The 288,358-nt window shown below is 42.9% G+C and overlaps 3 protein-coding genes and 2 long non-coding RNA genes across 5 annotated transcripts; 4 read left to right on the forward strand and 1 right to left on the reverse strand.

Moving 5' to 3' along the window:
- Nucleotides 1-2,338: 2,338 nt before the first annotated feature.
- ZNF143 (zinc finger protein 143) lies at nt 2,339-73,005 on the forward strand. The gene is made up of 16 exons (XM_054025189.1): nt 2,339-2,459; nt 18,457-18,575; nt 19,387-19,479; nt 20,059-20,142; nt 20,395-20,475; nt 24,927-25,123; nt 27,642-27,716; nt 31,597-31,716; nt 34,069-34,144; nt 36,644-36,769; nt 49,171-49,350; nt 59,433-59,660; nt 61,215-61,363; nt 65,039-65,200; nt 66,308-66,451; nt 70,882-73,005. The coding sequence occupies exons 2-16, from the start codon at nt 18,464-18,466 to the stop codon at nt 70,963-70,965; spliced, it is 1,911 nt and encodes a 636-aa protein (XP_053881164.1). The 5' UTR covers nt 2,339-2,459; nt 18,457-18,463; the 3' UTR covers nt 70,966-73,005.
- LOC128835620 (uncharacterized) lies at nt 54,136-115,030 on the reverse strand. Its single transcript, XR_008444678.1, has 4 exons — nt 114,965-115,030; nt 112,864-113,032; nt 55,231-55,317; nt 54,136-54,415 (listed from the first exon to the last, which is right to left on the reverse strand). It is a non-coding gene; the product is annotated as an uncharacterized LOC128835620 (long non-coding RNA).
- WEE1 (WEE1 G2 checkpoint kinase) lies at nt 93,711-110,117 on the forward strand. The gene is made up of 11 exons (XM_054025190.1): nt 93,711-94,701; nt 98,781-98,989; nt 99,673-99,739; nt 99,824-99,996; nt 101,229-101,350; nt 103,019-103,165; nt 103,565-103,660; nt 103,751-103,836; nt 104,097-104,267; nt 104,356-104,501; nt 108,731-110,117. Exons 1-11 carry the CDS (start codon nt 94,174-94,176, stop codon nt 108,879-108,881), a joined length of 1,896 nt encoding a protein of 631 aa, XP_053881165.1. The 5' UTR covers nt 93,711-94,173; the 3' UTR covers nt 108,882-110,117.
- Nucleotides 115,031-116,502: 1,472 nt separating the features above from the next.
- On the forward strand, nt 116,503-118,132 carry LOC128835622 (uncharacterized). The gene is made up of 2 exons (XR_008444679.1): nt 116,503-116,592; nt 117,537-118,132. It is a non-coding gene; the product is annotated as an uncharacterized LOC128835622 (long non-coding RNA).
- A 22,475-nt stretch (nt 118,133-140,607) lies between these two features.
- SWAP70 (switching B cell complex subunit SWAP70) lies at nt 140,608-192,744 on the forward strand. The gene is made up of 12 exons (XM_054025188.1): nt 140,608-140,958; nt 149,420-149,560; nt 158,225-158,398; nt 171,047-171,271; nt 175,706-175,852; nt 176,315-176,423; nt 177,891-178,072; nt 184,664-184,771; nt 187,051-187,217; nt 188,197-188,395; nt 190,625-190,721; nt 192,572-192,744. Exons 1-12 carry the CDS (start codon nt 140,668-140,670, stop codon nt 192,679-192,681), a joined length of 1,950 nt encoding a protein of 649 aa, XP_053881163.1. The 5' UTR covers nt 140,608-140,667; the 3' UTR covers nt 192,682-192,744.
- The last annotated feature ends 95,614 nt before the right edge of the window (nt 192,745-288,358 follow it).

Consider the following 288,358-nt stretch of genomic DNA (forward strand, 5'->3'; position numbering starts at 1 on the left):
ATGAAAAAGGACAAATCTCTTCCTAATGGAAGAGTAAACATGTAGATCCATTTATTCAATTGTCATATACACAATCAGGCCTTTTCTGAGGGTGTAGTTATTCAGGAACAACTATGCCAGAATAACACCATGTGTAAAAAACCCCTGAGGATTTTTAAAAAGCTTATTTTAGCTATACTTTTTTGGCGTGGTTATGGGAAGCAGTCCAAATGTTTAATATTCATGACGTATTATAGATTTTATAATCTCTTTGATAGCAAAGGTTTACCAGTAGGGGAAAATTTTCTATCTCAAAATCTTAGTGATGTGTTAACATGGGTTATTTTTCCCTAATCAAGTAACTTATTAAATGGCTTTGAAACTACAGGTACACCTCTACCCCACAGAACGTGACCTGATATAACATGAATTCAGATATAAGGCGGTAAATAGGGGGGAGCCCCAAGCCTTTTAAAGTGCCACCCGAGCCCGGCTGCTTTACTGCATTGTATCCAAATTTGTATGGAGCCCTGGCAACTTTAAATCCCCATCCAAGCCTGGCTGCTGGACCCCGGCGGTGATTTAAAGGGCCCAGGGCTCCCTATAGCAGCTGGAGCACCGGGCCCTTTAAATTCCCGCCGGGACTCGGGCAGCCGGGCTTGGGCGGTTATTTAAAGGGCTAGAGGCTCCAGCTGCTGTGGGGAGCCCTGGGCCTTTAAATCCCCGCCTAAGCCCTGCTGCCAGAGCTCTGGCGGTGATTTAAAGGGCCCGGGGCTCCCCGTAGAGGCTGGAGACCCGGGCCCTTTAAATCACGGCTGGGGAAGCCAGTCCAGGCCAGCATGGCGTACCAGCTCTTGCCGGTATGCCGTACCAGACTGAACCCAATATAATGCGGTCTCACCTACAAGGCGGTGAGATTTTTTGGCTCCCGGAAACTGCGTTACATTGGGGTAGAGGTGCAGTTAAAAATTAGTTCCTTTCTCTCATTTGTTTGAAGGATCAAAAATGAGATTTTCAATCTTTTAAAATTGAAATGCTTATGTTTAAAATAACCGTACATCATAACTCGAGATAAGTGTGTGCCTACAAGAGTTGGTAAAAACCTAATAAACAATTGCTAGTATATTTGTTACCACCTCAATTTAAAGTTTTTAAGAGCTGAATGTTGACAGTGGAAATGGGATCCTATTCTCTGAATTTCTGAAACCTTTGCCAAGAACTGAAAGGTAAAGAAAATACAATTAAGATAGGAGACATTTGTGAAGAATCAGGGTGGGTTAGGAGGGCCTTCTCTTCTTCCCCTTTCATTGTTAGTCAATTTCCACCTGAGAATTTGTCTTACTTCACCTTAATCCACAAGTGCCAGCAGCCAGAATAGGGACAGAACAGACACGGTCCCTTTGCAGGGCAGCTCTTGCTATAGGGCTCATCTCCCCTGTCACTGTTGTTAATGTCAAGGGAAGATTAAAGTCTGGCGCTGGCCCCCATCAGCGGGTACAGGAGGACCAGTCAAGCTGGAGTCCCTGAACAGGTAGGGGCTACATGCCAACGGGGCCGGTACGAAAAGGCTGTGGCCTAAAGCGTTGCAGTTGAGAGGAGCCAGGCTGGGGTTCCCCCCAGTGTGTGTGAGGCTGCTGAGCCCATGCGTAGGAGGGACCAAGCTAGGGCTCTACACAATCTCCAGCCTGCGTGGGGGAGGGGAAGCCAAAGTGGGTCTCCCCCCCCGGAGGTGCCCGGCGCGGGGCTCAGGGTGCTGAGCCCGTGAGTGGACGGGGTCTAGGCTGAGGCTGTTCCCTGTGTGTGGTGGTGGACGGGACGGACAGCCCAGGGCTCTCCCCGGTGTGTGTGGAGCGACAGGCTGATGCTCTACACTGCATGTGGCAGGGATCGGCTCCTGAGCTGGGAGCAGCCCTGGCCCCGGGACGGAGTAGGCTTGTGCCCCCCATTATAGCACCAGGTGGCCCATGGGGCTGGCAGGAACACTACTAGCCTCCTCTCTGCGAGCGCGTCCGCCCCGGCTGGATGAATAAGGGAAGCCGCAGGCTTCTGCCCGCCAGAGCGAGCCCAACGCTCGGAGTCCCTGAAGCGGTGCTAACTACCGTCTGCCTCCCCGGACTCTGCGGGGAAATGGCGCCCAACTCGCTCGCTCCCTCTCTGACGCACAGGCGCCTCACTGGCCGTGATACAAAATGGCGTCGGTGGCGGCCCCGGACCCAGCATAGCTGAGAGGCCGTGGCGCGGGGAACTGGGCTCGCGGCGCGTAGCCAATCGGGGTTGGCGTTGGGCCTCCGGCGACCAATGAAGTGCGCGGGCGGCGGTTTCTGGTGCCGGCTGTCCAATGGCGGCTCGGCAAATGCTGGTTGCGGGGCCCGCCCGCACGGCTCTGGGCGGCGCTGGAGCGGGCGGGCGCTGAGGCGGCCGTTTCCTGTCCTGGTGCATGGTGGTCGGACGGAGGAATTGTTGGAAAATTTCTCGGCGAGGTTAGTATATAAATGTGTTTTTACCCAGTGTGCCTTATTCTACCCACCGCCATCTCCGGCTGGGGCTGCCTCGCCGGGCCCGGCCCGGCCCCTCCGCGCCGCGCGCGGGGAAGTGGAGCGGGGCAGCCAGCGAGCGGGGGCAGCGGGGCAGCGCCGACTGACATTAATAAAGCCGCGGTTCTGCCGCCCGCCCGCCTTGTACATTTTCCTCCCCTCCCCCATCCTGCTTTCCACAGCCGCCGCCTCAGCTGCACCAGCTTCCTCCCCGCTGGCGCTGGCGCCGCCGCCTCGGGGTGCCGCTCGGGGCCGACGCCGCTACGGAGCTCCATGACGAACACGCGGCTGGGGCGCGGGGAGGTGGCTAGGCCGGAGCGGCTCCCCCCCGTCCGCCCGTGCTCCGCGGGACAGGGGCTGAGCGCCGCCGCTCCCCGGGGGTTTGCCCTGGCCCGTGCCTTTGGCGTGCTGCGTCACTCAGGGAGCGGGGTCGCTCCCCTGTCCGGCGCTGGGTCCGGTCCGGGCGGGTGTCGGCTCCCCCGCGCACGCTGCAGCAGTTGCTTTCCCTGCGCGCCGCTCTGCCTCGAGGGCAGGTGTCCCGCCAGCGCCGCCCCTAGCCGCAGATGCGGGGGCAGAGGAGGCGCCCATCGCACATGCCTCGGACTTTGTTTGCATTACAATGCAGGCCCGGTAGTGGTGGTCATGCTCAAGGGACTTGTTGCAAACACCTTGTGTGCTTGTTTTTGTTTTACTGTTGCCGTGTCTAAGGGATGGAGTCTCCCTAGTCCCCGTGACTTTTAATTGCCTTTGCAAAAGTTACCTTCAGCAAATAAAATTTTGCAGGTTTTGGGGGTGTGTGTGTGTTAATTGCTACCACATGTAAAGGGGATTTATCCCGCTTGCTTCAGTTGCCCTTTCTTAAAAATGACTTGCACCTGGAGCTAATTTGGAAGTTAAGTCACTTTTAGGAGGGTTGCTGCAGTGGCAGTGAAGGAGGGAGTTCTTAAATCTGTCAATGACACAAACAGTACTCCATGCTTAAGAAGGAAAGATTTACAAAAGAGCATTAAAGGGAATCACCCCGTGAAGGGGTCTCCCGCATTGAAGAGCGTTGGGAAGCCTCTCCTTCGTGGAGAAGATGCTGTTCTGTCCGTAGTATTTATAGCGTCATAAGCATGCATACTGCTTTACTAACACAAGATGAGGTCCCTGCATTGTGTCAGATAAACTAAAATAGACTTTCTCTGCTCATAAAAATAACATACAGCTATGTTTTTAAAAGAGCATTACCTCTCTTTTCTTAGCACTTTCTTCTGTCCAGAATGTGTAGTAGCATATATACAGTTAGAAGATCCAATTATAGAAAAAACATTTTTACAATAGATTACAATATATTTTCACAATTAAGCTGCTTTATGATTTTGTTAAGAGGGATCATCTTGTAAAAATTAAGACTTTTTTAGAAAACCTAGCAGTTATCCGTGTTCTATATACAAAACCTATTGTGGCTTAATTTTAGAATATTGCAAATTTTAAATCTTTAATAACTTGTGAAGTGTGACATACTTCTCAAAAGATTCCTTTTATATGAATTTGGTTTCTTTTTAAAAATTGTAAATAAAATACTTTTCTAGGATATTTCTCAGAATGTTGGTTTCAGTGTTCTAAATCTCCCATTGAATTAGAGGAGTTTTTGTCATGTTGTTTCAGGTAGATAATAGACAGTTAAATTTATTTACCTTAAATAGTTTGTCTCCCAGGAGTACAGGAATATGCATTTCGTGTATCTGCATAAATGAGTCTTTGGTTATCAAGATCTACTTTTAGAATTTCTAAGGTACAATAAAACAAGCGTGCTTTAATGGTTTAGCTTTTTAGATTTAATTTTAATCATTTAATTCTGTGAGGGCTTAATCCTCCAAGACTTTCACATTTTCTAGAGCAATAAGAATTTTGAGTATTATTTTCACAGCAGAGTTTTTCAACTTAATCAGTAAAGAAAATAAAACTATTTACTTAAGATGATGCAGTGAAATACTATAAATTCATGTTAATTAAAGGATACCATATAGATAATTTTAATGTTTTACTTAGTTTATTTTACTGATGAGCACCATCCCCAGAGTTTATTGCAGTCCATCTAAGTTGCCTTTCTGATAGTTGTGGAATAACATTTTACTTTTAACAGACTATTTAAAGAATTATTATTCTGGTTTAGTTTATAAAGTAATACACATGCTTAAGTGTTCACTGAATAATGCTTTATCACAGGAATAATCTTGTAGGTTTCATTGGGTCTACTCATGTTTGATTTAGTGTGCACGTGTGTATCTGTAGAATCTGAATACTTCATAAACATTAATTTATTTTCATAATACCCTGGTGAGGTGAAGTGGTAATATATCTGTTTTATAGCTGGGGAACTGAGGCTCAAAGAGATTAAGGTCAAAAGCATTCACTAATTTTGGGTGTCCAAACTGAGATGTCTCGGATCTGATTTTTCAGAGTACTCAGCATTACATAGCTCTTTATTTGTCCAAAGTACAGCTGTCTGGGTATGTCTGTGCTCCAGCCCAAGTCCAAACATCTGTATTGCACTTAAGCAGACCCTTAGCGTGAGCCCAGTAAGTCTGAGTCAGCTGGCGCGCGCCAACCACACGTTTTTAATTGCACTGTAGACATGCCCTTATTGACTTGCCTTGTAGTTGTGGATGCTCAGCACTTTTGCACATCAGACTTCAGGGATTCAGACTGGACATCCAGACAAAGAGGAACACATAATTAGTGACAACTTGTGAGAAGTTTGGTTTAGGTGGCTTGCCCAATGTTAGTTATCATTGGCTCCCAGTTTCTCTTGTCCAGCCAGTCCCAGCCTCTCTCTCCAGCCGCTCCTAGTCTCTTCCCCTCCCTGCTGGCACCCAGTCTCAGTCTACCCCTTGCTCCCAATCCCTCCCCTTCCAGTCTAATATCTCTGCCTAGCTACTTTCAGTCTTTTCTCCCTAGCTCCCAGTTCCAGTCTTTCTACCAAGCCAGTACCAGTCTTCTTAGTCAGTCTGTCTCATTTCCTCCTTCAGCTCAGCATCTCCGTATTCAGGCCAGACCTAGGGAAAGCCGTTTCATCCTGGCATGCTTCAGCATGAGCAGGTAGGGGCTGACCGAGAACCCTCAAATTCATAACTTTCATGCCCTTCAGCAGATAATGCTATAGCCAATTACTACAGGAGCTGCAGCCCGTTCACACTTATTTCCAGTCTTCACAAAAGATTTACAACCTCCTTTCTCCCAATATTTTCTCTACTGACTTATTGAGTACGTTTAAAAAATCTTTAAATTTATTGGCCAGCTGACAGTTCCGGAAACAATCCTCTTCCCAGGACAGGTGTACCATGCCATGGCAGTGTAAGTTTCCCACCCTGTCCCACCAATCCCTCTCTGCTTTTTAACTCTAGAGGTGGTCCCTCTAGGAATGATTCACTGTGCTTGTTGGCCATGTCTGTCCTGGAGAAATTTGTCGTGCTAATCACCCCTAATATGCCTGTAACATATCTTGTATTTGCACATGTATTCCCAGTAGTGCACAGTGCTTGCTCCACCTTTTGAATTAGACTAGCTTTGAGTTGGACTGACCAAGAAGTGGTTGTCTCTCATGCCAAATCCACCAGTGTAATGCTGTTTGTATAGAATCTCTGGCATAATTATCTTAACTGTGAAAATGGTCTTCCTATTAATTATCCCACAGTCCACTACTTAAGTGCCTATTATACCTTCTGAACTCTACAGCATAGGGGTCAAGGATGCTTGAAGCCGCACCCTCCAGGGACCCCAACATCATGTTGTTTCCCCAGGAGGTTTTTGAAATCTGACTTTTAGAAAGCCTTTCAAAATTTTCAGAAGCCACTGCTTCAGGAAGCTGTTTTGGGATCTGTGGAATAGTTATCCAGAAACAGTGCATCTGAAATGGTGAAGTACCAGCAAAAGTGTGGTTGTTGTGCTAACTGACTAAACAGCACTGCTCTTGTGAATGTGCTGCATTTTTGGTTCTTCAGTGCTGTCCTACTCATTCAGTTACCAACAGTACAATTTTCTGCTAACAAGGTTGCCAGTTGATTCCAGTTAGGATGGTGTTTTTTGTGATGTACAGCTTACCCATTTTGAACTGTATCAAGACCACCAAAATAATTTCACTTAGGTCTTTAACCATCCTTTGCTTTAAGTGTACATATTCAGGAATAGTGCTGAGTAGGCCAACTTAACCTGGATCATCCTGAATCTTATGCACATTCTCAACGTTATTTTCTAACCTTCCCACAGTCTATTTTAAATGTGTCACACTCTAAAGGGCACTCTGGGTGCCACCAGAGTGCAAAATTTCACCAGAATGTATTGTTATTTGTATTACTGTAGCACCCAGGAGCCCTAGTCATGGATCAGAACCCCACAGTGCTAGATGTTCAAACCCAGGACAGAAAGATGGTTCGTGCCTATACAGCTTACAATCTATAACAATAATATCAGGGAAAATAAAACTTAAAATGTCAATTGTTTTGTAACAAAACTGGTTAATAAGATTCTTTTGTATAGAATGCATGGATTGGCAATGCTCATATGTTCATTGTTAAAGATGATTTAAACATTAAACTGAACATGTAAAATGGCCATGTTTTTCTCCACTTGTGTTTGGGGTTAAAAGTATGACTGCTAGAATGGTAAGAAAGCACAAAGGGTTATGAGGCATTATCACTGCTCTCATAAGCAGGTGTAACTACACTGAAGTTAAAGGTGCAGCTGCCTATGGCAATGATAACCTTGGTCTTGTACTTCTATCTTATTTGCAGGAAATCTCAAAACTAGCAGCATTGTTATAACTAACAAGCCTCAACTTGTTCTGCAAAAAAGCTGAAGTGCCATACAAAGGCCAAAATGTGATCTAGAATTTGGCCAGAGTCTCTGACATGGCAGAGCCAACTCTCATCCACTTAGCTACACTGACATTCAGAATGAATGTACCATACCTATATGCATGGCAGTATAGTCTGAAACCATAGTTTCATAGTGAAACCCCCAGAGCCAGAAATAGATACCCGCGATTCTTGACTCCCAACATTCCTTTGCTGTCTAGCAAATAGTTGTGTAAGGCACTTTTCAAAATGCATGTCTCCCCTCCGTCTAACTGCTGGTCTACATAGAGGTTAACAGCCAAGTACTGCTACCAGTTTCTCCTTTAGCTCAACTGGTGGAAGTTTGTGCTGTGGATTTGAAAATTATGCATTACAATCCTATTAATGATCCATGCAAGGGATCAGCCTGGTTCCATGTGGTAACTTCTGTTTCTTTTCGGTTTGCTTTATAAAACCCTAGGAAATTACATACACAAATTATGTTGAAAGAAAGTTAAGGTTGCAAAGTCAAGGACTCAGAAATGAGGAACTACCAGATTTAAGGATGTGTGTGCAAACTTATTTTGTCTTCATTGTGCATATGTGCTATATAGTCTTTACATAATCATATTCTGTCTGTTTCACAGGACCCATGCCACATTTAGTGCACAGGTTAGACATCTAATGAGGCAAAGAGTTGCAAGAAGAGAAGGAATATTTTCTTGTGTTCAGAGCACTAGATTGGGATCTGTGAGAGCTGGATTCTATTCCTTGCTCTGCCACAGACTTTCTATGCAATGTTAGCCAAGGCTATCATAATATATACATGCACCAGTAAACTGAAATAAAATTGCACAGACAACCTTAATTCTAGCATTTCTTAATTTTTCAGTGGCTAACTATAATATTGTTTTGAGATATTATGTATAATTTATAACTTGTGTTGAGGCAGCCTCTATTCCAGACTCTTAGGCGTCATTGAGTTCTCCAAGCAATTGTCAGTCTTGACCTTCTGCATAAAGGTCTGGAGTCTTATGATCTATATAGTACGATTTCAGGATTAGCACTCTTGTGTGTCACTCTGAAGCTTATTTTATGTCTGTCGCGTCAGTGTGAAGCAATGGAAACTGCTGCAAGCATGTTTGAGGGCTCCTTTTATTCAGAATATCACCAAATTAAAACATAACTGGGTTTTACTGTCTGTGTGACATTACTAAGGGTACAATCTGGACTGTTGAACAGCTATATCCCCTCAATTCTCCAGCATGGGGTGCCTTTTACATTGCTTCACTGTGAGAGCAACTGCTCCTTGTTTGCTCAAGCACAGCCTCCACCATGTAAATTACTTCGTTATACTGTATGAGTGCTATGGCCAGCCACTCTTGAATTACACTGCAGAGCAACACCAGCAAATTCCCAGTCCCAAACTTTCCCCCAGAAATGTGCATCTTGTACTGCCTAGCCCTCTCCTGGACAACACAAGCTCATATAAAGTCTGTTATTTTATTAATAGAAAATGATGTGTACAAATCCTGTGATCTCAAACAGAGTTTCCCAAACACTTCAGTCCAATCACACTGCTTAGATAAAACAGTAAAACAAGTTTATTAACTGCAGAAAGATAGATTTTAAGTAATTACAAATAATGAAGCCTAAAAGTCAGAATTTGGTTACAAAGAAATAAAAGATAAAACACAACCTAATACCTAATTTAACAAGCTTAAGTGAATTCAGAGCAAAAGGTCTCTCTATCCACATGCTTCAGCAGCCTCACTGGCTGAATTCCTTTCAGACAGGATCCCTCCCTCAGTCCAAAGCTGTTACTTTGTTCTTCAGGTGTTGTGACTGCCATGGGTAGAGAGAAAGGGTGGAATAACTGTTCTTATACTTTCCTTCTCTTTGAGAATCATCTCCAGCTGGGGTTCAGGAGACAAAGTCTGGGTGGATGGAAACCTTCTGCTGTTTCTTTGCCAAGATGTAAATTTCTCATTCACCCTTTTTCCTGCCAAAGAATGGCCACTTAACAAGGTGATGGTTGGATTTTGTTGTCTTTGAGGGACTAGTTTGTGGCTGCTTCCACAGATTTGAAATATGTCTTAGGGCACTTCTTCACTAGCCACGGCGGCAGCGCTTTAATGTGGCTGTGTAGTAATGGCACTGTAAAAAAAACAAACAAAAAAAAAAAACCCACCTGTGTGAGGGGAGTGGCTACACTGCCATGTTACAGCGCTGAAACTTGCAGCGCTCAGGTGGGTGTTTTTTCACACCCCTGAGCGAGAAAGTTACAGCAGTGTAAAGTGTTAGTGTAGACAAACCCTTAGTAACATCATACAGTAGAATCTTGTAACTTTACATACAGTGTTGCCACACATTTTACCATGACAATAATGATCAGCAAATTCGGAGTTTTCGAGTGATACCTTACAAGGCAGAGTTTGTACAACATTTATCATAGTCTTGAAAAAGGGGTGAACATAGGGTTACAGACTGACAGTCTGTCACCATCCAATTTTTAAATTCTTAGCCATTTTAATTTTACGAGTTACACCTGTGTGGTTTGCAGCTACCTATGTCATGCCAAGAGTCCTAGACCATTGTAATAGCAGAGGTAATTCAGCCAATCACTATCCTTACTCTGCAGCTAATTTGCATGCACCAGGTTGTATCAGGGAGACTGCGCATGTGGTGGATTCCTTGGTCGAACTGCCACTCCATGTGCCGCCTGCACAAACCTTGAAGCACAACACAAACAGCATACACAATAATCCCAAAACACCCAGCCCCTCACTGCAGCACATATCGCTCATTCTCCACCACACAAATCAACACAGTATCCCCCAGCACTAGTACCCAGACACAAAGCAGTGCAACGACCACACACAGCCCGTCACTGCAGCATACACACATTACTTGCTACCTAAACAAATCAACAACATGCAAACTCACCACCCTCGCTCATACTTATCATAAAACCATAAATGAGCCTTGTCTCCCCTCTCTGTGTGGGGATCCTGCTATTGTCATTACCCTTTTTTTCAATTTTTTTTTTTGTCTAACTTCCCTATGGCAACATAAGATGCCAAATTCCAGCTTCCCATTTCTCAACTGACCTTCCCATTCCTAACTGCCTCTTTGTCAGCTGTCATTCCCATTCGTCCAGTTCTCAACTGTCTCCCTCCCTCCAGCCACGTTCCTAGCTGCTGATTTCCCAGGTGCTCATAACCCAGTTGCCACTCCCATTCCCAGATGTCCATTTCCTAACTAACACGGTTGCTCCCAACTGCCTAAATTCCAGCTGCTACTCCTGATCTCTGCTGCCCAGTGCTCAGCTGACACTCCCAATGCCAGCTGCTGCTTCCAGTTCCCATAGAACCATCTGATTTAAACATTTCATCCCTTCTCCAACTAAAGGAAAAGAACCCACAATATTCTGCTGCTTGTTTGAGTACATAAGCATGTTACATAGGCATCTTATTTGACTGCTGCTGCTCTCTGCATTATTCATGATAAATCCAATAATTCTTTCCTCCAACTTAATGCAAGTTCAAAGCTCATTTTGTTTTTTTTATAAAATGTTCATTGCTCTACATTTATGGATGGTAAATTTTGTCTGCCATCAGTTGCCAGTGTTTAAGTCCACTTGGATTTTACATTTCTCTGTAGGTTTTCTACACTGAACTCCCCATAGTGCCAACAGCAGACATTGCTCATTCACTGGCCAGTTCTGCCTCCAAATCATTATAGGCAGGGCTGGTTTTACTGCCTCTTGTTAAGGTTTCCAGACACATTGTATTATAAGATTGTGTTTTCAGTTGCTTAGCCAAACTTTAACCAACATTTTCCATGTAAAGTCTCAGGCTGAATTTTTTGGGAAAAGTTCAGACAAAATGGGTCCGCTGTTTCCAAGAATGAAAGAAGGGAAAAATACATTGTTTTGCCCCTATTAAAATTTTTGTGAGGACTTTTCTTTAAAACGATCAAGTAGCATGCAGTATAGCAGGGGCTTGAAATTTGGAAGGGGTTGCCTTTGTGTGAGTAACATGTCTTTTGCTGTAAAAATAAGCTCAAATTTGGCTAAGTTATAAGCCTTTGGAAAATTCAATTCAAACACTCAGTAGAGACTTGCTAGAGCTTAACAACAAAAATCTCTGAAGATTTTCTCATTGTGCATGTTCAAGCCTCTTAGCTCCTAGAACTGACCAGACTGCCTATGTGTCACCCTCACAGAGCATCTGAGCATGCTCCATTCCCTCACGGCTATGTGTGACTGGACTGCACATTCATAGCAACGACAGCGACTAAGCATGCTTTAGCCCAAAGCTATAGAATCTCAGAAAGGCTTTCTCTGTGATGGCTTCTCTCACAGGCTCTGGGCTGGGGTTTAGCAGGGCACTGGAGCAGGGGAGACTAGGACTGGGTGCCAGTGAAAGTAAATGGATGGGGGGAAATGGACATCTGATGGGGTGATGGGGACAACACTGGGATTGGATGAGGAGCTGGGGTGAGGGGAGAAGACTGGGACTGGCTGGAGGAGGAACCAGTGAGGGGGATCAGGGGTAGGGGAAGAAGAGAGACAGATTAAAAAGGACCTGGGGTGTACGTGGTGGGGAGAACTGGGATTGGCCAGACAAAGAGACTGGCACAAGGAGGGGATGAGGTGAATGACGTTGGATGAGGAACCCAGTGAGGGAGACTAGTTAGGAGCCATTGGGGTGGGAAAGAGACAGTTCAGGCAAAAAGCTGGTAGCTGGTGATTGGGACTGAGAGTTGTGAGGGTAGATGAGGACTCAGACAGAGAACCCACAGGGGGAGACTAGGATTGGCTGGGCAAGGAGGCTGGGATGAGAAGCCTGAAGAGTGGGAGTGAGTAGACAGGGAGTCTGAGACCGTGATAGGGAGCCAGGAGTGAGGGAAAAAACAGGACCTGGGTGGGTTGGAGGGCACTGGGCAGAAAGTCTGAAGATTGGGGGGAAACGAGCCTGTGTCCACTAGAACCCACTTTCCTCCAGAGTGTGGAATGGTACCTAAGATTCCTCAGTCTCCCCATTTCTCTGCTGTCAGCAAATGTCCGTGAAACCCACTGGCAAAGTGTACGTTTCATCTGCCTGTAGTGTTGGTCCACACAGCGAATGATAATCTACTACTGTTATCAGCTGGCTTGAGTAGCAGAGGTCTGTGTGGAGAATCTAAAGTTTCCAGCCCTGCTTATGAATTGTGGGTGTCAGTATGATGCCACATGATGAAATTTCTAGGGTTTTTGGATTTTTTTCCAACTTGCTTTTTAGAAACCTAGCAAATTACACACACAGAGCTATGTTAAAAGAACATTATTAAGGTTACGAAGTCCAGCAAACAAACATTATGAAATGCCAGAATTAAGGTTGCCTTTGCTACCTTAATTTGGCCTACTTGTGCATATGCATTATGATACAGTCTTTAATTATATGATCACATACAGTAGAACACCAGAGTTTATGAACTGACTGATCAACCACACTCCTCATTTGAACCAGAAGTATGCAATCAGACAGCAGCAGAGACCAAAAAAAGCTAATACAGTACTGTGTTAAACATAAACTAGTAAAAAAAAAAAAAAAAAGATTTGACAAGGTAAGGAAACTTTCTGTGCTTGTTTCATTTAAATTAAGATGGTTAAAAGCCACATTTTTCTTCTGCATAGTAAAGTTTCAAAGCTGTATTAAGTCAATGTTCAGTTGTAAACTTTTGAAAGAACAATCATAACGCTTTGTTCAGAGTTACGAACAATCTCCATTCCTGGTGTGTTTGTAACGCTGAGGTTCTAGTGTACTATTTTTTTGACTCATTCAATGCTGAGGACAGATCATGCTCTAGGGATAGGGTGACCAGATGTCCTGATTTTATAAGGACAGTCCCGATTTTTGGGTGTTTTTCTTATATAGACTCCTATTACCCCCTACCCTCTGTCCCGATTTTTCACATTTGCTGTCTGGTCACCCTATCTAGGGATGAATCCGAGTTATACAGTGAAGGCTGGTTCCACTGACTCGGGCTCACACCTTGGAGCTAAAAAAAGCAGCGTAGTTTTTTGGGCCCAGGCTGGAGACTGGGCTCTGAAACCCAGTGGGGAAGGGGTGTCTTGGAGCCTAGACTCCAAATTGAGCCCAAATATCTATATTGCTATTTTTAGCCTCGCAGCACCAGCCCAGGGAGCTTGAGTCAGCTGACCTGGGCTCTGAGACTCACTGCTGTCACAGGGTTTTATTAAAACAACAAGGAGTCCGGTGGCACCTTAAAGACTAACAGATTTATTTGAGCATAAGCTTTCGTGGATAAAAAGCCTCACTTCTTCAGATGCATGGAGTCAGGGTTTTATTGTTTTCTGTGTAGTTGTACCCTGTTACTAAGTGAAGAATGCCATAAAAAAGCCCATGAGGAAGTTAATTCTGTCTTCTGAGCATAGTATGTAGCAAATAAGGCTTAAAGACCACACATTAAAAAATGAGGATAAACCAAAATATTGAATAGCTACTCTTCAACTGAGTACTGCCCATCCCGGGCAATGCATTAAGCAGGGGTCCTATGGAAACAATAATACATGATTATGTAATTAGAACATTATAATAATACATAGGCACAAGGAACCTGAATTAAGGATGCAGAGACCACCCTAACTCTGGCATTTTCTGACTTTTGAGTGCTTGACTTTGCAACCCTAATAGTGTTCTTTTCAATTAGGGTTTTTTTGTGTCTCAGGGTATGTCTACACTACAAAATTAGGTTGAATTTATAGAAGCCGGTTTTATAGAAATCGGTTTTTATACAGTCGATTGTGTGTGTCCCCACATAAAATGCTCGAAGTGCATTAAGTCGGCGGACTGCGTCCACAGTACCGAGGCTAGCATCGACTTCCGGAGCTTTGCACTGTGGGTAGCTATCCCACAGTTCCCGCAGTCTCCGCCGCCCATTGGAATTCTGGGTTGAGATCCCAATGCCTGATGATGCAAAAACAGTGTCGCGGGGGGTTCTGGGTACATGTTGTCAGGCCCCTCCCCCTCCGTCAAAGCAACGGCAGACAATCGATTCGCGCCTTTTTACCTGGGTTACCTGTGTAGACAACATACCACGGCAAGCATGGAGCCCGCTCAGCTCAGCTCACTGTCACCATATGTCATCTGAGTGCCGGCAGACGTGGTACTGCATTGCTACACAGCAGCAGCTAATTGCCTTTTGGCAGTAGATGGTGTATTACGACTGGTATTCATCATCGTCGTATTCCTCAGTTAGTTTGGTCAGAGGCACCTGGGCAGACATGTTTTGTCTCCTGGAGACTCAGTCCTGATAGCAGTCTTATTGAACCGTCTTGACGATGAGGGCTAGCAGTCGTAATACAGCATCTTCTGCCAAGCACCCAGAAGATGCCGATGGCTATCAGTCATGCTGCACCGTCTGCTGCCAGCGTAAGATGTAAAAGATAGATGGACCAGATTTGTTCTGTATTCATTTGCTTCCCCCTCCCTCCGTGAAATCAATGGCCTGCTAAACCCAGGGTTTTGAGTTCAATCTTTGGGGGGGCCATTCTGTGTGACAGTTGTTTGTCTTTCTCCCTGATGCACAGCCACCTTTGTTGATTTTAATTCCCTGTAAGCCATGTCGTCACTCGCCCCTCCCTCCCTCCCTCCCTCCGTCAGACAATAGTTTCGCGCCTTTTTTCAGCCCAGACGCCATAGCACTGGGATCATGGAGCCCGCTCAGATCACCGCGGCAATTATGAGCACTATGAACACCACGCGCATTGTCCTGGAGTATATGCAGAGCCAGAACATGCCAAAGCAAAACCAGGCAAGGAGGCGATTGCAGCGCGGCGACGAGAGTGATGAGGAAATTGACATGGACATAGACCTCTCACAAAGTATAGGCCCCAGCAATGTGCAAATCATGGTGTTACTGGGGGAGGTTCATGGTGTGGAACGCCGATTCTGGGCCTGGGAAACAAGCACAGACTGGTGGGACCGCATCGTGTTGCAGGTGTGGGACGATTCCCAGTGGCTGCGAAACTTTTGCATGCGTAAGGGCACTTTCATGGAACTTTGTGACTTGCTTTCCCCTGCCCTGAAGCGCCAGAATACCAGGATGAGAGCAGCCCTCACAGTTGAGAAGCGAATGGCGATAGCCCTGTGGAAGCTTGTAATGCCAGACAGCTACCGGTCAGTTGGGAATCAATTTGGAGTGGGCAAATCTACTGTGGGGGCTGCTGTGTTCCAAGTAGCCAACGCAATCACTGAGCTGGTGCTATCAAGGGTAGTGACTCTGGGAAATGTACAGGCCATAGTGGATGGCTTTGCTGCAGTGGGATTCCCTAACTGTGGTGGGGCAATAGACAGAACGCATATCCCTATCTTGGGACTTGAGCACCAAGGCAGCCAGTACATAAACCGAAAGGGGTACTTTTCAATGGTGCTGCAAGCACTGGTGGATCACAAGAGATGTTTCACCAGCATCAATGTGGGATAGCCGGGAAAGATACATGCACTCACGTCTTCAGGAACTCTGGTCTGTCTGAACGGCTGCAGCAAGGGACTTACTTTCCAGACCAGAAAATAACCGTTGGGGATGTTGAAATGCCTATAGTTATCCTTGGGGACCCAGCCTACCCCTTAATGCCATGGCTCATGAAACCATACACAGGCACCCTCGACAGTAGTCAGGAGCTGTTCAGCTATAGGCTGAATGGTGGTAGAATGTGCATTTGGACGTTTAAAAGTGTGCTGGCGCAGTTTACTGACTCGGTTAGACCTCGGCGAAACCAATATTCCCATCGTTATTACTGCTTGCTGTGTGCTCCACAATATCTGTGAGAGTCTGTGAGAGGGGGAGACGTTTATGGCGGGGTGTGAGGTTGAGGCAAATCGTCTGGCTGCTGATTACACGCAGCCAGACACCAGGGCGGTTAGAAGAGTACAGCAGGGCGCCCTATACATCAGAGAATCTTTGAAAACCAGTTTCATGACTGGCCAGGCTACGGTGTGAAAGTTCTCTTTGTTTCTCCTTGATGAAAACCCGCCCCCTTGGTTCACTTTACTTCCCTGTAAAACAACCGTCCTCCCCTCCCCACTTCGATCACTGCTTGCAGAGGCAATAAAGTCATTGTTGTTTCAAATTTATGCATTCTTTATTAATTCGTCACACAAATAGGGGATAACTGCCAGGGTAGCCCGGGAGGGGTGGGAGAGGAGAGAAGCACCGTGTGGGGTGGTGGAGGAGGGAAGGACAAGGCCACACTGCACTTCACAACTTATTGAATGCCAGCCTTCTGTTGCTTGGGCAGTCCTCTGGGGTGGAGTGGTTGGGTGCCCGGAACCCCCCTTCCCGCGTTCTTGGGCATCTGGGTGAGGAGGCTATGGAACTTGGGGAGGAGGGCGGTCGGTTACACAGGGGCTGAAGCGGTGGTATTTAAAAAGACACATTTTAGAGTACAAGGTTGCATTTTGCCTCTCATATTGAGGGCCTGCTGATTTAGTGTGGGAGATCACACACGCAGGGCCGGGCAACAGAATTCGGCTTGCAGGCAGCCGTGGTAAGCCACAGTCTTTTTGGCTTCTTTAAGTCTTCAGGGCAAATTAATCATTAAACACGCTTGCTTTTAAACCATATATTATATTTACAAAGGTACACTCATCAGAGGTCCCTTCTCCGCATTCAAGGTCCAGGAGCCTGGGTTGGTAGGGTATTGGCTCCAGGGTGATAAACAGTTCCTGGCTGTTGGGGAGAACGGTTTCTCTGCTTGCTTGCTGTGCGCTATCTTCAACCTCCTCCTCCTCATCATCATCCTTGTCCCCAAAATCCTCATCCCTGTTGTGTGAGACTCTCCCCTTGCAGGAGTCCAGGAACAGGGGTGGGGTAGTGTTGGGGGCACCCCCTAGAATTGCATGCAGCTCATCATAGAAGCGGCATATCTGGGGGTCTGACCGAGAGCAGCCATTTGCCTCTTTGGTTTTTTGGTAGGCTTTCCTCAGCTCCTTAAGTTTCATGCAGCACTGCTGCGGGTCCCTGTTATAGCCTCTGTCCTTCATGCCTTTGGAGATTTTTTTCAAATATTCTGGCATTTCGTCTTTTGGAACGGAGTTCGGATAGCACGGATTCATCTCCCCATACAGCAATCAGATCCAGTACCTCCTGCTCGGTCCATGCAGGAGCTCTTTTGCAATTCTGGGACTCCATGGTCACCTCTGCTGATGAGATCTGTACGGTCACCTGTGCTGATCAGCTTGCCACACTGACCAAACAGGAAATGAAATTCAAAAGTTCCTGGGGCTTTTCCTGTGTACCTGGCCAGTGCATCTGAGTTGAAAGTGCTGTCCAGAGCGGTCACAATGGAGCACTGTGGGATAGCTCCCGGAGGCCAATACCATCGAATTGCGTCCACACTACCCCAAATTCGACCCAGTGATGTCGATTTCAGCGCTAATCCCCTTGTCAGGGAGGAGTACAGAAATCGATTTTAAGCGCCCTTTAAGTCGACAAAAATGGCTTCGTCGTGTGGACAGGTGCAGGGTTAAATCGATCTAAGGATGCTAAATTCGACCTAAACACATAGTATAGACCAGGGCTTAATCTTACTGTTGAGCAGTTACTTGCATGTGTAGTCCCATTAACTTTAATAGGACTCACAAGGAGTTCTCCATATGACCAAGTGTGATTTGTTAAAGTTGTTGTTTTTAAGTCTGAAAAGAAATTATAGTACAGTGTAAACTGGCCCAAATACTTTTTATACCATAGTAAGCCTTAATTAGTGGTATAATTCCTAAAGTTTAATTGAAGTATAAATAGAGTCAGACCCACCTAAAATCTAGCAATTACTCTGTGATAAAGTTCATGAAAATAATAGTTGGCCATTTCATATAGCCCTTTTTTTCATCTTCTAAGCATTTTCCTGAAATTAATAAATATTTGTACCATCTCTATGAGGTAGGTAAGACAAAATGTCTGTAACATGCTAAGTGAAATTCTGGTTAAAGTAGGATTGTTTTTAACCTCTAGGATTTGTGCGTCATCCAGAAAATGGAATAAAATTTCACATAATTTCTTGATGTTACTTCTTATGGTTCCGAGTCCTTATGTTTTGTAAACTTCCTATTTGTTTCTAGATAAACCATGTTATTAGCCCAGATAAATCGAGACTCTCAGGGAATGACTGAGTTTTCTGGAGGAGGGATGGAGGCTCAGCATGTAACTCTCTGTTTGACAGAAGCAGTAGCTGTGCAAGGTGAGCATTCAGGTTAAAGTATCGCCACATCATCATGCAGTTTGCAGTTTTGCATTCAGAAAAAGCAGACTATGTACCCTGTTGAACTTCTAAACTTTGGAGTGATGTTGTGTATTACAAATGGAGAAAATAATAAAAAGACCAAATTGTTTTTAGATAGTGTATTTGATTAATCTGAAATTTGATTTAATTCTGAAATGAAATTATTGCTTAATTAAAATAACAATTGCGTTTGCAGTATAAAATTTGGTTCCAATCAAATTAAAATATAGTATTACGATTTTAGATTATTTTGTACGTCATTTACATATAAATTGAATTACATAGACTCAGATTTACAGAAAGAACGGTGTTTTAGGACTGAAATTAACATGTTGATGCTTTTTGGGTCATGCTTAATATTTATAAAAGTATAAAACTTTTTGCCTAATTACTATATTTTATTCAAAATGGTCTTGTATGTCTTAATGATTGATGGTGCACAGAACAATGATTAACATTACGTGCATGTAATACTGCCATTTCTCATGATTTTATTGTGAGTCATTGATGTTAGGTGTTCTTCTTAAAGCCCCAGTTGTTAAGCCATTTTATTTCATGAGAATTTCAGCTTTTATTTAAAATAAAACATTTTAGTGCTCATGCTTATGGATAAAAACTTAACAATGTGACCTCAGTGTATGCTAAAGGTTCAAAATCAAAAGGCTAATAAAAAGGTTTTAAGTCAATCTCATGATTTTTTGGGGCTTGACTCACGATTTTAGAGTGTATGAAGTTGGCAATACTTTAAATAAACGTCTTTCCCCAATAGATGGTGACAATTTAGAAAACATGGAAGGTGTAAGTTTGCAGGCAGTTACTCTTGCTGATGGCTCCACTGCTTACATACAGCACAATTCTAAAGGTATGTGTCTGACTAAAAATCAGTAATTCTTCAATGTACATAAGAATGGCCATACTGGGTCAGACCAAAGGTCCATCTAGCCCAGTATCCTGTCTTCCGACAGTGGCTAATGCCAGGTGCTTCAGAGTATTCAGTGTATTCATTTGCTTGTTTGTATAGCACCCAGTGCAATGGGGAACTGATCCCAATTGGGGTCTTTGAGTGCTACTATAATTTAAATATTTACTTATACTAGTACCAGTACAAAAACCAATACTAATTACAGAACAGGGAAGTCAACTGAAAAAGAGATGGCCTTTCTTTAAAGTTCGATACTAAATATTGACATCCTACGTATTGAAAAGCCTGAAAAATTTAGTTTTCTAAACTTGGTGTGTTTGTAATAACAACACTTTGCCCTTTATTTAGTGTTTTTATCCCAGGATCTCAAAGCACTTTACATGTCCTAATACTGTGGTTAATACTTGTTAAACTGTATTTTTGTTCTATTAAATACTTTTATTCCAGAGAGTTTCAGTGGTATGGTTTAAAATGTGATGTGTCATATAGGATACTTTACATAAATATAATGTATTCCAGATGGTAAATTAATGGATGGCCAGGTGATTCAACTAGAAGATGGCTCTGCTGCCTATGTTCAACATGTATCCATGCCAAAAAGTAGTAAGTGTATTACATCCATGAATATGTTTTAAAATATTGACTGCATTGATATAATATGGTATTGTTAGAATCTATAAAACATTGTTCCAATAATTTCAGATGTCTAATACATATACTTTTATTTGAAGGTTAATATTTTTATTGAATGTGGATCAAATACATTCATGCCTAAAGTTATGCTTCTCCTCCTTCTCTCTCTCTCTCTCCCTCTCCCTCTCCCCCCTTCCCCTCCCTCCCCGCCCCCCCCAACAGGGGACAGTCTGCGCCTGGAAGATGGCCAGGCAGTTCAGCTGGAAGATGGAACTACTGCATTTATTCATCATGCTTCAAAAGGTAAACTGCATTTTGAAGTGTGATTCATTATATTATGAAACATTTTAATTGTAATTTATCTTCTAGAGTACCACTTCTGACAATATGTTTAGATTATGACCATATTTACAAGTATTCTTATTGTAAATGACTTGGTGCATTTAAATAGGAACATCTAGATACAGCTGAGTTGAGCGTGGTTTGATTTCCCATTCAGAATGTAATAGTGAATGGCTGGATCAGAAGATTGCTGGGCATTTCAGTGTGCTGTCCTGGAATCTTAACAAAGAAACAGGCATGCTACTTCTAGATAATTTAAACCCTTGTATTAATTTCAGGAAAGACTGGATCTGGAAATGAAAAAAGGAAACAGAAAAAAGCAGACATCACTTGAATTAGATTCTTGAGCTCTAGGGATATTTTAAATATTTGTGAGTGAGATTTGGTACTTTTTGGAAGACCTATCAGTGTAACACACAAAGAGCACCCATAATTGACAGTCAAGTATGCACATTTATTTTATTTTAAATTAAGCATTAGATTGGCCTTCAAAAGAAGGGAAAAATAATGTTCTACCAGTACTGGTGTGCTTCACCAAAGGACTTGGACAATGTACAATTTTCCCTCTCCTTCATTATCATATTAGACGTCGTACCTTCCTGTATCAGTATACTTTCCAAATCTGACACAGGAGAGTGACTATTTCTAGACCTTATGGTTGTGAAGAAAAAAATACGGATTGAGTATAAACGGATGATTTGCTGGCTTCTTGAGTGTGCAGATAGCTGTGCCTCTGTTGTTGCTTATGGCTTTCCCAAGATACACCAGAGTTAAAATTTACCAGAGTCTTGCTAGTTTCACTTTGCTACTAAAAACTCTGAATCTATGGAAGTTAGTTATCTGTGTGATTTACATATGGTACATAGTATACAGTACTTTTATACCTTTAAATTGCTTTGTGGGTGTGACATTTTAACCCAGACCAATGAGTGGTTGTAACACAACCTGCCCTGCAACTCTGTGTGCTTTCAGTGCTATGCTGCTGTGGCTCACAGCCCTGACACCAATAGCCAGCCTTACAAGCATCCAGGTCACACCCTGGCTTCCACCACCCAGTTATTTTTGCAATGACCCAAACACCCTCGCAGTCCCAAATTTACTTGAAAACCATCTCCCTGTGTGATAATTTGCTGAGGCTCCCAGAATTGTGAGTCACTGTGTTATCCTTCTGAGCCTCAGCAAGTGAGAGTTTTGCTACTGCTAAGCTGTGTGACAATTCCCCTGCCACATCAGTTTGTCTGCTTTGCCAGCAAACTCCTCAGGACTCCGCCAGTCCAAACTTTGCCTTACGAGTAACAGTGAACCCCAACTCCTGAATTTCCCTGAGACATCTCCCTGCAGTGTCCAGCTCTCTTCTGGAACACTCACAGAAGTTAAGTTTGTTGCTGCTGCCAAGAGAGAATAAACAGCAGTTCATTAATTTCACCGCAGTTTGACAAACTCTCTTATTTCAGTCACAGCACAGAATTGATTTAAAGTAAAAGTCAAACAAGCTTATTAAACAAAAAGTCATAGGTTTAAGTGATATCAAGTATAAGGAATAAAGACAGAAATAGTTACAAACAAACAAAAGTAAAAATACACTTCAGAGACTGGTACTTGCTAAAGTTAACTTTTAATTCTTGCCTAAGCAGGATTGTCACCAATATTGAGTTCCCTCAGACCTCAACCCTCTTGGTTGAAGGACTCAAGATTCTGTGATTTCAAGAGCTCAGGCCCCTTGAATCCGCCAAGTGATGGACCGCTATGGGGTTCTTTCCCCCTTTCCTTTTATAGTCCAGTAAACCTTTGAAATGTATTCTTTGGAAAGTAAGTCCTGCTTGGATTTAGACACCAGGCTATCTTCCCAAATTTCATTGGCCCTTCTTCACAAAGCAGGAAGGCTTTCCAGGGGTGCAGTCTCCATCCCCCCTGCTGATTTGTAGGGAAATTGGGCTTCCATTGTTTTTATTCCACACTGCTTAATTTACATTAGAGACAAGTAGGTAGCTGCCTTCCCTCCTGTCTGGGAGAAAACCTGTTTCTCCCTGTGTGTGGTCACAGACTTTTTTAAAACATAAGAACAGTGAGTATCTTGTGACGGGTTAGGTCACAGAAACCCCCTTGGGACTGCCACATGATGTGCTGGGACTACCTCTGAGCCCATTTTCTCTGGCAGCTTGGGACTTCAGTACCTTACCTTGTTTGAGCCAGACACTCTTGCTTGCTGCAAACACAGATCCAGGTTGGAACCACGTCCCCCAACAGCTGCAGGCTTAACTGAAAACAGCTTAAGAATTGCTCCTGTCTCCAACACTCAGATACCCAGCTCCTAATGGGGTCCAAACCCCAAATAAATATGTTTTACGCTGTATAAAGCTTATACAGGGTAAACTCATAAATTCTTCGCCCTCTATAATACTGATAGAGAGATATGCACAGCTATTTGCCCCCCCCCAGCATTAATACTTACTCTGGGTTAATTAATAAGTAAAAAGTGATTTTATTAAAAACAAAAAGTAGGATTTAAGTGGTTCCAAGTAATAACAGACAAAACAAAGTGAATTACCAAGCAAAATAAAATAAAACAGCAAGTCTAAGTCTAATACAGTAAAAAACTAAATGCAAGTAAATCTCACCCTCAGAGATATTCCAATAAGCCTCTTTTACAGACTAGCCTCCTTCTAGTCTGGATTCAGCAAACACACACACTCCTGTAGTTACTGTCCTTTGTTCCAGTTTCTTTCAGGTATCCTTTGGGGTTGAGCCATCTGAAGACAAAATGGAGGGGTTTCCAGGGGTTTAAATAGACTTTCTCTTGTGGGTGGAAACCCCTTCTCCTCTCCTATGCAGAATCCAGTTGCAAGATGGAGTTTTGGAGTCACATGGGCAAGTCATATGTCCATGCATGACTCAGAACTTTACAGGCCGATGTCACGTTCCCAGGAAAGCTCAGATGTGGATTGGCGCCTCTCAAAGTTCATTGTTAGCTTAAGTGTTTCTTGATTGGGCACTTACTGAGAATAGTCTTTTCTCAAGAAGCTGACCAACTGCTTACTGAGGCTACTTAGAATCAAACATGAATATTGGCTATGTACTTAACTTTGAATGCAAAAATGATACATGCATGTAAATAGGATGAATATATAAGTAGATCATAACCTTTGCAGAGATATGTTACATGGCATATCTAGCATAAAACATATTCCTGTTAAGTCATATTTACACTCATATGCATATTTCTATAAAGCATTATAGGGTGCAACATCACATATCTATAATTCATTATATAGTGTTAATGCATACATTTTACATTGATATTAATCACTAGTGTGTCACAGGCTTTCATAAAACCTCTTACTCAATACATGTTTATAATACAGTAATAGTGTATACAATCAGCTGATTCAACTGCTTATATTTGAGGTTCAGATCCCACTGTCTTTATAGTTAAGAGGCTTTCTCCCACACTCATTAATTTAATGGCTTTTTTTACTTTTTATATAAATGTGCCTTCATTGTCTCTGCCTGGCAACCAGGCTGGTCAGACAAGCAAATACACGTTCCCTTTGTCTAAGGTAGACAGTGCTTATGCATTGGTTGCCAAATGCCTTTTAAGAACATAATTTTAACACATATTTATAACTCTTTACATCACACAAGAAGATTAATAATCAGTGAGTTGTTAGTTTTCCAATGATGTATTACATGATGTTGTTTGGGTATATATCATCACAGCAATGTTAGGTGTAGTGAGTATGTCAGGCCTAACAAGAGTTGCTGACACAGAGTAGTGAATCCCCAATGGGACTGTGTGTCACAATGACTTTGAGGGGAGTGACAGCACAGGTATTTTCACCCTGGTTGGAAGACTTACATCTCAGGCTGGTAGATGTTGGGTTAATGTTTCAAGCCCTACATCTTTATATGAGCTTAATATTGAAATTAGTGTTGTGGTTGCTTATTAGTTTCCCACAGATTACTCATTTCTGTAAACAATGCCATATGCAAAGTGTTTAAACCTTTATGTAATTTTAAAGTAATGGCAAAACATTGCTTTAGCCGTTGAAAGGATGCTTGGGTTCTTAGTGTACAGGAAGCAGGTATACAAATCCTAAAACTGACAGTATCAACAATTAATTGATCACTAGAGAGTAGAACTTTCAAAGTGTATGGTGTAATACTTTGTAAGTAAGAGCTAGGCTAATTGTAATGCTGTTTATAAGTGGACAGAAATAGAAGTGTTTTGGGGTAAGTAATCATTTACAACAAATTCAACCTGTGGTATTGATAGCAATTTTCTAAACTATTGTATTAATCAGTAGCATTTTAATGTGTATTGATAATTTCACATATGTGATTCCTTTATATTGGAGAAATGCAGATTCTGATGTTCATTCCCTGTCTTAAGTGTTTTTAATATTATTTCTTAGACAGTTATGACCAGAGTGCATTACAGGCAGTCCAGCTGGAAGATGGAACCACTGCTTACATTCACCATACAGTTCAAATGCCACAGTCAGATACCATCTTAGCTATTCAAGCTGATGGCACAGTAGCAGGCCTTCATACAGGAGATGCTACAATTGATCCAGATACCATCAGTGCTTTGGAGCAGTATGCAGCCAAGGTACATTATAGTACATTTTATCTGTATGTAATTTCTTTAATATATAGCATCACAATACATTTTTACACAAAGATCTTATAAACTAAGATATATGATGAGAATTAATTAGAGGAATTATTCAGAAGCTTGGAAGATGGAAAAGATGAATTTCTAATAGACAAGGCCTCACAAATAAAAGATGTAATTTCAAACTGTGTCGAGTTGCAGGTAGGGATTATGAAGTTAAATACTGAAGGAGTAGAGTGAGATAGCAAATGTGTAAGTGGATAGAAAATCAGAGGGGTATAGTAGAAGCAAATATATGGAAAACCATAAGAGTGATTTTGAATAATTTAAAAGGTTATTTGGAAACCAGTGAAGGTAATTGAGAGTAGGAACTCTCTGAAGTTTACAAAGCATTGTGTGTAGGAGGACTATAGAAAAAGGAATTGCAGTGGTTGAAACAAGAGCTAAAGTAATGAGCTTGCTGTTGGAAGGGTTAGGGTAAGGATGAAGTCTGCTAAAGTTCCAGAGATGATGATGAGGCATCTTTACAGACAAGTGATTTATGGAATGGAAGAGACAGCATGAGATGCAGGACAATTCAGTTTTTCTGTCATTGAGGTTAAGTTAAGCAGAGTGATAACAGAGACGTGGAAGAGAGCAAAGAAGTGTATTTGTTACAAGAAATCAAGATGTAATCTGTCTTGGTCAGAGTCCAGGCAGGCGGTTTGATGGGAAATAGGACAACTGGAGAGTGAGCTGAAGTTGATACAGAGCTGGCTGTTGTCATCATAAGAGTTTTGTCCAATATTGAAGGTTCCAGTGAAATGTCCCTGACTATGTCATTATATGGGGAAATGGACCATCAATTTAACTATTTGTAGTAGAAAGGATGAGGGCAAGGCAAACAGCCTCCACCAGAAATGAAGGAAGAATAGATAGAAAGTAGGATTCCAGGCAAAAAGGGGAGTATTGGAGACACCGCCTTTTTACTCAAAGCACTCAAGAAGGAGAGAGTATTAATGGTATTAAAAATGGTACTGATACCAAGCAGGATAAGAAGAATGAGGGATCCATTGTCAGTATCAGAAAGTAGACACTGACCCCATGAAGTAGTGCACACTGTAGAATGAACTGGTTGAAAGTCAGGCTGACTTGAGAGGTGATTGAACAGGTAAGAGAAGATTACTCTTCCCCCCCCCTCCCCCAAATTTGCTGATAGAAGGGGAGGGTCATGACAGGACAATAATTTGAAAGTGGGGAGGAGTAAAATTACTCTCTTCAGAAGAAGTGATGATGAGGTGAGTAGTGTTAGTGATCCTTTTTTGAGTGCAAAATGGAAAGATCCAGTGTATAGATTGATGATGGTGACATGATATGAGGCACTAAAGAAAGAGAGGTATCTAGACAGCTACTGAGTTTGGCAGGAGGTCCTTTGAAGAGATGCTGTTTAATCCTAAAAATGAAAAGCTGACATTTATGCACAGAAGCTGCAATGGAGCATAGCAGTTCAGAGATTCTGCTTAGATAAAACCTCACATTATGCAGAAAACTAAAACATGAGGGACAAACTAATTGTAGGAGCAGCAATTTTCTTATGTTTTCAGTCTTCCAGTGTCCCAGCTCCTGGATGATAACCTTTGGTACTTGTATTGCACTTGCAAAGAGACAGTAGAGCAAGACAACCTTAATTCTGGCATTTCCTAACTTTGAGTACAACCTTAATGTTCTTTTAACATATTTTTGTGTGTGGGTGTGTAATATTAAATTATACTGGTAGTTTAACTGTTCTTAGAGTTTCTTTCTTAGAATGAAATCTATCCCAGACAGAGTTGTGTTTAGCACAGCTAAGCAGGGGCAAAGATCTGCACTGGTCCCCAAGGGTTGTAGCATTCCGGTCATGTACCGGCATGCTTCTGTGCCAGGAGCTTTGGGGATAATGTAGAAATGGTTATGGTGGATTCTCCCACATTGGAGGAATCCTTTGCTGTCTGGTTAAGCTGGCTTTACTGTCCATTTGTACCTTCGGAATAGCTCAAAGGGGCCATTGTAAGGGCATGATCTGGCTCTGTAGTTTTAAATATGCCATCATGTCCTCTTTACTAATAGTTTCAGGAACTCCATGCACATAACAATGCTGGAAATTGTTTGCTTATAAGAAAGATTTAGAACCAAATTCATCCCTAATTTAACTTCATTGAAGTCATTGGTGACAGAACTAGCTCTTGAAGTCACTGTAGTTAAATCAAGGACAAATTTGGTCCTTGCTCTCCCTCCTTATTTTAATACAACCTTAAGAAGTTCAGCACTTTGGTAGTTATCCAAGGCTTTTGTTATAACATGGTTGACTTTAGTGGGATTTTACTTTTTTAAAGAGCTAATATACCGTATGGTAGCCATGTTTCAAGATGATGGAGTCACAGAGCTATGAATGAGTGTGCACCCTCAGAAGCTGAGTCCTTTCCCTTTTGCATTATTCACTGAAGAAAAGCATCTGGTAAATAATTTTAATTTTTTTCTTTCATATTATTTTCAGGTGTCTATTGATGGAAATGAAAGTGTTAGTAGCTCAGGAATGATAGGTGAAAATGAACAAGAGAAAAAAATGCAGGTATGTAATACTGTACAATATAATTGGATCCACTGGATTTTTATTTTCTCTGTCTCTTCTATGCCCAACAGTCTTTACAGTGCAACTGTTCACCTTCCTCATAACAGCTGGAAGCACGCCAAATCATAGGTGCTGGAACTAGGGGTGCAGGGGGTACTGCAGCACGCCCTGGCTTGAAGTGGTTTCCATTATATACAGGGTTTACAGTTTTGTTCAATGGCTCTCAGCATCCCCACTATACAAATTGTTCCAGCACTCATGTGCCAAATATTTAGCTCTGAGCCAGGTCCTTGGGCTGCCTATCAGGAGTTCTCTGACTCCAAACCTGTGCAGATGATAAGCTCCATTTCTCCCTTTATAGAAGAATAATTCATGGGATTTAAAAAATATTTACATTCAATCACCATCACCAGCTGCCACTCCACCAATGTATACAGTTTGGGGAGACAGTGCCCCCTCCAACTCTGCCCATGGCAGGCCACCTAGGTCTGTGTCACATCCCAGCTTTGGGCTGTAGCCCACAGTTTGGGAACCCTGATCTATACTGAACTCCTGCACATTGCAGGCCATAGAACCTCTCCCATCCACTCCTGTAACAGACCCATAACCTCTGGCTGAGTTATTGAAGTCCTCAAATCATCATTTAAAGACTTTGTTACAGAGAATCCACCATTTACACTAGTTTAAACCTGCAAGTGACCTGTGCCCCATGCTGCAGAGGAAGGCAGCCCTCCTCCCCCCCCCGATCTCTGCCAATCTGACCTGGGGGGAAATTCCTTCCTGACCCCAAACATGATGATCAGTTAGACTCTGAGCATGTGGGCAAGACCCATTAGCCAGACACCTGGGAAAGAATTCTCTATAGTAACTCAGAGCCCTTCCCATCTGGTGTCCCATCACCAGCCGCTGGAGATATTTGCTGCTAGCAGTTGCAGATCAGCTACATGCTATTGTAGGCAGTCTCATCATACTATAACCTCCATACATTTATCAAGCTCAGTTTTGAAGCCAGTTAGGTTTTTTTACCCCTTCTACTCGCCTTGGAAGGCTGATACTTCACTCCTCTAATGGTTAAAAACCTTCATCTAAATTCAAGCCTAAACTTACTGATGGTCAGTTTATATCCCTTGATTCTTGCATCAGCACTGACACTGAACTTAAATAACGCCCTGATATTTATCCCTCTAATGAATTTATAGAGAGCAATCATATCTTAGCCTTCTGTTGGTTAGGCTAAACAAGCCAAACTCTTTGAGTCTCCTCTCATGGGTAGGTTTTCCATTCCTTGGATCATCCTAGTAGCCCTTCTCTGCACCTGTTCCAGTTTGAATTAATCTTTCTTAAACATGGGGGACCAGAATTGCACATGGTATTCCAGATGAGGTCTCACCAGTGCCTTGCATAATGATACAAACACTTCCCTGTCTCTATTGGAAATACCTTGCCTGATGCATCTTTAGTTCAGATATTTTTAATAAGCAGTATCCATTGGTCCACACACATGCAGTTGTTCTTCTCTCTCTGAACTGAGGGTATAAGGGAACTGGCATCTCTCCAGTTCCTCATTACTGCCAGATGGCCTGAGTTGGAACCTTTGTCTAGTTTCTTCTTCAATTGTGTTAATCTGTAATTATATTTTAAATAGTTTTAGTATTTAACTCTTTCAGTTTTAAGTACTAGTGTGGTTGGTTTGTTGTTTTTCACTGTTGGAATTAGGATTATGTCCAGACTCCTGGGGTTCAAAAATTAAGTTTTTTATCCCTGCTGCTTTTTAGTGAGCAACATACACCAACTCTGCTGTTGCTGCCTAGATGAGGCTCACATCTCAGCGAAGTACAGGATTTGCTGCTCCTTCCCTCCCAGAACTCATGTTGGTGAATAACTAAGACTTAGAAAACACCTGATGGAGAAAGCCATGAGACTCCAATTAGATCTGGGTTGGGGAGACCCCCTGTACATGAGCCTCAGTCAACAGGCAGTCCAGAAGCTCAGGAGTCGAGGCTAAGACTTCCAAGACTAAGGAGAAGGCTTCTCATGAGAGTAAAGGAAACTCTTACAAGCATAGAGACAAACCTTCTTCTAAAGATGCCCCCAAGAAAAGAGATCCTTTTCTGACTCCTTCAAGGTCAGAACAGTCCTCACACATGGGTCCTCTAGATTTTGCTAGAGTAAACCTCCTCAGCAGGAAAAAGTGACCAGAAAGAGTATGGATCCCTCAGTTGCGGCTTTTGTGGCTCACTGGCTTTTGACAGGCAGATCATACAAGGAGGTCCAGTTGCCAACCTAATTCCTCCTCTGTGTACTACATTCCCTAGGAATTTTTACCAACCACAAAAAGTCCACTTTGACCACCCACAAGGTCCTAAAACTTCTTAGGAGCAATCTTAGACTCAATGACCGCAAACGTCTAGCTACCTGTTGAAAGATTCCATGCCATGGGCAATCTCATAAAACAGGTCATCCTCGGACTTCAGTTAGACTTGCCTTTTCCGCCTCAGCCACATGGCCTCATGTGCACACCTGATGCCATTTGCCAGGCTCCATCTCCATTATCTGCATACCTTGCTTCAGTCCATCTACTCACCAGAAAAAAAATCAACATCAGTACCAATTAACAGTTCCATCCAAGGTTCTAGCCTCTCTTGTCCAGTGGACAAAGCCGGAGAAAGTTCAAGTGGGGACTCCTTTCCTCACACCTACACCTGAGGCGAGTATCATTATAGATCCTTCCCTCTTATATGGGGGAGGTCATATGAACAATCATACTGCACAAGGCAACTGGACCCCTCGGGAGTCCAGGATGCATATCAGTTTATTGGAATTAACAGTGGTCTGTCAGGTCTGCCACACTTTCCTCCCACTCATTCATATCATGACATATCCAGATAATGTCAGAGAGTATGTTAACTGTCTTCTATATAAAAAAGCAGGGAGGAACAATATCCCTTCCTCTGTGTGTAGAGACAGTCAACCTCTGGAATTGATATATCAGACATCAAGTAACCCTTTCTGTGGCATAGTTACCAGTTGTGCAGAATTCCCTAGCACTGGGATCCTTGCTATTCTAGAATATCCACTTATCCTTAAGGCATCGGGTCTCTCTGTTAGCTCCTTTTGGGGTCATTTAGCAGCAATCAGTGCTTTTCATCTTCCTGTCAACTCATCCCACGACAAATAGATTCCTTAAGGGACTTCTTAGATCCTTCCCACGACTGGTGAAGCCAAGACCTTAGTAGGACCTCTACCTCATTCTTTCATCTCTCACCAGACCTCCTCGTGAACCTTTAGCCACATGGACTAAATTGTTTCTTAGTTATTGAGCCCTGGTAGTATTCTCAGCCCCATATAAACCTAGAAAAAGACAGTTCCTGCCCTGCCCTGAATTGATAATCTAACCAAAACATAGATTGCACAGTCCAAATATGCAGGCATAAAGGCGTAAGGTCTAAACTTCAAGCCAGAAATGCTTTTTAAAAAATTGTTTGTTTTTTAAGTCTATATTAATTATTTGAGGGGTTATTATTTAAAAGCCTCACAGAAGAAGTGTGTTTTAAGGAATGATTTGAATAAAGAGAAATAAAGTTGTTTGGTAGACCAGTCTGAGAGGAAATTCCAATTTCAGGAGCTGCATTGAAGAAGGCATGAAGACAAGAACGGGAGAAGGAAATGAATCTTACTGGACATTAGGGAGAGTAGATTGGAAGGAAGGCAAGCTTCAGGAGGAGACTCAGCAAACACAATAACTGGCAGGGTGGACTGAGTCAAAAGACATCAACTAGGATTAACTCTTGTTATTTCTTATTTTGAAAATCTGGTTTTTGTCTAATTGGTTATAAAAGTCTTAAATGACTTACATGTTGTCATATTTGTTTTATCCTAGATTGTCTTGCAAGGACATGGAACAAGAGTGACAGCTAAATCTCAGCCAAGTGGAGAGAAGGCTTTTCGCTGTGAATATGATGGCTGTGGAAAATTGTACACAACAGCTCACCATCTTAAGGTAATTGCAGAATGAGGGTCAGTAGATTGCAGGTATTCTTTGGTTACACAATTACATGGACAAAAGTAATGGAAATGTACAAGAAGTCAGACATGAGCATTCTTTTATCTTACGAAATCTCCATCAGTAGGATGTTCTAGATGCCCCAGTTCCTCCAAACTGTCATGCTTAGTGTTCTGAGATGAGGCCCTTTATAGAAAGTTGAACAGGTAATGGACTTCAGAGTGGTAGCCGTGTTAGTCTTTATCAGCAAAAACAACGAGGAGTCCTTGTGGCACCTTAGAGACTAACAAATTTATCTGGGCATAAGCTTTTGTGGGCTAGAACCCACTTCATCAGTTGCATGGAGTGGAAAATACAGGAGCAGGTATAAATACATGAAAAGATGGGAGTTGCCTTACCAAGTGTGAGGTCAGTCTAATGAGACAATTCAATTAACAGTAGGATACCAAGTCCACGAAAGCTTATGCCCAAATAAATTTGTTAGTCTCTAAGGTGCCATAGGTAATGGACTGTTATCAGTGGGCCAACAAAATACACCCCACACTTTGGGAAACGCTACCAGAAAACCTGAATTAAACAAATGCATCACAGCTGAGAACTGGAAAGACCAGCAGGAAAAAAGGTTGAACGTAAAGATTGTCAATCTTCTGATTGTCAAAGCAGGATGAATGCAGATGTGTAAGGTTCCTATATTGCAAGTATCAAAAAGTATGTCACTTATTTCTTCAAGATAGCCACCATCAGCAGTAGCCTAGAGATGCTACAATTAGAATTTAATTTCCATGTTTATATATGATGGAAAGCTCTGCTCTATCATGTGAATTCCCATATTGCTGTATTGTGATGTTTAATTCTTTAGAGTGATCAAATATTCAAAGTTGAAAAGTTGGAACAGCTCTTGTTTCTCTACTCACTCCCTGGTTCCCTTTCTCAATCCCATGCTTAGCTCTGGTACACGGAACATGTAGAGAAGTACAGATGCCAACTAGGTTAGTCACTTGCAGATGGGGGAGGGTACAATCTTGCCAGTGATAGTGCAGTCTAGAATCAGTCTCTCGCTCCATGTGAATCTAATCCTGTGATGGAGTACTGGCTAGATGTCTCATGCAGCAGGGGGAGGATCACTGGGAGGCCTCATAGGGACTGAGGGAAGATTAGAAAGTTGGCAACCCTAAACTCCAATCGCATAAAACCAAACACCCTTGCCCCACCCCTGCCCTGAAGCTCTGACTCTACCCCTTCCCCTAGGCCCCACCCCCCGCTCACTCCATCCTCCCTCCCTCCATCGCTCGCTCTCCCGCACCCTCACTAACTTTCACCGGGCTGGGGCCTGAGATTGGGGTACGGGAGGGGGTGTGGGCTCTGGGGTGGGGCCAGATATGAGGGTTTCAGGGTGCAGGAGGGGGCTCAGGGCTGGGGTAGCAGGTGCAGGAGGGGCTGCGGCTCCACCTGGGGCTGTGGGCTCTGGGGTGGGGCTGGGGATGAGGGGTTTGGGGTACAGGAGGGGGCTCAGGGCGGGGCTCAGGGCTGGGGTAGGGAGTTAGGGTGCAGGCTCTGGGAGGGAGTTCGGGTGTGAGAGGGGGCTCAGGAGGTTGGGGTGCAGGAGGGGGTGTGGGGTGCGGGCTCTGGGAGGGAATTAGGGTGCGGGAGTAGGTTCTGACCTGGGGCAGGGGGTTGGGGTGCAGGCGGGTGTGAGACTGTAGCCAGGTGGCGTGGCCAGTGGTTGCTGCAGAGCCGGTGCTTGGGATGGGGGCAGCGCACAGAGCCCCTGTGGCTGACCCTGCGCCTAGGAGCCAGACATGTCAGCTGCTTCTGGGAGACACGCAGAGTCAGGGCATTCAGGGAGCCTGCCTTAGTCCCACTGTGCCGCTGAACGGACTTTTAATGGCCTGATCAGTGGTGCTGACCGGAGCCACCAGGGTCCCCTTTCAACCAGGCATTCCAGTCGAAAAGCGGATGCCTAGCAACCCTATTGGGGTGGAGTGTAGCCCTTGAGACACACATGCACACAGCCAGACTACTGTCAATATTGCCAGTTCAGCTGTTTAGTGACCCCTTCAGTTGGCTATTCTGCATGTTTACAAAAATAGGACAAATCACCTGTTTCAATAAAAGTGATCAGGGCATCAAGTCAGATCCTGAAAACAGAGACATTACTACTTTTCCAGAACACATCATTATCCTATTTTTAAAAAACCTTTATTACTGTTTAAAAAAAGAACACTTCTTAAGCAGTTACTTCTAAGAAGAGAGACTAAACATGTAATTTTTGACAATGAAATAGTTTTTATATTCAAGAAAGCAAACAAAATACTGTATTATATCAGTGTGGTGGATGTCTTTTAACAGGTGCATGAAAGGTCACACACAGGAGATCGACCGTATCAATGTGAACATCCTGGTTGCGGCAAAGCATTTGCAACAGGTAAGTTGTGGGAGTGTGTTCTCCTGTTTGCTAGGGCCTGTCTGTCTCCTTATAAGCAGTTGCTGTTTCAAAACAATCTTTTCTTGGTTTTTGAACATGATTTTAATACATAGAAACAAAGAGATGGGGTTAAAAATACCCTGAAACATGAAAGATTAAGAAGATTGCATGAAGAACTCCTTCCATTGTAATATAGAAAGCCTGTAGGCATACTAATATAAGCAATACTCGGCTGAAAGGCCAACACAGAAACAACTGCACTTCAGTGACTTCACATAAATTTAGTTGCACTGTGTTTGTAAAGCAATTTTAAAATTATAGTACAAGGGTGGCCAAATTTACTGACCCTCTGAACCACAAATAACAATCTTCAGAAGTTTGAGAGCTGGGGCGCACCTGCCAGAACTCAGAGCTTCAGCCCCGTGAGAAGAATCTGTTGGGGCTCAGGGCGTTAGCTTTGAGGGGAAGGGGGTTTCAGGCCTTCAGCCCCATGGGAGGTGCCTCCCATTCTTTGGGGCTGAAGTCCTGCTCCTGCTGAAGCCCTGGCAGGTGTTCCCCGTGGGGCTGAAGCCCTGAGATTCCCCTCCCCGCTGGGCAGAAGCCAGAGGTGATGCATGGGGAGGGCATGTGGGGTCACGTTCCCCCCCATTTCCCTGCCAAATTTTTGCTAGGGTTTGCTGACCCTACTCAGTCTCATAGTGTCGCCGGGCCTCCTCCCTGCATGGCAGCTGCTGGAGCTGGCAAATTGAGAGCTGTGACCATGGGGAGAAGCAGCAGCAAACAGCTAGGAACTACAGGGAGTGCCACTGCTTTTGCTGCTGCCTATCCCTGCAGATCCCAGCTGTTTGCAGCTGCCTCTCCATGCAGAGCTAACACCTGGGAGCTGCAGGGAGGGGCCGCTGAGGGTAAGAGGGGGGGATGTATCTGGGGGTTGTGACTCAAGCATTTGGAGAGGCTGAACCTTTACATTTTGTCCCCCCACTATCAGCAGCCACCTGTCATCTCTGGCAGAAGCCCCTCACCCCACTGCAGGGCAGAAGCCCTGAACTCTCCCTGGCAGTCTGGTAGGTGGAGAATGTGGGGAGCTCTGCGAGCCACACTTTAGCTATGCAAGAGCCGCATGTGGCTTGCGAGCCGCAGCTTGGCCATCCCTGCTGTATACCATTGCAACAGACAGAAGGACAAATCTATTACCTTTTTTCCTATTAATGTCTAAGTGTATTTTAGGTCAGTTATTGTACCAGTTGAGCCTGGCAAACCCTGCAAATGTTTAAATGCATCTTCAAGGATTAAATGACCTGGATTAAATAGTAGTAGCTTTTCTGAGTTGGATTCTGAGGCTGTATTTGTGTTGTAGAAGTAAGAAAGAACACAAGTTAGAGGATTGGCTAACTTGGTAGACTCACTTCATGTTTTCAAATAGTGTTTTTTAATCAAAACTTCAACTGTAATGGAGATATAATGGCAGCACATTGTAAAGTTAAATCAGGAACCACATTCTGAGAATCCATGGCCTTTGCTTAGTAGAAATGTGTATATCACTATGGGACCAGGGAAGACGCATGTTAGTCTGTCTTCAGCAACTCTTTCTGGGTTCTTTGGTTCCACATTTTTCTAGGGGACTAGAGATAGGATGCTCTCAGTGGAAGGTCCTCTGCTCAGAAACTAGCCCCCACCTTGTCACTTCAGCAAAATCCCCATTTTGTTGTCCCTTCAGGGCACAGTGCAAGGCAGTCTATTTAGGGCCTAATCCAAAAACCATTGAAGAGAATGGGAGTCTTCCCATTGAGTTCAGTGGCCTCTGGATTAGGCCTTTAAATGTCTCAGTATTGTTATTTATCACAGGATTATTGCTCTAGATATTTGTCTTGGAAGGGGAGATTGTCTGTGGTTATTGCATAATGTGTTTCTAAAAAATGAAATAGCATCCGGAGGCTTGACTGATGGGTGCAATTTTATAACTCAGAATAGTTGTTTGTAAAATAAGAAGCCAATAAATAAATGGGAGCCACGTGCCAGTTGTGTCTGAATTCAGTGGGAGCAGGATTGGGCTCTGTCTGAAACTATTATGATGGGAGTAGCTGCTAAGAGAGAAAGCACAGATTGTTCTGGACTTTTTTACAGAAGTTTGAGCAAAGGTTTGACCACTTTGGTATAATCACCAGAATTTGTCCCATTGTGAGGAAAAGGAGAAAATTTTGAAAAAAGTACACTTTTTCTTAAATAAAGTGAAAGAGGATTTCTAAAATGCAAGCAGTGCTTTGTTGATCTGGTTATGTGACCAATGATGTGTTTGGAGAGTGAGATGAATAGAAGAACTGATTTTTGTTACTGATTGATCAGAGGATTTCATAACTGGACTGGTTAGCACAGCTTTTGTGACCAGATACATTCTGAATATTAGATATATTTCTATTGCAGTATTGTAACAACTAAGATTTTGTTTGCCTTCTCTCCCCCCTCTCCCCCCACCTTTCGACTTTGAAAATTGTCTTCAAGGTTATGGATTAAAAAGCCACGTCCGAACCCATACTGGAGAGAAGCCCTATCGGTGTACGGAGGAGAACTGCACCAAGTCATTCAAGACTTCTGGGGACCTGCAGAAACATATCAGAACCCACACAGGTACAAGGAGTCTTTACAACGGTCGCGCTCTCTCTCGCGCTCTCTCTCTCTCTCTCTCTCTGCTTTCTTGGTTCTTTGTTTTAAATTAAAATCTATTTAGATAGACACACTATAGAAAGAATTTAACTCTTTGCTTGTTGAGTGACTTGTACTTGTAAAATCAGAATAAGTATGCTCTGCCTTAGCGCACAACTGCTCTCAAAAGTCCCCTTTGAAGCCTACTTGACAAAACAGTGTTTTAGCATTGCAAACACCGTTGCAAGTCCTTAGCACTATAATAATGCTCCTCATCTCAACATACAATTTTTTTTGGAACAGTGCATAGGCCTTCACACTGCTATTGCAGTTGCACTATCTTTGAACCAGGTGTATCACCATTGCATCTTACACTGACTGAGTCAGTCTGCACCTTTGCAGTGCCACTGTGGATAAAAAGTACTAGAATTGCAGCTGCAGCAGAGCAATTACTCCTCCCAGTGCCAACTCTAAGTGCTGCTACTCATCCTCCAGTGACAGTTTTGTCATTTCAGAGCTAGCTGTCAAATATCTTGCCTACCAGCTGTGTGCAGGACCAAGAACTGTGGTACTCAGCTTGTCTTGGCTCTTCCTGTTTCCCCAACACCCTCAGAGCAGCAGGGAAGGACACAAAAAGATCATGCAAAAAAACAGTTTTATTAAAACTTTTCAGTTGTGTAAAAAATACAATCTTTTGGTGTGTCCCATACAGAGGTGGATCACTTGAAAAATAAAAAGAACAAAAATCCCTTATTAGCAGCAGCTATATGCATGGAAGCACTATATGCACACACCATCCACTTACTATAATAGTTGTTGTATTGACAGTCTGTACATCTATGGAATGTCACCTTCACTCCTGAGATCTGAAAAAGGGACATAAATTTAAAAATACACAGCCAGGATTACCACCTAATGCCTACTCAATCTCTAATGCCACTAAATACCTCAGGATAGTGCTCCAGCACCTCCTTGTTCTTCCTCCCCCAACCAAATACCCTTGAAGAGAGAGAGAGGAGTGGTCCCCCAATTTATTAGATGGGGTGGAATAGCGGGGAGCTTGTTGGACCACATGGAGGACGTTCTTCCTCCAGACCCTGGCCTTGACCTCCCACATCTTTGGATTTTAGAGGTTAAAAAAAGAGAGAGGGAAGGAAACCCTTAGTTGTACTTCAGATCCAGAAAAGAGAATCAAAACCACGGGGAAACAACAATTCTAAAAACTATTGAAAGAATAAAATCATTCCATCTTCCTGAGCTTCCAGATCCAAAGTCAATCTGCCAGTGGGCCAGGGGACACTTGTGATTCTTCACTATGATATCTGTGTGAGGGCATACCAGTGTTCATCACCTTCTCCTCCCAGCTCATATGCAGATCTTTGTTGAGAACTGAATCATATTAATGCAGTCATTACACAGTGCAGACAAATACATATTTAGATATCATAGATTAGTGCTCTCTAAATTTTTCATAGGATGGACCTCATCTTAAATAGAAAAATTGTCCGGTGGACTGCCCCTCCTCTCATTTTTGCAATCACGTATATTTGACAATTACAGCATTTGCTTACATAGAAAAGTCATATTAGTAAAGAATGTTATGTATTTTAATGCAATTTAGCATCTGCAACTAAGGAGTTGAGCCAGCACCATGTAACCAACCAGCTCTTCACAGACCACCAGCAAGTCTTTCACAGTCCATCGATGGTCCATGGATTGTTTGGGAACCTCTGCCACAGACATTGGATGCTTTGCCAGGAATTATGAATATATGCAACAGTACACAGGCTCAGCAGTAGTTGCAGTGAGTTCTGTTTGTGGATAAACAGAGTGATGCAGGCAAAACAGGATGACTAATGTGGATGCACTGAACCAGTGCAAGTTGCACAGTGCAGTTCTCTTCTGTAGACAATGCCAGAGTCCCTCAACCCTGATTGGCATTACGAACTAAAGCTGATATTGATCAATGCAAGATCTGCTGGTAGCAACAAAAAACACATGCCCTCATCAGTGATGAGGCACCTGACATAGTCTGCATCACCAAAACCGGGAAGGATGACTCCACAAGCCCTGGGTTGGTGCACTTCATTCCCCCAGGTTTCTCCATATATCACAGACCTAGATAGCACAAGAAGGCAGGTAGTACTGCATTCATCTTTTCTGCAAACCTGAAATGCAAGAGATGTGCCTCAGGTAAGACCACTTCATTTGAACGTATTCATCTCACAGTAGAAACCAGAGCCAAAGCGAACGTAGATTTTATGCTCACTTACAGACCACCGCAGACTAAAGGGTTCACAAGAGAGTTCACTGATACTTTGCCAGAGATGATGGAGAGATGCTCCAGACTTGTCATCCTGGGAGATTTCAACAAGGCCACTGATACCAAAGCCCAGAAACTCATCTCCTCACTTCCCTCCTGAAGGTGTTCACAAGTCATTTCTGGTTCCAGCCATAAATCCAGTCACATCCTGGACCTGATCTTCAGGCTTTATGTCAGGATAGAGAACATCACAACCTAGCCACTATTTTGGACTGATCGTTGTATCATTAGGGCAGTGGTTTCAGACTTTTCATTGCCCACACAACAAGAAAGACTAGTGACCCTGATTCAACCATGGAGACTCATGGACTCCAACAAATTTCATAACCTTCTAAAGGACAACAGTACCCCACCTGCAGAATGAGGTGTTGAGGACCTGGTGAGTCATTGCCATTCCACAGTGGTCTCAGTCACTGCTGTGCTGACCCTCAGTTGATCCCCTTCTCCCCATCACCCATACAGATCTTGGTTTTCTGACACTCTCTGTTCTGGATGAAGGGAGAAGGGGTGGAAACTTGAGTGCTGATAGTGGAAAACAAAGGCTGATTCAGATAGCATGAAAAAAAATTCCTCAAAGCCTGTGCTGTGGCTGTTACAGGCCAAGACCTCTGTTGAAGCTGCTAAATCTCACCCCAAAGAGCTATCCATTGTGGTAAACCTCTTCATCAGTCCTGAATGCCAACCTGCAACAGAGCCAAGCACCAAACACTGCAAAGAATGCCACTTCGCTGAAAAGATCATGGACGTTTAGAGAAACCGTCTCAAATAGCATGGATCTGCTCCGTCTCCATTCACCAACCAACATCCCACGTGCATTTCCAGAGTTCAGTACATTCACTGAAGAAGTTTTGTATACCCTAAAGGAGACTCGACACAAGACTTGTGACTCCGACCCATACCCTTTTTGCTTGTGAAAAAGAGTTGTGAACAACTGGTGCCACTCCTGACTGAAATAGCAAATGCCTCATTTAGAGAAGGAATCTTGCTCCTTCAAACACCCAATAGTTTGACTAACACCTGAAGAAATCCACCCTGGATACTTAAGTCCTAGTCAGTTACCATCCTGCATCAAACCTCCTATTCTTAAGCAAGTTCAGAGAAGAGCTAGCAAAAGGCTGACCATGCTCATCTAACTGACCCTAACATTCTGACCCAGCAGTCTGTATTCAGGGCAGGACACAGAACCAAAACTGCTTTATCGGCACTGATGGATGATCTCATCCTTTCAATGGATAGGCATCCATTCTCATCCTGCTGGACCTCTCTGCAGTATTTGACACTGTTGACCATGAGATTCTGCTGTCTCGCCTGAGAGGGGTGACATGAGTCCAGGATAAGGCACTAAAATGGCTTGAGTCCTCCCTGGAAGGATGTTCATGAAGCTGAACCTGAGCAAGACAGAGGTGATGCCAGTGGCCAGAGGGGAGTATTTTGAAGAGCTAATAACCATGGTGTAGTCTTCATGGGTTGAAGATGCACATCCACAATTGATCAGTTTAGTCTGTAGTGTAGGAGTACTCTTTGATCCCTCACTGGTGCTGAATTCTGACATAGCAGCATCCAAGAGTAATGCTTTCTACCATCTCCGTCTGGCTAGGAAACTTCATCCCATCCTGGCCAACTAAGACCTAGCCTCAGTTATTCATGCTTTCCCCTCTCGTCTGGAGTGCAGCAATGCAATATATCTGGGCATGAACCTTCAGCACTTAGAAAACTCCAGTTAGTACCGAATGCTATAGCGCATCTCCTCAAAATCACAGGCTACCTGGAACATCTCAGACCTGTCATTGACTCTCTATATTGGCTTCATATAAAATCTTGAATCAAGTTCAAGGTCTTCAAAGCATTCCATGGTCTGGGTCCAGATTACCCAAAAGATCTCCTAAAGCTCTGGGATGAAGACCATGATGGACAACTCTGCTCCTCTGGCCCAGTGGAACTCTCAACAGTAAGAGTAAAGCTCGTCTGTGCGTGAGACCGAATTTTCTCCCAGGGTGATCCAAGACTGGAATGAACTCCCCCAGAAACTAAGGAAGATCACAAATCTCACCAATCCACTCCAATTCCAAGGCACATTTCTTTGACTTTGCCTTCTCTAATATAAACACATAGCACCAGGTATATTTTTATTAAAAATAAATAAAGACACACATTATCTAAACAGGGCACTTCACTGCAAGTGCTTCTCCCTCTGGAGAGAGGATGAGAGAACAAACAACATGTGACAGATGTGTAGCCATGTGGCTTAATGCACTACTGAAAGGTGTTCTGATACTACGGTGACGAGTGCTGTATAAAAACCTATATAGAAAGGAAACCCTCCCTATAAATACTGAGCCTTTTCTTTTCCTTCTCCCTGATGAGACTCATAAACTTTAATGTCAAGAGGGACCATTGTGATAATCTATTCTGACCTCTGCACACCACAGACCACAGAACCTCACCCACCAACTGCTGTAATATACCCATAACCTCTGTCTGAGTTACTGAAGTCTTACTGCAACTCGCTCCCCAAACTACCTCAACCTGATTCTCCCTCTTCCTCATTGCCAGTTCTCCCCCAGGCCCACTGATTGCTGCCAGACTGGTTTCTCCACTTACACAGGGGTCTTCCCTGACCTCCCTGGTCTGGTTGAAAACTAGTAGTTGCGAGATGATCAGCTGGAAGGGCATATCTCCAGGAATTAATAATGGTTTCTGGTAGTGGGGAGGAGAGCAGGTCTTGTTCTCGAAAACAGTTCTGACCTGCTTTAACAGTTTCTGTTACTGTAACCCTCTTTAAACTAGACTAACGTAGACTAGCTAACCCAGCAAACCCTGCACTCTGCCTTTGAAATAGCCATCTTCCAGCCACCTGGAAACGGGTCTGTTTTCTAACAGTTAAATTAGAAACACAAAGGGCTGGATTCACAAACAGGTTATGTGACATTCCTGCAGGCATTCTTTACACTTGCACTAAAAAAACCTCACTTTAAGAAAACACTGTTGCTGGGCAGGTCTGGCTCCAACTCTGCTCTTTTCTACCTGTAATTTGATGTGCAATGTTCAAGGAAGAATTGTAGAAACCATGGCAACACTACATTGCGACATGCACATTTAAAACACACACATACATCCTTTTGACAGGAAACTGACAAACTTTTCTAGAACTGTTGCTTTAAAGAATTACTTACAGTTTCCTCTGCCAAAGAGCTACTTGCTCTGAAGTTTCCTGGGAGTTAACGTCTGTGTCAGGGCTTTTTTTTATTTCTGTCTTACAATAATGATCCCTGCCCCTCCCTTTCTCTCCTCCCCCCCCCCCCAAAAAAAAAACCTTCCTCAGCATGTGGGGAGGCTACCAATATAAATAATTTATTACATGATTTAAAAAAAAAAATCAATGTGGCCAATTCAATCAAGGTGGAAGTGGCCTATTTTCAATAGTTGACAAGAAGGGGTGAATTAGCACTGACTCCCTCTCCCCCCCACACTTGGTAAGGCAACTCCCATCTTTTCATGTGCTGTAATATATATACTGCCTACTGTATTTTTCACTCCATGCATCGGATGAAGTGGGTTTTAGCCCACGAAAGCTTATGCCCAGATAAATTTGTTAGTCTCTAAGGTGCCACAAGGATTCCTCGTTGTTTTTTGCTTATACAGACTAACACGGCTACCCCTCTGAAACCTATTCTAAGGTGCCGTGTTTAAAGTTCTATTACACAAAATAGATTTGTTTAAAAAAAAATAAAAATAAAGGCAGCCATGTCTGTAATGAATTTGCTTTGGTATTTTGAAGAAATAAACTAAAATGTCAGGGATATTTATCTTTAGAAAGTTGTTTCTGCCCATGCAGAGTAATCGTTTTTATTAAAGAGTTTTGACTATGAAAAAGTTTTAAATTAAAAAAAATCCAATTATATGCTAAATCACTAAAACATTTTTGACACTTTGTCAATTTCAGCTTATAAATGTACAAATTGTATAATATGCTTACATTTGATAATGTGTTTTTTTAATAGTTTAAATGCATATTTATATATTAAAGAGCTTTGAATGGGTAGGCGTCCTTAAAAACTATTGAATAAATGATACACATTTGTAATACCTTTAATCTAAATATTTACACAGTTTGAGAATTTTGCTGAAAGGCTATGTGATTTTCTCAGTTTCAGCTAAGTATTTAGTAACAATGATTCAGCTAGTCTCAGCAGAAGATTTGTTAATTCAATATGTTCCTGATATTTGTGTTCAAGCCACAGAATGTATTTCCATAAAATACTTTTTCCCAATATGATCATGAGCTGTGAAAGAGACTCCATGTGTTGTAAGGGCCAACGATTCTAAATATTTTTGTATTCTAAATCTATCACTTTGATGCTGGTTGCAAAATGGAGAAGGATTATAGGCAGAGCAATTTTAAGAAAATACTAACAAATTTTGGGCCCATGTGACTCCTAGTGATCATTTGGATCCACCCAGGCAGATGTGATTACAAGAACAGGACCAAAGACAGTAAAAATCAAAATAAAACTCTGTTCAAACCTTCTCCCAGACTTGGCTTCTTCTAGGGGTCAGCCCACATTCTAAATCCTCTTTTTTTAATATAGGTGAAGTTACAAATCATCTCCCTCAGTAATTCAGCAGAACCAATTTAACTATTTTCCCAGCAGGACTAACACCTGCTGACAGAGTGGAGTGTTTCAGGCAAAGACTGCCAGCCTCGGACATATTTCAGTATACATTTATTTCTTTCCTTCCTGTAGTATTTAGGACACAGTTTTAGTTCTTAAATAGCAAATCATTATAAAAAAGAACCCAATTTTTAAATGCTTTAATTATGATTGACTAAGGGAATGAATTGCTTTGTGCTACAGCTCTTCAAAATCAGCTTATGCTGCATATAAAAGTTCACATATTAAAAGTTTAAATTAATTTTATGAAATAAAGTGAGCACTGTTGATTAAATTATTTCTATAAAATGCTGGTCTTCTCTGTGTCTTCCGTAATATTTGCACCTCATTGTGTCATCATGCATTTATACAGTCCTTAATAGTAGAAAAATAATATTCTTCAAGTATGTATCAGTGTGAATCCCACTGTATGTATTTATGCACCTGATGTGTGAGAAAACAGAGTTTCTTTGAATAATAGTGTCTGTCAGGGGCCACTCATGCTCTCTGTGCCTCCTCATGCCCCCATATGAGGGCATAAAGGGCAGTGTGGCTCCCTCAGTTCCTTTTTACCACCCATAGCAAAAAGATGGAACCTGGCAGAGTCTGACATGCGAATTTTAGCTTTGGCTAAACCTTCTTGAAGATTCTCTAAATATAATATCTAATATCTTCAGAAGTCTCCTGATTACCTTGATTTTTCAACTGCTGTGATAATTTAGGCCTCTCTTGACTAACAACTAGATTCCTCCCTCACCTCCCAAGCACTCCCTGTACAATACTTCTTAACATGGCAGTCTCAAAAACTGCAGGCTTTAAGCCGTGTCCATCCTGCTTAACTAATTTGACTAATTTCCTTAAAAGTAAGTGCCTCATCTGTCTAGGAGAGTCACACATAATGACATATGCTCAGTAGGCCTGTCATTCTCTGCTGGGATGCATAAGTCACAAGACGAGAGGCTGAAACTCTGTCTTCTGGAACGATCCATGAAGGTCTCCTTGAACCTTGAGGAGATGAGCTCCAAGGTATCCTGCTAATGGACAAGCCAGTGTTTATCCAGCACCCTGTCTACCAGACAAGCTACACTGAATACCAATGCAGAGAAAATGGAGCCGAGAATGTGCCAGGCACTAGCACTAAAGCTGATCCCAATATCCCTTGCATTGAATTGGGCACTAACATCTCCATTGTCGACGTCTGACACAAGGGACCACTCTGAATCGGACACCAAAAGGGACTGCTCCAGGTAGAGCTTGGACGTAAAGACAGACATTGCAAATCCTTTGGCGGGAGATCCACCAGGCCCGCTTAGTTTCAAGGGCTAAAGAGGAGGAGTATCCTAAAGTGCGAAAGACCGTGCCAGCACTGATCTTGGCTCCAGTGGTGCACCCCTTGGTGTTGATGTGAAACACAGAATAAGCCTGGGGAGAACTGGAACAGTCATTGGTGCCAAAGCACCTGCTAGTGCCAGTACAGACTCTGGAACTGAGAGCACCACACGCTTCGGCAGCATCCCGAAGGAAATCTATTCCTCGCCATCGGCAGAGCAAAAGTTCTCCCTATCTTCAAATAGAAAATCTTCTCCAGGGAGGTCACTGGTCAACACCATGGAAAGGTCTATCAGCTTTCCCTGCAGGCCTGCACCACCACTGATTCATAAGGAAGGGCACTGGACTAGCCAGCACCTGGTGAACAAATTGTACTTGTTATGCTGACAAGGCCTAAATAGGGTTACTGGGGCCCACCAGCCAGTCTTTGCCAAACTTGAGGAAGGGGTCACTGTACCTATCAGCATCTCTTGCCAGACCAAATATGCCAAAATATCATGAGGAATCGGATCTGGGGGCAGAGCAATATCAACGCTCTGTATCACCACCAAAATACCAGTAGAGTTCAGGGGAAGAGGGTTCTATTCCTAGTATTTCCTCATTCCAAAGAAGAAAGGGGGTCTTCATGCTATTAAGGGGACTCGATGAATACATTTGTTGCCTCAGGCTCAACATAGTAGCAATTGCTTCCATCGCTCCATCTCTCTGAGCTCAAGACTGGCTCATAGGTCTGTACTTGCAGTATGCATACTTCCTTATAGCTATTCATCTGCCCCCCAGAAGAATCTAAGATGCACAGTGAGGCCCAACCATTTAATCAGAGAGGATCCTACCCTTCAGATTCTTCTCTGCAGTAAGAGTCTTCACAAAATACTTTGCAGTAGTGGCAACACATTTAAGGAGGCAGGGAATCCATGTCTACCTGTACCTTGATGATTGGCTCATCAGAATCAGTTCCCCACAGGAGATTGCAACAGCTTTGGGATACATCCTTTCCCTGTTCTCTCAACTAAGAATCCTTGTGAAGAAATCCTCCCTTGAACCATGGGAGATGATAGAGTTTATAGGTGTTTTGATCAGTTCCACATCAGCCAGAGCCTGCCTACCAGAAGACCAATTCCAGTTTCTCCAGTGGGTGGCAAACACCCTAAAATTGAACCCCAGAATGGTGCACACATGAACTCTTTGGCTATAGGTTTGTGTGCATGTACATGACACTGTTTGCCAGACTTCACCTCCAGTCATTATAACTGTGGCTGAGGTCCATGTACTCCCTGTCCAGACATCACATGAACAGGAGGGCCACTGTCCTGCCTTTGGTCCTACAAGAGATCCCTCGGTGTCAAGACCCAGTGAACATGTGGGAAGGGGTTCCCTTCTTTGTTCCTTCCCCAACTGACACTTGCCACACACAGCCTGGGTGCCCATCTGAGCCATTTGCAGGTGCAAGGGACATGGTCTCGGTATGATGTAAATTTTGTATATGAATGTCCTGGAGCTGAGAGCTATCAGACTAGCCTGTAGAGCATTCCTGCCTGTTCTGCAGAACACCACAATGCAAATCCTGACTGACAACACGTCCACTATGCACTATATACATACCAAACAATGAGGTGCCTGATCATCCCATCTCTGCCAGGAAGCCATCTGACTCTGAATGTTGTGTCCCCCAACACAAGATTACCCAGCTTGCTATATACCTACCAAGAGTCAGCAATGATCTAGCAGATTTCTTAACCAGGCATGCAATGACCAGCCACAAATGGTCACTGTAGGATCTATCATGGAGCCATTATTCCATCAATGGGGGGACCCTGTGATAGATTGTTTTGGCACAAAAGACAACACCAAATGATCAAACTTCTGCTTAAGAGAAGGTGAGAGTCTTAGCTCATTACAGCTGTTTTTTCTTCCTTTTGGTGGTCTTGAGGGATGCTATATGCTTTTCCACTGATTCCCGTAATCCCCAGGATAAATATCCAAGATCAGGTGAGACAAATTTGCGGTCATCCTAATAGCCCCTGACTGGCTAAAGCAGTATTGGCTGTCAAACAAGATACAGATGTCCATGCAGCCTCCCCATTCCTCTGAGCCTGCCTGGACATAATATCTTAGAATCAAGATCAGAACTTGCACCCAGACCTGCAGTTGTTGCAATGATAGCTTGGATACTGGTTGGGTGAGCACTGCTGACAAGATACTGGTCCCTGAAGGTTAAGAAAATCCTCATCCAAAGCAGGAAATCTTCCACCAGGAAGATTTACTTCCTCCTAATGGAAAAGATTTTCCATCTGGGTATTCCAAAATAATATGGACCCAGTAGAGGTACAGGTACCGAAGTTCCTTGACTATACACAGCTACTAAAAAAGCTGGACATTTTAACTCTTTCAAGGTCCACCTACCAGCAATATCAGTATGTACACCCTGGTACAGTTATAGTCTATCTTCTTGCATCCTATGGTATCGAAATTCCTTAAGGGCCTGCTTCATGCCTACCCTCTAGCTAGAGACCCTACTCCTTTGTGGCATCTCTGTCATCCTCCTGCAACTCACAGAACCTCCCTTTTAACCACTGTTGGATTACTCAGTACACCATGCAATCATGGTCTTTCTGGTGGCCATCACTTCAACCCCAGCGAGTCAGAGAGCCTCCACGCCCTCATGGGTAGTGTGGCCTACACATCATTCTGTAGGGACAAGTTGGTGTTGAGACCACATCCCAAGTTTATCCTTAAGGTAGTCTGAATCCTTCACCTAAACCAATCAATTGCCTTGCCAGTCTTCTTCCTGAAGTCACACTCTGGATGTTGCCAGGGCTTTGATGTATTACCTTAAAAGACCAACACTTCCTATCTTCCCGCCTCTTTGTGGCCATTTCCAGCCCATTTAAGGGCCAAACCATCTGATCACAGAGAATCTCCAGATGAATCTCAAAGTGCATTTCCACTTGCTGTCAACTGGCTGGCAAGCCTCATTGACGCACACTCCACTAGGGCAGGGGTTCTCAACCTTTTTCTTTCTGAGCTCCCCCCAACATGCTATAAAAACTCCACGGCCCACCTGTGCCGCAATAACTGGTTTTCTACATATAAAAACTAGGGCGGCATTAGGGGGTAGCAAGCAGGGCAATTGCCTGGGGGCCTCCCATGAAGCTACATTGCTCAGGCTTCAGCTTTAACCCTGGGTGGCGGGGCTCAGGGACTTCAGCCCCATGCAGTGGGACTTCAGCTTTCTGCCCTGGGCCCCAGCAAGTCTAATGCTGGCCCTGCTTGGAGGCCCCCCTGAAACCTGCTTGAGGCCCCCTTGGGGGCCGCGGACCCCTGGTTGAGAACTACTGCACTAGGGCATAGGCTGAATCTACCACCTGCTTCAGGAACATTCCAGTCTCTGAGATCTGTATGGCTGCAATGTGGAGTAACCCACTGGGTTTTTTTGTTAAACATTATTGCATTGACATAGCAGCCAGGGCAGATACCAAGTTCAGGAGGCAGTGCTACAGTCATTGTTTGACTGATATAACTGGAACGCCTCATTCCGACCATCCAGAGAGGACACTGACAGTCTCTAAAAAGAATACCTACAGTAATTGTGGCTCTTTGAGATGTTGTTGTCAATGTGGATCCCATAACTTATCTTACATCCCTGGTTTTCAGAGTCCTCAGCAACATGGGCTTTGAATTGTAAGGGAACTGATAGAGGCTGATGGCTCTCCTGCCCTTTATGCCTTTGTATGGGAACATGAGGCAGCACAGGGTATATGCATTGTCCCAAAGGACACCGTTATTCAAAGAAATTCCAGCTCTGCATGCATAAGGCACATGTGAACCAACAGCGGGATCCACACTGATTAGTGTCTTGAAAAACCACAGTTACTGGAGGGGAAGTAACATTCTTTTCTTGCACCAGATGATCTGTCTTGAAATGTTTTCTGTGTGAGGTTTTCTTTCACAGTAAAACTGGGCTAAAATTATGAGAAATCATTAATCAAGCACTTTAGAATCCTAAATTTAATCTAAATCCAGTTACTTATTTTTGTAGTGGTTTATAACTTTACCTATATACATTTCTATATTTGTTCCAGGTGAAAGACCATTCAAATGTCCCTTTGAAGGCTGTGGAAGGTCGTTCACAACATCCAATATTAGAAAAGTTCACATCAGGACGCATACTGGTGAAAGACCCTATTACTGTACAGAACCAGGATGTGGGAGAGCATTTGCCAGTGCAACCAATTACAAGAACCATGTGAGAATACATACAGGTACGTGAGTGACATTTTGTTTGAAGAGCAATTTGCTTTTTTAGCTGCTGTGATTTTCTCCTTGGTGGACCGATTATTGCTGCACATCAGAACTGGGATAGAAAGTTTCTTATAGTGATGTGTCATGGTTTTTGTTATTTTATTTAACCCTTTTCTCCCCTTTGACCAGCCACAAATGGTCACTGTAGGGTCTATCATGGAGCCATTATTCCATCAATGGGGGACCCCTGTGATAGACTGGTTTGCCCCAGAAGACCACACCAAATGACCAAACTTCTGCTTAAGAGGAGGTGTGATTTTTCTCATCCTGCTCTCAATACAGTTGTATCTAGAGCCTAACCCAAAGCCATTTGAAGACAGTGGAAAGATTTCCATAGAATCATAGAATATCAAGGTTGGAAGAGACCTCAGGAAGCCATCTAGTCCAACCCCCTGCTCAAAGCAGGACCAATCCCCAACTAAATCATCCCAGCCAGGGCTTCCAAAGGGCTTTGGATCAAACCCTTAGTCCGTGAGGTTCGCCTTTATTGTTAAGTAATGTAAAGCACAAACTTCAGTCTGTTGTTGGCTGTTCCTGGAATTTTTCTCTCTTGGACCACTCTCTCCCTGCCCTTATTTCCCCCTCCCTTGCGGAAAGAATCAACATCTGCTGCTGCTATTTGAGAGATATCCCTGTGGGTGCTCCACTCCAGGTGTTGGTGCATCCCTGCGCCTTCACTCAGGTTTTTACAGCAGTACTCGCATGGGCCATGCACGCAAGGTGCTTGCCTCACATAAGAAACATAAGAAAGGCCGTACCGGGTCAGACCAAAGGTCCATTTAGCCCAGTATCCTGTCTACTGACAGTGGCCAATGCCAGGTGCCACAGAGGGAATGAACCTAACAGGCAATGATCAAGTGATCTCTCTCCTGCCATCCATCTCCACCCTCTGACAGACAGAGGATAGGGACACCATTCCTTCCCCGTCCTGGCTAATAGCCATTAATGGACTTAACCACCTTGAATTTATCCAGTTCTCTTTTAAACTCTGTTATAGTCCTAGCCTTCACAACCTCCTCAGGCAAGGAGTTCCACAAGTTGACTGTGCGCTGCGTGAAGAAGAACTTCCTTTTATTTGTTTTAAACCTGCTGCCTATTAATTTCATTTGATGATCCCTAGTTCTTCTATTATGGGAATAAGTAAATAACTTTTCCTTATTCACTTTCTCCACATCTCTCATGATTTTATATACCTCTATCATATCCCCCCTTAGTCTCCTCTTTTCCAAGCTGAAGAGTCCTAGCCTCTTTAATCTCTCCTCATATGGGACCCGCTCCAAACCCTTAATCATTTTAGTTGCCCTTTTCTGAACCTTTTCTAGTGCCAGTATATCTTTTTTGAGATGAGGAGACCTCATCTGTATGCAGTATTCGAGATGAGGGCGTACCATCGATTTATATAAGGGCAATAATATATTCTCAGTCTTATTCTCTATCCCCTTTTTAATGATTCCTAACATCCTGTTTGCTTTTTTGACTGCCTCTGCACGCTGCGTGGACATTTTCAGAGAACTATCCACGATGACTCCAAGATCTTTTTCCTGACTTGTTGTAGCTAAATTAGCCCCCATCATATTGTATGTATAGTTGGGGTTATTTTTTCCAATGTGCATTACTTTACATTTATCCACATTAAATTTCATTTGCCATTTTGTTGCCCAATCACTTAGTTTTGTGAGATCTTTTTGAAGTTCTTCACAGTCTGCTTTGGTCTTAACTATCTTGAGCAGTTTAGTATCATCTGCAAACTTTGCCACCTCACTGTTTACCCCTTTCTCACGCACCAACTGTGCCTCAATAGAGCGCATGCGGCCCAGGCTCCTCAGTTCCTTCTCTACCGTCCGCGGCCTGAGACTGAGCTCAGCAGTCTCACTCAATTATTTTTCACTTAAGATAGTTGTTTATGCAGTTTACCTAGTTTTTTTAGTCAGACAAGTTTCATTTCTCCCTTCATCTCCAAAAAAAAAATAAAATTCCTTCCCAGTTTTTGCAGTCAGTTAGTTAGACAGTTTATACCAGAGGTGGGCAAACTATGGCTCGCGGGCCGGATCCGGCCCCTCAGGGCTTTGGATCCGGCCCGCGGGATTGCCCTCTGTGGCGCCGTGGGCCCCGCACCGCTCTCAGAAGCGGCCAGCACCACTTCCCTGCGGCCCCCGGGTGGGGGGGGCAGAGGGCTCCGTGCGTTCCCCTTGCCTCCAAGCACTGCCCCCCACAGCTCCCATTGGCCGGGAACCAGGGCCGGGTCCAGGGTTTTTGCCACTCCAAGCAGCTCCCCCACCCCCAAAAGCCGCAATTGCAATCTGTGGCACTTATGCTGCAACTCTACCGCCGCAGCTTCATTCTTCGGTGGCAATTCGGCAGCAGGTCCTTCAAGCCGAGAGGGACCCGCCGCCGAAGAGCCAGATGTGCCGCCCCCTTCCATGTGCCACCCCAAGCACCAGCTTGCTACGCTGGTGCCTGGAGCCAGCCCTGCCGGGAACGGGGAACAGCGGCCAATGGGAGCTTCGGGAGAGGTTCCTGGAGGTGCGGCAAGGGCAGTGCACGCGGAGCCCTCTGCCCCCTCTCTCCCAGGGGCCGCAGCGCTTCCTGGAGTGGCGCGGGACCGGGGACAGGGAAGGCATGCAGGGAGCCTGCCCTGGCCCCGGTGCACACCACTGCCACCCCAGCGCTGCTTTAGGTAAGCTGCGCTGGGCTGGAGCCAGAACCCCTCCTGCACCCCGCCCCCCAACTCCCTGCCCTAAGCCCCCTGCCTGCACCTTGCACCCCTCCTGCATCCCAACCCCCTGCCCTGAGCTTCTTGCTGCACCCCTGTGCATCAACCCCCTGCCCTGAGCCCCTTGCCGCACCCTGCACCTCTGCCCACTTCCCTGAGCCCCTTCATACACCCCGCATCCCTCCTCTGCCCCAATCCCTTGCCCTGAGCCCCTTCCTGCACATCGCACCCCAGCCCCCTGCCCCAACCCTACATACAATTTCCCCACCCAGATGTGGCCCTTGGCCCAAAAAGTTTGCCCACCCCTGGTTTATACTATACCTGGCTCACTATGTTTTAAGAGATGCACTACGTGCAGAGAGGCCATCCCTATCTCTGATGGTCATTCTCAGTGTGTTCTCTGTTTGGGGGAGACCCACATCCTCCAAAAATGTGCCCACTTAAATAAACTGAAGACTAGGGCATGAAAGGATAGAGCCCTGAAGCTCAAGTTAATTCTAATGAAGTCCCTCAGACCTGCCTCTGACCCAAATCAGGAGTCCTACTCGAGATACAGCCCTCCTAAGTCCACTAAGGACAAGAAAACAGCAAAAAAATGGCCAGCTTCATCACCTCACAGAGACCAGCAGGCATCCAAACGGTCTCCGGCCAGGTCTGTTTCGTCAGTGCTCACCGCTCCACGGTTCAGCGCATACGATGCTCTGGGGACCTCCAGCACTGTCTGTACCCCAACTGCTGCCGGTACGCACCACTCCGGTGCCGAGGCTATGGGCTTAAAGTTGCCTGCCTCTTCTAATATGGCACCACACCGCTATAGTGCAAAGGACTCGGTGCCAACTCAGCTGAGCCTGCTCGTGCCACACACAAGGACGGTTGCAGTCCCAGCACCGACACCTCAACCACCTATTACTCCGCATACGGCGCCGCACCAATCAGCACTGGCCGACACTGCGGCACTGCTGGTGCACCCAGCGCAATATATTCCAGCTCCTTCTACCTCTGCACTACAATTTATTCATTCCCGCAATTTGCTAATTTCGCCAACTCCAGATTCCCCACTGCTTGGTACCGATCTCTCACTGGAAAAGTCGGCGCGGCACCGACAGCTGTCCCCTGTACCTTCTCACTTTTCTAGTGATAAGGACGATGAAGTGGAGGGAGTTTTTTCACCACACAATTCCTCTCTCCTTCACACTTCTGCTAGCATGGGACCAAGGAGACGGAGGCCCTCATATTCCAGGGACTTACTACCCTGGTATGGACACCTGTGGATGGGACCACCCATGCTCTTCCCCGGACAATGGCATTACTGGAACCCATGGGTGTCCTACAGCAGGCACCACAGTAGCCAGCACAGCCCACGCAAAGGCGACACTAGATCTCCTCCTGTACCTGTGCACGCTTCGACGACGGATGAACAGGAGCAACCGGCAATGGTGCACGCAGACGAGGAAGCACCTGAATCCTCTCCAAATAATACTAATTCGTTCACCTCACTGGACAAGGCTATTATGCCCCTCCGCCGCCCCCCACAACAGCAGATGATTTTACTCATTTTCAGGACCTCTTCAAAAGAATGGCTAATGAGCTCAAGATCATTCTAGAGGAGGTATTGGAGACTCAGCATGAGCTGATCAACCTCCTCTAAGATCGCCCTACCCATTAATGGAGCCATTATGGACCTGTCAAGAATATCGGGCAAACCCCAGCCACCATACCCCCTACCTGCAAAAGAGCAGACTGGAAATACTATATCCCCTCCAGGAACTCAGAATTCCTTTTCACGCACTCAGCACCAAATTCACTGGTAGTAGAAACAGCCAACCAATTGAACAAACAGCAGCATTTCCTGTCCACTCTCTCTGACAAGGACAGCAAAAGAATGGACCTACTCGGCAGCAAAGTTTATGCATCATATACACTACAATTTAGAGTTGCAAACTACGCGGCCCTACTGGCCAAATATGATCACAGAAATTACGGGAAACTCATGGATTTTATTAATGACATCCCAGAGGACAAGAGACAACAATTCAAAGCAGTAGTCTCTGAAGGACAGATTATTTCCCGCACGGCATTGCAGGCTGTCCTCAATGCTGCAGACACAGCTGCCAGGTCCACCGCGACGGCCGTAGTGATGCGTTGGGCTTCATGGTTTACCTCTTTTTCTTTCTCACGCAAGATACAAAACACCATGAAGAATCTCCCCTTCGATGGCGAGAAATTATTTGCAGCAAAAACCAACGAGGTACTGCACACCATGAAGGATTCCAGAGCGACACTCAGATCCCTAGGCATCCATACACCGGCAACTAGAAGAAGATAATACAGGTATCAGCCTTACCCAACGCCCACAATACCTGGCCTACACACAGCAACAACCGAGGCCATATGACCACCAGAAGCAACACTGCCAGAGACCCAGGCATCAACGACGCCGCCTTATAACATCGGCACCGTCCCAACCCCCTCCACCTAATAAGCAGATTTAAAGCCTTGGTCGAGGGTATAGAAGACCTCCCACCCACTCCAGCACTTATACTTCTCATCCAATCTTTTGGTCACCATTTGCTCTCATTCTGCCACAACTGGCGAGCCATCACTACAGACAGATGGGCCCTAGAGGTCATCCAATTGCGCTATTCCATCCCCTTCCTGTCCATACCCCCCACCCATCGTCCACCCTGTCCCTCTTCAGGGACCCCTCTCATGAGGTGCCAGATCTTCTACAAATAGGAGCAGTGGAGATGGTGCCCAATTAGTACAGGGGAAAGGATTTTTATTCCCACTCCTTTTTAACAGAAAAGAAAAGTGGGGGATGGCGACCCATTCTCAACCTCAGGCGACTCAACAAGTTTGTCAAAAAGAAAAAATTCAAAATGGTTACCCTCACAACTGTAATTCCAGTGCTGAAGCAGGGAGATTGGTTTGCAGCCCTTGACCTGCAGGATGCTTATTTTCATGTAACTATACACCCTGCCCAGAGGCGTTTTCTCAGATTTGTCATGGGCTCAAATCACTAGGTTCTGCCCTTTGGCCTCTCAACAGCACCCCACGTCTTTTTTCCAAGATTCTCGTGGTGGCAACAGCACACCTACGGAAAAAAGGGCTTCTAATTTTTTCTTACCTGGACGATTGCCTGCTCAAGGCACAGACTCTTGAGGAGGCCATCCAAGTCACACAGATGCCCATCGACTGCTTCCAGGGTCTTGGCCTACAAATAAACAAAAACAAATCTACATTAACTCCCATTCAGCGACTAGAGTTCATAGGCACTCACCTCGATTCCATAACCGGACTTGCATATCTCCCATCCGATAGATTGAGTACCATAAAGAATCTTGCCGCTAAGTTGCAAAACAGCCCACAGGTAATTGTCCAGGATGGTCAGCAACTTCTCGGCCTCTTGCACTTTTGTGGTCAAGAATGCATCCCTCTACATGCGGTGCCTGCAGAGTTGGATGATTACTATCTACAAACCGAATGTGCATGGCCTAAACATACTTCTATCCATACCTACCAAAGTCAAGGACTCACTCAGATGGTGGACTTGTCCACACAACTTCTGCTTTGGAGTCCCATTCGTGCAGGAGTTCCCCTCCATTATAATTACCATGGATGCTTCCCTCACGGTCTGGGGAGCACACATGGTACACCACACCACTCATGGACTCTGGTCGCCTACAGAAGCCTCACTACACATAAATCTTTTAGAGCTCCAAGCGGTCCACAACGCCTGCCTCCAATTTCTCCCATACATCCAGAATCAACATATCAGACTCATGACCGACAACATCGCCTGTATGTTTTATATAAACAGACAAGGGGGAGCTCAATCCCACTCGCTCTGCATGGAGGCTATGAAACTTTGAAATTGGTGCCACCAACACAGTATCCAAATTTCAGCCTCCTACATACCTGGTTCACTAAACACCATTGCGGATGAGCTCAGCAGATCTTTTCCCATAGATCACGAATGGGAGATAAACGATACAACATATTCAAAATATGGGGCTACCCGCGACTGGATCTTTTTGCAACTGTAACCAACAATAATGCCCAAAATTCTGTTCCAGAGCAGGCCTAGGAAAGCACTCAATGGGAGACACATTCATCATCAAATGGAACGACAGTTTCCTATACGCATTCCCCCTGATACCAGTTCTTCATAGGGTATTGCAAAAAAGGTGAGCGGAGAGGGCCAGGGTCATACTAATAACCCCTATGTGGCCCAGACAGGCATGGTACCTATTTTTAAAGAGGATGTCAGTTTGCCTGCTGATTCCACTTCCTCCCCCCCTTCCGAACCTTTTATCACAATGCAGGGGTCAACTACACCACCCCAGTGTAACAATGCTGTGCCTCAAAGCATGGCTCCTCAATGGCTCTCTAATGAGGAACTAGACTGCTCTTAACATGTACAAAGAGTACTATTACATAGGTGGTACATGTGGATTTTGTTGTGTTATCTCCATAAATGGACTAGGTTTATTCACTGGTGCTCCGCCAAGTAAACCGCTCCTGCTTCCGCCCCTCTTTCACTAATGCTAGACTATCTGGGCTCTCATTTAGCTCCATAAAGGTACATCTAATGGCAATTATGGCGGTTCACAATAAGACCGGCGCCACTACTCACTTTGCCCACCCCATCACAACGCGGTTCCTCAAGGGCCTCCAGACGCTATACCTGGACATTAGACCACCCACTCAACCCTGGGACCTGCACTTGGTCCTCATATCTGTGATGCACCATTCATTTGAGCCGCTTGCAACATGCTGCCTCCTACATCTATCCATGAAAACTGCATTTTTAGTTGCCATTACATCTGCCAGATGTATAGGAGAACTTGTAGCGCTTATGGCTGAACCACTGTACACTATATTTTTTTAAGGACTAAGTGACGCTCCGAACACATCCTAAATTTCTCCCGAAGGTGCATTCCTCCTTCCACCTCAATGAATCTATCACTGTACCAGTCTTCTTTCCTAAACCGCATGCGAACGCTTTTGAATCAGCAGTGCACGCACTCGACGTGTGCAGAGCATTGTCCTTTTATTTCGATAGGACTAAGCCATTTAGGGCTTGCCCTAAACTTTTCATTTCAATCGCAGAACGATCCAGAGGCAAATCCATCTCTACCCAGAGAATATCCAATTAGATAGCAGACTGCATCCGCCTGTGCTACCAACTAAAGAAGATAAACCTCCAGCTTCTGTTAGAGCACACTCCACCAGATCTGTGTCAACGTCTTGGCATTCTTACGTAACGTTCCCCTCTCCGGATATTTGCAAAGCCGCCACCTGGGCTTCAGAGCATACCTTTGCTTAACATTATGCTCTTACTCAGGGTCCCCTGATCGACATTCAAATGGGCTGAGGTGTGCTGTCTACAGTTTTCATATCAGATCCGAAGTCCCTACTTCCTTAAGAGATGCTGCTTTTCAGTCACCTGGAGTGGAACACCCACAGAGACATCTCTCGAAGAAGAGGAGGTTACTAACCTGTGCAGTAACTGACGTTGTTCAAGATGAGTGTCCCTGGGTGCTCCACTACCCATCCTCCTCCCCTCTACTTTGGAGCGGTCTCCGTTGTAGAGAAGGAACTGAGGAGCCCGGGCTGCGCATGCTATTGAGAGACAGTCGGCGCATGAGGTAGGCATCGCCAGGGCCAGTGCAAGGAAGTTTCGCACCCTAGGCGAAACTTCCATCTTGCGCCTGCCCCGCTCCCCCCCTCCCACCCTGAGACGCCCCCACCATGGCAGCTCCCCCAACGCCGGGGAGCCATGCAGCAGCTCCCCACCCCAACTCACCTCTGCTCCGCCTCCTCCCCGAGCACGCTGCCCCTGCTCTAATTCTCCTTCCCTCCCAGGCTTGTGGCACCGAAGAGCTGATTGGCGCGAGAAGTGGAGCAGCAACGGCGTGCTCGGGGAGGGGGCGTAGCAGAGGTGAACTGGGGTGGGGAGCCCTGCGGCAGCTCCCCCCCCCCCCTTCCTGAAGCACACCCCCGCCCACGGCAGCTCCCCACCTCTCCGGCCCGGGGAGCTGTGCAGCAGCTCCCCACCCCAGCTCACCTCTGCTCCGCCTCCTCCCCGAGCATGCCGCCCCTGCTCTAATTCTCCTCTCCTCCCAGGCTTGCTGCGCCAAACAGCTGATTGGCGCCGCAAGCCTGGGAGGTGGGAGAAGTGGAGTGGCCACTGCGCTGGGAGAGGAAGTCTGAGCCGCACGTGTCAGCGCGCCGCCAGCAGCCCAGCCTGGGAATGCTGTAAAAAAAAAAAAATTGGAGGCACCGTTTTTTGGTGCCCCCAAATCTTGGCGCCCTAGGCAACCGCCTACTTTGCCGTATTGGTAGCACCGGCCCTGGCACCGCGCATGTGCGGGACCGTGTGAGTACTGCTGTAAAAAAACTCCCAGCAAAGGCACAGGGGCGCACCAACACCTGGAGTGGAGCACTCATCTCGAAGAACGTCAGTTATTGCACAGGTGAATAACCTCCTCTTCTGGACCTAACAGGATCCACCTGGTCTAACTGCTAGGCTGAATCAGAAGAAGTAACACTGCATCCATGTGCAGGGTCCTACAGACCTGTAGCCATGATTTTTTGTATCCTCCTCTTTTTCATTGTTAGCAGGGATGAATAAATCTCCTGGAGTTGAAGATTTTGTATACCTCTTGAACTGATTTTTGGGTTTGAGTGTGTGTTATATTGATTTTAAGTGAAGAATGTCACTTCTATTTAGCTTTAATCATTTTTATATATATATAAATTCCATAAAATTCCTATAGAGCTAAAGAGACTGAGGTTTGGGACTCTAACTTACCAGACCAAATAACACATTTAATCTTTGAAGGAGGATAAGTGCAGAACTTTGTATGAAGTCAGAGGGGCAGCTAATGTAAAGAGTTAGGGCAGAATTGTGAATACTGTGGCAAAGTGAGGGCTATATTGGCATCTTGCCAGGAGCTTGGAGAGCCACGTGTTATTTTCAGATAGTGGAGCAGATTGCAGCTTCCCTCATCTTTAGTATGAATATCTGGCACATGAAAATTAGGAGATCCAGCATGCATGGTCCTTCTTGATCTGAATAGCCTCCTCAGACAGCACGGTAGGGCCAGCCTATTGTAGCAGCACATCGGTATTAAAGAGGACAGCCATGCATTGCATTGTGGCCATTGCTGCGTTAGGAAAGGAAGTTGGAGAACGCATGACTGATCTGGGTGGTAGTAAAACTGTGTCATTAAATGTCTGTGTAAGTGGCAGGATATTTATTGTCAGGGTTTTCCTGCATATCCTGGTTATAATTTTCTTCATCCCTTTTGTCTTTCCCTGTAGGTGAGAAGCCCTATGTCTGCACGGTTCCTGGCTGTGACAAACGTTTCACAGAATATTCCAGTTTATACAAACACCATGTTGTACATACTCATTCCAAACCATACAACTGCAATCACTGTGGGAAAACATACAAGCAGATTTCCACACTTGCTATGCACAAGCGGACAGCGCACAACGACACAGAGCCAATTGAAGAAGAGCAGGAAGCTTTCTTTGAGCCGCCTCCAGGTTTGTGTTTGGTATTCCCAGTCTCTGATCTTCCTCCCATAGTAGCAAAATAAAAGATTGCATCCAGCACACACTTATGACTATCAGTATTCCACAGAGTCAGGGGAATTAAAAGACAGGTGTGATATTTTCTTCAGTAATACTTTGCACTAACTAGCACCTTTTATCTGAGAGTACTAAAGTGCTTTACAAACACTAAGTAAACCTCAAAATAGCCGTGTGAGGCACAATAGGTAGATATTACTATATCCATCTTCTAGATGAGTAATCAGGCACTGAGAGAGTAAGTGACTTGGTCATAAAACAAGTCAGTGGCAAAGCTGAGAATAAAACAGAGAAACAGCCTTCCTGTGCTCTAACCACTAGATCACTCCGTCTATGAATATCATATTGAAGCAGGCCCGAAAATAGACAAAATGTTTATATTACATCCTAAAGGATTCTTCTAAGTATATAAAACACCATGCGTGAGAGTCTGTGCTCTGATCTTAAAGGCGCAGCCCTGGAGAAGGGAGGGAAAAAAGTGGCTTCACACTATCTTTGCACCCTCCTGATTTTGAGCTACTTCTGGAACCAAAGTGGCCTTTACAACAGCCTTTCTGGGCTGCCCTGGGGGTTGTGGGGCTGTTGAGAATGCCCACAGTGCTATGCTCTATGGATCTGCCCCCAGCACAGCCCATACAAGATGTCCATTTACTGTTGGCAAGCAGTTTTTCTGTATGTAGGATCACTATGTAGAAAACGGTCTTTATGGTACTTTAGAGACTAAATCCAGTCAGAGTAAAAAGTCAGACTCATTGCAGTGTGAAAAAATGCATTTTCTTATTGCAAGAAAACAAACATTTTTTACATTCTTATTTTAGCTGGTGTTGGGGTTGGATATAGGGTAGATGTAAATAAGTGATCTATCCTGACTGGAAAAGCAATTTTACTATTTGTATATGGGAGACTGCAGCGAAACCCCTCTTAAGTAAATTGCCGCATTCTGATTGCTACTTACAAAGCAAAGATTAGAATGGAAGATTTCTATTTGCCAAGGTTAAACATTTATTAAGATAATATACTGTTATATCAGTCCTCACACAATGATGCCACTCTACTCCTCTGCAGTTCAGTGTGTTCGTTAATGAATAATTCTTTTAATGAGCTGCCGATTGTGATTACATCAAACCTTAGTATGTAAAGGTTAATGTTTAATTAAATGAATCACAGTATTGTTTGTCACCCTTTTTAATATTATCTTTGCTTATAAACTATGTAAATATGCCTTGAATACCAAAATGTCTATTTTCTTTTCAATGCACGGGATTTATATGCATTATTCTCCATTTAAAAAATATGTCCCAGACTTAGTAAAACAGTCATTTGGGGCATTTTTATTTGATTTCAATAGCAGTTTCCATTTCCTTCTCTCTCTCTTCCCCTCCCCTCTTTACAACCCAAAATTTAAAACTTTTTATCCAGAAAGTTGCTTTTTTCTTTTTAGCTTTACTCTTATTACTATTAGTATCTGCAGTATGTAACATATCCTTCTGCCTTCCTTTTATGAAATAGGTCAAGGTGAAGATGTTCTAAAAGGCTCCCAGATAACCTATGTCACAGGTGTAGATGGGGAGGATGTCGTTTCCGCACAAGTTGCTACAGTTACTCAGTCAGGGCTTGGTCAACAAGTTGCATTAATTTCCCAGGATGGGACCCAGCATGTAAGTATTCACCATGGTAAAGAATTTCCTAACAAGAAGATATTCAGAATTAAAGCTATTATTTATCTTCGGATATTCCATTATGCCTACTTACGTTAGAGTTAAAATCCCTGAATAATGGATGTTTGTATGTATTAGGGCCAGGTTTCACATCTGGGTCAGAATAAAAATAAGTTTAAGAATGGGCTTCCTCTGGAATACACAGGTTAGGCCTTTGTTTGTTCTGAGCAGAGTATGAATACAAAGCCTTTTTGGCCTTCACAACATCCCATAGCAACAAATTCCACAGGTTGAATGTGCGTTGTGTGAAGAAGTGCTTCCTTACATCTGTTTTAAACCTGCTGTCTATTATTTGCACCAGGTGACCGTTAGTTTCTGTGTTCTGTGAAGGGGTAAAAAAATCATTACCCTATTCACTTTCTCCATACCATTCAAGATTTTACAGACCTCTATCATATCCACTCTTAGTCATCTCTTTTCCTAAGGTGAATAGTCCCAGTCTCTTTAATCTCTCCTCATATGGAAGCTGTTCCATACCCCAATCATTTTTGTTGTTCCTTTTCCAATTCTAATATATCCTTTTCGAGATGGGGCAACCAGAGCTGCACAAAGTATTCAAGGTTTGGGTGTCTCATGGATTTATATAGTAGCATTATGATATTTTCTCTCTTCTTATCTATCCCCTTCCTAATGGTTCCTAACACTCTGTTCTCTTTTTTGACTGCCACTGCATGTTGAGCAGATGTCTTCGGAGAACTATCCATTAATTTAAAAAAATTAATTAATGGAGATATTCCATCTCCTAGAACTGGTAGGGACCTTGAAAGGTCATCGAGTCCAGCCCCCTGCCTTCACTAGCAGGACCAAGTACTGATTTTGTCCCAGATCCCCAAGTGGCCCCCTCAAGACTTGAACTCACAATCCTGGGTTTAGCAGGCCAATGCTCAAACCACTGAGCTATCCCTCCCCTCCACAGTGACCCCAAGATCTCTTTCTTGCGTGGTAACAGCTAATTTAGAACCCATCATTTTGTATGTATAGTTGGGATTACGTTTTCTAGTGTGCAATACTTTGCATTTACCAACATTCTATTTCATCTGCCATTTTGTTGCCCAATCACCCTGTTCAGTGAGATCTCTTTGCAATTCTTCTCAGTCAGCTTTGGACTTAACTACCTCGAGTAACTTTGTATCATCTGGAAATTTTGCCACCTCACTCTTCATCCCTTTTTCCAGATCATTTATGAATCTGTTGAACAGCTCAGGTCCCAGTACAGATCTTTGGGGATCCCACTATTTACCTCTCTCTCTCCATTGTGAAAACTGACCATTTATTCCTATCCTTTGTTTCCTGTCTTTTAACCAGTTACTGGGGATCTTTCCTCTTATACCAGGACTGCTTACTTTGTTTAAGAGCCTTTGGTGAGAGACCTTATCAAAGGCTTTCTGAAAGTCCAAGTATACTATATTGACCAGATCACTCTTATCCACATGCTTGTTGACTCCCTCAAACAATTCTAATAGACTTGTGAGGCATAGTTTCGCTTTACAAAAGCTGTATTGACTCTTCCCCAACGTGTTGTGTTTATCTATATGTCTGATAATTCTGTTCTTTACTATAGTTTGAACCAATTTGCCTGGTACTGAAATTAGGCTCACTGGCCTGTAATTGCCAGGATCGTCTCTGGAGCCTTTTTTTCAAAATAAATGTTATGTTAGCTACTCTCCAATCATCTGATACGGAGGCTGATTTAAGAGAGAGGTTACATGCCATGGTTAGCAGTTCTGCAATTTGATATTTGAGTTCTTTCAGAACTCTTGGGTTAATGCCATCTGGTCCTGGTGACTTATTACTGTTTGTTTGATCAGTTCCCTCTCTCAGGGTTGGAAGGCCTTAGAAACTTTGCAGGCTCATTTTGCTCACCCCCACTGCCACACCCCATAATAAGAACTTCTTTGCATAGAGCCTGGTTTCTGAGGCTTCTTGAAATTCCTTAATAAGCTGTTATGATCTCACAGGTCCAGGTTTTACTCTCCTGTATCTGTCCAGACTTCTGACCTTCTGAATGCAGGGGCTTGCCAGCTCTAGGGCTGCTGGACAGTTCCCATCACTACTAACTAAGGCAGGCTTCAGTCACTGCCAAGAGAGGAACAAGAAGTGCACTGATACTACCTCAGCACAAAGATCTCTACAGAAAGTTTGTTTTCATTTAAGTGGTAAATAAGGAACTTAGCTGAAATAGGACCTTGCCATAAGAGGTTCATCTGTTTTATTTCTTGTTTGGGGCCTGCAACACCAACAAGACACATCCTTTTATATTTCAGCAGGGCAAGTAGTTGATATATGTATTTAGATCTGAAAAATACCTCCCAAATATGAATCAAAGATTAAATATACAGTTCTGCCTTAACACTGCAGTAACACTATATTGTAGTGTTTGAGACCATTATTGTAGTGTATTTTTTATGCCCAAAGGCAGGGCCAGCTCCAGCCCAGCAAGCAGGTGCTTGGGGCGGCCAAGGGGAAGGGGCAGCACGTTGGGCTGGTCGGCGGCAATTCGGTGGCGGGTCCTTCTTGGAGGGAAGCATCTGCAGCCGAATTCCCGCCAAAGAAGAAAGCGGTGCGGTGGAGCTGCTGTTGGAGCACTGCCAATCGTGATTGCGATCGCGGCTTTTTTTTTTTTCCCCGCCTCTTGGGCGGCAAAAACCCTGGAGCCAGTCCTGCCCAAAGGTGAATGAGTGTGGCAGCCTTAACACAGAAATTCTTTGCACTTGTTCTTATACCTCAACTTGACTTTCGTTTTTGGATTTCTTTTCTGTTTGGTAATGCATATTAGACTGAAAACATAAAATAAATACTTATGTCTTTGAATTCTTAAGAAAAATTACAATGATATTTTATCAGCATGTTCTAAGCCAAATGAAAATGCAGGTGTGTTTGACACTTCTGTTAAGACAAAACAAATGTAAAATGGCATGTTGAGTTCACATCTCCAACACTTTTAGTGAAACTTTTAGTTCTACTGTTCCTCATGCAAGACACTTCTATGGACAGTCTAAATGTCTGAGGTTAATTTGGACATGATCTAATTAAAACAGAACTACTAAGCAGTTCTCTGACTAAAAGAGGATACATGCTGCTGTTACCTATCCATTGCAGTTTAGTTTTATTTCTGTAAACGTGCGTTATGGATTAGGAAACGTCTGAAAGATTGTGGGATAATGGATTCCAACCAGTAAAAGAGCTGGGATGGTGACTCTTTTTGTCCAAGACGGCTTGTGGAAGAAAAGTGGTTTGGAGGAAATGCAGGAACAAGCAGAGCAGGAAGAGTGGTGGTGGCTTTTAGAGTCTATAGCCAGTTTAGCTTAAATGTGATGACTGGATAAAGTAAATTCTTCAATGCTACTGAGAATCGACTGCCTTCTCAAGGATAGTTCTGGCTTGTTGTTCATTGACAAAGAAATTGTGCTACCAGATGGCAGAAGCATATTTTTAAAAACTGTTGTATTTTAAGTTTGTGTTGTCTTTATTTAAACTCTTATTTGTAAACATTTACAAATCTTGGATTGTTGTCTGAAAACACATTGCCATATGACCCAAAGTTAAAACTCATTTAAGATTCAATCAGCAATTAAAATAAACTTGTTTTAATTCAAAAATTACATTGTGTTTCAGGTCAACATCTCTCAGGCTGACATGCAGGCCATTGGAAATACTATTACTATGGTAACACAAGATGGCACCACCATCACAGTCCCTGCCCATGATGCAGTCATTTCTTCTGCAGGAACACATTCTGTTGCAATGGTAACTGCAGAGGGCACTGAAGGACAGCAGGTAAAATATTTTTCTGCATACCTGTGTCTTTTTTTCTAAGATATTTTTAAATATATACACAAAGACACTTGAAGTATTATCTGCTTCACACAAACATATCTGATTAGAGCAAAGCTTTCCATACATGACTATATCATTCCTCTCATAATAACATGTTAATGCATTGTTCTCCACTGCCTTACATGAAGGGATCTCAGAGTTTTATATACATTAATTAGTTGAACCTCAAAACAACCTGTGAATAGTGATGAGAGAACCAATTTACAGATGGGTAAAATAAGGCACAGAAAGTTGTGACATGCCCAAGTCATACTGCAAACCCGTGACAAAGCTGGGAATAGAATCCAGAACTAGTCCTGGCTCTTAGTCTCCTGCAAATCCCATTAAGGGACAACATTTCCTTAAGCAGAGTAAAAAAGTACTTGGTTTTTGGCAAATTTTGCTGTACTTTTTTGCCTTTAATCTGCAAAACATTAGATTTTTTTTTTTTTTTCAGAAAGATGTATAGAAATTTAGTTATGAAATTCCCTAATCCCTGTTTTTCAGAATGTATTCAAATGTTGTAAAACGATCCCCTATTATATCTGTTTTAAAGGTGTGCTTGCAAATGAGAATATTAATTATTATAGAATTAGGGATCTAATAATCACAAATTAAGCAAATATACTAAACCTATGTGCAAATAATGCAGTCTTCTCTATTTAAATTTTGAAAATATAAAAGCATTTGAGCTTTTCTGTGGTACCTTATTAGGTTGCCAAAGGAGAGATTTAAATTTAAATGTGAATTCAGTCTTGTATTTCTCAGGACTGAAAGAGGTAACATCTGATGCTCATAGCATCTCCCTTAATTCTGAGTTTTGCTCCTTGAGGATATTAATCTTTTCAGAGGTCAAGACAGATAAGATTGAAGAAGAGCATGAACATGATGATGGTGGTGTTGGTTTATAAAAAAGTTGATCATATTTGTCTGTCTCTTAGATTGCTTTGCTGAATCAAGTTAGAATAGTGAATTGTCCTACGTAGGCCCTGAAGTTAACATTCAACTGAGATTATTGAATCAGATTTTAAATTTCAGTTAGTTTTGATTTTTTCTTTTGCCTTAAAGGTTGCTATAGTGGCTCAAGACTTAGCATTCCATAGTGCCCCATCAGAAATGGGACATCAGCAACATGGGCATCACTTAGTGACTACAGAAACCAGGCCTGTTACATTGTTGGCTACATCCAATGGAACGCAAATTGCAGTGCAGGTAAGATAATCATTTTTATTTAGTGTGTGCCCTGTGTCCAATGGTCTCTGGGCACCTAATGAAATAACTAATAAACTTCTCTCCCCACCCCTACCCTCCCCCAAAAATAAAAAAAAAATAAAGGGCAGTCTGGCCCAATACTTAAATAAATAAATAAAAAATACTAGCATGGATGCAGAAATAACAAACATCCTTATTTCCTTCTTTCAGACATAAAAGTAGCACCCATCAAATTGTAAAATTAATTAAAAATACTGAAGCATACTGAGCCATACCTGGAAAAGTACCATATTTATACATTTTCATGTATATTGATAGAGAGAGTATTCCAGAGGCACAGGCCTTCAGTGAGAAGCCCTGCCATCCATCCTTCAAGATTATATTTTGGGATGGTCAGAAATTCCAAACTCCCTAATTTACATTGCCAGGACTAGATAAAGGGATTGAAATGATTCCCCTGGAAGACTGATTCTATGTTATTTATGGCTTGAAATACCAATAGTGAAACCGCTAATTGAAATCAGTATCTAGATTTGTGCAGGACTGACATCTCCAGAAATCGTATCTTCTGTTTTATGCACGTAACAAGTATAGTTTGGGTAGCAGCAGAGTCAGAAGGAAATAAGGGTGTTTGTTATTTCAGCAATAAGTATCACAAATAGATGAGGTAAAAGGAAGAGAATGTACCTGGAAATTAAGATTAATATTGGTAAAAAATATTTTAGTAATTAGTAATGCATGGAAAGGAAATACTGAATAAGCCTGTCTTGATTGTTAAGTGGTCATCTTCTGCCAGTTGCTCACCTGATGACTTTACCTTACATGTAAATGCCATTTTCATTGTCAGTTTCATGTAGAATATATTTTGTGATATTTACCTGAGTGTATCAGTGGGATGCTTTGGGGGATCACCCAGACCAGTAATGGGTTGTGTCACTGCCTGCCTTTAATACTGGGTGCTTCTGTGCTGCTCAGCTTTGGCTCAGAGCCCTAACATCAGCAGCCTGCTCACAGCACAATGGCCTCAGCCTGGCTTCCACCAGCCTGATTACTCCAACAGCCTTTCCAGTCCCAAGTCTCTCCAAAACCATCCTCCTTGTAGTGTCCAGAGCATCACTGGTCCCTCACAGAAGTTATTATGGTCATTGCCTCCAAAGAGACTGAACACACACAACTGTCTGGTAGTTTGGCTGAGGATTTTACCCTTCAGTTTAATATACAGCACTGGGATGGTTTCATAATAAACAAGAACAAGTTTATTAACAAAAAACAGATATTTAAGTGATAGATAGTAAGAATAGAAGGCACAGAGATGGTTACAAGTAAAACAAAACAAAACATGCTTTGTAGTGACTAAAACTTTTAAATCTCTGTTTAAGCAGGTTCCTCATCTAGAGTCAGTTCCCAGACACTTCATCCCCCTTGGTTGAAGGATCCAACTTTCTCAGATTACAAGAGCACTGGCCCTTTGTCTCTGTCCTATGATGGATCACGAAATGGCTTTTTGCTTCTGCTTATATCTTCCCAAAGTTCATTGATCTTGTTTCAAGAGGCAGGAAGGCGTCCTGGTGGTGCAGCCACAATCCCCTGTCGTGATTGTTAAGTGGTCATTTTCTGCCAGTTGCTCACCTGATGACTTTGTTTACCTTACACGTAAATGCCTTTTTCATTGTTTTTGATCTCACCTTGGTTAATTTACATTGGAGACATTGTCAAGCTGGGTGAAACAATGTTCCTTTGTCTAAGATGGGCTGGGCTCAGGCACTACCTACCAAACACATTTTAGGAACAAATTTCTATCACACGTCTATAATTCTTTATACACTGCCAGTATGTACATCACACAATAATATTGAGGACCAGCATGTGACCAATTTGCATATGACATCATCTTACATGGTAACTTTTAGATACAGATTATGACAACAGTGAGTTGGGGGCAATGAGCGTATCAGGCCTGATAAGAGCCATGGTATGGTGTGCCCTCTGCCAATTGGTATTTAAGAGGCTTCTTGGGTCACAATCAGTAACTCTTCAGAAATGTTTTGACCATTCAAAACTATACATATTTGATAAAACTAACAGAGAGATTAAAAGCTTCCAAACTAAGAAGGTGACACACCCATGAAAACTATATTCTGTGTTCTCAAATGCATACATCTTTCAAAGAGCTCTTATTACAGGTTATTTCCTTTTATTTCCATTGGAGGTCTGAGTATGAGAGGATATCATTGTCACTTTGGTTCATGAGAAAAGGAACACAATTTGAAATGGTAATGAATTACAGAGCCTTTCAGTTCTAAGACATTGGTTCTAATTTTGCCTAAATTGGTATTGATTAAAATTGGGTACTATGTGAGGGAATTGAATGGTCTCTCTGAAATTAGTTATACAAATAACAAAAAGCAATAGAGTAATAAGCCCATCTTGGCACCCTCAGCAGAGCATCCAGTGATTGAATGGGCAAGGAAAACAAATGGCCCTTTCACTCACAGAAGTTATCACTCTGGGTGAGAATTGAAGTACACTGGCAAATCAGTCCAGGAAAGCCTGTTTAATTAATACTAGACTTACATTTCCAGTAATACTAGTTAGACCGAACTAGTTTAAATTTAAGGTATAACAACCCTCCCAAAAAGGAATATAAAATAGGATTTGCATGTCTAAATTCCCACAAACCGGGCTGAAAATGTATCCCCATAAAATATGTCTCATATGCTATAAATTAGTTTTGAAAAATTACTCTTAAATACTTAATGGAGAATAATAATACTATGATCTCCTAAATTTTGTTAGTTTTCCTATATCTAGAACTGGCAGGGCATATGGAAAGCAGGATTAACTGACAACTTCCATACTTGAAAATGTATTATTCCTTTCTACACAGAAACTTGAAACAATGCCCAGTCTTACAGATTTCCTTAACTGCTTATCAAGAACATGAAAGTGCATAAGCAGCCAGCCAGTGTCTCTTAGCAACATAGTCTAGCAGATATTCTAAACTGCCAGTATTTGGGATACAGTGAAAATCACTCTGTGCCATGTTTACTGGCTGGAATAAATATTCTGAATTTGCAATATTCAAAGGTTAATTAGGATTCAGGAGTGTGTACATTTTTCAGCTCCTGCCAGGTAACAAATTGACCATGTGCTGACAGAGAAAAAGAAAATTGATCACATTGTGAGGCAAAAGTGTCAGGTTTGCAGGCTTCTAATAATATTTATTTACTGGCCTTTTTATAGGCAAATCCATTTATTTCTTTTGTTGTATCATGTTCTTTCTGAACATCTTACTTTCACTAATTTCATAGCATTTATCAGTAGTACATAATTTCTGACAGTCTTTAGATGCAGAGGAAAATCTATATTAATAAAAGTTTCAAATATATATCAAAATAGCAAAGGTAGAAAATTCTATAGTTACCACTTAAGAACAATTCCTCCACCATCCCTCTATGCTAATAAATGTGTTCCATTGATTTCTAAATATTAATGAGGCCAGTAGAATGATACACGTTCAGGGTGAAATCCTAGTCCTGTTGGAGTCAACGGCAAAGCTCTCATTGACTGCAGTATGGCCAGAATTTCTCACCTGGTGACGATAAAAACCACATTTACTTGGACTAGGGAACTATCCTCTGAGATCTAGTCATCTGTCATGTAGTCTGTTTTGTCTCTTCACTTTGTCTTCACCCTCTCTGCAACTTGGTAATGGCTAATGGTCAGGTTAGTACAATTTAAAGATTACTTTTTCAGCCCTGAGTTCACTGATATAGAATACTTTGAGAACCATTTCCAACAACAAAAAATCAGAGTTTGATGGAATGGCTTCTAACAGTGATACGAAGGTCCTGTAGCTGCTGCCACAAGAGTCTTCTTTTTTTAAACTGCTGCAGTGTTGAGCACTGTCATCACTATTTTCCAACTTTTTGATTCCATCAACTTGAATTTTGCCACTTGTATATATAAAAAAAAATATGCCGTTGTTCCCAAAGTCTTGTTTATATGCTGAAAACTTAAAGAAAAGTGGTATCATACATTTTGGCTTGTGAGTATTAATAGGTCATTATTTAGCACCTGCCTTGCTTGCTGAAAACCTTATCTTAGCAGTTTCTTTTAATATCTGCCAAATTGAAAGATTATCTCTAATGCATGTGGTGAAATTTGTTTGCAGTGCACCAAGACTCTGAAGGCCATTCAGCAAACTGAGCTTAATTCCTCGGGTGTATTTTCATTTTGATAACTGATTAGATAACTGCTAGTACATGTTATTCAGAAAAATGTGACAATACTGGCTATCACAATTACTGCAGAAAGGAGGATTGACTGGTATAATTTTTGCTTTTCCCCCTTTCTCTCATAAGAAAACAGTGATCTATCTTATGCAATGTTTTTGATCAATTTATGTTTTTCACATACCATTGTTTCAGCTTGGAGAGCAGCAGTCTTTGGAAGAAGCCATCAGAATAGCCTCCAGAATACAACAGGGTGAAACACCAGGGATTGATGATTAACTTCTAATACTGCTACAAGAACAATAGAGCAAATGATATTTTATTTTCAATCAACAAAGGTCCATGCCAGCTGCAATCCATAAAAACTTTGATGTTTTCCTGCTCATTCATACTCTGTACACATTTTATGCAAGAGCGAAGAACATTTTAAAACGCGCATAACTTTTGTGTACTTGACCCGTGGAATAGACCAGCACAATCTTCTCAACCCATTGTGTATCCAGGAATATGAAATTAGGATTACATAATAAATTTCCTCATTATCCTTTTGTCAGATTTCAACCAGTCTACAAAAAAGCAAAAGCTGATGTAGAAGTATTGGAATGAATTTTTAATATAATGTGCAAAATAATGAAGGCATTATTGAAGATTTCAAATGTTTAAAACATTATACCAAAATCATTTCAGGAACCCTTACAGGTAATAAAGAAAGTAAAGCATTTTTAATTGTCTCCCATAAATAGAAGAATCTTGGAGTTGAGCCTACTGTAAATCTTTGCATTTTGATTTGCATTTCATACAGATTTGAAGATTCTTCTTATTTAGATTCCCTGCCCAGCTCATTCATTGTACATACAGACTGTTAATGCTGGAAGTGCTAATTATATTATCTTAAAAATGGATTATGTACAAAAGAGAAACTTTGGTTGTTCAATATTAAAGGAAGTAAATCTAATTATTCTGTTTCTTTACATATTTTACTTAATCTTAAAATGTTATCTTCAAATTATGATGCAATAAAGGATAACAAGTTTATATTATCTAGATAGGATGATACTGTGGTGTGAAGTACTGTTTTACTTTTTAATGAGACTGAAGTGCAAATTATTTATTTACTGCTTTGTATAAATTGTTCCAAAGTGAGTTTATCATGAATTTTATTCTGTGGTATATTAATTTTGACCAGCAGCTACCATAGTGTATTAAACATTTAGTATACATTTTTCATTTAAAAAAATTCTGAGACACTACAAGAGTGATTATGATGGCAGGTTAGCTAACACATTCTACCAAAAAGGTAAACTTTGACCATAATAAAACATTTTTTAATTTTAAAACATTATAATATAGAGACAAGCATTTACAGTCTGATTGTTCAAAGGTGCTGAGCACCTGCAGCTCCTCTTGATTTACATGGGATTTATGGATGCTCAGAACTTCAGAAAATCAGGCCAGAAGTCACTAGAAATAGGTTTAATTCCTGGTATTGTAAGTACACCACTATTCATCATACATCATTCTGTAAAGAGGAGTCATTGTAGTTGCATGTGGAAAGAGATACTAAAAGGAACCTTTAAACTTTTTATATACCAAAAAGTGCCTTTAATTTAGTCTGGTTAGTAGACTTGCTAAAAAAGAACCTTTGTCTTAAGATAAGAATTGATGCTTGTTTTAGATTAATATTCTCTTCAAAGAGCCGGTCATATGAGGTTCTAAGAGCCCTCAACTCTCATCTCATAGAAGGCAGTCAACACTTGCAGGATAAAGCTGTAAAGGAATAGTCAGTCCCTAGTAAGTATTGTGACAAAAAAGTAACATAACAATCTTGTGCCTCATTATTCACTCTGGCATTTGACCTCAAAGAACCCAGGTGCAAATAGTCAAATCAGTGATTAATTAATGTTGTTCTGGGTTACTGATTCTAAACTGGTTGTATCTTTTCAGGTTGCTCATACATATGACCAAAACCACTTGTAATGAACAAGTACTGTAATATGGAGTAGGTTTGGGAATACAAGAATATTCTCAAGTATCAGAGGGGTAGCCGTGTTAGTCTGAATCTGTAAATCTGTTGCTTTTTAAAGAATATTCTCATTGATCTAGCATATCCTTGAGATTAGGGCAAAATTCTCGAAAGTGCCTATTGACTTTTAATGGGATTTAGGCACCTAAATCACTGAGCTGCTTTTGAAAATGTTATCCCCAGTCTTCCCTTAGTGTGCTGTGTAACTCCTATTATCACACAGAAGTAAATATTATCTGGCATGGAGGGATAAACTGCCTGCCAGTTAGGCTAGTTTCTCACAAGCATTTAAAATTTGTCCCTTTATACAAAAATTAAAATATGGCATTTGGCATAAACTCCCAGAGATTTTGTTGTTTTTAATCTTCATTTTTAACATCTTTTTGAAGAAGTAAGAGGACTGGGACAGGAATAGCTTCAGCTCTATTTTCTGTACATTATCTACAAACCAAATTTGATTACTGCTTTCCTATTTCTACTATTCAGGCTGTTGCACAGCCTCTTAATCTATCACTATTCAGAAGGCTGTTTAAAGTATTATCCCTTAAGAAATCTCTCTTATATGTCATAGGAAGTATCTTCATAGCTTTTATGAAACTTGAAAGTTCTTAGGTGTGCTTTAGTATTGTTTGTTACCAGTTATTAAAAAAAAAAAAAATCTCAATTCAGTGTACCAGAATAAAGTGGAGATGGAAAGAGGTAGGCTACCTATACAAGTTAGAGAGAGAAGGAGAAATGGTGTTTACATACATTTTATGTATGGGGCCTGCATGGAAATCAAGTCTGCATATGTAATGGGATGATATTCAGTTCATAGTGAAGAGATGAATGTTCTTTTAATCTCTGCTTTTACTCTAAGAGCCAGAAGAATGTTTTTGGTGAACTGTCTTTACTAGGAGAAGATATCAGATGTTGTTGGAATTGGAAGATTCTTTGGTATGGGACAGATCAGATACAGAATTGGGTTGCTGGATGGAGGGATTGGCAAGAAGAAATTCAGTAGGAGAGTCTGGGAATTGCAGCTGGAGCAGTGAGAAGGAATGGGGCATGTGGGAATGAGGGAATCAGATGGGAGGTAGGAGTAGCATTTTAAAATTGGGCAGTTAGGAGTAGGAATATCTTGCTCTGCCCTTTATGTCTTATTCCCTTTCCTTGGAGGTCCCTTCCTCCTCATAGTGAAGTGAACTCTTTAGTACAAGCCGAGAACAGGGAGACCGTTTATGAAAGGCTCCCTCACAAACAAAATAACTTACTATACAATTCACTCCCCAATAATCACCCCTATTATCCAAGTATGCTCTATGCATTATTTCCTCTCACTTTCAGATTTGAATCCCCATCCCACACAATCAGTTCTGCCCCTAGAAAACCAACTCCTGCCCTAAAATATATCACTGTTCTTCAAAATCAATTTCCCCACCTCCCAACACACAAATCACATTTTCTCCTCTGAGATCCCAAGATCCTTTTCATCACATGGGCTAAGCTTCCTTTCACAGCAGCCTAGCATCTCTCCCTTAAGAGGGTGGGAGGGATAGCTCAGTGGTTTGAGCATTGGCCTGCTAAACCCAATCCTTGAGGGGGCCATTTAGGGATCTGGGGCAAAAATCTGTCTGGGTGTCGGTCCTGCTTTGAGCAGGGGGTTGGACTAGATGACCTCCTGAGGTCCCTTCCAACCCTGATATTCTAGGATTTCTAAGAGCCCTGCTTCCCCAAGATGGGGAAGGTGGTTACCATTGGTGCTCCAGTCCTGCTGGCACTGTACACATAACGAAGTGTCTCCCTGCCTTGAAGAGGAACTCAGAAGCATGCATGCATAGGCTGGGGCTTGGCTACCTTCTTTTTGCTCTTATGAGGCCAAGCTTTAGGCCTGGTTACACTCTTGTAAAAGTCCCTTCTTGCTGCATAGTTACTCTTGGCACTACTGATACTAGAGCTATTCAGGTACAGTGTGAAGGAGAAGGGGCAGAGACAAGGGAAAGAGCTGTTTGGGCATTTGGGAGCTGAGCAACTCTTATGTGGCTCCTGGATCCTCTGAATCCCACTGAGGCCACAGTGGCTGCTGCAGCCGTCCATTGCTTCTCTTGTAAGGGTGTGGAGAAAGAAAGGGCTGGGGATATAGTCTATATATTACAAAAGGTTAAAATGAAAATGATTAGGAGTTTGGAATGGGTCCCATATGAGGAGAGATTAAAGAGGCTAGGACTTTTCAGCTTGGAAAAGAGGAGACTAAGGGGGGATATGATAGAGGTATATAAAATCATAAGTGATGCGGAGAAAGTAGATAAGGAAAAGTTATTTACTTATTCCCATAATACAAGAACTAGGAGCCGCCAAATTAAATTAATGGGCAGCACGTTTAAAACAAATAAAAGGAAGTTCTTCTTCACACAGCGCACAGTCAACTTGTGGAACTCCTTGCCCGAGGAGGTTGTGAAGGCTAGGACTATAACAGCGTTTAAAAGAGAACTGGATAAATTCATGGTGGTTAAGTCCTTTAATGGCTATTAGCCAGGATTGGTAAGGAATGGTGTCCCTCGCCTCTGTTTGTCAGAGGGTGGGGATGGATGGCAGGAGAGAGATCACTTGATCATTACCTGTTAGGTTCACTCCCTCTGGGGCACCTGGCATTGGCCACTGTCAGTAGACAGGATACTGGACTAGATGGACCTTTGGTCTGACCCAGTACGGCTGTTCTTATGGTTCACCCTGGAAAGTAGTTCTCCCCATGCCTCATCCTCCAACTTCATTGGACGGAGCGTTTCTTTGGCTTAATGGCCCTGTGTTCTTTACTGGCTGACACTGATTTGGAGATCTGTAAGGGATGTGAAACACCCTTTAAAGTTCTTGGGAGGCTGCTTGTCAGTCAACATGGAAGAATCCATATCTTCTCCTTTGAGTGCTTGTCCACAGGCACATTCCACTAAAGGTGCCCATGTGCCAGAGACAGATGTCTTTTGGCCCGTGAGTGTTGAGGCACTGAGCATGCTCAGTGCTTCCCCAACCACATCCTCAAGGACACAGGTGGGTTGGATCATTATGTAGCCACTGGTAAGGAAAGGGTGAGATTCTTTCCGCCGCATCTGGCAGCTTCAACAGACATGGAGCTCACTCATGTTGGCCCTGAGATTTGGCCTGTGGGTTACATAGACTATCATAGCTCAGCCACATAGTACTAGCTCTGATGCAGGAGAGTTCTTTGATAGAATTGTACTCCAGTTCTACTGTTAGACATTGCCCCAATGAGTGACAGGACTGAAATATTTTATAAAACCCTACAGCTATTTAAAAAAAAAGCAACTCTGAAATATTTCATTGGTAGTTGCGGGAGAGGAGACTTGTTGTTTCCCTGGTTAGGGAATGGGAATCGTTACCAGACAGAAGGTAAGTGGTGGGTTGTACCTGACCAGTATGTCTGGTTCAGATACTACTTTTCAATTGTTAGCATTTAAAAAATGTACTCAGTTTGCCCCTTCACTGTCTTGGAAAAATGTATAAAATGAGTGTATAAACTAAGTGCAGTTAGATAATTATTTGCATTGGGTTTGCAAATGCGTAAAACCTGAGGCCCAAGTTAGCACAAATAATAATGAGGTATGGTCATTTTTTGTAACATGGTGATATAATCTCTAGAGGCAGATCCGCAGATGATGTAAATTGCATAGCTCCATTGACTTCAAAGGAGATATGACAGTTTACACCAGCTGAGGATCTGCCTTTAGATATTAAGGTGAAACTCCCAATCGTGCATATGTTCGTTTAGCGGAAGCTGTTCCCAGGTGGATTTATATAGTGGTTTAACATTTAAAATAGAGTTGTCCTCAAGTTTAAAATATGGTTGCCAGAAAATGATTTACAAAATGTTGACAAATTTTATATTTCCTGCAGTTCCACATAATGTTTAAAGATGGTAGTAAATGTAACGGTAGTCAATGGGTAATAACCCCTGCTGTGTGATAAGGATATAATCTTTTTGTAACTCTGGCCCATGGCATATATCAGTAGCCAGAAAATAAAGAGCAGTCTCTTGCCAGAACTCTGATGTGTCACACCTTTATTACAGTAAATTATACTGCACTTAAGCAATACAAACAAACATTTCCTCCTGTCGCATCTTGATTTAAGAATTTATCTTAGGTTTTGCCCCCAGTTGTGACATTGCTCTTTGTTCTTGATTCTGCCAGCAGAGTTCGCTTTTTCAAAGGGAAGGGAGCATCTGACATTAATGCAATTAGACCTTAAAAATGATAACTGCCTGACACTTAAACCTTCAAGAGTATGATATAAGACTTCTTCAACTGAAATATATATTCAGAGGATGCTTTTATTAACCCAATAAGGGTACAAGGATATATCAGCAACATACATTTCCATAAGCATTTGGTCCTAAATTCTCTGTGTATGTTCCTCTCTAATGAAAATGTGACTCTCTTAAATCCCATTTTAGGTTCTGAAGCGAAAACAGAGTTTTGTGTATTGATTTGCTTCTGTTCTGTTGAGATTATTTAAGTATTTTGCTCAAAGGAATGATAAAATATTTATAGCTCCACTGGCATAATTGAATGCTTTTTACCGTGAGGAAAGGAGTCTTTTTCATCTCTGTCAAAGCTATGAGGATTTCACTAATTCTTTCCTTTAAATTCCTCACTGACCTTCTGGCTGAGAAGGAATGATTGAGATTTAAGAGTCCATCCACTTCTCTTAGTGTCTACCTAATCTTATTGGTCTGTCTAGGTAATTTTATGGCCCTCACATCACCATAGTATTTCAGGCCCTGTCTACACTGGCAACTTGCTGCGCAGTAAAGCAGCTTTCTGCGCTGTAACTCCCGAGGTGTACACGCTGCCAAGCCACTTAGTGTGCAGAAACTGCGCAGTTGCAGTGCTGTAAAAAAACCACCCCGACAAGAGGTATACAGCTTTCTGCACCAGGGGTATAGCCAGGAGTGCCGCCAGCTTTTCCGCCGCCCTAGGGCAGCGGAAGGTCCCGTTCTGAAACGCCGCCCCCCCCCCCCCCCCGAGGCGGCGGAAGGTCCCGCCGCAGAAATACCACCGCAGTCGCCGCCCCCCAAATCGCAGTGCCCTAGGCGACCGCCTAGGTCGCCTAATGGGTTGCGACGGCCCTGGGTACAGCGCTGCGGTGCTGGTGTAGACACCCTGGTCGATTACAACACTGTGATTAGCCTCTGGGAGGTGCCCCACAATGCCTGTTCTTGCCTCTCTGATCATCGGTTTGAACTCTACTGCCCTGCCTTCAGGTGACCAACCGTCATCCCCACCCCACACATTCTTTTGGAATTTTGAAAGTCCCTTTCCTGTTTGCTCAGTGGTCTCAGCACTTCTTTCCGTGTGACCATGCCCGCTCCACACACCAGGCAATCCCCCGCTTGGAGCAATGCCGAGCTGCTGGACCTCATCAGCATTTGGGGAGAGGAGGCTGTACAGTCCCAGCTGCACTCCAGCCGTAGGAATTATGATACCTGTGGACAGACTTCACAGTGCGTGACAGAAAGGGGCCATGACCAGGACACACTGCAGTGCAGGGTCAAAGTGAAGGAGCTGCAGAACACCTATCACAAGGTGCGGGAGGCAAATCACTGCTCCGGTGCTGCGCCCCCGAACTGCTGGTTCTACAAAGAGCTGGATGCAATACTCAGTGGCGACCCCACCGCCACTGTGAAGGCCACTGTGGATACTTTGGTGGCTCGCGTGTCAGTCAAGAGTGGACCGAGCCAAGAGGAGGAAATCTTGGACGAGGATGTGCTGGGGGAGGGGGACCCAGAGGCAGAGGACGACTCGGATGTCAGAGATGCATGCAGCCAGGAGCTCTTCTCTACCCCGGAGGAAGCTAGCCAGTCACTGCTGTCGGATCTTGGTGAAGCGCAAACAGGAGAGGAGGCCCCTGGTAAGTGGAATTGATTTTGAGAATCGCTGAAGCGAGTTGTTGGGGGCAGGAGGGTTACAGAAAACAGGCTTGTGTCTGTATGATGTGCGTACCACCAGGCCTAGTCTGAGTGGTGGAAAAGGGTGTTGATTGTCTTCCTTACTTCACAGGAATCTGCCTCGGAGATCTCCAGGAAACTCTCATGGAGTCACTGGGCAATCCGCTGCCGCAGGTTCTTTGGCAGAGCTGCTTTGTTTCTTGCCCCTTTAAGGGTAACTTTCCCGCACCACTCTGCCATCACTGGGGAGGCGGGGGGACCATTGCTGCACACAGGCGAGCCGCATAAGGGCCAGGACAGAAGCCGCAGTCTTGGAGAAGACCCTTCCTTGATTCCCTGCTCACCCTCAGCAGCGAGATATCTTCCATAATGAACACAGCCTGTGGAAAATGTGGGGATAGGAATGATTATAAGTCCTCCCCTCCCCCCCTCCCCCTCAGTGCTAGCTCTACCCAAGAGCCATGTGCCCAGTGTACGGTATGGTCCTGGAACACTGATTTCCCCTGCTCCTGTGGTTGCTCACCATTTTGGGGGTCTTGTTTCTCATGTGTGCTTGCCTGGGGTCAGCCAGTTAGTGACAAGTGTGTGAATAGTGGCTGTGTTTTAAATCAGTGGTCTGTGTATACTTAAATACTGCTTCTGTAAAATGTTGCATTTTGGCTTCACAGAGATGACCTTGGGAACCCAGCCTCCCTTTTTGTCATCGCTGGCTGAACGGCTGCACAGAATAAGAAAGCGGCCACAAAGAACTAGGGAGGACTTTCTGCGTGATGTCAAGATGCACTCCGCGGCCAAAAAAACAAGAATTGAAGGAATGACAGGACAGCGAGAAGAGGGACCGAAAGGAAAATGCGGCATGCCGGAACAAAGCCATGGAGTGGCTCTTAAACATTATGGAGTGCCAAGCAGACATGCTCCAGGCGATACTAACACTGCAAACCAAGCAGCTCTGTGCCCGCCCTCCCTTGCAGCCGCTGTTGCAAAACTCTTTCCCCTGTGCCTCCCAGACACCACCAACACAATCTTATCAACCTCTTGGCTCCAGTCTGTACCCGCCGTATTCCACTCCTGCCTCGTCACAGTCCAGCCCTGCGGATTCCCACTACTCACTGTACTCAACACCCGTCCCTCTGCAGTTTAGTGCTGCTGAAGTACAGTACCCTCTGCACTGTACTCCAAAAGAGAAGGTTGGTTATAATACCTGGACATACACAAATCTTTAACTGTCCTGGGACCCCCACCTCCTCCTGGGACCCTCCCTTCCCCCATCCTCCTCAGTGCTGATGTGTTTTTTTGTTTCTCTCTCTCCTCTGGTTGTTGTTTTCTAATAAAATAATTGTTTTGGTTTGAAAGCAATCTTTATTCCATTAATTGAAAGCAAACAGAGCCCTGCAAAGCAACAGGCAATTTTCTTACACCTTCATAGTGCATCAATCACAATCACCTCCTAGCATTACAAGCACTGCACTCCCAAGCATAGCAACAAATATTAGTGGCTTTCAGCCTCAAATTGCTGCCTCAAGGGATCCCTGATCCTTATGGCCCCGCACTGCACCCCTCTAATAGCTCTGGTCTCTGGCTCAAATTCAAATTCAGCCTCCAGGCGCTGAGCCTCAGCGGTCCAGTCCTGAGTGAAGCTTTCACCCTTCACTTCACAAATATTACGGAGCGTACAGCACGCAGCTATAAGCCTAGGAATATTGTCATCAGCCAGGTCCAGCCTCCCATATAAGCAACGCAAGCAGGCCTTTAATTGGCCAAAAGCACACTCAGTAGTCATTCTACACTTGCTCAGCCTGTTGTTGAACCACTCCTTACTTCTGTGAAGGTGCCCCGTGTATGGCTTCATAAGCCACAGCATTAAGGGATAGGCAGGGTCTCCCAGGATCACAAGGGGCATTTCGACTTCCCCTATGGTGATCTTCTGGTCTGGGAAGAAAGTCCCTGCTTGCAGCTTCCTGAACAGGCCAGTGTTCCCAAAGATGCATGCATCATGTACCTTTCTGGACCAGCCTGTGTTAATGTCCGTGAAACACCCATGGTGATCCACGAACGGCTGGAGAACCATTGAGAAATACCCCTGCCGATTAATGTACTCGGTGGCTAGGTGGTCTGATGCCAGAATTGGAATATGCATGCCATCTATCACCCCTCCGCAATTAGGAAAACTCATTTGTGCAAAGCCATCCACAATGTCACGCACGTTGCCCAGAGTCACGGTCTTTTGGAGCAGGATGCAATTTATGATCCTGCACACTTCCATCAACACCAGTCCAACAGTCGACTTTCCCACTCCGAACTGGTTAGTGACTAATCGGTAACAGTTTGCAGTAGCCAGCTTCTACAGTGCAATTGCCATGTGCCTCTCTAACAAAAGGGCAGCTCTCATTCTTGTGTCCTTGCACCGCAGGGCTGGGGGCGAGCTCCTCACATGTCCCATGAATGTGGCTTTCCTCGTCCAAAAGTTCTGCAGCCACTGCTTGTCATCCTAGAAGTGCATGATGATGTGATCCCACCACTCAGTGCTTGTTTCCTGAGCCCAAAAGCAGTGTTCAGTGTGGTCAGCACCTTTGTGAATGCCACAAGCAATCTCGTGTCGTAGCTACTACGCGTGGCAAGATCATTGTCGCACTCCTCTTGCCTTTGTAATTTAAGGAATAATTCCACTGCCACTCGTGACGTGTTGGTGAGAGCGAGCATCATATTGGTCAACAGTGTAGGATCCATTCCTGCAGCCTGAAGAGGCAGAGTTTACAGTATACAAACCGTTTAAAGATGGCACCAAATGCAGACAGAAGCACAGGGATGTGAAGCAATTAATCACAGGGCATTGGGACAGGACCCAGGATGTCCTGCGACCCCCTCTGCCTTCCCACAATTCTTAGCGGAAGAAGAAGAAGAGATGTTCTGTAGGATAGCTGCCCAGAGTGCACCGCTCCGAACACTCTATTGCACAGATAGCTGACAGTGTGAACACACAACAGCGGTTTCCCTTCAGTGTTCTCTGAGTGGCACTGTAACTGCCGGCGCTGTAACTCTGCCAATGTAGACATACCCTAAGTCCCAATGGTCTGTGATACTTGGCTGAGTGGGATCTCAATATACAGCTGAGTAATTCAAGGCAAGGTCATCTGTCCGAGCCCCTGATGGTCTGAGGCCTATCTGTTCTCCTGTCATGGCAGAATGCTAATATTAAGCTGTTGGAAACTGCACAAGAAATAGCAACATTATAAAATTATTTCTGTTAGATTTTTCTCCCTTTGGTATAGAGGTAATTTAGACAGACAGTTAGCCTACTGGTCAGTATCATATGATTTGAATATATGCTGTGATGCCTCTGAGAAATCAGCCAATTAAATATGGATTGAGGGGCAGATGGGATTAACTGGCATTTACTTCATGTATAATTGTTTTTAAAATGTCAAAATGTATATAAAATATATATATTTGATTGTATCCCTCTTCCCCCCCCATTCTTCGTATATTGCTTGCCTTCTTAGGGCCCAATCATGCAAACTCCTACACACTTGAGTAATATGCATCTTTACGCTTATGAATTGTCCCACTAAATTCATTGGGACTACTCACATGTGTAAAGGTACTCACATGCATAAGTGTTTGCAGGATTAGAAGGGCTAGCTAAGGCCTAGTCTACACACAGTTTTTGTACTGGTATAACTGTTGGTTCAGTGTGTGCAAGTCCTTCTAAGGACCATCCTCCTATACAGAAATAAGCTGTACCAGTATAAGCACTTTAATACTGGTATAACTGCATCCATAATAGGGGAGTTGTACTGTGTTAACTATACTGGGTATAGTTAAAGTAGTACAACTTTTGTGTGTAGACACTAAACCTAAGATGTTGAGTTCTTTGGAGCAGGAACCATGATTCAGATTCTCAACTTGTGTAAATTGTCATAGCTCAGTTGAAGTCAATGGAGCTATGGCAGTTTATACCAGCTGAGGATCTGGGCCCCATGTTTTCCTATGTGTTTTTACTATGCCTAGTACAATGGAACCATGAACTCTGTTGCAGTTTCTGGGTACTACTATAAGATAAATATAAAATATTCAATAATAAATTATATGATATGACTCTCTGTTGTATGTATTTTGGATTTCATCCTGCTACAATTTAGAATTTAAAAATAGAATTTGTACTTTCTTTACTATACAGGACATTGATTTTTGTTCCTTGTTTTGAATACTAATGCCCAGAACAGCATGACCCAGGATTCAAGATCTAGAACAGATGGTAAACAGCGTGCTAACAAAATTCACAGATATTAAATGGGAAGAATTGCAAATGCCATTCAGGACGGGGACATATTACAAAGGTACTTATGTTAGAAGCATACCCAGAATATAAAATGAGATTCAGATTAGTACATCTAAGGAAAAATAATCTGAAGCACAGATATTCAATGGGAAGGAGAAACTTGGAACAGTAATTTTAAAAAGAAAATCTAGAAGTGATAATGACTAGGCAATGTGATGAGTTTGCATATGATATGGCAGCCTAAAAGACTAATGCAGTTCTGAGCTGCTTATGCAGAAGTGTTATGTCATGAAGGAGGGAGGAAATAGGCCCCTTTTTGGTGTGACTACACCTATCTGGACTATTGCATTCCTTTCTGGTTCCCTCCTTATTGACAAATTGGATGGAGTTCAGAGAATTGCAACAAATTTATTGGGAAAGGGACTGACTTGTTAGCAAAGATTAGAAGACCTAAGGGCCAATTTTGTAAACATATTTAGGCATCTAAAGATGCAGATATGAGCTTGGGGGATTTTCAGCAGTGCCTAGGTGTCTAACTCCTATTGATTTCAGTGGGAGTTAGGTGCCTGGGCACTTTTGAAAATCCTACTAGACATCTATCTGTACCTATACCTTTAAAAATCTGGCTTTCAATCTGTATAGTATGTATAAGATACGGCTAAAGGGACAAACATAATAATAGTGAAAACCCCAAGAAGATAGAGGAATTATTTAGGGTTTTACATACGCTAAGAAAAATTATTACTAACAGCTAGTGAAATAATTACCGTGATTGCTTAGATTTGCTTAGCTTGTGTTGGGAAATTGTTTAATAATTTTTAATTACCAATACAAAATGCTGATTTCCATTTATGTTAAATCATTATAACCATAATCATTTAAAAAAGGAATAGAGCATCTTAACTCTATATTATAGTCACAGTATCTGTTGATGTTAGAGCAATAATTCTTTTCAATTATTCTTACTCATTAACTTTTATCTTGACTTCATGTTGACTCCTCATATGAGTAAGAGTGACAGGATCAGATGTTAAGATGCATAAAGGTAAAAAAATAAAGGCTTATAAAATTACTAGAAAATCTCAACCACCATATAATTATTTTGTACTACAGTACTGAGTAATATTAAGGATTTCTGTGAAAGTTAGAAGCCTTCTCTATACTCAGCACATTCCAAATGGGTGGAATTCTGTCTGAAGCTGTTTAAGTTTCAGCACCAAGAACTTGTGAGTCAGAAGGCCAGATCTTCTTGTCTATGTGAGCTGTGTTTGGCGCAAGACAGAGGGAGAGGTGAGGATTTCTTTAAGCTATCTTAATAGTTGTTTGATTGCAGGGTTGGGCCAATACTTGGAATAAATTAGAGCAGTCTGTGATCAAGATCTGGAAAAATAAGAATTTTGCTGCTATTACACAGTGTGCGCTTTTCTGCACAGCTTGTAGGATTCAGATTTTATCTGAAACATCAGTAATTCTAGCAGTAACAGTCTTAGTCAAGGCTGCGTGGTTATGACAGAGTAGTCTATTGCTCAATGAAAACAGGGTCATCGCTTATAGCAATGTGTAAAATGTCAGGCAGCTGTTTAGACTATGCATCTTAACTTGCTTTTCAAGCATAACCACTATAAAGCATAGCATTTTGTTTTATTTTCTTTCATTACATTAGTCATCAGGGTTGAGAGTTGTCTTGCTTTCCTCTACTTGCTTCTGATTCTCACTTGTGCAATTTGGCTCTCCAGCTGTTCTTTTTTGGAAGCTGTTTATTTTTCTCACCGGTTTAACCAGCTTTAAGTCCATGTTGGCTGCTGTGGACTGGACACCATCCAAACCTTGGTTGAGCTCCTCTAGTTTAGCCATAAGTGGTTTTAGGAACAGTGGCTGATCTTGTAAATGCAGAAAACCTTGACAAGATGGCACCACATCCACTTCTGTGTCAGTTTCCCCCTACAGCACAAATAATTTTTACACATATTTCCCTTCCCTTTTGGCATCATTAGGGTTCCTCTTCTACTCACAGAAGGAAGTAACAAAGTTTTCCCTTTGAGCTTCAAAACCTATAATTAAAAGCACGCATTTGTCAGCAAGTTTGTGGAGGCCCAGGGACGCATGTCTGGTTATTAAGGCTTCCATGCTCCATATTTTGTACATTTATGTTTTATTTTTGAAAACTGATTTAAACTTATATGCAAAAACAGATCCTGCAAATAGATGCATTGGTGCAGACCCTTACACTACTGGAATCCTGTGAACTTCAGTGGGACACTGCATGAACATAAAGGTCAACACTAATAGTGCATCTGTGTGCAGGACTGGGGCCTTAGACTGCAAGATCCTCAAGGCCAAAGAGCTCAATTTATCTGGGAATAATTTATTTAATTGGGTTCACTGAATTTGGGATCAGTTTGGTCCACTAAGCACAACACAGTGCAAGCTTCCCCAGCACTGCCTCCAGCTCACAATGACCTTCAGACAATCTCCATGGTTTAGGCCAGTGGTTTTCAAACTGCCGGTTGCAACCTGGAATGTAAGGCACTGGGTTGCGGCAGCTCTGGTCAGCGCTACCAACCAGGCCATTAAAAGTCCCACTGGCGGTGCTGCCTGGCTAAGGCAGGCTAGTCCCTAACTGTTCTGACACCATGCTGAGCCTCAGAAGCAGCCAGCAGCAGGTCTGGTTCCTAGGTGGTGGGGCCACGGGGTTCTGCGTGCTGCCCCCACCCCGAGCACTGGCTCCGCTGGCCAATGGGAGGTGGGGGGTGGGGAGGCTGTGCCTGTGGGTGAGAGCCGCACAGAGCTGCTTGTGCACCTCTACTTAGGAGCCAGATCTGCTGCTGGCCACTTCTGGGGTGCAGCACAGTCCGCGGTGCCAGGACAGGCAGGAAGCCTGCCTTAGCACCCCTGCTGCACCGCTGACCAGGAGCCACCCGAGGTAAGCCCGTGCCCCAATCCCCTGACCCAGCCGTGAGCTCCCCCTAACCCAGAGCCCCTTCTTGCACCCCCAGCCCAGAACCCTGACCCCCTGTTGCACCCCAGCCCTGAGCCCCCCCAACCCAGAGCCCCCTCCTGCACCCCAAACCCCTCATCCCTGGTACCACCCCAGAGCCTACATCCCCAGCCCAGAGCCCTGACCCCCTCCCACACCCCAACCCTCTGCCCCAGACCTGAGTCCCTCCCATACCCCAAACCCCTCATCCCCAGCTCCGTTGGGTCACGGGCATCAACAATTTTCTTCAACTGGGTTGCCAGAAAAAAAGTTTGAAAACCATTGGTTTAGGCCATTCATTCTATGGTGCCTTTGCTGAAGCTGTCAACAGGGGTGAAAACTGTGGAAGTAGCTTTTTTGATGTGGAATCTATCCTCTAGGGCAAGAGTGTCAAAACTTATTCTATGGAGATGGTCAAATTCCATTTTAAATTATGATTAATGGGGCAAGGTATATAAATGTAGGACTACATAGTCTCCTGAGTCTCACTGGGAGAGGAGGTCTGCACAAAGTACAGAGTGTCTATATATGACTAACATGTAGTAACAAACCTTCCATTATCATTATTTGGTTAGTACATCATTGTCCCATTCAGCCTCACTCAGTGGAAAAATAAGCTTTCTTTTAGGACCACTGCTATTTTTGCCTTTTATTTCTTTTCCTTTCTCACCATTCTTTCTTTTCCCTCTCACTCATCCATATTTTTTTGGGTCTCCCCTCTATTTTTCCTGCAGCAATTGCCAATTATTCACCACATTCCCTCTGCTATTCAGCAATCAAACAGTTAATGCTTACATTAAAGTATTGTAATTAGGATTTAAAGTAAAAATACGTCAATGGATTAATGGGGTATGAGACCATTTACACCTCTACAAGCTATTATTTCAGACTGCCTGCAGACTCAGGAAGGCAACACTATTGGTTACACTTGGGCCAAATTTGGAAGAGGAACTTTGCAATTGTGAGGGCTATAAACTTATTTCTTATTTTAATCAAAAATTTAAATTCTGCTGAATCTGAAAATGTCATGCAGGTAAGAGCTGGCATATGGGATAGGTGTTTGGCCTCTGCACAAAGATCTGCACTGAGCCTCCTATTTTTTATTTCTCCCTCAAAAAAGAGCCTACATGACTTGCCCTTTCCATTGGCCCTTGTGAGTCATGATGGTCAGACCTTTTCTGTAAAGTGAATTTGAATATCTTGTTCAAAGTTATTACAGTGTAATTTCGCACCATTTTAACACAATGCACTGGCTATTTGTGGCAAGAACAGTCTTTGTTGACGGAAGCATGAATAAAGAATGGGAAAGAAAAATACAAGACTTTTAATGAGATTCTTCAGTTTAACAAAGGTATCATATGGAGAAACAATGCTGTTCTATTTAAGCATATTGTTGTTTTTTTTACTCTGACATCCAAAAATCCAAAGAGCTTGTGTTTTACACCCATTTGACGAACTCTTCACTTCTTTGTTTGCAGTTACAGGTTTTTCTGCATTCTCTATGGGGGAAAATCTTAGAACGTAAGATCATGCTTGTGGCCTGAACTGTTAAAGTGGATGAGCAAACTTCTTAGTAATGACAGCAAACCCATGATCTAGGAAGCATGCGGAATGGAATTTACCAAGATGTTATTGTTTATATCAATCTTTGTTTTATCCAGTATTGTGATGATTTAAAAGCTGTTTAATCCAATACTGCTAATGGTTTCTTAGCAGTTAATATAGATTATCTTTTAAAACCTCCTTTTACCTTGAGAAGGTAATACTAACAGGATGGGCAGAAACAGGATTGGAAACTGAAGCAAGAGGTGTGTTGATTTTCAGTGGGTTTTTTTTGATCAAATGATTCTTGTCTTAGTGAAACAGAACTTTGGAAAATGGTTACATTTCTCACAATTTACACAAAACAAAAACAAAAACAAAAACATTGTCAGTGAAAATTAGATGAGATTCTTTGCTTGGCAAAGAAACAAATGAATACGTGAATGCTTTCCAAAGAAGTTAATAAATGCATTCACTGATCTACAGTCATAAGGGAATGTAAATATGTTGGGTTGGATCCTGGGATCTGACTAAGGAACACTTGATACAAGTTAGGAGTTTGGGGTCAGTACACAGGTGGCTGTAAACCACCTTTGAACCTCCCTCCCCCCCCCCATCTTGGGACCATTAGCATGCTCCAATTTGCACCAGTGCCAGCAGCCCCAAAAGGACACTCCAGCAGCCAGGGATCATCAGGCCCTTTATGCTAGCTACAGGAGGATGTGGCATAGGAGCTGTAGGCAGGAAGGTAGGCTGTTTTAAACACAAATATGGGCACCCAATACCCCCCACATATCAAGAACAGATTAAACAAATGGCCTAATGAATGGAGACAATGTTACCTCACTTCCTAGTACAGGATTTGCCCTTTTAATAGTACTTTAAATATATTAACAGGCCATTTTTATTTTGTTGTTGTTGATAGTTTACCTTCATATTAGCCCACAGTTTCCATCTTCTAAAGATTGTCCTCTGGAGGCTCTCTGTGGTTTGACACTACCTGTACTGTGCCTTTTGGTAAATAAAAGGAGACTTCAACTCTAAGCACACTAAAGAACATGAGAAGTATGTAAAAGTTTGATATTTTATGGAAGTGTTCCTGTTTATGACTTACAAAAGGAATAATTACCCTCTCATATCCTAGTGTAGGGTGACCAGATGTTCCGGGACAGTCCTGATTTTTGGTCTTTTTCTTATATACGCTCCTATTACCCCCCACCCCCTGTCCCAGTTTTTCACATTTGCTGTCTGGTCACCCTATCCTAGTGGATTTATCTGCTCTGCTGGCAAAAGAGGCCTTGTCTACACACATTTTGTGCGCCATTTAACTAAATCAGTTTCTAAAACTATTTAATTAAATTGAAGTGACTCCCTCCCTAATATGGACACACTTAAATTGGTTTCAATGTCTTAAATTGGTTTAGTTTATGTCAGTTACAAAATGGCATACGATGAGTTGCTTTAAGATGCTCTAAAACTGATATAATGGTGCTCTGCACAAAGTTCACCCGTTTACCTAAACTGGTGAAAAAAAGCACACCTTTCGTTTGACGTGTGCAGCTCTCATGGGAAAGAAAGAGTCCCACTCCCTGAGTTGGTTGATTGACAAACTGATGCTCCAATGGGAAGCCTCTGTTCTTGGAGTTGGCAGTTAATGGCAGTTGTTTTGGCCCAAAGGGGAGAGGTTCAGAACATCTCTAGATAGAAGAAACAGTAATTGAAGGAAAAGAAGAAACAGAAGAAAGGCGCGAGCACTCTTAGAAAAGAGAAGGAAGAAAGAAGCAATGTACATTGACTAGTGCTGGTCCTAGGATACACTGGCCTCACCACCAACTTTTGTGGGATCTCAGGCCTCCAAAATCACAGGTGATACTGAATAGAAGAGGAATAGGGGCTCAGACCCTACGCTGATAGGCGCCCAATGAGAACCTGGATATAGATAGATACATAGTACAGAAGGATAGGTCCTGTTTAGAAAAAAAGAGTTCTTGAGCCTTTGAGATCTGCTCTTGGACGATCATTTAAAGTCAGGGAATATACTATGTTCCTGGTTTTAAAAAGACACATTTTCTTTATGCTATTTTTTGTCACATAGTAAAGGGAAACCTTGGGGACAGAACTGCAGGGTGCAGGCAAGATGGAAATCTCAGGCTTTTAAATTTTTCACTGTGCGTAAGTGCATCCTTGGGGCATTCAAACGTTGTGCTTGTATATGGTGCCTCTCTGGGCCTGCTCCCTACTGCTGAAGCGGCTTCCTGCACAGCACCACTCCAGCCAGTAGTTGGTGCTATAGTAAGTCTTCCCACCTCCCACTTGTTGGCTGCCTCTGCTGAGGGGGAAGTTGCAGGGAAGGCAGCACTTGCTGCACATAGCTTAGAGCTAATCCCCAAGAGTGGCTGCTTATTAAGATCAGGTCAGGCCAAACCAGGAGGGGCTGCAGTGCGAGAGGGGCCTGAGACAGGAAATGGCAGGCAATGTGAGTATGTCAACCCAAAAGTGGGAAGCCAAGCAGAGCAGGGGCAGGGGTCTGATAGGGGGCCTACTGAGGTGAGGTGAAACTGAAACGGGTGGGACTAGACTACATGAAAGAGAGAGTGCATGGGGAAGGAGGGAGGGAAGCTGGTAGGTCTGTGGTGGAGATCTCTTGCTGTTAGGGAGAGCTGTGCTGAAAGTAACCACAGACGCTCATGTACAGTTGGAGGAACTCACACCCTAAGGGTATGTCTTCACTACCAACATTAAAGCAGTGCCACGGCAGCGCTTTAATGTGGCTGTGTAGTCGCGGCACCACCCCTGCGAGGGGAGTAGCTCCCAGCACTGGTGCAGTCTACCACTACCACGTTACAGCGCTTAAACTTGCAACGCTCGGGGTGTGTGTGTGTGTGTGTGTGTTTTTTCACACCCTGAAGTGAGAAAGTTGCAGCACTGTAAAGTGCCAGTGTAGACAAGGCCTAAGATATCTTCCTCAAACCACCTCGCTCTATATCACCAGCTCCTAACCTAGTGAAAGCCAAAATGATAATTGGTAAAATAGAAAACTACTTACAAGTAATGTAGTTGAATTCCCTAATTGCTGAAAAGAGTGGTGGTAAGAGATGTATTTAGGAGAATATTCCTGTGTGTGTGAGAAGAGGGTGCCAAGAGTGACAGTCCCAGGAGAGGTGACAATGGCTGTCCCATTTCTGTGAACGGACACAGTAAAGATCATGGCAAGTGTTATCTGGCTTTCGAGAGCTTGTGAGGCAGTAGAGCCAGCAGACAATCCCGTTCTTGCAGTGGCCGTGGCTCTTACCTAGGAGATTAAACAGCCGTTTACTTTCCTTTCACAGGGAAGCCAGGAGAAATGGTGGTGGCTTCCAGATGGGGAAGTCAGGGCAAAGGCTTCCATTGCTCTCTCTATGTCCCCACTTATATGGCAAAGCTAACAATGGCACCCCCAGTTGGTGTGGCAGAGGGAAGGGGAAACAGGATGAGGAAAAGTTGTTAAAGGAGCCGGCTCCAATGTACCAGTGAAATGGCTCTTTGGGAGGAAGAGGGTAAGGATTCAGTTAGTCTTATAAAAAAGTGAAAATGAGAGGTAGAAAAGTGTTTAAAGGTTATGGTTTTAAGTTAAGGTTTCTGTTACTAGGATCCACCATTGCCAGGAATCATATCAAACAGCAAACAACTGGAGCATCTGGATAAGTACACATTTTAATTTCCCTTTTCTCTGTAGGCTGGGTTTGGTGTGTTTAATTCATTATCTCCTAAACTTTTAGAAGCAACTCCTGCCCCTATTTCTCTGGGTGCACAGATCCCTCATGCAGCAGAATAGGTTTGATTTTGTTCCTCCAGGGATAAAGAAAGCAGGATTTGGGGATGCCACTCAAGGCGTAAAAAGCACAGACAGATATCAGTTCTAATGGGGGCTGTCTACATGCTATCATGTGGAACTGGATAAGGGCTAGAAGATCTGCTGCTAGATAAATTCTGTATGCTTTTCACCTTACCAGAAGGATGCAGGGGCACTAGGACTGTGACAGCAACTCTAGCCATTAGCATCAGCCACAGAATGACTCTTCAACCCAAAGGATGGGGGGAAGAAATGTGTATTGTCTTGAAAATAAGGAGAAGTTGATGATAGGTCATGGGACCTAGATGGAGCCAGCTCTGGATTATTCTAGCTCTCTCTGACTGGGAAAACAAAGTTGGTCAGTACAGCTTTGCTCAAAAGATTAGTTTTAGTTAATATAATTTGATTAAGTGATAAAGGACAGATACTTGATTGCATTATCAGTCCAGTAAGGGCTGATAGAGATGAAGTGGAGGGCCAAAGTCAAAGCGGTCATAGAGAGGTCAGTGTCTGTCAAATGGAATGCAGAGTATAACACATTCATTGTGAGGTGATTTTCTAGTTTGAGTAAGAAGTTCTTAGTAAATGAGGGCTGCCAAGCAACCAATCAGAATACTGTGCCTGATGTTTCAGTGTTCTGAAAGGTTTGCAATATTTATAAATCAAAGTAATTTGCTTTTCTTGAAATGGTTAAGCTTAAATACTTTAAAAAAATGGATTTTTTTTTAATTGGGCTAAGAGCCACCAGCCCTCCATTATGCATCTCTAAAGAGCAAAATAGGGCACAAGTCTAGCACTTTCCCTCCCTGATAGGCATCCTTCATTCAAAGGTTTACTTATGCCACAAGTGGAAATGGGTTGAGCAGCTCTGCTGTATTGCCAGCCTCAAATGTTCAAAATTCATGAATCAGGTGTCAAATATCATGAGACTAGTTTACAAATCATTCGTTTAAAAGGGTGCTTCTTTTTACTGCAAACTATTTTTTTTTAACATGAGATTGTTACATCTCACTTGCTCTCAGACCACTCTCTAGTTTCACATCTTGTCTCATAGGACCATAAAACTGTTTGAGTATTTAACAGATTATGTCTATTCCACTTGCACTTAAGCACTCTACCATTTTGCACAGCGGAACATCTAGCAATTATGTTTTTTTTAATGTGGGGCATTTTGCTATAAAACAATAAACATTCTTACTCTGTGCTGAAACTAAAAAAAAAAAAAAATCACTTTACTTCTGGACCTGAAATCCCCATCACAAAAATTAGCAATGTATATGTCAACCAAATATACATATCTTGGGCATAGGGTGACCAGATGTCCTGATTTTGCAAGGACAGTCCCGATTTTGGGGTCTTTTTCTTATATAGGCTCCTATCCTATTACCCTCCACCCCCCTTCCGATTTTTCACATTTGCTGTCTGGTCACCCTACTTGGGCGGGGCACTAGTATATTGGATTTGTTGATTTCGAGTGTTAGTAGAAAAGATGATCTAGCGTCAATGTTCTGTTTCTTTTTCTAGTATTAACAGATCTCCCAAGATAAGAGAAGCATTTTTTAAAAAATCTGCTTAGATTTTAGCCTTCTCAACCCTGCCAGTCTTTACAAGCAGTCTCGTAGTGATAAAGGGGGCTCATACACTGTCTTTGTTCTTAAGGAGGCAGAGATGAAACTCCCCGCCGCTAACGGCAATCAGCAAAGTGGCATTTTACACTGGGGGGAGTCTGTCGTACTTCGACTTATGATCGTGCCACGTGTGCATAGAGCTGAAAAGCTCACTTGGAAGCGATCTCTAGAAAAGGAGAGTGAGCAATCAGTTTTTTTGTTTGCCCTCCCGTGAGACATGCAGGTTTGGCCGGCTGGTGGCGACTCCTACCAGAGTGTGCGCTTCTCGTCTCCTCCTTGCAACTGCGACGGACTCAACCCTCTGCAGTGCAAACGGATTCCTTTAAACGGGGCGCCAGGGGAGGAGGGCATAGCACAGCAGCACGTAACGCCTCTGCTTACAGTGGCACCACCGCAATGAACTGTGTGTGCAGCGGGGTTAGTGGCGTGAAGGCGGCTGGCCTGGGCTGTGCCCCGCCTCCAGCGCGAGAGCAGAGCCGCTTTCCACTCCCTGCCTGCGGCGTGTTGTTCAGTTAAAGGGACCGTTCCCGCTTGATGCGCGGGGTTGTGAGATGGGAGAACTGGCGCACGGGGAGCACGGCAGCCTGCCCGGCCACAAGCCCCTTTCCTACAGGCGCCTGGAGGGAACGGTGCCGCCCGGCGACGGGCCCGCCCCTCTCTCCTCCCGCAGCGGTTGAGCGGGGACGGTGCGGTCGGAGGAACAGCTCTGGTGACGCGGTCCCGGGTCAGACCGCTGTTCGCTCTACCCCAGAGCCACCTCCGCCCGCTGCAGCACCCCCGCCCCTGGAGCGCCTCCGTGCCCGCGCAGCCGCCCCCTAACCTCCCTAGTCTCCACCCCACACTCCCAACGGAAGGAGACTTCTCCAGCCCCGCCCTTTCCAGCTCCCTATTCGCGCCAAACGAACGTATGACGTATTTTCTGCGTGGCCCGGCCTCCATCTTCCTTGTTTTCAAACTGAGTGGGCGTGTGTGATTGGCTGGCGTAGGGGCCACGAGACTAACGGTCGCGGGAAAGCCGCGGAGTCTGAACGGCAAGAGCTGGGCTACCCTGGGCAGCGCTAGCGAGTGGGTCCGCGCGGAGCCTGAATTGCTGCGGGGCCAGGAGTGGCGCCTACTCAGCGCCGATAGTGGCAGAGCCGGAGAGCGGCCAGCGTGGGGCCTGCGGCGTGGGAGCGGCCGGCAGGGAGCCAGGGTGTCGGGGAGCGCGTCTCCCCGTGAGCGGGGCCCGTACGGAGCTGGGAGCGGCCCGGAGCCGTGGTCCCGCCATGAGCTCTGTGAGCCGGCTACAGGCTGCGCCGCGGCGCCTCTCGGTCCGGCCGGTGGACGCCCCGATCCGGCAGAAGCTGCTGTTCCCAGCCGGCAGCGACGAGGACGACGACGAGGAGGAAGGGGGTAGCAGCGGCAACAGCACCGGCGAGGACTCAGCCTTCCAGGAGGCGGACTCGCCACTCTCGGCAGCCCGCACCCCGGCGCGGGGCGAGCCGCCGCCGCTGGAAGAGGAGGAGATGGAGCCGGCGGTGTCCGCGCTGCCCGGGGATGAGGAGGACTCATGGGAGGAGGAGGGCTTCGGCTCGTCCCCGGTCAAGTCGCCCGGAGCCTACTTCATGGCTGGCTCGCCCTCGCCGCCACTCAAGGGCCGCCGGTGTTGCGGGGAGTCGCCGACGCATTTCACTGCAGGCGGGTACCGGGTCCGCAGCGAGGAGCCCCGCTCCCCCCTGCCCGAGTGCCCCGGCACCCCGCCCCACAAGACTTTCCGCAAGTTGCGCCTCTTCGACACACCGCACACGCCCAAGGTGAGGGCTTGGGGTGGGGATGGTGCCCTGCGGAGCGGCCGGGGTTGGGACTGCTCGTGGCACAGCTCCCCTTTGGTTCTTGGTCCCTTGAAGGGCGGCTGGTTGTAACTTGTAGCACGTGTGTGCCCCGTGCTCCAACACAGGGCGTGGCGCGGCCTGTGCACAAGATTCCCGGAGGGGCTGCCTGCAGTTCTGGGACTCTCCTGGTCCCCCAGCCCGTCAAATCAGTGTACACATAGCGTCCCCCACGCCCTTTTGGCAGGCACAAAATGTTGGATGTCAGGACGGTGGTGGGTTAGAAGTATTAATAGATTTGCATTACACTTCCACTTATTTCAAATTTGTTTGGTAGATTTGCAATAAGGACTAACAATACTCACTACAGAGATAAGGTGGGCAAGGTAATATCCTTTATTGGACCAGCTTCTGTTGGTGAGAGAGAGAGAGAGACGCTTTCTAGACACACAGAGCTCCTCTTCAGGTCTGGGAAAGGTACTCAGAGCTAAATGCAAAGTGGAAAGGATTGTTCTGCTACTCTGAAACCTTCTAAAGAACTATTCTACCTTGAATATGAGTTAACTACTTAAAGCTAAACAATCCTTTCCACCACCTTGCATTTAGCTGTGATGCTCAGAGTCCCTTTCCCAGACCTGAAGAGGAGTTCTGTGTAGCTGGAAAGCTTGGTGTCTCTCACCAACAAAAGTTAGTTCAATAAAAGTTACCTCACCCACCTTTCTCTCTAATATCCTGGGACCGACATGGCTACAACCACTCTGTATAATATAGTTGGTGTAAGGGTAATGATAGGTCTGTTTTCTTTTAAGTGTAACGAGTGAACTGGAACAGAAAATGGTGCTTTACAAACTCTTCCAGCAGCATCTGGCTCCTTAAATATAGAACTGCACCAACAGAGGATAGCTGATGTAACTTGACAGGGAACCTAAACACAAACAAACAAAACATAATACCCCATTTCATTCCTCTGTGCCTGGTATTAAAAAGAAAGTTATCATGTGTGTTTCCAGTACCACTGCCCATTCTAGAGCAATCATTACATAACATACTTGGTTTGCCTGTAACAAAAAAAAGTTGGCATCTTTTGCAGGTCCTGCCCACAAATTGTCCGTTAAGATTATGTAACAGATGAATCTGGTCTGTTTGGTACTTTTTTAAACTCATATTTTAAAGTAGGTGATCAGCCTGTTGGTTTGCCACTATTTTATTAAACATCAGAAGAGTTTTCCAGTCTCACTTTTTGATCTTAAAATTGTAGTTCAGTAATTGGATTTTGTCAGCTTACTTTGATTACATTGTCATTGTAAATATGTATGAGCTGTTAAATGGACCCAGTTTAATCCAATGTGGATTTTTTAAAAAATTAGGTTTTGTAAAAACAAGTTCTAGGAGTAATAGGCATATTTCCAGTTCTTCTAAACACTGCAGTGGACATATATTTTGAAGTGACACTCAACTTTTCAGTCATGGTTGTCTGAATTTTATCTGTTGATGTGTTTAAATATTCTATCAGTTTGTCTGCATGTTTGTTTGACAGCACCATGTAGTTTATTTCCATTGTTTCTGTTTTGTGGGTATTTGACACCTGAGCAAAACATTGTTTGGGGGGGGGGGGGTGAGGAGGGAAGACATAGAACTTATAAACTGCAAATGGCTAGAGGGACTTGGGACTGCTGAAATATGATCAGTTTCAAAAGAATATGTAAGCTGTTTCATACTTTTAAAATAATTATTCCCATGCCAGACTTCCAAACCAGCTGTTGCTGCTTGAATACATGGAAATTTGAAAACTGTATTTATTTGGAAATATACTATATAAGTATGGAATTGGCTAGTCTTGTGCTAGTCTTGTGCTGAAAACTAATGTATGTAAGTAATTAAAAGTAAATAGTCTTACTTGATTTATTAATTATTGATAAAAGTACACTTGGAAAAATACTTTTAATCTGAAAATGTTTCTAATGGTAACAGTAGATTGATCAATCATGTAATTCATGTGATTACATAGCATGCAAGTGTGACTTAAGTGTCAATGCTTGCTTGTATCAAATACAACAGGAAACATGCTTTGTGGGTGGTATATGCCATTGAATTCTGGCGTATTTGAAAACTCAGAATGAGAGAGAGTAAGAAAGCATGTGCCTGCCCAGGGCAATTAGGGATTGCAGGTCATGACAGGCGCTGGATGAAGCCCTGGCAGCTTGGCTATAACCTGTTGTCCAGTCTTTCATTTTCCCACCTCTCCCCTCCAAAGGAGGCTTGAAGAATATATTTGACTGGCAGATTGCCCTTGGCTTCCAGAAATAGTAGGTTTGGGGTTATGGAGAGAGTGGTTTTACTTCATTTTCAATAGGTGACCTTTCTTCACTGTGAAAACCTCTCTTGGATTGAAGTAAATTCTGTTACAGTATCTGTATAATATGAACTTTTCAATTCTGAATATTGAGAGGATACCCATATATTTTGTGCATTTCTAGTGCCCCATCAGTGTGGAACTGAGCACTAGTACTGCTAATCTTCTATTTACAGGGACTAACTTTTTTATAGAATGTAGAAGAATGAGAATTTTATAGGCAAGTCATAACAAGGCTTTATTGTGCTGCTGCGTAGCTGAGCCAATAATGTGTGGTAATTTAGTGTTTAGTGGCTCAGAGTTCGGCGTGTTTATATGTAGTCATGCTTCATGGTCTTTGTGTTGAAAGAGAATTGTGTTAATTGTTCCATCCTTATGTATGGTCTTTTCCTGACTAAAAAGTGGTCACTTTTTCTTGCCAGACTTTTTAAAAAAATGATTAAAATGTTAGTGTTTATCTTTATTCTGGCAATTGCTATGTCAGTACGAAAGCTTAAAAATTCATACCCAAGTAATTTACATTGGACAAATTCGTTCCTATTAAGCAGCTGTTATGCTAATTTTATGCTGATTAAAAAGTAGTCATCATTAATAATAACTTTCTGGAAAACATAGCCAAACGTGCCAGTTATGAGTAGTGCCCTACGAAATTCACGGTCAATTTTGGTCAATTTCACAGTCCTAGGATTTATATAAAAATATATATATATATATATATATATATATATATATATATATATATATATATATATATATATTCAGGGCTTCAGATACTTAAATCTGAAATAACTGGGGGGGGAGCCTGACCCAAAAAGGGATCATGGGGGGAGGGGGTGTGGTCACAGTTTTGCCACCCTTCTGTGCTTCTGCTGGTGGTGGCACTGTCTTCAGAGCTGGGTGGCCGGTGAACAGTGGCTGCTGGCCAGGCGCCCAGCTCTGAAGGCAGCATTGCCACCAGCAGCAGCGTGGAAGAGAGTTAGCATGGTATGGGAGGACCTTGGGGTGGAGGGAGGGCAGGACTGGCCTTACGGGTGGGCGACCACCCTAGGTGCTATGATTGTGGGAGAGGTGTCTGTGGTCACACACCCACCTCCACACACAGCAGCCAAAAGCCCCTTTAATTCCTGAGTGCCAGAGTGATGAGCATGGAGCCAGGGATGGGCAGGGCTGGTGGTGCCCTGGCCGAGGGCTCCTACTGTATGCCAGGCTCCAGCTGCTGGTCCTGGCCGGGTTGGTGAGGGAAGGGATTTCCTCTTCTCTCGCATGGGCTACTTCCTGGGCTGGGTCAGACCCATCTCCAGGAACATCCCCTAGCTCCAGGAAGCTCTGTGGCTGCTGACTGGGACCCCAGCTCTGAAGGCAGTGCTGCCACCAGCAGCAGTTCAGACATGATATGGTATTGGCACCTTTACTTCTGCACTGCTGCTGGCTGTGATGCTGCCTTCAGAGCTGGATGGGAGGCCAGCATATGCCGCTCTCCAGCTGCCCAGCTCTGAAGACAGCGCAGAAGTAAAGGTGGCAATACTGCGACACCCTCCTTCCCCATAGCCTTGCGACCCCCAGTTTGAGAAATGCTAGTCTTCCCTGTGAAATCTGTATAGGATAAAAGACCAGATTTCACAGTCCGTGACATGTTTTTCATGGCTGTGAATTTGGTAGGGTCCTAGTTATGAGTATCTAAAGTATTGATGAGCCTTTTTGTTTTTTGTAGAGTTTGCTTTCCAAAGCTCAAGGAATGGGCTCCAGTTCAGTTAAACTCCGTGTAGGATCCCTCTTCATGAATGTTGGGAAGTCAGAAAAGCGGGATGCTGTTATGAGACGGACACCTCATGTGAACATTAATCCCTTTACTCCAGACTCACTGTTCCTTCAGACTTCATCTGGACAGTGTCGTAGAAGAAAGAGAACACATTGGAATGAGTGAGTAACTCATACTTCTTTATCAATCTTATTTTAAACCATTTTTAGTTGTTTAAAAAAATATTGTATTGCTATATTTCCTCGGAAATCTCTTGTTAATTATTTCCCTAAAATCAACAGATGCAAAATGTACATTCTGGTTTTAATAGCAATATGTATCTTCAAGGTGAATGACACCCAGAAATATATTTTCTGGGTTGCGGTAGAGTACAGTGTGATGTGCATGACCATAATCTGCAGTGGGATTTTTGTCAGATGGAAGGTAAAATTGGTTTAGTGAATCCTTGGATTAGGAGAAGAATTAATAGGTGAACCATATTGTCCAGACATGGATTTGAGTTGGGATGGGAAACCAGCAACTGGACAAAGAATCAAGTAGTAATGGTTGTCTTGATTCTGCTAGATAGAAACCAGAAAGGGAGGTGATAGGGTGGACATTTAGCAGTGGGCATCAGCTGCAGCAGTTGTTAATTTCCTAGAAACAACAGGAAAATATATGCAAGAGAGCTAAATTTTGTAGGTGGGTATTACCTTGTGTGATTTCACATTCCAGACTTTTTGGTTTGGTTTTCCATTAGCTTGGCTTTGGTAGAATGTAAGAATTGGAGTTCTTATTGTCTGTATTTAAGATCATCAAGACTTATTTATTCAATAAATGAACATATTATGAATGTAACTTTCAGCTCTTGTGGGGAGGACATGGAAGCAAGTGACGGAGAGCTTGAAGATGAAACTATCAGACCTGCCAAGGTACCACACTTACTGCTTTGTGTTTAATTAGTAGTGTGTATTTGCAAACCTAAGTCTTACTTTTCCCCTTTTTAATCACTGCAGCGGATCACAATAACAGAAAGTAATATGAAGTCACGGTATGAAACAGAATTTCATGAATTGGAGAAGATTGGGTCTGGAGAATTTGGTTCCGTGTTTAAATGTGTAAAAAGGCTTGATGGCTGTATCTATGCTATAAAACGGTCCAAGAAGCCCTTAGCTGGCTCAGTTGATGAGTAAGTATGTGTTGTTTTACTAAAAGCTAGATACTAATTCTTGGTTGCCTTTTTACTTTTTTGCTTCTCCCACATGAGGTGTTCCAATGTACGCATTAAAATGAGACTTAAGTTTGCAAGTGTTTATCTGCTTTACAGCTAATACCTTAAAATAGAAATCTAAAACTTACTTTTCATCAGCCTTTCTGAAGTTAAAGGGTAGTATCGTGGTTTATGTGAAGTGGGAAGAGAGATTTGGGTTCTGTTCCCAGCTCTGCCACAGGCATCCTGTATGATCTTGAGCGAATCGCTCTAGTCATCTGTAAAGTAGGGATAATACTTCCTTCCATTAATGGTACATATGTTACACTGATGTCTGTAAAGCCCTTTGTGATCCCTGCTGGGAAAGGCTTCACATAAGTGCAAAACGTTAAGTATTGCTCCATGTCCAGTTTGAGTGAAGGATAAAGTCGTTAAGCAGGCCAGTTTCTTTTCTTGTGCACTTGCACAATGCTGTTTAGTTTACAACACTCCAAGGGAATGCTTAAATCCAAAATACTGAAGTCTTTGTGAACAAATGCTACCATAATTTATGTTTCAATCTTAACTCTTTCATCTAATGCATAAATGTTTAGTTCCCTTTTAAACTTTCAACCAAAAGAAGGGATCCACAATTGTATCATCAGGAGCCTTTTCTGAAACTGTTCAATGGTAGGCCTTTAGAAATGATGTCAATGGTGCTTTAAAAGCATAGTTAATTTGCAGCCCCTTCTTCCAGCCTCTCTAGTCTCTACTGGTGGCGAAGGCTCAGTTGTTCTTGAAGTGGAGCCATACAACCTGATCTACAACAAAAGCTTGTATTTTACCAGTGGTTTAATCTTTTTATAGTATAATATAAATTATTTTAAAACTTAAATACATTTGCAGTGATGTCAGTGATTGAGTAACTTCAGATACTTCCCAGTTAAATCTGTAAAAGACATCAGCCTTAAGTTTATAATAGCAAGATGAATTGTTTCTTCCATTCACTGGTGAATGGTGTTAGATCAGTTGCTTGATAACAAAGCAGTATTGACAGATGAATACCCGTTTTTCAGGCTCAGTGTTAACATGGCTACTGCCTTAAAGACATGTGACCACTATATAAAGTGTGTGTGTGAACTTCCAGCAGACCTAAAGTTAGATATTCTGAAATAAACTTAGACTATCACTAAATATTTGTGGTGGGTTTTGTTTTGTTTTTTTTATAATAGGCAGAACGCTTTAAGAGAGGTCTATGCACATGCAGTTTTGGGGCAGCATTCTCATGTAGTCAGATACTACTCTGCCTGGGCAGAAGATGATCACATGCTTATACAGAATGAGTATTGTAATGGTAAGAAAAACCTGTTATCAGTCACTTTGCTATGAACCGTAGGTCTTCTAAAGTTGCCTGTAGGGTTTGAACTGGCAGGTCTCTCGTGGGCATTAGCCTGGGGTGGATGGCACTGGTTGGTTGTAAGAGATACTCTTTTCTAAATGTGAAAGAGATGGAATTACATGTATGTGCAGTCCCTTTTGAAGGAGAGAGCATTTTATATCGCTAAAAAACAAATCACTAAATTTGATCAAACAAAATACGCCAATAAAACAAAACTCTCTAAAAGGGAGGACACGGCAAAAGGTTCTCCCCTTGCACATAACAATTTGGTGAGCCATGGGGCTGTTTGACTACTCCCTGGTTGACAAAGTAAATATTGCAGTGCATAGAAACCATTTTTTCCAAGCAAATTCATGCATTCCTTATGGGGAAAACTCTTTTTTTTTTTTTTTTTAAATTTACTTTGGACATTTATACCACTAGGCCCATACAGGCTGAAGCACAATAAAACAATTATGTTGCTACTAAACTAAAAAGAAAATCCCTCTTCCCCTATCAGAATTCCTGTCCCCCTTTATTTAAGGGGCAGGTGAAAAACAGGTGTTTTGTGGTCGCCCCCCTCCCTTTTCCACCATTTTAATTTAATAACTCAGCCTTCATCAGGATCAGCAGCTGTGTCAAAGTCACTAGAAGTGACTTTAAAATTAAACTAACTTTCTGTATTGCTTTTCATGTTAATATTAGAAAGTATGTTGACTCTGAAATATTACTTGTGTATAAAGATTTGAGGAATATTCCTGTAATAAATTATTTTGGGACCATGAGTAAATCACTTAATTTCTGTTTCCCATTTTATAGATGGGGGTGGGAGAGAGAGTTCTTCGACAAGTGCTGCTAGTGCAAAGTGTATTAATCTTCCACTTACAAAAGCAGTAGAGAGAGCTTTTTTGGGCTCAGTGCCATGTGCTAACCTAAATGTGAAAAAGCCAGCTTAAAGAACTTTATTAGGAAAATTCTGTGGTGTCTTACCAAAGTCCCTTAGATGGTTTAAAACAAAAAATTAGATTAAATGACTCCATGCAAAGAAAAAGTGGACTGCGTCCAAGAAAGGTCATGCTTAAGGAGGACATGCTCAGTTCTCCTTATTTGAATTTTCTACTGTTCCTCTGTGGGTCGTCTCACCAGCACAGACTAAATCTATACCTTTGTGGTTTAGGGTTAGATATTCAGTGCCTTTTGGTTTTCCTTTTGCATAGAACTCTTGCCCTCTCTGTAGCCTACATTCTAGTCCCAAAACAGGAGGTTCCAAAAATTGAGGCTTTCACCACAATATTAACATGGCCATATCTTTCCAAGCTCTTATGCTGTAGAAAACATTCTAATACAGATTATATGGGTAACATGGCCTCCAATTCATGGATGTTTAGAACAGATTCTTCACACTTGGGATCCCAAGGCAACTACAGTGATTGCCTACATTACTTTACATGTATTTCAATGTAGAAGCTGGGAATAAGGGGAAAGAGGTATACCATGTGACCATCCAGCTCTCTCTAGACCACCAGCAATGTTCAGTGGTCCACGAACCACGTTTTGGGAATCTCTGCTATATGGGAAACCTTATTCATTTTACATAAAACCCTTGTGGAAGAAGGTAGCTGACATATTTTGGCTTTGTTTTAGGTGGCAGTTTAGCTGATGCCATAAGTGAAAACTACAGAAATATGCGCTATTTTACTGAACCCGAGCTGAAAGATCTGTTACTTCAGGTGGCTCGTGGCTTAAAGTATATTCATTCAATGTCACTGGTACACATGGATATAAAGCCTAGTAAGTATATAAACTACTGTACTCTATTGAAGTTATATTTACAATTTCTTTAGATGGTTTAGTCTGTCGCAGAAAAATAAGCAGTCAGCCACACCTCAATAACTGTAAATTCTTTGTTCTGTTGCTACTCAGACCATCTGAGAGATCAATTTTAAAATTGGCTAGCATAATTAAAGTTCCTTTAAGTTTATCTTGCATCATTTCTGTGGAACCAAGTTTGTTGACTTGCCAAAAAATTGGCTTCTGTCCCATGAGGTGGTTTCTGCTTTCTAGTTTGTCTTACTCTAGGGAATGATATATAATGAAACCAGTTTCTTTATAAATACAGTTGTCTGAGAAATCAGACGAGGTAAAACTTAGATCTGGAATTGTGTTCCTTACAATTCTTCTTCTTTGCAGGTAATATCTTCATATCTAGGACATCCGTTCCAAGTATGACGTCTGAGGAAGGTGATGATGATGACTGGTCTTCTGACAAAGTTGTATTTAAAATAGGTACGGAAAATGCTGCATGCTTAAAGATCAGATGATATAATTGATTTGGTTTCTGAAAAATAACTTTTTCCCCTTAACTATTCCTTGTAGGTGATCTTGGTCATGTAACTAGAGTATCTAGTCCACAAGTAGAGGAAGGAGATAGCCGTTTTCTTGCAAATGAAGTTTTACAAGAGGTAACAGCATTGTTTTGCTAATTGAAGCTAAAATAAGGTTTAAGTCTGCATGATGTCTTTGCAGTTTTTTTTTATTTAACCACCCCCAAGTTGAAATAACTATTTCAAAATTGTAAAATATGTGTTGTTCTAAATGGCTTACCTTTTGGTGTGCGAGAAGATAGATACTTCGGATGTCTCCATTTCCAAATGAGTCGACTGTCCAGTTTCTATTCTGGTGTGGGTATTCAGAGTTTTTTTTTTTTTTTTTTTCTTTGCAGAACTATACTCACTTGCCGAAAGCTGATATTTTTGCTCTTGCTCTAACTGTTGTGTGTGCTGCTGGTGCTGAACCACTTCCGACTAATGGAGACCAATGGCATGAAATTCGACGAGGAAAACTGCCTAGAATACCACAAGTTCTTTCTCAAGAATTATTGGAGTTATTAAAAGTAAGAATTGTTGTATGCAAATGGCTCCTTGCTTATTCTGATACTGTAAGTAGTTAGTACTTTTAAACATGAATCTTTTTTCTTCAAGGTTATGATTAGTCCAGATCCAGAGAGAAGACCTACAGCAGTGGCTCTGGGCAAGCATTCAGTGCTGCTGTCTGCTGCCAAAAAGAGTGCAGAGCAACTTCGTATAGAGCTGAATGCTGAGAAGTTCAAAAATTCACTCTTGCAAAAGTGAGTGCAAAGATTCCTTGAATATCAGATATAATTATATTTGTAATAATTTGTGTTTTAGGGTGATGAAATATATACTCATTTCAAATTTTAAGATTACTAAAGATAGGTCATAAGAGCACAGTAACTGTACTTGCACTAAACCTAAGTCTACTCTTAGAGCTTCTAAGGAAACTCTAAGGGGCCAAATATACCATAGAAACCTGAGAACAATAGCAATGTTTGCATAACATCTAAACAAACTAATTGTGTTTTAAAGAAAAATTTCCTTTGCAATATTTTGATATAATCATTGCAGTATTGCGAATCAACATAAGACACTTCATTTGTTTTGTTTTTCACCGATGTAAATAGCATGAATAGTGAATAGCACATTGGGCAAGTTTTCAATTGTAATAATCAAAGGGTTTTAATAAGGTAGGTGTGTGTGTAAGTGTGACTTAGAAACTGAGGGTACATCTACACTACAGCGGGGAGTCGATTTAAGATACGCAAATTAAGCTACGTGAATAGCGTAGCTGAATTCGACGTATTGCAGCCGACTTACCCCGTTGTGAGGATGGCGGCAAAATCGACTTCTGCCGCTTTTTGTCGGCGGCGCTTACTACCACCTCCGCTGGTGGAGTTAGAGCGCCGATTCGGGGATCGATTGTCGCGTCCCGATGGGATGCGATAAATCGATCCCCGAGAGGTCGATTTCTACCCGCCAATTCAGGCGGGTAGTATAGACCAGACCTGAGATTCCCTTTAGGAAGAGTATTAACCTCCTTAATCCCTTTGAGCTGGCTGTTAGGTCATTCTCTAAATTATAGACAGGAGATGGAAGAATTATGGTGACTGTCAGCATTTGAACCTCTTATTTCTTTAATTTTGTGCATCTTTGTGCCTAATGGCTGGAAAGTGTAAGGTTTGAGGTATTGTTGAGTTTCTGTACATCATTTGTGATTAACAGATGCCCTTAGTCATTTTTTCCCATGCCTTCCACCATTCCCTCTTGCAGTTTTTCCTCTAGCCTTTGCTATAGCTGGTACAGCTAGAGGCAGACTTGATCTTTTGGTTGGTTACACTCATACAGTCTCCTGATGAATGACTCTGACTGCAGAAAGGAGGAAATAAATCTAGCAATCTGCAGGCTTTTATTGAAAGACATTCTGAGCACTGAGACTCCCCACTTGCCTGTATGCATGAAAGAGGAGGTGTTCCAAAGGTCTCTAAGTATTATCAGTAATGGGAAATATTAGTTGTCTTTCACATCCTTCCCTCACCCTTCCTGGATGCAACTTTTTTTCTTTTCTTTTTTTTCTTTTTAAGTCCTATGGTGTCCTTGATATTCTTTAAAGGTTTATCTCAATATTGACATAGCCATGACAAAATAACTAATAGCTATTGCAAGTATTGACATGAAGTCTGTGTATGCTGTACATGGCTGCTCCCTCTGCTGCATGTAAGAACTCATCTATCCGCTAAATGCTACGTTGTCCTTTAGGATGTCCTGGATCAAAGGTACACCTCTACCCCAATATCACGATGTTCTTGGGAGCCAAAAAATCTTACCGCGTTATAGGTGAAACCGGGTTATATTGAACTTGCTTTGATCCGCTGGAGTGCGCAGCCCAGAGCACTGCTTTACCACGTTATATTCAAATTCGTGTTACATCAGGTCGCGTTAGATCAGGGTAGAGGTGTATATGTCTGAAACAGCAGTCAAAGGGATCTGGCTGCTGAATGTATTCAGTGATCTATTTACAGCTCTTTGTGTCTTTAAGTGGATAAAAGTCAATTGACATAATTTACTTGGACTTTTGGAAAAAAACTTTTGAACCTTTCATGAAGTTATTCTTTAAAAAGTATTAATGGGGTCAGAGGTAAAATACTGTCATGGAGCAGAAACAAAACAAAGAGTAGGAGTAAATAACTTTTATCATAGTGAAATTTGAACAGTTGGTTCACAATTTCAATATTAAGACTGATGAGCAGCAACTAGTAAGTATATTAAATTGTCTGGAAAAGAGGGTAAACACTGAGGTGCGAAAAATTACATATTTAGGGTAGTTGATACCAGAGAAAACACTGAGGAACTTTAAATAACTTAACAAAATGAAGTGAATGGATAACACAATGGTATTTGGAATGTAATTTTGACAAACAAGGTAATGCGTGTTGGGAGTCCTAGTCTGAACTACTTGTACACAATACCAGATTACATTAACTAGAACAACTTGGGAGAAACAGTTCAGTCTTGAGGGACAATGTAATGAAAAAAGGAAACAATATCAAGATGTGTAAAAATGGGTGGAGAATAATGGTGCAATTATGTCGTCATATATCATCTGTGGTATGCCCTCTCCTGGAATAATGTGTTCAGTTATTTAGACTTCAAAGTCATAAAGGATCATTACAATCATCTTGTGTGGTCTCCTGTATAATTTGAGCAATAGAACTTTGTGCATCAAGAATATATCTTGTGTTTGAGCTCCAGGAGTTCTCAAACTTCATTGCACCGCCACCCCCTTCTGACAACAAAAATTACTACATGGCCCCAGGAGGGGTGACCGAAGCCTGAGCCTGCCCCAAGCCCTGCCGCCCTCAGGGGGGCAAAGTCTATGCCCAAGGGCTGAAGCCTGAGCCACACCACCCAGGGCTGAAACCTTCGGGCTTTGGCCTGGGGCCGCAGGAAATCTAACACCTGCCCTGGCGACCCCATTAAAACAGGGTCGTGACTCATTTTGGAGTCCTGACCCACTGTTTGAGAATCGCTGAGCTAAGTTCTTTCCACCCTGTCTCAAAGAGGGTATAGCAGAAATAGAGGAGATTCAGCAATTGTTGAAAGTAATGACTAGGGACATGAAAATTTTATATGAAAGATAATGATTAAAAAAAGGAAATAATAAATAGTATAGGAGAAGTAGATGGAACACTGCTATTTTTTTTTCTTGCAATACAATAATATGGGGCTATGCAGCAACACTGATAAAAGTACTTTCACACAATGCACAATTAGCCTGTGGAACTCATTTAGGCTGAGAACATAGCAAGATTTGAAGCGTTGGACATTTTATATGGATAGTGAAAAACATTTGTTACCTTTTTAGGAAGTTGGAAATCTTCATCCTTCATGGCATAGGCCAACCTCTAACTAAGGTAATATAGAATTTTTTCCCCCTATGGTCAGGTTATTCTACAACTACCTACTGTGGGGTGTATGTGTGTATTTTTTTTGTTTAACTTCTTCCAAAGCACTTGATACTAGTCAGTGTCAGAGATGAGATACTACCAGTCCTATCCAGCATGGCAGTTTTTGCTCTCTCTTCAATTCAGTCTTGCAGCCAACTCAAGTTGGACATGTTAAGCAAACTAGAGATTCAGGATATAGTACCTATATTGGCATATAGATGGAAAAGGACTTTGGTGGCATTCTTGGGCTGTTAGTCACTGATACCATTCTTTTGGGGGGCAGTCTATTGAAAAGAAAACACTTTGTGGTCTGAATTTTCCTGCAGAGGTTTCAAAGGTAGATTAAAAAGGGAGGCTAGTCTTGAGGATGAAGTCTCTACACTTAGCACTCTAAAAGTTGGCTAGTTGTGGACATTTTAAGGTCAGCTCGTACGGGCAATTAACTACTAGTCTGTATTATTTTAACTGGGGTACAAGGAAGAATTAGATACATTCTTTATTCCACCAATCCAATTAACCATCAGTATTATGGGTTTCTTTTGGTTACCTTTTTCCATAGTAAAATTAAGTAATTTGTTCTTAGTTATCATTGGTGACAAACTAGCAGTTGAAATGACACACGTCATTAGATTAATAAAAGGCCCTTATGTTAATTAACTCTATTTAGCTTCTGTGTATGTAGTGGCATTTACTGTCATAGCTATATTTGGGAGTGTTGGCATCTATAAAAATGTGTGTTAAACTGTTTAATAGCTACTGAGTTACAGCTGCATATAAATTAAAAAAAAAATCTGTGGGTATTTTATTTGAGCATCAACAATATACGTGGTTCTGGAACTTCCTTCCTGTTCCTCCCTCCAAATAAGAAACTTCAGACATGATACAGAAACTGGATCCTGAACTTTCCTTGTTATCTCCTGAAATGAGTGGAGACATCAACTAGGTGGTTCTGCAAATTGCTTTCATGCTGCCTATGCAAATCCAGATAGGTTTGTGGCCTGAGACTGATCAAGAGTCTTATATTGGATGGACATTTCTTGATTCTTCTCTTTCAGAGAACTGAAGAAGGCACAAATGGCAAAAGCTGCAGCAGAAGAGAGGGCGCTGTTCACTGATCGAATGGCAACTAGATCTACGACACAGAATAGAACATCTCGACTCATCGGAAAGAAAATGAACCGCTCAGTTAGTCTTACTATATACTGAAATATCCATTCCAAAAAAAAAAAAAAAAGAGAGACTGTGAAATCTTCTTAGTGGATTGAATTTTTGAGGAGTTGAAGGAAGAATTCAATTTCTGGTTTCTTGCCCAGTCTTCAATCATTGTCTCTAGTTTTACAGAAATAACTTCTAGGATTTTTAATTGCAATATACAGCTAACTAGCTGTATTAACAATTGAGATATTGGACTCTAATATCTGGTCTATTGAAAATGTTGGATGTTAATCCATAAGCCTTTTAGTTACACTGTTAAATGTTACACCATCCCAGGGTTAACCACTATAGTGGTGTGCTGCTTTTTAGTGTTACTACATTGTAACAAAAGATATTTTCCCTAATAATCTTAAAAGGGCTTTATTGAAATTAGATTGTCCTTGGAACAGGGAAGGAATGCTGAGGAGACTGGTTTAAGGCCATTCAATATACCTGGTGTCAGGAAACTTTTTATTGTGAATTTTACTTGTCTGTTCAACTGGGAGCACTTTGTAGGCATTACTTAAACCATGGATAAATAAGCCTGTGGAAGTATATGTCATGTGAAACTGCTGCTATTTTAGTTTTTTTGTCCTTGCTGTAAACTGTAGCATTAAAACAATCATTGTTGTGTTAATAGGCTTTCTGTTAAAACAATTATGTGAAAAATATCTAAGCTGCCTTTAGTGAAAGCAGCATTTTTCTTTAAAGCTAGTGCATTGTGAACTAAATGCACCAATTTTATATTTGAACTTTGTATTAGTGTAGTGCAATTGTTAAATGTCTCAGCTATTAATGTTTTTGTAATTTTTTAATAAAGTTCTCTGAATGTTGGGGTTTTCCTCTTCTCCCTCCCTTCGGTTTCATGTTTGTATGGCTATTGCATATTTTTGTTGGAGTACCTGTACATAATTGTGCTGTTTAGTGTAAGTATTTTGACTGTTCAATGTTCATGTACATAACTGTTTGATCTTGTTCATAGTATACTATACTAAACTGCAGTCTGGGATGCCAGAAGACTGAATTGAATCTATTCCAGTATAAGTTTTGAACTGAATACAATTTAGCTGTCTAATCACTTTTTTCTGATACTAGTTAAAAGCTGATAGATATTGCTGAAAATGGAATTTGTTTATTACTGGCATGTCTCTACTCATTAACTTTGATTTAAACAATGTTCCCCATTTGTGTTTCACTTATTTGTATTAGTATTTAATTGGAATATTAAAAGTCAAAGGTTGAGCTTAATACAGTGTCTATTTGTTTAGCTTTAAAGTTGTGGAAATAAAATATCTATAATGTAATATATCCTGGCTAGTCCTGATGTGGCCTGCCTACTCCAATGGTTCTGACTCACTTAAGGAGGGCCTATGGCTATGGATGCTTACCACAGGGGAGGAGTAGAGCAATGCTGTCCACCTCTCTGCTACCCACTATAATTTGAGAAATAGCATCTGTAAGCAGTGCAGCCAGGATGGATGGAGAGAGGCTGAGGTGGCTTTTGTAGCTGTGAAGCTGGTCCAAGCAACAAATGTTGAGGTAATTACTTCAATTTTTAAAGAGCTGCTTCTTAGGTGGTAGATCTAGTGGGGTAAGGATGAGAATTGATTAATTAGGGGGGAAGAATGAATGAGAATAATTCAGGTTAATTGGGTGGGGAGGGGGAAGGGTAAGGGAATAGTTGAATGAAAGGTAGGATGGGATTCTTTGTGAGACAGGAGTCTCCATCCCAAGGGGTGTGTGGCAAGGAGGGGAGAGAAGAGGGCATTTTGTATGTGTATGGTTAAAGGTAAGGTAATAGGCTTACCATCCCATGCTAAGTCTTTCCGGACAACTCTGAAACTGCCTTAATTTTAAGGAGTTACGGGTGACAATCTTTAACAATCTCATCTATTAGGTGTTTGAGTTAAATAGGTATTAACAAGGAAGAGTTCTTAAATCTGAGAGCAAATTATCTTTATAGAATCAGATTTCACAGTCGGAGCAGCAAATGCTTGTATTTATTTAATTGTCTGTACCCTTGTAGGAAAACCAGCATACAGAAATCTTGACTTTCTAATGCAAAGAACAATAAGATGACAAGCCTTTGACAACTTTTGTCATAAAAAGGTACAAACATATATTCATTTTATTTGAATTTAAGAGTAGGACCTGCAAAGTAGAAAAATATCAGCATATATATCCTGGATTACATCAGTGTGTGTGTCTTTAACAAATGAAGCTGTCTTTACAGAGTTTTATACAAAGAGGCACTGTGGTATTGGATTTTAAAACAGAATAGTTAGATTATACACCTTTGCTTTATGCACATTATAATGTTCTGATTATAAAAGTACTTGGAATGAAGATAATATTTTTTTAAATAGTGGCTTGTTGTAAGTGACTAACTTTAAAATAGAATTTTTACATTAGGACAAAAATGGGTAGTTATTAAAAACAGACATGCAGAAACCAAGAAAACTGAATGCTGGAACCTGGAATATGTAATGGCTTGACATAATGTAATGTTTGTTTTTGTTTTGAATGTGTTTGGAATATTTTGCTGGCAACAAACAGTGCCGCTCTTCAGAATGATTCATTCGGAGACACTTAAGGAAGGAACACAGGTCACTTTAATGTGCACAGTTGCCAAAGCACTGCACTACAACTAGCTACTAGGACTTGTCTAAATTATTAATCTTAAATATTGTTTACGTTTAGGTAGAAGTATCTAATAGTGCCATTCTGTGCCTCTCGTTAAATAAAACAGCTATCGGGGGGGGGGGGGGAGGGGTGCCACTGGCTACTTTGTAAATCTTGGCTCAAACTTTTTTGCTGGACAAAACAGTTTGGTGACTTTATGTCAAATATGTAAATAGTTTCAAGTTGATGGCACTGATCCTCCTTTATGCACTTATCTGATATAGAAGCATCCTCTGCTCCCAGATCTCCACTGCTTGGCACCGGCTGCTCGCTGTTACCGACGGTACTGGACCAACTAGAATCTCCCACTGCTCCACCCTTTTGGAGTGATGAGGATGACAAGAAGGCAATTTTCTCATCTGGACACTCCTCCCCAGCAGGTAAGGAATCTCATTATAGACTCAGGGAACAGAGCATCAGGGACCTGCCCCCATTGCTCGCCAACCCCTGGATGTGCCCACTCATGACATTTCATATTCCATGGCCACAATGGTACCCATGGGCAGCATCTACAGGTCTCAATTCCACAAACCTACCACTTCTCACAGAAAACCTATATGCTTTGCAAGGACATCAGTACCCAAGCCCTCTGAGGTAACAAGGAGGTGGAGGAAGACAGGGATGAGACCACAGAACATGAAACATCCCCTGATCGCACCACCTCTTCCCCTGATGAGGCAGTAATGCCCCCGCCTCCCACCACCATGGATTACTTCAAACACTTTGAGGAGTTATTCCGATGGGTGGCACAGAGCCAAAATATTCCTCTTGAGGTACCAGAGACACAACACCAACTCCTCACTATCCTACACACTTCGTCCATGATAAAAATAGCTTTGCCCATAAATGACAGCCTGCAGAAACTGTGGCAAACACCTACCGCCATCCCTCCAACCAATAAACGTACAGACAGGAAATACTATGTGCCATATAAAGGCATGGACTTCTTTTTTTTATTTTTCCACCCACAACCTAACTCCTTAGTGGTCGATGCAGTCAACTGACAGGGCAAACATCCTCAGTTCAATCCACACCACAAAACCAGAATTGGAGGAGATGAAGGTGAAAAGTTTACTCTTCTGTGACCATTTCCACATGGCTGATTACACAGCATTACTTGCTAACTACAACCATGACAATTATGCAAAAATGAATGGTTTTGTCCAGGAAATTCCAGAGGAAACAAGGGACCAATCTCATGTTCTCCTTATTGCTAGAACAGGGCTCCAGGCATCACTCAATGTGGCAGACACAGCAACATGCATGACAGCGACAGCCATCATCATCTGTAGAGTATCCTGGTTACACTCACCTGGTATCCCAAGCGAACTCCTGACCAAAGTAGAGGTCCTCCTCTTCGACAGGGACAAGGTCTTCTCCACTAAGATGTATGAATTCCTCCATTCCATGAAGGACTCTAGAGCCACATTGAGGACCCTAGGGATCTTTACAGCTCCTAACAGGAGACGCAGATACAAGCCCTACAATAGTAACAGACAGCATGTTGCAACGCCAGCAGAGACCATACGACAATCAAAGACAAAGGCCCAGACCATAGAAACGTCGCCCTAACCAATCTCAAGTTGTGACATCCCAAGCACCACCAAGCAAATTATAATTTTGAAACAGTGGTTGAGGTTCTGACTGACCTCCGCCAATCATCAGTGCCAGTGGAACAAACAATCCAAATATTTGGTCATCGGTTTCAACCATTTTACCATACGTGGGCCTCTTATCACCACAGGCCACTGGGTTTTAGGGATCATTCGAACGGCTTATACCATCCCCTTTACCTCCATTCCTCCTACCCAGCCCCGTTCCCTGTCCCTCTTCAGTGACCTTCTCTCATGAGCAGCAATTGAGACCAGAAGTACATCACCTTCTACAGTTAGGGGCCGTGGACCAAGTTCCACCACAACACAGAGGGAAGGGATTTTGTTCCCATTATTTCCTGACTCAAAAGAAAAACGGAGGTTGGAGACCCATACTAGATCTCAGAAATCTCAACAAATTTGTCCATACTCACAGATTCAAAATGATCACACTGAACTCTATTATCCCTGTGCTGGAAAAGGGGGACTGGTTCTCAGTGCTCAACCTACAAGATGCTTATTTTCACATTACCATCCATTCTGCTCACAGAGGATTCCTATGATTCACAGTGGAACAAGATCACTTCCAATAGGGAGTATTGCCATTTGTACGCTAGACTGCTCCACAAATCTTTACCAAAACCCTACCGGTGGTAGCCACTCATTTGCGCAGACGGGATGTTGACATTCCCATATTTAGACTATTGCCTGCTCAAAGGCCCTACCTTGCCAGAAACAGGACGCATTACTCAATAAACCACCTCTCTTTCAGTCCGTAAGGCTACAAATTAATGAAAAGAAATCTACCCTAACTCCAGTACAACAATTGGACTTCATAGGAGTGAACCTGGACTCAGTGGAGGCCAAAGCATCACTGCCAATGCCCTGATTCACAGCAATAACCTCCCTCATATTCTTTGGTCTCAGACAGCCCATTGGTGTCTGCACGCACCTGCCTACAACTCTAGGGACAGATGGTGGCCACCACTTTCGTTGTAAAACATGCCAGATTACACGTGCGCTGCCAGCCTTCAAGGATGGCTAAGATCGGTATATATTCCACCAAAGAACAGCTTAAACAAAAGACTCACACTGACCCCAGAGGTTCTACATTCACTACGATGGTGGACAAACCCAATAAACATTTGCTCAAGCATCCCATTTCAACAGGATCCACCATCCATACAAATCACAACAGATGCCTCACTGATCAGATGGGGCGCTCACCTAAACCAACATACAGTCCAAGGCAAGTGGATGCCCCCATGGAAACACATCAACCTGCTTGAATTATTCATGTCTGCAACACTTTCCTCCTCATTATATGAGGCAAAATGATAAGGGTCCTGACGGACAACATTGCATGTATGTTCTGTATAAACTGACAGGGTGGAACACGTTCCCACTCCTTCTGTATGGAGGCCTTAAAACTATGGAACTGGTGCATAAAACACTATCACTATTACAGCAGCATACCTCCCAGGTCGACTGAACATAATGGTGGACACATTAAGCAGACCGTTTTCCCAAAAGCACAAATGGTAAATGAACGACGAAATAATAAAACACACATTTCACATGTGGGGACCCCCACACATAGACCTATTTGCGACATTTAATAAACAAAAAATGCCCAAAGTTTTTCTCACGAGCAGGACTGAGAGCACACTCTCTAGGGGCCGCTTTTCTCCTCATCATCCTCTTCTATATGCATTCCCACCGAAATCTCTAATCTCCAGAGTAATGCACAAAATACGAACTGACAGGGCCAAAATGATGCATACAGTACAGACATCGCCCACACAGACTTGATTCCCTTACTTGACATGCATGGCGATCTGCACACTATTCATTCTCCCTCGCCTACGGAATCTTCTCTCTTAGGACGACGGTCAAGTCCTCCATCTGGAGCTGGAGAGACTTCACCTCAAGGCATGGTTCCTTCATGGCTCCACCACGACAAACTAACCTGCTCAGAACAAGTAAAACAAGTGTTGTTAAACAGCAGGAAACAAAATACCCATACTGTTTACCTCCAAAAATGGAAAAGCTTCTTCCTCTGGTGCCAGAACAAACAAACAAATATCTGCAAGCCAGGCACTGTTTCCTCTAATCCTGGAATATTTATGGAGAGTTCATCTCGCTGCCATCCCAGTCTTCCCTCAACAGGTAGACGGGACCTCAATATTCGCTCACATGATTAAGTGATTTCTAACTGGCATACAGAATATGTACCTGGACATCTGAGAACCCATACCAGCATGGGACTTAAATCTCATGCTCAGGAGTCTAACCAAAACCCTATTTGAACCCTTAGCCACATGCGCATCTCTTATCTAGGAAAGTGATGTTCCTGGTCACCATTACATCAGCACAAAGAGTCAGCAAGATAGGGGCTCTCATGGCTCACCACCCCATACACAATTTTATTCAAAGATAGTGACACTTAGAACACATCCTAAATTTATGCCCAAATTATTATCTTCGTTCCACCTCAACCAATCGATTCATTTACCTACATTTCAACCAAAACAACACACTAAAGCCTGGTCTACACTATGATTTTAGGTCGAATTTAGCAGCGTTACTTCAATTTAAGCCTGGACCCGTCCACACAACGAAGCCCTTTTTTTTGACTTAAAGGGCTCTTTAAATCGATGTCTTTATTCTACCTCCGACAAGGGGATTTGCACTGAAATCGGCCTTGCCGGGTCAAATTTGGGGTAGTGTGGACGCAATTCGACGGTATTGCACTCCAGGAGCTATCCCAGAGTGCTCCATTGTGACTGCTCTGGACAGCGCTCTCAATTCAGATGCACTGGCCAGGTAGACAGGAAAAGGCCCGCGAACTTTTGAATCTCATTTCCTGTTTGGCCAGCGTCGCAAGGTGCAGATGAATGCAGATCTCATCAGCAGAGGTGACCATGATGGAGTCCCAGGATTGCAAAAGAGCTCCAGCATGGACCGAACGGGAGGTACAGGATCTCATCACTGTATGGGGAGAGGAATCCATGTTAGCTGAACTCCGTTCCAGTAAACGAAATGCCAAAACATTTGAAAAAGTCTCCAATGGCATGAAGGACAGAGGCTATAACAGGGACGCAAAGCAGTGCCGTGTGAAAATTAAGGAGCTAAGGCAAGCCTACCAAAAAAACAGAGGGGCAAACGGCCACTCCGGGTCAGAGCCCCGAACATGCCGCTTCTATGATGAGCTGCATGCCATGCTAGGGGCTGCAGCCACCACTACTCCAACCCTGTACTTTGACTCCGTCAATGGAGAAGCACGGAAGCGGGTTTTGGGGACGAGGAAGATAGCTTATAGCAAGGAAGCGGAGAAACCGGTTTCCCCAACAGCCAGGATCTGTTTTTCACCCTGGACCTGGAGCCAGTAACCCTCAAACCAACCCAAGGCGTGTACCCAGAGCCTGAAGGCGGAGTCAGGACCTCTGGTGAGTGTACCTTTTGTAAATATTACACAGGGTTTAAAAGCAAGCATGTTTAATGATTGATTTGCCCTGGCAGTCACGGGCCAGTACAGCTACTGGAAACATCTGTTAACGTGTCTGGGGATGGAGCGGAAATCCTCCAGGGACATCTCCAGAAAGCTCTCCTGGATGTACTCCCAAAGCCTTTGCAAAAGGTTTCTGGGGAGGGTGGCCTTATTCCATCCGCCATGGTAGGACACTTTACCGCACCAGGCCAGTAGCACGTAGTCTAGAATCATTGCATAACAAAGCATGGCAGCGTATGGTCCCAGTTTTTGCTGGCATTAAACAACATCCGTTCGTTATCTCTCTCTGTTATCCTCAGGAGAGTGATCTCATTCATGGTCACCTGGTTGAAATGGGGTGATTTTATTAAGGGGACATTTAGAGGTGCCCGTTCCTGCTTGGCTATTTGGCTGCGGCTGAACAGAAATGTTCCCTGCTGTTAGCCACGCGGTGGGGGGAGGGGTGTAGCGATCATACCAGAGAATTGGGTGTGTGTGTGTGTGTGGGGGGGGTTATTTGGGTTTGTGCTGCACGCTAACCCGCAAACCGCAGCTCCTCCTTTTAAATTGCCAACCCATTTTAAATGGCCGACCCAATGGCTACTTGGTATGGGAAATGAGGGCGTTGCTGTTTGAAACCATTCCCACATGTTATGAAGGTTAAAGAAGCCAAAAGACTGTGGCTTACCATGGCTGCCTGCAAGCCGAATTCTGTTGCCTGGCACTACGTGAGTGATCTCTCACACCAAACCGGCAGGTTCTCAATACAAGAGGCGAAATGCGACCTTGTAACAAAAGCTGTTGTGCTATGTAATGTGAACAGCAAGGTTTAACGTGAAAGCTGTACCCATTGTTCTCTAAAATGTGTCTTTTTAACTAGCACTCTCCCTTTTCCTCCACCAGCTGCAAATGTTTCTCCTTCACCGAAGCTAATGAAAATTAGAAGGTGAAAAAAATGTACTCGGGATGAAATGTTCTCTGAGCTCCCGCTGTCCTCCCACACTGACAGAGCACAGCAGAATGCATGGAGGCAGATAATGTCAGAGTGCAGGAAAGCACAATATGAACGCGAGGAAAGGTGGTGGGCGGAAGAGAGTAAGTGGCGAGCTGAAGATGATAGGTGGCGTCAGCTTGCTGACAGAAGGCAAGAGTCGATGCTCAGGCTGCTGGAAGATCACTCATATGCTCCAGCGTATGGTTGAGCTGCAGGAAAGGCAGCAGGAGCACAGACCACCACTACAGCCCTGTGTAACCAACAGCTCTCCTCCCCAAGTTCCATAGCCTCTTCACCCAGATGCCCAAGAATGCGGTGTGGGGGGTCTCTGGCCACCCAGCCACTCCACCCCAGAAGATTGCCCAAGCAACAGAAGGCTGGCCTTCAATAAGTTTTAAAGTGCAGTGTGGCCTTGTCCTTCCCTCCACCCCCACCCCTCTCGGGCTACCTTGGCAGTTATCCCCCTAGTTGTGTGATGAATTAATAAAGAATGCATGAATGTGAAGCAACAATGACTTTATTGCCTCTGCAAGCGGTGATCGAAGGGGAAGGGGAAGGTGGTTAGCTTACACTCTACTTACAAGGAAGTAGAGTGAACCAAGAGGGCGGGAGGGGGGATCATCAAGGAGAAACAAACAGAACTTTCACACCGTCGCCTGGCCAGTCATGAAACTGGTTTTCAAAGCTTCTCTGAAGCGCACCGCGCCCTCCAGTGCGCACAGCCAGACACCAGGGTGGTTAGAAGAGTAATCAGCGGTCAGGCGATTTGCCTCAACCTCCCACCCTGCCATAAACATTTCCCCCTTACTCTCACAGATATTGTGGAGCACACAGCAAGCAGTAATAACTATGGGAATATTGGTTTCGCTGAGGTCTAACCGAGTCAGTAAACTGCGCCAGCGCGCTTTTAAACGTCCAAAGGCACATTCCACCACCATTCTGCACTTGCTCAGCCTATAGCTGAACAGCTCCTGACTACTGTCTAGGCTGCCTGTGTATGGCTTCATGAGCCATGGCATTAAGGGGTAGGCTGGGTCCCCAAGGATAACGATAGGCATTTCAACATCCCCAACAGTTATTTTCTGGTCCGGGAAGAAAGTCCCTTCCTGCAGCTTTTGAAACAGACCAGAGTTCCCGAAGACGTGAGCGCATGTACCTTTCCCAGCCATCCCACGTTGATGTTGGTGAAACATCCCTCGTAATCCACCAGTGCTTGCAGCAGCATTGAAAAGTACCTCTTGCGGTTTATGTTCTGGCTGCCTTGGTGCTCCAGTGCCAAGATAGGGATATGGGTTCTGTCTATCGCCTCACCACAGTTAGGGAATCCCATTTCAGCAAAGCCATCCACTATGACCTGCACATTTCCCAAAGTCACTACCCTTGATATCAGCAGTTCTTTGATTGCATTGGCTACTTGGATCACAGCAGCCCCCCACAGTAGATTTGCCCACTCCAAATTGATTCCCGACTGACTGGTAGCTGTCTGGCGTTGCAAGCTTCCACGGGGCTATCGCCACTCGCTTCTCAGCTGTGAGGGCTGCTCTCATCTTGGTATTCTGGTGCTTCAGGGCAGGGGAAGGCAAGTCACAAAGTTCCATGAAAGTGCCCTCACGCATGTGAAATTTTCGCAGCCACTGGGAATTGTCCCAGACCTGCAACACTATGCGGTCCCACCAGTCTGTGCTTGTTTCCTGGGCCCAGAATTGGCCTTCCACGGCATGAACCTTCCCTATTAACACCATGATTTGCACATTGCTGGGGCCCGTACTTTGTGAGACGTCTATATTCACGTCTGTCCTCACTCTTGTCACCGCGCTGCCGTCGCCTTCTCGCCTGGTTTTGCTTTGGCAGGCTTTGGTTCTGCATATACTCCAGGATAATGCACGTGGTGCTTATAGTGCTCATAATTGCTGCGGTGATCTCAGCAGGCTCTATGATCCCAGTGCTATGGTGTCTGGGCTGAAAAAAGGCGCGAACCGATTGTCTGCCGTTGCTCTGACGGAGAGAGGGGGGGCGACTGACGACATGGCTTACAGGGAATTAAAGTCAACAAAGGGGGTGGCTTTGCATCAAGGAGAAACACAAACAACTGTCACACTGAATGGCCTCCTCAAGGATTGAACTCAAAACCCTGGGTTTAGCAGGCCGCTGATTTCATGGAGGGAGGGAGGGAGAGAATGAGGGAGCAAGCAAATGAATACAAAACAAATCGGGTCTATTTCTTGTTTTGATCCACTCCATCTATCTTTTTCATCTTTAGGCTAGCCATCATCATCTCCTGGGTGCTCAGCAGAAGATGGGAATGACCTGGCTGAGTCACTCCCATGTCTGCCCAGGCACCACTGACCGACCTCACCGAGATTGGCTAAAAGAGCACCCAGGAATACAACGACGATGGCTACCAGTAGTAATGCACCGTCTGCTGCCAAAAGGCAATGAGCTGCTGCTGTGTAGCAATGCAGTCCCACATCTGCCAGCACCCAGGAGATGTATGGCGCCGATGAGGCGAGCGGGCTTCATGCTTGCCGTGGTATGGCGTCTGCACAGGTAACCCAGGAAAAAAGGCGCGAAACGATTGTCTGCTGTTGCTTTCATGGATGGAGGGGGGAGCCTGGCGACATGTACCCAGAATCACCCACAACACTGTTTTTGTCCCATCAGGCATTGGGATCTCAACCCAGAATTCCAATGGGCGGCGGAGACTGCGGGAACTGTGGGATAGCTACCCCCAGTCCAACGCTCCGGAAGTCTACGCTAGCCTCAGTACTGTGGACACAGTCCGCCGACTTAATGCACTTAGAGCATTTTGTGTGGGGACACACGATCGACTGTATAAAAATGATTTATAAAAAACGACTTCTATAAATTCTACCTAATTTCATAGTGTAGACATACCTTAACACTCTAGAGGCGGTTCTACACACATTGGATGGATATTGTGCCTTAGCATTTTATCTGGACAGAAGGAAGCCCTTCTGAAAATCACCTTGACTTTTTGTATCAACAACAGAATGATTGAAGGGCTCTGCCACATCTACACAAAGATTATCTAAATGGACATCCAGCCGTATCCATATGTGCTGTTTACTACACAACACTGAAGCCCCTCCAGGCATCAGAACCCACTCGACAAGAGCTTTATCTACCTCCATAGCATTCCTACACAATGTGCCTATCCTAGACATCTGCAGGGCGGTCACGTGGGCCTCTGAACACACATTCACAAACCACTATGCAATTACTCTCAGCTCAAGCTTAGACACTAGACTAGGCCTCACTGTACTAGCCTCAGTAACAAACTCCACTCCGAAGTCCCTTCCATCTTTATGAGGGCACTGCTATTCACCTGAAGTGGCGCAACCGCAGGGACAGCTCTTGAAGAGAAGGTTACTCACCTTGTGCAGTAACAGGTTCTTCAAGAGGTGTGTTCCTGTGGGTGCTCCACTACCCACCCTCCTCCCCTTTACTTGGGAGTATGAGCTGAACACTCCATGGTAGAGAAGGAACTGAAGGGGTCATCGGGGTTTACACGTGCTAGATGAGGCACCCCGAGCCTGTTATTGCGCACTCTGACCAGACACTGCTACAGAAAATCTCTGATCAGCACTGGGTCGCACTGACACCTGAAGTGGAGTACCCACAGGCATACATCTCTCAAAGAATCTCAATTACTGCACAAGGTGAGTAACCTTCTTGTTTGTAGTTAGGTGCTGAAGATTGTTTGTCACTGTGGCATGCTGTCAAGGCTGCTAAGCTGTTACAGCTGCTCAGTGCTTCTGTCCTTGGAGCTCCAGTGTTATCAGCACTAGCAGAGAGTACAGCCTGCTAATTCAGCAGACCTTGATGTTGTTTGGAGAGAGAGAGAGACTACAGGCACGGTTCTGTGACAAAGGCACTTGCCCTCAAGACACAGTCCTTATGACTTGCACAAGTACATTAACATGAGTGTCTCGTGGCAAGGAGCAGCTTAGTCAGCAGTGGGACTCTCTGCTGTTCCCTCGGCCGCACAAAGGATTAAGGTGAGGTACCCTGACATTTATAGACTGAGATAAACAACTTATGTTCCGCCTTGTGTGTTTCATGACCTCTATTTGTTACCTCCCCTTATTCCTGATATCTCAGACAAAACATCCCTATTCACTGTTCTGTCATCATCTTATCTTGAATTAGATTGGGGTGTTTCTGTACTAGCTTTCTGAAATGTATTTATGTAAATACATCTAGTGCCTAGAACTTCTTAACAGTGTGTAGCAGCAACTTTGCCAAGTTTATGTTCCAGACCGTGAACTTGTAAGCATCTGCTTTAATACATGGTCTGACTGATTCAGGCCTCAGGTCTTGCACCAGGTCTGGAGCTCCAAGCGCGAGTGCTCTCTCTCTCTCCACATATCTACACTGATTTCCAGAAATTCTCCTACTGTTGGTCTAGCTCTAGAGCTGCGCTAATGCAGCTAGCCCAACAGTGGAAAGATTACTGAAAATCCTCTGTATAGACAACAGACACTATGCAGTTAGTTTCCCTTACTCATAGATTTTAAGGCAGAAGAGGAAGTGTATAGTCTAGTCTGGCCGGTGTAACACCAATGTACAGGAATCAATGTCACTGATTCCTGTATCATGCCCATAATTTCTGGGTGAGCTAGAGGATTTTTTAGAACTAAGTGGCAGAGAATCCACCACATCCCTTGGTAAACTGTTCAAATTCTTAACTACCATCACTGTTAAAAATGTGTACAGTACCTAATTTCTAGTCTGAACTGGTCTAGCTTCAGTTTCCAGTCATTGCATCTTGTTTAGTCTAAGTTGACAGCTCTCTGATCTAGCACGCAATTGGATATCTCCCCATATAGGTAACTTGTAGCCATTATTTAATCTTTTTCTTTAACAAACTAAATAGATTTTGTTTAGTCTTTCACTGTAAGGCAGGTTTTCTACACCTCAAATCATTCTTGTTCTATTCCAGTTTATCTATTTCCTTTTAAAACTCTGGACACCAGAGTTGGACACAATATACAGTAATGGTTTCGCTAGCCTTATCCATTGGTAATAAACCATCTCTCTATTCAGTGTTTTCCTGCTTTTACATCCAAGGATTGTATTTGCTCTTTGCCTTCACTTTACACTAGAAGCTCATGTTCGGTTGGTTATCAACCATGATGCCTAAATCGTTGTAAGCATTACTGCTTCCAAAATAGTGTACCCTGTAAGTGTGACCTACATTTTTGGTTCCTAGATATATGACCCTGCATTTGACTATATTAAAATTCATGTTGTTCAAATGAGCCTAGCTTAACAAGTGATGCAGGTCACTCTGTAGAAACTGTCCTTATCATTATTCACCCTTCTACAATTTTTTTTGTCATCTGCAAACTTTACCAGCAATCATATCTATTTTCTTTTAGTTTGTTGATGAAGATATTTAATAGTCTTGAGCCAAGAACATATCCCTACAGGATGTCACTAGAAACACCCCATTTGGTGATTCCTCATTTACCAGTTAAGTTTTGAGATCTATCAGCAAGTTTTTATACCATTTAGCATATGCTGCATTGATTTTTGCATAGTATTAATTTTTAATATTGTGAGGTACTAAATGTAAATGTCTTACAGAAATCAAAGTCCCTTATATTTAGTTACCTTTATCAGCCAAACATATAATTTCATTTAAAAAAATCGAAATTTGTTAGAGACCTATTTTCCATGACACTGCTCCATGGTATTAATTATTCTGCCATCCTTTTTTTGCCGAGGATCAATATCACACTCCTCAGCCTATAATTATATGGGTCATCCCATTTATTGATATATTTGTTTTTTTCCAGTCCTCTCAAAGTTCCCTGCTATCCTCTGATTTGTTAACTATTAACATCAATGTTTCAGATTGTTCCTCTGCCAGTTTTTTTTAAAAACTTATGGTGTAACCGTTCTGTTCCTGCATATTTTAAAATGTTTAAATGTAATAGTCACTGTTAAACATTGTGCCTACTTCCCGTTGGAATATAAAGCATTTCATTATCACTATAAAATGTGAATACATCATCCAGGTTCTTCCCAAATGTAGGATAGAAATATTTATTGAACACGTCCCCCTTTTCTGCATTATTATTGACAACTTTATCATCCCTATCTTTGAATGGATCTATGTCATTGTCTGGATTTATTTTGCTCCTGATATATTAAAAAAATTCCTTCTATATAATCCTTCCTCTACTGACCATACGTTTTTTCACTACCTTTAATTTCCCTTATGGATTCTCTGCAATTCAAAGTCATTGCTACCAACTTTCTCCATTTTTCTATTTGTTATACATAAAAATTAATTAGTTATTTCAGATTTCATTTCCATTCTTAACCCACTTTCTTTTTTAAACTGAAGAAACCTTTTGTGATTGCAGAATTGCAGTTTTTTGGGGGACATCTAGTAAAGAGTTCTGGAACAATTCCCTATTACCATTCACACTGTCTTGTAAAACTGATTCTGAGAACATTAATTCTAATAATATTTTCATTTTTGTGAAACTGGTACTTTGTGTGTGTGTGTATGTGTGTGAGATATATATATATATATATATATAAAATAAATAAAATGAAAACCAGCAGGATCTTATTCAGGAGATAAGGCAATATGCCGTGTTTATTCTGAATACAGAAAGAATCAGTTATAGCTATAACATTCTACTCACTCACATATTCATTCACACACACACACAAAATTCTGCAAGGTTGTTGTTATAGTTACCTGCCTTAAAGTTGCTCGTGCTAAGTCACTGGCCAGGTGGTCTGGACACGAGGATGGAGCCGAGTCTTTTCAGATGCGCATCCAATGCTCCTGGAGGGTGGTTGCAGAACCAGACTCTAAGTTCTCAGTTTTTAGAGTCTGTCTTTATAGGAATTCATCCTCATTCAAATCCATAGGGTTTGCTTCGTCATGCTGTTTTCACATTTGAAGTGATAATCAATCACTGTTCTCACGTTTAAAATGATAGTCCATCATGCAGATGGCACAGCAGTGACAGCTTGTTGTTATCTTGTTCTTCGGCCCCTCTGTCCTTGGGGTAGTTGGGGGTGGATTCCGGTTTGCCCTACGCGGTCATTCAGTTATCTCCATCCTGCACATTCTTCGGCCGAATGTTCCTGGGTAGTTATTATTTATTAGGCTGGCACTTCAACCTTTTATTACTCATTCAAACATACATTTACAATCACACCCTATTTCACTTAACATAATTATTCTCAAATCAGTGGGGCATGACAGACTCCAATGAATCTATCCATGCTACTTGTCACACATGAAAAGAAAATAAGCAAGATAGGAATGTAAAAGTGGAGGAACAACAAATCTTGTTCCTGAATTCAGAAAAAAACACTTGTAACATGTTATCTTATCACTTTTTGGACAAACCCTTTGTCTCTGAATGTTTTTCTACAATTAGCACAGACCTTGCAAACTAACAGGCCTGCTTCACTTAGCACAAACTCAGCAGGCTGAGAGACATATTTCTTTCCAATAATACAAGCCAAATCCGTCTGTACTGGATCATATTTTCCCAAAAATAATTAATGTATTAATTATTACTTTTAATCCAACATATATACACACACGTGTATATAATCTAATATTAGAATTACCCTGAGTGAGGTGTAATACTTTTTGTGTTAGAAAATTATCTATAATTTTTTGGAAATTCATAGGATGTTTTATTAATTATAGTGTACAACTTCTAGAATATGTCCCCAAGATTGAAATCCCCCATGAGTTTACTGATTATTTGTGTGGCTGTTTCACTAATTAGGGATGTGTGTCTGTGTCTGTGTGTGTAGGTCTCAACTCTATTTGCTGTCCATTTCCATGAGAGGATTAAGTGACACTATCGTCACCATAAAATCATATTTGTCTAACCTGTAGGGTTAGGATGGGACGAATCAGTCGTGTAAAAAAACTCACCCCTCCCCCACACCTCCCTGCCAAATCTGTTGGCAGTACTAACACTCCCACTGGTACTAGATCAACAATCTGGAATTTCTGAAAATTGTTACTGTGGCCAAGGCACAAATTGCTGTCAGATGCCCAAAGTAACAAACTGAAAAACCAGAGAATAAAATGTTCTGTAATCTTCATTTTAGGTGTTACCTGAGACAACAGCAAGTAAACATTTTTCAGATAGGAATGTTTTTTAAATTGACTATCACTTTAATCCTCCCATGAAACTGAAAATATTGTGTGTGGGACAAAAGAACTAGAGACCAATGTGACCTTTTCACATTATGCTCTGATGCACCCCAGACCAGCAATCCCAAACACAAAGAAATAAAGCAAGACATGCACATAGGTGTTCAATCAAAATATATAATAACCATGAATCAATTAAATCAGCAACAGTCTGAACAAAACCTAATAGTCCAAATGGCAGGTATGTGTTGCAGCAAGTCCTGTGTAAGGGCACATACCCAATGCTATCTACCCATACAGACAGGAGCAGGAACCAGGAAGCAATAAGCAGGAAGGCAACACACACACACACCAGTCACCTCACACACAGACAGATTAGTAGCCTGCAGCAACACCTGCTGGTCAAAGCAGTACATTTGGTTAACAAAAGCCGAGAGGATTTGGGCTGAACTAGAATAAGTTTTTCTCTCTAAAGGAAACACGAAACAGAATTTATAGGCTTGAGACAGGAGACTTTCTATAGCATGTTGAAATGGTTTTGTCCTGTTTACAGCAGCAGTTCAACATTTTTCAGTACCAGGTTTGGGGACTCAATGACAAGGGGGTCAATTTCTAAGGTGGATAGGGGGTAATGGGTAGTATAAGATTACACCATTTATGTGGACTTGCATACAAACTAAATGTTTTATGGATCCCCCCCCCCCCCAGAAATATTCCTATAACTACCCTTGATCTACAGCCGCCGCTCAAAAGGAGGGTGAGGTCTGAGTGGCAGGACTAAATCGAAGGCAACTGGAAAGACTGGCATGAGAGAAGTCCACGTTAGAATACCGAACCCTCATTCTTGGCTCCAACTGGGGTCTGGGGAGAGACAATCCTAAAATACCTTTCTACTTCCCTGATCTGGGGGCTAATTCAGTCTCAGGTGTAACTGTGGTCTGGCCTACACTTAAAATTTAGGTTGACATAGCTACAGCACCCAGGGTTGTAAAAAATCCACCCCCTGAGTGACAGAACTATGACGACCTAACCCACTGTGTAGATGCAGCTAGGTCAACAGAAGAATGCTTCTATCAACCTAGCTACCATTGCTCAGGGAGGTGGAGTTACTGCAGCAATGGACAAACCCCTTTTGTTGCTGTAGTCTGTGTCTACACTATAGAGATTATGCTGGCATGCCATTATAGTCCCCATAGTGTAGACATGGTCTTAGAAACAGTCTAGAGTCCAGAGCAGTGGTTTTCAATCTGTGGTCTGCGGACCCCTGGGGTTCTGCAGACTGTACCTAAGGGGTCTGTGAAAGGTTGTTATTACCATAGAACAGTGGGTCTTCTTCGAGTGCTTGTTCATGTCAATTCCAATCAGGTGTGCGCGCGTTGTGTGCATGACAGCCAGAAGATTTTTCTCCTAGCAGTATCCGTAGGGTCAGCCTGTGCGCCCCCTGGAGTTGCGCCTATATGGTGTCCAATAGAGGGCCCAGCCAACCCAATCCCCCCTCAGTTCCTTCTTACCACCAGTGATGTCTAGCTGGAACTTCCCTCACTATTGCTTCAGCAAACTCCTTTAGCAGTGTCCCATCATGATTTGTATATAGTTAGTTTCTTAGTAGTAATGTTAGTAGTCCTTTCTAATAAGTTTCTGTGACTGGGGTACCCCCCCCCCCGCCCCGTTTCTCCCCCGACACCAGGGCATGCCCCAGTCTCGGGTTCAAATCTTGTGAAGACTGCGGCAAACTTATGCCCAAGAGTGACCCACACACTTCTTGCTTGAAGTGTTGGCTAAAAAGACAAGTACCTCATTTGTAAAGGGTTTCGGCGAGAACCCTTAAGGATCGTGAGCAGAGACTCAGAATTATCCTCGTGGAGGCAGCCCTCTGCCTGCAGTCCAACTCCGGGCACCAAGAAAGGAGGCCAAGGACTCCCAGCACCGACACATCGCCGAACATAAGACTTCTGGCAGGCACCCATCTTTATCCCTGGTACCCCAGAAGGAAAATAGGTGGGAGAGAGGGCGCTCTCCCCCCCCCCCCAAGCCTAAGGAGTCAGTGGCAGGGAGACCTCAGCCCACCCAGCCTACTTTGTACCCGGCAGCTCCCAGGGGTTCATCGACTCCTGCCCAGCAAGGGTCCAATTGAGTCCGGGCCACTACAGTTCTCTGAACCATCATGGCCGGGACATTCAACTCCCCTCCACTCTGGAGACCTTTGAGGCGGCGCAAGCCCTTATTCGCCTGATGGCACCGCCTTCTCCAAGGAGGGATGAAGTACTGGTGATAACCCGACCCCCTATGCATCTGGGGCAAGCCAGCGATGATGTCACGCCACTCCCCATCGCCGGCGTGCCACTCCCCAGTGCCGGCCGCCCGTGAGGGGGAACCGCACCAGTCCCCAGAGGCTTGGCACTGCTCATCGGCACCAATCAGTACTGCTCCTCCGTGGTCTTCTTTTTTGGAGTCCTATCAGCAGCAGGATATCTAGATCTAGGTGACACCGCCAGCCTCCTCTGACGCCGTGGCCACCTCAATGGCAACCACCAGCTCAGTGGCCCTTTTGGACTCCCTGGACTTACCATCAGGTCCAGGATCAGAGCCAGGTGTCGAGATCCAGGTTTCGGAATCCTTCGCCCCTGTACAGCAGCTGGCTCCAGGACTATCTTCGGTGATGACGCAGGTGCCTCCACTTACTGTTCTGATCTTGGCACTGGCGATCTTAGCTGCGGCTACCTTGGCACCATCGGCACGCCAGCCCCACTAACAACGTGATCCTCTCGAAGCTGAGGGCAGTGACCAAGGCCAGGTGCCCATGCTCTGGTCCTCCCCAGATGAGGTCGTTGCAGGCACTTCAATGGCCCTGGCTTTGGAGGATAGCAAGGTCCTGCAACAGTTTTTGTGCAGGGTGGCCCAGAACCTGGGGATCCGGGCAGAGGAAATGGTAGAGGCTGCTGATCCCATGGTGGACATCCTCGCCCGCTCTGGGCCCTTGCATATTGCACTGCCACTCATTAAAACTATAAATGAGACCACAAAAACTTTGGCAGACTCCGGACTCTTTGCCCCCTACAGTGAAGAGGTATGGGAGATGCTATTTCATCCCCTCAAAGGGGTACGAGGATCTCTATACTCATCCTCCACCTGACTCCTCGGTGATGGATGCGGCAAACCAAAGGGAGAGCCAGGGGCTTCAGGGATCCTCCCCTAAAAGCTGGGAGGCGAGAAAGGTAGATGTGTTCAGCAGAAAAGTTTACTCAACCGATGGTTTGCAGCTTCGCATTGCAAACCAACAGGCCATCATTCGTAGATACTCCTTTAACACCTGTGGAGCGATGGCCAAGTTTGCCGAGCTGCTACTACCAGACTCCCGCACTGAATTTACTGCCTTGGTGGAGGAAGGCAAACTCATTGCTCGGGCCTCCTTGCAGGTGGCTTTTGATAGCACGGCCGCCCAAATCATGGCTACGGGAGTGGCCATGAGAAGGCGCTCTTGGCTCCACGTCTCTCGACTACTTCACAAAGTCCAACAGACCATTCAAGACCAACTCTTTGAAGGTCCAGCCCTGTTCTCTGAAAAGACGGACAGGAGACTGCACAGTTTAAAAGATTCGAGGGTCACCCTCAAGTCCTTGGGTATACACACCCCTGCCACACAGCGCAGGCATTTCAGGCCGCAACCTCCTCTGCGGTTTTACCAGCAAAACCGACAGAATGGTTCCTGGAGGAGGACTAGGAGTGGCAGGAAGAGGCTGCACCTGTCCTCAGGCCAGGGCTCTGGTCAGAACAAGCCTTCCTCGGGCCAGAAACAAGCCTTTTGAAGGTGCGCACGAGGACGGTGCACCAGCTCAGGAACTGGATCCACCCCGTCTTACCTTCTCATCATGACTATCCCCTTTCTACCCTGCATGGGCCCATATTACTTTGAACTGTTGGGTGTACGCACGGTAGAAAGGGGATACTCCTTCCAATTCTCGATCCTCCCGCCTTTCTACCTCCCTTCCCTGTCTCTCTTCAGGGACCCCTCTCCCGAGCCACTTCTCATACAGGGAGGTGCACTCGCTCCTATTGCTGGGAGCAGGGGAAAAGGTTCCTCAGGAGCTGAAGGGCAAGGGCTTCTATTCCCGGTATTTCCTAGTACCAAAAGCCAAAGGCGGGCTTAGGCTTATCCTAGACCTATGTGAACTCAACAAGTTCATGAACAAACTCAAGTTCTGCATGGTCTCTTTGGCCTCCATCATCCCTTCCTTGGATCCAGGGGACTGGTATGCTGCCCTCGATTTGAAGGACGCGTACTTTCATATAGCAATAACTCCACCCCACAGAAAATATCTCCGATTTGTGGTGTGCAACAACTACCACCAGTTCATAGTCCTTCCATTCGGTCTGTCAGTGGCACCTCAGGTGTTTACCAAATGCTTGGCAGTCAGGCTGTATTCCTGCACAGGCGACAGGTACAGGTGTTCCTGTATCTCGATGACTGGCTCATCAAGGGCCACTCCAGGTCTCAAGTGGAGGCACAGGTCGACTTCGTAAGAGCGACGTTCGATGAACTGGGCCATCTTCTAAACAAGGGGAATCAACGCTGTCCCTGGTTCAGAAGATAGTTTTTTATAGGGGCAGTACTGGACTCGACACAAGACCAGGCATACCTCCCAGAAGCAAGGTTTCAGATCCTCGGCGACATCATTAGAGATCTCAGGCAGTTCCCCACCACCACAGCAAGGAATTGCCTGAAACTTCTAAGACACATGGCTGCCTGTACCTACGTAGTACAGCATGCCAGACTCAGACTTCGAACTCTTCAGTTGTGGCTAGTGTTAGTGTATCGGCCAGTCTGGGACAGCTTGGACAGAATAATGACCCTGCCTGGTCCTGTGCTTGATTCTCTCTTGTGGTGTCTTGGCCCACAGGTGGTATGTGTGGGGCTCCCTTTCACCAGCCCTCCGCTATCTCTCTCATTAGTGAAAGATGCATCAGCCTTGGGCTGGGGAGCACATCTGGGGGACCTCAGGACTCAAGGCCTCTGGTCTCGGGCAGAACTCGCCCTCCACATCAATGTCAGAGAGCTCAGAGCAGTATGCTTGGCATGCCAGACTTTCCGAGCCCACTTAACAGGGAGATGTGTATCGGTTATGACAGACAACACCACGGCGATGTTTTATATCAACAAACGGGGTCTTCCATCCACACCTTCACATCTCACTACGCCATCACCCAACAGGCAAGGGACGATGCAGCCTTTGGCAGGGCAGTCCTGCATTCAGCAACCAGGTGAACTCCGACCCCTCCTCCAGGGAAACTGCTTGGGAGTTACCTGTTGGAATGCACATGAGCAATCACTCGAAGAAGAAAAAATGGTTACCTGCCTCTCATAACTGTTGTTCTTCGAGATGTGTTGCCCATGTCCATTCCAAATCCTACCCGTCTCCCCTCTGTCAGAGTATTCTGGCAAGAAGGAACTGACCAGGCAGCGGGTCGGCAGGGACCAATATACACTGCCATAAAGGTGCCACTCCAGGGGTCTCCACAGCTGACCTGATGGGTACCGCTAGGGAAAAACCTTCCAACGATTGTGCACGCAGTGCATGCGCACACCTATTGGAATGGACATGAGCAACACATCTCGAAGAACAACAGTTATGAGAGGTAGGTAACCGTTTTTTCTCTTTATTTTTCCACCTATATTCTGTTTGCCTTTCAAAGTGAGATGGAAGATCAAAAGCAACATGTATATTTTGATTATGATGATTGGAAGGGTTTTCTGGAACCTCAAATTAATAACAAACTATTGATTGATAACAAACTTTTGAAGATGGTTCGATATTGATCTAACTGATTCTTTATGAGATTTTGGAGGGAGCCAGCTATAACTTAATGTCTGTTTAATGCCGTTTTTTCCCCACCTAGAGTACGAGCCTGATTTTACAAGGATATACACACATGCTTAACTTTACTAAATTAACCTCATTGATGTCAGTGGGACTACTTGTATGTAGGACCTATGCTACACACTGGTTTTGTACTGATTTGGCTTTTTTAGTTAAGGGACTAATTTTTTTACTGAAATAATTAAATCAGTACAGCGCCTAGTATGAATGTAATTATATCTGTTTAAAGTAGGGCTGGCAAGTGAGTAAAATAATTTAATTAATTGTGCTGTTAAACAATAATATACCATTTATTTAAATATTTTTGGATGTTTTCTACATTTTCAAACATATTGATTTCAATTACAACATAGAACACAAAGTTTACAGTGCTCACTTTATATATATTTTTGATTACAAATATTTGCACTGTAAAAAAAAAATAGTATTTTTCAATTCACCTAATACAAATACTGTAGTGCAATCTCTTTATCATGAAACTTGAACTTACAAATGTAGAATTATGTACAAAAAAATTAACTGCATTCAAAAATAAAACAACATAAAACTTTAGAGCTTACAAGTCCACTCAGTCCTACTTTAGCCAATCGCTGAGGCTAGGTCTACACTACCTGCCTGAATCGGCGGGTAGAAATCGATCTCTCGGGGATCGAATTATCGTGTCTCGTGGGGACGCGACAATCGATCCCCGAATCGATGCTCTTACTCCACCAGCAGAGGTGGGAGTAAGCGCCGTCGATGGGGAGCCGTGGAGGTCGATTTTGCCGCCGTCCTCACAGCGGGGTAAGTCGGCTCCGATAGGTCATATTAAATCGACACCCCCTCCCCCCCCGGTAGTGAAGACCTGCCCTCAGACAAACAAGTTTGGTTACAATTTGCAGGAGATAATGCTGCCCACTTCTTGTTTACAATGTCACCTGAAAGTGAGAATAGATGTTCACATGGCATTGTTGTAGCCGGCATCGCAAGATATTTAGGTGCCAGATGCGCTAAAGAGTCATATGTCTTTTCATGCTTCAACCACCATTCCAGAGGACTTGCATCCATGCTGATGACGGGTTTTGCTTGATAACGATCCAAAACAGAGTGGATCGATGCATGTACATTTTCATCATTTGAGTCAGATGCCACCAGCAGAAGATTGATTTTCTTTTTTGGTGGTTCGGGTTCTGTAATTTCCGCCTCAGAGTGATACTGTTTTAAGACTTCTGAAAGCATGATCCACACCTCATCCCTCTCAGGTTTTGGACGGCATTTCAGATCCTTAAACTTTGGGTTGAGTACTGCAGCTATTTTTAGAAATCTCACATTGGTACAACCTTTGTGTTTTGTCAAATCTGCAATGAAAGTGTTCTTAAAACGAACATGTGCTGGGTCATCATCCGAGACTGCTATAACAGGAAATATATGGCAGAATGCGGGTAAAACAGACCAGGAGACATACAATTCTCCCCCGAAGAGTTCAGTCACAAATTTAATTAACGCATAATTTTTTTAACGAGCTTCATCTGCATGGAAGCATCCCTTTTGGAATGGTGGCCGAAGCATGAAGGGGCATATGAATGTTTAGCATATCTGGCACCTTGCAATGCCTGTTACAAAAGTGCCAGGCGAATTTCTGTTCCCATTTTCAGGTGACATTGTAAATAAGGAGGGAGCATTCTCTCCCGTAAATGTAAACAAACTTGTTCGTGTTAGCGATTGGCTCAACAAGGAAGACTTGAGTGGACTTGTGGTTTTACATTGTTTTGTTTTTAAGTGCAGTTATGTAACCAAAAAAAAATCTGCATTTCTAAGTTACACTTTCACGATAGAGACTGCACGACAGTACTTGTATGAGGTGAATTGAAAAATACTCATCATTTTTACAGTGCAAATATTTGTAATAAAAATAATATAAAGTGAGCACTGTATACTTTGTATTCTGTCAGGTTTCAGAGTAGCAGCCGTGTTAGTCTGTATCCGCAAAAAGAACAGGAGTACTTGTGGCACCTTAGAGACTAACAAATTTATTAGAGCATAAGCTTTCGTGGACTACAGCCCACTTCTTCGGATGCATATCATCATATGCATCCGAAGAAGTGGGCTGTAGTCCACGAAAGCTTATGCTCTAATAAATTTGTTAGTCTCTAAGGTGCCACAAGTACTCCTGTTCTTTTTGTATTCTGTGTTGTAATAGAAATCAATATATTTGAAAATGTAGAAAAACATCCAAAAATACTTAATAAATTTCAATTGGTATTCTATTATTTAACAGTGTGATTAATCGCGATTAATTTTTTTGACTGCGATTAATTGACAGCCCTAGTATAAAGGTGTCTTGTACCCAGTGAAGCTTATTCCCCTAAATTTACTGGGGAAAATTTACCTCTTCTAATTAATTTAATGTCCTATTCCTCTGATATTGTGCATATTAAATTAAACACACAAATTGTTTCCTGATTCAAATGAAAGCTACAATGACACCTAATCTCAAAGTCTTGCATGTTTCATTTTATTTCTGTTGTGGAGAGAGGAGGAAGCAGAGCTGAGGCAGTTACGAGTTTGAGAAGGTTGTGTATGGTCATATGGGTCTGGGACTCTGCGTTGTTGGAGTGTCTGAATTCTTTCCTTGATGGCAATCTAAGCAGCCAATGCCAATAAATAAACAGTGACAATTTTAACTGTATAGTGTGTCTTCCGGCTGGGGGCTGCCTGACAAATATTTATTATTTGGTTAAACAAAGAGTAATTAAGCTTCTAAAACAAAGTAATTGTGACCTCCTATGGCTGAGCTCAGCAGGGTCGTCGTCAGAGCTTCCTCCTGAAAGTCTGAGTCACTGTAAGAGACAATGAGCCAATTTTCCCTCCCTGTGTCCCTCTACCCTGTCCCATTTTTAAACACCCTGAGCAATCTTGTTCAGAATAAACACAATTTTTAAAAAAGTCCTCAGAATTCAGAAAGGTACCATCTGTATAATGTCACCACTGTCACAGAGCTTATCACATACATAACATTATAACAGCAGATTAGTTTGTGGACCAAAATGATTATTATTTTTAATTGTTTGCATGTGGCACTTTACAGACACTGTCAAATGGGCTTCAATCTCACCTCTACAATTTTGACATCTAGATTTTTTGGGTGCACCAACTCAGATTAGTGAGCTCAAACTGAATTTGCATGAGCCAAACCTAAGTAATCTATTTACTCACAAATTGGGGTTTTAGTGTGACAAAGATTTAAAAGCAAAAAGGGCCCTTGCAATTTTAGAGGCCTCTTTTGAAAACGTGTCTAAATAAGACTTTCTCTACTACAAACTTACACTGTTTTAACTAATGTATTTTATTAAACTGGTGCAAGATTGGGTCAAGACATACTAATTTAATTTTAAGAGTGTCTTAGTTCAATCCTATAAAAAAGTGATAAAGTTAAATTGAAGTAAACCACTCAACCTGAAAGTAGTGCATCCAGACACAATCTTGTACCAGTTTAATAAATGGATTTAAAAATACACCTTTAGTTAAACTGGTGCAAGTTTGTGCAGACAAAACCTTAAGTATGCTATGGCCCAATACAGCAAAGCTCTCAAACATGTGCTTAAAAGTAATCATATGAGAAGTCCCATTCAATAGGGCTATTTATGTTCTTAATGCTAAAGATTTGCTCAAATGCTTTGCTGGATCAGGGCCTCTTTAGGTTACAATCCGGGACAAAGAAGCCAATACAATATTTTGGCACAGCCTGCAAAGATTTTCTCTAAACTGACTTTCTCTGGGGATTTTATTATTATTTCATTTTTTATTATATTGTTTGTTTTATATATACGATGCCAAAAATTAACTCACCTTTGTGCAAAACATGGAAAAAGATAAAGTTCATGCCATGAGGAGATTCCAGTCTAATTTAGACAAGGCAACCCACATTTCAAATTAAACATATAGCACAATACTATAAATACAGATTAGATGAAGGGGAAGGTTGCAATGGGCGTAAAATCCTGGTGAGGAAATTGGGAAACACAAGAGCAGAGCTATGCTCACAATAACTTAGAGCCATTTTTATATTTTAATACCAGGTGTGACAGTAATACTGAAGTAGAGTAATTCAGTAGATATATTTGTTAGATTATTCATTGATCTGGCTTGACTGCTCCTCATTGACAAAACTTCACAAAATCCACACTGTGGGAGTCTAACCTATTTTAGCTGATGGCACTGTAAACCTCCTATTTACCTGTGTGCATTATCAACTATCCAGTTAAGATTATTCAGTAGACTATTTGCATATACAAAATTTGCAGCTTGATTCCTGTTTAAATAAGTAGAACAGCTATGCTCAGGTACACTGGAGAAATACATTAACTAGAATCTAGTTACTAGATGCTTCTTGTACCATCAGCAATTAACAGTGTTGGTATTTAAATTGTCATAATTAAATTAACCATTAGCGTTAACACCTATTGAGCTTCATAAAGAAGTTCACACTAGTGATCCATCCATCCTGGGGGCAGAGCCTAATCACCAGAATTTGTGGATTCCAAGACCTTGGATAAAATAAGCAAAAAAGTTATTGCAAACAAACAAACAAAAAATGTTTTGTATTGCTTTTTGAAGGTATTCTATGTTAACCCCTGGATCATTTACCATGTAACAAAAAGAGAGACCATTGCATCTCTATTTAGTTAAAAAAACAGCAAAACATTAAACTCTACCTTGCTTTTAAACTGCAAAGCTATTGAAGGACAAAATTATCTTCTCAAATCCACATGGTGTATCTAGACCAGGGGAGGGCAAACTATGGCCCATGGGATGGATCCGGCCCATCAGGGCTTTCAATCCAGCCCGCAGGATTGCCAGCCCCGTAGCTCAGCGGGGCTAAGGCAGGCTCCATGCCTGCCCTGGTCCTGTGCTGCTCCCGGAAGTGGCCAGCACCATGTCCCTGTGGCCCCTGGGAGAAGGGGGGCCAGAGGCCTCTGTGTGCTCCCCTCACCTGCAGGCACCGCCCCCTGCAGCTCCCATTGGCCGGGAACGGGGAACCGCAGCTAATGGGAGCTTCGAGGGTAGTACCCGCAAGCAAGGGCAGCGCGTGGCAGAGCCACCTGCCCCACCTCACCCTCAGGAGCCACTGCTGGACATTCTGGCCACTTCCAGGAGTAGCGTGGGGCCAGGGCAGGCAGGGAGCCTGCCTTAGCCCTGCTGAGTGCTGCTGCCATCCTGGAGCTGCTCAAGGTAAGTGGCACCAGGCCAGAGCCTGCACCCAAACCCCTCCTGCTCCCGCACCCTAATCCCCTGCCCTGAGACCCCTCCTATACCCCAATCCCTTCCCTGAGCCTCCTCCTGCACCCAAGCCCCTTCCTGCATACCACACCCTCTCACACTCCCTCCCGCACCCCAACCCCCTGCCCCAGCCCTACATTCATGGCACTGCATACAATTTGCCCACCCCTGATCTGGACTCTGACAGTTTGCTCTCCATTGTGATTAGAGCTAGCACATATAAGTCTAACCAAGCTGGGAATTATACCTCCCAGCTGCAGTGTCACGTCCCATAAAAAATGTGCCACTGTTGAGAATATTCCAGGTTGTGCTTCCTTTAGTTTGAATGAGCATTTTTATGAGAGATCCTCCATCTGAAGACAAGCTCTGTGTGGCTTGAAAGCTTGTCTCTCTCACTAACAGAAGTTGGTCCTATAAAAAATATTTCCTCACCCATCTTGTCTCTCTAATCCTCAATTACTGGAATAGGTGCAGGAATTCAACACAGTAGTGGCATGCGTACAAATAAACCAAGGTCACTTTTAAATTCAAGTGAGTATTTGTGACAATTTGTGTGCAATATTCATCCAGCTCTGATGTGACATTCCTCCTTTCATTTTGTTCTACTTTTTGTATCATGAGCCAACCAAAAATTATTTGTTGGCTTTGATAACAGACTAAACTGCACAGTAGAAAAATACACCCTACGGCTGATACTTTTTACCTTGCTGAATATAGCATTCATAGACTTTAAAGTCAGAAGGGACCTTATAACTCTTGCCTTTTAAAAAGTATACAGATTAATTATGCAGATCTTGGTATCATTAGTGACATTGCTTTCATCTGTACTGACGATGCATATAGCTTTTGTTCTTTCATTGGAAAATTCTTTTTGCATAAACTGAATCTGGGAACATTACTTTGATGAGCTTTGTGAAATGATCAGTAAAACAAGTATGAATTTCATGTTTTGCCTAATGATGGCAACTGATCAGCGTGAGTACCTTTTTTGTTCACATATTCTTAAACTGATTTTAAAACATCATTAAGGAAAGAAAAAGCCTGCTCCATGAAAGTCAGTGGGAGTTTTGCCATTAACTTCAGTTACATTAGAATTGATCCCTCAGATTACACTGGAAAAATAATGGCACTGCACAACTTGCAAGTTTTGTCATCTCCAATTGTTTTTTTATGTTGGTGATGACAGGATTATCGACATAAATATCTTCATATCGGATTGGACAGGAAGCATATTCCTCTACAGCTTTGTTTTTATTGCATGTATATTTCACAAAAGTTCATCTTTTTGTCAAAAATCAAGTACATTTTCAGTTTGATATGATAAGTCTCATGTCTTTGGCACACTTGCACAGGAAGGGGTAGGCACACAGATGTACATCTTTTCTATCTCCAACTTCGATATCTTCAAATTCAATTATACTTTATTGGCATGAAAAAAGAGACAGGCTTTCTCAAGTATCTGTCAGAATTAAATTAGAACTGGTAGTGTTGGGACTACTCGCTTGAGATTTGATACCCTGTGACCGTTTGTCAGCAGGGTCCATTCTGGATGTGCTGGCAGATTGCAACATACAGCAATGCCACCCCTGCCAGCATCCTGTGATCCACACATACCTTGTTTTATAAGACATAGAGTAAATTTCTTTGGCACAATGAGCTTTTTTACAAGAACAAAACTGCTCCCATTGTAGATCTTTTCCCTGACTTCATGGGAGAAGATTCAGTGTCAGTTCTGCCCCAGAAGTAGCTGCATTTCAGCTGTGGGAAAAGCAATAGCATGAGCCCTATTTACAGTTTGTATTTCAGTTTATTAAGTGGTTTTAGAGCCTTTGGAATGAAATACACTATATCTAAGTTATTTATTTATTTCTGTGAGAATGTTCTCAGCTGCGTACATCAATTTCCAGCAAAGAAAGTGGTTCATTGTGTAAATATTTGGCAGAGGCAAAGTGCCATTAGAGAGGGTTCCTTAAAGACACTCATGCATAGCCACAATGTAACAAATGGATAAACATAATAAATGAGTTCACAGAAATTATATAATAATGCTTTCCCCTACCCCTTTGAAGAAAATAAATAGAACTTCTGCCTTCTTCCTTGACTCACACTTTGTCTCAGCTGTCTATACCTTGGCATTATTCCAGACTCTCAGCATGCCTTATCCTTCTTTATTTGCAGTTCTGCCTGTCATCCCCTCAAACAACACTGCATTGTTGCCACAGAGCTTCATCTCCATCCATGCCTTCATTTCCTCTTGCCAGGATTATTGCAACCCTCTTCTCTTTAGCCTCTGCAAATCCAGTCTCTCCAGATGCCAGCAAGTGCAGAATGCTGATACCTCTCCCTTCCCAGACATAAAAAAAATGTGAACATCAAACAATACTATTGGTTTCTTGTTTATTTCAGGATCCATGTAAAAAATGTCCTTATTTTAAAACCACCAATAGATTTATTTCAGCCTACCTCGCTGACTTTGTCTCTTTCTACTGTCCCCGCCTTATACTCCATTTACCACTGGCTTCCTCAGACAATATCACTGTTATCAATCCAAAAACTGCCACCATATTTCTCACTGATTCGCAATCTCATTTCAAATGCCACTCAAGCCCATTTTCAAAGACCACTCAAAAGTTGCATGCCCTATAGAGTTAGTGTGTATGTAAAGGTCAGACAAAGACATGTGGAATCATCAGTTTTAAAATAGTAACTTAGGAGAGGGAGTTGCCTGTTGGAGATGCTCTGAAATCTGTATAAGGCCAATTTGAGACAGAGCATTAGGTGCTCATCAGTTTTGATAGAGGGATCCCAGTACTAACATTAGCATGATTTATTTTTAAATTCCACTGGTAACACTCATTTAAAAACATAAAAAAATTCCTGAGAGTCAGACCACAAAATTATTAGATTTCCCCTTATTAGCTTGAAGGCCTTACTCCTAAAAACACTTCCACATATGCTTAAATTTACTCTTGTGAAAAATCCTACTCAGCTGCTAACAGTTACACACATTGGATCAGGTGTTTTGTTGGAGCAAGTGGACTAGGTGAGTAAGGGTAATGAGTCCCTTCATGGAGAAGGGACTCCTTACCTTAGGTGACCAAGTGAAGATGTCTGAGGCAACGGCCTGGGGCAGGGTTGCCTTGTACAATTTTTAATTCTTAGCCTCAAAATGTGCTGTCTTCTATAAGCTAGAAAGAACATTTTAAAATACTGCTATATGCATGCACACAGTATCCATGCTTGTATGTGCTGCAGAGGGCATGAAGGGAGGGCACTAGAACACCACACTAAGGTACCCACTACCAGTCCCAGGGGACAAGGCAGAGTACCTGCAATGCAAGTACTTGTGCTCTAGGATGGGTCAGTGTTTGACCCTGTAAAGCATTTTGGAGCTACATGTTTCGTTTTAAAGACATTACAGAAAACAAGGCCCTGAGCCTGCAACCACTTCTGCCCCGGGACAGCGTCACTCCCCGCACATTGCCCCTGCGCGGAGCGTTGCCAGGATCGGGGTCTCACGTTTCACTGCGATAATTACCGTGGGGCCTGAGCCTGCCGTGCGGCCCTGCAGGGCAGCTCAGGGTCGGAGGGCAGGGTGAGGAGGGCCAGGGGGGATTTAGCCTTTCGGGGGCCGGTTCCAGCCCGCTCCCGGGAGGGGGGGTGCTGGGAGCAGGGGCTGGCCCAACTCGGGGCTACTTTACGCGAGGGGTCAGTGAGAGGTGGAGAGGGGCGCGCATGATCCTCAGTCCGCAGCTGCCCAGGGCTCAGTCACTTCCTACTGCCTCGGAGGGCGCAGCCCTGCCCCGCGCCTGGTTGGCTGCCGGCGGCGGAGAGGGGTGGGGTGATGTGAGCTGCAGCAGGGGACAGGGCGGCTGGAGCGCAGCGCTGCTGGAGCTAGCGGAGCGTGCGGCTGGGGCGCAGCTGGCCATGGGGGGGCTGAAAGAGGAGCTGCTTAAGACCATCTGGCATGCCTTCACTGCCCTGGACCTGGACCGGAGCGGCAAGGTCTCCAAGTCCCAGCTCAAGGCAAGTGCGGGAGGGAGCCTGGAGACCCCAGCTGGTCTGGGGGGCAAGTGTCCTCCGCCCCACCCCGGGCGCAGAGCTGCTACTGGTGAGAAGCCCCGGGCACGGGGCAGAAACAGGGGCTTTGCTGGCTCTTGCCCCGGGGCCTCCCGACTGTGATTCCTTCTTTCTCTCTCTCTCCCCCCCGCCAAGAGAGAGCAAGAGGAAGGAAGCAGCTTGTGACCATCCCAGGGTTGCTGCTGCTGGGGAAGCAAAATCAGCAGCCTGTCTTTTGTTCCTGCTCTTCACAGGGGTGGGGGTGGAGAGCCGGAGCCTGTGAACCTTCCGCAAAGCCCTGGGTCAGTTGTCTCTGGGAGGCTTGGTGCTTTGTGATACCACTCCATTGTGGTACTGCTGGATACCCCGGTCAGGACAGCGTCAGACACATTGACACTCTCTTGGGATGGCCCCAGAATTGTAGGGTTGACTTTTGAACACTGGGAGGGTCTGAAAATCTTCTGTCCGGACACACACTTGGTCTGTCCTGGAGATAGTACTTTGGTGTCCATCTTTGCCACCATATAACTCTGTAAAGTCACTGGGGACCGCTGGGAATAAAGCTATTGGTGCAAAATATGCACCCCCTATGTCACCATCTTCTCTGTGAGCCATCCAGATCCCATCATGTTCACTGGGCAAACAAGGGTAGAGCAGAGCCCTTTCGAGATTGTTTGAAGTGCTGCATAGGCCACAAATTCATTTTTTTTTCTCCAGTGCTGTTCCCTTATTTGATGTGCAGTGCCCTGGGTCTCCAGCTGTTACATATGTATACAAGTGGGTCCTGAAGTTAAAGCAGTTCTCTTGTCATGGAGGGTGCTGACGCTTATTTGATTTCTGGCCTGTAGGTGCGCTTACACAAACCCATCCTTCCAGTCATTTGCCTTGAGTACCCTTTTCTGCCTGGCTGTCTTGTAGACTAAATGCAAGGTCCCAAACAAAGGAATTGACCCCATTCAAGTGGAATTTAGAGTCTGCCAAAGGGAGAATGAGGTTTTACAGTACTCTCTTACTTGAGTGTAAACAGGAGAAGTAGTCAAGAGGCTCCAACTATGTGATTCTTTTCCAGTTTATGCTCTGAAGTGTTTGTACTTAATAGAACTCGCACAGCTTGTGGAATCTGATTCCATTCTGGCCATTTTTCATAGGACTATCTTTGGCTGGGAATAATGGGAAGAATCTGCCTAAATACACGTTTCAAATAGGACTCTACACCTGTTGGCATTTCAGACAGTAGATCATTGTATTGATCACCAGGTCAACTGTAACCTCTGTAGTCCCTGGAGAAAACATGAGGACTGTCTCTCTTCTGAAGGACAGACTGTCCTTAGTACAGTGGGAAACCCACAGACAGCTTGAGTAGGTTGGGAGTACAAACATTCTAATTTATTAAGGCTCTCATTTTTTAAAAAAAATCTTGTTTGTTTTCCTGCCACCCTACCACACCCTGCTATGTTCTCTCTTGATTTGCAGGTTCTGTGCAGTCCCTGTTTATTTAGGGTTTTGTAGTAATTGTTCCCCATTACTGTAATTACCGTGCCTTGAGGGTATGAGGAAAGGTTGACGCTTTAGAGTTTTACCTTAGTGTGTCCGCGTGTTTGCTGTGGCTTAAGCTAACTTTAATTCTCTGCTGTGTTACCCCTCAACCACACACAAGATTTTACTAACCTTTTGGGTATTTGTAATACTTCCGGAATAATTTTTTTTTAAATAATAATTTTAGTAATTCTCTAGATCAGTGTTTCCCAAACTTGGGACGCTGCTTGAGTAGGGAAAGCCCCGGGCGGGCCGTGCCGGTTTGTTTACCTGCCCCATCCGCAGGTCTGGCCACGGTTCACTGTTCCAGGCCAATAGGAGCTGCTGGAAGTAGCGCGGGCCGAGGGACGTACTGGCCATTGGGAGCTGCGATTGGCTGGACCTGTGGACGGGGCAGGTAAACAAACCGGCCTGGCCCGCCAGCGGCTTTCCCTATAAAAGCGGCGTGCCAAGTTTGGGAAACACTGCTCTAGATGATAGGAGCATAGCATTGATCTGCTGTTTTGATTGCAAGTGGATTACACCACCATTTCTGAAGAACTCATGTTCTAATTTCTTTTCCCAGCTGGTCTGTTTGCTCCACAAAAGAGACATTTTATTATTTTTTCAAGACAGTACAAACATAAAAATAATCCAGTATAAGAATGAATGTGTTTTATGCAGCAGACAGGGCCGGCTCCAGCATTTCTGCCGCCCCAAGCAAAAAAAACCAAAAACCGCGATCGGAGGCCGCAGTTCAGCGGCAGGTCCTTCTCTCCTAGAGGGAGTGAGCTACCTGCCACCCCCGAATTACCGCAGGTGCCGCCCCTCTCCCTTGGCCGCCCCAAGCACCTGCTTGTTAAGCTGGTGCCTGGAGCTGGCCCTGGCAGCAGAGGCCCAATTTCGAAGGGATTTATTTTCTGCACTGGTCTTAATTTAATGGAAATAGAAAGTGATAGAGACAGGTATGTGGGTCCTTTCTTCCTCCTCTGCATCATTTGAAGAGGAGTCAAGCCCCTGGGAAAAACTGGGACCCATCAGGACAGAGGCAGTGTGTGAGATGTCCCTTATCCCTTTTCTCTTAATTACTTAATTCCTTTGTACATGATAACTGTACAGCCAACAGGTAAAGACCCTAGGAGTGAGTGGGGATGATATGGGGAACAGCCACACTATATGGGTGCTACTGATTAATTTAAGCAAAATCAGCCTTCTTTTGTATTTTAAAGTATTGTGCATTGATTTATTTGACCAATATTTTCTAGTATTTCTGCAGTTATATTGATTACCCCATTCTTTTAAACATCAACAAAAATTGTAAACATTTATGATGCTTGTCTGTTCATAAATTACATGTTAAATATAAACATTGCTCTTGTTTTGTTTATATATTGCACCACACCCTTTCAAATGCCACTATAGCAAAATTACAGTATAATTTTTGTGGAAGCAATTACAGCTTTATTTTACTATTGTGGTTTTAGTATAAGCTACATGCAGGCATATGTTGTACTATTTTTAAATCTTCCTGTTGGTTTCCTTTTTTTGTACTCTTCAGTTTCTAAATTTTTTTTTACTAAAATGGTGGGTCTTGGTGGTATGAATAGTAAAGATACTTTCCAAAAGTTTAATGTAGCCTTTGGACAAATCTTGCAAATGCTTACTACTGGATTTCTATAAGACTGCTTACAGCAGTAAGCATTACATGTGGTAGTATGTTTGAGAGATTGGAACCTTAGAGATCATGCAAGCCAAACCCATTTTTACACAATATATGAAAAGGTTTTTTTTGTATTTCTTCCTAATGTTCTCTGTTTGGTGGTGGACTTACTTAACTATTGACTATTCACAGTTTTGCTGTTCTTCCTTGTTTGCTTCTTGTGGCCTACATTTTCAAAAGCGGTTTGGGCATCTCAATTTTTGGGTCCTCGACTTGACTCCTCTGATTTTCAGAAGGTGGGGTGACTGACACTCTTGGAAAATCTTGCTTTTTTCAGGTGTGTCAAGGTATGTGTCCAAAAAGTGAGGCCACCAAAGACTCTAGTCACTTTTGAAAATTTTGGCCAGTGTGCTGATCTGCAGGGTGATACAGGGTTAGGATAACAGGGCAGAAACGAGAGAGGGAGATGTAAATTATAGAACTTTAGTTTAATATCCAAGTGGAGAAGATAAAGGTGGCTCATCTAGAAAAAGTGAGCAGTATGTAGTTGGTCATTATAATGAGAAATTGTTACTTTATTATATTCACTGGAATGAATTAAATTATTGGTCTCCCTTGAGACTGGAAACATCACTGCAGCCATACCTCTACCAGTACAGAATACCCTTCTAAACTCAAATCTTCCAACTGTCAGCAATATACCCTATATTGAAATACTTTTTTTTATAATTTGTATTAGCATAGTGCCTAAGAGCCCTAGTCCTGGACCAAGACACCATTGTGTGCTGTACAAAACCAGAACAAGGAAGATGAGACGTAAGATGATGTCCAAACTCTCAACAGTTTTAGCTCTGTGGATAGGAAAGGCTGTATCTTAGAGATGTTATGCAGAAGAATCTTAAGGGAGGACCTAGAGAGAGATCTGAATTGAAGATGATGCCCAGGTTATGGGCCTGAGTGATGTCCAGGATGCTGGTAATGTCAGTGATTAAGAAAGGAAGCTGAGGGTGGGAGCATGTTGAGCTGGAGCTGATGGCAAGATGTCCATTAGGAGATGTCAGAGAGACAGTCCAAGAATATCTCGAAGTGACTTTGTACATGGCTGGTACATAGAATTGTACAGTTCCATAATTGTTTTAAACTCTTAAAGAAAAAACCCAACCCCACCCTCTCCTAAAAGATGAAACTAGTACTGAAGAAATTATCAATATCCTGTGCAGTGCAAGGTTGTTACTCTTAATGGTCCCGTTATTATTTTGGCTGAAATACTCTTTTATATGGGGCAGTTAGTATCTGTTGAATAAGTTGTTGGAGTGTTCCTTCTCTTTCTGGGGGACCGATCACCTATGGGGCACTCTTATGCTTGCAGTTCAGCACATGTGTAAGGGTTTGTGGGATCAGGGCCTAAGTAATTCCAGGAGTTGGAGCAGTAGCACAGACAGAGATGTGTTAGAGACATAAATGCCAAGTAAAGCAACTTTAAAAATAAAAACATGATTCAGAAGCGTCTAGCAAAGTCTCATGAAGCTTTCAGGACCTTAGTGATCCAGCCTTTGGCGGGTGTCAGTTACTGCAGGGGTTTGCAGCTTGCTCCACAGCATAGCAGAAAGATGAGTTTCTGGCATAGAGCAAGAGACTGGTTCTGGCATGCAGGTGGATTGTTAATTGTGGCAACAAGAGCATAAATGCTGAAAGAAAAAGTTGCTTAGCAACCATACGGGAACTAGAAGAATGATCCTTCTGGTGGAAATTTTCTTCACGGTTTAACTGAGATTCTGCAGTACAAGGGACTTTTTAGTACCTTCAGCTTGTGCTCAGCTATTTTTTTTACTATTGATCATCAAAGTGATGCTTTAGTGGATAGGCATTTTTTTAAAAAAAGTAAGAACTCATTGCTGAGTTTTCTAAATTTACTCTCGATACCAAGAAAGGCAGTTGGCTCTCTGCCACTTCAAAGAATGGAAGACTTTGGAAGGCAGCAAGGAATTTCTTGAACTATGAAAAGAAGGAACTGAGCATAATAGAGTCTCAGATAAGGCAGATTTTCAAAAATGATTGAAAGTAGAATTCTTCCCTGGTATCTGGTTCCAAGTTGTTGAAACTATCCAGGGTTTCCTTCAGCCTTTGGGCATCAGTAAGACCTCAAGGGGGAGAGCAGGAGAGCTAGGCAGATGACAACAAAGTGCTGCTTTTATTGAATATTCCTTAGTTGTTCTTAATGGTAACCTTGTAAATGAGCACATTTTTTTGGAATGTTCTGGTTAAGTGCCTTGTAGTTGAAAAACTCTGATCAATTTATTCCTTTCCCCTAACTCTCATAAATACATAGGTAACAGGAGGGAAGCCTTGATCAGGGGATGAAGGAGCACTGGTCTCTTTCACTGCATTAGCAGGAGATGGGGGGCTTTAGTGTTTGGAATAATTTGTTTGGTGAAGGTAATTTTTTAAATTGGAGGGGAACAGCTTGCTGAGGAGGGCAGTGTGTTTGTGTGTGTCTCAGTTTTTGTTTTTGTTTTGTTACATCATCGTCCCAATTCATAGGGTGTCGTGAAAAGGGTAGAGTGAAGGGGAATGTTTGTTTTAAAACTTCCCATCACTGGAATGGGTGGGTATTTTAAGAGACTCCAGAGGGCCATAGCATCATCCTCCAGCATACTGTACTTCAGTACAATATAGCCAGTGTGAGGCATTATGCTTAGGATAAAATTTTCAATAGGATCTCAACCTGGCATCTAAAACTCTATCTCCAATATTTATTCATCCGAGTTCTTGTACATAGTCTGAGAGCTGGCTTTGCATGTGTATTTGCAACTTTTGCATGAATAGCTGGAAAATGGTGCAAATCACAATCTGAACACAAAACGTTGTATATACAGTTTTATTATCTGCTTTGGAAAACTTGGCAGTTAATTAAAATGGCAGGCAATAGAGAGCAGTACCTATTTCTGTTCTCTTTAGACTTCTTTGTTACCCGGCTAGGTCAGATTAAATTATTTTGTTTAATTTTAATGTACATGTGTGAAGATTTTGTTTTCATGGAAGTGTTTGTGTGCTTTTGTAAATTAAAAGGTGGTCTTGGTAGGATTTCATGATAATGCTGATACTTTGCTATGTTTTTTATCATAAGAGCAATGGAGCAAATTTGAATGTCATCGGATAGGAAAGAAACCAGAATGACTCTCCATTGAATCTGCAACTTAGATACATTCTTCTTAGCTGACAACTCTGAAGATTTCAAACCTATTTCCACTTATTCTTGTTTTGCAGCTACCCCATTTTCAACTGCTCTGTGCTAACACAGATATATTTAGCTGTCTATAAATAGCTGTAAACAAATTTGCAGACTTTCTCCCTGTCTCGCTTTGTTCTGTTTTTTAGATGTTGTACTTGCCCAATGAACAAAGAGGACCATTACATACATACATCTCTCTATATATATTGTGTGTGTGTGTGTGTGTGTGTGTGAGACACCAAATAATTTCAGTTGCTATCTTTTCTCACAACTGGGTGGTTAGCTTTCTTTTATGTAGGCAGGATGCCTACATCATTTTTTTTTTTTAAATGCAAGTTGTTGTTTTTTCTGTTTAATTCCTCTTCTTTCCTCTTGTCTTCATTATATTGTTTCTCTGACAGCACACTGGGAAAAGAATTTACAGTTCCAATCCCTTCATAGGGTTAAATGCTTAACCCAGTTTCTGTAGCTGTATGGGGTACATCATCCTTAAGGGCTTGACACTGTACTATATAAATCAATGGGAGTTTTCCCCTTTCACTTTAATGGATGCAGGATCAAGCCCTAATAAGCCATGTTCAGGTATGTCTTCACTAGCAACTTTAAAGTGCTGACGCAGCAGCGCTGACGCATCAGCGCTTTAATATGACTGTGTAGTTGTGGCACCAGCGCTGGGAGAAAGCTCTCGCAGTGCTATAAAAAAACCCCACCTCCATGAGGGGAATAGCTACCAGCACTGGTGCACTGTCTACACTGGCACTTTACAGCGCTGAAACTTGCTGCGCTCCGGGGCGGGGGGGGGGGGGGGGTTTTCTACACCCATGAGTGAGAAAGTTGCAGTGCTGTGAAGTGGCAGTGTAGACAAGCCCTTAGATTGGCTGAGCAGCAGGCTGTCTGGTCCTTGGGAAGGTATGTGAGAGAGAAGAGAAGGAAGAAACCACAGTCTTTGTGGCTGGGAGATGCGGCACCTTTCACCAGGACTCTTAGGATATGTCTACATATGTACTTGGCATGACTAAGCCGGTTGCCATTGCCCATGCTACCATGGCTACACTACTATTTATGCTCATGCTAGCAGGTGTACACAAGCTGAGAATCACACCCCTAATTTGTGGGGTAGATGTAGCCTTAGTGCTACTAGTTTCATGGCATAAAAGTAAAAATGATCTAGGTTCTTTGCCCCATAGTTGGTAACCAGGCATCTGTTTTGCTTGTAAAATGCTGCATACAGTGGAGAGTCTTAGATGTATTTATTTCCACTTAGTTTTCATGAACTCTGTACTTCCTTAAAACTAATGAAGCATGTAGCCTCTCATTGAAGGTCATTTCTCTAGATAGGTTATGCGGGGGCTGAAACTGATGAAGTAACACATGCAAATATGTTGTTTTAAAATAAAATGTTAAGAATTGCTTCTGAACTCTTCTCTTCCCTTCCCTTCCCTCCCTTCCCCCAGGGCCCTCCTATAACATTACTTGCCTTTTACCAGTTGAAACCTATGGTAAATATAGAAAAGTAACGGAAGAACAAGCAGATGAGAGAAATTCAAAATCTATACCTTTATTTGACAAGTTTAGCATTTCCTATAAACTCAAGATGTATCTTGAAATACTTTTCATGAGTCATGTTAGTCACATTGCTGAATTTTTATAACAACAGGAGCTGGTTATTGCTTATCATTTCCTCCTATTAACTAATTTCCTCACAGAAACATGAGTTTTGTATTTCCACGGACCTTCCCTTACTTTCAAATACATGAGTTGAATTCTTTGTGTAGCTGTTTTTGTATTTGTTTGGTAACCACCACATTGTAACCATTTTGTCTCTGTAATAGTGTTACCATTTGAAGGGTTTGAATCCCTGTAATTCAACTACTAGAACAGTATTTTCCTTCAACAAAAATCCCCAGTTTACAACTCACCCTGACATGAATGTGTCACATTCTGTGCAGACTTTAGTGAATCACAGCGCTGTCACTAAGGAAACTGACCTCTCATCTCACTGATTTGTTTTCCGTTTTTAGGTCCTTTCTCACAATTTGTGCACAGTGCTAAATGTTCCACATGACCCAGTGGCCTTGGAAGAGCATTTTCGGGATGATGATGAAGGACCAGTTTCCAATCAGGGTTACATGCCTTATTTAAACAAATTCATCTTGGAAAAGGTAAGTTTTTAGTTCTTCTTGTGTTCTCTCTTCAAGTAAGCAGTTTTAGGATTAGATAATAAACTTAAATGTTCTACTGCAATGATAAATTCCTACACTGGGGGAAAGGGGAGGAGGGAGAGAGAGAGAAAGGGACAGGGAGGAAGGGAAATGAAGAAATGCTGATCCTGATTCTGTACATTGGGACATAATAGAGAAATGCTCTGTGCAGAGTTGTATGCCTTAAAAATGCAAGATGCAGTATTATTTTTTGTTTTGTTTTTTTTCCTTTTTACCCCACTGCCTGGGCCGTACTTGTGCAAAGATGTGTTCATGTACATAGTGGATCATGGTTAAAATTATTTTAAAATGTTTGGAACTATATATTGACCTATATTATACTATAGTGATATGTAGACTCAGTTACAAACAGGAAGGGCAGAAATCCCTTGTATCGAAAGAGGGTATTTTAATTTGAAAATCCACAAAAATAGTATTATAGTGGGAGTCAGTAGGTGGTACTGTTAGTTTTAAAAGTTCTTTCTCTTAGTGCACAAGTATAGTATAGTCTTTGAAGAAATGCATTGTTAGTTTTGTGATGTATTTTCTTTTTGGGGGGAACTGTGGCAAGCAGCAGGGTTTGCTCTCTACCTTAATCTACCTAACCGAGGCAATCCTTGAGGCAGAATTGCCTTCTGGGAACTGCAAAAAGAAGAACAGGAGTACTTGTGGCACCTTAGAGACTAACAAATTTATTACAGCATAAGCTTTCGTGGACTACAGCCCACTTCTTCGGATGCATATAGAATGGAACATATATTGAGGAGATATATATACACACATACAGAGAGCATAAACAGGTGGGAGTTGTCTTACCAACTCTGAGAGGCCAATTAATTAAGAGAAAAAAAACTTTTGAAGTGATAATCAAGCTAGCCCAGTACAGACAGTTTGATAATAAGTGTGAGTACTTACAAGGGGAGATAGAGTCAATGTTTGTAATGGTTCAGCCATTCCAAGTCCTTATTCAAACCGGAGTTGATCGTGTCTAGTTTGCATATCAATTCTAGGACATTAGTGTGTTGTCTGAAATTCCTAAAGAGGGGAGTAGTCTGTGTGTCGTTCGTGACCACCTCTGTTCAAGGCATGGTGTATGAAAGTGTAAAATAAACAGCAATAAGACTATTCCCAGTTTCCCCATCACTGATTTCTCCTCCAATGAGAAACTGATCTGCAAGGCCCCAATATCTGCTACTTCTCTGCAGAGGGGTGACAATAGCTATGCAGATAGTGGCTCCCCTTTTATAGCATTAATGAGTTCCTCCTAATGGAGTCCTGTACCAAGGAATAGCTGAAAAGTTTTGTGCGGCATCATGTGTCACACTTTGTGCAAATTATTTAATGAACCAATTTGTCTTTAATGATAAACTTAAAAATAGCATATGCATTTAATACTGGTGAGCATTACATAGCTTTGAGGTGCATTACACCTGGCAGGTCTGGATGAGGTATTGCCAGCAGTGAAGTTAAGCCTCATCAGGAACACTGGAAGCTCCCAAGAAGAAGGGGGGCCACCGGTGTCCAAACTGTGGCCCCGCCCTCTGTCCCTCCCCTGGCCCCATGCCCACTCCACCTCTTTCACCCCCAAGGCCACTCGCTCCTCGTTGCCTGCTCCCCCCTTAAGGCAGGTAAAAAATGGGAGGGCATAGCCTTCCCACTTTTAAAAGTGATGGGGCCATGGCCCTCTAGCCCCCCCATTCTGGTACCACTGAGCCTCATCCCTTCCTTTAGTTTTAACCAGTCAGCCCCCTCTATCTCTCCGGACTTTGGTTCTCCCACAGATTTCACACTCTTCCCTCCGTTTGTGTGTGTGTGTGTGTGTGTGTGGGGGGGGGGATAGGGGTGGGTTTTTGGTGTGTTAGCCATTAAAGCACATCAGGGTACATCATGATGCTGATGTACCTGTTACTCTCTTGGCCATTCTGTGGTGAAGCATTCTGCAGTGTTAACTTGTAAATGTGAAAGCATTTTAGTTTAAATTAAAGAGACTGTTTGTTTATTCTGAAATACAAACAATCCATCAGTTTTTCCTACCAAATCTTCCAAAGAAAAAAAGGGCCTTGTTTTTCCCAAAATGAAGAGTTGTAGGTGGAGAGCCTGAACTGTAGTCCCAACTTTTTACAAATGCCTTTCATAGGCAGTATCAAGTCATTAAGCCAGTTGTCATCTGCAATGCAGTGTCAAAGAGAGAATAGAAAAAGGGAAATGGAAAGCCTCCTAAATGCTTAAATGAAATATGCTTTCATTTAAAAAAGTGTGCATAAGAAGAGTGGGCACTTTGTGTGTGAGTGGGGGAGGAGGGCAGGAGGAGGGAAGGAGTAACTGCGCTATTACCATTTAATAGCACTTTAATTTGCAAAACATTTTCATCTTAAAAGGAAAAAGTTGAGAAACCCAGGTTCAATTGCCCAGAATCTCTTGCTTTGTAATGCTAATTAAATGTCAGATATTTGAAAATGCTTGTATCTTGGATACAAATTAAAAAAGGGTTTTTTTGTGCTGCTCAAGAAACTTTTTTTTATTCCTTTTTTAAGATCTGAATTATGCATTGCTGCACATACAAAGCTGTCTTTGTGGACAGTAAAAATCTTCATTGTAGTCTGTTTTCTTTGGCAGTTTAGGAGGTATGAACAAGTGTCAGAAGAGAAGAGAGATGCACTGGGTGAAGGCACGGATGCATGCCATTTCTCCCTTGGAAAAATGAATTTTTGCTTTTCCCCATTTTAGTAATTTGTGCCTTAGTCTGGATGATCTTAGAACAAGTGAACAAATACCTCTCCAGGACTTCCCCCCCAAATCTGTATTCCTAAACAAAAATATTCACATATTAAACACTGCATGATCAAGTCCTTAGCACTCTATTATTCCTTATGGAACTCCCACTTATTCCAAAGGACACTGTTGATTTCCAGACATGCAGTTTCCTATGAATTCTTCTGGTGAGGTGATGGTATAACTGTCCTCCTGTTGTCATCAATGAGAGCAGAAGCAGCCTGTTTTGAAGGAGTTCTTAAACTCACAGGGTATTTTGCTTTTTGAAAATTACCCAAACTCTCTCCTTTTATTTAAAATAATAAATCCTTGCATTTGGATTTTAATAAGATTCAACATTTCTTAGAAAGTAAACATTGGTGTTAGTATATGGCATAGACACTCTGATGTTTTAGATGGCCTTTAGACTAAAATTAATTATCAGCTTGTTTTTAGTGGAAATTAGAAGCTTTTGCATTAGTTTTGTAGTGCAGTGTTTCTCAGTGTTCATAAACTATCCAAATCATTTTATCATCAGCAAACATGCCAATCTGTATAGAAAAATCACTTTGTGGTGCCAAACCAACAACTCATATTATCCTGCCTCACTTCTAGAGTAAATCTCATTGAGAAAACTGTTCAAGCTTTTAAAATCTTTCTTCTTGTACTCCTGAATATAAATGAATTATTTATCTAAAGTACTAGGGAATGAGTTGCCCTGCAACAAAGCCTCCATTGTTGAACCAGGGAAGCATGGAGAAATGCCCAAATTGGCAATTTGATGAAGGAAGCGAGTAGCAACAAACTTTCTTTATTGGTATATGGAATTAGTATTACTAATACCTCCACTTATATTTTCATTATACCACCTTTATAGTTTCCTGGCAGCTGTCTTGATATTTTTGCATTTCAGATGCCTTCAGTTCAACATTCTTTCTCTTTAATTATACTTATTTCTGTTGCGTGAAAAATAAATAGAGAGAAAAATATGTATCTTGCCAGTCTGGTTTTTTTCATACTGTGTTTTTTATTTCTCTGCTTTTTATGCACTTATTATTGAGTTGTCAGTAATATCTCACATGGATATCAGCCAAAATTATAATAGAAGAGTTACATAAAATTGTACCAAATCACATTTCCTTTCACTTACGCTGGTGGTAGCATTTTACACCCTGCTTTTCGTATGTCTAAAGAACTATACAAGATGCAAGCCAGTGAAGAATCAGACCCATAAACTCCAAATTCTTTCAGCTCCTTGAGGACTGTCTTTGTGTATTGTAAAGCTCCAGGCAGGCTGTTGAATTTCTGTACTTAGTTGTACTTAAGGCCATTTTGTTTGGTCAAATGGTGCTAGTGGGATATTATGGTTGCGGTGTTTTTGTTTTGTATACCAAGAAAACAAACAAACAATCCTAGTGGATTCAGACTTAAATCTTTTGTAGTTACAGTGTAAAATTTCTTTTGGAGGAGATGGAGGTGTTCTGTATCTTTTTTATTATACTTCATTGTTTTAAGTAAGAGTGCTTTTTCAACTTCTCTTTTAGTTCATCTTGTATCTTCCTTTGCACAAAAGCACAAATTAATAATCTGATAGTTTTAGAATACTATAGAAGTTTCCAAGCAAAATGGTGACTTTGAAGTAGATTGCACACATTCCATAGAGAGTAGAGTAAAAAGCATATACTGGTGTATGGTGTACATTTTGTTATTAAAACTAACGTTAATCTTTAAGAACATGTTTGTTAGGATTCTACATTATTCGGATAGGTCACAAGCAGAATGAGACTCCTATAAAATGTATGAATAAAATTCAAGATCAGGCTCTGTCTGGGTTTAAAAATTCTTACAATATTTTGGAGTCCAATCAAGTCAGTTTCTCTATTAGTATTTTTAAAGCTAATTTTGCAACTTTTTTTAAATTAAAAATCCAGGATGGCTTTTGCTCCTATCTGATTTTATAAATGGTTATTTGTTTATGTCACAACAAGAAGCTTGTGTATGTTTATTACTGACTTTCTGTCCATTTGCCAGCAGTTATTCCTATCCAGAAAGGTAGTTTTGAAAATTTTACAAATGCCTCTTAATCATTTTAAGCTCATCTTGTGTAAATACCTATAATTGTAACTTGAGATCCCATTCAACTGTCTTGAAATGTAAACATTATTCAGAGGGCTAAAATATGATAATGGTAATAGCTTGTTTATTACTTCACCACCTTGAGTGAAGCTTTGTTAACTGTGCATCCCAAATTAAAGCAGCCAAGATTTCCATGGTGTGGATTTAGCTCTAGAAAAATTAGCTGATGATTTGGGGACTTGGATTTTTTCCTTTGCAGTTTTATTTGAAGAATGTACATATAAGAAAGGATTATGGCATCAGCTAAACAAAACTTGCGAGAAGGCTATTGGGCATTTACTTTTTGGTAAAAGTGAGCTATTTAGTTTCTCTTTCCCTTGGATTTCAACATCATTGTATTTGGTGCAATATGTGGACATTACATACCCTCTTAAGCTCTTCATCCCTTTTTAACAATAGGCTTAATGGTTAAAAAAAAATTCCTGAAGTGTGAATCAAGATGAATTGAATCATGATTCACCTCAGAAATATATACTAGGAGCTACATAGAGTTAGCAAAAGAGGACCTATTTTAGGGCCAAGTCAGAGTCCTGCAATAAACTCTGCATGGAGCTCATTACAGGATCAGTGCCTTAGTAACTATTTTTAATTGCAAATAAATAGAGCTTAGAATAATTAGCAAATTGATCAGACAGAAAAATTATTTTCTAAACTATTTGTACGTGGCCATTTCCCCAGTGAAAATGTGAGGTTTCCTACACTTATTTGATTTGGATTTTATAAAATAAAATAAAATAAAATAAACAAAACCCTGCTGTTTGAAAACAGGAAAAGGAAAATAACACCTGGATCTACAGCTGCTATGAAAGTATCAGAGGGGTAGCCATGTTACTCTGGATCTGTAAAAAGCAACAGAGTCCTGTGGCACCTTATACACTAACAGAAATATTGGAGCATAACCTTTCGTGGGTGAATACCCACTTCGTCAGATGCATGTGGGTATTCACCCACGAAAGCTTATGCTCCAATACTTCTGTTAGTCTATAAGGTGCCACAGGAGTCTTTGTAGCTGCTATGAAAGTACTGTAAGGCTTTTTAAAAAGTGCTGCCGTATATTGGTAAGCAAATGGGAAGTGCTTTCCTGATCCAGCAACTTCAACATCCCAACTGTTTGAAGGATCTGGCTGAAAAAGGAAGCCTTGTCCAGGACAAAGTAATGGCAAATACCACCGATCTATGCTGAATCAGCTGTTTGGGAATCATTAACTAGGTACCTGTATTATAATGGCAAAGTTACCTGCACCCTATGGTGTCGCTTATACATTATATATTTAAATAATGTCCTAAAGGGTGCTTGGCACTTTACACAACAGATTTAGGCAAGTCCCTGCCACAAAGCGCTGTTTAGTCAAGGAAGACAAAAAACAGAGGAGGAATGGAGGACCGTAGCAAACGTACAAGCAAAGGGATTACAGTCATGTTTAGCATATGTCTTATTAGAGCCATGATTTGTGTAGACTTTGTTTTAGGTATTTATTTTCTAAATGTTCTTTAACATGTCTTTTGACCCCTCCATCCTCACATCTCCACTTGCAAGATAGAGGTAGTGTAACAGACTTGACAGGCTATGGCCTTCTTTAATGATATCCCCCTTCCCCCCCACCCCCATTAGTCTAGTATTTACTTTTTAGTATGTTGTTGGGTTTTTTTGTTTTTGCTTAATCCCTGTGTGACCAGGGTCCTAGAGGGGAGCCAGTTGTGGTCACTCAATTAGGGTGAACTGCAAAGAATGAGAGAGAGTATGGTTAAAAGATCAATATACATACAGACATGAGTTCAATTCATCTGAGGTTCAGATTCATAGCAGAGATGGTGAGCTTTGTAGTTGTAAAGAGTTCTTTCAGAAATAGTTCATAGGTTATAGTCCAATGTCCAAATATCATATTCAAGGCGTACCAGCATAACTGGGACCTCAGTCTTGCGACTCAAACTTCCCCTGATGACGCCTAAGCAGATCTGAGATGACAGAATCAGGACCCAAGGATCTTTTATACAATTTCACGTCTTTTGACAAGCTGGCATTCAAAAGGTAATTGGGATGACTTTGAAGGAGGTACTTAGCTATAGAATTAACATAAGGCCATTTGCTTGTTCCTCCACCATTCACAGTACATTTCAAAGCAAGATGAATACTGAGATATCCCGTGTTTACAATTCATTTAAATGCCAGGATCTTCTTTTGACCTCTGAATTCTCAGAATACAGCATAGACAGGGACTATTGATTACATTGTCGACCCTACTCATATATATGTAAATACACAAAAACACAAACATTATCTCCCCAGATGTCTTTTGAGGGTTATTTATTTTGCAGGATGTTTAACCCTTTCTAGCCATGTGTCACACCCTGATTCTGCACTCTAGTCAACTCACTCGCTTTCTTGTTTTAGCCCTTATCTTGCCACTGTTTATAGTCATTTACTCCTGAGGTAACTCTGTACCAAAAAAAAAAAAAATTCTGTGCACAATATTTTAAAATTCTTCAAATTTTATTTGTCAATAAATGTGGAGGCTCCAACATGGCAGTGTGGAGCACAGGCCATTGGCTGCATGGAGGTGGGAGATCACCCTGCAGCCCCCACCCCTCCCAGGACAGGGAGTGCGCAAGGGCCGGGCCTGCCCCAGAAACAGATGGGGGGTGAGAGGGTTCTGTGTAGGGTAATCTGGGTGTGGGAGGCTCTGGAGATCTGGATGCACACAGGCTCTTTTGGGGGGTTCTGGGTGCGGGGTTAATGGGACTCTGCAGGCATATCCAGATGAAAGTGGTTGGGGCTCAGCGGGGTGTGTCTGTCTGGATATGGGGAGATGGGGCTCCCCACATCCATGTTCTGTACATATTACAAAAAAGCAAGCAAAATCCCATTACAATGCAAAATGTGTCTTTAACTTCTGTGTAGGCAAAGAAACAGCATTACAAAGCTGTAGAGTTATGAGTGATGAAGTAGGTTTTAAATCTAACATGAGTGAATGCATAAAATTATTATAGTATGGGAAGAATCTTCGACATCTGGAAATCATTCACAAATTATATACACAGATACTAAAGATGGTACAGGACGATGAAGAAGAAACTGGAAATTTTCAAAGTTATTTCAAAATAAGGAAAATGTGTGAGTTTAGGAGGAAATTACAGGGGTATGTGAGGGTTATGTGTTCATAATCACATGCAGTCACTTATTTTTGAATGATTGTGATTATGACTTTATTACAATAGCAGCACATGTAACATAATAAAGTAGTAAAATATATTACAACAAACCTCTCACAGTTACTCTTCTGTCTATAGCTTTTAGGTTTTTTTTATGATGTCTGGATTCACTCCATCCAAGTAACTCAGTGTAACATACAGATAGTTGTAGTTAAGAAGGTGATAGTTATAGAAATGTGGCAGTGTTTAAACTAGGCCACTGGAGTAAATATGAAATATGGTGAATTCTCCTTCACTGAAGTTTTTAAATCAAGATTTGATGTCTTTCTAAAACATATGCTTTAGTTCAATCAGAAACTGTGGGTTTGAAGCTGGTTTTACTGGATGTGATTCCAAGACCAGTGTTATGCAGGAGGTCAGATTAGATGACCATACTGGTTCCTTTGGGCCTTAAAGTTTCTGAATTTATTAATTAGAATTTTCTTGGTGCTTTAGTGTCATTTGATCAATACATTCTCACTTATGTTTATCTGTATAATATCCTGTGCTGTTTCATGTAGATTTTTTTTTTCATTTCTTTCTTTTTAGGTTCAAGGGAACTTTGACAAAGTTGAGTTCAATAGGATGTGCTGGACTCTCTGCTTCAAAAAGAACCTCACTAAAAGTCCTTTGTTCATTAGCGATGAAGATGCCTTTAAAGTTTGGGTTATTTTCAATTTTTTATCTGAGGACAAATACCCATTGGTCATTGTACCTGAGGAGGTAAGAAGAAACAGTGATTTTAAAATGCTTAACACACGTTCTTTCAGTGTCCAAATTGACCTCTGTTGCTGGTGCAGTAGAACCTCAGAGATACAAACACCTCGGGAATGGAGGTTGTTCATATTTTTGAAATGTTCATAACTCTGAATAAAACATTTGGTTGTTCTTAAAAAGTTTACAACTGAACATTGACTTACTATAGCTTTGACACCTTATTTATGCAGAAGAAAAATGCTGCTTTCCCTTTATTTATTTTTTAAATTTTTTTAGTTTGTTTAACACAGGACTGGACTGTATTTTCTTTTTATTTATTTATTAATTTATTTTGTCTTTGCTGCTGCCTGATTGCATACTTCCAGTTCTAAATGAGGTGTGTGGTTGACTGGTCGGTTTGTAACTCTGTTGTTCATAACTCTGAGGTTCTGCTGTATTTGGTGCTCTTTTGAAATGGTTAAGGAAAGTGTCTAGAACCTTTGGAAGAGAAAAATATCTTTTGAAGTGAATACAATTGTTTCCTTTTTTTAATGACTGAAGTTTTTTCTGAAACAAACTGCAGAATCTGTCTTTAAAAGAGCATCTGTTGTGAGGAACTGTGGTGTAGCAGGAGTGCTGGCTGGTTCCTGGTAAACAAGGGCTTAACTTCAGCTCAGCTCTCTTCTCGTTGCACATGTGCTGAGGGACAGGCTTAGGGTTACCATACGTCCTCTTTTTCCCGGACATGTCTGGCTTTTCGGCAGTCAAACCCCTGTCCGGGGGGAATTGCCAAAAGCCGAACATGTCTGGGGAAAATGGCGGCTCTGCTCCTCCCCGACTCTTCGGCTCTGTTTAAGAGCCGGGCTGCCCGAGCGCTACCGGCTTCGGGCAGCCCCCGTGCCTCCAGACCCTGCGCCCCCAGCCGGGCACTTCCCCTCCCGGGCTCCGGCGGCGCAGGGTCCGGAGGCACGGGGGCTGCCCGAAGCCCGTAGCGCTCAGGCAGCCCGGCTCTTAAACAGAGCTGAAGAGTCGGGGAGGAGCAGAGCCGCCTCGGCTGGAGGCGCTGCTCCTCTTCGGCTCTGTTTAAGAGCCGGGCTGCCCGAGCGCTACCGGCTTCGGGCAGCCCCCCATGCCCCCGGACCCTGCGCCGCCGGAGCCCGGGAGGGGAAGTGCCCGGCTGGGGGCGCAGGGTCCGGAGGCATAGGGGCTGCCCAAAGCCCGAGCGCTACCAGCTTCACGGTTTGCCGGGCAGCCTCCAGACCCTGCGCCCCCGGCTGGGCGCTTCCCCTCCCGGGCTCCAGCTGCGCTGGGGAAGTGCCGGCCGGGGGAGCAGGGTCTGGGGGCTGCCCGGCAAACCCTGAAGCCGGTAGCGCTGAGGCAGCCCTTTCCCAGTGGCTGGGAGTGGGAGGGAGGAGGGGGCGGAGTTAGGGCGGGGAAGGGGTGGAGTTGGGGCGGGGCTAAGGGTGGGGAAATGGGCGGGGCCAGGGCCCGTGGAGGGTCCTCTTTTTTTATTTATGAGATATGGTAACCCTAGACAGGCTATAAGAATGACTCTGACTCTGGACAGAGAGGAAAGGTTGTTTTTGGAAAGGGGGGCTCCTTACCCAGGGCTCATGGTACTGGACTGAGCCCCTAGATGTGAAGTTTATTTTTTCTGCTTCTGTTAACTTTTATTTTCTTCTTGCAAATACACACTCTAACCCTCAACAAATTTAAATCTTGAGGATCAGACCTTGTTTGTTTTGTGTGTGTGTGTGGTGTTTAACCGCTGCACCTGTTCACATGTGGTTAAGTTGAATTCCTCAGAACCACCCACACAGTCTCTCTAAAGAAAACTTCTCCTCTTACGTCTATCCCAGTGTTGTAATGTTTTAGAAGATTCTGATCTTTTCTTTCCCACTCCAGAGAGCAGAAGTTTGAAGATTTTCACTAACCACCTTGTTTTAGTGTAAAAAAAAAAATAAAAAATAAAAAAAAATTCTGCTTGAAACAGTGGCCGCTTGCTGTAGAAGCAAGAGTTGTGCTGTGAATGAAGCACCAGAGATGAACTGCCTGTAATTTAAGAACTTGAGTAACTATAGGCAGGCATCTCACTTAAACTAGAACAGAACTTTTAAAAGGTAAAAAGTAGGAGCTTATCCCATGGAGAAGAGGAAAGCCATAATGTGGCAGCTCCTGTATGACGCTATATAAAATCCAGTTGAATGGACTGTAGTCAGTATGATTCTTCAGCACTTTTGGGGCTTTGCCAACAAATGTTTAGAGTCAAGGATCAAAACAGGGTGATTCAAATTCCACAACATCACAAATAAAAATGAATGTAAATTGTTTATTATGCTAAGTACATTGCGTGTTCAAACAGTGCGATGAATGCTCCTTATTTACTGACACATTTACTTCACACATGTATCAATCTCAGACCATTTTATTCATAAAAATACTGGGCCTGATTGATTCTCTTCAGTTTTATTCTGAGGAGTGTGTTGGGTCTTTTTTTTTTTTTTTTTTTGCACTGGTGCAAACTTCAGTGATTCCAGTGGAGGGTATTCCTGATTCTTACTGGTGTGAGATTAGAAGCCCCCTTTTCTTTACACCACTCTGAATACAGCAATGTCACTTGGTGTAGTACGGGAGAGAGTCTTTGACTATTGTCCCTGAATAAACATCTCCTCATCAACATAAAATGAACCTCTGTGTTTTGCCAGGGCAGTTTATTTAGCCACAGGACACTTTCACCCTCTGACAATGTTTTAACTATGCTGGGGCTTGGTGGTGTCCTAACCAGAACTTACGGGTTTCTTTCTCCATTTTTTTCCTCAAAGTTTGGAGTATCTGGCAGTGACTCTTCTGTAAGCCAAGGAGCGAGTCAGTATTGGCTAGGGTCACTCAAGAGCAACGTATGATTCTCTCCCTCTCTCTCCCTCCCCAGAAGGTGCTCTGAGCCCCTAATGAACTGTAGAACTTGGGACACAGATTCAGACCCCTTATCTAGTGTTTGATTGTGCTGGCTGCTAGACAGCCTGGCTGGCCTGAGAGTAAATATTTGGCATCTTGCTATCTAATACTATCATTAGAAGCAGAGCCCCGGTGCTGAGGTGTAGACCTTTCTCTCCTCTGAAATCTCATGCTGCTACAAACATCTATTGCTGGGTGCATAACCACAATATTCCTGAGACTGCCAGACAGGCTGCATCATCAGCTCCAAAGCTAATGTGCACGCTACATACTCCAGATTTTGGGTCTCTTTCATAGACAGTCTTTGTTCATTTCCTCTCCCCACAGACGTACATTTCATTCAGGAAAAAGTGCGGCATGTTGGTTAGTATCTCTCATTTTCACTCTTGATTTGATTTATCATCTTTTAGAGCAGACACCATCTGCATCTTCTTTGTTATTGCAAAGTGTTTAAGTTTCATATGATCTAAAGAAAGTTTATAAAGTTATTTGCAATGTTGTTGCAGCTATAATGGTCCCAGGATATTAGAGAGACAAAGTGGGTTAGGTAAGCTTGAAAATTTCTCCCTTTCACCAACAGAAGTTGGTCCAGTAAAAGACATTACCTCACCCACCTTGTCTTTATTAAGTCATTTGGACTATTCTGTTCTTATCATGCACAATGCATGTATTCTTTCTTTAACTCTTCACTTTGGGTCAATACAAGTAATGTAATTTATCACAACCAGAGCAATAGAAGATAGAAGTGATGTCTCCTATTTGACGCTATTGTTTGTTTGCTTTTCATCTATCAGTGTGGAGTTCTGTCTTCCTGAAAGACTTGTTTTAAAAACAAATGTATTCTGAACCAAGAAATAAAATTAAACAACTTTCAACATATATTAAGAGGGTTTTTTTTAGCTTTATAGACTTTTGATATTTTTACCTTTTAAATACTTAGTGTCTAACTTTTTAATATCACATCTAAAATCCTGATGAGTTCTCCTAAGCATTCTTTAATACAAACTTGTTGATGTCTCTTTAGGAAAGGAGACTTGGGGGGGAAAGGGGGGGAGTTGGAAATCTCTAGCTATTTTAAGTAGCTTCTTTTAGTTCCATAGTAATATTTAATGTGACAGCTAATCAAGCTGTTTGTCTGTTTTTTGAAACATATACCACCTCACTTTGCTTTAGGTTCCATTTTATAATGGAGAAGAATGATTAATCCATCACAGTACAGTCTCTCCCCTATTTTCTGCTGTTGAGTATAAGAAGAGGTTTGCTTATCAGGTGTAGTGTGATACATAAAGTGCTTATTTGTAAGATACAGTGCAGTTTTGCAATAAAATGGATAGACTGTTGTAAACCTTTACAGCATTTCACTACAGCCTACCAGTGATTTATTTGGAAGAAGGGTGATTAACCACTGTAATCATTCACTATAACTTCCCAGGCAGGGAATGTTGTTTTCCCCACCTCTCTGTTTCTATGGCTTGGGTTATCATTTAAGTATAGTACAACACACTATCTGCCACAGCCTCCAGCTCTGAGTCCTTTGTGTGACCTCCACCTCTCTCTCCACACTCCAACTCCCACAGGAATTTCATAAATTGGTGGGGAAATTTGGCCCAGTGCCTATAGATAAGAATGCTGGTCACTTCAAAATTCCTGCTGTTCATCACACATTTTAGATCTTTCTATATTGTTGACGATCAGAAGATCTGATTGTTAGAAAGGAATGGAAAGGAGCTTCTTGGATCTCTAATGACTGCAGTGGACCAGTTTTTGTCCAAAACCTGGGTGAACATGTAGAAAATATTTGCAGAGTCCTAGGTTCCATGCGAGCTAGCTGACTGAATGTTGATGTTCCCATTCTCTGGTTTGGATGGATGCCCTCTCAGCTAATCTATTCTCTGCTGTTGCCCACTCTTCAGAAGTGTGGAGAGTAGCCCATTAGAGTAAAGAAGGACTGAAGTGCTCCAGAAGTAGTCCAAGGGATGAGTTGCAGGTCTGTCTGATATGCTTCCCCTTCCTGGGTCAGGAGGGGAATATTGGGTATTGGTGGGATGGAGCTGTTCAGTATGGCATACTCCTCTCCACAACCAGTAGATTTCTGTGTAGTAGTGCTGGAAAAAAAAACATTCTTTGGCTCGTCTGCAGTTTTTAAACCCCCCTTAGAGAGAGTGGATGGGTTAGTATACATCCATAGGACAGCTAGAAAGCAGCACCATGTCTGCTTGGGGGGGGAGATGCATAAGAGGGGGTGCTCTTGTGGATGGCCCAGAATTCACAGGGGTGGAGCATATTTTGCCACTGAGCATAGTGCAGTTAAACCCAAACCCATTCTCCTCTGCCACCTCCATACTTCCACCAACTCCTTCTCCTGGCGAGGAGAATGGGTTTGGGTTTTGTGCAGCTTGAAAGCCACTGGCACTCCAGGGTACATTTCCCCTCCTTTTTGTGATGGACTGTTCTAGGCCTAGGACTTGAGTCTGAAATTTTCTCACAAGGGTGATTGAGCCTGTTTATGCACTCAATAATTTTGCACCTATGTAATTCCATTGATTTTAAATGGAGCTGCACCTTAGTTGCAACAGTCTGAATGAAGAATCAGGACCACTAACTTCCTGGCTTGTTAATGTTTTGTACGTTTGTACTTATGCTGCTGTGTTGATCCAATGATAATAGAAAGCTAATATGGCTTTAATGGACTTCTACTGGAGGATGGGAGAGGACGTGGTCCCATGAAAGGATCTCTTACAAAGGGATTAGCAGAATAAATCTATTGAAAAACCACTTCCTTAATGTATTCTCTTAGTGACTGGGAGGTTGGAGGCAGATACTAATTCTGGGAAAGTAGGCATGTTTTCACTTGACAGTAAGAATCTTTGTAGTACACAAAACAAAATGATCCTGTTACTGACATGTAGGCTTTTCCTGGAAGGGAAAGGATAAATCTGAGCAGAGTGGTTGTGCCAAACTGTGTCTTGCTGTTGTTGTCTCTGCCTGTTTTAAAGCGAGCTAGATTGAGCGCAGCTCTCTGAATTAGTGAAATAATTAGTCAGAAATAGCCTTGTCTTCTCTTATGGCAGGAAAACGTTGACAAGTAGGTAGGTATTGCAGGGTGCTTTGAAAATGGTCTAGCCATGTTGTATGGCATATTCTCTCCTCCACTACCATTCCTGTTAGGCACCCAACAGCGTTCTCTCCAGCTCTCACAGATGTCTTCCTCGCTTTTATTAGGTACCTAGTCAGATGGGGGGAGGGATAATTGAAATAGAAGGGTGGTGGAGAGAATTGTAATAATAAGCAAAACATTTCCAGCTGCATCTCCAATTTTTAATACTGCTTTCACTGCTCTTCTTATCTGTTAGACTTGGTGGTATGTCTCACCGTTCTTTAACTGAAATGTGTGTTATCTTTAAAAAAGATTTCCAAACGTTTCCCCCTTCTTCTGTTTCAGCACATGCGACTGTTACCTTGGAAATGCTTTATCATCTAAATTTATGGTGTGTGGTTAGTAAACAACCATATTCTTGAGCCAGCCTTAATAATGAAATGTGCAGAGCTGTGTAATGCGAATCACTATATAATGATGTATTGTGTTATGCTCAATAAACACTTGAAAATTTTAAAAATAAAGCAAATATACATTGCCTTTTTATTTATTTAAATGTTCCCAGACCCTGTTTGAGGCCAAATTGTGTAAGTAATTACATTGTTTTAAGCTAAAAAAATTTCTAAATCTGCTTTGCTTCAGACCAAAAGTGTGGTGGTGATGCATGCAGTATGGCGAGTAGTACTACGAAGCACTGTGCTCTGCTCTGTCTCATATCAATACAAGTTGCAATGAAAGTCTGTTCTATGGCAGCTTTTCTTTGACAAGCTATTTCGGTAACAGCAAAACAGAAATGGCTTCTTCTTTGTGTGTCCATGCCTCATTTTTCTTGTAAAAATGATATATTTTCATGACTGAACTAGGAGTGTGAATGGAGTTGCATGTTAGTAATTCTGAAAAATTGCTTGGAGAAAGCATTTTTGACTACCGGACTTACAGTAGCTGTTAATGTAATGGCTGCTGTTTTGCCAGACATGCCGGGGTTGAACCAGGTACAACTTGAGCTAAAGAGACAAGGCTCTTTAGTAGGGGCTGTAACAGACTCTCATGCCCTGTGAGTTGGGAACAGAGAGCAACTTGTATCACATGCTCACTAGTAGGTTACATTAATTCTTCCATTTAGAAACCACAGATTTCTTGCTTCTTGAAAAAAACAAGGATAAGGTTCAGAGTAGCAGATTTCTCATCTGGTTCTCCATATATGTATAGGTCCTATCTTGAGGTGCATCTTCACAATTTATATCAAATTATTTAATTAAATTAGTTTAATTCTAAAGAGAGTAGATAATGGTTTGCATTGTAGGATGAGCACAGTCTTTGTACTCTGTTTACCCAAATAACTGTATGAGCTAAAGCAACATAAATATTTGTGTGGAGATTTTTTTAGTGGGTAGGAAGGAAAAATATTTGACCATAAGGGGACTGGATTGCTTAGGAGATTTGTAGTGGAATATAGAGCTTTTCACCTGTTGGCTGACAGTTCAAACTCTGCCCAGGTATGTAGCAGACTGGCAGTTATCATTTCAGGGCTCTTTGGTGGCATTTGTGAAATGAGTCCAATGATCAGATTCCACAAAAACCACCACTACGAGTGAGACTTTTTTTATCCGTCTCAGCAGAGATAGAAATAGAAGCGTGAGCTACCCACCTAAACCCCGGGGATCGCTCTGTGGCAGGGTTGAGTCACTTTGAGCATTGGGGCAATGATGACGTGATGGCACCATTGTCATGGGTCATAGTTGCTCTTGGGTACCGTACCAGTTGGCCTAGACATCGCACCTACTTTATATAAAATGATGGCACTGCAAGTCCTCCACATATCTACTGGTGGCCCACTGCAACCACTGTTTTGATGGTGTGAACTTGGCAGAATAGCCTTGAATGTCTGAGATGTAAGAGGAGCCATCTGGTGGGTATTATGGCTACCTTGATGTTTTTGTTAATTTTTTTTTATCCTTTACACACATGGGTTCATCCAGTTGTGTTTGGCAAAAGGTCATGTAAAACTGATATCAGTACTTTCATATGGAATATGATAATATCCAAAAGGTTGAAACCAATATAGGAAAAACTGCAAATGAAAGAAAACGGCATCAGAAAGGGAATAGGGAAGTATTCCACTGAAAGAAGATGCTAAAGGCACTTTGTGTCTAGTATTAAAACAGAAAACTCTTTAATACCCATAAGTTCTTAATAGTAACTCTTGGTGAAATCCTGGCCCCACCAAAGTCAATGGGAGTTATTCCACTGAGTTCAGTGGGTCACAATTTCACCTTCTCAGTAGAGCATTGATCATTGTTTAAAACAAAACAAACAATCCTTTAAAAGGAAAACTTTACAACTTTATCATAGAGAATAATTGCACTCAGAGTAGCAGCAAACATTGTGTCATACTTACTTCTTAACTCTGTCAACTTATTAACCACAGGTATAGACTGTTTAAACCAGATGATTTAATTAGTCAGTTATTTTGATGTGTTAACATGTGTGGAGGGGAGGGGTAGGGAGGGAAGTACTCTGTTCTCAGAAGTATCAAAAGTTCCTCATTTGAGCATGCAAATGAGTAGCATGTCTAGTGTTTACGTCCATATTTGACCAAATGGAACTACTGTATTATGTTTATCACTCATTGTTTTATGCTAATTTCCCCCATCTCTACAGCAGTAATGCAGCTATTGTAGATAATATTTGTATATACCTGCCAGAGTAAGAAGAGTAAATCCTGTAAAATTCTAATGTTTAAAAGTTAAACTAATACATAGGCCACTTTTTTTGTAAGAAAATATCTAAATATTGCTATTCAAACACTTGAATGGGCTTTTAGAGAGTGATAAGTGTAACTCATGGAGATTAGTGTACTTGTGGGTTTGTCTCCTTGAGAGTAAATATTCATATATTTTAATCACACACACAGTAATACTTTGGTTTATATAGAACTAATGAAAGTAAATTCCCGGTTTAGTGTCTAGTTTAATAAAACATCATTAACAGTTTTGATGTATTCCCTTCTCAACCCATTAGTTTGATTACAATTCATGATTGCATGCTGTGGGCAACAGTGAAAATCTGTTCAAATATGATTTCTAGTCCCTCTCTGTGTGAGCCCAATCTTGTAAAATGATTAGCAAAAGGGATTTGAGGGTGCTTCACACCTTTCTTTAAACAAATAAAAAGCCCAAAGTTAAATGCCAATAAGAATTCTTAATTCTTTTACTATCTTGTACTTTGGTAGGCTGAGATGACACATGACATACAAAATGAAGTGGATGGTATGACTTACATTAAGTGCAGAATATTGCAAAAGGGTAGCATTGTGCTCTGGTTATTTTAACCTCCCATCCTGCTAAGGGAAATACAGTGAGCTCTGTTCAGAGGAATTTAATTGATGGGCATAATGCATTGTAAACCTGAAATGAGAGACTTACTCTTATCTTTTATTAAAGAAAGGATAGCCTGTCTTTAAAAGCCAATGTTTATTTCAGGTCATTAAGGTTGAGGCCTTCTGGAAATTTGTTTCTAAATTGGGGTCACCTAACACTGCAGTTCATGTACACTGAAGTAGCATTCTTTGTTGTTGGTGGTGAAACTTTCCTGCAAGTGGGAAGTAAGCTGCTTCCTGAATCTTACTGAATGCTGAGGATTTATGGTATCTGTTGTTGAAAAGCCCTGGCTGCACATAAGTTAGGTGTATAAGAGTTTGAAAAGTGGAAATAACAAACTTAGTTTTTGTGAATTATTTATATGAATTAAAATATTTTAATTATTTATTCAACATGAAATTCAAGTGATTATAGCTTTAAGAAGTGCTAAGAGTTGAGACACTTCTTACCATCAGATTGCTTTAAAGTGAATAATTTAGAGCCATTCACTGAACTTCTAAAATGCAAAGTCTAGGGGTCCATTCCCTCAAAAGCCTACCATTGGCCATCCTGCTTACAACTGTGAGTAGTCCTATTGAAATCACTGCACTGAAATCAGCAGGACTACTCACAGGAGTAAGCACTATGGCTGGTAGTAAATGCTGGCAAAACTAGGGCCTTCAACTTAGCATTCAGAAGTACAATCATTGTACTGAGATCACTAGGAGTACTCTCGGGAATAATCATGATACCCAGTTTGAAACGGCAGCTACTTAAACATTTTCTTCCCTAAAATTGGTTGGCTGTTAGTGCCATTTATGTATGAATACATCCCAACTAAATTCAATGACCAGTTACGTGTAGGGAAACAGAGGTAAAAAATACTTTCTTTTTTTGCCCCCCTAGACCCATCTGTCCTGCAAGGCTAAATACATCTTTGCTTACAATAATCTTTAAGAGGACAATAAGTCCTTAAAAAAAGCAAACATCACAGGACTGTAGAATTAGCTCAGAAGCATATGAATTGGGTACTTTTTCTTGTGTGTGTGTTTCTTTTTGAGACAATAAAGTGATTATAGTTTACTTCCTCATTTTTCCTTTAGCATTAATTCCCATTTAGTATTACTGAAAAGAAGACTATTTAATAACTAATCTCAGTGTTCCAGAAATAGCAGTAAAAATCCCGTTTCTCTAAGGTTCACCTCAGGTTCAGTAATTAACTGCTTTGTCAGACTTGTTATATTCTGTCACAGATTTGCACGTGTTTTGTATTTATTTGCCACAGACTTGGGTGCTTGTTCACATCAAGGAGAAGCCATATTAGCCAGAGTATTAACATACATACTGTGGCTAACATCAGATGCTTGAGGTCTGTTCATCCTTGTAGGATGAATGTATGGAAGAACACTTCCTCATCCCCCTTCTCCCAAACCTCTGATGAGAGACAGTGATGGGCCACTCAAGAGCCTACCAATTCAATCCCTTATATACACCAATCAAAAAGTGGCCCAGTACTCATGCTGAAAGGTTGGACTGGCCTGTGGTGAAGCCTCATTTGGCCCACACTGACTTTTCTGTAATCCATGGAAGAAATGACCTACTTCTTGGTTTCTCAGAAGCACTAGTGTAAGGGAGGTTGCACAGCATCAATGACATGGAGGGGGAGATTTTCACAAGTGCTCAAATAAATGACTTTCATTTGAGGCACTGAGGACCCTGGCACTTTTGAACATGAGATGTTCTATGTCACTTAAGTGCTTTTTGAAAATTGTACCTAACAATTGGCCTACTTTACACAATTGTTCCAACCCTCCAGCAGGACTGTTTACCAGGGAGAGTAGGCCTAAAAAATAGCTAATCCTGCATGTACTGAAAAGGGGATCTGAAAGGTACCTTGTAAGACTCAGTCCGATGGAGTCCACCCCTAAGCCATTGTTGTACTTGTGACCATCACGTGCCCTTTCAGCGACATCAGCTCTGCACACAAAGAAATTCAGTGGTTAAGAGGAACCGCTTCTAAGAGCCCTTGGTGTGAGAGAGCTGACGCAACATCTGCCGTAGAATGGAGGCCATAGGCAGGATTCATATGCTTGCTTTTATAGTCACCGGAAAGATGGGCCAGCTATTTTAGAGGCTGATTTGCCCCTTGTCTCCATAGGAACTTCTTGTTGGGGTTGGCAGGCCATGATGTACCACAGTGGCTTTGCTCCCTTTACCCAGGTTTACCTTGGCTGTCGGGGAAATGCCTTGCTTTTTCTGGCTTCATTGCCCCAGTCAACTATGGCACATAGTGGCCTTGCCATGAAGCTGGTGGAAAAACACAGTAAACCATTGTTCTCTTTATGCCTTTCTCTACTGTCTTGGGCAAACCTGGCCTGTCTTCAGGATTAGACCAAACCATCCTTGAAGTCTAATTATATTACATCAAAGTGTTGTGTATCTTCAGGCATAGGAAACTGACAATGATGATTTTTATTGTATAGATGTGATTGTGGAAGTAGGAACTCACAAACTGGCATTGGTTAAAGATTTGTAGGGTTTTTTTTACTACTGGATGGATTCAGTTTTAAATAAATCTAGTATTAAATAAGTGCAATTAGTGGTGTAAGATAGATAGCAAGATTTAAGTCTTGACTAACCTCAGTAGAAGCTATAGTTATAGTTATTGTTTTCTGACCCATGATATGGAAAGTATTAGGAAAAAGAGAATTTGTTTTAGGAATGAATACTTTTTCATCCTCACTTTCATTTCTTTTATGTCCTTCCTGATAACATAATATCAGATTTGAGGGGGAGGCGTCAGGGCTCAGACATGTGACTAGCATGTGACTATTGCTAATGTTTTTACTCTTCCTGCTATATTTTATTGGTTTACTTTTATAAAATTGTAATGCTTTTGAAGCTTTCCTCTTTCTCACATTTAATTCTGCATAATCTTGATGCTATTAAAGAATAACTTCCATGTGTATCATTTGTGGGCCGAAATCCCAAAACTGAGTGTCTGAAGTTAGAAGTCTAAATCCATATTTAGGCTTCTAAATATGAGTAGTCAGATTTTCTGGGGGTGATGAGCACACACAACCCTGTTGTAGCAAATAAGAACTGTGGGAGCTTGGAATCTTTGAAAATGAAGCCATTTATCTTTAGGTGCCTAAATGTGGATTTAAGAGCCTAACTTTAGGCATGCAAATTTTGGCCTAGAGCTTTTAAGCATTTGACTAAATTCTTAAAAATGATGTAATTTTTGCTTCTATTTCTGTACAGATTGAATACTTGCTTAAAAAACTCACTGAAGCAATGGGGGCAGGCTCACATCAAGAACAGTTTGAACATAATAAGAACAGCCTCGGTGCCAATCAAGGTCTTTCTGCATGGGAATTGATTGAGCTTATTGGAAGTGGACAGTTCAGCAAAGGGATGGACCGACAGACTATATCAATGGCAGTTAATGAGGTCTTTAATGAGCTCATATTAGATGTACTGAAACAGGTAAGAATTGCATGGAATGAATGTTTGAAAATAGCAGGATGTATGAGTTATTGGATGAGATCATTTGCCCATGAATTCTGCTGCCATGAATAACAGTTTCTTTAGCTGATGGCAGCGAACAAGCTCGAGGGGTCTCCTTAGTGCTCTGAGAGTTGGTTTCTGTTAAGAGTTTGTGAATGTGGTTTATTTTTAAAAGAATATATTTTGTAAAAGGGAAGCTGCGCTATGTAAAAAGATCTATTTAACCTTTCTAGTAATGCAAAGGAGATACTTGTCCTTGGTGAGTTGTACTTAGGAACTGAAGGAAAAGTGGCCCTTCTGTTTCTGACTTAAAATAGGACCTCTCTTTATACCAGTAATTCATTAGCTAATAGAATAGCTGCAAAACCTTATTTATTAATTCCTGAATTTGTGGTAAGTCTTTAATATGTTAAATATATATCTATATCTATATCATATAAGTATTAATATATTAACATTTGCAGTTGATTTACAGAAAAAAGCTCTGATAGGTATATATCAGTCTAACTGTGCCCACACAAGGGTGATGCACCGATTTAACTGTATCTGTTTCTAAATTGATACAGCTAAAACAGCATAAAAATTGTGTAGAAAATGCTATTTAACTCTGCATAGCAGACTATGGATCATTAGTGATTTACTAAGCTAAAGTCAAAGCTAAAAAGTAATGGTTTTATCTTAAAATTCATAGAATATTTCTGTCAACCTTCTTCTCGTTTGGAGTTGCCGTAGAGGGAATGATTACCATTTGGTCAGGGGACTCCTCAGTTGTTCTAGATATTTCAGAAAGTCCCAGAATGGCTTTAAAGGACTGTATATTTTTAATAGGAAAAATAAATCCTTAAAACCCCAGTGAAGTGTTTTTATTCAGGCAAACTGCACTTACCTAGGGTTCTAATTCACACTCATGTGTACTTTATGGGGAACTGTTAGTGGTCTTTGATTGTTTCTCCTTATGAAGAAAGCAAGCAAAGGCTTTTTTGGCAGCCCTTCCAAATCCATTCAGAAGAAGTTATCAGAAAATCTTGGCACAGGAAGTTCTTAAAAAATAGCCAAAGAACAATGAAAAACATCTGTTTTTGTTAACTCCTTATTGCTCGTTGGCGGGATGAACAGTTGAGGACAAAATTTAAGCCATTCTGTTAATACCATTGAACATCATAATTGGCGTCAGCTCAGTCCATCCACTTGATGTTTGAAAGGAAATGTCTTGATTTCTTTAGATGTTTCAAATGCTTTCTGTGTGATGCTGTGTTGCCTCTCATAAAAGGATTGCTGCAGTGTCTTGACTGTCTCTTCTTTTGGTGACTGACTTTGTTCGGGGATGTCTCCTTGCTTCTAAAAAGACTTTTTAAAAAGTTTGTTACGACCTGACCTCTTCCCCTTCTGGACAATCACCAGTCTGTTGGAAAATCACACTTTAATTCAGATATAACTAGTATTGATGGAATTATTTTTTGTGTGTGTGCAAATTTAACAATATTGATTTTTATTTTTAATGTTGTTGTTGTGTTCAAATATTAACTTTTTATTTTTACAGTTGTGGGAAAGTAAGGGTGGGGTAGGGCTGAGGTTACGGTTGGGGCACCGAGGACAGCAGGACTGCAGGGTGCTCCAAGCAGCCCAAGAGACCTGGGTGGAAGGTGGTGGTCCTGGCCCAGTGGAGCATAGACCCCCAGCCAGGGCTGCAAGAAGGAAGACAAATTCCCAACTGAGCGGGAGGCCATCCTGCTGCTGAACAATTACTGCCCACACACTCCTGGCTGGTGAGTGAGTGAGAGCCCCCAGCCATGGGGGAAGCCACCCCACTGCTGAATGGCTCGTACTTGGCAGGATGGCAACAGGACGACCAAAACAAAAACAAAAAACAAAGCACATAAGAGTTGGGGAAAATGAGATTACAGAAATTAGCAGGGGAAACGGGGGAAGCTGTAGTACCCAAAATAACTTTTTAAACTAGTGGGTATTTTTTGTTTTTTGTTTTTTTTTAAATTGACTGCCAGTAAATTCAAATGTCTGATAGAACATTCAATCATTTACATCTTTCAACATGCATTCTCTTTCCTGTGGAACATCCTTTTGACTAGCTGTAACCACACTGGATAAAACACATTAGGTGGGTGCTTCTGTTAAAATTATTGTTTAATGCAGTAGTTAATATATCTAATTATGTTTTCATCATTAGATTTCAGTGTTAACAGCTAATTGAGATGAATGGGGGCACACGACTTTGCATGGAGCCAAATTCTCCTCCCTAGTGCAGGAGTAAATAGGGTTTATATGGAGGACTAATAGAAAACTGAGAGGGATGGAATTCTCCCCATAACCTGTGAAGAATGCACCATGTAGCTGTGTAACTATCTCATGGCCGCTGCTGCTGCCTCATGTTTATGGTGTTCTTGGGCAATAGGGAGTTTGAATTGGTCTTTCCCATTTGCTAACAGCAGTATTATAAAAAAATAATGTATTTGATACCATAAGTGTACCTGGTGTGTTAATTATGCATTACTGAAGTTTAGGGGAAGACTACACTATATTCTTCACTCACCTTATACTTGGGTACATTTGGAACTGATAAGAGAGGGAAATGATGGCCCAGAATAAGGCTTGGGTGAAAGCCAACTATGGTTAATCCTTTCTGTGTGGAGGTGAAATGTAGATGCTTAGGATCTTGGGGCCAGTCTATTGGACTCCACCACCAAAGATATGTAGCTAGAACAATTGTAGTTTTACATCTTTGACATTTTAATATTTCCTCTGTGTGAAATACAAGCTCTGTTTTGGACTGGGTACTTATAGACCTCCTTCCCCCACAGAAAAGAAAAGGGAAGTGATCCTGATCTCATTCTGCTTCAAAGCAAAGAGAAATGTGATATTTCTTTTATTCTATCAATTTTATTTATTTTCCACATAAACTGAACACAGTTTAAGCAAAGAACTATCTCCACATCCCCTGGCTCCTCCTCCTCCTCGTCACCAAGAGACAAAAGATATAAATACATTTCCAAAAAAAGTTAACTAGCTATCTAGAAGGGGGAAAATATGTAAGAAATTCCGATACTATATCACAAATAGTACTTGATGTTAGGTCTGCAGTAAATATAAAGAATTAGGTCTAAGATCCCACTAATAGTTCCACTTCCAGTTCAGCTGATGACAAATTGATCAGACTAGTTATTTTTGTTCTTTATGAAGTCCACCTGCTGTGTGCGGATTGTAAAAAGCGTGGATTGGAAAAGGAAGGAGGGGGAGTTTGAAATCTTTATGATGATAATTAAGGTGGGGTATTAGGGTATGTCTGTATGGCTATTAGTGTAGAGCAAACTGCTGTGCAAATCTAGCCTGCCCACTCACTGGCCATGCGGAACTGCTACCAGGTGCTAAAAGTGTTGTAATGGGCTTTGATCTATGTGGTGACACGCTACCGTAGATCAAAGCACACGATAGCACTTTTTAGTGTGTGGTAGCAACTTGCAGCCAGTTAGTGCATGGCAGGCTAGAGCAGGATAGATTTACACCCAGCTTGCTGTGAGCTGTTTGTAGAAACAAGCCCTTGGAGACACAATGTTTTTCTTTTATTTAAAGCGGATTAAGTAAATGTAAGGAAAACTAAAATACTATGGCCCCACTGAAATCAATGGGAAAACAACTATTGACTTCAGTGGGGTCAGGATTTTGCCCTATGCTCCCCAAATATAGTATACTAGTCAGAAGTATAGTTTTCATTCTCCCTTTCTCAGTCCCACTAATTGAAGTTTCTAGCACACTCTCATTGGGATCATTTCTTTAAAAAAGGCTTTGGACTCTTTTTGGGTGTAGCTGGATGAGCAAGGCAGCAGAAGGTATTTTAGGAGACAGGAAGAACCACTTCCAGGAGGTGGAAGTTTTCTTATCCCCAGGGTTACGTGTACAGTAGGGGATGGAATATCTAGCTAGAATATCTATTTAGCTCCAGGCCCTACATATACCACTGGGGTATTTTGTTGTATGGGATATTTTGTTGTTGACATTTCACAATGTGATTAAATTAATAAAATCTCTGTCATTACACATCATGGATAACATGTCCAGCAGAGTAGTATGGTAGCACTAATAATAATAATAATAATTAAAAAAAGGAAGAGTGGTGGTAAAATGTTATCAAATAGAATCCAGAGAGATTGCAGTATTATTTCTGTTACTTTAAAGATGGTTTTACCATTTGCAAATCGGGAAAAAGGAATCACAAATTACTTTCATGAACTAAGCAACAGCTGATGGAATTGCAAGTTACGAGGAACGGCAGTGTGTAAGAATCAGCATTTAGGGCCTGGTCTATTCATCGGTCTTGGATCATAACCTTAGGGTACACAAGTAAAAGGCAGAGCAGTACAATTGAGGGGACGCAATTCAATGGGTCATTCCTTTTTACAGGGTTATATGTTGAAAAAAGGTCACAGAAGGAAAAATTGGACAGAACGTTGGTTTGTGCTAAAACCAAATATTATTTCATATTACGCGAGTGAAGACTTAAAAGACAAAAAAGGAGACATCATCTTGGATGAAAACTGTTTTGTAGAGGTAAAAATAAATTCAACTCTCTAAATATAGACATTTTAAAATAATCTTTTGTGGTGGACTCCCAACAGTGTCTATTCAGTGATGGTGGGATATTCTATTTTTTTCCTTTTTGCATCAGTGGGTCACTCTGTTGGGCTGTGTCTCTAGGTTTTATTTTCACAAAGATCATTTAATGAAACTATTGGAATTTGTACAAATAAGTTCATGAGTGGAAAGCAGTAACAATAAAAACGTAACTGTTTTATAATGTTTCAATTTTCCATGAACAGCAGTTTTGCATCTCTATGTAAAATGGCATTTATATCTCAAACTATAAAATATGCAAATGAAATATTATTCTGTTGTATATCTTCATAGCCTGTACATGTGACTGATTGGTGCATAGGTGGGATGCGATATGGTGTGCGATTCAGGTGTGGTATTTAGGTTCACTGGAAACTAATACTTTGTTTTTCATTCCAGTCCTTGCCTGACAAAGATGGAAAGAAATGTCTTTTTCTTATCAAATGCTTAGATAAAAGCTTTGAGATTAGTGCCTCTGATAAAAAGAAGAAGCAGGAGTGGATTCAAGGTAAAGTGTCTTAAATCTTAGTGATGATGTGCGAGTGAAGGTTCCGCTTTTGCAAAGCGCTTAAGCATGTGCTTAAGAACAAGATTTTCACGAGTGACTAGTGATTTTGGGGTGGTTCCCCTTCGAATTCCAAAACTGAGACATCTCAAAGGGACCTGATTTTCAGAAAGAGCTAAGCACCAAAACGCAGAAAAATGGGCCTCTTCAAGGTGTCAAATTGAGGCATCCAAAATCACTAGTCACTTTTGAAAATCTGTGCTGATGCGCTTTCATAAATTTTATCCTGTAGAAAGAGCTCATATGGAACTCTGCCTACCAGCAGTTCACTTTCAGTAACTGATTTGCTGCATGTTGTGGGATGGCTAACACGCAATGAAAGATGATTTTTATTTGTTTACTTTTTGTTATTTCTTTCTGTTCACATACAAACTTGCTCTGTGATACAGCCACATTTTTTAGGAAGAAAATAAATTGTTCAGTAGGTTTGATTTTTTGTTTGTTTTTTGTTGGGGGTGGTGAAAGCTCGTTCATCTTAACATCTTAAAACTGGTTTTTACTTTTGAGATAATATTGTCTAGTGGACACAGCATAGGGCTGGAGACCAGGACCTCTTGTTCTCTAAATCTGGCTCTTCCACTGCAATGCTGTGTAGTGCAGAAAAGCCAATTAACATCTGTACAGCACTTTGAAAACGCAAAGTGCTAAGTATTGTTGTTCATACTTCCCTCCTAATTTACAGTCTCTACTTAATTAGGCTGCACAAGGGGTGTGTGGTTAGCAATTACACAATGCTAAAATGAGACATTTCACTCTTCTAGGTAGAAAAATTATCAAAAGAGGAAATAAACTAGCACTTGACTGCTTTTCTTTCTGAGTGTTTCAGTCACTCTAAATAGAAACCACTTTCTTGCTGAAAGAATTTACCTTTCTTTTACTAGTAAGATGTGCAGCCCAGATAAAATGCTGGTCCTAGGAAATGAAATGTGAGGGTACTATTTTTGAAGTTCTATCAGTCAACATGCCCCTGAGAAACACAGCGGTTATTATGTGGATTAGAAACACTGAGAAAATTGTCTAGGGATGTGGAGAGAAATTTGCAATTGGTTGTCATTTCCTAAGGCTTTCTCTCTTTCAATAATTTATATTCACACCATCTTAATCTTGCCAATGCACCGCTAGAAATTGATGTTGGCTATGGAATAATCGGTCAGGGTATTGGAACTACTGGACATGCCTCTCTTTGGGATACAGATGATATTGCAATGTGTAGAAAGCCAGCACACTTACTTTTTTCATGTTATTAGTTAACTTAATAAGAGAGAGTGGGGATGAAGAGAGACTGCTGTGTGCGATAACAGAATAGCTGTTTCTCACCCACCCAGGCTATCCAGAGAATCTAGCATTTCTCCTAACTGAAGTTCTCTTTTATTGTTGCTTTTCCTTTCCATCACGTGGACTCCTTTACAGCCATTCAGACCACTGTAAACCTGCTGAGGGTTGGCAGCCCTCCACCTCACAAAGAAGCGCGCCAGAAACGGAAAGAATTACGCCAGAAACTGCAAGCTGAGCAAGAGGAATTGGAGCGGCAGATGAAAGAACTCCAAATAGCCAATGAGAACAAGCAGGAGGAATTGGAGACAGTGAGAAAGGTGCGGGCAGGTTGTTTGCTTTCAAGCTTTCACATTGCACTGATCAGACCAGAATTTTGCCTAGAGAAGTCTGTTTGGTTGAGATTGAGTTTCTTGCAATATTAGTCTGTTTTACACATGCGTGTGCTTTTTGTGCAGGGTCAGGACACACTGAGCTATGCTTAGCGCAGGACCCTGGGTGGGCAGAAGGGATGGGAAAAGAGGCAGGCATGCAGCTGTTCCAACCTGAAGTTACTGGCAAATGAGCTAGACCCCAGTTAAGTTAGTGCTGTCTGCAACAGCTCTCTAGAGGCCGTTCTGCTGGAGGAACGGAAAGTGCTCTGGGTGTGCCCCCTACGCCAGGGAGAGAGAGAGGCATAGAGCAAGGGAAATCACCAGCTGTCCACATAGGGTAGCTTTACAGCACTTTGTGCCATGGATGCATCTCAGAGGGGCTGCACCATGGCCTGGGGATCTAGCCCCTTTAATTAGTTAACTGAAGGAGCAGGCTGGCGTTTAACAGAGTTTCCATTAGGGTTTTCTTAGTTTTAATGGATTACTAAAGTTACATAGGTCACAGGGACTGAGAAAGAGGAAAAAATCCTGCCCCAGCACACTTCCAACAATATATGTAAAGTTCAATTTCCAGAGACACATTGAAATATGCTGCAGAATCCTTGTGTGTGTTTGTAATCTGATGGGAGCAGTTTTGGGCAGATTCACAGCTCAGATAAAGGTATTGACCACGTGTACTTTGCTCAAACGCATGTTTTCTCATAAAATTTGCATTGACTTTGCAGAACAACAGATTCAGACCGCTCGAGTGCGAATATTGGGGGAAAGCTTTAGAAATCAATTTATCTGAAAGCTCTAAAGATGTTTAAAACTTGGATTAAGGAAGCTTGGCAGAAGGTTCTATGAACAGCACTGAGGAGCATTATGTATTTGCTATTAACTTGCTGATCACTGCAGATATTAGAGTTGCCTACATCTGTGTGATTGCTCCCCGGTGAGGCTTGGTGAAAGTTAAAAGATCCATTCTACCTAATTTAAGATTTATGTATCAAAAGCTCTAGCTGTTTACAAAACATTTTCTACAATGAAATTTAAGTGTTCTTGGACAAAACTTACAAACCTAGTGAACTTTCCCTTAAATATCATGGGTTATTCTTGGATTTCAACCCCACCACTTGCCATACCACATCTCAGCTGCTACCTAGAGTGCTTCCTGTCAGCAGCCGGCATCGCTTCTTTACATCCTGTCCCCTGTGCTGTAAAATTGAGACAGCTGCCTTTTCCGTTTAAAAAAATAAAATAGGCCAGAGAAATATGTTCCTTCTTTTCTGAGGGAACTTCTGTCCCAAAACTACACTGGCCATTTCAGGACTAGTGATAGGGCTACAGTCTGATTATCTCATGATTCATCAGTGCTGAAAAAGGGTCTTATACAGATAGAAAGGGGAGCTTCCCATCTTCTTAATGGGACACAGTACTTTCCTCTAGCCCTGGTCAATTCAGAGACAACAGAAGACCTTAAATTCATGATGATACCATGTACGTAAACTTCACTTTAGGTCATTTTCAGAGGTTTCAGAAACATCTTAGCCATAACCTTCTCTCCCTCTGAGAGCTGGCTTTCACAGGCAGAGATTAAAAAAATCAAAATATATCTAAAGTAATTTTCTAGAAGATGCGTAGCACGTAGAGGAATGTGGGGTGTTGTATAACAGTTGTATTGGCACTCCTTTGGGAAGACCTGTATATATCAAATGAACTCACTTGTAGATTCGCAACTCATGAGTAGTTAAGCCATTCAAAACTCTCTTGGCTCTCCATCTTCTGTTCTATCCTTTTCTCCCTCTCTCCCGCTACATTGTTCCTCCGTTTTCCACTTCATGCTCCTATTAACTTCTCCCCTCCCCTTGCTCATACCATCTCCAACTACATATATTTATTTGTTAGTAATTTGTGTTCTGTCAGTATGTTCCATGCCATACAATGTGTGGAAGGAGACTTGGTCCTTGACCCACTGTGGTTGCAAGCTATTAAAATGACATTCTTTAGCCAAGTAATATGAAAAGCAGAACTGGTCTGCTCGTAACCTTGTCCTAAATTTCAGTTGGTTTTGTGTTTCCAGTTAGAACACGCTTGCCTCATTGCTCATGCACCTAAATAAATAGAAAATATCTGATTTATTACCTATTCTTAAGATCTTAGAGCAAGATCAGATCCAATTATAAAGTAAACTAGAGTGACTAGACGTAGACTGCAGAGAGTCACCCAGACTTTGAATCCATTACTTGTATGCAATCTGAGGCCCTGATCCTGCAAAAACATAGAGAAGTTTAACTTTAAACATGTGAGTAGTCCCATTAAGTAATGTGTTTAAAAAACTCCAAATATGAGACTTATAATAAAGTCACATATTATATTTTAGTAAAATTATATTTTACTAACACAGACAAGCTTAACTTTAAAGTCCCAGCTCCTGGAATCATGTGAATATTTTAGAATCTCAGCTTTCATTTAAAAAGTGAATTTCCATCTCTCATGGTTGTGGAAAGAAGCCTAAAAATGTGATCTGAGTGCATGTTATAGGCATAGAAGCTAGAAGGCAAATGAAAAGAACCCAAATATATTACTTTTAAAATCTTGTAATTCTTGTGAGCCTGATTCTTGATTTTTGAACACATCAGTTTGGTAATACTGGGTTATGGGGTATTAGTTTCCTGGCCTTGCTCTGAATCTGATAATAGAAGGTCTTGTTCTGATTTGATTCCTACCCCATAATTTTAAACATGGTAATGTGCCAAAACGCAATGCCTGCCTTAGCTCATATCTAGTACTACCTACTAATATCATTTGTGTAACTTACCAGGCAGCAAAAATCCTAGGTGTTGACTTCTGTTTGCTATAACTTGAGGAGCAGGTGCTCAAGAGGAAGAAACATGGGATTGTTCTCACAGAAGCTGTATGTTTACTGAATTGTAACAGATTTCTGTGAATCTTGCAGCAGAGATGGCAAATGGCAAGAATGTTGAGGCAAAAAGCTCCTTTCAAATAGGTCTGGATGATTCCTTAGTCTTAGAGGGTGAAAAGAGAACAATTTAGGCTAAAACATGAACTCCTGCATTTCCACTACATGAAAGTGTTGTGTATTTGGGGTAGAAGAATTAGCAGCTTTTGATCAGTTAGGAAAATACGTTTAATGGAAAAAGCTACGTAAACATTCCAGGAAACTGAATTGTGCCGGAAAGCTTGGAGCTCAGTTTGCATCAGGCTGAGAGCCAGCGTGAGTTCAGGGAGAGCTCAAGTACACTCTGGGAATGGCCTGGGCGCCAGGAAAATTTTAGAAGTGTGGGTGAGTTGTTGACATTTGTCTAAAATAACATTTTCTTATGGAATTTTGAGATTCCCCTTAATCTAATTAAAGGATGAAATTTATCCCCATAGTGAGGCCAAGCACAAGGCCTAGAACCTGTTAAGTCTGTGTTTTGGGGTCATAAGTGGGACTTAAGTGATGCAGAAGGCCAGCATGTGGTCTGGGTCACATGGCATAAGTTTCACACAGAGCACCCACCATACTTTGTTTGCCTCAGTAACTTTTCTGATATCTAACACCCTTCTATAACTTCCTCAGACCTGGGTATGTATGCATATATTCTCGGACATGAGGGATAGAAAGCTCAATGTAAAAGTATCTATCCTCAATCTATAGCAGCGGGAACAGGATCCGATTGTTCAAGTGACTCGGCATGGGTGGATCTTGTCCATCTGGAGCCCCCAAATATTGACAGGGATCCACATGGATGCAGGGCTTAGCTGGTGCAGACACTTGAAAAATTATGACCTTAGATTCCAGTTTTTATCAATCTGATTTGTATTTGGCCCCTACATTCATATTGGTGCTGCTTTATTTTCATTTAGCTTAAAAAATGGGGGGAAGTGAACAGGTAAAGTGTCCTTAAATTAGCATATCGGATTTGGATGTTTTTAAGATGTTGCTCCCATTTCCCCAGAACACTTTCAAAGACACTGTCGTAAAACACCTACATTTGAGGTCTAAACCGAACACCAAACTTCTCTTGTGCTATTTAATACTAAAGTTATTCTTTCCCCCCTTATTGCTTCACTGCTGGTCAGCCTGATTATTTTTGTCAGTTACTAGTGTTTATTGCTGGCTTGTAAAGAAATGAAAGCTATTTAAAACGAGCAGGTGTTTAACAAAGCAGGTGTTGGGTTAGTGAAACTGTGGGAGAGAGAGAGAGAGAGGAAGTAGAATAGCGGTTAAAATTTGGAATTTTCAAAAGGCAGTAGAAGAGGTAGGTGTCCATCTCCCATTGAAAGGTGATGGGGCCCTGTAATGGGGCGACGACTCACTGCTGCGGCGCCTCCTGATGGTCGTCCAGGGAATTAGCTCTTTCCACTCAGGAGCACCCTCTGCAGGCTGGTGTCTCGCCTTGCCGCTGGCCCCGGTGTCCCTCCCTGACCCCGGTACCCCTTACCTCCCTGGGGAACCCCCAACCAGCTATCCCCACCTTGCCTAAATCTTTGGCCTACAGCCTGGGGGTTTTCCAGGCCGAAGTTCCCTAGCTCCTCTGGCCTTCCCCTAGCTGTGCTCCACTCTAGGTACTCTGTTCAGCTCCCTAGCAGCCAGGCCCATCCTTCTCAACAGCTAGAGAGAGACTCTCTAGCTTCTGGCCCACAGCCCTCTTAATCAGGGCCCAACTGGCCCTTATAAGCCAGCCACACTTCCAGGGCCGGAGCGGGGTGATCACCCCGCTACAGGCCCTAACTCCCTTCGGCACATTTGAATATCCCAGCCTAAAATGTCATTAAAATATTCTTACTTTGATAAGATGCTGGTGACTCAAGATACAGATGGGTTTCCAAACAGGGGTAACGTGTGAATTAGCTCATTTGAAGGAATTATTATTTTTGGAATTATTTTTGCTTTTAAAAGAAATGGTGCAAAATTCCTGACTATTGCTTGTCCAGCACTGTCGGAGCATTTTACAAACACTAATTCACGCACAAACCTTGTGACGAGATTATCATCCACCTTTGTGGAACAGTGGTGCAGAGAGGTGAAGAGACTTGCCAAACGCCGTAGAGGGTGCTAGGGTCAGACTTGGCACTCGATTCTAATGTCTTTTGTCTCTCAGTCCTTGGCTCTGACCATGTCTCACTATTACCTTTTCCTTTATAATTTCAAGTGATGGTTATTGGCTCCATTCTTATAAACCCTGTATGATATAATCATGTGGATGTTAATGGGACACAGTCAAATTGCATCAATCATTTTCATTTTTTTGCTGTTCTACTCCATTATGTTTAATAATCTCATAGAAAAAATCATTTTCTTCTTATCCTCTGAGACAACTTTGGCTTTGTCGGGTGCTGTGTTGAAATCCTCGGGCCCTTAGAGCTCCTCCCTTGAAGCATCCACTTCCTCCTGCCCTGCACAAAGCCTGTGACCTCCTGTCCTCTTCCTCTATGCATGGGTATTAGCAGCAGTCCGGAGGAACTGTCCTCCCAGCCTCCTGACATAATCATTCACTCAACTCTGAAATCTAGATTTTGGATTTTTCCTTCTCATTTGCTCTGTTGTCACTGACTTTTGGTCCCTTTCATCCCTCCCACAGGTCAAATTGCAGGGCAAATTCATTGTTATATAGAATTTTAGATCAAGATGGTATTTTGGGGAATGCCTACAGGCCCAAAGATGAGACTCTGCTTCTCAGTCAGTTTTTAATGATTGGAAAACCGATTATAAAACAGATATCCCTGTTAATATCTGTAAAATCACAAGCATTGTGTTGTGCTCCTGTTGTCCACTCACTCACTGCTGGCTGTTGTTCAGTCCCCACACGTGCACTCGCTATTGCAGGAATCTGCATCGTTTTGCCCAGAGCTGGGGAGAAAAGGGGTTTCCCACTTGGTGAGAATTTTCAGGACTTCATTTTAGGACAAAAAAATTGTAAATTTTTGTGAATCAAAAAATTGGCAACATTTTTGGATTGGGTTAATAGAAATAATTCATTTCTGTTTTTATCTCAATTTTTTAAAACTATAAATTAAATTTAAAAACAAGAATCCATTTTGAAGTGAAAAACAACTTTTTTGTTTTGAAACAAGACATTTGGACAATTCTGAAAACTCACCTTTTCATGCCAACAGTCTTGGTGCTGATGAATTGGCATTTACAAAAATAATTAATTTGAAAATATTCCCAACCAACTGTAGTGCCACCCACCGTTTTTTCAGTGAGCTGTCCATTTGTATGAATGGGAGCTGAGAACGTTGTTTCCATCTAGTACATGAGACTGGATGGGAGGAGGTTTCATGGATGGTAACAGGTACATAGACTGACTGAAGGTAGGGTGACCAGATGTCACAATTTTATAGGGACAGTCCCAAATCTGGGGCTTTGTCTTATATAGGGACCTATTACTCCCCCACCCCCGTCCCTATTTTTCACACTTGCTATCTGGTCACTCTAACTGAAGGTCATTGAACCATTTCTGGTCAGCCTTTGGTTAGCATGTAATCCATGCAGGTGTGAGATAACTGTCTCTCACACACTTTTACATGGTGTTTTTCTTTGCACAGCAACTGGAAGAAGCAGCTGCTCGAGCCGCAGTAGAAGAGAAGAAACGTCTTCAGACTCAAATGGAACTGCAAGACCGATTCAGTGTGGAGCTAGCGAGAGAGAAAATGGTGAGTGCTCGGATAGCCAAAAACATTTTGAATTTCCTCAGTGAACTGTGTTTCCACCATGACAATCATAGGCTTTTGCTGAATGGATTCCAAACAGGTTTTGAATGGTGGCATACCAGAATAGATGTACTGTATGCTTATTTGCGGTGCATTCATTTTGAGTAATCATATACAGATTGATGATGTTTGTACAATTCTGGGGCAACGTGAATTGTAGTAGTTGAGTGCAAAGTGTGTTTCTTTGCTTTAAATTGTCAGTTCTATTCTGAATTCCTAATAATTTTATTAAAATTGAATTTTAAGAGCTTTGTGTGTGCATAGATTATAAGGATGATAGTGCTTACCACTTACGTTGTAATTTTAGCTGTAAATCTCAAAATCTTAAAGATGAGGAACCCAGGGCTGACCGAGGTTCCTTGTTAAAGGTCACAAAAATGAGTCACTGGCAAAGTTAGTACAGAACCCAGCTTTCCTGGTTCCCATGCTGCTTTCCTTAAAATACATCTGCTATCCCTAAAGCCCTTATTATTATATAGCACATATCTACCTATTAAACTTTAGAAGCATCTTGTCTTACATCACAGCCTTGTAATGCTGACTTGCAATTAGTAAATCAGATCCCAGGATGAATTTTATCATAATTTTTCATCTGGACTTTGTCTTGAATAAAATGGTATATTACTAAAGTTATCTATTGAAAATAAAGGATACGTGTTGATTGTCACTCAGATACTTCATTGCATAAAATCTTGGGACATAAAGTTACTGTGCTAATCCAGTTGGGATGGCTGTGCATGTGGGAGGGGGTGGGCTCTGTTTTGGAAAATGATCTTGTTTGCTGGAGCAACAGAGGCTTGAGATAGTTGTGGAAGCAGAATGCTTAATAGCTGCAGGAGAGGAAATGCCTTTATGGCAGGGGTTCTCAGACTTTTGTACTGGTGACCCCTTTCACACAGCAAGCCTCTGAGTGCGACCCCCCCCTTATACATTAAAAACACTTTTTTATATATTTAACACCATTGTTAATGCTGGAGGCCAAGCGGGGTTTGGGGGCTGACAGCTTGCGACCCCCTATGTAATAACCTCATGACCCCCAGAGGGGTCCCGACCCCCAGTTTGAGAACCCCTGCTTTATGGTACTCAAAAGCAAGCCCTCCTAGCTGTTTAAGGAATGACCATAATGAGCATTGAAGCATGTCCTATCTGGTCTTCAACAATGAGATTCAGGGTCATGATTTGTTGAGTAAGACATAATAGCTAAGTTTCAAACAGTGACTGGAGGGAAAATTAGATGTTTGTCTCCTGATTTACCTTCATCGCTCTCTTCCCTCAGCCTTTCACCTTGCCAAAGGTGTGAGACAGCCTTCTACAACTGGTACTTTCTTCTTCCCAGTCAGTCCAATGACCATTGCTTCCAGCTCTGCCTGACGCATGGTGAGAATGGGGAGCCCAGCAGAGGAACAGCTGTACAGCATTTCTGTCAATTCTGCTTGGTTCCCTGCTCTGGCCATGTGTTAAAAGAAGGACTGAGAGATTTGAAGGAGAGGAGGTGTAGCGCATTCCCATTCATCTGGCGTGGCTGGAAGAGTGGCAGGAGAGTTGTTTTCTTTGTCTCTCTCCTTGATTTCCATAGTTCTTCTGCTTTCTTTGCTTTCTCTTCCCACAGCCAACACCCTTTGCTGTGGCTTTCTCTCTGCTTTTCCAGTCCCACATCTGTCCCCATATCCACAACTGCTACTCTGCCACTGTTCATTGGCTACCATACTGGACTTCACAGTGTGAAATTTACTAAAGGGTTGTCTATACACTGCTGTTGAACCAATTTAAACTTGTATGTGGACTCTTTTGTCTGTATAATACTGGTTCCAGCTGTTTAGCTTGTGCCTATAAGTTGCCTGACCTGAGCCAGGTTTAAACCACTCTAAGAGCATCTCCACAAAGTTGTACCAATTTAATTAAGTCAATATGAAACCACACAGTTAGTTATAAAGCTACAACTCTGTGTGTAGACCAGGCCTAAGTTTAACTACAACGTCCTGCTGTGTGGACAGCACAGAGGGTAGAGAAGTTAAGCATCCTGGGAAAAGTACAAGCAGAGGAGCAGGGGAAGTAAGCTGCATGTGAGAATCCTGTCTGAGGTGGGAAACTTGGCAAGTAGAGTGGAAAGGTTCTCTCTCTGAAAATTGGATATCCTTGAGGGCTCCATCCTGGGCAAAGAAAAGCCCACTAACTGTCATGGGGATGCCGAGCTAAGGTGTGTCTTCACTTTATGTTATCAGGTAAGACAGCAAATGGAAGAGCAGGTTGCTCAGAAATCGTCTGAACTTAAACAGTATTTGCAGAGAGTATGTGAACTCGAAGAAATGTATAAAAAGCTACAGGAAGCCTTGGAGGATGAGAAACAGGCACGTCAAGATGAAGAGACCGTAAGGAAACTTCAAGCCAGGTGTGGTTTTTAATCTTATGGAAGTAAATCGATAAAACCATTCCTGACAGGCATGGTCTAGGTTTACTTTATCCTGCCTCAGTGCAGGGGACTGGACTTGATGACCTCCCGAGGTCCCTTCCCACCCTGCATTTCTCTGATTCTAGGATATCGGAGAGGAGATTTAGGGGTGAAGTGAGGGACTGAGGTGCTGCTATTCACTGGGTTCTCTCAGATACTATAAGGTTGAGGAACTTACAAATACATAGTAGTGATTAATAATCATAGTGATCTTTAATAAGATATCAAAGCTGAATGTAGTAGACACATTGGAGGTACAGAATAGATTTGGATGTTTGAGTATTGGACACTTGTCTCTAAGGCCTAAACGTTCAAAAGTGACTAATGCTTTTGGCTGTCTGTTTTTGGGTTCCCAACATGACACCGTAAAGAGGCCTGATTTTCAGGTGTGTGCTCTACACTTTCAGAAAATCAGACACCTTTTAGTGTGTGTGTCAAATTTGGCACCAACAATGTCAAGTCACTTCTGAAAATGGAGGCCTACATGTGTACTATTTGGCTATTACATGTTTTCACAAAGCAATAATTATTCCAATTTTCATATCAGCTTGTATTTTATCCCAAATTAATTTCATACTGATAATGGGCTGCACTTTCATTTTCTACTGTGGATTTCAATCCTCCCTGCTAGTGACAACTTTATGTGCCTATTTTTCATGTGGTTTCTCATGTTGGGCAGTTGCACTACAGGCTGAAATAACTCCCTGAACTGCACTTTTTGTGATTGCGTTGTTTGTGCTCTTGAGTGACAGGTATGGGTTCCAATGTTGTTTAAACTTCTCCTTTTCCCATACTTTCCAAGTTAATCATCAGAAAGTAATTTGCTTGATCTCCTTGTTTGTTAGCACATACGTGCTAGATAATGGATTAGACTTAGTTTTCAAATACCGTGCTGCAGTCATCACAATCTCCTCCCTAGGTTACTGGAGGAAGAGTCAGCAAAGAGAGCTGAACTGGAAAAATGGCACTTGCAGCAGCAGCAGACCATTCTGATGACAGAAGCAGAGAAGCAAGAGTTAGAGACCCAGAGGATCATAAAGGAACGTGCTCTTCAAGTTGCTATGCAACAGTTGGAACAGCTTGAACTAGAAAGGAAGCAGGCACTTGAACAGTATGAGGTAACTTACTCTATGCCAGCTGTGTTCCTAATATGCCTAATACTTATGCCAGGTGTTCAAAGAGAGTCAAATTAAAACAAATTTAGAGGTTGGTAATGGGGATGTTGTGCCTTTTTAATTCACGTGTATGCATTTGAATCCAGCCCAAGACAAGAAGTTATCTCCAGCTTTTTCACTGGCCTCTGTGGTACATGTTATGGCCCCTGTGACTTCACAACTTAGACTTCACAATCTTTGATATATTTATCTTCTCAGCCCTGTGAAGAAGGGAACTGAGGCCCAATGTCACACAGAGCAAGGAACTGAATCCATGTCTTCTGAGTCCCAGGCTAACAAGGACCATCCTGCTTCTCATGTGAGAGCTTCAGTCCAGTTCCCCAGGATAAGTGTAGATATCTCACAAACCACCAGCACAGCTGGCACTAATTGAAAGCCCGTCAGCAGTCGGAAGATGACAAGTAATGATTACGGGGACTGGATTGTCCTCTGAGCCCTAGAACTGGCCTTTCTGTGCATAGTTGGGTGACGCACAATGGCTTGATTCTCAGGCCAACTTGCTTTCTTGATGGTGCTGCAGGGAACCCATTAACATTGAATGTCCTGGCTTGCATGGTTTAAAGGCAAAGATGCAGTGGTTCTGATCCCCTTATTGTGATCATACCTCAGCCATACCCTGTTGTTTCTGGGAATGTTACAGAACATCTAATTGTTCTGGGGGGTTGCAGTTGAGTGAAATGATGGGTGCGCCCCCTCATGAGGGGAAAGTGAAATTAAGAAGTGCAATATCTTGAACAGACAATTCCTAAGGATCTCTTATATTTGTATAATTGATGCTAAGTATGACATTGCATGGGAGTTGCTTGATTTTCTGATAACACTTTGATTACACATGCACGTGTATGTACATCCATAAACAAAATCACATTCCTACTCCAAATAGCAGCCTGCTAAAACCAGATTTAAATCTAACAAACAACTCTAAACTTTAAGATACACCTCTACCTCGATCTAACGCTATCCTCAGGAGCCAAAAAATCTTACCGCGTTATAGATGAAACAGCGTCATATCAAACTTGCCTTGATCCGCCGGAGTGCGCAGCCCCGCCCCCCCCGGAGTGCTGCTTTACCATGTTATATCCAAATTCATGTTATATCAGGTCGCGTTCTATCGGGGTAGAGGTGTACTTGTTATCTTTTTTTAAAGTTAGTGCAAATGTTTTTCTTTTAAATATTCAGATTTCTGATTGCATAGTCTGACCTTTCCTTTCAAATGGGGCCTCCAGGAATTGTCTGGCATTGATTCAAAAGGCCAGCTGAGATTAGAGGAAGGAAGGTCTGATTTTTAGGCTTCCATTTCATTCTGGTGCTCACAATTTGTTCATGTTCCCCTAATGCCCTGACACATGGTCCAGGATGCTTGAGCTGCCTTGCATGTGCCCAAGACGAACACTCTCCTCACAGAGCGTCGCTTTATGAAGTTACCAGTTAGTGTAGATGGACTCTCAGTGGCATGGCCATCCAGTAATGGTTTTAGCCCACAAACAGAAACCTCTTGCTATGTGGAAATTGTTCACCCTGCAAGTGTCACTTCAGCCCTACTTCTGCTAGTGCAGAATATCTTTCTAAACCCCGTTTCCCCAACTGACAGCATTAGGAGAGGGTCTGGAGCAGAGAGGTAGATCTGTGAGTTGTCTGCACAGAGATGTAGTTCAATTTGTTTGCAGATAGGATTACTCAGAGATAAGGTGTAAGGGGAGAAGAGAAGGAGACCAAGGACAGAGCCCTGTGGAGAGGATGAGGAGGATCCCCAGAAGCAAAGGACAAATTGGAAGAGCAATTAGGAAGGTGGGAGGAGAACAAGACAGAGTCATGGAATCCAAAGGAGGACAAAAATTTCAAGATGAGCCTGGTTGACTGTGTCAAAGGCAGCTGACAGATCAAGGAGGATGAGGATGGAGTACTGTTTGAGCTTTAGCTAGGAAGAGAGACATCATTCAAGACTGTGACTTGAGACTAATTGAGTTGATTGGTAAAGAATTGTTCTCAAAAAGTGCGTGGTCCTAGCTGAACTGACAACCAAGGATGCTTTAACTGGCTTTTGTGGGAGGTAATCAATCTTTGAAAGGTGATGTTTGAGAGAGAGTTTCATCTTCCTGTATATTTTGTGTGTGGTATCTGGAATAGGCCAGAGCCTTTTAATTTTTTTAAACGTGCTGCATCTTGTTTCAGGGGGTCAAAAAGAAGTTGGAACTGGCAGCTAACAAGACCAAGAGCTGGAAAGATAAAGTAGCTCATCATGAAGGATTAATTCGATTAATAGAACCAGGTGCGTACTCAGTACAGAAAATACAAATTAACAGAGCTCATTGTGCCTTTTTGATGCGTTCGAGAAAGAACGTGGCGCTCCTGCCTGACTTATCCAGGGCAGCCTTTCTCTTTACCTCATCAGGTATCACTGCTGCCTGCAAATACCATATTTTAAAATAAGCAATTTGAGTAAAGAGTGACCCTGCAGAATCTGGGGGCTGTGGTTTTTCTGACTCAACATATAGGGGATTGTGCAAAAATCTTTAAATGATTTTGAGAACAAAGATTATATCACAGTTTCACGTTATCCTCCATTTCTTTGCTGTGGAGCCAAGTAAACAGTGTCATTATGAAATATTAGAAGGGTACTGTCAGCATTGATGGCCTTAGAGCAATCTGCTCCCTCTGCCAGCTCCTTTCTTGTGAAACCAAAATTTCAGTTGATAAGATTCCTGCTCTCTGAGGTCCTATTCCTTCTCTAGCAAAAGCAATGCCATTGGATGGAGCAGGACTGGGCCCTGAGCTACTCAAAGAATAAGGGTCTTAGTGCTTTTCCACTTCCTGAACAGTCAGCCAGGAGAGGGGAAGCACAATGTCCAGGGCTTGTTAATTTTGCTAAGAGGCTAGAAATTCAATACTGTGGTAATTCTTAAGACTTTGCTACCCTCAGAGATGTATTAAACAAACAAAAAAAAGGAATGCTTACGGGGCTTTTTTAGGTTGAGCCTTTTCAACCTTGTTCACAATCTTAAAATCCTAAAAATCTGTTTACAATATATGTGTGTGAAAAAGTTACTTCTGTGGCTAGCTCAAGTTAGTTTGGTTATTTAGGGTGGGTAATTCAGGAAATAAATAACAAAAACATGGAATAAAACACGTCCTTGTTTACATTAACAAGCTCAGCCAAGACAGTTTAAGTCCTCTAGTCCAGTGAGCGTGTATTCAGTGCATGCACAAGGGCTTGAAAAAAGTGGCTTCTCAATCCTGGGCTCGGCTGGGCTCTGGAGCAATTTAGTACAGCTTTAAAGCTGCTCTAATTTTCACTGTGTGACCCTAGCACTTCTCTATCAGCTGGGGACTGCTGGAACCAGGTCCCCTTTCTCTTGCGGACATTCCTGATAGTGGTGTAGAGCAGCTATATCTGCTCTGTGCCACATGGAGATTTCCCATCGACAGGAGGTAGGTTAAGGTGGTTTTGCAGTGCCTAAGTGCTGCCGAGAATCCTTGGTGGAGCTAAGGATTTAGCCCAAGGTTTCTACAGACGCAGAGAAGGGGTGCTGTAAATCAGCCATGAGTCTAGGGAAAAAGCCTCTGTTACTCATAGTATTATTTCTGTTACCCAACCACGTAGGAGCCCTAGTCATGGTCCAGAACTCTTCTGTGCCAGGCACTGTACAGATACAGAACAGTAAGATTGTCCCTACCCCCAAAAAGAGATTACACTAAGTGATTGGTCAGTTGTGCCACAGGCATGGACAATTACAAAGAGATGGCTGGTGTCCTAAAGGAAGGGAGAAAATCTTGGAAAAGCTGACAGAAGTAAGTGGTTGTGGGTTTGGGACACGTATGCAGATGCACTTCTTGTAGTAATAGACACGTAAATTGCCTTTAAGTCATGCCAGGTATTGTGAAAAAAGGAATTTGGTGAGTGGAATGGGATTATTTATATGGTATCTCTGCAAGAAGTGCATATAGAAGGTAACCATGGATTTTTAAAAACTGGTTATCTTCCTCTAGCCAACATATATTTGTTACCTCACCGCTAGTTGCACTGATTCTAGCTGTGCTCCATCTAGCCTGATGTAGCCAACAGTAATTTTACCTATGGAAAAATGTCTATTTTATATCAAATATTATAATGTCTTCCAGGGTCTAAGAATCCTCACTTAATTACTAACTGGGGACCTGCAGCCTTCACTGAAGCTGAACTTGAGCAAAGAGAAAAGAGCTGGAAGGGGAAAAAGGCCACTTCTGAGTAATGAAGGCAGCTGAAATCTCACTCAACAGCAATAAAATATTTGATCATGCCATTTTATACTTCAGATATGGCTTACTGCTTGTAATGATTGTGTTCAAAGCAACATATTCTGCAAAATGCTGTCTACAAAAGGATCTTTTATCACAACAGTATACAGGAGCTGTCATGTCTACAATTTTCCCTCCAACACTTAGCTTCCAGAACCTGCTTTATTTATATGGAAAACATTATCCAATCTTTGAGCTGCAGATTTTTATTTAAAGAATAACTTGGGTCATAGAAGAACCTGTGAAAAATGTATGACATAACAATGTGACTGCATTTGATAGGTTAAGTACTGTTATTTCAAGTGTTTCTAAAGTGAGGGAACTGCTTGCCTATGTCTTTAGGCAGGCAGTGTCATTTAAAACAAGAGGTGAGACCCATATCAACCCCCACTGCCAATCATAATCGCCTTTTGCCCTTCATTTCATCTCCTCCACTGGACACGTAGGGCATGTCTACACTGCAATAGGCTCAGACTCAAGCCTAACCCTCTACCCACAAATCATGCTACCCCAGGGTCCCAACTTGAGTCAAGCTGGGACCCAGCCTTCAAACCCTATTGCTTTGCAGTGTAGATGCAGTCCCACTGGACTTGTGCTTGAGGAATCTGCCAAAACTATTCCTTGGGTCAGTCAAGTGTTCCTACACTGCACCATGAACAAAGGGCTAAAGCAACCACATGTTAGGTGGTATGGGTAGTTGGACTCTGGCTTGGATCATGAAGTAGCCAGGGTGGGACCCAGACTTCAACAATTCCTAGTATGCACTCAAGCCCTAGACTAACAAACCCAAGGCTTGGTGACTACATTTCTTCTAACCCTGAGCTTACATTGCAGTGGCGACGTACCCTTATTTTCCTCTCTGTGGCTCTGTGCCTGTACAAAGGCCCATTTCCTTCTGCAGCACTGGCCCCTGCTGAAGGCTGGCTTCTCTTTGCACTGATGCATCTGAGCCAGCACTGTATGACCTGACAGCTCTCTGTGGACCACTACTGTGTGCTTCATAAATCACATGTTGAGAAGCACCGGTCTAACACCATTGGGAAAAGCAGCACTCCAGGCTTATGGCTGTAGTGCAGTCTCTAGGTGGAAAAGCAGCTGCTGCCCCAGCTGTCCTAAAGCTTATGTCTTCAGTTCATGGATTTTGGTTAAAGTCTTTTAAAAAGACATGCTATACTTCAAACAAACCATGGCTTGATTCAGACATTACTGGATGAGGTTCTTTGGCCTGCATTATACTAGAAGTTAGAGTAGTCCCTTTAAGCCTTAAAATCTGTACGGAAGGTACAGTCCCCAGCTGACGGCGACATACTCCCGCCTGTGTACCTATTAGCGCTGACATGCCTGTGCTCAGGGCAGCTAGTCCCTTACGCTGCTGCAGCCACATTCTGTTTTTAGTACATGGGGGAGTATTGCTCTGAGCTGGGAACAACAGCCCCAGCTTGAAGTATAGCCATGTCCTAGGAGAACTATTATGAAATAGATGAGATGCTAAAAACGGTTTATGGCCCAGGTTCTACCAATTAAGAAAGCAGAAAAACTTAATTTGATTTTTGTTCCTTTAATCCTGTAATTGGGATGAAAACTTCATTAACCCAGCATTCAGATGCCACCCTCACCTAGTATTATTACCTTTAAATAACAAGAAAAACCTTTGTCACCGAACACTATGAATCTATCCAGTTATACTAAAAACATTCCAAAGAACTCTAGCACATGATGGGTCTCACAGCAGGGAAAGCCATTTGTTTCCAAAAGTAATATACTACATGGTTTTGCTTTGTAGACATTCTCCCACATAAAGGAAAGATGTCAGTCAATTCCTGAGAAATAGTTCCCCAAATGCACACTATGCCCCATACTGAACAGCAGCTACTCATGCATAGAGCCTGCCAGTCAACTTTTGCCTTGCACCGCTATGAAACGTACAATTCTCAACTTCTAATTTTTAGTGCAACTAAATGTTAAATTATTGTGTAGTTAAATATGAAAATGAATGTTTTAGATTTATAACAAACCATATATTTGTGTATAGAACAGTGAGTCAGTAAAATAACAGAAGTAGAAACTGTACAATGTTGAACAAAAACATCCTTCAGAACTGGAACTCCCCTGTTTTTATTTGCTGGAGAATTGAACACCAGGGGGAGCTGAAATCAGACATTTTTATGGGTGGTTATATTTTTATACTAATTAATTGAACTCATAATGTTTCAATAAATGGAGACACATTTCAGTGCTAGCAAATCCTAGACTTCCATATTTGTAATTACTGCACAGTAAACTAATATTTCTTTTAGTTTACTACTTGGACTATAATTGTTTACATAAGAACCATATGCTAATAGCAGAAATACTATCATAGCTGTACATTGTTAAACTGGTAAAGGAAGAGCTGGAACAGTATAACTTACAACCGCCTCCTCACCCCCTCTCCCCCCTGTTTTTGTTTGTTTTTGGCCTGAACAGTGGAAGGTGTATTGGATCAACTAATTTTCTGCTGTCTTTTTTTTTTTTAAACGTGTCCAAAATATTTTAAGGAAATACCAAATGATGCAGACTTTTTTACTGTTCTTTAGAATTGGCTTTTTAATAAAATGCAAAAAAGTTATTTACACTGCTAGAGGAACTTGTACACTTTTCTTTGGCTTCGCGGAATGGGAAATGGTCTGTACCACAACAGCAGATTTATTGTGCTGAGCAAATGAAAAACCAATTTTGTCATCATGCTAGTGACTACATTCAGAGACTATCCACACTAAGAGATCAGGATACTTTGGGCTTTAGATCTTACTATAAGCAACAAAACAATTTTAGGGCCATTGTATGATATAAATTTGTTGCAGCCCTTGTCTTTGCAGTGGTTTAACTTGTCAACACTACTCTGCACAAAGTGCTCTTTACAATAGTGAGTGTACCAATGTATTCTCAGCTTCCAGGAACCACTCTCCCATTCTACCTAGCAGTGTTGCTAGGAATAGGGCTTTTAGATTAACTTACAAAGGGTATGTTTACCCTACGGGATTACGCTGAATTTACAGAATTCAGTTTTTGGCAACCGATTGTATAAAGTCGAGTGCATGCGGCCACACTAAGCACATTAATTCGGCGGTATGCATCCACGTACCGAGGCTAGCGTCGACTTCCAGAGCATTGCACTGTGGGTAGCTATCCCATATTTATCCCCTAGTTCCTGCAGTCTCCACCGCCCATTGGAATTCTGGGTTGAGATCCCAGTGCCTGATGGGGCAAAAAACATGGTCGCTGGTGGTTCTGGGTACAGCCTCACCCCTCCCTCAATGAAGGCAATGGCAGACAACCGTTTCGCGCCTTTTTTCCTAGGTGAACACTGCAGATGCCGTACCATGGCAAGCATGCAGCCCGCTCAGCTCAAGCGGGCATCAACATTGTAAACACCGCGTGCATTATCATGCAGTTTATGCTGAACCAGGACCTGAAAAACCAGGTGAGAAGGAGGGGACGACAGCAGCGCGGTGACGAGAGTGATGAGGACATGGACAAAGAATTCTCTCCAACTGCGGGCCCCGGCACTTTGGCGATCATGTTGTTAATGGGGCAGGTTCTAGCCGTGGAACACTGATTCTGGGCCCGGGAAACAAGCACAGACTGGTGGGACCGCATAGTGTTGCAGGTGTGGGACGATTCCCAGTGGCTGCGAAACTTTCGCATGCGTAAGGGCACTTTCATGGAACTTTGTGATGTGCTTTCCCCTGCCGTAAAGTGCCAGAATACCAAGATGAGAGCAGCCCTCACAGTTGAGAAGCGAGTGGTGATAGCCCTGTGGAAGCTTGCAACATCAGACAGCTACCAGTCAGTTGGGAATCAATTTGGCATGGGCAAATCTACTGTGGGGGCTGCTGTGATGCAAATAGCCAAAGCAATCACTGAGCTGCTGCTACCAAAGGTAGTGACTCTGGGAAATGTGCAGGTCATAGTGGATGGTTTTGCTGCAATAGGATTCCCTAACTGTGGTGGGGCAATAGATGGAACCCATATCCCTATCTTGGCACAAGGGAAGCCAGTACATAAACCACAAGGGGTACTTTTCAATGGTGCTGCAAGCACTGGTGGATCACAAGGGATGTTTCACCAACATCAACATGGGATGGCCGGGAAGGGTTCATGACGCTCCCATCGTCAGGAACACTACTCTGTTTAAACGGCTGCAGCGAGGGATTTACTTCCCAGACCAGAAAATAACCGTTGGGGATATTGAAATTCCTATAGTTATCCTTGGGGACCCAGCCTACCCCTTAATGCCATGGCTCATGAAGCCATACACAGGCAGCCTGGACAGTAGTCAGGAGCTGTTCAACTACAGGCTGAACAAGTGCAGAATGGTGGTAGAATGTGCATTTGGGTGTTTAAAGGGTTGCTGGCGCACTTTACTCACTCGCTCAAACCTCAGCCAAACCAGTATTCCCATTGTTATTGCTTCTTGCTGTGTGCTCCACAATCTCTGTGAGAGTAAAGGGGAGACCTTTATGGCGGGGTGGGAGGCTGAGGCAAATCGCCTGGCCACTGATTACGCGCAGCCAGACACCAGGGCGATTAGAAGAGCACACCAGGAAGCACTGTGCTTCTGAGAAGCTTTGAAAACCAGTTTCATGACTGGCCAGGCTACGGTGTGAAAGTTCTGTTTTTCTCCTTGATGAAAACCTGCCCCCTTGATTGACTCATTCTCTGTAAGCAACCCACCCTCCCCCTTCAATCCCAGCTTGCTTTCAAAGGAAATAAAGTCACTATCATTTACAAATTATGTATTCTTTATTAATTGATTATAAAAAGAGGGAGAGAACTGACAAGGTAGCCCAGGTGGGGTTTGGAAGGAGGATAGGAGGGAAGGAAAAGGCCACTAAAAAAGTTCAAAATAATGACAACCTTTCGCTTGGGCTGTCCACTGGGGTGGAGTGGGAGGGTGCATGGAGCCTTCCCGCCCCCCCCCCCCCACTGTTCTTACACATCTGGGTGAGGAGGCTATGGAACATGGTGATGGGGGGAGGGTGGTTATACAGGGGCTGCAGCGGCACTCTGTGATCCTGCTGCCATTCCTGAAGCTCCACCAGACACTGGAGCATGTGAGTTTCCTCAGATAGCAGCCCCAGCATTGCATCCCACCACCTCTCATCTTGAGCGTCTCTCCTCTCCTCATGTTGGTCCCGTCTGTCCTCACATTGGTTCCTCATGTCCTCACGTTGGTCCCTCCTGTCCTCATGTTCACTGGCATCTTTCCTATACTTTGATACCATGTCCTTCCACTCATTCAGATGAGCTCTTTCATTGCTGATTGATTCCATGATTTCAGAGAACATTTCATCTCGTGTCCATTTTTTTCACCGCATTATCTGAGATAGCCTTCGAGACGGAGGAGGGAGGCTTGAAAAATTTGCAGCTGCAGGAGGGAGGGAGAGAAGTATTTAAAAAGATACATTTTACAGAACAATACTTATACTCTTTCACGGTGAACAACACTATTCACATTACATAGCACATGTGATTTTGGTACAAGGTCGCAGTTTGCATCTTAATATTGAGTTCCTGTGGCTTTGGTGTTAGAGATCACAGACGCAGGTCCAGGCAACAGAATTTGGCTTGCACGCGGCCATGGTAAGCCATTATCTTTTGGCTTCTGCAGCCTACCTGAAAGCAGCGCCCTCCTTTCCCACGTACCAAGCAAACCCCGTTCAGTGCAGCGGTTTGCCTGTTAACATGCAGCAGCAGAAACCAAATTAAACCCCCACCCCCCTCCAATTCTCTGGGATGATCGCTTTACCCCTCCCCTCACCGCGTGGCTGGTATCAGGGAAGATCCCTGCTAGCCAAACGCAAAAAGCTCAGCACCAATGTTCCTTCTCCCACCCCCCGCTTGGCTAACTGCAGGGAAGGATTTCTTTTCAGCCACAGGCAAACAGCCCCGTAGGAACAGCCACCTCAGTTCCCTTAATTAAATTCCCGTATTTCAACCAGGTTACCATGAATAATATCACTCTCCTGAGGATAACACAGCAAGATAAAGAACAGTTGTTGCTTGAATGCCAACAAACACTGGGACCATATGCTGCCAGGCTTTGTCATGCAATGTTATCAGATTACTTGCTACTAGCATAGCGTGGTCAAGTGTCCTACCATGGAGGACGGAATAAGGCTGCACTGCCCAGAAACCTTCTGCAAAGACTTTTGGAGTACCTCCAGGAGAGCTTCATGGAGATGTCCCTGGAGGATTTCCGCTCCATCCCCAGACATGTTAACAGACTTTTCCAGTAGCTGTACTGGCCGCGAATGCATCCCAAGTCCTCAGGGCAAATTAATCATTAAAAAATGCTTGCTTTTAAACCATGTTTTATATTTACAAAGGACACTCACCAGAGATCCCTTCCATGGCTTCATTGTCTGGGATACTGCCTTGGGAGGGTTGGGAGGATACTTCAGTCAGGCTGAGAAAAAGATCCTGGCTGTGGGGGAGAACAGAGTGCTGTGTGCTCTCCGCAAGCTTGTCCTCCTCCTCCTCGTCCACAGTATCCCCAGGCATGGCTGAGATTACCCCCGCCTCAGAATCCACGGTCAGAGATGGGGTAGTGGGGGCGCCCCCCCCCAGAATTGCATGTAGCTCAACGTAGAAGCAGCATGTCTGCGGCTCTGCCCCGGACCTTCTGTTTGCTTCTTTGGTTTTCTGGTAGGCTTGTTTGAGCTCCTTAACTTTCACGCAGCACTGCAGTGAGTCCCTATTGTGGCCTCTCTCCATCATGCCCTTGGAGATTTTTTCAAATGTTTTGGCATTTCGTCTTTTGGAATGTAGTTCTGCTAGCACGGAATCCTCTCCCCATATAGTGGTCAGATCCAGTACCTTCCGTATGGTCCATGCTGGTGCTCTTTTTCGATTATCAGACTGCATGGTTACCTGTGCTGATGAGCTCTCTGTGGTCACCTGTGCTCTCCCCGCTGGGCAAACAGGAAATTAAATTCAAAAGTTTGCGGGGCTTTTCCTGTCTACCTGGCCAATGCATCCGACTTCAGATTGCTGTCCAGAGCGGTCGCAATGGTGCACTGTGGGATAGCTCCCGGAAGCCAATACCGTCGAATTGCGGCCACATTAACCCTAATTCGAAATGGCAATGTCGATTTCGGCGCTACTCCCCTCATCGGGGAGGTGTACAAAAATCAATTTTAAGAGCCCTTTATGTCAAAGTAAATGGCTTCGTTGTGTGGACGGGTGAAGGGTTAATTCGATTTAACGCTGCTAAATTCGACCTAAACTCATAGTGTAGACCAGGCCTAACACAAGGTGCAGCAATTTGGCAAGGAGTTCAGGCTAGGTGGATCAGTGCAGCTATATTACTTGTAGCTTCCCTGCCACCCTGAGGAAAAAAATGCTGTCGAGTAGTTGAGTTCTGGTGGAGCTGAAGACTAGTGTAGCAAATATTCAGTGCAATCAGCACTTAAAGGATTCCTGGGAGGGCTGCAGGGGGATGCAAAGTATTGTATAGGGACTTTAACCTCAAAGCAGTCTGCCCATCACCAGGGTGGGTGCAAGGATGTTTCGTGCCCTAGGCGAAACTTCCACCTCCCTCCCCCCCCCAAGCCCTGTGGCAGCTCTCTGCCCCCCGCCCGCCCTAAGGCACCCCCCCCCCGCAGCAGCTCCCCACCCCCCCTCCACCCTGAGGCACCCCCCCACACACAGCAGCTCCTCCCGTTCCGGCTCCCTGCCCCAGATCACCTCTGCTCCGCCTCCTCCCTGAGCACGCCGTCGCCGCTCCACTTCTCCCGCTTCCCAGGCTTGCGGCGCCAATCAGCTGTTTGGCGCCGCAAGCCTGGGAGGGAGAGAAGCAGAGTGGGGCGGTGTGCTCGGGGAGGAGGCGAAGCAGAGGTGAGCTGGGGCGGCGAGTTCCCCTGCGTGGCGCCCCCCACCCCTTACTTGCTGCAGACGGCCCTCCCCGTGCCCCCCTGCCCCAGCTTCCTCCACCTAAATGCCGACGACGACCGGGGCAGCAAAAGATCTGGCCGTTGCGGTCGCCGCCGAAGGACCCGAAATGCTGCCCCCCAAATGCTAGCGCCCTAGGCGATCACCTAGGTCGCCTAATGGGTTGCACCAGCCCTGCCCATCACTCCATTACAATGCTTCTTTGTCTAAGCACAGGGAGGACCAACATACCCCAGAGGCCTTTTCTACATTACAATTGAAACTTGGTTAGTGAGAAAATGTTTTATAATAGGGTTGGTGCTATCTGTATGTAGCACAGGTTCCCTGACCTGGGCCCTTTTTCTTAAGAACTCCACTCCTCCTCTGGAAAGCATTTACTAGGGTTGAAAACAGTTTGGCTGCTAGTACAGACCCATGGAGATTAATACCTGTTTCAGAAAATGGGGCAGCTGTCTTAAGTCATTTTCCTTGCAAGGACTCTACTTCAGATGGATTTGGCACACTTTTTTTTTTTAAACACTGTTGCTAACACCAGTGCGGCGCCACTGTGAATAGCAGTAATGGGGGCTCTAGCATAGGTGAGGCTCCTCCTGCCACAAGCAACTTTTACCACCATGTTTTCTAAGCAGTTTTAAATGCCACCGGCCACATGCACTGTTGGCACCGCTCATAGGAGCTAAACCAGTGATAGCAACAGTGGGAAATGTCCCTCTGCCTTTTGGGAGGAAAAACCCTAGTGTAGACGTCTAGTAGGAAAGGCATTACTGTACAGCACAGTTCTCAGCATCACCATGGATGGTAGTTTTATTCAGAATGAGGAGTAGGTCTAAAAGAGAACTTGGGCCAGCTTCTTGGTTGCTGTAAATAAAACACAGCGCCCAGGGACTTCTGCTTTGCGTTTAGGTCACATATTTAATCTGTCTGGTGTGAATTTAGTCAGAAGATGGTGGCCCCCTCCTCTCCTTTCTTCTGCTTCCATCTTTTATAGACTCCTCCCTTCCAAGTCAGCTTCCCCATCCTACAGATTGCATTGTCTACACCATCTTTTTGTGCATCTCCCAGGAGCATCTCTAAACCCTTCCTGGGAGTTGGTTTGGCACAGCAGGAAGCCCTCAGAGTCCTTCAAAAGATGGGAAATTATGGCCGAGTACTCACACTGCAACAATTTCATCTGTCCTGGAAGCTGTACCAAACATTTTCTGATTCTAGCAAATACCTGTATCAACCCTCTTAATGGGGGTTTAAAATAAAATTACAATGTAGCATCTTTCTAAATAAAAAAAACCCTCTCATCATTTTTGGGTTATTTCTTAGCAGATTTCTGTTTTGCTGCCCCAGTTGATGAATAGTCACTACATTACTTCATTGGTTTTGTCTGCTTTCAAATGTTAAATCTCATGAAAGATGCTGCATATTTTAAAAACATCCCCACCCTCGCATTTCAAGCATACTGAATAGTTGCACTTTGAATCAAGTCCACTTAAGCTGCAACATAATAAATATACAGTCTCCACATTAAGGATACATCTGAGCCAGTCAATGTATTGGTTCATGAAACATTGCAGCCTGGAAAACCACACAAACCAACAACCCTGCTGTTTTCTGCAAGCCCCAGACTTACAGAAGATTATAAGAGAAAATGCTTATAAGGAAGTTCTTGGTGAAATGCAACATTGGGCAACAGTCTGTTGTGGAGATCTCAGTTCAAACACTGCTAAGGAAACTAAAGCCCTGCTCCCACTGAAGTCAATGGCAAAATGCCTGTGCCCTTCAGTAGAAGCTGGCCTGCTGCCCTTACATGCTGCACTCCAGAGCACCCTGAGGGCGAGCTGACGGGGTGCCTTTTGGAGTAGCAGTTAGATGCAGGAGTGAGCTCATTCACTAGTGTCTCCTTGATCCATCTAGGCCTCAACACAGCCTTGCTCCTTTCACCCCCCCCCCCCACAGCACACGATTAGCCAGGGAGCTAGGCACATTAGAACCTTGCCCACCTCCTCCAAAGCTGTAATAAACAAATATCCTATGTACGACTTGTGGGTGTTTCCCACTAGTATCCCTCCTCAGAGCTAGTTTGGCACTTAGGAAGCCTTCAAAAGATGGAGAGGGATGGAACAATACTCACACTGCAACAACTTTTGTGACAGTGTACCCCATAAGGCTTTATGGGGAGGGGGTGCTTATAAATGTACGTATGACATAACTGGAATATGTTTTGTGCTGCCTGTGCCATGTAACATATCTCCGTAAGGGTTATGGTCTACTGTATCTATTCATCCTATTTGTACATATATATCATTTTCTACTCGAGGTTAAGAATATGGGCTGTATGCTTGCCTGATTTCTAAGTAAGCTTTGTGAGGCATTTGGTCAGCTTCTTTAGGAAGGAATTTGCCAGGTTGAGTACCTGATCAGGAGACACTTAGGGAACAATGCATCTTGGAATGCTCCAATCCACATGAGAAGTCTTCCTGGAGACATGCAAGATGCCATGTGGACAATGGCGTTGGCCTGCAAAGTCTGAGTCACGCAGGGGCATGTGACTTGCCCAGGTGACTCCAAAACTCCATCTTGGAGCTGGGCTTTGCATAGGAGGGAGGTCTCCACCCACAAGAGAGAGTCTACTTAAACCTGTGGGAGACCCCTCCATTTTGTCTTCAGCTGGCTAAAGAAGGAGCCTCTCCACCCCCCCCCCCCCCCCCAGGATACTTGAAGGAGACTGAAACAAAGGACAGTAACTACAGGGGGTGTGAGTGATTGCTGGACCCAGGCTAAAAGGAGCTTAGCCTGTAAAAGGGAGCACTCTGGAACTGGTGAGGAAATTATCTGTATTCAGTTTGATTAGGCATAGATCTGCGCATTTTATTTTATTTTGCTGGTGACTTACTTTGTTCTGTCTGTTACTACTTTGAACCACTTAAATCCTACTGTCTGTATTTAATAAAATCACTTTTTATTTAGTAATTTACTCAGAGTATGTATTAATACCTGGGGGAGCAAACAACTGTGCATATCTCTCTATCAGTGTTATAGAGGGCGAACAATTTATGAGTTTGCCCTGCATAAGCTTTATGCAGGGTAAAACGGATTTATCTGGGTTTAGACCCCATTGGGAGTTGGGCATCTGAGTGCTAAAGACAAGCGCGCTACTGCGAGCTGTTTTCAGGTAAACTTGCAGCTTTGGGACAAGTGATTCAGACCCTGGGTCTGTGTCTGGAGCCAGACGGGAGTGTCTGGCTCAGCAAGACAGGGTGCTGGAGTCCTGAGCTGGCAGGGAAAACAGAAGCAGGGGTAGTCTTTGCACATCTGGTGGCAGCTCCCAAGGGGGTTTCTGTGATCCAACCCGTCACACCCTCCTCAGAGCTAGTTTGGCACTTAGGAAGCCCTCAAAAGATGGAGAGGCATGGAACAATACTCACACTGCAACAACTTTGTCTTCCTTGGTAGCAGTTCCAAGTGGTCTTCCAATCTGTAATAGGCAAATGTCAGACCTAACTCTTATTTCTCTTCCTTAAGCCCACATCTACCTTCAGTAACACAGACACACACATTGTTTCTACCTGCCAATTGTGAATAGATTTTAACTTAGGATCCTTCCAATGTTACATACACAGGTGGGTCTCTGTTTTCCTAAATAGTGATGGTTTATCTATGATTTGCAACAGACAGTTGCAGCCTTGAATCAAAAATCCACAGCAGCGAAACTAATTTTCTCCCATCAGTTCAGGCTTTGTATCATGCAAAGTCTCCTTCCCTTAAGATCTGTGGTGTGGCAGCAGGGTGACAATGTTACAAATCTCAGAGTTACAGATACCAGAGTTACAAATTGACCATCAACCAAACACTTCATTTGGAACTGTAAGTACACATTCAGGCAGCAGTGAGAAAAAGCAAGTACAGTACAATACTGGGTTGAACATAAACTACTAAAAAAAATAAAGGGAAACCAGCATTTTTCTTCTGCACAGCAAAGTTTCAAAGCTATATTAAGTCAATGTTCAGTTGTAAACTTTTGAAAGAACAGTAACATTTTGTTCAGTGTTATGAACAACCTCCATTCCTGAGGTGTTTGTAACTTTGAGGTTCTAGTGTAAATGTGGAGCGTGAGTTCCATACTGTCATTGGTGCAGAACATATTTGGTCTTACCCTGCCATCTAGTGGAGATTTAGAGTGGTGTCAGCAATGGGGAGAGCTTGCCATGGTTCAACCCCAGTTGTAGCCAACGCACCTCAGCGCAGGCATTAAACACGGTTTCCCAAAGGCACTCAACATGGTTCATCTATGCTAGACAAATAAGGTACAAATCATGAACTGGTTTGAAGACAATAGCAATAAACTATTGACTGCAGGTTAAATAATTCTTGAGATTGTGCACAGTTTCTTAAAATGGACCATTTTAATTAGGAGTGCCCAAAACTATGTGAACAAATCCAGAACCTAATTATAAAAGTGACTTGGTCTCTCCATAAACCACATCTTCCAAATGTCTTGGTTCCAACACTCAGCCCCTATTTACCACTGTTCCCTCTGTGTCGGGACAAATTAGCCTTTTGGATTGGCGTAGTTTACAGCTGAGGCTTTTAGCTACAGCTGGCTGCAAGCTTCAGCTATTTTGTGAGATGAGGAGATTAAATTACTTGGATAACACAAGTGCTGAGGTTGTACGGACTATGTCCCTCCCTGCAGGGACTATTGAGTGGTGTGGGGCAACTCATATTTTACATCAGACTAAATTAAAATTATTAGGGTGGGTGTTGCTACAAACATAGATGTGAGTTTGATGGAAGAAGGGAAAGGAAGAATGAGGTGGATCCCATCAGATACCTTCCATCTCCAAAAGAAAATTAAACTTGAAACAATATGGTCTGATACAAAAATCAAAAGGCTGCTAACACCATTTTCTAAAGACAGGAAAGAGTGGGATTTAAAGGGATAGCTCTTCACACCCATGTGCTCTTCCAGGAGGTCTCTTTAAACCAAGACACCCCCCCCACACACACCACCCCTATTGTCTCTGATAACAGATACAAGGACTTGGCCTGATCCTCAGGGATAAGGAAAAAGGATTTATGTTAATAGCAGCTGGTCAAAAGGAAGTCCCATGACAGCCATAACAGCATGTTAATAAAAAGGCAGAAATGATTCCCACAAATTCCAGATACTGTAGGAAAAGCATTAAATATAATCAAGATTTTCACTGACACAACAGAGGCAAAACTACTCTCAGTTATGCATGGGCAACATTTTTTGGACCAACACTTTTTTTTTTTTTTTGGCTATAAAATGCAGACACAAAGATAAACTTTGTGTGAATTTGTGTCAATTTCATTGAATTCCAAAAACTCAAAACATTTTGTTTCAAGATTTTTAAATGAAATATTGCAATTCAAAACGATTTTTTGTTTTGAGTTTTTTGATTTGCTGAAAAAAGTTTCATTTTTAGCTCAACCCAAAATAGTACCCCGCACCCCCCACATTGCCAACAAACTGAAAAAATCACTTATATGCTCAACTCGCTTACTCACCTTCTACTAGCCATTAAATCAAAGTTTTAGGTTGTGTGACAAAAATTGAGCCTGCCTCTTTGAATATGCCCACTATTTACTGAAAGTGCATATATTTTGCCTCTGCAAACCACATAAGGCCGCCATTTTACAAAGACTTTCACAAATACTTAACTTTATGCACTTTGCGTAGTTCTACTGATGGCAATGAGTCTACTCCCAAGTTAAGCACATGTGCAAATCTTTGCAGGATTGGGATCTAACCAAGCGTGCAAATGCCAGTCTGCACATACAGTTTTCACATTTGCCTCTCATGTGCATGCCAAGGAGATGTGCTCATAAAATAGATTCCATTAGGGTGGATCTATTCTTGAATTTTTAGTAAATATTTGAACACACTATGATAAGATCTAATGTAGATAGGATACGTTTGTTGCTAGTTATGCTTAACCATGGCTTATATGACTAGCAACACATGCTTATTTAGACAGGACATTAGACTGTACAAATCACGTTAGTTAATGTATTACTTAGCATTAGGGTGACCAGACAGCAAATGTGAAAAATCGGGATGGGGGTGGGAGGTAATAGAAGCCTATATAAGAAAAAGACCCAAAAATCGGGACATCTGGTCACCCTACTTAGCATTGTTCAAATGATTAAAATTCAAGTGCAGACAGCTACTTTTGCCCTAAGTGATATAACAGCCTAATCTCCTATTTAAAAGTGGTTTAGGCACTAAGGGACAGATTTTTAAAGATATTCAGGCACCTAAAGATGCAGATAGGCTCCTACGGGGATCTGCAAAAGCACCTACCCACCAGGAATTAGGAACCTAAGTACTTTTTAAAATCCCACTAGGGGGCCTAAATATCTTTAAAAATCTGGCATTAGGGAGCCTAAGTTGCATCGAAAGTCATCGGAATTTAGGCTCCTAAGGGTGTGATTCACAAAGGTATTTAGATGCCTAACTCTCATTGAGATCAATGAGAATTAGGTGCCTATAAACCTTTGTGAATCCCTCCCCTCAAGAGCATAAGTCACGTTTGAAAATGGGATTTACTCTCATAAGTCTCTTTGGCATGGTTTGAAAATTCTAACCCTACCCTTAAAGAAGCCAAGCTGAAAATTCAGGTTAAGAAGTGTTTGGAGTAAAACCTGTCAAACTGAGTCTTTCATTAATGAAATTGTCTGGCTAGTTTCAGCACTATCTTTTCCCATATAGAAGCAGGCACCTGAAATGGAGGACGGCCCATAACCCTTTTCTTGGGAGCATGTTACATGCTCAGGAATTTCCAGCCTTTGCTGTGCGCATCTCCACTCCCAAGTGGAATAGGCGAGGCAACGAGTCAGTGTGCCTGCATATAGACTGATGATGAATGTGTTTCTTTTACCTTGAAATCTGAACAGTCTCCCAAAGACGTCTGCCAGGCAGTTGTGTTCTGTGTGGGTCTGGTGCCTATAAATCAAAGCTTGTTTGTTTCCTAGTGGGCTTGTACCAGACTAAAGGGAGGCACGCTTACCAAATCCGCCTTTATTGAAATGGGTCCGATGAGAGAGCCTGTAAATCTCCTTGATTGAGACAGAGAGCATCTCTCCGTTTGCCGTATTACTTTAAAAATGGCTCTAGCATGACTGACTACTTTAGCTCTCTCTTTCACTTTATCATACATGCTTGGCCGTGTTTACCTTTCTGTGATTAGTAGCTGCATGATGTAAAGAATGCCATTCTCCAGTCGAACACAAACAGCAGCAAAGTCTCCCAGATCAGTAATCCTCAGAGGCAGTTAATTATGGAGTACATTCAGGAGCTGGCAAGATTGACTCCCACTCTCTGGCTGCAGGGTGCAGAGCTGATCTGGGTAAAAGGGCAGCTGAGCTAACACATTTGGCATGTTCCTTAGGAGGAGTCTAATAAAAACATGTTTTCAAGTCATGTTCTTACTTCTCCCCCAAGCCATTAGGATGATTCAGGTAGATACACTCACAGACTCACCAAAAAGCAACCACAAAGCTTTCTCAGGTGCATCTGTGAGCAGCCAAAAGAATAGTCAGGGGGAAAACTTCATGTCTAACCATGAAATACACACAGAATAAACACTGGACTCTGCCCAGGCCACTCTCCTTTTATGTTGCTTCTGAGGAGTAAAAGGGATGAAAGCGACCACTGGAGAGTTTGCCTAACTCAAGGATTCCCCTCCAGCACAGAGCCAAGAAAGTAGCTCTATGCAAAATTCCCTTTAGGCCTGTCATGGGATCATGTCAGGAGTGGGAGGGACCATCATCAGAGTACGGTGTGCTCCAGCTCTTCTACACAAGGGAGTCTCCCCAATGCAGCATAGAGCAGCCTTGGAGCTGGGAGCAAGAGATTCTCCTTTGCCACTCTGTTGTCAGTGCAGAACTGGAAGAACAGAAAATCTGGCCTTCAAAGGCTGTCATACTGTCAAACAAGTCAGTAATACCACTTACCATATCTATAACAACTTGGTGATCTCAAAGCACTTTATAAATATTAATGAACTCAGCTTCTCAACATCCCTGAGAGGCAGATAAGTGGGGTAAGCCCCACTTTGCAGATGGGGAAACCGAAGGACACAAAGGATAAGTCACTTGCCCCTGGTTCAGTGGTTTCCCTAGGAATTGAAATTAGGGGGGGGGTGTTTGAATTTACAGGGAGGGGTGTCAGAGCCAATGAGGGGTGAGACTGTGAGGGTAAAGGTGGGTTGTATGGCACCATAGTAAAAACTGAAAAATGTTTCATTATCATTTTATTAGATTTAACTCATGTTTTAAAATCACCCAAATTAAAGTTGGCTACTCAAGCCTTCTATGAAGCAGTACGTCTACATCCTTCTTGGTTTCTTGTTATAATTTTGCACAACTCTGTTAATGAACTTCTTGAATGCAATGCATTCATCTTCGGTGACTTCTCGTGTGTCTGGTACTTCCATTCCTTCAATTGATATGCTCATTAGTTCATTCACATGATCAGGCAGAAGGCAACTTGTTTCAGAACACAAAATTCTATTCAATGATGAAAAAGAACGCTCAACTGTAGCTGTTGTGACTAGGAGTAGCAAGAGATGAATTCCTACTTCTTTCATCCCAGAAAACAGAACGCAAAGATCGGGTCGAGCCACTAGTGATGATAAAAAAGAAGTTGAAGTCAAATCTTCATTCATTCGTCATATGATATTCCACTCTGTGTTCAAATTCTCTATTCTGTCCTGATCACATGGCAGCCCCATTGCTGGTAGTGCCTCACTCCACTCAACTTTTGGTGTTTTATAGGACTGGCATCTGTAAAAGCTACGTAGAGGTTGAGTAGAATCTAGAAGTCGCTGTTGTAGATTTTTAAGAATCAATTCTGTGTACTTTTTAAGTTGTCTTAACAAACACTTCTTATCTTCTTCACTTAAGGATTCAATATAAATGCCTTCATTAATCAACTTCTGGACTGAAGTCTTTGCTTCTTCCAGTACTTTTTCAATGGATAGCTCTCTGATTGATCCAAATGTAGCTTCTATTGCTGGACAAAGATCTACTACTGTTGTAGCAGATGCCTGGATGGCATTGTTTAATGACCCAAGTGGTTTCAACAGTAGACTTACAAGAGAGAGAATGGCAATAATCTTCTCTGAATGTAGTAGCAAAAGTAATCCATCAGCCTCTCTACTTAGATCCATCTCATCTTGGTAGATACTTTCCAAAGCCAGTAATAATGACCAAAGTAATTTTAAGACAACAGCCAAGGATCGCTCATGAGTAAGCCAGCGGGTTTTCCCAGGTTGGACTAATTTGAACTTCAGCCCCAGAGTATCTTCTATATTTTCCAAGATATTCAGTCTTTTTGGACTCTTGCTGAAAAAAGAATATAATGAAGATATTAAATTTATAGCTTTTTAAATGTCTTTTGAAGATTCTGCAGCTTGTACTAATGCTAGTTGCAGTAGATGGCCTCTGCAGTGTGTATAGGAGAGATTAGGCTTACACTTTTCTCTGAGCAAAGCTTGTACTCCACCATGTCTTCCACAGAAGTTTGCAGCTCCATCAAATGCACAAGCAGCCATCTGTTTGGGGTCCAATTGACAAGCATTTAACTCTTCTAAGATGTGGGTTGTCACAGATGCAGCCGATGTGTGTTCTATAACTTGAACATCTAGAAATGCATCTACTGGCCTACCCCTAACATCAAGATAACGTACACAATGACTTAATACTTGATGCCCATTTGCATCAGTGCATTCATCAGCCATGTATGCAAATTTTTTGAATGTGGTGAGAGAGTTCTTCACTTTTTCAACTGTTGAGTCTTTCACTGTTGCACCGCATGCTTCTAGCCAGTGAGTTGAGTTTCTTGAAGAAAGATAGTGAGCATTTGCTGGTCTTGTTCGGAACCAGTGTTCCACTTCAGGATGAACAAGTGACAATGCACTTAACATTGGCCTCCGGTTTGTAGTGTGTGGTATCTCTTGCTTAAATAGAAAGTAGGATGCCACAGCCATGTTTGTTCGCATGAACTGTGTTGTGTCTCCAGCATTCTTAACAGCCTCATTAAGTACTTCTAAAATTGGCTTTGAAAGTGGGCTTATAAGGCTTTCTGCATGTTGATACACTCCAGAGGCCTGGTGTTTTGCAGCCTTTTCATGTAGTTTGTCAGCATTGGCTTTGCAGATCGGTTTGACAAACCAAGCTGCTCCACTTTTACCAATTATAGCATTGGGAGGCTTTCCTTCTTTGTAAGCTTTTTTGCAAGAGGTGCACCATTAGCCATCTTTTGTAACTTCAATAAATGGGAACACTTTGACTGACAAACATTGGGAACTTCCTTTAGGTTTTGGAGACACTGTTTCTTCAGCAGGTAGCTGTATTTGTGCTTCAGGCTGGTCGGATGTAGATATACCACTTGAACCTTCAGATGATATGTTGATATATTCTTGGTGCTTCATGTGTTCTTCACCATGGTTAGTTTTTGAGGCCTTTGAGTGGAAAAATTGTTGTATTGTTTTTTGTCTTTTCATTTTCACTTTGACCTGCAACATATAAAAGATATGAATAAAGTAAATGTTTTGTTAGGATAATGCAAATTTAACATAAGGATAATGCAAGTTACACCAAAACACATAACAGGTCTAGATTTCTAAAAAAATATAATTAAAAAAATGTTTTTAATTTAAATTGACTTTTGAAAAGTAAGCCCTCATGGGATAAGAAGGCAGTCCTCTCATGGATCAGTAACTGGTTAAAAGATGGGAAACAAAGGGTAGGAATAAATTATCAGTTTTCCGAATGGAGAGAGATAAATAGTGGTATCCCTGAGGGGTCAGTACTGGGACCATTACTGTTCAACGTATTCATAAATGATCTGGAAAAATGGGTAAACAGTGAGGTGGCAAAATTTGCAGATGATACAAAACTATTCAAGATAGTTAAGTCCCAGGCAGACTGCGAAGAGTTACAAAGGTATCTCACAAAACTGGGTGACTGGGCAACAAAATGGCAGATTAAATTCAATGTTGATAAATGCAAAGCAATGCACATTGGAAAACAATCTCAATTATACATACAAAATGATGGCATCTGAATTAGCTGTTAACACTCAAGAAAGAGATCTTGGAGTCATTGTGGATAGTTCTCTGAAAACATCCACTCAATGTGCAGCAGCAGTCACAATAGCAAACAGAATGTTGGGAATCATTAAGAAAGGGATAGATAATAAGACAGAAAATATCATATTGCCTCTATATAAATCCATGGTACGTGCACACCTTGAATACTGTGTGCAGATCTGGTTACCCCATCCCAAAAAATATATAATGGAATTGGAAAAGGTACAGAGATGGGCAACTAACATGATTAGGCGTATGAAACAGGAGGAGAGATTAAAATGACTGGGAATTTTCAGCTTAGAAAAGAGATGACTAAGGGGGGATATGAGAGAGGTCTATAAAATCTTGACTGGTGTGAAGAAAGTGAATAAGGAAATGTTATTTAATCCTTGACATAACACAAGAACTAGCAGTCACCCAATGAAATTAATAGGCAGCAGGTTTAAAAAAAACAAAAGGAAGTACTTCTTCACACAACTTAAAGTCAACCCAGGGAATTCTTTGCCAGGGGATGCTGTGAAGACCAAAACTATAACAGGATTTAAAAAAGAACTAGATAAATTCCTGGAGAATAGGTCCATCAGTGGCTATTAGCCAGGATGGGGAGGAATGCAACACCATGCTCTGAGTGTCCCTAGCCTGTTTGCCAGAAGCTGGGAATGGGCAACAGGGGATGGTCACTTGATGATTCCCTGATCTGTTCATTCCTTCTGAAGCACCTGGCCTTGACCACTGTCAGAAGACAGGATACCGGGCTATATGGACCACTGGTCTGACCCAGTATGACCATTCTTATGTAAAAATTAATTATAATAATAAAAATGTTCAGTACAGAAACTCCTCAACATAATGACCTCTCAAGATAGCAACGATGTGAGATAACAACCTTGGCAAATAATGCATTTTAAAAATCTTGGCCTACTAGGAAACATATTTATATAAGTTTCCATTCCCAGTCACAAATCTAGCATTCTGGAGAAAATTCACTAAAATATAGTCCAACAAACAAATGTTTATTTAACTTGCCCCTCTGTCATAACTATAAAGGGAAGGGTAATAGCTGTCCTGTGTACAGTACTATAAAATCCCTCCTGGCCAGAGACTCCAAAATCCTTTTCCCTGTAAAGGGTTAAGAAGCTCAGGTAACCTGGCTGGCATCTGACCTAAAGGACCAATAAGGGGACAAGATACTTTCAAATCTGGGGGGGGGGGAAGGCTTTTGTTTGTGTTTTTTGTTTGGGAGTGTGTTCGTTCTCAGGACTGAGAGGGACCAGACATCAATCCAGGTTCTCCACATCTTTCTAAACAAGTCTCTCCTATTTCAAACTTGTAAGTAAATAGCCAGGCAAGGCGTGTTAGTTTTCCTTTGTTTTTCTCAACTTGTAAATGTACCTTTTACTAGAGTGTTTATCTTTGTTTGCTGTACTTTGAACCTGAGACTAGAGGGGAGTCCTCTGAGCTCTTTAAGTTTGATTACCCTGTAAGGTTAATTTCCATACTGATTTTACAGAGATGATTTTTACCTTTTTCTTTAATTAAAAACCTTCTTTTTAAGAACCTGATTGATTTTTCCTTGTTCAAGATCCAAGGGGTTTGGATCTTGATTCACCAGGAGTTGGTGGGAGGAAGGAGGGGAATGGTTAATTTCTCCTTGTTTTAAGATCCAAGGGGTTTGGATCTGTATTCACCAGGGATTTGGTGAAGGTTTTTCAAGATTTCCCAGGAATGGAATCCATTGAAATGGTGGCAGCAGAACCAGAGCTAAGCTGGTAGTTAAGCTTAGAAGTTTTCATGCAGGCCCCTACATTTGTACCCTAAAGTTCAAAGTGGGGATCCAGCCTTGACACCCTCACTTTTCCCTTCACCGCACTCCACTCACCGGTGTTGTCCTTGGTCAGTGGAGACTCAGAGTTCAGAGGTGCTTTCACATGAGTACACCATCCAGGTGTTCGTTCCTCCAGCTGCTCACTGTTCCCTCTGGCCACTGCTGTTCGTTGTGCCACCGTTCACTCCATCACTCTGTTGCCAATGGCCCTGCACAGTCACCTTCTGCTGCCACCTGCCACTGTGACCTCTGCGAGTTGGTCTCTTGAGGTTCCACCAGCTCTCAGTGATTTCAGCTGAGCTCTCAGTGGGGGAACCTCACTGCTAGTGCAGACTGGGCTGTCTCTTACACAAAAACACTGTCCCCACAGCAGGACTAAGCACTTAGACCTGATTATCAGTGATTTCAGCTGCAGTGGTCACTTAACAGAACAAAAGACTATCTATGGAGCCTAATCAGCTCTGTCTTTAAACAGTGGAGAGGGACAGGTCCCCAACCTCTCTCTTGATGCCCTTAATCAGCACAGGCTAAGTACAGTTCTACTGCCCTTTACGCATACAATAAGAACAATATTTCATCCCCCACATTCAAGTGGTTTGTAACCCAACCCCAGACCACACAGCTCTGTTTGCTGGATACCTAGGTAGATTAGGTGTGAATGTAAATACAATCTGGCCCTGAAGCCTTTCCCCCCAACCCCCAGCTCATCACTAGTTGTCAGGGACAGCTCATTTAGACTTTGCCTACAAATCATCATTTGAAATTATTAGGTTGGCCAACATCACCGACATGAATGCAACCACTGACATCATAAAAAACAACAGCTGTATAAGGAAGCTAGTCTATGTTCATACTTTTCAAATCTATTATACTTTTTCAGATGCACGTATTTTATCATACACTGTATATGCTTTTAAAGTGTGTATTAATGTTTCAATTTCAATTCAGATTTCCAAACAGTCACTAAATTGGCATGTAACTAGCTCACAAAACTTGGCGGGGTGTTGGGGAAATTCAGGGGGGGTGTAGGGAAATCACTGCCCTGGTCTCATGGCGAGTCCATGGCACAGTTGGAAATAAACCCTGCCCAGATCTTATATTGCCCATTTACTGCAGAATCTCCTATCATTCCTGTACTTTAGCCACAAGCTCATCCTTCCACCCCTGGTTTACAGTCACCCACTCCTGCCCTTCTGCTTTCATGTGTGATGTCACTATCCAGCCAGGTGGCCACTGTGAGCATCAGAATGTCTGTCTGTGTGGCTCACAGTGGGAAAGCTTCCTGTGTTGAGCAAAATGGAGCAAGTGTTCCCCAGAATAATATGTCGGATGAAGGTGCTTCCCAGTGCAGGTCATGTCATGGGCATGGAACAGAGAGAGAAGCAGGTATGCATACACCACCAAAGAGGTGATTTGCCTGCCATGACTCCTCTTTAGAGAGTAATGGTCTGAAAGCCATTGAAAGTGTAACCGTGAATTAATCAAGCCATGTCTGTAACGAATACGAAGTTAAAAAACCCAGCCACTGTATTTGGCACTGGTGTGCCTACTGATGGAATACTGTGTCCTGTTCTGGCGCTCACAATTCAAGAAAGATGTTGAGAAATTTAATAGGGTCCAGAAGAGAGCCACAAGAATGAGTAAAGGACTAGAATCATGTATGTCTTCTAGTGTTAAACTAAATAAACTAATCTCTAAGGCTAACAAAGAGAAGGTCAAGGGATGACTTGATTACAGTCTCTAAATACCTACACGGGGAACAAATATTTAAAAATGGGCTCTTCAATCTAGTATAGCACGATCTAACGGCTGGAAGTTGAAGTTAGACAAATTCAGACTGGAAATAAGGTGTACATTTTTAATGATGAGAGTAATTAACCAGTGGACAATTTACCAAGGGTCGTGGTGAATTCTCCATTACTTGCAATTTTAAAAATTGAGATTGGATGTTTTTCTAAAAGATCTGCTCTAGGAATTATTTTGGGGAAGTTCTGTGGGCTGTATCATACAGGAGGTCAGACTAGAGGTTCACACTTGTCCCTTATGGCCTTAGAATCTATAACGCTCACCTAGGAAGCTATTTTAATATTAGCTCTTGGGAAAGCAGAATAGTTAAAAGTTGTCTCCCTTCGAATGAGAACTATTTGTGCTGTTCTATGTGTAGTGCTGTGACAGGGAATGTGATGATATGTAGGGGCCAGTGTCTCTCATTTCTTGATGACAGCTGGTTAGGAGATGTGCACCTGCCTCATGACTTGCCACTGTAGTAACTACGTGATACTCATTGACCTGACCCAGATGAGACTGGCACAAGAATGTATTAAAAACACATCCAAATGGATGCTATGGTGATTGAGGCCACGTAAGTATTCAGATAGCCAGACAGAAATGATGCTCTGGGCAATGGTATCACGGTACCAACAAATCTGGCTTTAAAGCACTAACATCCCAGTCACAGAGGCATCCTCTTCCAAGGGTCTCATAAGGCACACATTCACCTGCACATCTACCAATGTGATATATGCCATCATGTGCCAGCAATGCCCCTCTGCCATGTACATTGGCCAAACCGGACAGTCTCTACGCAAAAGAATTAATGGACACAAATCTGACATCAGGAATCAAAATACTCAAAAACCAGTGGGAGAACACTTTAACCTGTCTGGTCACTCAGTGACAGACCTGCGGGTTATATTACAACAGAAAAACTTCAAAAACAGACTCCAATGAGAGACTGCTGAGCTGGAATTGATATGCAAACTAGACACAATCAACTCCGGTTTGAATAAGGACTGGGAATGGCTGAGCCATTACAAACATTGAATCTATCTCCCCTTGTAAGTATGCTCACACTTCTTATCAAACTGTCTGTACTGGGCTATCTTGATTATCACTTCAAAAGTTTTTTTTCTCTTAATTAATTGGCCTCTCAGAGTTGGTAAGACAACTCCCACCTGTTTATGCTCTCTGTATGTGTGTATATCTATCTCCTCAATATATGTTCCATTCTATATGCATCCGAAGAAGTGGGCTGTAGTCCACGAAAGCTTATGCTCTAATAAATTTGTTAGTCTCTAAGGTGCCACAAGTACTCCTGTTCTTCTTTTTATAAGGCACACACTCACCCCACCTATAGGGGAGTACATACACTCATTTTTGATGAGTCATGCCATTTAAGATGCTACATGACTACTACTCTCCTAGTTTTCTGCTTTCTTCCTGCCCATTATCTTCTCCCTCCCCATCAGTCCTGAACCCCTACCTGGTGCCAGAGAAGTGCCACAGTAAAACAGAGCAGTTTAAGTGAAACATTCCTTAGCAGGGATTTAAAAAATGCTTTGTGATTAACATACACTAGATGGCAGACTTGCACCATGGGACAAGCCCCAGCCCAGCAATGCTGGGGGTTTTGTGGACTTTTCCTCAGCAGAGCTGTAGTTCAGGTTTTGAAAAGGAAAGCAATGAACACTTTCAATAATTCCTACTTTATTTTTTAAGGCTGCATTTGAGCAGATTTTCATTTGCAATATGTACAGCATGTTTTCACTTTACAAAAATCATTTATTAAGCAGCAAGGAAATATGTTCTATACTTCATCAAGGTTTTCATTAGGGTACGGAATAAGGCATATAGCAAGGAACAGGTGAGAATGACCAATGTGTCAGGATATTAAGGCCATAGGTAAAATCCAAGGTCACACTGAAAATCTAGAGAAAATTCACTTTCCATTGTGTTAAAGCTGGTACCTTAATATCCCAGTAGCCTGGAGATCCCTCCCCAGCACCCCTTTGTTGGCACACCAAGCTCCATGCTCATTTTAATCCAGCATCCAAAGAAATAGAGTTCTCAGACCTACAAAAATAAGTCAAAGCCACTATGATGTCTGCAGGGAATTTACTCCTCTGCAGAAATATGAAGCTACTCATATAGTTTAAAAGAGACCCAACATCACGGGCTTTCACATTTGCCACTTTCTTCTCTTTCTTGTTTGGGTTTGATCCGCTGTCCATAGATCAGTGGGTTTGAACTGTTCCAGTCATGAAATCCTACCACCGAGCTACTTTTGATTTAGGAAACTGGCTTCTTATTTGTTGAACAGTTGTATAATTCCAGAGGGTTCTGGCCATATATTAGCAGTACAGATACTGAATTGCTCTGTCACCTTGGTAAGTTCTCCTACCATCATCGGGATTGCGGCCAGGGCTCTTTTACGCCCAGCAGATCCCTGGCTGCCAGAAAGCCTCTGGGAGCTGCTTGGCAACCAGCTTAAATTACAGCAGCCTCCAGTTTCCTCTAATTAAACAAGTTTCAGAGTAACAGCCGTGTTAGTCTGTATCCGCAAAAAGAAGAACAGGAGTACTTGTGGCACCTTAGAGACTAACAAATTTATTAGAGCATAAGCTTTCGTGGACTACAGCCAACTATGCATCCGAAGAAGTGGGCTGTAGTCCACGAAAGCTTATGCTCTAATAAATTTGTTAGTCTCTAAGGTGCCACAAGTACTCCTGTTCTTCTAATTAAACAGTCCAAGGAGCATGGGACTGCAAAAGGTAGCTTAAAGTCACCTATGCACACCTCGCCCTCTTGAGCTGGTGCTGAGCCCGCCTTGGCCAGATCAGAGAATCAGGACCAGTAAGTGAGAGAGTGGAGAAAGTATTGCAGAATATAGAGCAGAGTTCTCTGGACTCAGTTTTCCAACGTGGCTGCTAAGTCAGGGCAACCAGTTCTGCAGCGGGGCATTCAAATCAGTAGTTAGATGCCCAAGATTCCATTTTAGGCACATCAGTGCACATGTGAGCCTTCAATTGTGCCCAGTTTTGAAAACTGGTTTAACGTCCTGCATTTGTTAGTTCTTTTGTTCCTTGCAGTGTTACTTTTCACTGCTCTTTCCTTTAGTAGCAAGGTCATTTAGGATTTACCAGCTGTTCAAACACTTTAGAAGCGCTAATATTTAAACACTTTCTTGTATTACAAAAGGGGAGAGTCATCCCTTCATAAGAAGTTTCTTGGTTTGCTGCGCTGGCAGAAAATGATCATTGGCAGCTTCAAATACATGGACAATACTTATTGCCCAGCTTCTGCAAACAGAGCCTGCATAGTTAGCAGCATGGTAAATAGGCCTCTTATCTCAGCAACAGACGTTTACTGACAGCAATAGAGCTCACAGAACTGGAGCAATTTTATCTGTAAATTAAATTCCAATCCTCACTGGTAAGTTGTTCCTTAAATTGATCTGATAAAGATGCTTGAATCACTCAGAACACGGAATTCTTCTGGCCCCACCTTACTAACATGGTCTAACCCCGTAAATTATTGTTTCATAGAATCTCTCAAATATACACTTCGTGGAATCTGTCTTGCTCCCAGTGACTCTGAGCTCTCCTGGCTGAAGGCTTCTTTTAAAACCCAGCTCAGATTTTTCCCTACATTGCACGGAAGAAGCCTACAAAAAGAACATTCGTGTGCCCAGAAAAGTGTTCATGCAATTTGAACAGGTCTATAGCTCGCAACATGAGATTCCTCTGCTGTTTTCAGGAATACAGTGTGGTTAGGGACACAGAAAATGTATTTTGGTTTAATAATCTAATTTCTTTTATCACATTTGTAAATGGATTTTACCTTTTGGGGTACCATTTTTTTTTTAAAATAAATAAGCTTATTTCATTATCAGGCAGTATTCACTGATCTATTTGATCTAGTTTTCCAGATACCATAGGTATGCTTTCTTCTGCTATACAAGCACAAAATGGTAGTGGTGGTGGGATGTGAATATAACACCTTCCAATCAAGGTTCTCAAATGGTGAAAAGGTAAGTAACACCTTACCCATACCTCTGTCAGACAGCGAAAATTGTTGTTATACCCTTAAAGGTGCAGATTATTTCCTCATGGTCACACAGCAAGCCAATGGGAAAGCTGTAATGAAACCCAGGTGTCCTGATTGCTAGTCCCTTATTTGGTCTACACTGACTTTCAGTGGCACTTGTGCTCATACATCACATTGGCATTATTGAAAATCCCACCCTTAATGCGAATTCCTTTAAGCCAGATCCTGAAAAAACATGCTTATCATTAAGCATGTGGGTAATACCATTGATCTTAATGGGGCTTCATCTTAAGCACTTGCACAGTCTTTGTATGTTTGGTGGTGGTGGGGGTGTGTGTCTTAATTGGTCTACTTTACCTGTCACTAGTTGAGTTTCCACTCAAGGAAGCGAAGTATCAGGGAGGACAAGCTACTTGACCTATACTTGCTATTTTTATTTCCAGCATTTGTGGCCTTGCTGAGACCTGTTAAGAATTAGCTGTGATATTACACCCCAGACGAGTCGAAACAACAGATCTCAGTGCAGACTGTCTACATGTAGCGCGATGATTTAGTTACTGCTTTCCTCCACCCAACTTCTTTCTTATTCCCATTAGCGACACACTGGCTGTAGAGAAAACTTATTCATGCTCTAGAAATGTAATATTTACTCAAAACAATTTTTATTTGGCTTGGCTTCTTCCCAGTGCCATAAAGTGATAGCCAACCCCAAGTGCTTACATAGACAACATGTGCATCTGAGTCATATTTATTATCCCAGTTATAAAAAAAGCACACAATTTTGTTGTTTGGTGCAATCGAATGGGACTCAAGGAAGCGGCACGTCTTGAGCATAGCCTTTCTCTGGAATCTGCAAAAATTTGCCATGCTCCAAATTTAGAACTTGTGGGTGGAAGCTAAGCAGGGAGCCAACTGTTTATACCATTACATCACAGGAATTGAGGGCTTTACGCCGAAGGCTCCAAGAAAATTAATGAAGAGCAGAGGCTGTAAAATTCCCATCTGTTTAAATTTAAGTCATGGCAGAGAGGTAATTATTAATAAAAGTGGCTTTATTCGCAGCATGGTAATCTCATTGCTTAAATTAAACATATCCCTTTTCAGTGCATTTTACTAGTCTGTTGGAACTTGTAAGAGTAATAGTTAAGGATTAACATTTGTAAAGGACAGGCTCAGTGAAGCTCTGAGCTCATTCTAGTTAAAATCACACTCCACTGAACAAGCTTTTAAAATAAATATATAAAAAAGCCCAAAGTAGCGCACTTATCAAAATGGCATCACTCTTCCGCTGGCTCAAGAGGGTGACTGGGATGTGGCTCATACTTTTGCTGCAAAGAGACTAAGGATCTCAAATGGACACTGATCAACACTGCAATTAATTTGAAAACTGTTTCAATTTGCTTGACCTTCCTGGTTTGGGGCAGCCAGTATAAACTTGAACGTCTGCATCAGTCTCTCCGGAGTAGACAGTGAAGCACTAGGGCAAGTTACCAACATGCAGGGGGTGTGCAGATTAAGTGTGCACAGATTGTCTGATTCCTTCCTCCTACTCACTGTGTATTCCCATAACTCCCATGGCAGACATGCTTTTACACACGCTACGGTCACAAGCTTCAGGAACGATTGTAATTCAAACCAGTGCCTATGTTGGGGAGGGATTGGCAAAGAGACACTGAGCAATGCAGCCACTCCCAGTGGCATTGTGCCTGGAGCAGGCGTAATGCCTTCTGGGGCTTGGTGGTGGATCATGGGTCTGGTGTCCTTGTCTCTCGATAATTCTCTCACAGGATACACTACACACTCCCTCCCAGCTCCAACAGCAAATGGCAAGAGGGAGTCTGGTGATGACAATGGGTTAAACTCACTCGGGAATGCAAAGACCGAGACTGTGGATGGAAGGGGAGTCCTTGGGCCTAACCAATGCTGTTATGTATCCCAAGGATTAGGCACACTCATTTTGCCATAAGAAGTGCCGTTAGAAAGATATAGCAGTGTGCTTAAAACAAAAGAAAAAAAGATGGAAACTGCTCCCCATTCTTAAACTACATAACTGTTTGCATGCTTAAGGACATGGTCTTTGAAACATTATACTTTGCACCTTTCAACTGAGGGTCTCCAAGTAATAATAATATATGGAGATGTACCTATCTCATAGAACTGGAAGGAACCTTGAAAGGTCATTGAGTCCAGCCCCCTGCATTCACTAGCAGGACCAAGTACTGATTTTGCTCCAGATCTCTAAATGGCCCCCTCAAGGATTAAACTCACAACCCTGGGTTTAGCAGGCCAATGCTCAAACCACTGAGCTATCCCTCCCCCAGGGAAAGGGCTGGTGCAGGTGCCGTTTCCAAACACCGCCCCCCTTGCTCCCAGTGGCACTGTGCCAATGTGGGGAGCCAGCCCTGCTCCCCAGGGAGATCCTCACCTGCTCCCTGGGAGAGCCAGGCTCTGTCCTCCTTGCCCCTGCCCCCCTGGAGGCCGAAGTACTCAGAGCCTGGGAATGTTTAGAGACCCTGTGAGCTGGGGGCATTCTCAGCCTCCTCCTTGCTTATAGGTTCCCCCAGGCCAGAAGGGACAGTTGTGATCATCTCCTCTGATCCCCTTGTATTAATTCTAATGAACAATGCCACATTATGTAGTATTCATTTTTGAAAGTTTATAATAAGCGATGCTCTGGGGGGAGGGGAGGGGGAAGAATGGCGCAAGGTAGAAGTTTCGCCAGGGGACGCTCCAGAAAGGGCCGGGGGAGAGACCTGGCTCCAAACATTGGTGGAGCTGGGCCCCCGGCCCTGAATATTGCTGGAGCCCGGGCACCATGGGCCCACGGAACCCGGCAACCCTGTCCAATCCAGACCTTTCTTGATTACTGCAGATCCCTAAAACACAGGGCTTAGCAGGAGGAGGTTATTTAGTATATGGATACTTTTCAGAGTGACTGATTGCAAACGTTCAGAGCGGAGTGCTTCGTATCCATGTAACTACCTCCAGATAGGTGACACATTGTAAATTGTGGAACTTGAAGTTACGGTGGCAGCAAAGTCATCTAACAGAAAACAGGTTTATTATTTTGTGCACCCAAAATTTGGTTTACTCTGAAAAGACAAGCAGACACCCCAGAAACTATCTTCCTACTGTCATCCTATTTGCATTCAATGTGCAAGCATCCACCCTCTGTACAGTCAGTGTGTGTGTGTCTGTCAGAAGCATCAACATGAGTCAAAAGGGGAAGAAGTTACAATAAAGTGACAGGCATGAAATTATATAGTGACATTGTGGCCAACAAGCACAAAAACTCCTGCCTGTCAGACCCAAGACAATAAGTCTGAGGAGCTCCTGTGAACATCTGCAAAGCTACCTCATTAGCCTTCTTCCAAACCCTCTTTAAAACACCTTTCCCACTATGCCTATAAAAAACATTGACAATGGTTATGCCACTGTTGTACTGAGACCAATACCTATCATGCTGACCGATGCTGACTTACTGCATGTCTGTACCATCTGTTGTCTCTTTTCTTACACTTACATTGGAAACTCTTTGGGGCAGGGACTGTCTTTTTGTTCTGCGTTTGTACAGTGCCTAGCACAATGGGTTGTGGACCATGACTAGGGCTCCTAGATGCTACAATAATACAAATAATAAAGAACCCAGTCCTATTAAAAGCTGCTACTCAGGCCATCACCTTCCAACAACAATGGGGGATAAAGTTTGTTTGCTTGGTTATTTGACCTACTATGGAATTCAGAACCATGAGCAGACTAGGTAAACTAAAAGGATCATTTTGAAGTTAGAGAAATAAAGGATCTGTTCTCCTTCTGCCATCCTAGTCTTGTAAAACCAACTCAAACTAGTAGCACAGAGATTAACATTATTATATAAAATAACAGGAACAATTTTATGAGAAGATGGGACTTTTAACTTTAGTTCCTCGTTCACTCCCCCACCCCTGGCCTACTTAAACCCTGAAATTAAGGAATATTGATGACAACTTCCCCTGCAGTTTCTTTAAGGATGGAACATTTGACAAGCATGGAAAGCATTACGGTCATAGCTTGGAAGTGTATAATAGAAATTTGGAATAGATTTGAAAAGAATGGCATCCTGAAAGGACTGGTACTATTAAAAACAACATGCTCAAAAAGCACAAGTCTTAACAGCGGGCTGTGGGACTTTTTCTGTTAAAGGAGTTTACACAGCTAGATCCTAATGGGATCAGCAAACAAACACTTGTGTTTATTATAACAGAATGAACAGAATGTACTACACAGAATATGACTCACTTTTCCATAGGAGGCCTGTCTATTCTCTGGCTTTAAAATAATGAAATATTGTGTCTCTTTGCTGCAGTTTGTTGTACAAAGTTTTAATGAGTTCATCTCAAGGAGCTGCCTGCCACATAAAAGCTGATTCATTCGGCTAGTGAAAAATCTGCCTTTTGATAGGACACTTTGTACTAGGTCTCACTAAATAGGCTGGGGGGCGCTCGAGTTTTCACAGGTGTTTTTAGTCTTGAGTGCTTTCAGGAAGTGAAATTTTGCAGGCAGTTGCAGTGAAATGTACGCTGCTTTTGCTGGGTGACATGGCAGCGTACATTTCACTGTCTTACTGTCTCTGGAATATCCTTTCCTTATCTTTATAGAGTTTAATCTTTAAAAGCTCTATTTTAAAGACTTTCTATCAGACAAGGATTTATTTAAAAGCTGTTGGGGATATTTAACAAAATGTTTACAGTCATTTTTTAAGCTATGCAAAAAATGCAGTCAGTTAGCTTAATGGGTTGGAAATTCTGATTAGGTGCTGGGAAGGGTGGGTGTTCTTAGATGACCCTCAAAGTAGTTTCAAGTGAAAGAGGGATGGGGGGTGGAGAGGGAGGGTGAAGGTTTGAAGTAAAGAAGTAAAAAAAGAGCCAGGGAAATTATGAGCAAAGCAAGAAAAGCCTTAGAGGGTTAAAAGAAAAAAATATTCCTGGGCTCCTGCTGGTATTTATAATAGTTGTGAATTTGCCAAAGCCTAGCATCTCAAAGTGTTTGCAAACCCAAATTCTGCCTCCTTCCACACCATTTAAACAAAAGAGCTGCTCAGGTATCTAACTGAGGGCAGAATCAGGTCTAATAATTAGTTAAGCCTCACATCATCTCTGTGAGAGAGATACATATTATTATATGCCAAAGGTAGTCTATTTCTTTGTCAAGGTCCAGATTTTTTGGTGAAGGTCTAGTCAAGGTCCAGACTCCAGAGAAAACAATAATAAAAAAACCAACAATAACAATAATAAGTAAATAAAAAGATTTTGGGGTCTATTCAAAAACATCTGGCAGTCCGGATTTGGCCTGCGATCTGCCTACTGCTGCTATATGCAGTGTTGTTGTAGCCTGAAGCTGGTCTCTTGCACCAACAGAAGTTGGCCCAAGAAAAGATATTACCTCACCCACCTTGTGTTTCACATATTATGTCCATTTTATAGAGAAGGAAACCGAAACAGCGAGAAGTAAAGTGACCTGCCCCAAAGCTACAGAGCTCAGGAATAAAAACGAAGAGTTCTGACTCAGTGCCTTTCAATCACTAAATGAGAGGGAGCTTGCAAGTAACAGGTTTGGGAGATGGAAATACCCAAACCTGGATTAGTTGCCATTAACACCATGAAACCTACTATTTAAAGGATGTGGGGGTGGTGGAATCTTGTGGTTTTCTGTGCCCACTGCTGCTGAGTCATGGTATAATGTGTACATTTATATGGCTGTACAGTGCACTATGTGCCGTCACCCTGACAGGGGCTTATTGTGCAAAGTTTCTCCAAATGATTGAACTCTGCTAGTAACTCAGTGTGTAACAGCTCATCATACAATGAGGAACTATAAAGTAATTTACCAACAAACATCTATTAGCACCAGATTATAAGACCAAGGATCTCATATTTTAAATCACACACACACACACACACACACACACACACACACACACACACACACACACACACATCTTTAAATACTCTTGCTAGAAATTATGATTTCATACAAATCTTAATATAGTCTTCACTCCAAGTTCTTAACTAGCTGTAGTCCACTCATCCTGAGGAAATAGTAGTGATTCTTAAAGGGACATTCCCTCCATTTCTTTAACCTTCTAATTCTTCACGTTTCTGTTTTTAAAAAATATGCCTATGTCACAATGTCTTAACTGTATAAATTTTAACATTCCAATGTAAGCTAAGATTATCTTCCCTCTTGCCCATTGAGACATGTGGGTTTGGCTTTATAAACTCCATAACCGGCCTGCTTGAACCTTGTCCAGTAAGTTTTCATCTAAATTGATTAGGATTTGGAACGTACATTCTTGGACAAATTGTATTCTAATGAACAGAACACTCCCTTCACAGCTGTCCTGCCAGAAAGCCAAGATTTTTTCTGTCTAGAAATCATCCCAAAGTGACCCTTAGATAAAGTTCAGAATCCAGTTTCATTTTTTAATTAAGAAAAGGTTTATCTAATCTCATTCCATGCATTTCAGCACCAGGCAGTCGCAGCATGATTTACCCCAAACATTCTACATTGAAGAATTTGCTTGTGATGTTGAAAAGTTTCACACGCAACGTGTTTCTTTCTAAGTAATCTTTACCATAAGTGCAAGATACGAGGATGGCATTGAGGGAGGATCCCTCTCTCGCTCATTCAGATACCTGTAGATAGAAGGTACACAAGCCCCCAGCCTGACTCACTCCCATGCCAAAACTACTCCAAATATACCTAATGAAGACAGCCAGGTGAAGCAGACAACAATCCTACAGTCTGATCCAAAATCCACTGAAGTGAGTGGAAATCTTGATTTGACTTCAAAGGGTTTTGGATCAAGCCCCCGTGAGCCCAAATCTCCTCCCTCCCTCCTAATATCTCAAGAAACCAAGTTCCTAGTCCCTCAGTTCTATGAGTAAACTTCCTGAAAAATCATATTTTTGTTGACTGAATGTGGAAGGCATTTACTGTTAATGTTGACTGAATGTGGAAGGCATTTACTGCCAGTAAGAGCCTGTCTACTTCTTAGGATAAGAACTGTGCCAGCAGAATTGTGATGTGGCTTCCCAGCTTGGCTTGACATGGATGTATTATCTTAATACTCTGCCAGAATTTTCACCCAGATGCCTGAGCCCCACACATTGTGTTTGCCCTCCTGATCTGTCTCACAAGGATTTTAGACTATGCCCATCCCAGTGGCACAGGAAGACGCTATCTGATGCAGTCTGAAATATGTAATTGATACCCAGCTTTATACCACAGAGGTGCAAACCCTCTTGCTTGTCTTAATCTTAAAAGAAGGTGACCTCTTAAGAATTTGGGATCCAATTCAAACAAACCTTATCTTGTTTGGCTCTGTGAATAAGGATCTGCCCATAGTGTGCATGTGTTAGTAACATGCCTACAAGGACGGTGTGAATAGTAAACTCTCTTGAAACAGTGCAGCAGAAATGAATTATGGCATTAATGTAAAACGACAACAAATATCTTTGCTCTGCTATGGCACCTTTTCTTAAGGCATTTTCAAGTTCTTCATCCACCTTCGTTAATGAAGTCCCACAAGTTTCTTATGAGATAGGGAAGTATTATCATCACTGTTTAGGAGACTGAGGCAGACATATTAAATGACTTGCCCAACACCACTCATTCAATGGTAGAGCAGGGAAGAGAACTTGAAACCCTCAGTGACCAGGTTCATGCTTTAGCCAGGAGAGCAAGTTGTTTCTTTCTGATAATTACATGACTCCAAAACTACTTCAATGAATACAATGGTAATGCTGGCACAAAACAGATTACAGGAAATAACAGGAGCTGGGCACCTAATTTCCCTGGGATCTTAGAGAATTTTCCACAGGCAAAGAATTCAAACCACTGTCTTTGAGACGTCTTGGCTCTAAAGATCATGGCACCTGGAGAAAGTCAGGGCAAACTTCCCTGCTATTAATATACAATGCCCCCTGTACTCAAGGCAGCTCCATCCAAGTCAGATGACTGTCAGGCTTTTCTGAATGGTTAAAGGGACCTCACCTTGGAATACACACCTTTGTCAGACTGACACAGATGGAAGAGTATCACTTAAGAATGAAAAAGGTCTTTATGATGAGGGTGATGTGTTCACCCCTTTGTGACGTACTGTGTTAATTGCTTTTCATGAGCTTCAGCTTCCAGAAAATAAAAGACCCATTTATCACTTCAGTGCAGTTAAATGGCTCATCTCAGCTCTTATGAAAAACAAAATCTAAATTTTAAAAATGACAGGAAACAGAAACAGACTATCTGCTCACATCTCTGTTGCACTGTGCTCCAAAATCATGCTATTGTCTGGAAAACATGGTTCTAATAAGAAGGCTGTAAGATACAAAATCGCTCTCCAAGCAGGTTAAGGAAATGGATAGCATCATGCTTGGAATGATTATCTTTAAATCCATTTGCGGGTAGCATGGTTTTGAGCTTAGTGTAGAGAGAGGTAAATGGAATTATGGGCCCCAAGGCAAAACAATGATACTCTGCCAGGAAATGTCCTCTACTTCTTGGTCTTTATTGTTGTTTTTTAAAGAGATATCCCTAAAATACAATTAGTTGGTAATATCCAGATGAGAAAATGGTACATGTGATGACACAGATGAAATTTTAAACACAGAAGGATCCCTGTCATCTCCTCCATGGGATGCTTACATTGTAAAATAAGGAGGTAGACAGAGGAAAATGTCATTTCAGGGTACGTATCTAGAATGAAAGAAGACTGGGAGTCACTTATGAAAGCTCTTTAGTTACACTGGGCATTTTACAGTATAGTCCATTTCTCTGTTTGAAGCTCTGTCAGTCAATGAGATAAACTGCATTCTGACCAAGAAGTGGTGTGATTTTAGAACATGATGGCATTTTCAGTTCAATATCCTAAAGGGTCAACTCATGTGCTCACTAAACACAATGACAACATTTTCACTGCGTTAAAGGATCACTCAGGTCCTAAGTGATCGCAGGATTATTAGATGGAAGATGAAGGATAAGAGGAAAAAAAAAAAAAAAGACAGCAGCAAAAAGTCAGGCTGAATAAAACAACCTACATATTAGGTGGTCTCTGTATGTAATAGAGTTAATTCACAACCTTTCAGTATCCTGTGGTAGTCAAACTTGTTATATTCAAACAGGTTCCTCTTTTTGTTTATCTGGTTTGTTATTGTGTGTATGTTCATTGTTATTGCAGAAAGTTACATAAAGCTTTTAACCAGGCAGCTAAAAGATGTTCAGTGAAAGAAAGGCAAAGCTGAGTCTTGAGCCAAAGAGGAGAGTTCAGATCAGATCCCAGATGACAGGCTAAGGCCCTCTCTGTGCAGTTCTAGCAGCAGAAGGGGGGCTTAACTCGAGCTGGGTGAGGTGTTCGCTGAAAACTGCAATTTTGGTCAACATGAACCTATATTTGAACCGAATACTTTTGGCTAATTTTTTCCCCTGAGACTTAGGCACCATGGAGACGGTGCTGCTCTCTGTCATAACATTTAGCCCAGTGGTTAGGGCACTCACATGGGAGGCCAGGGTCCAATTCTTCCCCTCTGCCTGCCCTCATCACTGGGCTATTGGATATTAAGATGTAGGTATCTCTCCTGTGGCAGTGCTTCCACTTCCTATAAAATACATGAATAGTCATTGGGCCATACAGAGAGAATGATTCTCTAGCCTGGTGATAGGGTTCTCTCTTGGGAGATGGGATGCTCAATTCATGTTGCTGCTCTGAGTATTATTTATACACAGTGGAATCAGTGCTTAATTTGTGTCATGGCTAAGCCCCGGCACCGCTGGGCTCGGCAGTTCATCGCCCCGGCACCCCTGGGCTCGGCAGTTCATCGCCCCGGCACCCCTGGGCTCGGCAGTTCATCGCCCCGGCACCCCTGGGCTTGCTGTGTCAGTTATGAAAGAAAAAAAAATTGCTTGAGACACAGCACCTCTTTCATTACAAATTAATCACTGAGTGGAACAGTTTCAATGGAAGATATTGAGAAATAATCCCCTCTCCACCCCCTCCAATAGCCCAGTAGTTAGAGCTCTCCCTGCTAAGTTCAAATTCCTTCTTCACATCAAGCATCATTTGAACTCCCACATACCAGGTGAGTGCCCGAACCACTAGACCAAAAGTTATGGAGGGTGGCACCACCATTGCCCCCATGTTTTTTAAATCTAGCCCTTCATTTCCTTTATGCTCTACAGGCTTTTCGCAGACAAAACTCCCAGTTGTAATTAATTGAAGTTTTGCCGGTGGGCTCAGTTAAGCAAAACATTAATCACCCTCAATGAGAGTGGAAATCACTAAATGTCTTGCAAGATCCATCCTCACATGAGGGCTACAGGTTCATACCCTCAGTAGTTAAATCCAGGAGCAGAAGGGTTAGAGAAAGGAACGCCTGACCTCTGTAACCAGGCAGAGAGCTTTAGGAAAGGAGACAAAAGGTCAATGCTCAGAAGGAAGTATAACAGAAAACTGAAAGAAAGAAAAAAACAAAAAACCAAGCCATGAGAGGAGAAAATCCAGGTTTACAGAGACAAAACTAATGAATGGCAGTACTGGGACTGGGAACAATCTGTTGCCAGGGCATTATCTCCTATGGAGTTCAAGGTCATAATTTTGGCTACTCTTGATACAATTCAACACAGGTTAGTAATTGTGTGCACACTGCTTTAATTCAGGCTCTGACAATTAACCTAATTTTTCTGGTATTTATCATTTAGAAGATCAGCTATAAAAACGTGATCCATACTGAACACTGGCCTCCTGTACAAGGTCTCAGTCCTAGAAAGGTTGCCTTTTAGCATTACTAGGCATTAGGGAGCACCCTACTTACAAGCTTGATATCTTTAGCTAGCTGCTAAGAAACTAATTTATAGCCTGATACTGCATTCCTTCCCAACCCAATGCTCCCACTGAAGTTAGTGGGAATATTAGATGCTGAAGGAATGCAGGATTGGGCCATTAGGCAGCATTGCACTCAGGAGCGCCGCCAGCTTTTCTGCCACCCTAGGCGGCGGAAGGTCCCACCCCGAAATGCCGCCCCCCACAGAGGTGGCAGAAGGTCCCGCCGCCGAAATACCACCACAGTCGCCACCCCCCAAATTGTAGCCCCCTAAGTGACCGTCTAGGTCGCCTAATGGGTTGTGCCAGCCCTGATTGCACTGGGGAAATTCTTTCAGAAGGAATTAGTGCCAAATTCTGACACCCTTACTCACATTGAATCTGAGTTTCTATTCCAGTGGAGCAGAGCTCAGTGCAGGAATGGCAGGGGCAGGGAAGGGGACAAAAGTAACTTTATGTCACTTTTGAACCTCCTGGATTCAGTGGCTGGTTAGGGACAGCTGTAGTCCCCAATGTACAATAGAGCGGCCTCAGGACTCCGCTACAGGCCCTTGCAGCAGTCCAGATTAACTGGAGAAGAGACTCTCACCACACCACTTTGCTTCCCTAACATACCCACCATTCCAGAAAATACCCCAGCACACCCAATGCTGCAGGATATTGCTCTGCAACATAGGCCTCTAGCCCTACATCACTGGTGAATGTCTTTTATGCTGGGGATATCCCTGGTGGCATAGTCAAGAAGCTGTGCAGTTTCTGGATGCCAGCTATGCTATTTCAATGGGCTGACTCCCAGAATAAGGTACTACCCCCATTGAGTAAGGAATTAATTCTGCCACCCTTAATGACTACAGTTAAAAGCCCAACTCTCCCAGAAAATTCTCTGTTCTGCTGTCATCATAGCTTCATTAGTAATCGGAAAAAAGAGATCATAGATTTAGAATGAAATTCATCTTGATTGAATTAGCCTTCAAGAACAGTAAGGGAATTGCCAGAAAGTAGAATAATTGTTCAAATATTGTCTTCAAGACAGGATACACAATCCAAATCCCCTCCCCACTGTCCTCCTCCCAGGAAAGATAATAGTCAAATTCATCCTAGGTCAGTCAATCAAGAAAAAAAGAATTATCACAAGAGACACAAGGGGGGTTTATTGCACCAAGTTCTGTTGATGAAGGAGACAAGCTTTTGAACTTCACAGAGCTCTTCTTCAGGTCTAGGAAAGGTACTCCAAGTGTCACAGCCAAGCTAATCATCAGAAGCAAGCTCCCCACACACCAACTCAAAGCGGCACCAGACCCTGCCAGAACAACTGATGCAAAACCTGCAGCCATATCTCCATTGCTACAATGCTCAATAACCCCCACAACACACCTTCCAAGATCTACAGGTGCCTTTCACCACATGTGGTGTACTATCCAGGGCATCAAATGTCCCAACCTCTATGTGGATGGATTTTAGACAATCACTACGCTCTCAAATGAACTCTCACAGAAAAATTATAAAAAACCCTCCAAACACTCTCCCTTGGGATGGAGTAGTACAGCAGCCCCGGATGCTATGTGAAATGTGTGTGTAGGGAGGTCCTGGAATGCAGTTCTCTTAGGGCTGCAAAGGGAGGTGAATCATAGAATATCAGGGTTGGAAGGGACTTCAGGAGGTCATCTAGTCCAACCCCCTGCTCAAAGCAGGACCAATCCCCAGACAGATTTTTACCCCAGTTCTCTAAATAGCCCCCTCAAGAATTGAACTCACAACCCTGGCTTTAGCAAGCCAATGCTCAAACCACTGAGCTATTCCTCACCCCACAGTTCTGTTGAACCTGAAGGTCAAGAAGAGTCTCCAGCATGTCTGTTCGCAGCTTGAGAAGCACTTGCATCTCCTGCTGCACCTCTCTCTCCTTTTCCTGTGCTTTTCTCCTCCCCGCTCTACCCCTGTCCATTCTGTCCGCGAAGGTGATCCTTCAAGTGCTGTGCTCAGTATCCAAAGCACCAGAGGCTTGCAAGACCTCATGGAACATATCACCCCCGCATCCGCTTCCTTCTCCTCCTCATCAGGCTGAGTCGCTCCACTGGTGTGGATGGAGAGACCCTCAAGATCACATTTCCAGCAGCAAAAGATACAATGCACAGAGATAGTATTGTGAGTATATTCACAAGCTAAATGAAAACTTAGTATACTGAACTCACTCCCCTTGATCCACACAAGCTACAAGCACAACATTCTCACTTCTACTTGGGATTCATAGATCATAGCAGCAGTCCCAACCATGGTGAATATGGCCGGGAACCAGGGGGAGCTTATGGGCATGAGTATATGTAGATAGGACAAACATGGCCCACACCACAAGGATGACCATGTTTTCCAAATCTTTGTAATAGGAAGAATATTTCCTAGGGTCTGAGATCAAATACTAGTATGTAATTCAGTCAATATGGAACAAATTCATCCCTTGTGTTGCTACTCCATTGTGGTCTCCCATATGTGAAACTTGAGAATGTGACAGTATTGACAGCATATCAGTCCATAGTACTGGCCAAAGAAGCAGTAACTAACTTTAATTGTCAAAGTTTTGAGGAGTTTTGGCATAGAAAGAATATAGTACATTTGTGTGATTCTTCTAAACGTGTTTAATTTAACACTGTTTGTTTGAATTCAAGTCTTGGTACTCAGTGAAAGGTTTGACTGTTCTCTTTTTTACTCATAGAATGCAGGTATGGAAGAAAGCGGATGGAACTTGCTCTGCACGCACAGTGGCTACTTTTAAACTTTAAAACCTGGGGTGTTAAAAAAACAACTTTGGAGCTGGCAAAGGGATTAGTTTCCTTTTGATTCACAAGCCACTTGCAAAGTTGTGTGTTTAAAGATTTATTTTCCTGCTGCTCTAAAGCAGCCTAAAACTCCTCCTCAAACCCAAGAATTACATGGTCAAAACTGATATAAATCATATATGGTAAAAACAAATATCTTGCATTTAAATTTTAATGCCAAATTTCAGCCTTGACATAGATGTAAAAGAGCCAAATCACTCCTCCAAAACTGGAAATGTTGACAGACCCTTAACTGTAGAAGTGCTAACAGTAAAATATAGACATGTGTGATTTGGCTTCATAAAATAGATGTCATGGGCTGCCACTATGGAATTATTTATGCTACACACAGCAAGCCTAATGGGAAGGTCATTAAAATCCCCTTAATGCTGTACACACCTGGCTGCTGTTATATATTGGACTGCACAATTGGACTGGATGTCTCTGTAGTGACGCACTGCGCTGCCATGCAGAGGATCTCTCTTTGAACTGAATACCTCATTCCCTGACCCCAGGAGCACTCTGGAGCTGTGCACACCACGCCTGACAGGAGGGAATGGTTCTCATTGCTCTTGAGCAACCACTTTTGAGCAGGCCAGGAGCAGAATCCAGATCAGCTTGGCTAGAAGGACGGGATGTCCCAACACGGGGCTTTTTAAAAGGGAAGGGAAAAAGAAGAGAACCCAGAGGACCATCCCGATTCCAAAGGAAACAATATGAAGCAACGGGGTAAATTCCTTGTGGTAAGTAGGTTACATGTTCTAACACAGCAAGGCTCATATGCCCCATGCCAGCATAGGCACTGTTGGACTCAGCAGTTCCTCAGTGAGGTGCTGTCATCCCTGAGTACCTGGGTGACGGCCTTGGCTCAGATACTCTCCTCCTGGGACCTGATGGGACTGGATCAGGGCCGGCTCTAGGTTTTTTGCCACCCCAAGCTCCAAGAGCAGAACTTTCCAAGCAAAAAAACCCAAAAAACAACAACAACAAAAAAAACCCTCCGAGAGCGCAGCTGCCCGGAATGCCGCCCCAAGCACGTGCTTGCTTTGCTGGTGCCTAGATCTGGTCCTGGATTGGATCATCCTGAGCGAGACTCATAGGTCATCAAATCATAGAAGATTAGGGTTGGAAGAGACCTCAGGAGGGCATCTAGTCCAACCTCCGCTCAAAGCAGGACCAACCCCAACTAAATCATCCCAGCCAGGGCTTTGTCAAGCCAGGCCTTAAAAACCTCTAAGGATGGAGATTCCACCACCTTCCTAGGTAACCCATTCCAGTGCTTCACCACCCTCCTAGTGAAATAGTGTTCCCCAATATCCAACCTAGACCTCCCCCACTGCAACTTGAGACCACTGCTCCTTCTTCTGTCATCTGCCACCATTGAGAACAGCCGAGCTCCATCCTCTTTGGAACCCCCCCTTCAGGTAGTTGAAGGCTGCTATCAAATCCCCCTTCACTCTTGTCTTCTGCAGACTAAATAACCCCAGTCCCCTCAGCCTCTCCTCGTAAGTCATGTGTCCCAGCCCCCTAATCATTTTCGTTGCCCTCTGCTGGACTCTTTCCAATTTGTCCACATCCCTTCTGTAGCGGGAGGACCAAAACTGGATGCAATACTCCAGGTGTGGCCTCACCAGTGCCAAATAGAGGGGAATAATCACTTCCCTCGATCTCCTGGCAATGCTTCTACTAATACAGACCAATATGCCGTTGGCCTTCTTCCTCCAATTTGTGTCTACTCTCCAGCGTATCTACCTCTCCCCCCAGCTTAGTGTCCTCACTGCACTTTGGGTCCCCACTGCACTTTGCTGGATTCAGTTCCTCCTCACTGATGCTTGGATCCTCTGGGCTCAGCTTCACCTAGGCTTGGCTTAAATGCCTGTCTGGGCTCTGCTTGGTTTGGTTCCTTCTCTGTAGAGATCCCCTGGGCATCTCTTCATCCTTGCTGTGGTGCAGGTGTTCCCTGGGCTTTCGTAGGCTCGCCAGGTTTACTGGCTTCCCTGGTGGTAGGACAGTGGGTTGCATTGTGGCCTGTGCAGTTGCTCCCACTGGCTGCTGGGGATGCAGTCACTACTCTGCCACCTCTCTCAGATGGGCAGAGGCAACACCGCACTCGTAGCTATCCAGCAGTATGGATCTGCTAGTGGAACCCTACCTTCCCACCCACTGAATTGGGGCTGCAGGCAGTAGCTGGGGAGGGGAAGACTCAGTGGTAGCTGGAGGATTGGGGGTACAGGAAGCAATGTAGGCAAGAGTCTGGAGCTGGAAGGGTTCTTGGTGGTGGCTGCTGTTTGTGGGAGGCAACAGGGGTAGCTGAGAGAAACAGACACTATCTCTCTAGTCACCACTGGGACCTTCAGGTAGGTGACAGCCGGGATAACCGTCAGGATTCTAAACACACTGACATCATTTTGGTGATGCTGAACTGCCCTGAGTCCCTGTAAAAAGTTGTGACCAGGTTTTCATGGTTATTTCCACTCTCGCCCTCTCCCCTCTTGAATTGCAGTGTGCAGGGAAAACCAACGGACTACACGAAGTGCTCTCGAACGCAGTCATGTAACATACTGAAATAATGGAGGAAAATTACCCCCCCACATAGGTGCTGACTGAGCACCCTCCGGCAGCCCCTTATCAGTGCCTCCCACTCCCTCTCAGCACCTCCACCCGCCAGCAGCCCCACTGATCAGCGCCTCCCCATTAGCTGTTCCTCGGTGTGCAGGAACTGCTAGGAGGGAGGGAGGAGTGCGTTGGGGGAGGGAGCAGGAACAGGCGGGGGCAGGAAGAGGCAGGGTGGGGCCTTGGGCAGAGCCCCCCGCCAGCACATTAGAAAGTCAGCGCCTATGGCCTCACCCGATTTCTTTCTGTTCTAATCATCTTAAGTTTTGCTCTTTGACAGTAGAAGGTGCACAATCTACAGCTGCAGATTGATTTCTTCAGTTAGTGGCATCCCTTTAATTACATATTGTGCATAGAATATCTGAACGGTGTGTTGGGACGTGTAACAACGAGAGGCATGCCCTCTCCTATGCTATGCATGTAAAATTGCCCTCATTGATAATTCCCCCTTCACCCTGAACACTTCTTACCACCCACTTCTCTTGCATCTCTCACATCCCACCTGTACACAGATGGCATCACAGAGTGATTTAAGAAAAGCATTTTCTCTTTTGCCTCCCTCATCCCCCCTTCATATTGTTTCTTACTCTTGCCCCCATCCCTCTCCCCCAAGTTTACTGCCATTGACAACAACTCCTTTGCCTCTGGTACTTTCCCAAACCATGTAAGATATGCCACATTCCGTCCTTCCTGGACAGTCTATATGATTATTGCCCTAACTCAAACCTTCCCTTTCTCCAAAAGGATATGTGCATCTCTCCACGTTACTCTCATATGCACTATTATCCTTCATCATAGGTGCTGACTCCGTGAGTGCTCTTGAGCTCAAGCACCCACCAAAAAAAAGAGGGGGTGCTCAGAACCTGCAGGGCCGGATTAATCGGTTGTGGGCCCCGCGGCCCTGCCTGCTTTTCGCATGGGGGGAGTGTACAGAGAGGAGCACCCACCGGCAACAACAAGTCAGTGCTTGTGTCCTTAATCATTTTCAGCCTTGATTTCATTCTGGCCAAAACATGGAAACTGTTCTCCTTCATGACCTCCTTTCTGCTACTGAAAGCTTCTTCTCCCTTTTTGTTCTACTAGACCTCTGGCCACCTTCAACTCTCTGGACTACTCAGTCCTCCTGAACCACTTTCATTGCTCGGCAGGTATTCCAAGTTCTGTCTTGGTTTTACTTCTACCTATCGAAGTGCTCTTCAGTTCCTAGATGATGGCTTCTTCTCATGGCATTTCAAGAGTTCCTGACCTTTTAGCCTCTTCTTACTATGTCACCAGGGCCGGCTCCAGGCACCAGCCGACCAAGCACATGCTTGGGGCGGCACCTTGGGGCAGGGCGGCGCTCGATTTTTTATTATTTTTTTTGGATTTGGCAGCGCAGTGCATGGAGGGGGGGCGGGGCTTCGGGTGGCGAGGTGCTTGGGGGGGCAGGGCTTCAGGTGGCGTGGTGCTTGGGGGCGTGGTCTTGGGGGGCGGGGGCTGGCGTGGTGCGGCGCTCGGACGGGGGGCGGGGTTCGGGTGGCGCGGCGCTGGGGGGGCGGGGCTTTGGGCAGTGTGGTGCTCGGAGAGGGCACGGGGGCTGGCGTGGTGTGACGCTCGGAGTGGGGGCTTAGGGTGGCACAGCACTTGGAGGGGGCGGGGCTTCGGGTGGCACGGCGCTGGAGGGAATTAGTGAAGAGTTTCTCAAGGTTTCCCAGGGAAGGGAATCCATTTGGGAATGGTGGCCGCGGACCAGATCTAAGCTGGTAGTTAAGCTTAGAAGTCTTCATGCAGGCCCCCACATTTGTACCCTAAAGTTCAAAGTGGGGAAGCAGCTTTGACAAGGCAAAACAATGAATGATGAAATCTGAAGCTGGTATTGCGTCATACATGATATGAATTGCATCATGTTATTCCTAGAAGTCATGGATGATGCAATCATAACAAAGCTTACATCACTCTGCTGAACAAATTGCCCTATATCAGCTCTAGAAATCATACAGTGTCGTGCTCTCTTATTTGTCAGTGTTTGATTTTGCAAAGGGACACATTTCTGTTTAGCCAAAGTGAGCAGAGATGCCTCGTACTTGTGTGAACAGTGCATATAACTTCTGCTATGTTTGTGGTGAAGTGACTTTTGCATCACAAGAGCGCAGTATAACCACTATGGTTAAGAAAGCCTATCACTTTTATTTTGGCTGCAAAATTGGAGATCAGGACAAGAGGTGGGCCCCACACATATGCTGCAACACTTGTGCAACAAATCTTCGCCAATGGTTGAACAGGAAAAGGAAATCTTTTGCAGTGCCAATGATTTGGAGAGAGCCAACAGAGCATACCAGCAATTTTTACTTCTGCATGCTGCCTCCAGTTGGGAAAGGTATGTCAAAGAAGAAAAAGTGGACTGTGCATGATCCAAACATTCCATCAGCTATACGCCCAGTACCCCACGGAGGAGGACTGCCGGTTCCTGATGCACCAGAATCATTCTCACTTGAGTCAGACGAGGAAGAGGATGAAACTTCTGGTCCTGAACTATCAATGTCACAGGACCCACATTTTCTCCCATCCTCCTCCTCCTCCGAACCACACCTCATAACACAAGGTGAACTGAATGACCTTGTCAGGGATTTGGAACTACCCAAGAGTAAGGCAGAACTGTTGGGCTCCAGACTACAGCAGTGGAATCTCCTGGCAGGTGATGTTAGGGTTTCCATGTTCTGTGACCGTCAAAAGGATCTTGTCCCATTCTTCTTCATGGAAGGTGATCTTGTAGCCTGCAACAACATCGATGGTGTGATGGCAGCCCTCAACATCGTTCACGATCCAGATGAGTGGAGCCTGTTCATTGATTCATCGAAGAAGAGTCTTAAAGCTGTTTTACTGCATAATGGCAATGTTTTGCCATCAATTCCAGTTGGTCATGCAGTCCATATGAAGGAAACCTATGACAACATGACAACTTTTGAGGTGCATAAACTATGACCAACATCAGTGGTAGCTTTGTGGCGATTTGAAGGTTATTACTCTCTTGCTTGGTCTGCAGACTGGATACATAAAGTACTGCTGTTTTCTCTGTGAATGGGATAGCCGTGCAAGAGATTCCCACTACATCAAGAAAGATTGGCCACTCCAACAGTCATTAGAGCCTGGGAGGAAAAGTGTTCAGCATCCACCACTTGTTGAATCAAGGAAGATTTTGTTACCACCCTTACACATCAAGCTGGGTCTGATGAAGAACTTTGTCAAGGCCATTGACAAAACACAAGCAGCTTTCAAGTACCTCTGTGGAAAATTTTCAAGGTTAAGTGAAGTTAAGATAAAGGAAGGTGTCTTTGTTGGTCCTCAGATTTGTGAACTTCTTTGAGATGATGCATTTGACCATGCACTGCGTGGCAAGGAAAAGACAGCATGGAAAGCCTTCCAGTTAGTGGCAATAAATTTTCTCGGAAACAACAAGGCAGACAACTATAGGTTGTTGGTGGAAAACCTCCTCAAGGTATACAAAAGCCTTGGTTGCAACATGTCACTAAAGATACATTTTTTGCACTCTCATCTAGATTTTTTTCCACCGAACTGTGGAGCAGTGAGCGATGAGCACAGCGAGCGATTTCAGCAGGACATTCCAACAATGGAGAAACGCTATCAGGGTAAATGGAGCCCATTAATGCTTGCAAACTATTGCTGGAAAGTGACAAGAGATGCTCCATTTAATGAATACAAGAGACAAGCCAAGAAGCGCCGAGTAGACACTGAATAGGACTAAACTATGTACATAATAGTTTTTTGCCTTTTGTTTCATAATAAATTTTATTTATATAACCTTTTGCTGATTTTTAAAGTGTTACATAAACAGGACAGGTGAAATATTATCATGTAAAGCAATCATAAACACATGAAAAGACCTAGGTTTACAATTTAGGATTAAAACTCTATCTGCACAATATACATAGACATAAAATGTAAAAACTTAAATATCCTAGAAACAGTAGCCAATCAGTTGTTTTAATTGTCATATTCGAATTCAGTAAACCAAAATACATAATAAATAGCACATTTTATCTCTGAAGCAGATGACTTCTCAAAAATTGTAGACCAGTGTAACACAAAATAGCCATCAGCCCCTATTGTTTTCACTGGGAATAAGGCCACAAACTGCCCTCAATTAAGATGATTGCCATTCTACTACAGCCTGTACAGATAGAAGTTTGGGCCATCCTTAGTAAAGGTGGCCACCACCCGGCATTGTTCCTAACGGTAGTGAAGCTAAGCTGCTCTCAGGAAAAATGGCAGATCTATGTGGCTGGCTGGGAAGGTCACTGTAAGGAGCAGGTGAATATGGGCAGACAGGAAGGGACAGTGTGGCAAAGCAGGTTAATATAAAGAGAAGGGGAAAAACATAGTGAAGGCAGGAAATGGAGTGGGTTTGGGGAGGGAGAAACAGGAACCTTGTGGAGGGCAGGAGTCTGCATAAACGGATACATCTGAATATAGTGGGCTACATGAGGGAATCTGAGGGGATCAGTGGGAAAATGTGAGGGGTACAAGACTGTGAGGAAAATTAGATTAAATATGGGGGAAGGTGGAAGACAGGAGACTGTGGATAAATATGGAAGTAGTAGTAAGTGAGGCAGAAGATTAGCTAGGACAGCCTGAACTCTGTGCAACAATTTTTGTTCACTGCTACACCTAATAAGTCATTTAATATTGAACTTATTTTAGTACTTCTGTCACCTAAGCATAAAGATGGCAAACAGTGCTGCTGCTCATGCTCCTCTCCCCCTGGTCACATTCCAGAGATCCAGATTCACCCACCCACCACTTGGGGTAAAATTTCATGTCCACCTCTTGGTTTCCCTTGCTCATCCTGCCAGGATGGTATAGCTCCAGAAGCCCACGGTGGGCATAGCTTACTTTCAACTAGAATTGTTTCTCACTTTTGACTAAACATTTTCATTATTGTTCGCAATCCTGAAAAGTAAATTCCACGCACACAGGAAGGGGGTTCTCAGTATGAGTTCATTCTATTTTCAAAGTCAGGTAAGTTCAGTGAAGCAGCAGTTGATAGTTTTGCTCTCTACTAGGGATGCATGCACTATTTGGCAAAGAACAAAACTTTAATGGAGGAGTTGGTACTTGTTAGACTTCTGCAGAAAACTCGCCTCCCACCAACCCACACCTTTCTCATGGTTTATCTCAGTCTTCCTATACATGCCTGTGACTTGCATGCCCCAGAATCAGAGAAATTTAGAAGGCAAAAGATTTCCTCCTGAGGTTGAACTTTGGGCTTTGTTTTGAAACCTTCCCCTTTCTCCTACCTAATGTGGATCATGAGGTACAGTAATACCTTTCCTCAGGCCAAAAGTATAGAAGATGCTTGTGATGTTCTGCCAAGACTTTAACACGGGCGTCCTAAGTATCCCGCTCCAGCACATCACTGGAAGCTAGCCCATACTAATGATCTTACTCTTACTTCCTGGAAGATGCTTGGAGACAACATCAGTGCCAACATACAGAGTCTTGGAGGCAGAAAGACAATATCTATGTGGCTTGAAAGCTTGCCTCTTTCACCAACAGAAATTGGTCCAGTATAAGATATTACCTCATCCACCTTGCCTCTCTAATATCCTGGGACCAACACAGCAAATAATATCCATATTGCCCATTAGCCTGAAAGAGAAATGAACATTTTACTTGGTTATCCCCGAGTCCTTAATGATCTGCAAAGAAATATTTCTTTCCTCACATCAGTACTCCAAAGACTGTAAAGATGTTCATGTTAGCAAGAAAGAGGCTGGCCATGTGTTGACATGAAATATTTTCATGCTCCATCTTGGTCTTCACAGATGAGAGTTGCCACTTTTTTAGTGCCATAAATAATCAAAGTAAAATTTTACTGATTTTTTCCAGATTTGTGGATATAACACCTCATTTAAGAAAGCACTTAAGCACATCCTTACATGTTAAGTGCATGCTGAAATGACCTTCTTGATTATGGATGATTTCCTGAATTAGGGCCATAGTGAAAGTTTACAATGAATACAGCCAGCTCTGCAGACAATAGCTCAGCTGGCATTGTATAGCGGACGCTCACTTGTTTCTTAATGAACTAGTAGAGCAGCTCTGAAAACCCATTTTACCTAGGACAGGCCAAAGACAGTGGACATGACTGGTGTACTGTTTCCATACTGTACGGAAGAGGCCAAAATCTTTCAAAATCCTGCTAAAATTCAAGCTGTGCTTTTTGTTGGCTTACTTAGATCTGGAACAATGTCAATTTTTTGGCTACAATTCTTGACTGGGATCCAACAGACTATATGTATTTTTCAGTTGTTGTTTCCTAAAATTAAAATTGTAGCATTAATATTTCTCATATTCTTGCAAGCCTTGGGGAAAAGGGCTGCTGCTAGAACATTTTCTCTCTCCTTGTCTTTTTCTGAATTATTTCATAGACCATTAAGAGGAGGTCTGGGCCAAATTTTACAGTGCTTCTCAGGCAATACCCCTATTGACATCAATAGAGGTTTTGCTTGAGTAAGGACTTCTGGGTTTGGACTGGTGTTTGTAATGACTTGCACTCTCCATCACCTATTGTGGATCTTCCTGTGCAAGTATGAATTTAAGCCAACTTGAAACTAGTGTGGATGTTGCAACAAAATACTTTGTGCATGATACATTTCCAAACTGCTGAAATTAGAGGACAGAACAAATGAAATCAAAAACCCCAGGCTGCGTCAAGCCACTTCTGCACCTTGGTAAGCCAAAAACAGGTGCGTGTTGTTACATGAGTGAAGTGCACTGCCAGTTCATTACCAAAGCAGTTCTTTGTTAGGAAGGCATTGAAGAAATCCTCATGCAGAGAGAAGAAAGCTGACATAGGAAGGTGAAGAAAATACAGTTAAGTCTAAGAGAAAGGGAACAGTAAGGACTCTGTTTAGCTCTGGAACTTAACGTTACAATAATTTATTGCCAACTGGAGACAGATCTGACATGACACAGCTTTTGTCCTTAGACTAGGTGTTACGTATTGTGTGTGCAGACTGGAAAGATCTGGGATCCCCCCCAGCTGTTCCAGTCAATCAGTCTCAGTCTGGTTAATCTCTGTCAGCACTGCACTTGCCAACCCTCCTCCTCTGTCCCCCTCTAACCACTGCAAGCACAAACATAAAGATCAGGATCTGAAAACAAAAAACAAACCATTTCTTCCTTGTGTTCAGAGAAGACAAGACTTCAGCATGTCTGACTATTCAGAGTGTGCATTCTCCAGTAAAAGGGCTGGATCATCAGTTTGCACTTAAATGGCAACTTTCACCCAATCTCAAAATGCTTTAGAAACAAGCCTCACATTAACTTTATGAGGGAGGGAAGCACCAGTGTGATCTCCGTTTTACAGAGTGGTAAACAGACACAGACATTGAGGGATTTGCCCAAGGTGTCAGAGTCAGTGGTAGATCTAAAAGAAGAGAACTTCATGCTGTCTAGTCGATTGGATTTTCAGCTTAATACAAAGCTAGAACTCCAAGCTAACCTCAAGGTCTGTGATCCCAGGAGAAGTAAACAAACCAGTATAATTTTACTAGCTCAGTACAAAAACTGCCTAGTCAAGGATGTATATATTCCTAGTTCTGTCACAGACAGTATGTGACCTTGGCAAGTCACTTAGTGACTCTTTGCTCTATCACAAGATCTTTCTGCCTGTTTAAAAAACCACGAGAGACCCGGGCAAGCCTTAAACATGTAAAATAATTGCTTGGGTGCAGGAGAATTTGTACCCAGCAAATCCCAGCCCCGCCTTACTTATTTATATGGTAGGACAGTGTCTTTGCCGTTGACTATTTGGGTGTCATGAAACATTAACAGTCTAGATCCAGGGGTAAAAGCAGAGACAGGCACTGCTTATAGAGGGCTCATTATTAGCATATGGCTGTAGAATGAGAGACTTCCACCCCAAGCTCATACAAAGACTGTCCAGAACAGGAAGAGCTAAGTAGAACCTAAAGAACCATAGATTAGTAGCTGGGGATATCTAGTCACATAAATTGTCAGATGTAAGTTGCCCCTTAACAGGTAGGGCAGAGAATAGCATTTGCTTACTCCTGACATTCAACAATAGCACCACCATGCTCTTTTCAGGTTTTGGGGAAGTGTGGGTAGGGGTGAGGAGAACTTGGAGATGAGAAAGCAGCTTTTGGGGTTGGCTGTGAAGTGTAGCAGGGAGGAACGTTATAGAAACAATAGGTAGCCAGAAGCACAGTGTAGGGGTGATCTACAAACCCCCAAACTCAACTGTCCATCTCCATTATCAGTTTATATGAATGACTTTTTTCTTTTGTAACTGCTACCACCATTAAATACTATCCATCTAGTTATGGGACATCCTGAGGTTGAGAGAAAAGGGACGGATCTTGCTTGCAATAAACAAAGGACTCTGGAGTTTGAACACAATTTCCACACCTGCCATAACTAAAATGGATAGGTTGTATCAGGTGCCGCAGCAAGGCTCTGACACCAAAATCCTTGATAGTCTTGGTGGCTTTGGGGAAGGTGAAGGGATCTCAGGCTTCTCAGTGAGAGACAGAGTCATGGAGAATGACTATTCTGGGGAAAGAGAAATCACTTTTAGCACCTTAGCAATATCAGTGTCAGACTGTCAAAACCCCTGGCTAAATATCAGCAGCAGCAGCATGTGGGAGCAGATCCTCCCTTTGTTACATCCTCTCCCACAGAGGCTGAAGATCGTGTAGTGAACTTTTCCCTAGCACTAGAACCTGCTGTAGTTTCAGTCAAGAGAGGTAGTGTTAGAGTCTGTAGCTATGAGAGAGACAGGCCAGGAGAGGGCAGCTCGAGCTAGGGAGGGGGCTTGGAGCTGCTAGAGAGGAGGCGGCTGGAAAGTGGTTAAAGAGGATGGAGGCAAAAAGAGGTGGCGCTGGGGGAAAAGAGGATTTGCTGAGGAAGCGATGCTAGAGGGAGAGCACTGTGGAAGGAGTCCGGGTGGAAGGGGCATGGAGTGTATGAACAGTGAGATTGGACCATTCTGATGCTGACAAAGGGAATACAGTTTGGGTGCTCGGGTCGATGGGTGTAGCTCTCCCAGTGAGGCACCGTCATTGGCAGGTGACCCTTTTGGAAAGAGGTGTGGTCACTGGAGCGTTGAATCGTAGGAGCATCACAAACCGGAGAGAGACAAAGGCGGGAGTACAGGGGTGAAACAAGACTTTGCAGCTAGGTAGAGGAGGAATGGATTTCTTCTTGGGGATGGGACAGCATGTTGAAGACAAAATTCTTTTCATTTTGATGGTAATTTACAATTTTCCTAAATGAGTATTTTATGTTACCTGGTATTATTTATGTTCTTACAAAATTCTTGGGTTTTCCTTTATAAAGTGTAAAAATGTAAGGTTATCCCCATTGTATTTGTTTGCCTGTCCCTCTCCTTACAGTAGGCATTGCTGTTACCTTTCTAATTGCTGGTAACTAGACCCTGAGGCCCCACTGCTGCCCCGCCTCTTCCCCCCCCCCAAGTCCCTCCCTGGCTCCACCTCTTCCCCCAAGGTCCCGCCCCGTCACTTGCTCCTCTCCCCCATGCCCCAATTGCTCACTGGATGATCTCAAGGAGACTGCCTGAAGCTAGGAGGTGGCCCTGGCTGAGCTGGGGCTGGTGTGGGTTAATGACCCGGCACCTCCCCCAGCCCCGTGGTAACCAGACTTTTGGTTCAGGTGCTATTTAGGGTTGCCAGGTTCCCTTTTTGACTGGACTTTCCAGTCAAAAACCAGGCACCTGGCAACCCTAAATGGCACACAGACATGGAAGCCAAAAACTGGACGGTCTGGGAAAAATTCCAACGGGTGGCAACCATACATAGCCTAGCTGAGGTCTGGGTCACTGCAATGACAGCTAAGGACATTGATAACATTCAAGTAGTCTTCGGACACATTGTCTTGCGATGCCTCTGTGGCAAAAGCCCCGCTGTTGGGTATTCCACTAAGGAGATACTCCTGGCTCCACGCGCCTCGTGGTTCCAAAACTCAGCACTGGAGTTTCCCTGCAGTGAGAATATGCATCAGCAACACTCTCAAAGAGCTAGAGTTATCAGTGAGTAACCTCTCTGTATTAGAAACTGGCCCCAAAAGAAACCCTGGATCCAAAGACCGCCCACAACTCCCATACACTTTTGAGATGAAACCTTACTTCTACTTTAAACAATGGCAAAACTCCCACTGATTTCACTGGGGCTCAAATTTCACCCCAGGTGTGATGAAAATATAAGCCCTATCCAACTTCTACAAATGGCCCCCGCATTTTTATAATGGGCCAAACTAAAGTTCTGGATCCAAAACACCCAGGAACTCTGGGAGTCTTCAAAAACCAGATTTTGTGGCTTGAGGCTACCTCCAGCAGACACCTGAGAATCCAGGGGAAGAAATGGACTTATCAGTAACTTAAGGCTAGAGAGAGAGCACACACCTGGGAGATCAGAAATCAAGGGTTCACCCACTGATCTACTTCATCATAACTCTAAGAGACAGAAGTAAATGAAAGGAGAGAATTCATCATTCACTAGGATATGCGGCAGTAAATCAAAGTTACTCAAAACCAAGTAGTTCTGGAATTACTGAGATCAAGAACTGTTTGGAGTGAATAGCACCTGAGAAGGGTGGAGCATAAGTATTCCAACTTCTTGGTCTTATGATCCCACAGTCTCAAAGTCAGAGAAGTTCCTAAGGATTTGGCTGTCCAGCAACACAAATACCCATTTTGTGACAAAAGTCCCCCCTGCCTTGCACTGCTTTGAGAAGGTTGGGGACTATAATTAAATACAGAATGAGATCTTACATCACCCCACAGCTTTTTTCCACAGAATCTGTCAGAGAAGCTATAGAAGGGAATAAACATGACCCTGACTGCAGAAGCGAGAGCTGCTGCAGTTGATGCCAATGGTATTGGGAAATAAAAACAAAGCAATTAAATAAATATGGGAATAGAGACCTGGGCCTAACCTATCCACATGGGTATTAGAGGAAAGGGCAGGGCTGGTTTTGTTTTTATTTTCAGCAACAATAAGTGAGTGAAACACAGAAATAAGCTGTACCAAAGCTAACCACAAACTAAAATTAGCTCAAGTATGTATTTTGCCTAAGGCAATAAATATCCTGACAGATGATGATGATATCTGAATCCTCCTTCCTGTTGTTAATTTCATCTATTGAATAAATAAGGTACGTCAGGAATATTACCACGACGGACACCTTCCATCACAGCTGTGCTAACACTGGGGTGCCTCTTCACTTGTTTACTTGCCCATTCTCCAGTAGTGGCAATATTCATGATAGCTGCTGACACAGAGGTGGAAAGAGAAGTATTCAGGGCCTTGAGCTTGATTACGAATGGCTTGGCATGCACATGCTGCAGTTGCACAGGAAGAAGAATGTGACACTCTGCTATCATTTTTGTGCTATTGATTCCACTTTTATCTTGAAAACACCTCATGTCACAGCAGGTATTAAAGCACTGCAGATTACAGATACCTATGTATTCCTGACAGTTTGTTAAAACGACAAACATTGTCCAGTTAGTTCACGAGCCCAAATCAGAAAAAGTGTCATCATTTAATCATGGGGGTTCTGTTTGGATTTTTTTGTGGGGGTGGCATTTAATGTTTTGGGTTTTTTTCCTCCCAAAAATATTTGTTTACTGTATCAAAATGACTTCTATAATCATGGCACAAGTGGCTTTTGTTTCCCTTACGTGAGTTGCCTCTCCTCAGTGACTGCTGCAGGGGTTCCGTTATTTGTTTCTATAGCAGGGCAGATGTAAACAACAACTAGAAATGGGTCTGAACTGCAAAATTCAGATTTAGACTGGAACTGTTTCAAAGTCTGTGGGTGTTCAAATCAGCGGTTTTAAAATCATTCTGTTATAGAGATAAGGAGGACAGCTGCAAGGATAAAAATCAAATCAAATGTCTCAGTTTCAAGAAGATGATCTAGGGGGATTAAAATGGATAGATCTAGATTTGGGTTTGGTCTCATTTCTACAAACAAATAGTTTATAAATAGAGCTGGTAAAAAAACCTACCCAGAATTTCTGTCCTGTGGGAAATTCCATTATTTTAAAGTTAGCTTTCATCCTAAATTGAGACAAAAGAGTGAAATACTAATCTTTTTTTGCCAAGTGGAAAGTTTTAAATCAAAATAATTTGGAAATGTTTTGTTTCAACATTCCCAAACCGAGACACTGACAGAAAATTCTCAACCAGTTCTATTTATAAACATATGAAGAGAGACCATTCTTAAAAAGGCACACGGGAAGCAGAGTTAAGGACTTTCAGCCTTACTTCTGTATCTCCTGACTCTTGTAAGCTTCTCAATTGTAATTGTGCTTCAAGGGTAGTTTTAAGCATGGAGCAGGCGTAATATTACTGAAATTCATGACCCATAGCTACAGCATAGAGTGAAATTCTCCCCATGACATAGGGCCTGCACAAGATCTTCACACCACTTACACTCCAGTTAAGTTCATAATATTGGCTTTAAATCATGGTTCTACTATGGAAAGATACTATTATAATCGCATTGTGTGGTTCCAAGCTTATTGCGTTTCAGCAATTTCCATTTCAGTTTGCAAGTAGCATTTTTTTTTCTAAATGCCAGCCCTGCAAAATCAGCCTGGGATCTGAGAGTCAAGCTGAGTTCTTTCCTTTTCGGGGGAGGGATAGCTCAGTGGTTTGAGCATTAGCTGGCTAAACCCAAGGTTGTGAGTTCAATCCTTGAGGGGGCCATTTAGGGAACTGGGGTAAAAATCTGTCTGAGGATTGGCCCTGCTTTGAGCAGGGGGGGTTGAACTAGATGACCTCCTGAGGTCCCTTCCAACCCTGATATTCTATGAACATCATTGGATTCTGTAGGCAAAATTATGACCTCAGTGAATGTCTGTGCCTTCAAAAGGTTTGCACAGGCATCAATGCCTGGAATTCAATAATCAAGTCTGTTGATGATTCACAGGGAGGAGAAGAATGCAGCTTACTCTCAGCACTGCAGAGCTAAAAGAAATAAAAAAGCAACGGAGGGTCTTGTGGCACCTTAGAGACTAACAGAAGTATTGGGAGCATAAGCTTTCGTGGGGAAGAACCTCACTTCTTCAGATGCAAGACTTGCATCTGAAGAAGTGAGGTTCTTACCCGAAAGCTTATGCTCCCAATACTTCTGTTAGTCTCTAAGGTGCCACAGGACCCTCTGTTGCTTTTTACAGATTCAGACTAACACGGCTACCCCTCTGAGAAATAAAAAAGCAAACACTTATATTTGTCACTAAATACACACGTGGAACTGAGTTGGAAAGTCCTATTTTTACATAGTTCAGAGTAGAATTGCACCCATTTGGAATAATTAGATAAAGCTGCTCATGCGGCGAGCTTATCACATATGAATAGACTCACGCCTCTGTGTCCCTCCTAGTCTGATAGTATTCGTGAAATTTAGCCCACACAGATGGCACCGAGTCCTCCCCTCACCGATAGACAGAAAAGCAACACTGCCACCCTGTGGGATTTGGGGCAGGGCCTTTTGCATTCTTAACCCTCTTTTTGCAATCACTCTATGGAATACATGGTGATTTTGGAGATCTCCTTTATATCATTAAAAATTAACATATCTATATTAAAGAAAACCAAATAAGCTAACAACAAAACATTTTTATATAGAGCCAACAGAGTACCTAGCACTGGATATAAATCAGAGCTCTCACCAATTCCTGATGAATTTTAAAAACAATAGTTTCCTACTGATGCCCTAGTGGGTTTCTCCTTTCTACATTTTTTGTATGTGGTGAACATGTATACAGGTTTCAGATAAAACTATCATATAATGTAGCAAACTCTGACCTTTGAGCTCAAGAGCTTCTCCCTCTCCACTCTGATGCAGAAAGTGTGACTATATGCAGGGACAAAAAAACAGGTTTGGTTTTGCTTGTTGCAAAATATGTCAGAGAAGTTGGCCATTAACCCCCAAATGTATCAAAGGCAAAATTTGCCAACTTACATGTTTGTACAATTCTGTGTGCATACATTTTCTGAAATTGTTATTGAACAGTATGTGTACTGAGCAATAGAAGTAAAAACACCCCAATCAATTCCTTATGGCATTTTACCATTTTTAATAATTTTTAGAGAGTTTAAATATTTTTGTACAGCTGATTAATATATAAAGTGTCTTGGCTTTTCCCAGCAGCATTTTAAATATATGCACAATGTATATATTTCTACCAGTTTTTAATTTCCATGCCAATTTTCAAGCAAAACTGCCCATGCTTAATTCGCCAAGTCTTACAGAATTTTGGTTTCTTTCAGTTGATGATTTTTATTTAATGGAGATCACATTTATTAACATTAGTGGAAAAAGTATTTTCTCAGATTGTCTTGCATTTCCAACAGAGGGAATATGATTAATTCATTTTGTAATTTTTAATGTATCATTTGAAAACAGGTCTCCAGTTCCTCACAGTTATTTGCAGGTTTGTTTCTCTCAGTATGATCATCCTTATGCTTATCTACAGACTGCCCATCCCCACTCAAATATATCCGGGAATAACCCTATTGCTTAATACTCAGTCATATTTACTTACCAGAATGAATTTAGTGCTGTTATTTCTTATAAAAGTGTTTCCCCACTTCCACATTTGATGTATCTCCCACTTTGGTTTAAAGTTTCAATTTGTATCAGTCAGCCCACCACAATTCAAATATTTGCATGACAGGAAATTCCAATAAAGCAGTAGGGGTCAGTCAACTGTTAACAAAAATGCAGTTTGCAATGGTGCAATTTATAGAAGCACATACTTAGTATGGCTTAAGTGACAATTCACGTGACCATGGACTACTTGTGTGAATTAGGGTTTACACTTTACAGGATCAAACCCTAAAGCTAAAGTTAGGTATATCTAGAACTCAGGTCCACAACAATTACTTATGAATAATCCTTGCTTACTTTGGGCCTGGATTCTGACCCACCTGTGTAGTCTTTTACTATGCAAGTAGTCTCAGTGAAATCATCTTGAGGTCAGCCACAGTACTGCAAGCCCCAATTTATAGCAGTGCAGCAAATCTACATTCAGCACAGCAAAACAGCATGGCCAAAGAAAAATGCCATTATTGCCCTGGCCCTGAGAGGGGCCCTGCAAAAGGGGAAAGTTCTCAAATACACTGCAATTCACTTGTAACTCTTATTTTTTAAAAACTTCATTAGAGTTTTGATCTTCTCTGATTATGAAATGCTTTGAAAGCTACAATGGACAGACACTATGTAAACAAAAACTTATTACAACAGCAGCAGAAAATATGCACCTTGGCATTCTGTGGCTAAACAACTTGAGACAAAAAACAAAAACAATAACCATGCATCCATGATCAGTGTGATTTATAGCCTACAATAAACTCTGGGATGGATGAAGAGCACAAAAACTACAAAGAAAATGTTCCATACATGTCGCCAGTTTTGCAACCACTTTGAAGGGGGGAGGAGGAAAATTGGAGAGAGAAGGGAAAAGTCATGCTCGATTCCCCAAGGGTCTCGTCCAAAGCTCATTGAAGTTTATGGAAAGATGCCCCTTGTGGCTTCAATGGGCTTTCGATCAGGCCCCAAGAGATGATTACAAAGCTGCTGCACAAGGAAAACCAAAAATATTCAAGGAAAAAAATGTGTTTATCTGTAAGGAAAATGTCCCCCACAGGGCCCAAGACAACATTAATAATTTGGTGCATCCAGCCACTAGCACTCCAGGGTGAATTAAAAGAACACCATCTACTATATATAAATAAAAACATCAAATTTCTATTAATGTTTTCCCACCTACTGTTACCTGTCACACCTCAGATGACTAGAAAAGAGAAATATATTTTCTTTTTTTCCAGGTTGTTTATTTTGCATGTTTGACAGTACAATGTGTACAGTTAGTTCTACTGTTTAGTCTTTCCCCTATTTGGGTGGGTTTTTCACACGCCAGCAGGAGAAAAAATATTTTAAAGAGAAATATGGAAAATGACAAAAGCTGGCAGGGGGCATCAGAAGCAGGTGTGATACCTGGAACCATTCTTATCTAGTCCATTACAGAAAATGAGTTTTCCAGTTGATGATGACCCTTTAAGCTTGAGTTTTGCTTGTAGTATTCTACACATATGAGTAAATGTTTGCAGGACTGTACCCAGAATACAGCTCTGAATGACAGTTGGAAACATTAACCTTTTGTGTTAGACAAACCATGAACAATTTTTTTCTTCGAAGGGCCCAATCCAGTGAGGTATGCTGAACACCTCTAACTCCCATTGCAATCAAAATCTTGCACTTGGAAGCGTTCTGTTTTCTAACACAAGAAGCGGGGAAGAGTTTAACTACTCCACCGAAATGAATTTACTGGGTCATTACTCATACACACTATGAGGTTCTTCTGCAAAGGCCCTTCTATATAACCCTTTTCATGAGAGTTCCTTATTGGTTTAGCTCAGTGGTCGGCAACCTTTCAGAAGTGGTGTGCCGAGTCTTCATTTATTCACTCTAATTTTAAGGTTTCGCGTGCTGGTAATACATTTTAACGTTTTTAGAAGGTCTCTTTCTATAAGTCTATAATATAGAACGAAACTATTGTTGTATGTAAAGTAAATAAGGTTTTTAAATTTAAAATAAAATGCAGAGCCCCCCGGACCGGTGGCCAGGACGCAGGCAGCGTGAGTGCCACTGAAAATCAGCTCGCGTGCCGCCTTCAGCACGTGTGCCATAAGTTGCCTACCTCTGGTCTAGCTCTTTAATGCACTTCACTGTCCCTTTTTTAGGAAACAAAACAAAACAGAGTAAAAACAAGTGGAAAGGAATAAGTGAGAGGACACCAAAAGCTTCTCTCTTCCCTTTCCAGGGGTGGCAAGTTTATATAATGATTGGTGGTGCCCAGAACGGGTCCAACTCCCGCCCCTCTACTTGCCTAAAGCTCTGGGAGGGGATTTGGGAGTGGGAGGGATGTGGGCTCTGAGACGGAGTTTGGGTGCTGGGTGCAGGCTATGGGCTGGGGCAAAGGGTTGGAGTGTAGAAGGGGGTGCAGGCTCTGGAAGGGAGTTTGGGTGCGGGAGGGGTGTGGGCTATGGGAGGCAGTTTAAGTGCTGGGTGCGGGCTCTGTGCTGGGACAGAGGGTTGGGGTTCAGGAGGGGGCTTGGGGTGCTGGGTGCGGGAGGGGGTTTGGGTGCTGGGTGTGGGCTCTGGGCTGGGATAGAGGGTTGGGGTGCGGGAGGGAGTGCTGGGTTAGTTGGGGATGAAGAGTTTGGGGTGCAGCAGGTAGGCTGCCCTGGGGTGGGGCAAGGTGCCAGAGAGGACGACTGCTCCCTGCCCCCCCCCCCCCGCATGACACTCACCCAAGCCCCCCCAGGCTGCTGCTCAGGAGGTCCAGCCAGGATAACTCCCCCCAGAGTTTACTCGGAGTCGCCTGCCGGAGGTGGGGGGGGGCACGCGCCTCCTCCCCTCTTCCCTCCACAGGTGCAGCAGCCGCCTCAGCCTGCCCCCGGCGCTGCTCCCTTATAGCCGACCGTGGCAACAACCATCGAGGGAGCATAGGGTGGAGCTGCAGGGGGCAGCTCCCCACTGTCCAGGGGCAGGCAGAGACACTCGGGGGAGGCGCACAGGGGTAGCAGGCGGGGCTGGGAGACATTCCAGGGGAGATGTGCGGGGGCAACAGGCAGGGCCAGGGGAGAGACCCGGCCCTGAACATTGGTGAAGCTGGGCCCCAATGCCCTGAATTTGCTGGAACCCTGGGCACCACAGGCCCCTATAACTCACTGCCTCTGTCCCTTTCTTCATGGGATGTAGCGTAATTAAACAAAACAAATGGTATGCATAACGGGCCAGAGTCTCCCCTTTCTTACACTGTAAGTGTAAGTCCACCAACTTCAGTGGAGTTACTTCTGATTCACAATGGTGTTGGCAAGGGCTGGACCAGGTCCTTTGATGTCAGTTACACTAATGGAAATCCAGAGTAATGTTGCCGAGTTAAATGATGTTACAAACGAGAAACGGAGAGCAGTAGCTCTGCCATTAAGCTGCACACCCTCTGTCTATTCCATTTGGATCCTAGAGCTTCCTAAATCAAGCTTTGATCTCATTGTTGTCTGAATTCTGAGTATACCTACAAATAAGCACACAACTTTTCCACTTCTGTTGCCCAAATGCTGAACAATACAACATCCCCCCTCCCCCTCCGAGAGCCAAACACAGCCAATGAATAGACTACAACATCCCCTGGGGAGCCAGACACAGTCAATTAAAATAACTGACATTTTTGCTTTGTTATTTTGAGGAAGAGAAACTTCTCCCAAATTGTTTTTATTCCTTTTGGGGCTGGGGCATTCTGTCCTTCCTCTGACCCCACCCCCACCCCTTGCCCCGCTTTTCTTTCCCCCATATATAGGTGATTTATTCGGTCATTTTTGCAATATTTCTAGGACTGTTAAATTATCTTCTTCATCCTTTATGTTGTTATGAATGGCTTGAGTTGTAAAGGTCAGACCACATGTATACTCACAACCTGTTCTCAGAAACACTGACATTTATGGAGAGAAGGAACTGTCTGTTCATTTAGTCAATCCCCTGCCTCGCCGCTAGACAAATTATGCTTCAGCAAGGAAAACCAGAGACCTTATCATTAAATCTTTTATTCCCTTTTGAATCCTAAACCTAGTGCTAATGCCCACTGCTCAGTCTCATCGTCCCTGTTCCATTTGGCCCGCCCCACAAAGAAATAGTTACTTACCTCACAGTAAGCATACCTCATATGCTCGAGATTGGCCATCAGTGTGTCCTGGGGCTGCATGTATGTCCATGTCCTAATGCCCAATACCAAGGGCATAAACGGCAGAGCAGGCCAGACTATCCTTCAATTCCTTCACTAATGTAGGTTCCAGGTGTTTTAGAGTCCATAGTAGTGGGGAAGAAGGCGGATCATGGAATATACATTGACAATACATGTCACAGAACCACAGTTACTGTAAGGTAACCATGTTGTAGCACATCCTTACCAGAGAACTCCCTTGTGGCACTGTGTAGTATAAGAGCCACTCAGGCTCAGTTTCCCAGCTGGTCTTTCACTGCTCTGCCCAGCCTCCAACACTTCCTAGATTGCACAGATGTAGCCCATTAAATTAGATAACTCTAAACAGAGTACAATACAGCTAGATACCCACGTTGAACATCTTTGGGTTGAAATAGCTTATCCTTTCAATCTGTCTGCATACACTATAAAGAGTCTCAGACTCTAAATGATCTCGTTGTATGTAAATAGAATAATATTCTGAGGGCAACCAATATATGTAATCTAGCCTCTCCTCATCGGTATGTATGTGGTTTGGGAAAAACCGGTATATTTCAAATAGAAATCAGTGACTATCTTCAGCAAAAGTTTGGGATGGGGCCTAAGAGTTACCTTAGTCTCATGGAAAAAATCATAGAGGGACTCAGACGAGAGCCTGAATTTACTCGGTTTTTCTGGTTGATATAATTGCTACTAAAATGCTGTTTCCTGTATAAATGTAGCAAAGAGCAACTTGATGTGCTCAAATGGGAATTCCTTTAACCCCTCTAGGGCCACATTATGGTCCTAGGGAGACAGCTCCCTAAATGGGGATAGCCATGTGAAAGACCATTTAGGAATCTAAGGGCTTGTCTATGTGAATTTGCACTCCATATGTTTTATGGAAATATGCTTATGAGTGTAAATATGATGTAACTGGAATATGCTTTATGCAAAATGTCTCTTGTAAGGTATCACAACGAAGATTATAACCTATTGAATATATTCCTCCTATTTGTATGTATGTATCATTATATTTTTAGCTTCAGATACAAGAAAGTATAACTCTGGGGTCCTATAGTAATTATGCAAAGTGTGAGCCATTGATGGTGGTTTAGAATCTTGATGGCTCCCATTGACTAGGACAATTGGTTGTAAATGGTTTTGTTTACTTGCAAGCCTTCCTGTGTTCCTGTAAGCCAGCCCAGGAAGAATGGAGGTTGGGGGTCTCACAGGACATGTGACTGTGACGTTGTGCAGTCTATATGGTTTTATAAAAACTTGATAATAAGTCAATATAATGTAACTGATAGTTTTAGAGAAAATACGGTAATAAGTGAATGTAACGTAACTGGGATATGCTTCATGCAAAAGGTCTCTTGTAAGGTATCATTACAAAGCTTATAAGCTACTGAGTATGATCATCTGATTTGTATGAATGTACCACTCTTGTATCTAAAACTAGAAATATAAAATGTAGCTCTGAGGGCCTATTGTAATTGTGTAAAGTGTGGACCATTAATGATGGTTTGGAATCTTGATGACTCCCATTGTCTGCAGATGGCTGTATTTACCTGTGAGTCTTCCTGTATATGTGTGTGCTGGCAAGTGAGTAATGAAGTCTTGCAGTGACATGTGATCATGTCACCTGAACTGGAATCCATCTTTAACCTGGTGCTTTTCCAGTGAGAGGGGGTGGAAACCCAGAGGGACAAAGAGTTCCCGCCTTATGCAAAAAATATATAAAGGGGTGGAAGAGAACAGAGAGGGAGAGGAGCCATCATGAAGAATCCCCTAGCTACCACCTGAGCTGCAACAAGAGCTGTACCAGGGGAAAGAATTGTGCCCAGGCCTGGAAGATGTCCAGTCTGAGAAAAACTTACTGAAGCATCTCTGAGGGTGAGATTATCTGTATTTAGTTTGATTAGGCATAGATTTGCGCATTTTATTTTATTTTGCTTGGTGACTTACTTTGTTCTGTCTGTTACTACTTTGAACCACTTAAATCCTACTGTCTGTATTTAATAAAATCACTTTCTATTTAGTAATTCACTCAGAGTATGTATTAATACCTGGGGGAGCAAACAACTGTGCATATCTCTCTATCAGTGTTACAGAGGGCGAACAATTTATGAGTTTGCCCTGCATAAACATTATGCAGGGTAAAACGGATTTATCTGGGTTTAGACCCCACTGGGAGTTGGGCATCTGAGTGTTAAAGACAAGCACACTACTGTGAGCTGTTTTCAGGTAAACTTGCAGCTTTGGGACAGGAGATTCAGACCCTGGATCTGTGTCTGGAGCCAGACGGGAGTGTCTGGCTCACCAAGACAGGGTGCTGGAGTCCTGAGCTGGCAGGGAAAGCAGAAGCAGGGGTAGTCTTTGCACATCGGGTGGCAGCTCCCAAGGGGGTTTCTGTGATCCAACCCATCACAGTGACCATGTCACATGATGCTGAAATCCATCTTAAATCTGGTACTTTTCCATTTAGGAGGAGAGGTGGGGGACCCAGAGAGACAAAAGATTCCCGCCTTGGGCCAAAGCTATAAAAGGGCTGGAACAGAACAAAGGGGGCTGCTAGTCATGAGAACTCCCATAGTTACCACCTGAGCTGGAACTAACAAGGACTGTTCCAGGGGAAAGGATTGGGCCCAGACTAGGAAGGAGTCTAGTCTGTAAAAGAAGCTTATTGGAACATCTCTCAGGGTGAGATTTTACCTGTAAACAGTTTCTTAATGTATTAGGCTTACACTTACGTGTTTTTGCTTTATTTTGCTCGGTGACCTACTTTGTTCTGTCTGTTATTACTTGAAACCACTTAAATCCTACTTTTTATTCTTAATAAAATCACTTTTGTTTATTATTGAACCCAGAGTAAGTGATTAATACCTGGGGGAGCAAACAGCTATGCATAGCTCTCTATCAGTGTTACAGAGGACAGACAATTTATGAGTTTACCCTCTATAAGCTTTATACAAAGTAAAACGGATTTATTTGGGGTTTGGTTCCCATTGGGAACTGGGTGTCTGGGTGCTGGAGAGAGGTGACCTGCTGAGCAGTTTTTGGTTAAAGTCTGCCGCTTTGGGGGCATGGGCCAGACCTGGGTCTGTGTTGCAGCAGACTAGCGTGTCTGGCTCAACAAGGCAGGGTTCTGGAGTCCCAAGTTGGCAGGGAAGATGGCCTCAGAGGTAATTCCATGTGACAGTCCCAAGGTGGTCTCTGTGACTGAACCTGTCACAGTCTACACTTCCACTTAAGTCGGTTTAACTTATGTTGCTCAGGGTGTGAAAAAGCCACCACCCAGAGCGACACAATTTACATCGACTTAAAGCAGTAAGTGCTCTCCCGCTGGCATAGCTTCCACCTCTCGTTGAGGTGAAATAATTATGCTGATGGGAAAGTATGTTCCTGCTGGCATAGCACAGTTTCACCAGATGCACTACAGTAACGCAGCTGCATCCGTGCAGCTGTGCCAATGTAGCCTGTTAGTGTAGACTAGCCCTAATTAGTTGGGTGGGAGAAGATTGTGTATCCCTGGATTGGGGGAATGGAATGCCAATATAGGTGCTAAGTGCACCTGAGCAGAACTAAGAGTTACTCCAGAATTCTTGAGTATTAGCAAGAAATCTAGGACAGCTGGGAATTTGGTAACTATAGGAGGTAACTGACAATGCCTAGCCCATACTGAGAACCTCCTCCATTTGGCAATCTAGGTTAGCCTATTGGAGTCTTTTCTACTTTGGATTCAAATGTTTTAAAATGTCCAGGAGTCAGTCATCCGGCCAACATTCAGACTGTGAGGTGTGGATGAAGGAAGTTGCCATCATCCTGGGAGATAAAGTCTGATGAAAGAGGCAAGTGGACAATTTTCCACTGTTCTGGAGGACAAGTGGACAATTTTGTGAGGTCTGTATTCCAAAACTGACTTGGCCAAGCAGGTGCTATATGGTGACTGTGGCAGAGTCTTGTCTGACCTTCCTTAATGCTCTCAGGATTTGTGGGGTGGGAGGGAAAGTGTAAGTCATCCCTGGAGACCATGGTATGAGGAGTGCCTCTGTTACGGATCCGAGGGATATGCTTCACCTGGAGCAGAAGACAAGACATTTCTTGTTCCTGTCTGTTGCAAAGAGGTTTGACTGTTGTTCCCATTGTTGGAAGGTGTCTCTTGTAATGAATTCCTTGATAGTCAACTTGTGGACCATGGAGAAACATCTGCTTAGGCAGTCTGACAGGGCATTTTGAAGACCTGGGAGCTTCAAAAGATCTGTCAAATGACAGATGCACCAGTTCCAGAACCAAACTTCCTCCTGAGACTGGGGTTGGAAGGGAACACCTCCTTGTCTATTTACATAAAACAGTCATGTCTGTCATAAACAATTTGTGTTACCATTCCTTGGATCACTGGAAGGCAAGCAGCACAGGCTCAACTGATTGCTCTGAGCTCAGGCACATTAACTTGGACTTGCATTTCCATGCAAGTCCATAGCCCCTGAACTGGGTAATGGTCAAGATGGGCCCCTCACTCTAAGAGGGTTGCATCGGTCACCAGTATCTTATGGGGAGAATAGTAGTCTCTTGCATACTTGACATGGATCTTTCCATCAATTCAGGGAGGGACATCTACTTACATGTCTGAAGCAGAGTTTCCCAATCTTTTCCAGTTGAAGGGCACACTTCAGTGAAAGATTTGTGCAGTGCACCCTTGCCCCATGCTAAATTATGACCAACCCCTTCCCCTTACTTTTAATGAGTAATTTGAGCTTGCCTTGATATGCAGAGTCATTTAATCCTGGCAGGAAATGTTGACAGTGCAACTCAGAACTCTTGCTCCACCCATCTCAGATGTTCTCTTTGTTTTTGATGTAAGTCAGGCTCGAAAAATACTTAACTTGCACAGGTATGTTGTTGAAAATGACAACAAAATGGAGATAGCACAGTCCAAGATTACTGTGTATTCATCTGCCATTGTCAACTAGAATGAGTCCAGAGGCATGTCGCCAAACTTAATTTTAAAAGAAAGGCCCATCTTTAATTTTGGCAAGTTGCTCGAGTCATTATTGTAAGATTCTTAGCACTTTCTGTTGCAGAGGAAATCCAAGGATCCCAGACCCAGTCGAAATCTTCTATATAGCATGAAGGAAAATATGAGCTGAATTTTTCTTCCAGACTTTTCAAATGCTCAGAAATGACACTGACCAAAAATATTGCCAGTAGAATCTGCCATGTTTTCCAGGGGGAACATTTCTATTGTGCCTTTTGGTACTTTTTGCATGTCGGAGGGCTAACTTAGATCTAAACTCATGCAGTTTATCCATGAAGGAGAGAAGATTCTCATTTCCACCTTGCATTTTCCTGTTCAGTTCATTGAGGTGGTAGAATATATCAGCCAGCAAGGCAAGTTTTGTACATGTTGTTCCATGGAAAAGCCAGCGTATTTCTATGTCAAAAGTAAATTCTGGTGTTCTGCTCCCATTTCCTCACACAACAGCGAGAAAAGGCAACATTTTAAGGACTGTGATTTTATTAAGTTCAGTATCTTTATTGCTCCATCTAACAGTAAGGAAAGTTCTTCCGGCAGTGTTTTCGCCATGAGATCTTCATGGTGCAGGAAACAGTGGGTCACCAGGGTTTTGTTCTTTGACCTTGCTTACAAACCCTTCACTTTGCCAGTCATGGAGCCAGTCCCATCTGTGCAAACACTAAGACAATTCTTCCAGTGCAATTCTCCCTCCTCAAGGGAGGCTGTTTTCACCCTGAAGATTTCCTCTCCAGTCATGTGACTTGGCAGTTGTCTGCTAATATAATTTTTTTTTAAATTTATCTCCATCAACGTGCCTAACGTTAGCCAAGAGTCAAGCATGGCTACGGGAATCTGTTGATTCATCAAGCTGCAGTGCAAATTTTTTGATTGATTTTTTTTTCCCCTCAGAGCACAGTCTCAATGTCTGCTGACATTATCAATGCTACTTATATTATCTGAAAGGGGAACTTTTGTGACTTCATTGACTGCATTTGCACCTAACATTACTCGCACCATTTCTTTGCATGCTGATAAAATTAATATTTCTGCAACTGTATCTGGTCTTTTGGCCTTCGCTACAAGTTCAGCGGCGAAGTAGCTTACTTTCAATGATTTATCAGAAACTGTTACACAGTCTTTTATCATTTGCACTTGTTTTTCATTTTGAACCTTCAAATGCTCAAAAAAATATTTGCCCTTGTTGGCAAGGGATGGATGTTTGCTTGTAAGGTGTCATATTAACTTACTTGGCACCACTACATGGTTTGAGAGATTCTCCCCACACAAAGACATTGTTGAAGAGAGCAAGAGCACCTGTAAACAAAAATCCAAATTGCAAATAACTCTCACAGTAGCATTAACTTACCAGTTGGACTTCATGTTCAGCTTCATCACTGAAAGTAGATATGGAGGTGCCAGAATCTCTTTTCTTCAAAAATGTGTCCATTTTTCGAGTCTTCGATTCAAAATTAACCACTGTAACTTAATGGATGATAAGAAAACACAGCTACCACGTGAATGGCAACATCATTGGAGTGTAGTTGTGTGACATCTGTCTTACACATGTACACCCGAAGAGCAACAGCACAAAATGCAAATTAGTTAAGACACTAATTAAAATAGAGAATTTTTTTTTCTCATCAAAAGCAATTTTTCCAAAATTCCATGGCACACCTGTTCATGTCTGATGGCCTGTGCTCCAGCACACTGGTCTAAAGGATGCCTGTTTGATAGGCATGGTGAGTAAAGTACAGGTTCAGCAAGCCCTGTGTGCGTCAAAGGTGCAGTCTGGCATGCTGCATGATGAACGTGCAGGAAACTATATGTCCTAGGAGACTCAGGCAAGTTCTCACCAAAATGTGTGGTTGATAAGGGTGGTTCAGGATTCTAACCTGCCCCAGGGCAGAAACTCTGGCTCTATTCTCTGTGTTGGAGTCAATGTTTTTTCTTTGTTAATTTCTTAGGCCCAGTTCAAGAAAAAAGATGGAGAATTTGATTAATAGACTTCTTCACCTCCCGAGGCGACTTTCCACAGATCAGCCACTCGAGGTATGGGTACACTATTTCCTGTTTTCTGAGATAAGCTGCCACCACCACAAGTCATTTGATGAAAACTCTTGATGCTGTCAACAGTTCAAAAGACAGAACTCAGTATGTCCTACCTGAAACCTGAGGTACTTCATGTGACAGAAACATAGACGCATGCATCTTGCAGGTCAAGAGCCACAAACCAGTCCTGAAGATCTAATAATAGACGTATGGGTACAAAAAGGGTTTACCATTCTGAATTTGAAGCTGTGAATGAAAGCTATGAGTCTCCTCAAATCCAGGAGGGAGCACTACCTTGCCTCCCCATTTGGAATTAGCAAATAGTTGGAATAAAAAGCATTTCCACTGTATTGAAGCCAAACTTCCTCTATTACCCCTAGAGAGAAAAAGGTCTCCACTTCTTAAAGCAACAGTGTCATGACAGAGATCCCCGAACAGGGAAGGTATGGAACTGAAAATAAGATTCCATGCAGACTCTCTCTAGAAGCAAATGGTTTGATTTTATGAGGTTTCATGCTTCCCAAAAGAAACAGAAGAGGTGCCCAAGCAGAGAGGAGAAGGGGTAAAGATCTTATAGACTCAAAATACTGTAACATGGACTTGACGGGTTGGTCAAGAGGATTGGTTTAATGTGGTCACAGTATGAAAGGTGGCCAGGGTAGAGTTTGAAAGTCTTCTCTTTCAAACACAGTCTCTTCCATGAAGGCTTCATGGGCCTTTTGTAGTATAAAACAGTGGGTGAGGTTTTTTGTCTAGAATAGGATGCGTTTTCCCTGTTTCCTTCTGGGAGTCGGGGTGTATAATCCTAGTGAACACAGAATAGCCTGGAAGTCCATCAACAAGAGATACCACCGAGCCCACCAATTCTGCCAGTATGAGGCCCCCTTTTACCTGTCTTGCTGAGTCAGGCTCTTAAGCCTCCTCTAGCACAAACACAAGCAGGGCCACACCCCGCTGCAGAAAGATACAGACACTGAGATCAGCTCTGGGAAGACTTAGCTTCAGGGACTTGCCCCAGTACTCAGGTGCCCACCTCCCTTGGCGTGCAGACCCAAAGGTATACTGTCTTGTGCTGCATGGAAAAATCTGCACAGCACAAGCTCATAAAAATTCACCCTCTTCCTCGATGTGAAGAGAGAGATGCATAATTTCTTGCCCCCCCAGATATGAATTGCACAAACTGGATAATATTATAAACAAAACAAATTGATTAACTATAAAAGGCAGATCTTAAGTGATTATAACAGATAGCAAACAGAACAAAGATTACTGAGCAAATAAAACAACACACACAAACTAAGCTTGATTCAGTAAAGAAACAGGTTACAAAATGTAATTTCTCACTCTAAATGTTGAATTAGGCAGGATGCAGAGTTTCTGTAGCTCAGAGTTCCAGTTATTTCTTCTTACAGACTGGCCTCCTGTCTCAGTCTGGACTCACCCCTGCCTTTCCCTTCAGGTTAGTTCCTTTGTCCCTTCAGGTTCTTTCAGCAGTCCTTTTCTTGGGTAAGCAATGGAGGAGAGTCCCGTTTGCCTTCCTCCCTACCCTTAAATAAGATTTACATAAGGCAGGAATCCTTTGTTTCCCAAACTTGACCCTCCCCTCCTTTTAGTGGAAAGTTACAAGAAGTCCAAGATAATGTTTAGTATCGGGTGACAAGACCACCTGACCTAGTAGTGTCTCAGTTACGTCCCAGGACGCCTCCCAGGAAGGAGAGAGATTAGTAGCTCCATAGTCTTCTTGCTTTTTCCTAATGGCCCATCAAATCTGATGGCCTGTCGTCTGGTGGGTGTCTGCCCAATACACACCCAGTTGTAATTGTTACATAGTCCATAATCCTGACTTTAGATACAGAAATGATATATACATACAAATTGGATAATCACTTTCAGTAAATCATAACCTTTTCAATGATATCTTACATGACCCATCTTACATAAAACATATTTTAGTTATGTCATATCCATATCATAAGCATATTTCCATAAAGAATATGGAGTGTAACATCACAGCAGGGATGGGATCACTGGCTCATCAGGTGCTGATGGGGAGACAGCAGCTGGTATGGAGTGTTCCTCCCTGGAAGGATATTCTTCATCTGAAGATTAACCAGTCTGATGGGAAGTTGCTTGATCACTGTTGTATGAGCCTTTATTAGTGATACAGATGATCTCAGTACTGATGAAGCTGACGTAGTTGGTGCCACTACTGAAGTTTTCAGCACCGTGGATAGTAACAGATTTCATCTCTGTTGTACTACAAAGGACTCCTGGTACCATGTATTACCGCAGCACCAAGAAATGCAATGTGGGTTAGATTCTGCTAGAGTTGCCAGTGCCAAGTGAGCTGTGCTGAGGAGCTTGGTTCCGGTACCATAGATTCAGTACTGGGGGTTGTAGTACCACTGTCTGAGATACCAGACTTTCAGCACTACCTTGTCCTGAGGGCTTCAGCGGTACTCAATTTAGGCTGTGGCTCTAACAGGACGCAAGATTTATGAGGTGATTTTAGTCCTTTCTTGCACCATTCAGCAAAGGTTGATCTGTCCCTGTGTTTCCCAGAGTGCTGCTCTTTCTACCTCACTCCACACAAACTTAGAGGAGTTTTACTCTGTTCTACAAGAATCAGACAGACGACCCTTAGCCATAGAGAGAGTTGGGAGATGGAGATGCTGCTGAGATGGAGCTCATGTCAGGGCACTTCTGGACTCAGAACCCCCAGACCAGCAAGGTCTTTCTTTCCTGAATCTGAGGCAGGCCACATAGCCTTATCCAAAAGAAACAACTGGAGGCAACCTTCTGTGGATTTATCTTTTCTGAGAAGGACTTATGTATGTTACATCTATTGGGGATGTGCCCCTCCCTCAGATAAAGGCATCTACTGTGTCCATTGCTGAACAGCATATCCACTTCATAGGAGGGGCAGTCCTTGAACTCAGGAGACTTAGGTTTCATCATGATCTAGTTCCAGAACCAGGGGAAAATTTTCCACAAAAAAAAACAAAAAAAAAAAAACCAAAACAAAAAAAAACAATAGTTTTATCCTGCCAATGGGCACAAAGGAAAACTAGTCTAACAATACTAAGCCTGCTGCTCTCCAAATGTATAAATAGTTACAAAAATATTTGCTGTGTTGAAATTAAAACATTGCGGGTGTTCCATCTCATAGCCAGAGGTGGTAAGAAGTAACTAAGGGTGGTTGGGACCACTCTGGCCTTGGTACAGTCCACAAGGACACTTAGGGCACAAGCACGGCCCCAACAGAGATCTCTGGCCAAAAGATTCTGATCTTGACCATACACATCCCAGGAGTGGAACACATACAGACAATTGCTTTATATAGTGGCCTTTCTAATTGCTGTTACAATGGATCAGATAACTTGCAGCCTTGGCTTGAAATCCCCTGTGCCTTATTTCTCACAGGGAGATTAATTATCTGAACATGCCCCATTTTTCTTCCCAAGGAAGTCTCACCTGTCTACCTTAACCAAGAGAAATTTTGCTAGACAAGGCTAGACTGGATCTGGTGGCATTCCCAGGCTGTGTGCTAGTCACTTAAAGCTTACATTTCCTGGACCAAACCCTTTAGCAACTCCAGGTCCCTGTTTGCACTGTTCAAGTGGGAGAAGGAATCCACAGAGGTAATTTCCTGCTGGATTCATGCCTGCATCCCGCAATCCTACTCCCTCACAAACTTCCCCTCCAGAGAAACTCAGAGCTCTTTTTACCACTGAGAACAGTAGCCATGTCCTGGGCAGAGCATAGAAAGGCATCTATGGATGAGCTCTGCTGGGCCAATGTCTGACTACAGCTTCTGGAGATGTTAACAACTGAATCTATATGTGGCCTTTGATGAGTTCTCAGAGGAGTTCTTACATAGCAGCCTCAAGGTTGCTGCCCTTGAGAAGAAGTCTACTCACCCCAATGGGCTCCAACGAATCTCCCCTCTTGCTGTCACGGTCTGCTCACCCTCCCAAATCTGGTCACTTCACCTTATAGTCTCCCTAGCTATTCCTTCCCACTGTGGGTACAGTCCCTGGAGTCAGACCCATATAGCCACATCACAGAAAAACAAGACTTCTTGTACATTGCTAATTGTTCGTGATGCAACCTCACTAGTATGAGCAGGACACCCAGTAGAGGCACAGGGTCAGGCAAAGGGACTAGACCAGGGGTCGGCAACCTTTCAGAAGTCTTCATTTATTCACTCTGATTTAAGGTTTTGTGTGCCAGTAATACATTTTAACGTTTTTAGAAGATCTCTTTCTATAAGTCTATAATATATAACTAAACTATTGTTGTATGTAAAGTAAATAAGGTTTTTAAAATGTTTAAGAAGCTTCATTTAAAACTAAATTAGAATGCAGAGCCCCCCCGGACCAGTGGCCAGGACCCGGGCAGTGTGAGTGCCACTGAAAATCAGCTCGCATGCCGCCTTTGGCACGTGTGCTATAGGTTGCCTATCCCTGGACTAGACAGTCAGGGTAGCACTGATTAACAACAATTTTTTTTCCAGCTCTAGACGTTCTGAGAGGGAGAAGTCTGCCTGCACACAGAGGAACTGTGGAGGAGCTGGGCCCAAAAGTCCTATCACTTCCCTGACTGAAGACTCACCCCAGTTTTCCACCAGACATCACTGCAATGCTTTTCCATGAAGTAAGTTATTATATCCACTCCCTTTCTCCTGCTTTTGGCTGTGAGCTGCTAATAATGGATGGACACCTCCCCTCCAGGGGCTCTGGTAAGCCCATGTGTTGGGATTTTTGAAAAGTGATTTAGGAACACAAGTCACATTGAAAAGTCAGCGATAAACTTGTGAAAAATCCTACCTATAGACTATGATCCAGTCCTGTCCATGTTGTCTGAGGTGTTATTGATTACTTGTTCTGCACCTGGTTCTCCATTCTCTGAAAGTTCTATACCTCAGGCAATATTGATGTAACAGAACTCTTCCCCCCTCATCCTGTTCAACACTAACAAATCCTACATTTTGTAAATTCACAAGGATGCCTGTCAGGTTCAGTGGAGGATACTGTCCTATACTGCACTTGCCAGCGTACTGATCTATGCGGTGGTTCTCAAACTATTGTGTATGGCAAAGCATCTGTCATTCTTTAAAGTAGTGATGACAGTGTCTGCCACATGTCACCCAGTCCAGGACACTTAGGAATTCCAGAGAGTTATTTTTTTTAAATAAACCAGTTAAACTAAACTGAAAAAAAACCCAACCCCAAACCAACCACATTCCTTTTGTGTCTGCTTCCTTGTCAGTTGTTTCTCTGATGTAAATTCGAACACGAGCATGTTAGCAGATGACACTAACACCAGAGAAGTAGCAAACATATGAAAGGACTGAACCAAACTGCAAAGTGACTTCTAGAGTTTAGCACAGTAGTTTAGGGCAGTAGGGCAGCAGACAATGAATGGAAATTCTACTAAAATGTGCAGTCCGGTGCAGAGAGGAAACAGATACAAAATGCACTAATGTAACCAAACAGCCTGACACACTGCATTAAAGCAAATTTATTTTCATCTGCTTTCTTTAATAGTGCCCTTACTTTTCCATGGGCACTTAGTGACTTCAAGGAAGGGAACCCTGAACCCTCAGAGTTGGGAGTAAAATGTCCGAGATGCTCTCTCTCTCTCAACAGGCATTCCACTATATGATGTTTGAAAGCCACTCAATTTACATCTTCCCAAGAGCACAGTTGACAGAGTGGGTGACAAAGGGTACTTTTGCCATAGATTGTGTGTTATGTATTAGTTGCAACATGCCCACCATTGCAGTTCCCTTACTAGGCTCCCACATGTAATAGCTGATCCATCTGATATTTTTGGATTTAGCCAGCATGCAATTTCCACCTCAGAAACACTATGCAAGCTGGAATCAGGCAACCAGTCTCCATGGCCTATTTGAACTTTTTGCTTGCCTAAATCCCACTCACTTGCTGATAGAATTGCAGGGACGTATGGAAGCTATATTTTTAAATTGCCCTGGGAATAAATTTCAAGTCCTGCATGGAAGCGGTCGGTCCAGCCACCAAAATAATTTTTATCAACCAGATCTGATGTGCATTTCCTGTTAAATACATCTTGCATAATTAAGATTTCAGGCTTTAGGAATGTCCAGATTTCCTTTTGGTGTCACATGTGGGTACTTGAGGGACAAGCAAAATAAATGCTTAAAAACAAATTACACACAAAGAGACTGTGATTGTTCACTCTGCCTTGAATTACAAAACAGCATTTTTAACATGGTTAGAGTCCTAGGTCATAAGAAATGTCACTTGAGAAGAATGCAGAGAGGAAGAGATGTAAAATGCTAGCAGTATGTCTGATGGAACCTGGCTTTAGGAATGACTTCTCCGAAAGGAGAAAGGGCTTTAATAATAAGCAAGTGTATCAGATTTCTGAAAACACTGTCTTAAGGTCCATAGAGCAGCTGGCAGTGATATGAATTCTGTGACCTGCCTCTGAACCCTTCAAACTCATTTCCTGTCAAGCATCAGACCCAAGAGGACAAGCAAAAAGCTGTTAAATTATTTTCTAGAACAGTCTGAGATTAGAATTCCAGTAATGTCTTGAATTCCATTTCAGTTGTCCTAAACTGGCCACTTCCAGTTCCTAAGATTGTTGTGCTTATGGCAGTGCTCTCCTCCTTTGGGGGGAAGAAGCAGAGAGCGGGGGTGGAAGGGAGGAGGAAAATAGGTTGCAGCTTTTCAGACAGTGAAGAGAAGAGTCAGATACTAGATTATTTAAATAAATTACACAGACTTTCAGTAGATTAAACTGTCAGTGAAAGATTCATTTTGTCCTTAAGAGTGGAGGTAAACCTGATTGCCGTTTATTGAGTGGATGCCTCTGATCTCTTCCTATATCTGTGTGCTCCAAGATCAAGTAGAGGCTGGTGACATCTGAAGGGGATAGGCAAAACCAATACACAACGGCACACCGATAGAGTCATTTACGGCAACAGAGAAAGACCTTCTTCTGCCTCAAATCAGTCGAGGACGGGGAAGCCTCCTCTCTCTACCCCCATGATCTGCCACTGCCAAGACCCTCATAAGAAGTGATGGAGAAGGTTCAGAAAAGTACCCAACGTTTTACATGCTTATCCAAAGTTGATGTGAGTCATGTAAGAGTTAAATTGGGATGGAAATCCTGCAAGACCTGACTCTGATGAGATAGCAGGAAATTCCCCTTTAGGTTTTTCCAATTTCCAGCCAAAAGCTGATCTGAGTAATTCAGAACCATCCCAAAAAGTTGGTTTAAGTTTTATTATAGAAACTTGTTTTTCTTGCCCTAGCTCACCCACAGGGCCCAAGTTCACAAAAGTAGAGACAGATCCAAGCCTCTCATCTGAAATCCCTTTCCCCCGCGAACGTTTGGACTTGGAACCAGACTGTGCATTGCTGGATCATCTTTACAGACAGGTGAACCATGAAGCCAGGAGCTCCCTTTCTTCTTCAATTTAAGAAACCTTAAGGGAATCTTTTAAGGATTTCACTCTTTGCCTTTTTGTCAGCTCTCCTGTCAGCAACACAGACAGAGGGCTGCAAAATGGTTACTGTGAGGTCTAGAATAACAAAACGGGATGATGAAATGTGGTGTTGCTGCCTTTCAAAACTAAAGAGCACTAGGGATACGAAGGCAAATTCAATAATGGCTAATGTATTTTTTCAGTAACTATCTTCTATTTCATCTATAATTGTTTCTAACTGGTTTTATTTTCATAAGCATATTACAACAGTAGAGCTAGATACGTAGCAGATTGTTAATATTAAAACGTAAGTCTACTGATAAAGGAAAATGTTAAAGTAAACGAGAGGAGAAAACTTGCAGCAAATTAATCAAAACATTCTCTTTCAATGGGGATGAAAAGGTGCATAAATCATTACAGACACATGCTTGTGATTTTGCTTTTCTTTCTTTTTATTATTCTCTCTATTACCCAGCTGTTTAAATTAGCCTCAGCGACTGATCCAAATTCCAATAAAGCACTACTCCAGCAGGTGTATAAACTGAACAAATTCTATCGTCAACAAAACCTTAAAGATGAAGATCCTGCCAAACATGAAGTCTATTTCCTCTAATCACCTCATCTGATATTTCAGTTACCCCCTCCCCAAACTTCTAGTCATTGGCTTGTGACCCAAAGTCACAGTCCACAATGGCCACCATCTGACCCTTTGTATCAGAAACTGACTGGAGAACGTTTCAGTGGAATTAGGCATATTTTCCAAGTCAAATTAATGGAAATTCCTGGTAACACAAGAATGAATTAACAAACTAATGTTTTCTTTTGGTTTAGGGACTCTTTGAACTTGCCATTACAGCTGCTGGCTGAGCAGAGACTAACCCACAGCCAACCCAAAAATACCAGGCTAAACTACGAACAAATAGGAAAAATACCACCCCTTGTGTTTGAACCTTGGGCCCATCTAGACAAGCAATAACTTAATGAGAGAATCACCTTCCTAGTGAAAGGACAGAGCTAAACTGTACTTTGAAATCACTATGCCCTGGGGGGGGACTGTCACCCTGATCTTGTGTGGGAAGGCTGCTGGACCTGTTGGAGTAAAAAAGATGTTAAACAGCATATATGAAACAGGAGTGGGGTTTCCAGTTTCCTGTTTTGAAAGTAAACAGAATGCCTTATTTAGGAGGAGAGATGTGACTTTTAATTGTACACACAACAAATAGAATAAAGGGAACAAGGTGAACACATTTGCTTTTCTTACATAGTCATTAATATTGAAGTCCAAAAAAAGACTATCAGGAAACAATCCTGCATTCATGGTATTTATTATAGCTCCTATGAGATGGGCCTGACCTTTTCAAAAGTTTGGATCAGGATCCAAACTTTGCAGCTGCCTCCTTTTGACAATGGACCAAACTTGAAGCCCTACATCTGAATGCTCCTGAACTTTGAAATAATTTGGGTCTAAATCTGGATCCAAAGTTTGCAGCTTGGGTGTATTTTGAACATTCATTGTCAGTGGCTTAAAGAGAAAGCTACAAATGTAATTGCTATTCCTGTTGAAAAGAAGATCTTTATAAGCAGATGTCTCCCTTTACGATTTACTCCTCTCAGCATTATTGTAATTAATGCATACAGGATGGTTATAAATCCTTTTCTCTCTAAGGTACTTTTAGCACACCAAGTATGTATTCTCTAGGTGCTATACATAGCAAAGTAAGAGAGGCATAAAACCTCTAACAAAAATGAGCTCTGCTTTCACTTATCTGAGGTTCAGCTGCTCATACTTGGGTTAGGGTGTCTAGGTATCCAGTTTTCGACTGGAACGCCCAGTTGAAAAGGGACCCTGGCAGCTCCGGTCAGCACCTCCGACCAAGCTGTTAAAAGTCCGGTCGGCGGTGCTGCAGGGCTAAGGCAAACTAGTCTCTACCTGTCCTGTCTCCATGCTGTGCCCTGGAAGCGGCCAGCGGACCCACTCCTAGGCAGGGGGGCAATGGGACTCAGCAGACTGCCCCCGCCCCGAGCACTGGCTCTGCACTCCTATTGGCTGCCTTAGCCCTGCTGCGCCGCTGACCAGGAGCTGCCTGAGGTAAGCCCATGCCCCAACCCCGAGCCCCCCAAACCCAGAGCCCCCTCCTTCACCCCAAGCCCGTCATTCCCAGCCCCACCCCAGAGCCTGCACCCCCAGTTGGAGCCCTCACCCCCCCGCCCTCCAACCCCCTACCCCAGCCCAGAGTCCCCCTCCCACATCCTGAACTCCTCATCCCCAGCCCCAACCCAGAGCCCACACTCCAACCCCCTGCCTCAACTCGCAGCCCCCCGCTCCGAATCCCTCGGCCCCACCCCCAGCCTGGAGCCCCCTCCTGCACCCAAAACCCCTCATCCCCAGCCCCACCCCAGAGCCCGCACCCATAGTCGGAGCCCTCACCCATTCTCCCTGTCCCAGCCTGGAGACTCCTCCCCACACCCTGAACCCCTCAGTTCTGGCCCCACCCCAGAGCCCGCACCCACAATTAGAGCCCTCAGCCCCTCCCGCATCCCACCTCCCTGCCCCATCCCAGTGAAAGTGAGTGAGGGTGGGGGAGAGTGAGTCCCTGAGGGAGGGGGAATGCAGTGAGTGGGGGAGGGAGGCTCGCAAAAGGTAGAACCACAGGGGATGAAACTGAATCCTTCCAGCAGATATAACTTATTTTGAAATCAGAGTGCATTAATATTGAATATTAATTGCAGAAAGCCACTACCATCTCCCTTTATTTTATTTAAAACAAAACCAAAAACCAAAAAACACACCACCACAAAACTACACATTGATTGAAGTAGTCTTGAAACTATTGAAAATGCTTATTTGAGCTTTCCTTAGAATTATTATAGACGTGGGAGACAGCACCCTTTAGCACTAACAATTTTTAGTGAGATACTTTGAATAACTATTGTTGACACAGTAGCTGGATTATCCTCACAGCACACCCATGATGTAGGATATGGTAAATATCATTATTCCCACTTTGCAGATGCAGATTTTCAAATGATGGGCATCACAAAGCTTTTGGATGTGCAACTTGAGACCGAAGTTCTAATTTACAGAGGGGCTGAGCATCTGCAGACACCAATGACTTGAAATCGAAGTTGTGGGGCTCCCCACCTCTAAAAAGTTAGGCCTTATCTGTCTCACATTGGGTAACCTAATAGGGAGGGACCCAGAACTAGTGGGCACACATTTTAAAATGTTGGCCTAAGTTATTTGTTCAAAGTCATACAGGGAGTGGTGCCAATCAAGGATTAGAATTCAGGAGTTCCTGGCTCCCTGTTCTCTACTATTGTGCCTACCCCACAGCTTTCCAAATTCTTAAAGTCAAAAGGGATGAGTTTCCATTTAAGCATATCAATTCAGCACTCAGAGTGGGTGTGTCAGGACTGAGATCCCCACTTTGAACTTTAGGGTACAAATGTAGGGGCCTGCGTGAAAACTTTTAAGCTTAACTACCAGCTTAGCTTTGGTTCGGCTGCCACCATCAATGGATTCCCTCCCTGGGAAGCCTTGAAAAACCCTCACCAAATCCCTGGTGAAAACAAATCCAAAACCCCTTGGATCTTAAAACAAGGAGAAATTAACCATTCCCCTCCTTCCTCCCACCAACTCCTGGTGAATCAGTTCCAACCCCCCCCCCGGGATCTACAACAGGGAGAAATTAACCATCCCCACTCCTTCCTCCCACCAACTCCTGGTGAATCAAGATCCAAAATTCCTTTGGATCTAAAACAAGGAAAAATCAATCAGGTTCTTAAAAAGAAGGTTTTTAATTAAAGAAAAAGGTAAAAATCATCTCTGTAAAATCAGTATGGAAATTAACCTTACAGGGTAATCAAACTTAAAGAGCTCAGAGGACTCCCCTCTAGTCTCAGGTTCAAAGTACAGCAAACAAAGATAAACACTCTAGTAAAAGGTACATTTACAAGTTGAGAAAACAAAGGAAAACTAACACGCCTTGCCTGGCTATTTACTTACAAGTTTGAAATAGGAGAGACTTGCTTAGAAAGATGTGGAGAACCTGGATTGATGTCTGGTCCCTCTCAGTCCCCGAGAACGAACACACTCCCAAACAAAGAACACAAACAAAAGCCTTCCCCCCCCCCAAGATTTTAAAGTATCTTGTCCCCTTATTGGTCCTTTAGGTCAGATGCCAGCCAGGTTACCTGAGCTTCTTAACCCTTTACAGGGAAAAGGATTTTGGAGTCTCTGGCCAGGAGGGATTTATAGTACTGTACACAGGACAGCTATTACCCTTCCCTTTATAGTTATGACACGCCCCCCAAATCACAGATAGTGTTGGATGTTCGGTTCCACACTGGCTGTGATTTCTTCCTGGAGTTTTAGGAGAAAACAGAGTTAATAAGACACATGTACCTTTAGACATACGACTGATTATATAAAAACTAACAATATGTTTTATTCCAAAAACAATTGTTAACCAGTTAACTCTGGGAAACTTTCCCGGGAGAGTGCATCAGCCACTTTGTTAGAAGCTCCCGAAATGTGTTGTATTTCAAAATCAAAATTTTGGAGAGCTAAACTTCACCGAAGAAGTTTTTTGTTATTTCCCTTGGCGGTATGAAGCCACTGTAGCGCAGCATGGTTTGTTTGTAGTTGGAAACGCCATTCCCAAACATATGGGCGTAGCTTTTTCAGCGCATACACAATGGCATAGCATTCCTTTTCGCTGATTGACCAATGGCTTTTCCTCTTAGACAGTTTTTTACTGAGAAATACGACAGGATGGAATTTTTGATCCGGTCCTTCCTGCATTAAAACTGCTCCCACGCCTCGCTCGGACGCATCTGTGGTTACTTGGAACGGTTTGTTAAAGTTTGGGGCCCTTAGCACAGGGTCAGACATGAGTGTTGCCTTAAGCTGGTTAAAGGCCTTTTGACATTCATTAGTTTACTGAACTGCATTTGGCTGTTTTTTTTTTGGTTAGGTCTGTCAGCGGGGCGGCGATTTGGCTGTAGTGGGGTACAAATCACCTATAATATCCAGCCAAGCCTAAGAAGGATTGGACCTGTTTTTTAGACTTTGGAACCGGCCACTTTTGGATAGCATCCACTTTGGCCTGTATGGGATTTATAGTTCCTTGACCCACCTGGTGCCCCAGGTAAGTCACTCTGTTTTGGCCTATTTGACACTTTTTAGCCTTAACAGTTAGTTCTGCCTGCTGGATGCGCTCGAAAACTTTTTTTAGGTGCTCCATGTGCTCTGCCCATGAATCAGAAAAAATGGCCACATTATCGAGGTAGGCAACTGCAGATTCTCCCAATCCCGCTAGGAGACCATCTACAAGTCTTTGGAAGGTGGCGGGTGCATTTCGCAACCCGAAAGGGAGTACATTGAATTCATACACCCCTGCCTGGGTGACGAAGGCTGACCTTTCCTTAGCGGGTTCATCTAGTGGTACTTGCCAGTACCCCTTGGTTAAGTCTAAAGTAGAGATGAATTGGGCATGTCCCAATTTCTCCAATAGCTCATCTGTGCGTGGCATTGGATAGTTGTCAGGACGAGTTACAGCATTTAGCTTACGGTAGTCCACGCAAAAGCGTATTTCCCCATCTGGTTTGGGAACTAGAACCACTGGAGATGCCCATGCACTCTTAGAGGGGTGGATTATACCCATCTGTAGCATGTCCTGGATCTCCCTTTGTATAGCAGTTTTGGCATGAGGTGACTCCCGGTAGGGTGGGGTTCTAATAGGGTGAGCATTACCTGTGTCAATGGAGTGGTATGCCCGTTCGGTCCATCCTGGAGTGGCTGAGAAAATTGGTGCAAAGCTTGTGCACAGCTCCTTGATCTGCTGTCGCTGCAGACGTCCAAGGGTCATGGAGAGGTTCACCTCTTCCACGCCACCATTTTTTTTCCCTTCGTAGTAGACACCTTTAGGCCACTCCGCGTCATCTGTTTCCTGGGCTGTAAACTGGCAAACGTTTAATTCTCTGGAATAAAAGGGCTTAAGAGAATTAACATGGTATACTTTAGGCTTTATGTTGGAGGTGGGGGAGGCTATGAGATAGTTAACAGCTCCTAGGCGCTCCTGGACCGTGAATGGTCCTTCCCACGACGCTTCCATTTTATGGGCCTGGATTGCCTTTAAGACCATGACTTGGTCTCCTACTTTGAAGGACCGTTCTTTGGAATGTTTATCATACCAGGCCTTTTGCTCTTCCTGAGCATTCTTTAGGTTTTCTTTAGCAAGGGCCAAAGAATGTCGGAGGGTGTTTTGTAGGTTGCTTACAAAGTCTAGAATGTTTGTTTCTGGAGAAGGCGTAAACCCCTCCCATTGCTGCTTCACCAACTGTAATGGCCCCTTAACCTTACGGCCATACACAAGTTCAAATGGTGAAAACCCTAAACTGGGATGTGGTACAGCCCTGTAGGCAAAAAGCAACTGCTGCAACACTAGGTTCCAATCATTGGAGTGTTCATTTACAAATTTACGTATCATGGCCCCCAAAGTTCCATTAAACCTCTCCACCAGGCCATTGGTTTCATGGTGGTAAGGGGTGGCAACCAAGTGATTCACCCCATGAGCTTCCCACAGGTTTTCCATGGTTCCTGCCAGGAAGTTAGTTCCCGAATCTGTAAGGATGTCGGAGGGCCAACCTACCCTGGCAAAAATGTTTGTTAATGCCTGGCACACACCTTTAGCCCTGGTGTTGCTTAAGGGTACTGCTTCCGGCCATCGGGTAGCAAAATTCATGAAGGTCAGTACGTACTGCTTTCCTCTGGGTGTCTTCTTTGGGAAAGGACCCAGAATATTCACAGCTACGCGCTGAAATGGGACCTCAATTATGGGTAGTGGCTGGAGAGGGGCTTTAACCTGGTCTTGGGGTTTTCCCACTCGTTGGCACACCTCACAAGACCGGACATAATTAGCAACGTCCTTGCCCATTCCCTCCCAGTGGAAGGACTTCCCCAACCGGTCTTTGGTTCTGTTCACCCCAGAATGGCCACTGGGATGATTATGGGCTAAGCTCAAGAGCTTTACCCGATACTTAGTGGGAACTACCAACTGCCTTTGAGGATGCCAGTTTTCCTGGTGCCCACCAGAAAGAGTCTCCTTGTATAAAAGGGTTTGTTTTACAACAAACCGGGATCGGTTAGAAGAGCTGAGAGGCGGTGGGGTGCTCCGCGCCGCCGCCCAAGCTTTCTGAAGGCTGTCATTTGCTTCCTGCTCGGCCTGGAACTGTTCCCTTGATGCTGGAGACATCAGTTCCTCCTTGGACTGTGGACTGGGGCTTGGTCCCTCTGGAAGTGATGCAGGTGCTGGGGCTGTTTCCATTGACTGTGAACCGCTGTTCGCTGGTGCACTATGTGGTAACTCAGGCTCTGGCTGAGCCTCTTGGGTAGGGTTATCTGCTGCTTCTGCCAGTTCAGGCTTGCTGGTGCCCTCTGGCATTGGAGTTGTAGACGGGTTTGCAAGCGCTGGACTCAGGGCTGGCAATGGTTCTGGTGCTGGTTGCGTTGCCAGTTCTGGTTCTGGGACTGGCTTTGGCTGGGTCTCTGGGATTGGATCCACTACGGCTGTTGCAGTCGTTGGCAGAGGATCCAGTTCCACCACCTTTGTCTGGGTCTCCGGTAACACAGACGGGGCCCTGGTGGACGGCTCAGGAACAGGGATGGGGGTGAAAGCTTGCTTAGCCTGGCTGCGGGTGACTATTCCCACCCTCTTGGCTACCTTCACATGGTTGGCCAAATCTTCCCCCAGCAGCATGGGAATGGGATAATTGTCATAGACTGCAAAAGTCCACATTCCTGACCAGCCCTTGTACTGGACATGCAACGTGGCTGTAGGCAAGGTTACAGATTGTGACACGAAGGGTTGAATTGTCACTGTAGCCTCTGGGTTGATGAGTTTGGGGTCCACTAGGGATTGGTGGATAGTTGACACTTGAGCCCCAGTGTCCCTCCAAGCGGTAACCTTCCTTCCGCCCACTCTCAAGGTTTCCCTTCGCTCCGAGGGTATGAGAGAGGCATCTGGGTTTGGGGATCTTTGGTGTGATTGGGGTGTAATGAACAGTAATCGGTTGGGGTTCTTGGGGCAGTGAGCCTTTATATGTCCCAGTCCATTACATTTAAAACATCGCCCTGCTAAGGTATCACCGGGACGAGGTTGGTTGGTGGAGACTGGTGTGGTGGGGTGAGAAGGCGTCTGGGGTTTCCCTTGGGATGTGGGTGGGGCCTTGGGTTGTCCCCGGTGGTAAGGTTTTGTTTTGGCTTGCCCCTTCTGATATTCGCTCCAACTGCTACTAGTTTTTTTCTTTTTTGCCACCTCCACCCATTGGGCTCCAATCTCCCCCGCCTCAGTTACAGTTTTGGGCTTCCTATCTAGGATGTACCTTTCTATTTCCTCAGGAACACCCTCTAAAAACTGCTCCATTTTTACTAGGGAAAGCAGATCTTCCAGAGATTTAACATTTGCTCCTGATACCCAGGCATCACAATTTTTGTCAATGTGGTAGGCATGACGGGTAAATGACACATCCGGTTTCCACTTTAGGGCTCTGAACCGCCGACGGGCATGCTCGGGTGTTAGCCCCATTCTGAGTTTGGCCTTGTTTTTAAAAAGTTCATAACTGTTCATGTGTTCCTTAGGCATTTCAGCCGCCACCTCTGCTAAGGGTCCACTGAGCTGCGGCCTCAGCTCTACCATGTACTGGTCTGTAGCGATGCTGTATCCAAGGCAGGCCCTTTCAAAATTTTTTAAGAAGGCCTCAGTATCATCGCCTGCCTTGTAGGTGGGGAATTTTCTGGGATGGGAAGTGGTACCTGGAGGGGGGTTGTTAGCATTGGCTGGTGCATCCTGCTTAGCCTTTGCTACTTCCAGTTCATGCTTCCTTTCTTTTTCTCTCTCCTCCATCTTTTTTTTTTTTAGCTCCATCTTTTTTTCTTTCATCTTTATCTCTTTTTTGTGGGCCTTCTCTTTGGCTTTTTCTTCTTTTTTTCTCTGCTCTGTCTCAAGTTTTGTTAATTGAAGCAGTTTCTGATGTTTTCTTTCATTTTCTTCTGCTTCTAGTTTGGCCAGTTCTATTTTGTTAGCTACTTCTTTGGTAGTCATTTTCCTGTTTTCTTGTGCTGGGTAACCCCCTTTGCAGTTGACAAACTGGGAAGCTCTCAGCTCTGGCTGCTGCAGAGTTAACAGTAACTTTCTAACTAGCTACTCCCGAGGATGTAAAAAGAAAAAAAAAAACAATTTAGCTTGTAAATACCTTTTACCAGTCATTTGCTAATTGAACCCTTCTCTTAACAAAGGACCTGAAAAAAAAAACTTAACACCTCTGCCTTCAGGCAAGGAGAGATAAGATATGCATCTATCTACTTCCAGCTCGGCTTTCCAAGCAGCTAGAAGGAAAAAAAAATCTCACTGGCTTTTGGGTTTAAAATGATCCCACCGCTGCCACCATGTCAGGACTGAGATCCCCACTTTGAACTTTAGGGTACAAATGTAGGGGCCTGCGTGAAAACTTTTAAGCTTAACTACCAGCTTAGCTCTGGTTCGGCTGCCACCATCAATGGATTCCCTCCCTGGGAAGCCTTGAAAAACCCTCACCAAATCCCTGGTGAAAACAAATCCAAAACCCCTTGGATCTTAAAACAAGGAGAAATTAACCATTCCCCTCCTTCCTCCCACCAACTCCTGGTGAATCAGTTCCAACCCCCCCCCCCGGATCTACAACAGGGAGAAATTAACCATCCCCCCTCCTTCCTCCCACCAACTCCTGGTGAATCAAGATCCAAAATTCCTTTGGATCTAAAACAAGGAAAAATCAATCAGGTTCTTAAAAAGAAGGTTTTTAATTAAAGAAAAAGGTAAAAATCATCTCTGTAAAATCAGTATGGAAATTAACCTTACAGGGTAATCAAACTTAAAGAGCTCAGAGGACTCCCCTCTAGTCTCAGGTTCAAAGTACAGCAAACAAAGATAAACACTCTAGTAAAAGGTACATTTACAAGTTGAGAAAACAAAGGAAAACTAACACGCCTTGCCTGGCTATTTACTTACAAGTTTGAAATAGGAGAGACTTGCTTAGAAAGATGTGGAGAACCTGGATTGATGTCTGGTCCCTCTCAGTCCCCGAGAACAAACACACTCCCAAACAAAGAACACAAACAAAAGCCTTCCCCCCCCCAAGATTTGAAAGTATCTTGTCCCCTTATTGGTCCTTTAGGTCAGATGCCAGCCAGGTTACCTGAGCTTCTTAACCCTTTACAGGGAAAAGGATTTTGGAGTCTCTGGCCAGGAGGGATTTATAGTACTGTACACAGGACAGCTATTACCCTTCCCTTTATAGTTATGACAGGGTGCACACAGGTTCTGATGCAAGAAGCAAGCAGACTGGTTTGGGTGATTTGCCTTTAAACAAAAGACAAGGAAGAAATGTTTGCACCAAAGAGTTCCCTGAAAGTTGGAAGGGGCAATAAATTTGAGCAGTCAAGGAGATGACAAAGCTAATGAAGATGTATGATAGCAACAGGGACCCCCAGAGAAGAGGAGCCTTCTTAGAGCAGAGGTTCCCAAACTGTGGAGTGCACCCCCAAAGGGGTCATGGAGGAACGTTCAAGGGGGCATGGCAGGGCCAGGGCCAGTACCCACTGGGGGCAGGGAAGGAGTGCCACCCAGCCCTGCTCTGCTCCAGCCCCAGCCTTGGCCCTGCCGAGGCTTCCACCTCCAGCCTTGGCCCCATTTCTGTCACCAGCCCTGACCTCCCCCTTAACCCCAGTCCCCCTCCTCCCTCCAAGCCATGGCCCCACTCCAGCTCCTGGGGTGGGGCATGACCATGAAAAATTTGGGGACCAGTAGCTTAGAGGGTTTTGCCCGTGCACCTTGGAAGTCAGTACAGAGGCACTGGAATGGGCCTTCTCAGGCTTGTGGCCTTACATATAGGAACTGACATGAGTCATTTAGCTGATGATCTGTCTATCTTTTGCCCAGTGTCAAAGATGGCAACTTTGGCAGTCTGGGCTCATTGGAGCAGTACTCCTTTCTGCTCATCAGACATTGATGCCAGTGTAGTGGCTTATGATCAGGGCCTCTTTTAGCTGCTGGGCCATATCCACTGAGTGGAACCATGGCTCACCAGGGCACTGACAGAGCAACTGCCAGATGTCTGAGGCATTGGCATAGCTCCCTTCTCAGAGTCTGCAGAGGCTTGCATTGACCTCTCTAACAGAGAAAGCTTCAGCCTTGCCTCCCCCCTCACTCTCTGGGTACTCATTGGAGTAAGAATGACAGGATTGTCCTGGAGTCTCCAGGAATTAAAGATTCATCTTTAATTCAAGATTATGTCATGATGCAACCTCCAGGAATACGTCCAACCAAAAGTGGCAACTGTTAACATCACTCAGGCCTAGTCTTCACTTACCGGCTGGTCCGGAGGCACGCCATCGATGTTCTGGGATCGATTTATCGTGTCTGGTTAAGACGCGATAAATCGATCCCGGAAGTGCTCACAATCGACGCCGGTACTCCAGCTCGCCGAGAGGAGTACGCGGCGTCAACGGGGGGAGACTTCCGGCCGCGTCTGGACCGCGGTAAGTCCGGAGTAAGGTACTTCGAATTCAGCTACGTTATTAACGTAGCTGAATTTGCGTACCTTAGTCCGAAGTCCGGACTAAGTGTAGACCAGCCCTCAGATATGTCCTTGTCTCAGACAAAGCGAGCACCAGGACTACTTGTTGTTAATGGGCATCCAAGTGTCATATGTGGGACAGGTCTTAAACCAGGTCTTTGCCAATAGGTGTAAAAACAAAAAAACAAAAAACAACCAGCCCAAAAAAACAAAATACACTACACAATTATATACATGTAAATGAGACAGCATGCAGAGCAAGCAGACATTGTAGGGGTTCCATCTTGCGACACAGACTGTAAGAAGGAACTGAGGAATGGTTCGGTCCCACCTCACTCAATATGCCCTCAGTGGCGGGCGAGGAGGAGGGCATCCAGAGCTAAAACACAGCCCCAGACATTGCTAGCCAAACGAATCCAGTCTCTCACACGTGGCACATGTGTGCCAAGAGTGGAATCTGTCTGGACAGTCATTCAGAGAAAAAGGAAACTCACCGACTGTAAACATTCTAGAGAGCTACAAAGTTAACCGAGCAAAGTGTACTGAAAGGAGGTGAAAAGGAAAAGCATGGGGTTAGAACCTTGTGAAAATGCGGAACTATCTTCACTCTTCAATGTGTGAAGAAATAATTCCACTACAAATTGAAAACAAGAAATGGAATTACACACAGATTGTTTGCTTCCAAATAAACTATGTTGGGAAAACTTTCACAAGGCACTGTTACATAAGAAAATATGGAGTTTGGACATTTATAGAACAGTCCATTGCATCTTTGGATGTTTTAATGAAATATGAAAAAAACCCAAACCCAGAAACAAGGGCCTTTACATGTGGTTAAAGAGGGTTGTACCAGCATTTCTTGGTCCAGATGAGAGCTAGATTAATTTTCCAAATCAGAAAAACAGGAATTGAGCCAAGTCAGTGACTCTGTACATATAAGTAAGGCATTTGAAACAAATGAGATTCATGTAGATTAGAGCATAAATCAAAACTGAGAATAGAAACTAAAATGACCCCAACATTTAGCCAGTGTTCTATTCATTGAAAAATCCAACATGAGAAGAAATAGTTATGATAACGAAGAACAGAAATTCTGGGAAATTCAGTTATTTAACTTGAGGAGGCCAAACAACATCTATTTCTCAAACATGGGATTTTGGAAATTCTAAAGTGACAAATCTGGAAATGTTTCAGTACCTGTGTCCAATAAACAGGGTTCCGCATTTATTGATTTTACTCTCTAGCATAAGTAGCATTATTGTTGGATATGTCACAAAAAAGTGCATAAATGACATAGACAAATAGATTGTTCCCCAAATTTGATCTACTTAAAAATATTACAATGGTTGGCAAATATCTTCTAGTTTCCATAGTATTTAGAGAAACACCAAATCCAACCACTCCCTTTAAGTTAAAAACAAACAAGCCCTCCCCGAACATTTGTGAGACACAATACCAACAAAGTTTGAGCAGCAGTAACAAGATTCTATAGAAGTCTAACAAAGTGAAAACATTTCACTTAAAAAGACCCCAAAACAATAGAAACAGTTTCTTTAAGATGATTAACAACCAAGCCAAACAAAGCAGAATTCTGAATTCATGAAAACTAGGAAGTGAAACTGATCAAAGAGGCAAAGTTGGCCAGTCTATTTTCCCAAAACCAAACCAAAAACACCACTAGATTTTAAAAATTATTTCAATGTTAATTGCCTGAGCTTGGGGTTGTCAATAACAAAGGCAAGGTAGTGCATTAAAAAAAAGTCTAAGCTAAGTGTCTTCCTAAAGTTTAAGAAATTAAGAGTTTAAAAAAATAAAAGAATGGAAAAGTATTTGAGTGTACGAGATCCTTTGGGACTATTTTGTTATTTTCCATTCCAGTGGATACAATTACTATATGTTGACTCTCTCGTATTGAAAAATCTCATCTGAAATAACCATCTCCCACTCAAAAATGTTTTTAAATGGCCGATATGGTAGGTTTCCACATACACAAGGAGCTAAACATATTTTCAGGCTAGGCAAAAAGTTCATATTAAGAAAAATACAAAGAAAGGACAAATATAAAGTCTCTTTGAGAGACAGAGCAAAGAGCAAGTCACTGTGTCTATGGCAGCTGCATTTTCAGCATTTAAAGTTGAAATATACAAGGAGGACACCATCTTCATTCGGATGCAGTTGTGCACAATGCTCTCCCATATTTTGGGTTTATTGTATGGGAGATTAGAAGGTCCACACCCAAGCCCTCCCCGAAATATTTTGGTGTAACGTCAAGTCTGAAAGTTATGGAATCATCTATATATTGTGTGAATCAGAAAAATAAAAGGGATACAGTATGTGTTTGCACATCAGTTAAATGGAGGACCTTACTGAGAAATGATGAGCAAATGGATTACGTGATTGTACCTCAAAATTGGAACACAAACACCGAAGGGACACACGAGCCCAAATAATGAGGTAGTGATGAAGGATTTTTCTCCCAGAGGGACCTTTCTACCTGCCAGAATGAGTCATGTCAATAGCATGGAGATCCATGGACAACACCATCTTCCAATCAAGCCAGGGAACTGGCAGCTCCTGGGATAACAGGATTTCAGACTCCAAAGATCATCAGTCAGAGAAGTAGGGACCTTGCCCAAGCTGTGAGAACTATGCAATATAGTTTGTTATCTGAGGTCTCAGTTATCTTCATTTGTATTTAAGAAAAGGTGTAGACTTCGCACGTACATCTTAAGAAGGCATCCGTCATCATACAGGCATTCCTACTGAGAACTGCGTGTGACAATGGACAACTACAGCACTATTGTGGTTTCAAATTCTTGGAATCTTAACTTGGGATACAGATGTTGTTGGTAACGGTAACTGTGTAAACGTACTGAGAGAAAAAATCGACTTATGATAAAAGGTGAAGGATACTTGACTGTTTTGGATGCTCTGCTGTTTATGCCTCTTGATTTATAAGGTCTTTTCTTTAAATTGCATTATGGAGTATGCACTGTTTGCAAAACTCTAGTTAAGGGTGAGTCAGCAGTTTCAAATGTACTTCCTTTTCAGGGGTTAAATAAGCACATATTTTAAAATATTTTCCAAGCTGAATCTTGGCAGGGGCATCCTCAGGGTTAGAGCAAATTCTTTATAGAAGCCTGATGATGTGTTGTTTTCCTGTGTCCCTGTAAGTCTGGGGTTTTTATGTTTCTGTTGTTTTTTTTTAACTCTATAAAGTTGACTCATGGTGCTTTTGGGTTTAAGTCTTTGGAGTGAAGTGCAAAACAGCTGGTTTATTTCTTCTAGAAGATCTAATTATTATAATTGTGCACTGAATTCCCGCCCCCCTCCCCCAAATCTTGTTTCCAGGACTCAGAAAAGTATATGGATTTATTCTCTCTTTGGGAAGCAGATGGAGCTCTCATAGATGCTAGGTGAAGGGGACAAGGAACTCTGGCCTGTGGGCAGATCTAGATAAGCTGTGAGTGATCATTGGTCTTTAGTGCATATCTATAGAATTTTTTTGTGAAAATCTGGAAGAAGCATTGTCTGCAGGCTCAAAGATTTAAAAGAGGTCAGAATACCAATTCACATGACAGACAATTTCCCATAACCCTAGTTGTGCCACAGCTGCTTTGCACTGGCCCTCAAGCACAAAGCACCCTTTAAGACCAGTCTAACCAACCCCACAGGATCACCCATGCTACAGTGATATTTCAGTGGTATAGATGTTTTATGCCATCCTCCCTCCCTGTTGCCAGCAGAAGTAGTATGGCCAGGGTAATGGGTCATGTTTGAGACTCTCTACACTCTGCTGATCCTGACTATGTCAGGCTCCCTATCCGGGAATGCTGACAGCCTATAGAACATAGCAGCATTTTAGGTAATCTAAAGGCTGCTGTATGTCTAAGAGGTTTGAAAGTTCTTCCAATGTTTATAAAACATGTGTTTCTTTTATGTAAGAGAATTTGTAATTTTATGCAAAAATGTGACTTCACATGCAAAAATCTTTCCGATGGGTAAAACCGCAAATCCACTGGGCACAGTGTATGTCAACCTCAATAAAGTCTGGGTTAAAAGCAGGAGGTGTAATCAGTCACTCAAGGAGGCGGTTTTATCATCTCCACTGAACAAACTATGGATGTTCAAAAGGAAAAACTGTAAGTTAAATACATACATCAGACAAACAGAATATTGAAGCCAAGCAGAGAGGAACATTTTTGCGTTGTCCTCATCACCACAACTTTATTTTGATGACACATTTATGAGGACAGACTAGATTTTAGTGGGACTGTAGGACTGACCAAAATAAATGCAAAACAGTTCCAAACCAGAGCTGGAAGCCAGACTACAAGAATCTCTCTGTCCTTTTGGGCTGAGTTTAAGTTAGATATTGGCAAATTTGACTTGGGAAGTGTTATTTGCTGTTTTATTCCCATACTAGACATGCCATTGGCAAACCACATTGTCAAAGTCTGAATCAGGACATATCATATTGTACAGACTATATCAAAACTTATGTAAGCACTAGCTAGCTTACTACAATATTTTGAATACTTATTTTCTGATGTAAATTTGTGTTTTATGGCACAGAAGCTTTGACTAGAATTAGGACTGAACCAGAACCCCAGAGCTGAACTCCCCTGCATGGGATCCAGACTGCACAATTGGCTCTTATCTCTAGAACAGGTTGAAAGCACAGAGCTGAACCCTTTCCCCATACCAAACATGTGAAGAATTCAGACCTGGACCCATATTCTGTGCCTTGGGCCAATCTCTGGTTTTAACTAGTACACAGATGTTCATCCATCTTATTAGAAAACATACTGCCGTTGTGATACCAATACTGGAATAGTGCACCCAGTTCTGGTATCCACACTTAAAAATGGTATTGAAAAATTGGAGAGGATGCAGACAACAGCCACCAAATTTGACATGGGGGCTGGAAAATTGCCTTTCAGTGAGAGAGCTCAATCTGTTTAGCTTATAAAAAAAATTCAGAGGTGATTACAGTGTATAATTTATCATAACTGGGAGAAAAATACCAGGTACCAAGGGACTCTAATTTAGTGGACAAAGGCATAACAAGAATTAATGGAAGGAAGCTGAAGCCAGTCAAATTCAAAATAGAAATAACACAGTTTTTTAACTGAGAGAGATATTAACCATTGGAACAAACCACCAAGGCAAGTGATGGAGTTTCCATCTTGATTTTTTCAAAGCAGGACTCCAGGACTTTCTGAAAGACGTGCATTAGTCAAACATACACTACTGGGCTTAATACAGAGCTAACTGGGTGACACTCGAAGGCCTGCAACATACAGGTGGTCAGACTAGAATCACTAGATAATCTAATGTCTAAATTGCAATTAGATACCTGTGGCTGGCCTGTGCCAGCTGAGTCAGCCTTAGGCTAAGGGGCTGTTTAATTGCAGCGTAGACATTCTGGCTCAGGTTGCAGCGCAAGCTCTGGGACCCACCCACCTTGCAGGGTCCTAGAGCTCGGGCTCCTGCTCGAGCCCCAATGTCTACACTGCAATAAAACAGCCCTTAGCCTGCCTGCCTGAGTCAGCTGGCACAGGCTAGCCATGGGTTTTTAATTGCAGTGTAGACATACCCTAGGAGTCTCTGAGTAAGGCTCGGTCCTGCAAAGCTTTACTCATGTGAATTATGTTTGCTTAATTGAGTAAAGGCTTCACAATGACATCTTTGTGAAGTTTGTAAAGAGACTTCAGAATCCTTTGGGAGGCAAAGCATTATATGCATGACTATTATTACATTTGACTACCATAATATGTGGTAGGGGAGTACAACAGTTTTCTATTATGTTGTTGCATTAGGAAAGTAAAATATTAAGTGGATAATCTTGCAAGTAATTCCTATATACTACATTCATAATTTGCTCCTATTTGTCTGAAGTCACAGTAAAAATTCATAGGGTATAACAGATGGGCAGCGGTGAGATACAAAAAAAATTTTTTTTTTGGTGAAATCACAATCCTGCAAAATTAAGAATGGTTTATGATGTCCCTTACATCTCCAGATGTAATTTTCCCCATCATGGTACTGCTGTTAATATGTATTGTTTCTAATGAGAGAAAATGCAAATATTTCTCTTCTCTGGAAGAAATTGATTTGGAGCTAGCTTTCCTCCTAGGTGTCAGATTAATATTACTTGATTTCTAATTGATAGTTATGCATATGCAGGTAGCAAAAGCCTTAATGGGGGATGGTTTCCAAAGGCACAAATGGGGGTTAGGTGCCCAAATGCCTTTGAAAAATCTGTCAATCACATTCCTGTAAAAGCTATGTATTCTGCTTATCACATACACCCACAGTAGAATATTTCTTATTGACCTACCAATCAAGTCTCTTTTCAGATGGCTTTCAGCTCAAATATGGATCATCAATAAGCAGAAAAAAAAAAGTCAGCTAAAAACTATGTTCCCCTCTTCCTTCCCTCAAGAGACAGGGTAAGTTATGAGCTTCCAAAATTTTCTAGTTTTCTTTCTCTATGTTCCTCTTAAAACAGCTTATCTGTTGGGGCTGGTCTTCCAAAACTAAGTGTCCTGCTGCCAAGAATAGTAAAACTAAAGAGGCTGGAGGAATAGTTCCAAGGTATATTGCTAAAAGGAAAGCAACTACAATACGCCACTGGGCATTAGTTTTGAATGACCAGTTCTTATAACTCGACTTAACAAGTACACCTCTACCCCGATACAACGTTGTCCTCGGGAGCCAAAAAATCTTACCATGTTATAGGTGAAACTGCGTTATATCGAACTTGCTTTGATCCGCCAAAGTGTGCAGCCCCGCCCCCCCGGAGCACTGCTTTACCGCGTTATATCCGAATTCCGTGTTACATCGGGTCGCATTATATCGGGATAGAGGTATAATATTTTAGCAATCTTCAGAAAGACTTGGGGTGAAATCCCCACCCCACTAAAGTTAAGGGGAATTTTACCATGGACTTCAGCGATGTCAGGATTTTACCCCAGGTATGCAACAATTAAAGTTCATTAAGGAGAGTAATTAATAGAGGAAACCATTGTTCCCGCGAGAATAGCATATTTCCTTGTCCCATTGGTAATTTGGCAAGTTATTACTCAGCTTCCTGCATCTCTTTCCTGGGTTTGCTACCAACAACAGAAAGCTTCAAGGAACGACATGCCAAGAAAGTGGTGAGCAACTCCTAACATTTTCAGCATCGACATCATCATGCAGAAATTAGTGATAAACCAACTCTAAAGCAGCCTAATATATGAAGTATGTTGGTCATCTGCACATATTCACCAAGACACAGTCTAAATGGCTGCGTAAGAGGGACCTATATTATTTGGGAGTTAAAGATCTGCTTCCTCACTTCATGGCAATACTTTTATATGCAGCTGTTATTTGGGGCTCAGCCACATTTGAAACTCTTGCTACATCTACTAAGATATATTTACAATAGTGCAGACTCTCCCCCTCCACCCTGAGATTTCCACAGTGTTGCATGCTCCTGCTGCATTAAGGAGTAGTGGACCGAGCTCTGTGTTCTACCTCTATGCAGGACACAGCCCCGTCTTCTTGTTCTGCTGCTGCCATATAAAGAAACAGCTACAAACTGTACTTGGGACTTACAAACACCAGAGTTACGAACTGACCAGTCAACTGCACACCTCATTTGGAACCAGAAGTACACAATCAGGCAGCAGCAGAGACAAAAAAGACAGTAAA

Source organism: Malaclemys terrapin, chromosome 4 (assembly GCF_027887155.1).
Source record: "Malaclemys terrapin pileata isolate rMalTer1 chromosome 4, rMalTer1.hap1, whole genome shotgun sequence".
Lineage (NCBI taxonomy): Eukaryota > Metazoa > Chordata > Testudines > Emydidae > Malaclemys > Malaclemys terrapin.

Bases quoted from the DNA above. Each gene is read 5' to 3' on its own strand.
- ZNF143 (XM_054025189.1), top strand. From the start codon at position 18,464: ATGTTATTAGCCCAGATAAATCGAGACTCTCAGGGAATGACTGAGTTT. The intron at 19,480-20,058 runs GTATGTGTCTGA...AATGTATTCCAG, and splicing joins CATACAGCACAATTCTAAAG to ATGGTAAATTAATGGATGGC. The intron at 25,124-27,641 runs GTACATTATAGT...TATTATTTTCAG, and splicing joins TGGAGCAGTATGCAGCCAAG to GTGTCTATTGATGGAAATGA.
- SWAP70 (XM_054025188.1), top strand. From the start codon at position 140,668: ATGATCCTCAGTCCGCAGCTGCCCAGGGCTCAGTCACTTCCTACTGCC. The intron at 178,073-184,663 runs GTGCGGGCAGGT...TTCTTTGCACAG, and splicing joins AATTGGAGACAGTGAGAAAG to CAACTGGAAGAAGCAGCTGC. The intron at 190,722-192,571 runs GTGCGTACTCAG...AATGTCTTCCAG, and splicing joins AATTCGATTAATAGAACCAG to GGTCTAAGAATCCTCACTTA.
- WEE1 (XM_054025190.1), top strand. From the start codon at position 94,174: ATGAGCTCTGTGAGCCGGCTACAGGCTGCGCCGCGGCGCCTCTCGGTC. The intron at 99,997-101,228 runs GTAAGTATGTGT...TTTTTATAATAG, and splicing joins TTAGCTGGCTCAGTTGATGA to GCAGAACGCTTTAAGAGAGG. The intron at 103,661-103,750 runs GTACGGAAAATG...TATTCCTTGTAG, and splicing joins CAAAGTTGTATTTAAAATAG to GTGATCTTGGTCATGTAACT.